The following is a 255,371-nucleotide window of genomic DNA, read 5'->3' as shown; positions in this document are numbered from 1 at the left end:
AACAAGGTTTCTAAATTGGTTCATATATATAGAACTACCAAGAATTTGAGTAGTGTGGTTGTCAATAATGGGTAGAATTGGTGAATGTTACACGTGTGTAAAGTGATCACTTAAACCAGCCTATGACGGTCGTAAGCCCCGTAAATGCCCAGACTTCCATATTCTTCATCTTTGATGAGATGTCAAAAAATAATAATTCCTCTGTGAGAGTCGGAACTTTAAGTATGATTATTATCATCGTTGTTATTTGTGCAACCTGCCTTTATTGAATCACACTACAAAGGATTCTAATTTAAGACATATTATATTCTTGCTTAGTAGCCTTCCCCTTCGAGTGACGGCTATATGAACAGGTGAGGCGTATTCGCTCCCGCCCCTCGACATGAAATAGGACTACCGTAGGGTTTCATTACGTGTTCTGAACTTTGTCACATGTGTGTTTAGGGTTGAACAGATACTAACCTTGAATTGGAAATTGGTGACCGTCAAAAGAGTATGGTGAAATCTACGTATAGTAGCTGTTCATCTCATGAATGTATTTCATCATCAGCATTTTATTTTTATTTATTTGATATACTGTAAAAATATTACAATTAAATTTATTTCTTCTTCTAATATATCTCATACAAATTATGCTGTTCCTCTCCAAAAAAGAGACTAAGCTCTTGTGCTTAGAGACGCATTTACATTCAATGTTTATTGATTATTCTGAATTATATTTTAGGTAGTTTAAAAAAAATATATTTTCGTTTATTTTTTCAATTAACGTCTGTAAAATGCAATTAATTTAGTTTGTATAAATTTAAAATCTTGTATTTTTTATGTTTGTAGGGGAGTTATTGATTTCTTTTATTCCCAAATATTTTTTAAGTTCTGTTTGAATTATTTGGTGCTGCATTTTGTTATTTCAATGATTAAAGAAAACACTTGTTTTTTACCACTTGAGTTTTATTATGGACTACATGTTTCAGAAGTTAAACTTTCATCATTCAGGTCTGTATAATAACTAAAATATAATATATAAAATTGTTCTATAAATAAGGAGAGGGGAAAGTTAGGGGGAGGGGGTTAGTCAAGGGGTGGAATTTGAAAACAAAGGAAAAATGGAAAGCAATGGTGAAGAATTTTGAAACAATATATTATTTAATAAATTATTATTAGAATTTAGGTTTTTTTGGATTTCTAAATTTTCAAGATAATTCATAATTTGGCCTTTATATGGAACAAGGTGTTATAATTTTAATTTATGAGAGTGAAATGAGTGATTAGTATCTATTATGTGATTTGCAAATTCCGAAAAATAATTACTAACAAGACCGCTATGATGTTCTTTAATTCTAATCTTTAAATTTCTCGCAGTTTGGCCTATATATTTTTTATCACAATCTCCACACGAAATTTCAACATTAATTTCAACATTGTTATTTCAACATTATTAATTTACCTTTTTTTAATTTACTTTGTTGAAAAAAATAATAATTGTAAAACAAACTTCCTCGCTAAATACAAGTATCAACAATACTTTATTAGATAGATAAAAACGATATATTTTAAACTTTTGTATATTTACCTACTATTTTGTATATTTAAATATGTATTTAAAAAAATCAATATATAAAAATATGGATGTTTTTAATTTTTTTTTTATTAAAATGGGAATCTGTGTCTTTATCTGTCGTTGGCTGGTTTGCGTGCACAATTTAAACACTGTGCAACACTCACCATTTTAACGATGTGTCAAAAAACTAAAAACACATTTAAAAAATAAATAAATGTGTGTTTTAAAAATTTGAGTGGTTTGCTTGTCAATCTTGGGTAGAATAATGAATGTTACTCGTATATAAAGTGATCACTAAAACCAGCCTATTACAGTTTGTAAGCCCTGTAAATACCCAGACATTCATTTGAGATGTTAAAATGTAAAATATTTCTTCTTCTTCTTACTCTTATCCGCACCTAATGGTCCATAGGACACTGCATCGTGTTGACAAAGTGTTATCTTGATCGTTACTTACACGATGGCAAGGTGATCCTGCGCTTCACAATATTAAACATATATATAACAGTGTAAAATCATAAATATTTATTTTTAACCCCCCACCTGCGAATCGAACTCGGGACCTCCAGTACGGTAGCTTAACACGCTAACCTAATGGTTAATCACTACGCAGGCAGACGGAAAGAATTTACCTTAAAAATTAATGAATATAATTTCAAAAGTTGGGTTTTATGCCAAAAACAATTCTGTTTACTTTAGAGACAAAATATTTTTAAAATCAAGAATACAGTGGAACCTCTCATAACGAGTACCTACCTCTCATAACTAGTAAAACGCATAGCGAGCAAAACCATAAAAATTGCTCCCTTAACGAGTGACATGTCGCTCACTCCTTTCAAGAACGTCATAAATCAAATATCGTCAATTTTCAGTTGTGCATGTTTTCGGAATGCCCATAAAATGTACTACATCCCAGCAAAAGCAGCATATTTTTTACTTAATATTTACCCGCTGCAGGGCAGAAAGTGTTGTTTTTTCATTTTGAAGAAAAGGTATCGTTTAATTATTTTTTTAAATGTACTAAATATTTTTCAAAAGGAGAAAAAACCTTCACGTTTTACCTTAAAAGATCTTTGGCATAGTAAAAAGTTCAATACGCGTCTTGATATTTATTTTTAATACATTGTATTATACTGTTAAACTTTAAAAACATTCTCCTGAAAAATCAAGTTTTTTGATTTATGACGTTCTTGAAAGGAGTGAGCGATATCGCATAACTAGTTACAGAAGGTGTAGTCCCTTTTTTCACGACATAAATTCGCGAGCCAGGACTTCCGCGCCAGTCAAAACAAAAAAAAGTTTCGCTTAACGAATTATGCTCGTTATGAGAGGTTCCACTGTGATTTAATGTTTTGGTTTCTTTATAGTCGGACAAACAAGATTGGGTCAAACCTCTTTGTTGAACTTATAACGAAAAAGGTTGTGACAGCACATATTTTTTTTATTCTTATATATCTTTATTTTGCCAACTTCTTACTACCGTTGGTCCACTCAAAAGTTTTTCCATCAAGATATTACAAAAACAATGTAAAGTTATCTTTTCTTTACCATAATGACTTATTGTTCATGGTGCTCGCTGATAACGATTTAGATGAGTTATCCAAATTTTCGAGTGTGTCCAAACTTTTGTTCACAAATTCTCGTTTTGCTTCACTTAGGATTTATTTCTATTCAGATAACGTTTGAGAAACTGAAGATAATTTTTTATTTAATATATTGTATTCAAACATTTTGAGTGTGTTCAAATACATGTTCACAAATCTGGATTATTAGAGATAATTATAGGAGTTGTTTTTCATATTATTTTTTGACATTGGACCTCACATACTAATAAAAGAGTTTCTGCTTAATAAAAAGCTTATTTTCATCGCACCACAATAGATGTCACTAGTGAAGTTCTAGTGATTCAAGAACAACGTTTCGAAATTGGTTCATATATATAGAACATCCAAAAATTTGAGTAGTATGGTTGTCAATAATGGGTAAAATTGGTGAATGTTACACGTGTCTAAAGTGATCACTTAAACCAGCCTATGACGGTCGTCAGCCCCGTAAATCCCCAGACTTCCATATTCTTCTTCATCTTTGATAAGATGTCTAAAAATAATATCGCAACAAAGTGTTTGATTTCACTAGAATTTCACTAGAGACATCTACGGTGAGATGAGAGAAGTTTTTTATTAAGCGGAAACCCTTTAATTTGTATGTGAGATCCGAATTCTGGATTATATTCACATACTCGAGAAACGCTAGAAAATATCCTTTTATTTTATTTTTATTTTTAACTTATAATTTGACCAGTCAATTTATTGAACAAGTATTTGTATATACTCAAAATGTTGTATTTAAATGAAATTACTTAGGGCTGTGTAAATTTTAGACAAATAAATTTGAGTTGTAAAACAAACTGCGTTAACTAACTTAATAAACAATTATTTGCGGTTTCCAAAACGCTTTACTTACATAATGATTAATGTACAAAAAACTTAAAGATAAATAGTGTTTTATTTGCTCCTTCAAAAGTTTTCGTTTGGAGAACTTTGTTACAAGGGCTTGTCAGTGTTGAGAAACTTACGTCCAGTTTATTTTAGACTTTTTATTAATTTCGACTTCTAAACTACCTCTGAATGTCCGCCTCCGTAGTGTAATGGTTAGCATGCTCGCCTACCGTTCTGGAGGTCCCGGGTTCGATTCCCAGGGGGGTTTAATAAATATAAGTGATTTTTTCACTCTAATATTTATTCAATATTACACTGGACTGGTACCTGAAGTGGAGGGCTGATCACCTTTCCTTCATGTGTAATCGATCGAGATAATACTGCGTTTATATGAAGCAGTGCCTTATGCACCATTGTGGTGCGGTAAGGGATTTAAAAAAAAATCTACCTCAGGGGTAGGCAGAGAGAAAAGAACACCACATGCATCTCCCCATCTTCTTTCTTCCATCCCAACTTATAGTCTTTGTAGACTGTTGGGGCCAGCTCTCTTCGTCCTCAGGTTGTAGGTCTTTTTATGATGGACAACGTCACCTAGGCAATGCCAATTTCAGACCTTTTCAATGGACGAATTAATTTCTTTTGATTCAGTTCGCTTGTCCCTGAAATCCCGCAAACTGAGCTGATCTGGAATCCTTATAATTTTTGTCGATAATCTCTGTCTTGCATTTTTATTTAGAACGGGGCTACTAGAACTTTGATGTGTTACTTGAGCCCAGTACAAAAAAAATATTTAGATCTGTATTTGGTCTACAATAATGAACGTATCGCCATGATTCATTGTTTTCCTGACAGGTGACACTTATTGTCACGATATGTTCATTATTGTAGAGCAAATACAGATTTAAATCTCTTTTAGAACGTTTATTATACCGTAGAACGGGGCTACTTGAACTTTGATGTGTTACTTAAGCCCAGTACAAAAAAAATTGATCTGTATTTGGTCTACAATAATGAACGTATCGCCATGACTCATTGTTTCCCTGACAGGTGACACTTATTGTCACGATACGTTCATTATTGTAGACCAAATACAGATTTTAATATCTTTTTTTTACTAGGCTCAAGTAAGACATCAAAGTCAAGTAACCTCGTTCTACGGTACATCGTTTTGTCATACATTCGTTTGAGAGATCGTATTTCGAATGCTAATGCAAAGCAGACTTAAAAGTCTGCTTTCATCATTCTTTTGCTTCACTTCCATATTAATATTTAAATGTTTTAATATGAGTTGGTACCAGGACTCCGTTGTGTACTGCCAGTTTGACTTTCACTGATGTGCTTTTATTTTCAACACAAACTCGCAACATTTTGAGTGTGTCCAAATACTTATTTACAAATCTGGGTTACTTCACATAGGAGTTGTTTTGATAAATAAAATGGTCTCTGCAAAATAAAAGCTTTCTAAATCCAATCAAAGATGGCTCTTGTCATGAGATGGATCAAATATGTATGTGTGTTTTCCAAAAAAATTAGTAGTGTGGTTGTTAATCATGGATAGAATGGTGAAGGTTACACGTATGAAATGTGATCACTTTACCAACCTTTGAAAGGTCGCAAGCCCTGTAAATGCCCAGACTTTCTTATTCTACTTCATCTATGTTGAAATGTCAAAAATATTTACGCTCGTTCATTCAATTCATTTAATATTTAAAACATTTAAAACACAAATAAAGGTTTCTCATTTCGCTCACTCTTTTCAACAACGTCATATATCAAAAATCGTAAATTTTCAGATGTGCATGTTTTCGAAATGCCCAGAAAATGTATCCCAGCAAAAGTGGCATATTTTAAACTTAATATTTACCCGCTACAGTGCAGAAAGTGTTGTTGTTGCATTTTGAAGAGAAGGTTTTGTTTTATTATTTTTTTTAAATATCCCAAATATTTTTTAAATGTAGAAAAAACCTTCAGGTTTTACTTAAAAAGATCTGTTGCACAGTAAAAGTTCAATAAGTGGCTTGATATTTATTTTTAATACATTTTATTATATTCTAAAACTTTAAAACGATCTCCTGAAAATTCAATTTTTTTTTAAATATGACGTTGTTGAAAGGAGTGAGCGATTTCAGGTGTAGTTTTACAATAAAAAACATGTTAATTTTTTTAAATCAATTTATTTCAACTCGTATTATATTATAATCATTGATATCAATATAACACTGTTCGTAACTTGAATATTATATAATATATTTCAAGAATGATAAAGCATTTTATGCGTTACAGATATTTGTAAACGATTATAAATTTACAAACAGCGATAAACTTCCGAGAAGCAGATCATAATTTTGCTGTGCAGCATTAGATTTTTAAAATTGGAGAACGATTCGTTTGTGCTGAGTTAATAAAGACGAAATATCAATACAGAGAAGAGATGTGATCGAATTAAAAGAACCGAATCAAATAACGTGTTTTTTTAAAGATCATGTTACTTGATTCGGTTTTTGGATTCGACCATACAAACCTAATCACGAAAGAAGAGAAATTGGAAATTTATATATGGATTTATTTTACAAACGAATGGTGGCTTTTACACAAAAATCAAACAAAAGGCATTTTTAATACAAAAATGTAACAATGCTGGTTTTATTTTTAATACTTGTGATATGTTTTGAACAATTAAATAAAATCAATTGGATAGACAAATTTGGAAAAGTATACACATTACAAACATTTTACAATCATCCGATGTCGATATTTCGTCTATATTTATGTAAACGAATCGTTCTCAAGGTTATTTTAAGTATTTGAATTTTAATATATAAATACATATATTGTATATATATATATATATATATATATATATATATATATATATATATATATATATATATATATATATATATATATATATATACACATATATATATGTATATATATATATATATATATATATATATATATATATATATATATATATATATATATATATATATATCGCTTTTTATCGCTTTGCTATAATACAAGTTACAGGCAAAATACTGTTCTAGTGCTGATCACGTGACTCTAATTAATATTAATTTATAATTAAATTATAAAAATAAATACCCTTGCTTATTCGCTTATAGAATAACATGCACCTAATGTAAGTATTTACAAAACTAGACCAATAAATAAATTGATTCAGCAAAATAATCACACGCTATATTATTACTCGTATTAAGGCGGGTCACTCGATAACCCGCAACTTAATTTTTTGCTTAAAACACCGTTTTTGTTTGAAAAAAATAGTTTTTCTTCGAAATAATATTACGGTTTTGACAAGAAAAGAGTCATTGAAAGGTAAGGAGTTAAAAACATTAAATGTACATATATATATTTTTTAATATGTATTAGTTATTTTAAATAAATATGCTTCGACAAGGGTCACAACCCTCAATAATGAGGAATGAACCCAGAAGAAGAAGAAGTTATATTCTAAAAAACATTGTGTGCGGACAACACTTATGGGTTCTCGCGAACTGAATTGTATATTTGAGAGTACACCCTTAATATGTTAAACATTTATAGTATTTACTTTGTGATTAGTCATTAATATTTTTTTATGAATAAAAATGTTAATAATGTTAATATATAACCACTCACCGAGGTATGAGACGTACCCGTCTCTTCGTCAGGACAATCACTACGCCTGCGTGAAACCGACGCTACACGTCACTGCCATAGAAAAGAGCAATGTGAATAGTGCATTCACACACTCACAACTACACAAAATATAAATCAAATGCGTTGTGGTCGACCCAAGGTCTACTAAAAACGCATGTGGTTAATATTTAGTGAACGTGTGTGAATAGTGCTATGGCAGTTTTGTTTGCATGCTAGTATAGTCATTGTCCTGACGAAGAGACGGATACTAACATTACTAACATTTTTGTAAAAAAAAAACAAAAAGTAATCTCGAGCAAGTTTACAAGAAAACTCTAAAATAAAATGTGATATTTATTAGTGAAATTACATATTAATACTTTAAAAATAAAAATATATTAAAAACATATTAATACTTTAAAAATAATTATCACCGGTCCCAAAGTTCAATTCATGTAACCAGTCACATTTCGACGTGGTTCTTCCTCAAGTTATGTGATTTATTGGTACTCCAAAATGAATTAATTTCAAGCCAAGCGATGTATTCATATATGTATATTAAAATTATTCTTCTTTATTATAAAAAAAATTATAAAAACCCTAAAACCAAAATGTCTACGTTTTTATGGTCGAGTGTCACTTTGCAGTAATTTTTAAGCAATTTTAAAAATGTCTCGCAAGTGATAATTTGAGTTTAATTTGTACATCCAAACGAATGTCACAAAATGCTAAAAATTAAAATACAGATCAATGTTCATTTTACATTTCTCTTCTTGATGGAACGGCATTTTATATAACAACCGCTATATAGTTTTTTCACATTTATTTCATTTGGCCAGTGACCGGGTTGCTTCGTTATCGACAACACCAGTCTGATGATGTCGGTATTGACGAAAACCGGTCACTGGTCAAATAAAATAAATATGGAAAAATGTATTACAAAAAGTAATTTGAATTAAAAGCTATATTTTCCAGACTTCCCATATCTTCTTCGTCTCCGTTAAGATATTAATAAAAATCTTGCGTAGGGGTAGTATAAAAGAAAATAATTTTGAGTACTCAATGTTATGGAAATAATTGTTTTGAGGTCACAACATACAAATAGTATGAAAAAATTACATTATAATTCAAAATTATATATTCTAAGAGCGTTTGTGCACTTCACGGAATTTTACCGTCTGGCAGTCCGGTTTTTTTTAAAATAAAAGCAACTATGACAGTTAATCGTGATCGAATTTACGCGCACCTTGATCACGCACCGATCAAACACACCGATCCGAAGAAAGACGGCCAAAATCACAAGCCAATCCAAGTCAATCGTCCGTTTTATCATGCTAAGCGGACTGCCGGATTGTAAAATTCCTGTAGTGCACAAGCGCCCTGTGTGCATTTTTGACATTGTACGTATATCAATGGTTCTCAAACATTTTTGGGCGTGACTTTCTGACATGGGGAAGACATGACCCCCCGTTGAGTTACATTATTTTATAATAAAAAAATGAACGATTTATGTAAATACATATTATAATTTTTTAATAAATAAACGTTTTTATAGAAGTTTATTCAGATAATAGCATGGAAAATATGTTAAAAAATCAAATGTTAAAAATAACATTTATATGGATAAAAGATAAGAGTTGTATGGGTGTTTTGGATAAATGAATATCAATTTTATAAAACTTCGCTGGATTGATTTAAAAAATAAATTATTGTATAAAGCGTGCAAGCTTAAATATCAAAAGATTTATTTATTATTATCACAAAATTAAGTTACTTCTTGGTCCAATTCTCCGATCTTCTCACTAATCCATTGTTTTTATTTAATAATTTATCTTACCATTAAAAAATGAAGTTTAGCTTTTTAATATGTGAGAAAATATTGCATATTATAATTTAATATAAGATATGATGAAAATATAATATTACAAGGTGCCAAACAAGTTCGTCACTCAAAGGATTTTTTACATTGGTACTTTTCAGAAGAAAAAAATATTTTAAAGGGTGGCGCAAAATTGATCACCCTATTGAAAGATGCTATAATTTTAGCAAATAGCCTCGTACGTTAATCATATTTGATTATTGTAAACTAGACAGCTGCAGTATACAAACAAACAATAAAAAAATTCAAACTTTTTTATAAACTTATTATTAAGCAATAATTTGCTTATTTATTCGTTAAAAATCGTTCACGGTTTCGTTTAGCTAAAATTACATCATATGGAAGCTGTGATTTTTTTGTTTGTTTTATTTTCTTTTTAAAATTGATAACAGTTGATTTTCAATATAAAAGTATATGTATGTAATTTAAACTGAGCATATTTAATTATCTTATAGATAGCACAAATTTATTGCTTAAAAATATGAAACTTATAAAATGACATTGTTAAAAAATCATTATATGAATATCTTAATATAACTTACATATTTATAATATGGACCGGTTTCGAGGCAAAACAAATTATTTAACTTAACTTTTATTTACAGATTTGGCGTTTAATTTGAGAAACTCTATTTTAATTTATATGCTAATAAAATGTTAAAATCAAACACAGATTTTTAAGTTTTACTAAATTGTATTTTATTGTTAAAAAAACATGAAAATACATTTTGATACAATTGTTGCGCCTAGTTATGGCATTTTGAAACGAATGTCGTTTGAAAATGCCATAAAAAGGCGTAAAATTGTCGCAAACTTTATTTTTATGTATTTCTTAACTTTTATATTTGAAAATCAAGCTATTTGCTTCGAATCCGACCAAGATTATAATTAAGTAAAAATAAGATATAAATCGCTTTTTCAACGAGGTTATTTTGTTAGAAAATGGAATATCACAAATCTTGATTATATTTAAAAACACATTTCACAGATTTAATAAGTTTTGACTTCGATTGAAGATAACGCGTTATTGAGTTTTAGATTAGTTTAATATTCCGCCTCCGTAGTGTAATGGTCAGCACGCTCGGCTACCGTTCTGGAGGTCCCGGGTTCGATTCCCAAGGGGGGTAAAATAAATATTAGTGATTTATTCACTGTAATATTTATTCAATACTGCCATGGACTGGTACCTGACGCGGAGGCCTGATCACCTTTCCTTCATGTGTAAACGATCAAGATAACACTGCGTTTATATGACAGAGTGCCCTATGCATCATTGGGGTGCGGATAAGGGTTTTATTTTTTAAAATATTTTTATTAATATTAACTTTGACACCCCGAAAAAAAACTAAAAAACGATTCAAATACGAATTTTTGCGTTATTTAAGAAGTTATAAATTCAAAATTATAAAATTTACACAAATAAAAATGTTAAAAAACTATGTATATACCATACGTATGTAAAAAAGTATACATTTGTATTTGAACTTAGTAAAAGCAGATAGATTTATCATTGATATATATATATATATATTACAATAAATATTATTTCTAGGGTTTTAATAATAAGTGTTTATACATTATAGATTGATTATACTAGAAAAATAATGCAAATGAAAGCATATTGCAAGGGTGAAATTTTAAATCTAATACATGAAAATAATTTTGTTAAAGGTAGATCCATAAACGTAGTAATATATGTATATTTATGTTTATATATATATATATATATATATATATATATATATATATATATATATATATATATATATATATATATATATATAGATTCACGTCGTAATAAATTAAGCCTTATTTAACAAATGTATCAGTGGCGGAGCATTCAATTATTAGATTTAATTTATAAAATGAGACACCCTCAAAATTGAAATCAATTTTATTATTTTTTAATAAGCATATTACATGACTAGAAACTTGATATGTCCAGGGTGAATTTTATAATTAAGTTTATAAAAATGTGTTTTCTATTAGAAAATTGAATTAAATCAACCATGGAAAAAAATCAAGGCTGGGATAAGTTGAATTATAGACAATTAAATAATATGTTTTTTTGAGATGGTTTTCACGTGTGGAACGAAGGAGTGAGGAAATAACGATAAAAAAATGAGGCAAACGTAGATGGAGAAAGAAATAGAGGAAGACTGAGGAAAAGTTGGCATGATCAAGTATTTGTAATACTTTAAAATTTTTCAAAGCAAGAGTCGGAATAATCGGCGGGTATGTTTGAGGAGATGCATGAATGTGTGGAAGGTGCGAATAATGCGTGAAAATAGTGATGTGGTGTTATATTCTCTCTGCCTGCCCCTGCATTTAAGTAAAATTCGCAAAAAATACATGTTTTATACATTGCTATATTTTTATACATTTGTAGATTTATACATTTCAAGCACTGGTTCCACCACTGATTCAGTAAAAAATTGGATAGAATTCTTCTTTGAGTAACAAGTTTAAAAACATTTTTACTAGAAGATTTTACTATTATCTAATATTTTAAGATTATAAGCATAACTGTTTAATATAACGTGGTATAAAATAAGAATATTAGATAAGTTAGGTTAGGTGAGCACAGCATTAATAAAAATATGCACACAAAGCATTAAAATAAGTAATGAACTGTTCAGAAAGGCTTTGATCTTTTTCAGTACGAAAAAAATATTTTAAAGATTTTTAAAAAGAATTTATTTTTATTTATGCGTAATTTATATATTTTTATTTTATTTATTTCTTAAAATTGGATATATTCTGGGCATTTCGGTCCAAAAAAAAACAATTCAAATTAATTATTTTTTTAAAGTTATTGTATTAGAAATGTATCTTATTGCTATATTAATTAGACATAATTCTATGGTTCATATATGCAATATTATAAAGAACATACTTATATTATCACTGTTGTGCTTAGTCATCATAAATTATTTCCTATATATTTTTCTGCAATAAATAACAATTTCAAGTTCTAATAAACTATTACTCCTTACGTATGTTAAAATTGTGAAAATGTCAAAAGCTAACAAAGGTATTATTTTATTCGTGTCAAAATTATTATTATTTTAAGACCGAACCTTAACTAAACGTATTTTTATTATATTGCTTTTAGATCTAAAAGCCATTTTAACGTAAAATATTTGTATCACTTTTTATTAACAATTTTCGATCAAATGATATCAATTTGATTTAAGTATATACGTATATATATATATATATATATATATATATATATATATATATATATATATATATATATATATATATATATATATATATATATATATATATATATATATATAAATATATATATACATATATACATACATATATATATATATATATATATATATATATATATATATATATATATATATATATATATATATATATATATATATATATATATATATATATATATATATATATGTATATACATATATATGTTTATATATATAGAAATGCTATTTTTAATTTCAATGTGGTCCATCAATCTTTTCCTAAAAATTACACATTTGCGATGATTCTTAAAACACTAAATTATCTCACTCGTTTGGTCCGAAATGAAAAGAGTTATCACTGGAATTGTGTTCAAAAGTCATTTATTACGACAAAACCAAGGCTTGCAGTTCATCTTTGCCCTGATCGCTGCAGCGAATGTCTTCGGATGGATTGAGGGCATCACTCTCCTTCAACGGCATTGTTTCCTGAACGAACACGGTACACGAATCTCTGATGTTCTTTTCCAAGAATCCCTTGTCGGCGCTGGGCTTCTCCACTTTCTCGAGGAATCCCTTCTCCGTCACGTTCTTCTCCATGAGGCCTTTGCTGATGAGGTTGGCCTCGGAATCCTGGGGCCGGCTGGTGAAGGCCAGGTTTTCGAAGCACTGGGTGGCCTTCATCATGGCTAGGGCGGAGTTCATCTCGTAGCCGTTGGAGCTCAGGTTGGCGGTGAGACCCACGCCTGGGATCATGCTCATCGTCACTAAACACCAAAAAATCATGACATCAGACACACTTATAATACAAATAATACAAACACACACACAAATATAATTCATCATGATAGAAAAGGTTGCTTTAAATTTTATTAAATTAAATGAAAATTTGAATTTATTTTTTTAGTAAAAAGCTTGAAATGAAGTGAGTTCCAGGACTTCCAGCACAGTATAAACCTAATTAATTGACTACAAACCATTATATTTATGTATTAATATTAAATCAAACACAGATTTTTTGAGTCTACTAAGTTGTATTTTATTAACAAAAATACATAAAAAATTATATTGTGACAATTGTTTCGCCTTGTTAGGGCATTATCAAACGAATGTCTTTTATGTGTTTTTGTTAATAAAATACAACTTAGTAGACTCAAAAAATCTGTGTTTGATTTAAAATTAATACATAAATTAAAATGGAGTTCTACAAATTAAATGCCAAATCAATAAACAAACCATTATAACAATGATGGATTACAAACCGTATATGTGTGAAATGTTGAATTATAGGACATGTTAAGTATTTCTTGAATATAATATTTGTATGTATTGTATATCACGTAAAAATGTAAAGAGATATGGAGTTTGAAATAAAAATGTAAATATGTTTCAAATGTTAAAACAAAGTTTGTATTTTTGTTTGTGCAACGATTAGTGTAATGGAAATGAAACACTTTTCTTTCATCTACCAGTCTCACATAAACCATGTTCTAAAAAAATGCTACGGTTATAATATCGAAAAAGTAAAATACTTACTCACCTGTAATTAATTAATAATTTTTATTTTAATAAAAAAAAACATAAGAAAAAAATTTGCTAAAATAATGGATAGCAAATACTTCTATCACGCGGTTCTTAAAACATGAGATAAAATGACTGAAAGATTTTTTCGTATGAATATTTTGATGATATTAATGTATTGGTAAACTGATATAAATATCTCAGCACATATGAAAATATGAAGTAAAAAACATCAGTGGATTTGGCAACCATTTTGTGGAAATATATGAATATCAACCTATTTTATTTGAACTATAACTTGATTAATCTCGATATTAATATCTATTCGAAGCATTAAACATCAATGTCGAATATCGTATTTTTTCATAAATTGATTCGGCAGTCGCTTTGCGGTAAAATCTATCCATTTTTAATTGAAGTTTTACTTAGTAAATACCACTATTTCTTAAAATCTACTGTGACACGTGTTTCGTTGCATTCCGCATCATTTTCAAACACCGTATTTGCAAACACGGTGTTTGAAAATGATGCGGAATGCATCGAACACGTGTCACAGTGGATTTTAAGAAATAGTGGTATTTGCTAAGTAAAACTTTAGTTGAAAACCGTATTTTTGTTGTTGCTATTGTTGAGATATTATATCTTTCTTCTCTCTCGTGTAACGAAATGCGCCTAATAAACGTGAAGCTTCCTTGAAATTTCACTCTCGGTAAGAATCGGGAGTCTTATGAAAATCGATTTTAAATCGCAGCATAAAAAGTTTCACTTCAACAAATTAATTTTTCTTCAATGTTTTAGGAGAAGAGTGACAGAGTCGTTAATGAAGATAATGTTAGAATAAATTATAAACATTCATGCCAACCAAACAATTACAAAAATAAAACAAAATAATTGTGTTTAACGTGCAGGAATGTGTCACCAAAAATATGTATGGAGTCTAATTATTAGTTTCTACCCATACCTAGTAAAAAACATCACATCTTTTTAGTACGCAGGCTTAATACAATCCATTCAATTTCACTAGCTATTGAAAAAAACAGTATAAAATCCAAAAAAAAAATAATTTAAAAAAAAATAATTAAAAAAATCATATTTTGTTTGGTAAAAGAAGCAGAGGAAACCAAGAAAAAATGTATTTCCAATACTTAAAAGTGGTCAGGTCAGGAGTCGGAATAATCGGCGGGTATGTATAAGGAGATGCATGAATGTGGAAGGGGCGAAGATTGTTTGCAAAGACAAATTAGTGTAGCGTTCTATTCTCTCTGCCTAACCCTGTGGGGAAGTTAACAACCGCGTTTGATTTGATGGATTCAAAGCCTAGGTCGAATAAAATTTGCTACAGTTTTATTTACAAACAGACGAGGAAGATTCAAATAAAAACAAAACATGAAATATGAGAAGCAAGGATCATTCCGCAATTATCTTTTTTAAAAGAAAAAAATATTTCTAAAAAGGAAAGCATTTTTCAATCAGTCAGTTCCACAGAACACATCATCTTTTCTTTTAAAGTAATGAGAAAATAAATATAGTATAAAGTGAAATATTTGTTAGTGAAGTATTATATTAACAAAATGTATTAAATTGCGTCATAAAATTAATTTAGACTTTTGAGTTTTACAATTTCACAAAATCATTGAAGGTAATAAATACAAATACTGATATCTTAACAAGGATGAAGGAGAATATAAATGTAAGGGCATTTGAAGGGCTTGCGAGCTGTCATAAACTGGTTTAATTGATTAATTTTACACGTGTAACATTCACCATTCTTTTCACATGACTGACAACCATACTACTGAATTGTATGTTGTATTTTTCTTCAATTGATACCTTCATACATATCACTCACTCCTTTCAACAACGTCATATATAAAAAACTTTTCAGGAGATCGTTTTTAAAGTTTGAAAATATAATAAAATGTATTAAAAATAAATATCAAGCCACTAATTGAATTTTTTACTGTACAACAGATCTTTTTAGGTAAAACCTGAATGTTTTTTCTCCATTTGAAAAATATCTAGTATATTTAAAAAAAAAACGTTAAACAAAACCTTTTCTTCAAAATGCAAAAACAACACTTTCTGCCATGTAGCGGGTAAATATTAAGTTAAAAATATGCTGTTTTTGCTAGGATATAATACATTTTCTGGTCATTCCGAAAACATGCTCAACTGAAAATTGACGATTTTTGATAGATGACGTTGTTGAAAGGAGTGAGCGATATGAACTTCATACTTTTGGCACCTTTTTTCGATGGTTGGTTTATTATACAAGTGAAAATATATACATACAAGGGAAAAATGGTGAATGTTACACGTATATTAAGTGATCTTTTAAAGCAGCCTATGACAGGTCATAAGTCCTAAGGCTGTAAGACCCAGACACTTACATTTTTATTCATCTACATGTATGTTGAGATGTTAACAAAAATAACTCACAAAATTTGTGAACAAATATTTGGACACTGAAAAATGTGTACATAAATGAATTATTCAAAACATATAAAAAGCGTTTTGAGACACTGTGTGAACACTGATTTAGTATTTTAATTTGGCATTAACGTGATGATTTAAACATAAAAATAAAACACTTGACCAGTTTCTTTATGAAATTGTAAAAGAAAAACTTTTTTTTTTACAACTTGAGTTTATTTTTATTAAAACGACTAGTTTCGAAAGCCATGCTCCATCTTAAGGTCTAAATATAAACCAAATGTTGCATATAAGATGGAAGCATAGCTCGCGAAACTAGTCATTATAATAAAATAAACTTACATGGTAAAAAACAAGTGTTTTTCTTTTACAATTTCATCATGTCTTACCACAAAGTGAACGCCGAAAAAATAAATAAAGTTTCTTCACGTAAACACGACTAGTTTTGAGAACTACAGGTGTTCTCAAAACAAGTCGTGTTTACATGAATAAACTTTAAAATTGGTCCTTTAGAAGTGTTTTATTTTTATATGTAATGTTTCAACACTCAACAAAAATTGAACAAATAATGATGAATGCTTTTGTGGAATAGGTTACCTTTGGTGTAATGTGTAATAGAAGGTAGTAATTCTTTGAAACTGACTCGTATTATTGGTTTAGTAAACTATGGCATCCTTTAGAGTTAGATTGAAATGCAGACGTATTAAATTGGTTCGTAGCAAGATGCATATTAAGTCAACAGTGTACCATGTGTGCATTAGTTTCGCGTTACATCCGCCGCAGCTTTTGTTCCGTTTCTTCCGAAGTTTGTGTTGAGACGATCTTCATCTGAAACCACTATCAAAGTCAATCGAATGGACGGAAACCACGCAAATAGACATGTCCTCAAAATTTGGATTCTCTTACATATATCAATATGTCTTTCGAAGGCGTTTAAAAAAGTTTTGACGAAGGCCGTCCATCAGATTGCTTTGATTTCAAAATACTCAAAAGTAAACGTGAAACTGAAAAGTGTACAAGCATCCGTGGTAAGACATTTATCTAAAACAGCGTTTCCCAACCTTTTTTTGGCTCGCATACCACCTGGTAGTATAAATTGTACCACTTCGTACAAATTATTGTATTTCGAGAATTTTTTATTCTTTTTGCATTCTAAATTTTACCGCGTATATTTCCCAAAATTCAATTTAAGATTTAAAAAAAAAGTTTGATTTTATTCTCATAAAAATGAGATATATTTGAACTTCAATTTGTTTTTTAATAAAAGGTGATGAAACTCATTTCTTGTCTTCATCTTTCTCGAAATTGAAAACAAAGACATTTAAAGAAGTATTTTTTTAACAATTTTTTTAAGAAATAAATTTAAAACAATTATTTCTTTAAAAAATGAAATGCGCAGTTGGCAATTTTTTTGAAAAATTATTGATTTTAATAGAAAATACCCCTATTTATTTCTCCTAGTTATGGCATTTTCGTCTGATTTTTTATTAATTTTTTATGTCAGCCATTACTAATTATTTTTTGCGTACCACCAACTATCCACTCGCGTACCACAGGTTGGGAATCGCTGATCTAAAACAACACAAATCAATCCAGCTACTGATGCAACAACGAAGCAAACAACACCGAGAAAGATGAAACGTTAGAACGACAGTCAGATGCAAGAAAGGAACATCAAGATGAGAAATCAAGTAATTCAAACCTGCAATGAAGGCTGTCAGGAAGCGATTATTGCTTAAAGCCTCTATGGAAATGCGCAAAAGGAGTTGTGAGGATTTGGAAGGAATTCTGTTGTTATGGAAGTGGTTGTATTTGATTTACACAATAACGTTTTAAAGATATATATAAATACTCAGCTAACAGAAATGTTTTTGAATAAAATTTTAGTTATTTACTTACACACTGGTAAGTTATGAAATGTGCTTTAAAAAGTTGTAAAATTGAATCATAAAATAGTGCTAGAGAACTTTTTAAAAACACGAATCAAATTTAAAAGAGAATTAAAAAAAGTACTATAAGAGAGCTTAGTGTGATGTTTAAATTCAGGATTTTGAAGAATGATGGTAAAATTATGTGTGAATCCGTTTTTAGACGGGTTATTTTAAAGGAGATAATTTGTACAATAGAAAAATATATGTACATGAATAATTCAAATGGGTTTGAGTGAACTGTACTTTTGTCTAGATTATTTTTAATCCAAATAATGTTGGAAACTATATTTAAATACAAAATATTTTAAACGAATTAAGTACAGTTTGCGTTATGTAAAATAATGTAAATTATAACATTGATTCACTTGTTCCCACTTTCAAATGGTTTTGTTGACAGTATGCACAAGTCATTATAAATTAAACAAATATTTTGTTTTAATAAAAAAATACAAACATTTGATGATTCATTTATATGTGGAAATTTTCCAAATATTAGTGGAAACGAGTAGTAGTACTTTAATAAAAATAATCTGTTTCAATGCTCTAAATTTTTTTTTGAAGTTGAAACTATCTAAAATAGGTACATCATTTATCTGATATGTTGAAAGTAACGGAAGGTGAGTAAAAAAAGGACTTTTTTCATTTAAAATGTAGATTTTCTCCTGAAGGGGTTTTTCATGGAAAATTATCCAGATGTAAATATGTAAAAATGAAAATATGGGATTTTTTCTGAATTGTGTAATCCCATCTATCAATAAAGTAACAGGTGATGAGGCCATTAGATATTTCCATAGAATGACTGTCAAATAACATAAAAAATATCAATAATGTATACTTATATGATCTCCTTATTTTTCGATACGCCAACATATAATTGAAAGGGTGAAAAAAAAATTTTTTGAGACGTATTTGCTGAGAAATTTATTATTATTATTTTTATTAAACTTGCTGAAATTGAGTGACAGAAGAAACATATTCGACTTGTATCATTTATACAAAAAAGTCATATTTTAACAGTTAAATTATTTCTTTGATAGTTTCGATCCTTCATTATATTAAAAGCAAAGTTTTTCAAAAGAATTTTTGAGTAAAAAAAATAAATTATTATATAATTATTAATATTATTACATATTATTATTTTTCCCCTCAAGGAATCGAACCAGGGATCTACCTAACAAATTGATGAATAAGATATACATATATAATTTTTACCTTTCAATATATTGCTTATGAACGGCGTCATCTACAGTATGTATCAAAATAAATAAATACGAAAATCGAGTGTACATTTTTCGGCTCATCTCCGTTAGCTTTCAACGCACAGACGTTACGTAACCCATTCGAATGGAGGAAGATAGCGGTGCTGGGGGATGATGACGTCACAGTCACGTTGGGCGGGGGGCGGGGCGGGGGGCAGTGAGGGGGGCGAGTTCTAGAGGGGTGTCGGCGGGCCTAGCTTCCCAGAAGCAGTTCGGCCCAGCGGCCGTTAGAGCATGCTCAGGTTCTTGCGCTTGAAGTGGTTAGGGGTCGTTTGGATCATGGCCTCTAGTTCGCTGTGGTCTCCATCTGTGGACAGTTGCAGGAACCACAACATAGCAAACATGAACATGTGAAAAGCGGTCGCGCCCAAACCTCAACTCCTAAATTGCCTAACTTAATATTATAAATCAATCATATTTTTATCAAATGATGTTTGAATTGTTATTTCTTAATTTTATTCCATTATAATTAATAGACTTTTGATACAATATGTCATTATTTTTTCCCTCATACTGTTTTAAACCAATTGGTGTCACCAATTGTGCATAGGGAACTGCATCAAATTGATGCGTTATTAATTAGATCGTTTCAGTTCACTGTAGTGTCCGTCTGTGAACAGTTGCAGGAACCACAATATAGCAAACATGAACATGTGAAAAGCGGTCGCGTCCAAACCTTAGCTCCTATGTTTCCTAATTTAACATTTTAAAAAATCAATCAAATAACTATATTAACGTCTTCTTGGTGGTTAAATTACTGGTCTATAATAATGAATAGACATTCGATACAATATATAAAAAATATTTTTTCATACTGTTTTAAACCCCTTAATCATACTACAATTTATTCTTATCGGCACCCAATGGTGCTTAGGGTATTGCATCAAATTGATGCGTTATTAATTTGATCTTTTCAGTTCGATGTAGTGTCCATCTGTGAACAGTTACATGAACCACAATATAGCAAACATGAACATGTGAAAAGCGGTCGCGCCCAAACCTCAACTCCTTTTCCTATTAATTTTACTTCATTTTTAAAACAACTAATTTTATTGGGTGTCGGGTTGTGGTCCGTGTTCAGTGTCACGGACTCTGGAGTCAATGTTTCTCGGTTCGAACCCACTCTACCACAATTTGAATATTTTATAATGATAAGCCGCTTGGGCTCACAGAAATAGTATGAAATTGAAGTATTTTTGTGAATAATAAAAACACAAATATTTCTCATCAAAAGCAAAGTCAGAACGTTTAAATCGAACCCTACAATAAAAAAAACATGTTTTCAACCACTATTTGATGCGGCTTGCCACAATATATTTATAAATTGAAATATTTGTCTGGATCAAACATTTATTTTTCTTTTAAAAATACAATTTCAAAGATGCCTTTCCAAATAAAGTGTACGAAAAATCGAAGTATTTTCTTAAATATATTGTACTGTATGTCTATTACACATATTTATAGCATGTTTATACTTAAATCGAAAGGATATTTTTCATTTTAAGCTAAAATTTTAAATTGCAATGTTTTAAAATGTAAGTAACTTTACGTATTACATATATTCAATAAAAAAGGTTTTTTTTAATAAAATATTTTGAAATGTGTTACGCTATTCAAAGAGATTCAATTTTCCAAATGAATATTGCAACTAAAACCTTATAAATTATACAAGGTATTTGTGAATCTACTTTAAATGTATGTAAAGGCATGATAAGCTGTATGTTAAAGCCATTGAAAGTATGTCAGTTTGATGCTGCTTTTAGCGAAGGATTATGATCTCTATAATAAGTTAGCACAAAGCCTTTAATCCTGGTCGATTAACACGTAACTAACGGTTGTTAGTCGTGAAAGCAAGCGGTCGGTTAACAAATATTAGCATACAGAGTTTAGTTGAAATATTACAACCAACCTCATTGGTGTTCATCGATTACTAGTTAGTCCAGTCATTTCTTTAGTAATTTTATTTGGGCGTTTATGTACTACGATTTTTTAAATTGTGCATAAAATATAAGTAATTATTGAAAATAATTCTGAATTGTGATATTGCACTCTAATTGATGATATAATTGATATTAAACAAATCTATGTGTCATTACTATATAACAGAGTGAAAAAATTTCTATGGTAAAATTATCATTGAAATCCTATACATTTTGAATTGAATGAATGAAACATATGATTTTTTTATTAAAATAATATGAATTTTCTTGATATTATACATATTTGATTCAATTTCGATATGACTGTGTGAAGTCTGATCATCATTTAAATGAACGAATCTAATATAAGTGATGATTTTGTATTAGATACTGTATATATGTATTATATGTATTACTTTAAAGGCTTCAGCCGTTCAATAAATAAATAAATAATTTTTGAACGATTTCATTTAAAAATAAAAAATGAACCCAAAATTAGGTCACAAAATTTTATAACATATTTTTTGACATTTTAATGTAATGTTTTAAAATACTAAATATTTCACAATGAAATTATTTTAAACTATGTAGTTCAATTAAATAACTTACAGTAATTTGATAAATATGTGTATTTTACAAAATAAATAAAAATACATCCACAATATATTAAATTTATTTTTGACATGTTGAAATTTACTAAACCTCAAATAAACCTTGTAAAAAGCGTTTGAAGAAATTTATTACAAATATATTTCCAACGCGTAGTTAATATTTATTACTTAATATTCTCCATATAAACAGATTTATGATCGATTAAAATTTGTATATATTTTTTTCAATGTAAAAATTTAAAAATTAGTTGGAATAAATAAATTTTGGGGGTGAAATGTTGTTCTCAAATTTGAATACCTAAAAAATATTTTTTAACCCCCGAATTCATGAAATAAGTCTGTCTGAACTATTTATAAATTGTTTATACAATTATTAGATTTTTAGTTATTTTTTAATGTAGGAACTAAAAATAAATATTTTGAAATATTGAAAAAAAATTCTCAACCCCTAATTTCACGAAACAAGTCTGTCTGAACTATGGATTTATAATTTGTATATACAATTATTAGATATTTATTGTAGTAAATATTTTTTTTTTATAATGGTGAAAAATATTTCTACACCCCTAATTTCATGAAATAAGTCTGTCTGAACTATGCATTTATGAATTGAATGTGAAAATACTTGAAAATACAGACCCATTTTCGCGGCCATCATATCCTTAGGATGTCCCGCCTTGATGGCGTTCATCCTCCTGTTCTGCTGTGCGGGCGCTCCACCCCCGGGGCCCTGCGCCCCCGGGCCTCCGCCCCCGCCTCCGCCGCCGCCCCCGCCCCCTGGAGCCCCCGTGAGCGACCCCGCCGGTCCTCCGGGACCCGCTTGCCCTGAAATTAGGGCAGAAACATTAACACATTCTTCATTTGAGATGTCAAAATGTAAAATATTTCTTCTTTTAACCCTTATCCGCATCCAATTCTGCATAGGGCACTGCACCGTATTGACGCAGTGTTATCTTGATCGTTACTTACATGAAGGCAAGGTGATCACTCCTGCGATTCAGGGACCAGTCCAGGGTAAAATTAAACAAATATTAGAGTGTAAAATCACTAATATTTATTTTCACCCGCCCCTTTGGAATCGAACCCGAGATCACTAGCACGGTAGCTCAACATGCTAACCATTACACCATGGAGGCAGACATATATCAATACAAGTAAAATAAAAGTTAATCGCTGATGATAAAACATATATTTTCAAAACGCTTAAACTAATAAAAAATGTTACATAATATGATATTTATTTTTGTGCATATTAGTACACACTGTTCACTTGTGTGTGTAGTGCGGCTCACGTTTATACTCGCTTTGAGACAATCGAGTATAAACGTAGATCGTCCCCTGAAAGAGTAGGACGCCACACCAATCTGTATTTTGTAGCAATCTTCGCTTCTTCTAGACGACTACCAAAGAGATGGCTTGACAGTTGGGAATCAATATCGCAGGAGGCTAATCCCTCTTAAAAACAGACCACCAACAAGAGGAAGAAGATTTTTAAAAAAAATCTTGTAATGTTTTTTTCTTCTTCTTCTCCATTTTATAGATCCTTAGGATCTGTCTGTGCCTCGCTCTTGGGATGTTGACTGCCTGCTATCTCTCCACATTTATGGAGGTCTACCTGGGGGTCTACGACCATCAGGGATTCTTTGAAGGGCGATACGTGGATATCTGTCTCCTGACTTTCTGTTTACATGCTTATTCTAGTATTCTTCTACATTCTAGTATTGCCTTCGTTGTCGTCCCCACCTCACGATATCTTCCGATATATTAAAGGCCTAACCTCGTTAAACGTTATTGGAAAAATCGTGAGTAAACATTCCAATCCTTCTCCGATACTTTGTTTTGTAAACATTACATGAACTTGTATTAATTTAGCAGCTTTCACATTTATTCCGTGATATCACGGAATACACTCTTCCTTCGGCAAACAACTTTTGTTTGAGCTAATATTATTAATGTTTTCATAAACACAGAATCCAATATAATGAAATCGTGCATCGATGATAATAACTGACTGTATTACGTTCAAACATTTGGAGACCATATATCCCTCACTCCTTTCAACAACGTAATATATCTCAAAAATCGTTAATTTTCAGTTGTGCGTGTTTTTGGAATACCCAGAAAATTAACTTTATCCCAGAAAAAGCGGCATATAACTTCATATTTACCCGCTACAGGGCAGAAAGTTTTGTTTTGCATTTTGAAGAAAAGGTATTGTTTAACTATTTTTTCAAACATACTTAATATTTTTCAAATGGAGAAAAAACATTCAGGTTTTACCTAAAAAGATCTGTTGCACAGTAAAAAGTTCAATAAGTGGCTTGATATTTATTTTTAATACATTTTATTATGATTTTAAATTTAAAAACGATCTCCTGAAAAATCTAGTTTTTTGAAATATGACGTTGTTGAAAGGAGTAAGCGATATGTGGAGGTCCTCACCAAAACGTTATATTTCCATTATAAATGATTTTAAGTAATCAGGAATTTTAGCTTGTAAAATTGTTACGTTTTGGTGCGATTTAACGATTTCTTATTGGTTTAACACAGGATTGGTCACGTTTTGTCGCAACTTTAATTAAGATTTCGATAGAATACAGTAAACAGAACAGATTGTATTTAATGATAATTTTTTTTGGAATATTGTAAATGTATTTTTTTGGTGAGGACCTCCATATATATATAAAGTAATCTAATCAAAATACTTAAATCTGTTGTAAAATATCTGAAAATATATTTTTTACGTTGTATGATAGATGTTCGAATGGTGATAAAGAAAATAATGCAAAGCTCAGAAAAACATTATCGATGTATATTTTTGAACATTTCTGGTCTGGGTATTTATTTACAGGGCTTATGATCTGCCATTTCAAGGCAAGAGTTTAAAAAAAAAACAGTGTGATTGTCAATCATAGTGAGTATTGCGTGTGTAAAGTGATTATTAACCAGCCTTTGACAGGTCATAAGCACTGTAAATACCCAGACTTCCATATTCTTCTTCATCTATGTTGAGATGTCAAAAATTATAAAGTGGAGAAAACCCAGAATTTTGAAGTATTGGGAGTCAAAAGGCTTTTCGTTCCACTAGAAGAGTTCGCCATTTTGTGTCTTAGCTTGGTTTATGGTACAAATGTCCTTTACTAATTTTATCATATATGATACACCACCTTTCGTGTAAGTTCCTTATGAACTAACAAGGATTCGATGTTAGATGCTCACACAGGTTTCTGCAATGCGCTACCAGCTGTTGTTTTTGAAAGCTGTTGTGGTTGGTAAATAGAAACGGTTAATAGAAGCAAACCGAGTAAAAATTAATACGATCAATTATGACCATTCTTCGATTGATGTCAAAGAGCAGGAGAATATTTTTTTTTAGAAAATCGACAGTAAGATCATACCTGGAAGTCTGGGTCCTCTCGGTTGCTCGACTGGGAGCACTCTCCGTCTCTTCTTGGGCAGTTTGGCTCTCGCCTGAGTGTGCGAGTAGTACATGGCGAAGTTAGACACGATGACGGGAACGGGGAGCGCTATGGTTAACACCTGGATCATACAATATTATTGCTTTAGTGTTGCGCAGATTGCATACATAAAAGCGCTAAATCATGAACTCATTTCTATTATCAGCGTATGATATCGACCAATTAATTCATTTTTATTTTACACTAGCTGCACACGTCCATGCGTAGCTGTGGCTTGGTCTAGTTAAATGGAAATGCAATAAAAACTGTTCAATTTCATAATGTACAATAACACAATAAACAACAGTGCAATAAATAGAGTGACAGCAAATGTCATATATCAGAAGCATAATGTGTTTTTAGTCTCGTTTGTGTTCCTATTACGTTCAACAGATGGCGCTGCCATTGCGGTAAAAAAATGTTTTTGATTTTTTGATATTGAAAACATATTTTTTTCACGTAAATCATTAAACACGAATCATTCAAAAATTTATTATTACTTTTTCTATCAGACACTGGATTATTCACTCAATGGATAACAATGCAATATTATAGATGTGAACTTATTCGGAACGAATCTTACGTATGTGCAAATGGAGTAAGCTGTGTATGCATGTATGTATTACACTTCACAAAACTGATGACGTCACAATCAGTCATTCTTCCATATATATATGAACTAAAAATTAGCACGTTAAAAAAAATCACCAGGGTTGCATACATACAAATTCCAAAAATGAATGCAATATAGATGTTTACTAATGGTCAGAATGGAGAACGTTACTGAAGTGTATACTAAAGTGATCACTTTAGCCAGCCAAATGCCAGGTCTTAGACCCTGAGATGCTCAAACATTAATCTTTTTTCAAAAAGAAAATTATAGGTATTTCTTCTAAAGTAGAGACACCTATAATAACGTGATCACTTTAAACCAGCCAAATGCTAGACCGTGATCCCTGGGTTGTTCAGACTTCCATCTTCTATTTAGATGTTTCATCTCAAGTTGAGACACATATAGTAACGACTCATTTCCATTAAAAATTCAAACGAATTATTAAAATAAATAATATTAATTAACTTTAGTAGGGCAAGCGTTTTGAAACTTTTGCATAAAATCCCCTTGGGTAATTCCAAATCCACGAACACGGAATGTGCGTGTTTTTATGACGTTAAATATTCTAGAAGTTTACCCCAATATTCTAGAAAATTTCACCCGCAGATTTTTGATACAATCCAATTAGAGCAAATTACTTAATTTCCCAAAATACCCGACCAGTTTCGCTTAGGTAATTTGTCATTCCCGTTCTTTGTGATTACACGTTCTTTAAACTTTGTAAAATTAATTAACTTTGTTTTAACCACTTGTTTATTAATACAATTTAACCTACCAGTTTCGACAATTTAACCTTTTAACCTTGTCATTATCAGGGTTTATTTAATTCTAAATATTAAAAACATTAAAATACTCTCACCAAAAACTTCCACACACTCCGTAAAAATTTAGGATTTTTTGGATTTTTACGGAGTTCTTTTACAAGGTTCTTGTCCGCCTCCGTAGTGTAATGGTCAGCACGCTCGGCTACCGTTCTGGAGGTCCCGGGTTATAAGTGATTTTTTCACTGTAATATTTATTCAATATTACCCTGGACTGGTACCTGAAGCGGAAGGCTGATCACCTTTCCTTCATGTGTAAACGATCAAGATAACACTGCGTTTATATGACGCAGTGCCCTATGCACCACTGGGTGCGGATAAGGGATTTTTTTTCTTTTACAAGGTTCTTGTCGAAACCGGTAGGTTAAATTGTATTAATAAACAAGTGGTTAAAACAAAGTAAATTAATTTTATAAAGTTTATAAAATGTGCCACAAACTATCTGCGGAAAACATTAAAGAAAAAACATGTTCTTTGAATTATTAATTATTTATTTCCCATTGTCTGCTTTATTGTTACATTTTAGTAATTAGTTATCACGCCGCTTCCCCTCAGGGGTAGGCAGAGAGAATAGAACGCCACGCTTACGCCTTTGCAAACATTCTTTGCTTCTTCCACATTCATGCATCTCCTTATACGTACATGCTCGCCGATTATTTCGACTCGACGCCCAAGTATTTGATATGGTCACAATATTTTCAGGTGTGTCCTTGATCCCAAATCTGGGTTTCTCCACTAAGGAGTTATTTAAAAATAATGTTAACATAGATAAAAAAAGAATATGGAGTCCTGGGTGTTTACAGGGTTTATAACATATCACATACTGGCTAATTAGCGTATTTACAGGTCATAAGCCTTATGATTACCCAGACCTCCATATTCTTTGTTGAGATGTCTAAATGTAAAAATAACTCATGTGGAGATTATTAAAATTTGTGAAAGAGTATTTGGACACATTTCAAATTATGTGAATAAACATTAATCCCTAAAAGTCCTATTCATAAGTAGACGATGAAAGTGTTTAGATGTGAAATACTCGTAGATCGTACCATTCAGCCATGTCATATTTGATTGCATACACATTTTTGAAATTATATTTATTGAATTTTATAAAATGCTCCATCGGCACGAGAAAACTTGGTGACGTCACATTATTATATTTTGTTATTTGTAATTATGTAAATGATGAAATAAATAAATAAAATAAATAAATACTTACCCCAGCGAGGGCACAGAGGGCCCCTACAAACATTCCAACATAGGTCTTAGGAGCCATGTCTCCATATCCGACAGTTGTCATAGTGACAAGGGCCCACCATAGCCCTAGAGGTATACTGTTGAAGTCGTTATGGGGGTTTGCTTGTATCCTCTCCGCGTAGTACACGAGACTCGCAAAAATCACGATGCCCAGTACGAGAAAGAACACCAGGAGCGTCAACTCTTTCGCGGACGCTCTGAAGGTCTGGATCAAGATCTTCAGACCTGACGAGTGTCTGGTGAGCTTGAATAACCTCATTATCCTGATGATGGAGAAGAACTCCAAGATATCGGCGTTTTCCACATGTGACGCGAACTTCTGGAGTATCAAGTCGATGTAGAAACTCAACGTGGCTATGTAGTCGATCACGTTGACTGACGACTTTATAAACTCGCACTTGTTCGGGGATGAGATGAATCTGACCAAGATCTCTAATGTGAACCAGGCGTTGCAGACGCACTCGATGTAGAAGAAGGCCACGTGCGCGTTGGTCGTTGTCTTGTCCAGAACCCAGCCCGTGCTCTGGTTAGCAGTTTTTACTGTCACGTTTCTGATGAATGGGACTCTCATGTCGGGATGGGTTTTGAGGCAGAAAGAGAGGATGGAAACGCAGATGAAGAACACTGATATTACGCCGATCATCTGGAACAAAAGAAATAAAAGCGTAAGTAAGGAAATTAACTTAGGTTTAGTCAACACTCTAAACAAAGTAATTGAATACATTGAATGCATGAAATTTTTTAAAGGTAATAATATTACTAGTTATTTTTATTCACAACATTTTGAGTTAGTTCCAATAATATTTGGGGATTATACGCGAATGTGTAGGGAGTGCGAATACATTAAGGTAATAAATGAAACGATAGGCAAGCTATTATACTCATTGCAGGTATTATACTGGAATGTTATGTGAGGTGTGCGAATATACGAACGTAGTGAAGAGAAATAAAAGTTATATAAAGTGTGCGAATACACTAACGTAATAACTATTTATTGTACTATTACAACAGGGAAACTATAGATAAAGATATTATGTATATTTTTTAAATTTAAGTATTAGTTGGTATATACCACTATTTCTTAAAATCTATTATAACACATGTTTCGATGCATTCCGCATCATTTTCAAACACTACATGTGAATCTAAGTCTATTTTTTTTATAATTATGTAAGATGTGTGCGAATACACAAATGTTGGTCCGAAAATTTTGAGCGTTTTGCGCCCTTGCTCGCATTTATATGGGCAGGAACCATTGAATATAAATATGTAATGCGAAACACTTGAAGCGAAATGGGCAGCCACGTGGTAGCGAGATCGATACGATGGATGAGGTAGAACCTTCCTCCCCTTTCCACCCCTCTCAGTTCTTTGTTGTGCGCTCTTACTACCCCTAGTGGTGGTTGGCCGATTTTTGTTTGAAATTTACGAGCCCGATGGCATATTTTGTTGATCGTTTGACTATTCAGAACAATTTATTATTGTACGAGTAATTAAAATAAAACTTTGTTTTAAAATCACTATAAATATTTTATTATAACTTAATTATAATGTCTACCGGTTTCGAAGCTAACCTCTTCAATTTGAAGACTGATTAATAGTATTAATTGTCTTGAAAAAGAAAAGGTTAGCTTCGAAACCGGTAGACATTATAATTAAGTTAAAATAAAACATTTAATTTGATTTTAAAACAAAGCGATATTTTAATTATAAAATGGAAAATCACAAAGTTATTGCTTGAAATATAAATAAAATTCAATTTTATTTATGTATTTATTCATTTTCATTAAAAAAATTCAAATGAATAATTTAAATAATCATTCATTTTCAGTAACAGGTACTAGATTGCTCACTTAACGGATGATATATCAATATTAAAGGTGCCTAGCTGAGATGAAACATCTATCATTTATATGCGATTGAAGATAGATATATGACACCTGTAGTTTACACGCTGTGTCTCTTCAAAAGAGAGACTAAGCTCTTGTGCTTGGAGAAGGACTTGTGCCTAATTAATTATATAATAGTCATTTTTCTTTGTACTGTAATGTATTTTTTCACTTAACATGTTAAAAAAGTGTTTAGTTTGTTTTTTAAAATTTAAGTATATATAAATTTTTTATGCCTGTAAAAGGTTATTAATAAGAGATTATTGAAATATTTGGTTCCCAAATATTGTTGTTTTATTTGCTAAATTTTGAGTGTGTCCAATTTCTTGTTCACAAACCTGATATCCGCCATAAGCAGTTATTTTTTAGATTATTTTTTAAACACGTTGACTGCCACGACAATTTTCAGAATTCCGGTCTAAAAGCCAATTTCATTTCATTATACAAAAAAATGTAATTAAATTTTCAGTTCATTTGTTCATAAATTTTCTGTTCATGTAAGCCTTCATTGATTTTTGATCGCATCTCAGTAGCCATCTATTCATATTAGCACTGATATACTAGGAATTTTATCGCAGCTGCACGAATATGGCAAGTGAACAAAGTACGAGATAACTCGTAGTCGGCGTCCTAGCAAATAACGCATTCTACGAGTTGTCTCGTAGTTGGCGGGCAACCAGCTAACTGAGGTAGATCATTATGATCCACCCTTCAGAATATCATTGAAATATATTCCGTTTTTTATTATTATAGGGGATGATAATTAACTTTCACCTCCCTTGCAAAGCAGGGTGGGAGGAACGTTATGAGGTTACATTATGAATTTAAATTTACACATTACATGAATAGTAATGAAGGTAGCAAATGGATCCGAAAAACACTTCCGTTATATGATTGTTTAATTAAAACTTTTAATGATTTTATAAAATTTAATATCCCATTTTATATTTAAGTTGGGGATTTGGATTTAGGGGGAAAATTATACGATTATGTTTTATTTTTGTTCGCTATGACATTGAGCATATTAAACGCTTTGTTGTATTGTTCATAACACATATTTTTGAAAAATAAAACCTTTTTTTCATTATTATTGATGTCCCAACTTGATATGAAACATATTATGTAAATATAATCCAGGATTTAGATCTCACATACAAATAAAAACAGTCTCTACTTAATGAAAGTTTTCCTCGTTTCAACATATGTAGATGGCTGTTGTAAATTGGCACATATTGTGCTACGGGTTTGATTAATAAATCTAGAAGTTCAAAAAATTTAGTAGTATGGTTGTCAATCGTTGTAAAGTGATCACTTAACCAAGCCTATGACGGTTGTAAGCCCTGTAAATGCCCAGACTTCCATATTCTTCTTCATCTTTGATGAGATGTCAAAAAAATGATATGGAAATGTTTATTTTAATAAACTCTAAAAGTGATATTATACACGTGTTTTAAAACAAATGTAAACAAAAGAATTTAATTTAACTGACTGCTTTATACAATTTTTATTATTTATTTGACACGGTTTGATAGTACCATCGGAAGGTGAAACAGCTGTCACAAAAATAAAAAAAATTCAGCTAAAATATCAATCACATTTTGATTTACAGAGTTGTGTATAATACTATAAATTGCTTACTGTTATAAAAATAGCTTATTTTAATGTGAAAAATGTAATATCCTAAATTGACAGTTGACCTTTGTGGACCATTTGTGTCAGGAGCCAACAACTGGAGAGATGAATTTAAAATAAACGGGATGACAAGAGTAGAATAACTTTTCCATGATTATATTGGGATAACCTTCTCCATTAATCTTCCATCCCTTATCACTGACAGCTATCTTACTTAATATTCACAGACAGGTGGATTTGTGGCGGTTCAAGTATCCCAAGAGATAAACTTACTTGGCCGCGTATTTATAAACTTATGCTGAGTTGTGTAGGGGTTCATTCAACTTCGTTTGACATAATAAACGTGTCCTAAAGTTAATTTAATACAAAACTTAGTGTTCAAAACAAAGAACAACTACTGTAAGTCTATTTGTGTGAATATATAGATGTAAAAACACACACACACATGTATATATATTTATATATATATATATATATATATATATATATATATATATATATATATATATATATATATATATATATATATATATATATATATATACCAATTATGCCCATGATTGCCAACCACACTTCACAAATTTTGGAACTCGATATATTGATCAAACTCATTATTTATTGATTCGGCATTAACTTTGTGAAATGACTGTTTGTGGATTATTATTTAAAAAAAATGAAATATATATATATATATATATATATATATATATATATATATATATATATAAATATATATATATATATATATATATATATATATATATATATATATATATATATATATATATATATATATATATATATATATATATATATATATAAATAAATATATATATATATATATATATATATATATATATATATATATATATATATATATATATATATATATATATATATATATATATATATATATATATATATATATATATATATATATATATATATATATATATATATATATATATATATATATATATATATATATATATATATATATATATATATATATATATATATATATATATATATATATATATATATATATATATATATATATATATATATATATATATATATATATATATATATATATATATATATATATATATATATATAAAGAGGTTGATATGGTAATAAATATACAAGTACATTAGGTTATAATGGTGAGGTATTTTGAAACAGTTTATTACAAGTGTTTATTTTTCCGATGTTTTTTTATCAAACTCCGTCATTGGCTGGTTTAAGTGATCACTTTACACACGTGTAAAATTCACCAATTCTACCCATTATTGACAACGACACTTCTCAAAATTTTGGAAGTTCTATACTTATGAACCGATTTTGAAACATTGTTCTTGAATCACTAGAACTTCACAAGAGACATATATTGGTGAGATGAAACGAATCTATTCATTAAGCAGAAACTCTTTTATTAGTATGTGAAGTCTGAATCCTGGATTATAATCACATACATGAGAAACGCCAGAAAATATCAATTTTATTTTTATTATTTTAGCTTATAATTTGACCAGTTAATTTATTTACAACATTTTGAGTGTATCCAAATACTTGTTCACAAATCTGGATTATCTCCAATTGTAGGAGTTATTTTTCATATTATTTTTCATCAAAGATGAGATGTCAAAAAATAATATGAAAAATAACTCCTATAATTGGAGATAATCCAGATTTTAGAATAAGTATTTGGACACACTCAAAATGTGTAAATCTTCATTTTGATTCACACACACGATTCTCCACAGTCTGTAGTTCATTGTTCCGCGTATTGACTGTAAATTCCGTGAGGGTCTAAAATCCTAAAGGCATATTGAAAATTACAATTTGTGTTCACGGTAATGAGGTCTACAAATGATGAAACAAACAACAATAGGATTGTTTACAGTAACCAAATAAGAGTGGCCTGGTTCGCTCGTTGAAATCGCTGGCGTACAGCCAACATTACGTCGCACCCTCGTTATTAAGGTAATCGGACGAAATATTACATCACCTGCTGGAAGGCCTTAGTAAACTGTTGAAAAAAGGTCAATCGAAAATAAAAGTCATTTGGTATTGTAAATTTATATTTTAAAATTTAAAACATGTTTTCGAGACAAGAAAGTATCAGACCCTATATATGAATACACATTTTTTTTTAACCCTTATCCACACCCCAATGGTGCATAGGGCACTGCGTTATATAAACACAGTGTTATCTCGATCGTTAACACACGAAGGAAAGGTGATCAGCCCTTCGCTTCAGGTACCAGTCCAGGGTAATTTTAAATAAATATAGAGTGAAAAAATCACTTATATTAATTTGACCCCCCTGGGAATCGAACCCGGGACCTCCAGAACGGTAGCCGACCATGCTGACCATTACGCTACGGAGGCGAACAAAATGAATACACATAGTGTTATAAATATTTATTTTGGTGTTTTGTGGTTATTTAGGTTTTTTACGTTTGGCATGTTAATTGTTTGATTTTTAATTTTTTTTTCCAAAAAAAAAAAAAGTTTGTGTTTTTATTATTTACAAAAAATGCTTCTATTTCATACTATTTCTGTGAGCCTAAGCGGCTCATTATTAGAAATAGGTATCAAATTGTGGTAGAGTGGGTTCGAACCGAGAACCTCTGACTCCAGAGTCCACGACACTGACCACGGAACCACAACCCGATTAATTTTATCCGTATTAAGTTTCACTTCTATCTCGTGTATTGCGCTGTACGAGCATTTCATTTGATTTATGCTTCGTATCAAGTTAAGGCATATAATACATACCCATATTTATTATGATCTCCCATCTTAACTATAAAACTATATGCTTCTTCTTCTTTGTTGAGAGGATAAATATTTTTTTTTTGATTTTTTGATTTTTTTGATTTTTTATTTGTATACATTTATTTAAATCATAATTTATACATATTTGGATTTTTTTTGCTGAAACCCACGAAGTCACCTTGTGTGTCTTGTCGGTGGAGTTTTTTTTAATACATTTTTTATTGTCTCTAATGATTTTAACCTAATATAGACGCAAAAAAGAGAATGTAAACACTTTACAATTTTCATAAAATTAACTCTTAATCATTTACCCATTCCTTTATTTTGCCTTTGTTTCATAATTTATTTTGACCTCTAACATCCGTCGGCATCAAATTAAAAATGTTCGGAACGATACATTGCAGTGTTCGACTCCCGTATTATTGCTAATTCTTGATGTTAATTCTTTTAATATTTTAAAGTGATTCATAATGACCCTTTCCATCACTGCCATCGGTACATCATCCGGCAGCGCAAAGCTGTTAAAGGAACTTAATTATACAAAGCCGAAAAAATCACCTCAATCAAGTCGGAAAAACCAGTTCGGAACAGCGTTAATTCCGCCATTATGTTTTCCCTGTAGCTTTTCCCGCCGTGGGAAAAGCGAGTACAAAAATATATAACAGTGTGGAAAGGGTACAGCATCCTGGCTGTAATGACCCTAATGCCTGTTTTATAACCCTTTCCCGCCCTTATCGCGAAATAAAATGGGCCAGATTACAACATCCGCGCCGAGAGGGTTGAATAACTTACGTTGAAGGGATTTAATGAATGTGCTCCGACTTGGGAACCGAGGACCCTTTGGAGCAATATTTTTTGTTATCAAATGTCAAATTAAGTTTTTGCAATTTTAAGTGTGTCCAAACCTTTGGTAACAAAAATTTGGATCTGTCCACTAAGGAGATATTTATATTGATATCAGTGCAATACTCTTCCACATTCATGCATCTCCTCATACATACCCGCCGATTATTCCGACTCCTGACCTGACCACACCCAAGTGTTTGAAATATTTAATTATTACAAGTTTTCTTCGGTTTCGGTGCTTTAGTTTTTTTTCCTTTTTTTGATTCCAAAAAAATAATGATACTTTTAACAGGTACTACATTACGAAAAAAAAACGTTATGATAATGATAGAAGTATATATTGAACATAAAGACCAATACGATGACGTATCGCGTATATGAAAAAAATATCAAATATTTATTTTGCGAGACTGTCAGTTCAATAATCATCCCCATATAAGACAGAATTTCTCAGAAAGTTGAATAAAAAAGATTTGTCTTTGTAACAGATTCGGGGAAAAAGAAGATCGAGATAACTTCGCAATGGAAGACGGGGAGGTACTTGATATACAAAGAAGGAAATGAGAAAAAAATATTATGTAAAAAAAAAAATATTGTAGAGTGCTTACCATATATCGCTCACTCCTTTCAACAACGTCATATATCAAAAAAACTTCAGGAGAACGTTTTTAAAGTTTAAAAATATAATATAATGTATTAAAAATGAATATCAAGCCACTTATTGAATTTTTTACTGTGCAACAGATCTTTTTAGGTAAAACCTGAATGTTTTTTCTCCATTTGAAAAATATAAAAAAAATTAAACAATTTTCTTCAAAATGCAAAAACAACACTTTCTGCTATGTAGCGGGTAAATATTAAGTTAAAAATATGCCGCTTTTGCTGGGATATAGTACATTTTCTGGGCATTTCGAAAACATGCATAAACGGAAATTGACGATTTTTGATATATGACGTTGTTGAAAGGAGTGAGCGATATGTGATACATATAACCTGATGTGTTTCTATTATATTGTATTTTTTCCGTATATTTTTTGTGACGATGTAAATCAGTGTTTTTGAGTGTCAGTAGAGTGGCTTGAGGAGGTAGAAGAGGGTAGTGAGTAGAATATGTAAGTGAGAAATATGACAAAGGTATTTCACCTTATATAGGTGTAGCTATGGTTAATGATCTCAATGGAACTGCCAGAATCAGAGTCGTAACCTTTTTTCGTTTATTCTTTTTTTACATTCGAAACATCCTTTAATCACATAATTATTGGTAAACTATGATACACATTCACACAATTTTCGATGTGTTCATATCATTGTTCACAAATCTGGGAGTTTCCACTAAGGAATTATTTTAACTATTAGTTTTCAACTACTCACCGAAATTTTTATGTCTACCGGTTTCGAGACGTAGCCGTCTCTTCGTCAGGACAATTACTACCACAGCATGCAAATAATACTACCCTTCACCACCATTCACACACTTGACAATATTTTTAAATATGCGTTTAAATATTTTATAAATATACGTTATAATCCGGTAGCAGGAAAAATTACAATGCTGGTGTTTGTATTAAAATTAAATAAATAAATAAATAAAATAAATAAATGAATAAAATAAATATATAAATAAATAAATAAATTTTACATAATTTATTAATTAAATAAATAAATAAATAATGTAAAATTCAATAAATTGAACGTGTATTGTGTATATGTGTATATCAAATGATGTATTGTAAATATGGTTTGATATACATCATTTTGATTTCAATAAAGATAACGACAAATTTCTTGAATTTTCAAACAAACATTCAAATCGTATTTTAGTATTCAAAGTAATACCGGCATTGTTAGATTTCTACATAAGAATTGCCTTTCTTACCTTTCCATAAACAGGCCACCGTTCCTTTGTTGAGAAAATCCATATACTATATATATATATATATATATACATAAATATATATTTATAAATTTCTAACATACACATACACCTACGTATACATTTAATTTTCAATTTTATATAGGAGTTGCTGCTTACGAAAAAATTAACTAACCATCAAGCCGCTTCTCCGCAGGGGTAGACAGAGAAAATTGAACGCCACACCACTCTGTCTTTGCAAACATTCTTCGCCTCTTCCAATTTCATGCATCTCCACTTATATACCCGCGTAATATATCCATAAACATTTATATATATATAAATATATATATATATATATATATATATATATATATATATATATATATATATATATATATATATATATATATATATATATATATATATATATATATATATATATATATATTTATATATATATATTTATATATACATATATAAATATATATATATATACATATATAAATATATATATATATACATATATATATATAAATATATATATGTATATATATATATATATATATATATATATATATATATATATATATATATATATATATATATATATATATATATATATATATATATATATATATATATATATATATATATATATATATATATATATATATTTATATATATGGCATTAGGATGTAGGCATTTTACGGTTAAAAAAATATTTCGCACGAAAAACAAAGCCTAAAAATAGCTCTATACGAATAATATCCTATACACGTGGTTCATACCTAACCGTTTCAAAATAATGGGATATGTGTGTCTGTATGTGTATAAAATGTGTACCAATATCAGAAACAAGTCCTGGAAGTAGTATCGGACATGTGTTAGCAATGTTCTCTCTGTTGCACCGGATATTATTGGAAGGGAAGCAATAAAATAGAACCAACACGGACTGACATTTAGCGCGGGGTGAACTTGCGCTAAACTTGTACTGTAAACTGTAAACCAACCCCCAACAGTGTGGGGGGGAAGAAGAAAGAAAACCTGATTTTTCAAGCGGAAAGAAACTCTTATTAAAGTATAAAGTAGATTACCGGCTAAAGGATTTCGTGTTACTTGGAGGGTTTTCAGTTATTGTGAGAGAAAATCCTTTTCTCACCAGTGAAAACTGAAAATTTTTCTTTTAATTTTCTTCATAAATGGAAAGTGTTAGTTACTTTTCCTTACACCATGCTTTTATTTAAGAATATTATAAGGCATAAACCGAGAAAAATGCTTAAGTAGCGAATAAAAAAAATTAATGCTTGTAAATAAAAATGAATTCCATTCCATAATCTTTCTTGCAATGTTTTATTGCTCCCTAAGTAACTTACCATTACGACGCTTCCCCATAGGGTTAGGCAGAGAGGATAGAATACCAGAATACCCTATCTTTGTAAACATTCCTCGCCTCTTGCATATTCGTGCATCTCGTCATACATACAAAACATCATACATAAAAAAAAAACAGATTTGTACTTTCACTTGATGATAATGTTTGTTCTCAAAACTGGTCGTGTTAACATTAATAAACACATAAGTGTTTAACGCATATATATATATATATATATATATATATATATATATATATATTATATATATATATATATATATATATATATATATATATATATATATATATATATATATATATATATATATATATATATATATATATATATATATATATATATATATATATATATATATATATAATATATATATATATATATATATATATATATATATATATATATATATATATACAAATCACAATGTTATTGCACAAAGTAAGACAAAAAACACATTCTCTGTTGTTCCACATTTTATAAAATACTATTTTTTTGCATATTAAAAGCATTGATAAATTTGTGTTATGGTGATAAAACACTCTCCTTACCATCCATTGTTTACTTTGTGTAATCCCAATTTTTAAATACTCATTTGTGACTACCGGTTTTGGAAAATTATTCCATCATCAGGTGAGAAAAACTGAAACCGGTGGTCACAAATAAGTGCTTAAAAAAGTGGTATTACACAATGTAAATAATGGATTGTAAGGAGAGTGTTTTATAACCATACCACAGTTATCAATGCTTTTATTATAATAAAAAAAGTATTTTATAACAACAGAGAATGTGTTTTTCTTTAATTACAATAAACACTTTATTATTAGAACACTTTGCAAAAGCGATGAGGATTTTTAGTATTGATAATTCAGTCTTTATTTTAATTAGTAAATTAAAAAGAAAATTAAAATCAGCATGTTTAATTTTTTTGAAGAACGAAAGTTAAGTACCAAAAATAATTACCATTCTATATATTGAACAGAAGTTTACGAGTAGAATTTAATAATTTATAAATTTAAAAATCAAATAAAATCCTACATATGATTCTACTAAGTTTAACCTCTGTGACAGCTGTTTCGCCAAGCTGGAGCATTATCAAACTGTGTCAAACTAGCGATATTATCAAACTTTATCTAACTGTGCCAAAAAATAATATTAGTAAACTTTATCCAAGTGTTTCCAAACTGTGCCGACAAAGTACAATAATGTCCTTGCAAGGAGAATGAGCTGTCACAAAAGTAAACAAATTCAGGATATATTTTACCCCTTATTTAAGGATTTAATTGAATAACTTTTGCAAAGAAATTTTTTTTTTTCTGAAATTTAAATTATGCTTGTCAAGTACACATGTTAAAGGAAAAATTATTATATGAAGGCAAGGTGATCATTCCTGCGCTTCAGGGACCAGTCCAAAGTAATATTAAATAAATATTGGAGTGTGAAATCACTAATATTTATTCTCATCCCCCCCCCCTGGGAATCGCACCTGGAACCTCCAGCACGGTAGCTAAACACGCTGACCATTACTCCACGGAGGCGGACAATTGAAATTAAACACAAAACATATCAATATATACAATTTATATAGACAAGGGCCGTGGCGTAGTTAGGTAGACGACTCGACTGCGAAACTGGCATCGATAGTTCGATGCCTGCCAGTAGTAAAAGTTTAAGAAAGATTTCTTTGAAATTGATCTGGGTGTTTTTGTGATATTTTTTTCATATTCGACTCACTATCCTCTAAATCTCTAAATGGGTCAAGTGGCTTCAGCCATCTCAGGATGCCTGAAAAATTCTATATGGAAAAATTCTGAGATGAAGAACGGCAGCAAAATCAAGATTTACAAAACCTGTGTCCGACCCATCATAACGTACGGGATCGAAAGTAAAGCGGACACGGTTGGCACAAAAAACGCGCTGAGTGTCGGAAATGAAGACTCTAAGAAGCATATCAGGCAAGAGTCTTCGAGATAGAATAAGAAACGCCAGGATCAAGGAAATATGCGAGATCGAAGATGTCGTTAGGTGGGGAAGGCAACGAAGGAGACAATGGTATGCGCATGTGAGGAGAATGGAACCATCCAGACTCCCCCTACATCGCACTGTAAGGCCAACTCCATAGTAGACGACTCACGGGAAGACCACCAAAGAGATGGTTCGATAGCTGGGAATCGACATCGCAGGAGGCTAATCCCTATTAAAAACAGGCCACAAGACCTACAACAAGATGAAGAAGAAGAAGAAGAAGAAGAAGAAGACTTTAAACCAAACATTTATTTGCTTCCAAATTCGTCATTTTCACAATATAAAGTGAATATTGACATGTAGGATAAAGTCCTAAAATAAACAAATAGCCTTGCTGACCTAATGAAAATATTTTGAAAGCGTATACATAATCCTAAATTGACTCCCCTTGTGTTTGCATTCATCCCCTATTCTAGTAATATAACATCGATCCATATATACACACGTAGAATATATCAATAAATTATCCTTTCGGTATACATGCACGTATGGGTACGGATAATACGTGAAAACAACGTAGGGACTGCCAAATAATTGGGCAGTTTTGATAAAATATTGTAATTTACTGTTGTAGCTGTTTGGAAATCGATTAATTCAAAACTTCGATTAGTTCAGGCCATGTTCCTGTCGCCCATCTTTAAAAAAAATGCGAAAAAAATTATATGCATCAATTCAAGTGTATATTGACATCTCAACATAGATGAAGAAGAATATGGTAGTCTGGGTATAAGTACAGGGATTACGACCTTTAATAGGCTAGTTTAAGTGATCACTCTAAACACGTTTTACATTCACTGTTACTGCTAACGGTACTGGAACACTTTTCATTAGGAAGACGGAAACGCGCAAATGAAGACAATCTTTTATTTATTGAAAATTACAAAGTTATAATTGTGAAAATAACAAAATTACACCAATATATCGAAAATTACCAAACACAAGGGCGAAAAGAACAAAGCGACACCAATATAAAAACAGAGCGAGCGCGGCGTATACACGTTTTGAATATTATTTAATCTGAGCACACAAAAATTAGTCCGCCACCCCTTATATATGATTTTAAAGGAGCTACACGTGGTGGGGACAATATTATAAAAAAAATATAAGTCGATGAACTGCGTCTTTTTGTTTTTCTCGCGTAAATTTATTAATACTATTTTAATACATAAATTATTCTGAAAAATACACAGCTTTTGGCCGAAACATTCACCATTCTACTATGTGATTGAAAACCCCCCTGATATAATTTTAGAAAAGTTTATGAAAGTTTTGCATTATTTCCTTATATCACCATTCAAATATCTATAATTTCACCGTATCAGAGAGATGTAAATAAATTAAATACATGAAATAATAAATAAAGTATACACGTGTAAAGTGATCACTTAAACTAGCACTATAATAGATGATTAGCCCTGTATATACCCAGATTCCTATATTTATCTTCATCTATGTTGAGATATCAATAAAATATAAACTTTAAGTAGACAAACCCAGATTTGTAAAAAGGTTTGGACACTCAAAATACCTATTATGAAATATCGATTCATCTCAACATGTTTTTTCTATTAAGTTATAATATAACAACTTATATTCAGTCGAACCTTAAATAATAAATGCAAAGTCCCTTATTTAAATGAAGGATTGAGTGAAGATTCTTCCCGACTTATTTCACATACTAGGAGACGCCTGAAAATATGATTATCTATTTTATTAAATTTATTGACACATTCAATATTTTGTGAATACAAGTGTTTTTTTTTAAATTTTGTGTCGGGTTGTGGTCTCGCGGATAGTGTCGCGATCTCTTAAGTCAGAGTTTCTCGGTTCGAACCCACTCTACCACAATTTGATACCTATTTCTAATAATGAGCCGCTTAGGCTCACAGAAAGAGTATGAAATTGAAATATTTGTGTAAATAATAAAAACAGAAATATTTATCTTTAAAAAAAGTGTTGTTTTTCTTAGATGAAAAAATGAAAAAATATTGAGTGTACAAGAGGCATACAAATGCATATTTAGGGTGCCGGGTCGATACGACCCAGAAAATATGGTAGTCGAAATGGGTTGATTAAAATTTGCACTGAGTTTTTAATAATATAAAAGGAACCAACATAAGAAAAAGGGTCCAGAAAATCTGAATACAAAAAGTGAATATTCGTCCTGCCCTCCCCCCGTTGATGAGAATTTTAAGAGTCCTTGGAAGTTAGAAAAATTAATAAAACCTTATTCTGAATTCACCCACATTTCTTTTGGTCATGAGAAAAATCTGGAATAAGTAAAACTTATTTCGGGAAAAATCCTTTCCTGTACTTTCCTGTAAAGTTACTTCATACACCAGAATTTCCATACCAAAATATCCTATATATATAAGTGTTTGAACCATTTGTGTTAGATATTCTTCATGTAGAGTTATTTCTTGGCATTTTTTTCAGCAAATAAGCTTTTTCTCTTAACCATAAAATGCCTATGGCCATAATTGTCAATGAACATTTGCGTCACTGCATGTTGCTTTATTTCAAAATTATTTAATGCAGTTAAAACTATTTCTTATAATTAATTAATTTTCGAAAATAAATACTGACATTTCTTTACGAAACTTCATTTAATATAGTAAAAAACAATTATTAAGCTTTTCCACTTTTATTTCATGTGACCAGTGACCAAGTTTCATCGTTACCGTATCGATTACGACAAAATTCGGTCACTGGTCGAATGAAATATCAATGAAAAAAGTTAAAAGTTGTTATTTTATTGTAAAAAATATAATTTTGTGAAGAAAATATTGAAAAAAGCAGTAATTAACCCAAAAAAGTTAAATTCAAAAAAAATTATCACACAAAGTAATTTCATTTTAAAAATAATTTAATTTTTACAAAATTTTAATACATGATATAAAATTTAACGCAATTTATAAATGCCATCGGTTTGTTAAAAAGATATCTCAATCAGCCTTTTGAAATAATTCTGTGTATTTTAACAGTTAAGGGTCGTTGAATATTTTTTTCCATCTAAAATAAAATGAGACCGGAACGGTTTCCTTCAACAGATACAAAGAGCTTGTGGGCGTCTTGTCAGTAGAGCGAGGGGCCAAGGGGGGAAGTGCCGAAACGAATCAATCTGCCTTAGGAAATGAATCAGTTAGAAAGCTTGTATCCACTTAACCACGTAGAATTTGTAAATAGATCCTGGACACAATGCCGGAAAGCTGTGAAGGGAACTTAGACAAACTAAAGCTCCTCGGAACGTGTTCGGAATATCACGAAATGACTATGCCTATTCTACGTAGGGTGACATAGTTTATATTTATATATATATATATATATATATATATATATATATATATATGTATATATATATATATATATATATATATATATATATATATATATATATATATATATATATATATATATATATATATATATATATATATATATATATATATATATATATATATATATATATATATATATATATATATATATATATATATATATATATATATATATATATCCATCTTGAAGCGTATAAAAGTCTAAATCTACAAAAAAAAATAAAAAATTTAAGTAAAATTAAAAGTACTTTGAATGTAGTAAAATGCGGTCTCTCAGACGACTGTGCGGAAAAACGATAAACGATAGATAAGGAAAGAATGCAAGGCTGGGGTCAAGCATTATCGATAAAATTAAGAAAGGCGAGTTGAGATGGTTTAGGCATATGAATCAAATTAGTGAAAAATGAAGAATAAAACATATCGAGATAAAAATGACGAGATTAAATTACCTATTTATGTTCGTGGAAAACTTGACTAAAAACGAAATATTTCAAATACTTGGGTATGGTCATGTCAGGAGTTGGAATTATCGGCGGGTATGAATGAATTTGGAGGAGGCGAAGATTGTTTAAAAAGACAGATAAGTGTGGCGTTCTATTATCTCTGACTATTCCAAAGGAAGAGGAAAAAGGCGTGGCGGTTAGAGTGTTTTTAGTTTTAAATGTATGTATGAATACATATTTTTCACATTAAAAGTGCGTTAATAGTGCTATGATAGCGACGTATAGTGATGTTTGAATGCAGATGTAGTGATTTTCCTGATAAAGAGAGGGTACGTTTCAAAACCGGTAAACTAAAATCTCGGTTAGTGGTTATATACGAACTAAACTCAGTTTTCGTAATAAATTTCACTTTGAATAAAGTCAAAAACACCTGTATTATTTACAAGATTTATGGTTTACCAATAATTTATTAGTACGATAAATAAATCACTATAAATTCAACCGCAATACTTCAATTTCCGTATTGGCCAGCATTATGATTTATACGAGTTGAAACTGGATATTTTTTACCCCCTGGATATGGGCTTCTTCCAGGATCAATACTTAAAACTTTTCCATAAATCTTTAGTTTCATCTGTTCCCCCATTGTTGGATCGCTCGACAGTCGGATTTGTGGGAAAATTTTCAAGGATCAAATCCGGAAACAGTTGAACTCTACAGAACTTTGAAACGATATTTGATATTTAAATAAAGTTTCGAGTAACGTACTGGAACGGAGGATTCTTCATTCAAAGGGAATGAACAATGAACAACACTAAGTATTATTTCATTCCATTTCAACTGATTTTAAGACAATAATGAAATTTAATTTTCAGGCATAATTTTTTGACATCTTAACTTAGGTAAAGAAGAATACAAAAATCTGGGTATTTACAGGGCTTATGACTTATCACAGGCTGGTCAAGTGATCACTTAACTACACACGTGTAACACTCACCATTCATTCTACCCATGATTGACAATTATGCCAACTCAAATTTTTGGAAATCCTACAAATATTATTAGTCTCATAAAACTGCACGTTTTAGTTCACTAGAGCCATCTGTGGTTTGATTGGGATTTTTTATTATTAAGCAGAGACCCTTTTATTTGGATGTATGCCAGATCCTAACTGGGTTATTTAGAAAACTGGGAAACGTATACATGAAACGAAAACATAAATTTTTCCTTTTTAATTAATGTTTTACTTAGTAAATACCACTATTTCTCAAAATCTACTGTGACACGTGTTTCCATGCATTCCGCATCATTTTCAAACACCGTATGTGAAGCTAATTCTAAATTTTAGAGTTGGATCCTTGGGACGTTGAAGGTTGAAGAGGGGGTAGTAGCTGTTTCTTATTTTTATTTATTAATTTAATTAATTTTTTTTATTTTTATTTCTTATCAGAGGGAACATAGACAAAAGAGGGGAGGCTTTAGTCATTGTCATATTGTTAATTATGGGTTTATTGTTATTTATATTCTTATGAATTTCTATTGTTTCAAAATGTTGTAGTTTATGGCTTTTCGTATTGATTATTTTTAGGATTTCTATTTTTTTCAATTACTTATGATGGATCCCTCAAACGATTTGAACTAATTAAATATGAACAGATAATACCACTAACCGACTGCCGAAACAATTGATGAAAAAATCCATTAGTGTGTCAAAAAACTTGTTTGAAATAAGTTTTTGGACACAATAATGTTGTGAATAAAATAATCTGGTCAAATTATATAAGCTTAAAAAAAATAATTAATCGTGTTTTTAGGCATTTACCAGTTGGTATAATTTTCTGGTTGGGTTCTTGCATACATCCAAATAAAAGGATCTCTGTTAAATAAAAACTTTCTCAATGGAACAAAGATGGCTCTATTGAACTCACGTGTACAGGGTCAGGAGATTTATAATATATGTAGGAGTTTTATAAATTTAAGTAGTGTGGTTGTCAATCATGGGTAGAACAGTTGAAAGTGATTATTTCAGCAACCTAATATGGTAAAAAAAAACCTTGTAAATACCCAAAAATCTATTTTCTTTTTAATTTCAGTTTTACTCAGTTAATACCAATATTTATTAAAATCGATTGTGACACGTATAACGATGCATTTTGCATAATTTTCAAATAGAGTATATTTTAAGAAATAGTGGTATTCACTAAGTAAAACTTAAATTTAAAATGGATAGATTTTACCACAAAGTGAATGCCGAATCAATGAATGAAATCCATATTTTATTAATTGTTTTGGCGTTTACTTTGTGGTAAGATATGATGATATTATTAAAGAAAACACTTGTTTTTTACCGCTTAAGTTTATTTATAACTACTAGTTTCAGAAGCTAAGCTTCCATCTTGAAGTTTACATTTAGACCTTAAGATGGAAACTTAGCTTCTGAAACTAGTAGTCATAAATAAACTCAAGTGGTAAAATAACAAGGGTTTTCTTTGAAAGTGAAATCCATATTAATCACCAATAGATGTCTCTAGTCAAGTTCTAGTGATTCAAGAACAATGTTTCTTAATTGGTTCATATATATACAACTACTAAGAATTTGAGTAATGTGGTTGGTATAATGGGTAGAATTGGTGAATGTTACACGTGTGCAAAGTGATCACTTAAACCAGCATATGACGGCCGTCAGCCCCGTAAATCCCCAAACTTGCATATTCTTCTTCATCTTTGATGAGATGTTAAAAAATAATATGAAAATTAACTTCTATAATTAGAGATAATCCAGATTTGTGAACAAGTATTTTGACACACTCAAAATGTTGTACATCCACATTCTCCATTTTATATGTTGCGATATCTAAAATGTACCTAAAAACTGTCCAAAGCTGAATTTTGCTGTGATAACTGTTAGAAAATTATTCAGTACGGATATATGTAATTCGTTTACTATTAGTGCTTATATCCGTGTAAAAAAATTGGATGTGGCCAGGTTTACGACTCACGACGTCCTGTGGCAACATAGTAACGTATAACCCAAATAGTTGGATACGACAGGCTATTATTTTTCGACCTGACGTCACTGCTACGTTTAACTGAAAAATGTTTCAACGTATACTATATCTATCCCTTTTACTCGCATAACGATGTACACATTAATAAAAGAGAGGGCGACTTTTGATACTGTTTTGTAGCGGTGATCATTCTACATTAATAAGTTAAAAACTAAACGAAATATCAATAGTAGGTAGAAAGAATAGAACGCCACACTAATCTGTCGTTCAAAACAATCTTCACCTCTTCCATGGTCATGCATCATGCATATACGAGTATATATATATATATATAAGTCACACATACCCGCATACATGTACTACAATCGCCTAATAAATATGTTTTAATATTCTGTCTTCACTCTTTTGATTCACATGCCCAAACAATCTCAACACACCTTTCTTAATTTGGTGGATAAAACTTATCTTAGCCTTACATTCATTTCTTATTATATCAATCGAACATCTATCAAACGTCGTTTTTCCCCACATTTGTCTGAGAGATCATAATTTTACTGCATTCAGTCTACTTTCAACCTTCTTTTGCCAGCCCCATATATATATATATATATATATATATATATATATATATATATATATATATATATATATATAAATATATATATATATTTATATATTTATATATATATATATATATATATATATATATATATATATATATATATATATATATATATATATATATATATATATATATATATATATATATATATATATATATATATATATATATATATATATATATATATATATATATATATATATATATATATATATATATATATATATATATATATATATATATATATATATATATATATATATATATATATATATATATATATATAGTGTCCGCCTCCGAAGCGTAATGGTCAGCATGCTCGGCCGTTCTGGAGGTCCCGGGTTCGATTCCCAGAGGGGGTCAAATAAATATAAGTGATTTTTTCACTGTAATATTTATTCAATATTACCCTGGACTGGTACCTGAAGTGGAGGGCTGATCACCTTTCCTTCATGTATAAACGATCGAAATACAACTGCGTTTATATGTGCGGATAAGGGTTTTATCATTATTATTATTATATATATAAATATATATGTATATATATATATATATATATATATATATATATATATATATATATATATATATATATATATAACGTGGTAATATTTTCGTTTTGAAAATTAAGTGTAAATAATATGTAAAGTGGGTGTATAATAATAAAATAAACAATGTGTTGCTTTGTAATTAAAGAAACGAAAATAAAAGTTTATTCTTAATTAATCTTTACAATAATTTTTATATCTCTCTGATTCTAACAGTTAACAATATTATCGGAAGTCTTTTGTTTTCTTCTGAGCGACGCATGCGACATCTGGTGGTAGAACTGTTTTATGTAGGTACTATCTGTAAGTACTTAATAAAATGTATAGGTAGGTACCTAGTTATTTTATTACATCTCCCCCCTTGGGGATGAAAATTCATTGTAAAATTTTCACTCGTCCTCCGGATCATCTTCTTGTAGTGAAGGGACTGGTATAAGTTTGGTGATATGATAAGGTTTTTTTTTTTTTTTTTCTTCTTGACCCTTTTAAAGTAGACACAGTTTTTTTCAATCCATTTGTTTTTTTCTTTTGAATTCCTTCATATTTATTCAGATCTCTTAAAGTATCTTCTAAAATAACCAAATTTACAACTTTTAATTGTTCATCTGCATTTTCATTCGATTTTAATACTGGATTCCTGCTTAGACAATCTACTTCTAAATTCTTCTTTCCTGGAATATATTTTATTTTATCTTTCGTAGAAGTTTTTTCTACTTTATTTTTATTTTCATTTTTCAAGCACTGTTTCTGTGTTATTTGTGTGTCTCCATTTTTATTCTCATCTTTTAAAATATCTTCTAATTTAACCAAATTTACAACTTTTGAATGTTCAGGTAAGCAAACATCAAAATTTAAAAGATATTTCAGAGATGTTCATCATTCAAAAATTTACAAGCAAAAATCCTAATGCAAACCAGTGGATGGATATTTTTGAAAAAGAATGTACACGTTTTGAGGTGACAACGGATGAGAAAAAAATTGAAATATTAAGATTGTTTATGGATAAAAGTTGTGAAGATTGGTACAGTTCGATGATGATAAAATTTTCCATGAACTCAGAATTGATAGTATGGAAAAACAACTTTTGTAAAACATTTACAAACAAGGGATGGAACCATGTAATGTTTGCATTATCTTTTAAATATAACGACGGTTCCTTGTTAGACTATGCCATAAGGAAGGAAAAACTTTTGTTGGAGATGAGAAGAACGATCGACATGGGTACCTTAGTAGATCTTATTGTGGCTGGTTTACCAGAATTTATAATTAATAAGATTGATAGAGAAAAATTAGAAGATACAGTCGATTTATTCAATGAAGTAAAAAAACACGAAAACATTGTAAATAAAAAAAGGTTTTCGGATCAAAGAAGATATGGAAATCTAAGAACTAGTGGTAAAATTAAAGATAAAAGTCCATGTAAGATTTGTGAAAAATTAAATAAGGGAACTCGATATCACCCTGAAGTAACGTGCTGGTTTAGAACAAAGGAGGATGATAAGATAAAAATACTATCAGACATGTAAACAATTCAGTTATAGAAGCTAAGTTAAACGAAACCGATCAAAAAAACGAATAGTAACACCATTAATAAATGTCAAACTATTACTAAATGATCAAATTGAAATATTTGGAATTTACGATTCAGGTTCAAATGTTTCTCTAATAAATTCTAAGTTATTAAAACTAAAAGGAAAAGGAAACAATATGAATGAAGCAGATTTAGTAACAATTAATGGTGTTAAAAAGACAAACGGTTTGACGACTTTGAAAATAAAAGTTTATTCTTAATTAATCTTTACAATAATTTTTATATCTCTCTGATTCTAACAGTTAACAATATTATCGGAAGTCTTTTGTTTTCTTCTGAGCGACGCATGCGACATCTGGTGGTAGAACTGTTTTATGTAGGTACTATCTGTAAGTACTTAATAAAATGTATAGGTAGGTACCTAGTTATTTTATTAATATTTCAATTTTTTTCTCATCCGTTGTCACCTCAAAACGTGTACATTCTTTTTCAAAAATATCCATCCACTGGTTTGCATTAGGATTTTTGCTTGTAAATTTTTGAATGATGAACATCTCTGAAATATCTTTTAAATTTTGATGTTTGCTTACCTGAGCATTTTGTATTAATTTTTCTAGTAAGTTTTCTAATGTTTGAGGAGCAGTATCCATTTTTTTTAAATTTTGTTTCTTTATTTTTGATTAACAAAATTGTCGTTTTATAACGTGGTAATATTTTCGTTTTGAAAATTAAGTGTAAATAATATGTAAAGTGGGTGTATAATAATAAAATAAACAATGTGTTGCTTTGTAATTAAAGAAACGAAAATAAAAGTTTATTCTTAATTAATCTTTACAATAATTTTTATATCTCTCTGATTCTAACAGTTAACAATATTATCGGAAGTCTTTTGTTTTCTTCTGAGCGACGCATGCGACATCTGGTGGTAGAACTGTTTTATGTAGGTACTATCTGTAAGTACTTAATAAAATGTATAGGTAGGTACCTAGTTATTTTATTACATATATATATATATATATATATATATATATATATATATATATATATATAAATATATATATAATATATATATATATATATATATATATATATATATATATATATATATATATATATATATATATATATTTATATATATATATATATATATAAATATATATATAAATATATATATATATATATATATATATATATATATATATATATATATATGTATATATATATATATATATATATATATATATATATATATATATATATATATATATATATATATATATATATATATATATATATATATATATATATATATATATATATATATTTAGACTAACAGATTTAATATTTTTAACAAATTAACGGAAAATACTATGCAGCATGGTCATATAAGTATTTTTTTTAATTATCTCAAGCAATAAATTACTTCTTAATTTAGTTTCGAGACTGTAAAGTTCGTGAGAGAGGTACCTACGTACTCGTTAGTCTAAAAAGATAATTTGAATTCAAGACATTTGGGGCACGAAAACTGAAAACTTTTACTTGCGCCTCCTAAAGCAAAGCAATCAAGCTCCATTATACTTACTTCAAAGTTGACAATACAAGTAAAAAATTTCACAAAAGAAGCGAAGCTGTGAATGATCGGCGACAGTGTTTAAAAAGAAAAATGAATATAATGTCCCCAAATATTAACAATACTTATTTACGACCTTTTCACTGCGTAAAAATACTTCTACTACTCCACAAATCTGGATTTTATCCAATTACGCATTATTTTCTACATAAAAAAAAAATAATTTCTAAAAATGTTATCCAGATTCATGAACAAGTATTTGGAAACACTCACAATTTAAAAAAAAAATCAAATAATAAGTTAAATATGTATATATTGAAAATGATGTTTTCTATGTTGATGTATTAGGTATGCCAAATACTTGAAAGTGGTCAGGTTAGGAGTCGTAACAATCGGCGGGTATGAATGAGGAGATGCATGAACGTGGAAGAGGCGAAGAATGTTTGCAAGGACAGAGTGGTGTGGCGCTCTATTCTCTCTGCTACCCCTGCGGCGAAGCGGCGTGATGGTTAGTTAGTTTTTTTTATTTATATTTTCTATCGTTTTCCAAGTATGTGAATGTAATCCAGGATTCGGACCTCACATAAAAAATAAAGAGATTCTGCTCAGTAAAAGATTTCCTCATACCACCATAGATGTCTAGTGACTCTCGCACACTGTGTTTCGTATTTGATTAATATATGTATGCAGAAGTTTTATGAATTTGAGTAGTGTGGTTGTCAATCATCGGTAGAATTGGTGAATATTATACACGTATTACTTAAACCAGCATATGACGGTCGTAAGCCCTGTAAATACCCAGACATTCTTCATTATCTTTGTGGAGGTGTCAAAAAGAATGTAAATGACTTATTATAAATGAGAAAAAAAGTACCAGGATATTATAAATAAAAAGATATCGATTCCCACCGGTCTAATATTGTGTTTGGCCTCATTCAAATACATTATATTATACCAAAGACTTTTTCTACTTATCTTTTAGGGATATTCGTCCTGTCAAAGGAATCGTTACATTTTTATTTGCTATAGGTAGTATTGAGAAACATCCCCCGAGACATTTTCAATCAGATTAGTTCGAACAAAGTATTAATCCTTCGGTCAATTACTTTTGATTCAGAAGACGGGTTTAAGTGTTTTTCTCGATAAATATAATAATATTCTACGTTTATAGAGAAATGTTTACTAAGGAGGAATGGAAACAATATAATATCTCTTCATCGTTAGTCAATATTGTTTGCGATATTCAATTATTTATTTCATCTTATAAATAATCATAAATTACATATTACTGTATAATGTGCCGCCCTCACTGAGTTGCATAGAAAAAGGGACAAGAAAAAATAAGTTTTATTTTTATTTGTTTAATAAATAATTTATTATTCTCAATATTTTTAATATTTAAAGCATTTACTTTGTGGTTAGTCATTTTTACTTATTTTTTTTACAAAAATGTTAATAAAATCAGTATATAACCACTCACCGAAATTTTATGTCTACCGGTTTCGAGACGGGTTCGTCTCGAAACCGGTAGACATAAAAATCTCGGTGAGTGGTTATATACTAATTTTATTAACATTTTTGTAAAAAAATAAATAAGTAATAATTTATTATTATTATTATTTATAACTAAATAACTAACCATCACGCCACTTTTCCGCAGGGGTAGGCAGAGAGAATAGAACGCCACACCACTCTGTCTTTGTACGCCTCTTCCACGTTCATGCATCTCCCCATACATACATAACCTGACCACTTTCAAGTATTTGGCATACCTGATCGTGCCAGTTTTTCTCGGTCTTCCTCTACTCCTTATTATTATTTATGACAGTGAATAAATTGCCATGTTAATAAATTCTTCCTTTCCCCGAAAATGAATATAAGTATACGTACCTACTTGCCCCATTAACTATTGTTGTCTCCAGTAAATTATTATTGCACATTTTAAAACTATTATCTAAATACCTAGAATTGTAAAGCTATATAAGGACCGTCAGTCCATTTAATCTTCACGTTCGTCTGAAAATGCCATAACTAGGCGAAACAATTGCCACAAAATTGCTTTTTACGTGTTTTTCAACAATAAAATAAAATTGATTGTTTCGGCATTAACTTTGTGGTAAGACATGTTACAATGATTAAAGAAAACACTTGTTTTTATACTCAAGTGGTATAAAAACAAATGTTTTCTTTAATCATTGTAATAAAATACAACTTTGTGGACTCAAAAACTCAGTGTTTGATTTAACATTTAATAAAATGAAAAAAATATATTTCAATTTAATTCATTAGCTACACATATCGCTCACTCCTTTCAAGAAAGTCATAAATCAAAAATCGTCAATTTTCAGTTGTGCATGTTTTCGGAATGTCCAGAAAATGTACTATATCCCAGCAAAAGAGGCATATTTTTAACTTAATATTTACCCGCTACAGGTCAGAAAGTGTTGTTTTTGCATTTTGAAGAAAAGGTATTGTTTAATGATTTTTTTAAATAAACTAAATATTTTTCTAATGGGGAAAAAACCTTCAAGTTAAACCTAAAAAGATCTGTTGCACAGTAAATAGTTCAATAAGTGGCTTGATTTTTAATAAATTGTATTATATTTTTAAACCTTAAAAACGTTCTCGTGAAAAATCACGTTTTTTGATTTATGACGTTCTTGAAAGGAGTGAGCGATATCTAGATCGTTAACATATGAAGGAAAGGTTATCAGCACTTCAGGTACCAGTCTAGGGTAATATTGAATAAAACATGAGTGAAAAATCACCTATATTTATTTAATCCCTCCTGGGAATCTAATCTGGGACGTCCAGAACGGAAGCGGAGCGTTCTGACCATTACACTACGGAGGCGGACGAATAATACCATATAATATTATAAAATACTAAATACTATAAATGCTCTATAAGTAAATATATAATACTATATAAGACTTCCATATTATTCTTCATCTATGTTGAGATGTATGAAAAATAATACTCTAACATTTTTTTTCGGAATGTCGAGTCGCGATAAAAACTCAATGTATCACAAATAATACGGTACAAGTATGGAGATGAAATTAAAAATGAAAAAGATGAATGAAAAAGTAAATTAAACGGAAAAATAAGTATAGAATGTGAAAGAGGAGAGAATTCTGCGCGATAAAGACTTCTCGCTCCGCTCGAAGGAAAGAGAATGCTCGAAGGAAAGAGAATGTTGGAGAAATCTTGAATTGAAAATTTTTGGCGCCAAAATGTTTTTTTCGCGCAAAAAACGTTAGCTAAATAATAAGGATGGATTATGAAAAATGTTTTCAGCCTGTTTGTATGAAGGGGTTGACATTCACATTTCCTCTGGGAAAAATAGTGCGTAGGGAAGGTGTAGAACATGACATAGGGGTAGTTCGAAAAGTTGACACGCGTGTGGCAATATGCGGTAATGTGATGCTGGAAATTAGGGTAGAGTTATGAAAGTGGAAAGTGTTATACAAAAGGATGTTAGCAGTCCTTGAAATGTGTAAGTTACGTAAATTCGTGACAGTATTATGTGGTGGAAATGTGTTTAGAAGTTGGAGGTCGAAAGATTATAAGGATGTTGTAAAAAAATTGGTGACAAATATTAAAATTTAATTTCAAGAATTGATTCGGCAGTCTTGTTAAAGTAATGTCTATATTTTTTTAAATTTAAACTTTACTATTTCTTTAAATATATTGTGACACGTGTTTTGATGTTTTAAATAGAGGTATTTACCAAAAAAATTATTTTGAAATACATATTTTCCAGGTATTAATTACCATAGAATTAAAGGTAAACTTACAGGATGAGTATGTTTGTTACATTCATTATAGGTAACTCACTAACCATCACGCCACTTCCTTGCATGGATGGGCAGAGAGAATATAATGCTTCACTAATCTGCATTTGCACATAATCTTGCCTCTTCCACATACATTTATGTCCTCATACATATACGCCGACTATTCCGACTCCTGACTTGACCACATTCCTGTATTTAAAATACTTGATCATACTTTCATCCTCGGTCTTCCTCTGTTTCCAATTACTAGTTTTATTGTTATTTTTTCCTATAACAAGACTTAAGCCCTGTAAATACCCAGACTTCTATATTCTTCTTTATCTGTTAAGATATTAATATAAATAAAAATATTGATGTAAATAATTCCTAAATAGAGCAAATTTAGTATTACTGAATAAAAATTTGGAAACAAGTGTTTTTATAACATTTTTTGACATCTTATCAAAGATGAAAAAGAATATGGAAGTCTGGGCATTTACGGGGCTGACAACTATCATAAGCTGGTTTAAGTTATCACTTTACACACGTGTAACATTCACCAAGTCTACCCATTATTGACAACCACACTACTCAAATTCTTGGAAGTTCTATATATATGAACCATTTTGAAACAGTATTCTTGAATCACTAGAACTTCACTAGAGACATCTATTGGAGAGATGAAAAGAAGCTTTTTACTGAGCAGTAACTCTTTTATTAGTATGTGAGGTCCGAATCCTGGATTATAATCACACACATGAGAAACACCAGAAAATATCATTTTCATTTTTATTATTTTAGCTTATAATTTGACCAGATAATTTATTTACAACATTTTGAGTGTATCCAAATACTTGTTCACAAAATCTGGATTATGTCTAATCACAAGAGTTATTTTTATATCATTTTTTGACATCTCATCAAAGATCAAGAAGAAGTGTTTTTTACTTATAATTTGTTATGCCAAAGAATTTTTCTTCATCCATGTTTTGATGTGAATATATTTCACTTTGATGAATCCATTTTGGTGATCAAATGGTCCAACGGCCCATAAAATGTAATAAAAATCTTCAAACTCCATATTGTGCCACGAAATGTCTCCAATCGCTCCAGTAATTCGCGCCCAACGCTAAACGGGGGTATATTAAAAGGCCCATTCTTTGCGGTTTTTCGATTATTCGATTTTTTTAAACTCCGGATGTGGGTACCAATAGGCAGTAGAGGCGGGAGAACTTCGCCAATAGTCGCTCTTCATTTCCGACCCGATTTGGATCGAGGAAAAGAACTATTCGCTATTAGAAGAGCGAAATTCTCCATAAAAAATAGCGGGAATCAAATTTGCGGTTTCATTCCCCATTCTGTGAATATTGGAATTTAGTAGCGATGATCACACTCTTCGTTAAGGGTGTCGTAAGTAAAAAAGTGGTTAATTTTTTTTTTTATCTTTGTTTCAAACCTTGAGGTAAATGGTGAAAGCGTCTAAGGTTCATGTGATAAATACATCATACAAAAATACAAAGAAAAACAAGTAAGTAAAAAATATTAAAATAAATAACAGTATTCTAAAAACAAGGGGAAGTTGTAATATACATACATATATTAACTACTACTATTACTTCTATATAGCACCATCACGCCTTTTTCTGTAAGAGTAGGTAGAGAGGATGAAACGCCACTGTCCTGACATACATTTCAGGCCTCCTTCGCGTCCATACTTCTAGTCTTATATGTATGTCCTCCGATTGCGTAGACTTTTAACATCACCAGATTTAAGGTTCTGATTGATCTGTCCATCCGAAGTGTTTTTCGGCCGTCCTCGTTCTGTTTCCCCTGTTACATTTACTAATTATACTTTTTTAGTCATTCTCTGGTTATCTATTCGCTCCACATGTTCATACCACCCTTCTGTGTATTGTTTTAGTACATGTCTTTTTATTTGACGGTTGATTTTATTTTTTCTCCATATTACATTCGAAAACAATGTTTATTTTTTCATTATTTATGACTCTGTTAAACCACGACCTCAAAAAATACATTAGTAACTCAAAACCTAAATTAACTGACAGGCGGTCGTGAACTTTGCTTACGTTGATAAATCGGTTGGAAAAAGCTTCAGCGTAAAGTCGTGTGAGGAAAATTAAACCACCCTTTGAAATTCAGTGTTCAAATATAAAACGAAAATCATTTCAACAATATCAAATAATTGAAAAACGTACCAACTGCTCCAAGATTCAAACATTAATATAAGTATTTTTTTTCATTTTTCGTCGGCCCCGTAAATGCCAAGACTTATTCTTCTTCATCTTTGATGAGATGTTAAAAAGTAATATGAAAAATAACTCCTATAATTGGAGATAATTTAGATTTGTGAACAAGTATTTGGACACACTCAAAATGTTGTAAATGGATAAGAGTGATGAAAGAACGGTAAAAGAAATGTATAAGGTGAATCTAGTTTTTAAAAAATGAGCAGATAAAGACCGAGGAAAATTTGGCATGATGTACATACTTGAAAACGATTGGTCGAAATAATCGGCGGGTATGTACGAGGAGGTGCATGAACGTGGAAAGAGCGAAGATTATTTGTAAAAACATATTGGTTTGGGGATTCTATTATCTCTGCCTATCCCTACGGGGAAGGGGTGTGATGGTTAGATTGAGTTCACAACAGACATCTACGATTGGATTAAAAATCGTGGAACGTCATTAGATTGATCATATATAATATGCATGACTTTCAAAAGTTGAGTTGTGTGGTTGTCAATCAAAGTTAGAATAGTGAATGTTACACGTGTGTAAAGTGATCACTTAACTAGAGTATGACCGGTCGTAAGCCTTGTACATACGCAGACTTCCATGTTTTTCTTCATATATTTTGAGATGTCCAAAATGCAAATTAACTTTAAAGTGGAGAAACCCAAATTTGTGAACAAGTATTTAGACACTTAAAATGTGGTTAGAATTTTTTTTATTTATTAAATTATTCGGGTAGTTTTAAGACATCCCCTAAATTCTGAAATGGTTTTCAATCAATATACTTAAGCCGCGAATGAATCAGTCCTCGTGAAATCGACTGAGTCACGAAAATTTGATTTCATTATTTCTTCGTATAGACGCTAAGGGCATAGATCCTTCGAATAGGCTGTAATCAATCTGCGAGGGGATTCTATTAACCAAAGACGCCTCATCGTCACATATTACATTATATTACGTTGCTGTGACGTTCTGAAATCAGTATTTCCATGAAATATTCAGCTGATCCGGACTTATTTCAGTAAGGAATGCCAAATCACTAAAAATATCATAGTAGGATTCGCGAAAGATGACACTCTACATGTCTGTGACTATGTAAAAAAAAAGTTACCATCAAGACGCTTCTCTGCAGAGGTAGGCAGATAAAATAGAACGCCATACCAATCTGTCTTTGCAAACAATCTTCGCCTCTTTCACATTGCATCCTCTCGTACATACCCGCCAATTATTCCGACTCATGATATGATCACTTTCAAGTACATAGATACATATTTGAAATACTTGATTATGTCAAGTTTTCCTGAAAAATTAAGTTAATAAAAATGAACAGTTATTCCTATACGGAAATCACAAGAAGAATGGTAAACGTAACATGAGTTTATAAGTTTTTATTCAAGTCAAGGTCAGCCAAAGCCAATTTTATATTGGTTCGAATAGAAATGAACTGGCCCCAACTGAACCCAAGATGGGTGAAAAGCCATCAAAAAGAAGAAGAAGAAGAATAGAAATTAATAATTATTCGTTTAGGTTGAGACACCTAAAATATAAAGGATAATTTATATTTTTTGACATCTCAACATATATGAAGAACAATATTAAAATCTGGGTATTTACAGGGCTTATGAACTGTTAAAGGTTGGTTCCGTCCTATGACAGGTTATAAGCTTTGTAATTACTTAGACTACCACATTCCTCTAATCAATGTTGAGATGTCAAAATGTAAAAATTACTCCTAAGTGGAGAAACCCAGATTTGCGTATTTGGATACACTTATATAAAAATTGATATCTTTAAAATTATATAAAAATTAAATACGACACAACTGCACGTGTTGTCTATAATTTTTTTTAAAAAGTATTTTGAAACATCCATTTTTTATAGACTGTTACAGCAACAATGTGTTATTCACGTCACGTGATAACAATATGGCTTCATGGTACTAATCTTGATAGTATCCTAACCTCGTTAGATCTGTATCTAGGCGGATATTTCTATATCGTTTTACTGAGAGCGATCAAATTATGATATATTATATATAGACAGTGGCGAGCGTTCCACATAAGCACACAACCAGTGCCTACCTTTACAGCCCAGTTGAAAGCTTTCACGGCTTCAGAAAGTGGAATTTTTGAAAAAGATTCAGCGTGTTTCAACAAGTCGCCGGAAATCGTTCGGATTAGAGCGCGATTCGGATTACGGAGCGTTCGGATTAGCGAGCTGGTAATGTTCATGTTTCAATTAAATAAACAAAAGAGCTTTGGACGTTATTTCAAGTGTATTTTTTTATGAATCATTATCCTTAGAATGTTTAAATGACCTTTGTAAAAATATCTATCGTAAAATCAAGGTATGGCTAACATTTTCCATTAAAAAATACATTTTAATAAAGTTTTATAGCCTCTACCATTGAAGAAGAGTTTTGTGATCGGACAGCCAACGTATTAGTAGCTTTATGCTACATACTTTCCTACATTTTGTTCATAAAATAAAAGCCATCGTAAATATTTAGCAATTTTTCCTTTAAATAAACTTATATTTTTATGGAAGATCGTTAAAATCATACCCGCACATAACGATCACTCTCGTATAGTAATTTGTGCTTATGCTGTTTTTGCAATACCATATCATATCTGAAATCAGGCGATTTCTTGTATTATTTTTATTCAGAACTGATGAGTTTTTGGGTAATACACTCTATCACAGTTTTTCTTCGTCAACTCTACTTACCAGATCTCGCTTATTCTAACTTATTCTTGTTCCATAAACTTAAAAGACCTTTGAAAGGAATAAGATTTGAGATAATTTCTAAGGTAGGAGCTGAAAGACATGACAAAAGAAGCGACGAGGACTGTTTCCAAAAGTGAAAATACTATTGGGATTTGTTATTTATTGTTTCGGCATTCACTTTGCGGTAGGACTTGATTAATAATATAGAAATTCCCTGTTTTTTACCACTTGAGTATTATATTGTTAGTCGTTTCTTAAACTAGTCAGTTTGAGAAGCTGCAGATGCTTCCATCTACGGGTTCAAATATAAAATACTTGAAATTTATATTCAAACCCGTAGGTAGAAGTGTTTGTTGCTTCTAAAACTAGTGGTAATAATTCAATATTTAATTATAATGGGTAGAAAAGGTGAATGTTACAAGGTGGTTGTCAATAATGGGTAGCATTGGTGAATGTTACACGTGTGTAAAGTGATCATTTAAACCAGACAATGACGGTCGTCAGCCTCGTAAATGATTTCAAAGATATGTTTCTTCATCTTCGATGAGATGTCTAAAAATAATAAAAAAACTCCTGTAATTGGAGATAATCCAGATTTGTGAACAAATATTTGGACACACACAAAATATTGTATCCAATATATTAATTTACAAATATTTTGTTTATAATTTACCATTGCGATAAGTGTGTGCGTCGGGGAGGTGACTACTTTGAAGGGGACCCAGACATTTAGGTTTTAATTAAAGTAAATTTTGATTTATGACATTACTCTACGTATTAATTAAACAGCTGTTTTAACTAAATCTTCTTCATCTTCTTTAAGATGTCAATACATTCAACTGTAATTATTTCATTACGGTTAACATATGTTAAATGGTTCCAGACTTCCATATTCTTTTTTACCTATGTTTAGAGGTATCAATTAAAATATTAAAATAATGTAGGGTTGTCATATCCGAAATTTCAAATTTGAAAAATAGTCAAAGATTTTAAACGAGAATTTATATGCAGAACAAGTTCAAATTCTAGTAATAAATCATTTCTCGTTCTCAATTTTTCAAAAGCAATCTCAAGAACACCCAACCGCAAATTGTCCCTCAATTACGGACCTAGAGTATTCTAATTAAAAGGAAAATGCCCTAGTGACGTCACCTGGGTTGGTCCTGTTTAGAATTTTCCGCTCGTAGGTTTTTCAAGTTCAGAGGATATATCCAATAGGGTGGCGCTATTTTAATGGGTTAAAACGGATATTTATATACCACCGCGTCATAGAAGAATGTAGACCGTAATTTTCCGAACCAATAGGCTGACAAAATACCAATTACTTCACAGCACCTTCTTTTGTGTAAAACACCCCTTTTGTTTTATTGTTTCATAAGGGTGGCCTTTTGAAAACAAATTTAATCCTGCATATATCAAGTGATCACTTAAACTAGCCTATGAGAGGTCGTGAGCCCTTTAAGCACTCAGACTTTAATATTGATTTTTGTTTGTTTTTTTTTTTTCTTAAAGGAATAACCCGCAATGCCTCTTCTTTTAGAGGCTTACCTGAAAGTAGGATAGTAAGAATACAGAAGATTGATGTAAAAAAATACATCAGAAACAACCAGGTTACTTAAAAAATAGTATTTGTTGAATTAATTTTGCGATTGGCGGGAATCGCTATAAAAAAAGAAATAAAAATAATAATCAGTTCCTACCTCTTTTTCATCTTTCAACGTCCCAATAATGCTACCCTTAAATTTAAACTAAGCTTCACATACAGTGTTTAAAAATAATGCGAAATGCATTGAAACAGTCAGAAAAGATTTAAAGAAATAGTGGTAGAATATTTACTAAGTATAACTAACATTAAAAAAGGGAAAAACAAAATTGGTTCATGCATATAGAACTTTCAAGAATTTAAGCAGTGTGTCGATAATGGGTAGAATTGGTGAATGTTACACGTATGTAAAGTGATCACTTAAACAAGACTATGACGGTTGTCAGCCCTGTAAATGCCCAGAATTCCATATTCTTCTTCATCTTTGATGATATGTCGAACAATAATATGAAAAATAACTCCTATAATTGGAGATAATCCAAATGTGTGAACAAGCATTTGGATACACTCAAAATGTTGTAAACATTTCAAGTAAAGTGGATAGCAAGTCTTTATTAAAATTGATTTTTCAGTACGAGCAAGAAGGAATTTTTAACGTCAATATTATATTTAAAAGTGCGGTAACAACCCTTCCAATTTCACAACTCTGAAACTGTAAAGCGTCTAGTTACAAGGGTAGCCCTCCGACCATTCGCTCAAAGTTTTAACAGAATCTCTCGCAATAATTAATGTGGTTGTCAATCTCCGGCGGCTTCAATATACGAAATTTTCTGCCAAGTGAACTTGTGAACACAGCCAACGTAACGTCTGTAAACGTTGGTTGGTTGTGTCGAGATAATAAATTAATCGAGTGTTACATTTTTATTGAAAATTTTAGTGATTTTTCATTTAGAAAACACCCATGAATTTCTAATTGGCCTGCCAATCGTTTAAAAGTTTAACACGCGACAAATTTAATACGTTTTGATACTTGATAAAATGTATTTATTTATTCTAATCTAACAAAATAGTGGAATGATTATGAATAAAACTCTCCTTAATATCCATCGTTCATTTTGTGTAATACCACTTAAAAATACTACTTTATGACAATCGGTTTTGGAATTACCATTCCTTTCACCAGGTCAAATGTGATCTGATGATGGATTGTTTATTCCGAAACCAGTTATTATAAAGTAGTGTTTTTAAGTGGTATTACACAAAGTGAACAACGATTGATAAGGAGAGTGTTATCTTACCATACCTTAATGTAACCAATCTTTTAACATTCTAAATATTAATAATTCTTCAATTATATGTTGACATATCAAATATAGTTATAATCCCTGCAAACACCCAGATTCTTCCATATTTACCTTATCTAAAGTATGATATATCATTATTCTTCTGACACTGTACACGTGAGTTTACTTTAACCATGTATGGTTGGATTAATAAAGTTTTTATTAGAGACTATTTTAATTGGATGTATGTTATTCCTAACCAGATTATTTCACAAACTGGGAAACGCAAAAAACGCATATAAATTGACCATATTTTCAACATTTTGAGTGTGTCTAAATTTTTGTTTAAGTACAAGTATTTGAACACACTCAAAATGTTGTGAAAGTAAAGTATAGACGTAGATATTTACGCAAAACTCGTCTACAGTATCCCTTGGCGTCGATTTGACGCCGTTCACGACGCATTTGCCGATAAGCTTTGGGTATGGTTCCCCGACCAAATTGAATAATTTTAGCAGTAATTGCGCCGGTACCCATTCGAAAGCCCTCCTGAATAATTTTCTGAACTTCGGAGCCTTCACTAAATTTGCCCAGTGAATGTTCCGTAAAACGGAGGCATTTCGAGGAAGTCACGTTACGGTGCGTCCCTAACAAATTCGTGTTCGTTTCGAAGGGTGGAAGTCAGGCAATGAAAACTTTGTGCTTGTTTTCAAAGTTGCCAATGAACAGATTTGAAGAGATAACAATTTGAAATGAGACATATAAATAAATATATATTTACATATCGCTCACTCCTTTCAACAAAGTCATTTATCAAAAAACTTGATTTTTCATGAGATCATACTTAAAGTGTAAAAATATAATAATGTGCATTAAAAATATTGTACATATCAACCACTTATTGAACTATTTACTGTGCAATATGTCTTTTTAGGTAAAACCTGAATGTATTTTCTACATTTGAGAAAAAAATTGTGTTTTCAATGCAAAAACAACACTTTCGGCCCTGTAGCGGGTAAATTTTAAGTTGAAAATATGCCGCTTTTGCTGGGATTTTCTGGGTATTCCGAAAACATGCACAACTGAAAATTAACGATTTATGATATATGACTTTGTGGAAAGGAGTGAGCGATATGTATATATATATATATATATATATATATATATATATATATATATATATATATATATATATATATATATATATATATATATATACACGTGTACACGTGAGTTCACTTTAACAATCTATGGTTGGATTAATACCAACAGCGCGTGAAGAGTGTGCGGGAAACGCGACACTATATTCACATCTCACTCTTGCATACTTGCACTGTGCAAGCGTGAGGAGCTCAAAGCTCAATGTTCTCTGGCTAGCGGCAGTAGCTCTTGAGCTTCCGAGAAGAGTGGACTTATGCTTGTTCCGTGAGCGTTGCCAGATGGTTTTTTTAAAAAAAAATTCAGCAAATAAATTTAAACTATTATATCATCTATAATTTTTGACTTAATTTAAAATTAATAAAGGAGATTAGCTATGAATGTCTGTATTTTTTCAATTAAAAATGCAATTTTTTTATTGTGTAGTGACTACCCAACACCGGGACGCGCGATTTTATTTTATCACCGGAAGGGAACGGTTTACACAAATCTGAGCTAACCTATCCAAGCCTTGTCTAACCCAATAATATGGAACACGCCTCACATGCTGACCCACTTTGAAATGCATGCACTGAAACGGTAGCTGTAGATTATCTAGGAAAAAATGTTTCCAATCTGCATTTTCAAATTGTATAAATGTACCAAGAGTTTTGTGAGTTTTTTTCTACAATTTACAAATTACAATAATGTGCCCTCACTGAGTTTTCCCGTGCCAAGGCACGTTTTACAGTATTTATTTATAAAATGAAATGAAAGAAAATTAATCATTATTATGAAAGTCATTTCCACAATCTCCTTTTTCTCGATTAAATATCTAGAATTTATTATTATTTAAATTATTTAAATTATCTAGAATAATTTATTATTATCGTTCAATTAATTAAAAGCACAGATAAGTAACGCGAGATAAAGAATAAATATATAATTAGTATAAATGTGTATATTATGTATTTTATTAATATTTTTTTCTTGAACTTTTATAATTACTTTGATTAACCATTAGATTACACACACACACACTCACCCTCTTACACACTTCACACATGCACATTTTCTCTCATAAATACGTGTTTAATGTTTTGTTTTACATATGTTGCTGTTGTTAACCAAAAAAATAAATGAAAAAAAAAACAAATAAAAGCAGTAGCCAAAACCTCAGTGGTTCAGTGGGATAACTGAAGAAGAGTTATTACTTCCACAAGTGACACATCCTCAGTAATGAGGAAGTAGATGGAGAAGAGAAGAAAAGAAATAAAAAAGTAAATGTACATATGTATTAATAATAATGTTTAAAGTTTATTTATATATTTATTTATTGCTGTTGTAAATACTGAGTGCCTACCTTTGCAGAGTTGGAACTGTACGGTTCATCAAACAAGCTCCACATCTGCGGCTTGAGGTGCTGCCACCACGAGACGGTGCCCTTGAAGTAGTCTTCCTCGAAGCCGAACTTCCTGGCCACCTCCTCGTCCGATGGCTTCTCCGTGTCCAGATCTAGCCTGTCCAGCACCGCCAGAGTCTCCTGGGTGTCACGATGCTGAGGAACAAAACAACTCAATGAGATGACGAGAGAGAAATGAATGGAAAAGTCACTAATGGGTAACTGTTACTTTAAAAAAAAGTGAATGCTGGGATCAGACTGAAACTTCTTCTTGTATTCTTGTGTATTATCTTGTATTCAGGTTTTCCTGACGTCGACTATCACTTGAGGGTAATTGTCTATGTTTTGAGCAGCTCTAAACAGCGCCTTTAAAGTCGATATGAGGTTCCCCTGAGGTTTACTTCTGGGTTAAATTGAAACGAAGCAAGGCCGAAAATTATTTTTAATTTAATTAAACTTGAATGTTTTCCGCAAATACTTTTTGGCACATTTTATAACATGTTTATAAAATTAATTAACTTTGTTTTCACCATTTTTTAATTAAAACAGTTTAACCTTCCGGTTTCGATAATACCTTGTGATCATCAGGGCCGAAAATTATTTTTAATTTAATTAAACTTGAATGTTTTCCGCAAATACTTTGTGGCACATTTTATAACATGTTTATAAAATTAATTAACTTTGTTTTCACCATTTTTTAATTAAAACAGTTTAACCTTCCGGTTTCGATAATACCTTGTCATCATCAGGGTTTATTTTAAATCAAAAACATTAAAAACATTAAAATACTCTCACTAAAAACTTCCACACGCTCCGTAAAAATCCTAAATGTTATTTTTGTTATTTATTGCATAGCAACCCCAAATAACAACTAATGGAATCTCCCAAAAAAGTTATTATTTGTTTTTATTTGGGGTTGCTATGCAATGGATAGTAAAAATAACATTAAGGCTTTTTATGGAGTGTGTGGAAATTTTTGGTGAGAGTATTTTAATGTTTTTGATTTAAAATAAACCCTGATGATGACAAGGTATTGTCGAAACCGGTAGGTTAAATTATATTAATGAAAAAAGTAGTGAAAACAAAGTTAATTAAATTTATGAAGATAAAAAAAAACTATTTTTAAAACGTAGGACGTGGAGCCAGGAGTCGGAATAATCGGTTGGTGTGTATGAGGAGATTCATGGACGTGGAAGACGCGAAAATTGTTCGAGAAGACAGCGTGGCAGTCTATTCACTCTACCTACCCCTTTGGTGATACGACGTGATGGTTAGTTAGTTAGTTTTAATTTAATTAAATTTTTTGTTTTTTCTAATGCTTTTTTACCCACATAGGCTGACTCGTTTTAGAGATATGATTTTTAACTATAACCAAGGGTCCCGCAAATATTTTGGCTAAAGGATTATAATATATTCGTATTTTCTGAACGAAAACAATACAATCAATACATTTATCCATATGCTAAGAGAAAGCCTACATCTTTAGTATAAAATTGTACAAAACAAAATTAAATGAAGAAAAAAAAAGAAAATAGGCAACACAGCATATCATTAATAATAATATTAAAAAAATCAGTCTTTGCTTATCAGAACATCGTTTGCAAGCCAGTATAACGATCGTTATGGATACTTACTTACCTTATATTGCTAAACCCTTTATGAAATATCATTTTCCTTATACAATTTACGAGGGAAATCGCTTTTAGGATTTGTGCTAAGATAGGAGACCGACATACATACCTGCTTATGTAGCAAAATTAATACTCATATTCTGCTAGCATTTTGGGCAGCTGAAATAAACGTATTTCATCCTCAATATTATATTCAGAGAGTATTTGAACTTGCCTTCTAAAATAATTTTTAGTGTGACCAAATACTTGTTCACAAATCTCGATTTAATTTTTTACATTTTTGACATCCCAACTATATGAAGAAGAATATGGAAATCTGGGCATTTACAGAGCTTACGACCCGCATAGATTTGGTTAAGTGATCACTTTACACACGTGTAACATTCACCAATACTACCCATGATTGACAACCACACTGTTCATATTTTTGGAACTCCCAGATATATTGATCAAACTCGTGACAAAGTCCATGTGAGTTCACAACAGTTATCTATGCTGGAATAGAAAAAGCTTTTATAAGCAAACACGATTTCCAATTATTATATAACTTATAATTTGACCATTTATTTTATTTACTAAATTTTGTGTGTGTTGATTATTTCCGCTTACGAGCTATTAATTTTTGTCATGTCAACATATTTTTATTTTATTTTTATTTAGATGTATGCAAAATCCTGACCGGATTATTTTACATACTATGAGACGCCTGATAATATGTTTTAAAATTGTTATGCAGCTTATAATGTTTTTAACAACATTGTCCGTCGATGGTTGCTTCTCGTTGGTAGGAACAAGGTGGAAAGAAAATGAATTAAAGTCCAGGCGTTATTTTTTTATTGTAAAACCTTTCTAATGTAAATTGTTTTTGTATATATTGTATGTAATGTATAAAATCTAGTAATTTAAAAAAACATATATTTATATTGTATTAACATATAAGAATTTCATTTATTTATATTGTAATACATATAATTAATAAAAATGTAAAAAAATAACTGTGTAAAATAAAATAAAATATATATCTCCAAATACATAAAAAAAATTGGTTCAGTGCAATTTAAAGGGTCTCTGCTAAATAGAAACTTTCTCAAACCAACCATTGATGGCTCCCGTGAGCTCAAACACAACTGGGGTCTTTTGGTACCCCCCTTCGGAACACGTGAAATTTTTTAATGTCTTGAAGTTCAAACAGAATCGTAATGTATGGTGAATTTTATGACGCTAATTGAAATCTGCGGTTTTATTTCAAATCACACGCCACAATGTCAAAGTTTTATTACAGTTTGCTACGTAGTTGATCCCTAACGGCAAATAATACAACGTGAAACCTCGTGACATAACCGCTAGTTTGAATTAAACTAAAATTAAAAACGTGCCACGCAGAGTTAATCCGTGAAAATGAAATAAGGTGAGACCTTATTTTTACTCTACGACGCGATAAAATGAATATTGAAATGTCCAAAATATCAAGGTACTATATACTATATACTTGAATAAAATAAAACGTATATTTCCAAGGATAATCCTGACGGTATTATGTTTTTATGGGGCTTGGCAGTAGAATTAAAAGGCGTGGGATGATAAAAATAATGACGTCAACTTGACAGGTAAAAATACTTACTAGCTAACCACTAAACTGCTTCTCTGCAGGGGTAGCCAGGGAAAATAGAACTTTACACTAATCTTGGCAAACAATTCCATATTCATGATATTCTCATACATACATACCTGCCGATTATTCCGACTCCTGACCTAACCACCCACAAGTATTTTTTAAATACAAGGCTATGTCAAGTTTTTCTCGGTCTTCGTCTGCTTCTCTTTCCAACTACATTTGCTTTATAAATTAATTTTGCTGTTCTTTATTTCACTCATTCAATTTACATGTCCAAACTATATTAACACACCTTTCCTACTTTTATCGATAGTGTATCATTTATTCCTCATATCACCGTTAGAATATGTATCATACATTATTTTGCCACATAGTCGTCTGAGAAATCGTTATTAATTCCACTGCCAGTTTAACTTTTGCTGATTTTGTTTTTTGTTATTTGATTAAACTGATTTCAGTACACCATTCTCTCCCATTCGTTAGCATTAACCCTCCTTTCTACATCTTTATTAATCTTTTCATCCCTAGAAAACATACCTCCCGAATAAAAATTTTCCATTAACTAATATTTTACACCCAAACCTACAATTATTCCTCTCAAAAACCATTATTTATATATATGTATACACACACACATACACACATACACACACATGTATGTAAAGAAACGACAGTAAAAGTTTATTCTTAATTAATCTTTACAATAATTTTCTATCCATCTGATTCTGACAGTTAACAATATTATATTTTTTCTATCTGCTGTCTTTTGTTTTATTCAGTGCGATGCATGCGACATCTGGTGGTAGAACAACTGTTTTATGTAGGTACTATTTGTAAGTACTTAATAAATGTATAGGTAGGTACCTAGTTATTTTATTACATATATATATATATATATATATATATATATATATATATATATATATATATATATATATATATATATATATATATATATATATATATATATATATATATATATATATATATATATATATATATATATATATATATATATATATATATAAATATACTAAGTCGTAAGAGCGAGGTTTTAATGCAAAGGCACCTTCATATTTCAAAAAAGTAAGTTCATTATCTTTCTCACTACAAATGGAGTAATAAAATTGTTCTCAGAAAAATGACCCTTATAAATCCGCTTCGCATATAACGAATCCCCTTGAATTTAGAGTATGCAAGATTTATACCTTAGGATCTAGTTTAGCAACTAAAGTGTGTTGCGGAGCAGGCGAGCAATACACTTATGACTCGAAGGGATGAATGTATGAATTATGCGCGCGGGTTTCAATTCGTGTTTGATTGTGAGACCTTTGTCTGACACCCTTCAAAAGCTTCGCAATATTAATTAAACACGCGCTTTCGTTCACTATTAATGAACTACGTAGAATGGAAATTGCTCGATGTTTCATTAAAAAGTTATTTGTTTGAAGTACCTATTTAATGGTTAATTTGTTTATGTAATTGTGCATAAAAAAATTGATTGTTTTGTTTTGGATCAATATTTATTTCATTTTTTTAATATGTGTTTAAGTGGGTCCCTGGATGGCTAAGATTTATAATTAGATTTTTATATTTGGCGTTTAACTTGTCGAACTCCATTTTAATTTATGTGTTAAATGTTCAAACACTGATTTTTTGAGTATACTGAGTTAGATTTTATGGTTAAAAAACATTTTAAAGACATTCGTTTGAATATACAATAACTATGCGAAACCATTGTCACAAATTTTGTTTTTTAATGTGTTTTTTAACAATAAAATATAACTTAGTAGACACAAAAAATCAGTGTTTGATTTAACGTTCAATATTATTTGTTTGCATTTCATCAAAGATGAAGAAGAATATGGAAGTCTGCAGATTTACGGGGCTGACCACCGTCATAGGCTGGTTTTAGTGATCACTTTATACACGTGTAAAATTCACCAATTCTACCCATTATTGACAACCACACTACTCAAATTATTGGAACTTAAATCTACTATATATTCTCTATATATTTCTGCGTCAATTTCGAAACGTTGTTCTTGAATCACTAGAGCCATCTATTGGTGATGTTGTGAACATTTAGTACATAAATTTACAATCAGACCAGGCAGACGTCGCCACGAGCTTTCACGCAAGAGTAGTCAGAGAGAATAGAACGCTAAACCACTCTGTGTTTGCACTACTCATTAAACATTCTTGGCTTCTTTTACATTCATGCATCTCCTCATACATATCCGCCGATTATTACGACTCTCGACCTGACGACCACTTTCAAGTATCTGAAATAATTGATCAAGCCAAGCTTTCTTGGATCTTTTCCACTACTGTTTCTTAATACATTCGTCTCATTAATTTGTTGTACAGTTCTTTATCTCACTCATTCATTCAACATGTCCGAATTTTGTCGACAAATTTATATACCGCCTTTTTCGTAAAATACTACCTCAAAAACATACTAAGGTAAGTACTGAATATATGCTTATATTTAACGCACGTCACTGTATGTCGATACCCAAAGAAAAATATTTAATTAGGTTTTTGTAAAATTTTATGTTTTTTCGAAACTTCAGCTAAAATATTATAAATCATTTGTTCATTGTTTGTTTAACTTACATGAAAACTTTTTCATCATACAATTTTTACATTTTGCTACAAAAAAGTTTGATTACTCTAAAGCAGTGTTTACCAATTATTAGTACGCGTATCCCCAGGGGTAAGCAAAGTTGCAATCTCTTGACTAAGATAACTCAACCAGTAAAACATAAAAACTAAGCATCGTCATAGACAACTCGAAGTCGACTTAGGCTGGCTAAAAAGCAATTAGTTTTTTTAGAGTGTGCAAACAAAAATACGGACATATTTCCAACATTTTGAGTGTGTCCAAATACTTGTTCACATAATCTGGATTATCACCAATTACAGGAGTTATTTTCATATTATTTTGTAACATCTCATCAAAGATGAAGAAGAATATGGAAGTCTGGGGATTTACGGGGCTGACGACCGTCATAGGCTGGTTTAAGTGATCACTTTACACACGTGTAACATTCACCAATTCTACCCATTATTGACAACCACACTACTCAAATTCTTGGAAGTTCTATATATATGAACCAATTTAGAAACCTTGTTCTTGAATCACTGGAACTTCACTAGAGACATCTATTGGTGAGATGTAAAGAAGCTTTACATCAGCCCCGTAAATGCCCAGACTTCCATATTCTTCTTCATCTTTGATGAGATGTTACAAAATAATACGCGCATATTTGTTACGTAAATAATTTTTACCATCATGACAACTGTATTTTGAGTATAATAAATGTCAAAAAAAACAGATTTCATATTTTATTTTTCATTTCCACAATAAAGGAGGGAGTTTGAGGTTTTTCTTGAAATGGTGCGTAGGAAAAACTTATTGGAAACCACTTATCAAAAGTACAAATATTTGTTGAAAAATGTGTTTATTTTATAATTTAATATAATCAACGACGTACAACGTACGAAGTGTATTTTAACGTCAAGTTTTCGTTCAATTTCTTTCAAGCAATAAACAGTAACTTATTTTTTTAATAATAATTTGTTAATTTTAATTAGATTGCTTGTAAATAACATTTATTTTCAAATAAGGTTTTACTTAGTGATTACCACTATTTCTAAAATTCTATTGTGACACGTGTTTCAATGTATAGGTACCGTATAATTTTTAAATATCTTATGATGCAGAATGCATCAAAATACATGTCAAAATAGACATAAAGAAAAAGTGGTATTTGCCAAGTAAAATTTAAGTGAAACATGGATGGATATTTCTTGTCGAATCAATCAATAAAAAATGTATGTTTTTAAAGTTATATTTGGAAAATAATGTCTGCAGTATTTGGCCTTTATCTTTGGACTCGCTTCGGCGTACTTTTCCCACAAGTTATATTTTTGGTATGAATATGTCGCTCACTCCTTTCAAGAACGTCATAAATCAAAAATCGTTAATTTTCAGTTGTGCATGTTTTCGGAATGCCCAGAAAATGTACTATATCCCAGCAAAAGAGGCATATTTTTAACTTAATATTTACCTGCTACAGGGCAGAAAGTGTTGTTTTTGCATTTAGAAGAAAAGGTATTGTTTAATGATATTTTTAAATACAATAAATATTTTTCAAATGGAGAAAAAACCTTCAGGTTTTACCTAAAAAGATCTGTTGCACAGTAAAACGTTCAATAAGTGGTTTGATATTTATTTTTAATACATTGTATTATAATTTAAAACTTTAAAAACGTTCTCTTGAAAAATCAAGTTTTTTGATTTATGACGTTCTTGAAAGGAGTGAGCGATGTGTCTTGGCCACCACAGACCTCAGTAAATGTGATTTCTTCCTTTGGAGTTATTCGAAATCTCGTGTTTATGCAGACAAACCTCGCACATTAGAGAAACTCAAAGATGCAATTCGACGTGAGATCCAGCTGATTGATCAGCAAACATCGAGTGTGGGAGAACTTCAAAAGCAGAGTGGAAAAATGCATCGGTGAAGACTGTCAACATTTCACAAGCATAATTCTCTAAAGATTACTTCAAAAGCATTCATTTTACTGTCAAAATAAATCAATCCAACATTAACCGAGTTTAATTTATTTCAAAAGCGTCCTGTTACTCGTGGTCACTTTGTATTATTATATTTCATTCTTTAAAACGCTTATCCGCACCCCGATGGTGCATAGAGCACTGCAACATATCAACGCAGTGTTATCTTGATCATCAACACATCAAGGAAAAACGTCCAGATTTCTGCTTCCGCACCAGTTCTGGGTACGATTGAGTAAATATTGGAGTGAAAAAATCACTTATATATATTTGAACCCCCCCCTAGAAATCGAAGTAGGACCTCCAGAACGGTAGCCGAGCGTGTTGACCATTCCACTACGGACGTATATGTTATATGCCATATTTCATTACATATATATTATACGTTAGAAAATATATGAACACAAGCAAGCCTTTCAAAACTAGCGTTTTACTTCCGTTCATACGTTTAATGTATTAAAAGTTTTGATTTATGTTTCAATTCAACTTTTCCCTATATTACTAAATGTGCTTTAAGTATCTAATATATTCTGAAAAACATTCATCACATGAAACTATGTCTTTTTTACAGAAATTGGATCCATTTCTCAGCGTAAAGTCAATTTCTAGAACATTCTAGGATTTTTAGGCATTTGCACACTATTTTTGCTCATACAGAAACCAGCTGTCAAATTTATAAAATAACGTTTTTTATGAAACGTTTGTAACTGTTATATCATCGTAATGTCTGAAAATGTGCTGATAGCGTTATTCTGGGTTATTATACCTTGTATCGTTAACATCAAAGTCCATTATCCATACTTATATGATATTATACACAAGTACTTTAATTATTTGTATCTCGTAAATAGTTATTTATTATTTTTTATATAACATAGATGAAGAATATGGAAGTCTGTGCATTTACAGGGGTTACCACTGCCATAGGGTAGTTTAAGTGATCACTTTACACACGTGTAACATTCACCAATTCTACCCATGATTGACAACAACACTACTCAAATTCTTGAAACTTGTAGATATATTGATCATAATATATAAATATATGCAATTTGATTATAGTTATTTTCCAAGAGTGATAATAAAATATAAAACCGTATTTCTTTCAATATTCCTCCCGCAACATGAATACGAAAAGGTTTGAAATAAAAACTCTTCCAAATGGTCCAAATGCTGATTGATGCCAATATAAAGTATCTGGTTACCCATATCCGTTAGGAATAGGTCATTTCCGGGGTCAGGAAATGAATGCTGAGAAAAGGGAAGCAATTTCGTTACGCAATATCTTCAGAAGATAGTTATTAATAAAACAGTTAAGGAAAAATTGTTTCTTTTTTGGTCACCATAGAAACTAGTATTACTGGAAATATTTTATTGAATCTTTTTGTAAGATCACTTCGTTGAGATATTTTTTATAATAAAACTAAATGTTTGTTCGTAGGAAACGAGGAATTAGGTGTGTACTCTCAAGTAAGTCAGTACGTGACCAAGTAAGTTATTGAAAACATTTTGATAACTCATTGCCTTTCAATAACTTATTTTTTTTAATACCAAAATTGTAATAAAATACAACTTAGTAGACTCAAAAAATCTGTGTTTGATTTAAAAATAAAAATAAAAACGGAGTTCTAAAAATTAAACGCCAAATCAATAAATACACTCACAAGTATTTGAAATACTTAATCATGCAAAGTCTCTCTCTGATTCTACTGTCAACCAAAATTAAAACATTTGATTTACAAATTAAAACAAAAATAAAAATGGAGTTCTACAAATTAAACGCCATATCAATAAATAAACAATTTTTTTTTTGCCTGGGCTAAAAGAAAATTAGTTGTGGGCTATTGACCAACCCGCATTAAGGATAAACTTCCTAATCCTGAGTTCCTTCAGCACATTCCCTTAGTGAGTTTGTCCTTCCCGCTAAATATCCAGCATCTTTTTTCTCTAAACTCTCCAAAAATCGATAGTGAAATCACTTGAAAAAATATAACAAAAACATTTAATTCACAGCTTAATAAAAAACAGTAGTTTGTGACACTTTTCACTCAATTTTGGGTATTTTGCCGAAAACAGTTATCTCATAACCCAGACTTCCATATTCTTCTTCAGCTATGTTAGGAAGTCGATATAAATAATTGCATAAACTGCATAAACCCAGATTTGGGCATACTCAAAATATTGTAAAATGCATATCATTTTGTATTTTTAGGTTTTTCACACAGTTTTCACCAGCGTGAAAACTTTGTTTGTTCAGTTTGGAGCTTAATATAAAGTGGTTTATTTTTTTGACATAACAGCGGACATTATTACTGAAAATGAATTAAAAACTTTGCACAACCGAATTTTGGATGTGCATAAACCTCAAATACGATGGTTTCTGTGTTTTAAAATTCTACACACGATGAAACTGGTAACGTTACCATGAGGACAATTATTCAGTTAACATTTCATTTTTGTTGCACAATAATATTTTTTTAGTTAACAAAATGAAAACTGAAAATGTGGTTTGTAACTTTATTACATGGCTTCATACCATGGGTGGCCAACCTTTTCAGCAACCGGGCCAAATTGTAGAAATGAGATATCCTACCGGGCCGTATAACAAAATTTCTTTAATTATTAAAAAAAAAACATGAAATATGTCGTTATTTTAAAGACGATATAAAAAACAATATTCAAACATATTTATTGAATTAGATTAAAGCAATAATCAAACATTTTTATTAAAATAGGGACAGGATTATTTTTGAGAAACCAGTTTTCTGTTCTGGACACAGAATTTTAATGACACTCTCCAAATATCCCTTAACCATTTTACAATCTGAATATTGGTTCGATATTTTCGCTAGTATGATGGCTACTGCGTAACTAGCTTTTACAAAGTATTTTGACTCTTGAATCACTCTAGTCAGTCGGCAATAACAGCATCAATGTGTGTTTAAAAGTATATCGCAAAATATTGTGATTGTATGTTAAAATGAATATAAAAAATTGTTACGATAATGAGATACTTCCATATATGAATTTGATACAAACTACTCACGATGGAATGTTCTTTTGGTGGTATTATGTACACTTTAAAAAAATGTGTGATATACTCTGCGGGCCACAAGAAGACACCCGCGGGCCGCGGGTTGGCCATCCTTGCTTTATACGGATAAAAGTTAGGATATAGGTATACCAACAGATGATGGTACCAACTCATAGGGATGAGTTATATAATGGGACAGAAAAAGTACCTTTCATTATAATATTATATATAAACAAACTAACTAACTAACCATCACGCCGCTTTACGCAGGGGTAGGTAGAGAGAATAGAACACCACACTAATCTGTCTTTGCAAAAAATCTTCGCCTTATTCACATTCATGCATCTCCTCATACACATCTACCGATCATTCCAACTCCTGACCCGACCTTCACATATTTAAAATACTTGATCATGTAATGTTTTCCTCGTCCAACTATATTCACTTCATAAATTTGTTTTACTGTTCTCTCTTCACTCATTCGATCCACATGCCCAAACCATCGCAACACACCTTTCTAATTTTATCGATAATGCTTAATTTAGTATTGCATTGTTTTCAATATCACCATTCGAACATCTATCGTGCATCGTTTTGTAGCACATTCGTCTTAGAGATCGGATAATGATAACATTTACTCTGATTGTCAAACTTACGCTTTTTTTATTGCTGAGAGAAAATGCAATAATTATGCACACACACACACACACACACACACACACACACACACACACACACACACACCACACACACACACTTAATAACAAGTTAGTACTTTTAATGTTAATTGTACTATATTTGTATATTTTAGAGGCTTCGAATTATAATTATTATCAGAAATCATTCTCTTATAGTCAATGTTGGCTTTTGTCCAATACAAATAATAAACCGATCAAAAGCACATCCATTTTGAAATTCACCCATTTGTTTTCAACATAAATATCAAATATGTTTTTAATCATAGCGTAGAAGCGACATTATCATATGACTATCGATCAACAGCGTATGGCGTTTAGTATCACAATTTATCATCTAGCCACATTTCACGGCGCACAATTTTGGTAACGACATTTGCCATGTTTTCTGTTTTTGATTGATTTCGTCACGAACAAATAAATTGCTACGTACGCGTATTCACAGACCCCGTCAATATTTGACCTCATAAAGAAAGTTCATGTAAAAATGATTGAAACGATTCTCACCCCGTGTATCCTACCCTTATCCTGAGAAAGCTATCATTTATCAATGTTAATGCAGCTAAGTATCGTCACGGTTAGCGAAATTTACAATGACAATAACACAAACACTTTTATATATATATATATATATATATATATATATATATATATATATATATATATATATATATATATATATATATATATATATATATATATATATATATATATATATATATATATATATATATATATATATATATATATATATATATATATATATATATATATATATATATATATATATATATATATATATATATATATATATATATATATATATATATATATATTTTTTTTTTTTTTTTGTCCGCCTCCGTAGTGTGATCTTCATCATGCTCGGCTACCGTACTGGAGGTCCCGGATTCCCAGGGGGGGGGGGGTCAAATAAATATATGTAATTTTTTCACTCTTATATTTGTTCAATTTTACCTTGGACTGGTACCAGAAGCGGAGGGCTGATCACCTTTCTTTCATGTGTTAACGATCAAGATAACACTGCGTTTATATGAAGCAGTGCCCTATGCACCATTGGGGTGCGGATAAGGGTTTGATTATTATTATATAAATATACATTTATAAATATATATATATATATATTAAATAAATACATATATATTTGTGTATGTGCGTGTGTATAACCGTATGTATGGTTACGTTTATATATGAATCTTTGATTGAACTTCTTGTTTTTTGGATACTGTTAGTTCATTGATTATATCTTTATATTTTGTTTTCGATAACGATTTTCGTTGTTTTATAAATAATGAAACATATTCGTGATATGATGATACGTGACCACACTTCACCAAAAAGTAACAAAGAAAAAAAAATAATTTCATTTTTTGTTCCGGCAGTCATTACCTTGTGGTAATATCTATTCATTTTTCATTTATGTTTTAATGAGTGAATATCACTATTTCTAAAAGATTATTATGATACGTCTTTTCATGCAAACGGTGTTTTAAAATGATGCGGAATGCATTAAAACACGTGTCATAAAAGATGTTAAGAAGAAGTGGTATTTACCAAGGAAAACGTAGATTAGAAATTAAATAACTAAATACGAGTACATTACCTGTATTAAAGAGAAAACGGATTTTCCAGTTGAATTCCGTCTTGCGCAAAGGTCTTATTTTATATTTTTTCCGAGAGTTCTACTCACTCTATCCCGGGAAGTAGTTTAACTGCATTTGTTTAAACCAATTTGATAGTCCATTTATATGAGAATGCATTAGTAAATTACATTGAACGACACTTAGCTGAAATTTATTGCTGAGAAAAGTAAATATTTACTAGAGAGGAATTTATATCTACAAGACGGCGTAAAGAATGATATAAACCGAACACCATAACCCAATGAAAATGATATCAAATGATGGTTTTAAAATTAAAGATAGATCTATGATATGAAATTACTCTACATTTTCAATTAAAATGTATTTTTTTGACATCTCATCGAGGGTGAAGAAGAATATGGAAGTCTGGGCATTAAAGGGGCTGACGACCGTTATAGGCTGGTTTGAGTGATCACTTTACACAGGTGTAACATTCACCAATTCTCCCTATTATTGACAACCACACAACTTAAATTCTTGGAAGTTCTATATATATGAACCAATTTCGAAACTTTGTACTTGAATTAATAGAACTTCACTAGAGACATCTTTTGGTGACATAAAAATATGCTTTTTAATGAGCAGAAACTCTTTATACTACGGTCCTTATAATTGTATAGCTACATAAGGACCGTAGTCTATTTGATCTTCACATTTGTTTGATAATGCCCTAACAAGGCGAAACAATTGTCACAATATAATTTTTTATGTGTTTTCGTTAATAAAATACAACTTTGTAGACTCAAAAAATCTGTGTTTGATTTAACAATTAATATATAAAACAAATCTTAAGTCTCATTATCATTGTGATCCTTAGATCTCTAATTTCTGAACACATTTCGATTGAAAATACAGATTGGCTTGACGTTTTTCTCTCTGTGATGGTTAGTTAGTAAGTCAGGTTTCGTTGCGTTGCAAATAATCGTTTAGAGCTTTTATAGGCCCATCTTGCTGGTATAAATATTGAGTGGGCGGATTTGATAACTGTCGTATAGTATTCAATACATCGCTACCGGCGCAAGTTGCGCGGTGTTTCGGTTTAATTGCTCCATAAATTCTGCTTTATTGGACTCCATAACTCTGATCCTGTGCGACGGGAAGAATCTCGGATGTAGGGCAGTGTCGGCCATCTTGGAAATGACGTAGGCAGTTTGACTTTGAATTTTAAATAATACACATTCCGGATATACGGCAAAACATATTTATATATGTGTGTACACATGTTACGCTTTTTAAATTTGTTTAGTAAAGTAACAAAAAATGTATCAATTCATTAACAACATGTTGTAAATAAATTGTCTGGTCAAATTATAAGCTTAAATAATAAAAATGAAAATGGTATTTTCTGGCGTTTCTCATGTGTGTGATTATAATTCAGGATTCGGACCTCACATACTAATATAAGAGTTTCTGCTGAATAAAAAGCTTCTTTACATCTCACCAATAGATGTCTCTAGTGAAGTTCTAGTGATTTAAGAATAAGGTTTCTAAATTGGTTCACATATACATAACTTCCAAGAATTTGAGTAGTGTGGTTGTCAATAATGGGTAGACTTGGTGAATGTTACACGTGTGTAAAGTGATCACTTAAACCAGCCTGTGACGGTCGCCAGCCCCGTAAATGCCCAGACATCCATATTCTTCTTCATCTTTGATGAAATGTCAAAAAATAAAATATATCTATTCAATTCATTAGCCATACATATCTTCTTATAGTATATCTTATATTAGTTACGCTGTGCCTGCCCAAAAAAGAGACTAAGCTCTTGTGCTTGGAGAGAGACTTTCACTCATTGTTGATTGTTCATATTAATGAATGATGTAATAACTTTTTTGCCTTTGTATTATTTATTTTGTGTGTGTATATTGTTTTACGATTTACATGTGAAGGCATTTAAAAAAAAATCTTTTGTATAACTACATACTTATATTAATAAAATATATCCGTAGATATGTTATTAGATTAAAACCAATATTTTTAGCTTTTCCACTTTATTTTTATTTGACCAGCGACCGGGTTTCGTCGTTACCGACATCATCAGACTGGTGGTATATCCGTAGATTTATTAAAATGAATGGTCTTCAGATATAAGGTAAATTCAGATAAATTATTATTATTAAATCGTTCTTCAATTCTGATACTGAATTATTGACCTGATGATGGAATAAATATTCCGCAACCGCTAGTCACGAATAAGTGTTTATAAAAGTGGTACCGTAGAACTGGGCTACTTGAACTTGATGTGTTACTTGAGCCCAGTACAAAAAAATATTTAGATCGTGGTATCGATCGAGGTATCGTGACAATAATTGTCACCTGTCAGGGAAACAATGAATCATGTCGAAAGTTCATTATTGTAGACCAAATACATATTTTATTTGTACTGGGCTCAAGCAAAACATTAAGGTTCAAGAAGCCCCGCTCTACGGTATTATAAAAAGTGGAAGATGAATGATAAAGAGAGTGATAAATAACAATATTTTTCATGAGTACTTAACACACACAATAAGGCAAATATGCCTATAATTTACCAAACAAAATTTCCCGCAGTCATCAAAAGTTTGGCTACCTCTGATATACCCGTAGTATAATGTCAGTCACAGCTGTATAGTGTTCATATGTAACAGTATGAAAATGCGCAAGTGAGTGCTGATGGCGCTTCAAATAGTCAATAAATCCGCGCGGTATTAAAGCCACGAGGTATGCTCATTACATCGATAAAGGATATCGGAATGCAATCTGGCGCCATTACTTGCCGGGAAACTCGATAGTGCAACACGAGAATACTAAAATCGATTTATACTAAAATCGAGAATACTAAAATCGATATACTCGTCGACAGACATGTCGCCGGTTGACATTATCCAAGTTGAGTTTTTCGGCAAACAATATGCTACTTTTGAAATCGTATATTTCTTTAATTAATTGGTTTGGCATTAATTTTGCATTATAGATTGACATTTTGATTATTAAAAGTTAAACACTTGTATTATAGGTACTACTAACGGAGTTTTATTTAATTTTACACCAATAATTTCGAAAACTACAGATGTTTACATCAACAGCTGATTACAAAAACTGGAATTTGTGTTCATCTGTCGATGAAAATATTTTGTTATTATACAGACCTGAATGATGGAAGTTTAGCTTCTGAAACATGTAGTCTATAATTAAACTCAAGTGGTAAAAAACGAAGTGTTTTCTTTAATTATTGAAAATATTTTCACCTGTAGTTTTCGAATATATTCATGTTTTGTGAAATAAATCTCGAAAATGGTATAAAACAGGTGATTATTAATTTTTTTTTCAAATTTATCTATCCTCTAGTTGCACTTAAATGGAACATAATAAGAAAGACACATTTGAAATATATTTAATAAAATAAATAATAAAACCCTTATCCGCACCCCAATGGTGCATGGGCACTGCTTCATATAAACGCAGTGCTATCTCGATCGTTTACACACGAAGGAAAGGTGATCAGCCCTCCGTTTCAGGTACCAGTCCAGGGTAATATTGAATAAATATTACAGTGAAAAAATCACTTATATATTATATATTTATTTCCAAAAATTTATTCGGCAGTCGCTTTGTATTACAAATTACCCTTTTTATTCGTGTTTTTCTATGTTTATACCACTATTGCTTTAAATCTACTGAGACATGAAGAAATAGTGGGATTTACCAAGTAAAACTCAAATTAAAAAGTAATCGATTTTCACGAATCAATAAATTAAATTTTATTCTTCATATAATTTTATGAATAAGTATTGTAAAATAGGTTCTTGGCTCGGGAAAACTAAGTGAGGGCACATTATTGTTAATTGTAATTTTTAATGTTGTGAATGATGAAAACACAATGAAAAAATAAAATTCTCACCGGGACAAGTGTGCTAGCTTTGAGGAATCATTATCGATAAATTTAGGAAAATATAACCAATATAGTTGAACTTCGTTATTGGAACTCGAATAGTCACTAATATTATTAGATCGTCGAGATGTGATCTTACCACTGCTAACTTCATTTTTGGCTGTGTTGTTGATCCAGCTAGGTGCAGTCTACAAGTAGGATGGCATTATGTCTCAGATTCTAGTGCCAGACGTATTTTCATGGTCGCTAAAAATTGTGTGGACACTTGAATCGAAGCATTTATAATATTAACAGGACATTTTTTTTAACATTTTGACCTGATCCGTTTTATCCGAAGTCCGTGAATCAGATGTCCATTATATCGAGGTTTTACTGTAGTGAATAAAATCCGTGTTACGTATGAAATCAAGTTTCATTGAGTACTCGTTATTTTTATGAACCTCTAAAATTAAAATATAAACTAGTCCTCTCACGATCTTTAAAAAACTATGCTTCTCTGCATTGTATGTATGTCCCTACTAGAATCAACATGACACACACACACACACACACACCCTCTTCACACACACACTTCACACATGCACATTTTCTCTCATAAATACGTGTTCATTTGCTAGATCTACACTAAATATTTTGTACTTATGTTTATGTTTCTGTCGAATGTTTATCTTTTAATGTTTTATTTTACATATGTTGCTATTGAAAACCCAAATAAATAAAAAAAATGTACAAAATTGACAATCATTGCACCACTGGTAAAGATGATATATGTTATTAAAATTTTCATTAATAATCTCCAATACAAAGTGGAATTCAAATATATTTTAACACATCAGTGCTAGCTGACTGGTTTCATAGAACAAAGAAAATTGGCTGTTCGAGTAGTCAGTAAAGTGACGTCATCAAAGGGTTCGCTGGTGTGTGAAGATTGCCGTATTCAGAGAACACTTAAGATTTCTTTTTACGAGAAGACGGTAGGTGATTGGCCAACCACTCCTTCTAAAAGAGTAATATATTTTATACTGATATTACATTTTTCAGTTTTATCGATAATGATCCCTCAATGCTGGCATTCTTGTCAGTATGAAATTTTTATTTATTTATTAATTTTTCATTCAACACATAAAAACAAATAACTATAGTAATGTGCCTTCTCTAGGTTTTCCACATTTAACAATATTTGTTTATAAATTATGCGAAAAAAATATTTCATTTTGAATTTGAGTTTTGCTTTGTAAATATCACTTTTTCTCCGTGTCATAAAGGATTTAAAGAAAAAGTGGTATTTACCAAGTAAAACTTAAAGTTGTTTTCGTTTAAAGTTTTTCTGTGTTTTGGTTCTTATGGTTTAATGTACGTTAGTAAAAAGTGTGTTATTTGCGATTAGTGTGCTTTGCTGGTAGGTGCATTGTAATTTTGTTCTTAAATGCATATGTAACGATCAATTTAGCGTATGATTATTTTTTGACATCTCATCAAAGATGAAGAAGAATATGGAAGTCTGGGCATTTACGCCGGGCTAACGACCGTCATAGGCTGGTTTAAGTGATCACTTTACACACGTGTAACATTCACCAATTCTACCCATTAATGACAACGACCCTACTCAAATTCTTGAAGTTCTATATATATTTATATATGAACCAATTTAGAAACATTGTTCTTGAATCACTAGAACTTCACTAGAGACATCTATTGGTGAGATGTAAATAAGCTTTTTAGTAAGCAGAAACTCTTATATTAGTATGTGAGGTCCGAATCCTGGATTATAATCATACACATGAGAAACGCCAGAAAATAACATTTTCATTTTTATTATTAAGCTTATAATTTGACCACATAATTTATTTACAACATTTTGAGTATGTCCAAATACTATAGCGTATGATAGTTTAATTGTCATCAGTTGTATTTATGCGCGAAACTTATTTTGGTTAGGAAATTTTCTTTATTAAAAAAAAAACCTCTTTTTGGTCAGAAAAACTTTGACTATTGTGCAATAAAGTTAAAGAACCAGTTTCCATTATTCATAAAATTATTTAAAAAATTAATTAGGTGTGAAAGAGCTATTAATAAGTGAATAATGGAGGTGGATCATTCCGTCATTCATCATTGACAATTTACATTCATATAATTTTGTTAATAAGTATTGTAAACTGTGCCCTCGTCACGGACAACCCAGTGAGGGCACATTATTGTCAATTGTAATCTGTAATTATGTGTATGATGAAAAATAAATAACTAAATATGTGTATGTATGTAATCTTCTTCACAGATTCATTTACAAATTTTGTAAATATGTAAATTTAAAATATTCGTGCAGTTTTGTGATATTTCTGCAAGTCTTTGACATCATGTTTCACCAGACATTGATATAGTTTCGATCCTTTGCGTTTGTGTTGTGAGAACAAAATGTAGCCCTTAGTATCTCAGATATGTTTCGCTTGAAGAAGTTAAGCAAAATGTCGGTAAAACTCGTCTCAACTGGGGGAAAAGCTTATCTTCAGTGTCGGAAAAAGGGCAGAAAGTCAACCCATTTTTAGGAATTCAAAGTTGGTATGTAACGATTGAGTTTATTGACTGTAAAAGGAAAGTTTTCGAAATAAAGTTACATTTGTTTTAAAGTATCCCCCCATGAAATGATTTCGACTATTTGGATACAAATCGTCTAAAGATATTCTTTATACTTTGGACTTTATAAAAAGTAAAGATGTGAAAACTAAAGATGTGATGGATATAATTTATATTTGAAGCACTAATATTGTGATTTTCCATTTTAAAATTAAAACGTAATTTTTTATAGTGATTTTAAAACACACTTACATTTTAATTATTTTATGATATATATGACTCTCACATATTTTATGACTTTTTGTTACCATTTTAAATCAAATTGAAAATCATGATTTTTTAAGAATTTTTTATTAAATTTTCTTATTTCACTACAAATCTTGCTTCTTTTTCCTGGCTCCGTCCCAACTTATTGTACTCAGATTGTAGGTCTTTATATAATATACAACGTCACCTAGGCTATGCTTTCTAATCATATTATCTTACCGTAGTATCCATGAATTTTTTGGTCTTTTTCCAGATTACTTTCTTTTGAAGAAGGATGAAAGTAGACTGAATGCAGTCGAAATGCGATCTCTTAGTGCGGCAAAACCATGTATGATGGATATTCGAGTGGTGAAATAAGGAAATAATGCAAGGCTCGTATGAGCATTATATTGTAGATAAAATTAAGAAAGGTGTTTTGAGATGGTTTGGACATGTAGAACTAATGAATGAGGAAAAAATGATAAAACAAATTTATGAGACTAATGTTATTGGAAATAGAAGCATAGGAAGATCTAGGAAAACTTTGCACCATTAACTATGCAAATACTTGAATGTGGTTACGTCAGGAGTCGGAATAATCAGATGGTATATACATATAAGGAGATGCATGAATATGGAAGAGGCAAAGATTAACACTCTCTATATCATTCATTGTTTACTTTGTGTAATTCCACTTAAAAGTGGTATTATACAAATATGAATGGTAAGGAGACTGTTATTTTACCATACCACAAAGTTAACAATATTTTTAATGTACAAAAAGAAACAAATATTAACTTTTTTGCTTACGAAAATGTTAATAATACTAGTATATAACCACTCACCGAGATTTTTATGTCTACCGGTTTCGAGACGTACCCGTCTCCACTGAGTGTGTAAATGGTGCTATGGTAGTGAAGGGTGGTATTGTTTGCATGCTATGGTAGTGATTGTCCTGACGAAGAGACTGGTACGTCTCGAAACCGGTAGACATAACAATCTCGGTGAGTGGTTATATACTAATATTATTAACATTTTTGAAAAAAAAAAGTAAAAATGACTAACAACAAAGTAAATGCTTTAAATATTGATAATATTGAGAATATAAGCAAATATTTTTTGAAAACTCATATTGGTGTGACTTTCTATTCTTTCTGTCTATCCTTGCGGGGATCTAGCATGATGGTAAAGGATTTTATGTAGTGAAATTTTACTAACCTGAGTGTAAGTCATCCAGCAACATGGCTCGACTTGGTTGGCGTCGAGTCCCCAGAACTCAAGCTCCTCCTCAAAAAGTGGACCACAGACGTCGGTTGGGTAGTGAAGTTTACCAGTCCTGAGAACAATGTTTTAACATCCTTAGTTATGTCCTGGTTATGGGAAATCTGTTTAATTACAATTGGTAAATGCTGTAATTTTAGCATGATATAAATATGGGAAACCATAATAAAAAGGACAATTAATCTTTTCATTAATTGATTCGATAGTCACTTTGTAATATTATGTAAAAAAAACATATTACGAATTTACTAAATAAATACCACAGTTTCTTAATATTTATTGTGATGCGCATTTCGATGCAATTCGCATTACTTTTTCAGTTAGAAATGCTGGAAATATTGGTATTTACCAAGTAAAATAAAAATTTAAAATGAAAAAAGAATTAACAAATATAATTAACATAAACATATACAAATATATCTTCTTCAAACCCTTATCTGCACCCGATGGTGCATATGGCACCGTATCATTTAAATGCAATTATCTTGTTCGTTAACACATGAAGGAAAGGTGATCAGTCCTCAGCTTCAGGTACCAGTGATATTGAATAAATATCAGAGTGAAAATATCACTTACATTTACTTGACACCCTCTGAAAATCGAACCCGGGACCTCTAGTGCGGTAGCCGAACGTGTTGATCATTACACTTATATATATGTATATATATATATATATATATATATATATATATATATGTAAATATATATATATATATATATATATATATATATATATATATATATATATATATATATATATATATATATATATATATATATATATATATATATATATATATATATATATATATATATATATATATGTCCGCCTCCGTAGTGTAATGGTCAGCACGCTCGGCTACCGTTCCGGAGGTCCCGGGTTCGATTCCCAAGGGGGGTAAAATAAATATAAGTGATTTTTTCACTGTAATATTTATTCAATATTACCATGGACTGGTACCTGAAGCGGAGGGCTGATCACCCTTCCTTCATGTGTAAACGATCAAGATAACACTGCGTTTATATGACACAGTGCCCTATGCACCATTAGGGTGTGGATAAGGGTTTAAAAAAAATACATATAAATATATATATATATATATATATAGAGAGAGAGAGAGAAAGAGTTTATTTTTCGTTTAAAAAAATATTCCAATAATTATAAGTCTTATCTCATATTCATTGTTCAATTCAAATATTTTTGATTCATTTAGTTCAGTCAAAGTTGCACATATATTAATTTAACTCTGTGTCTCAAACCATATGAAAGAAACTTGAAATTCAGAAATACGAGTAAGTGATCTTCTATCAGATGGAAAGTTTTCTTATATTGAAATTTATTGATTTTGGACGTGCTTACGAAAATCATGGCCTAGTGTTTGTATTTCTGGAGAGTAGAAATTATATTAAGGTTACAATTTTCTGCAGTGAAATTTCGGGGAAGTATTTTAAGGGATGAAATAGAGGTTTGGTTTTGGAATTATATTGTTTTACAATGTTTTATAAAATCATTTTAAAAATGAATATCAAACCTATAAAATAATATATTTCTGAGACTGAATTTTGTTCACAAACTCTGCTTTGAATTTATTAAAGATACATCAAGATTTTAAAGATATATCTCGTCATAAATGCTTAAGGAGATCGAGAAAAGGTATATTGTTATCCATTTGAAGCAAATCGATACCGAAAATGAATGTATCATACGTAGAATGGTGAATATAACACGAGGTAAAATTTGATCGCTTAAATCTGCCAAATAAAAGGTTATTCCTTAAAAAATTCTATAATTGAGATTATAATTCTAGAAATGATATTTTCAGGCGTCTCCAAATATTTATATATAAAAAAATCTTACAGACTTTTCATAAAGATATCTGCTAGTAAAATAAAATTACTAGACTCAAAAATTGATGGTATCGAAGAAGTAGCGTATGCAAAAAGGTAAAAGTACAAAAAAATCAGAAATTTGAGTTTTTGTCAATCATGAATTAAAAAAAAAGTAACTTTTCATTCTAATATTTATTTAATATTACTCTAGGCTGGTATCTGAAGCGTAAGACCGAACTACTTGCCTTCATATAAAAATCGGTCAAATTAATATTGTTTAATTTGATACAGTGCCTTATGCACCAATGAATGTTAATAAGGGTAAGAAGAACAAAAATGAAGATAAAATGGAAGCCTGGAAGAAGTCTGGCTATGTATGTAACATTTAATGAGAGTTTCTGCTGGTAAAAACATACTTATTTCAAGCATAGATGTCGCCGACAATGTGGCATGTAGTTAATCCTATCAATTGGAGCTTCTCCCGAATTTTGAGTTTTGGGGTTGTCAATCATGGGTAGCATGGTGAGTGTTGCACGAATTTAAAGTGACCACTGAAACTAGCCCATGTCTGGTTGTAAACCTTGTTAATGTCCAGACTTAATGTTAATGTAAATGTAAATAGCCTTCTTCATCTTTGTTGAGATATCAAAACCATTTTTGTGGTTTTTAAAAGCATAGTTTACGTATATGTAACAATGTTTCGAATAAATGACGTATTATTTCAAGAACACTCTTTTTTGCTTTCAATTTAAATCTCTAAATGTTTAGTTGGATATATCCCACAAAGAATTCTAGATGAAAGTTATGTACTAAATTGTTTTTTGTGCAAGGTTTACAGGGTTAGGATGGACGTTCTATCCCCCAAAGAAAACACGAAAACAATTTCCCTACCCCGATACTCATTGATATAAAAAGGGAATATAAAAACATAGGTTTGCTCTTAGGGTCCTGTTTATATTCGATATGACAAAAAATATAAAATTATACAATATTCAAAACGCTACGGCCCACGCAAAACGGAGAGAAAATTGAATTATTTTCATTCGTGATATTAAAACAACATCTGACAATCCATGGTTGAAAAATATTTTCTATGGATTTTCCTAAGTAATGACCTTTTAAATTGATAAATATTGTTCCCTCACAATAACGAAAAGAGCCAATTTATCAATGAAATTTATTTGATGGAAAAATTGTGTTTTTTTACAATTTAAACTGTGAGAGTACTGAAAATTTATACAACAATTAATTGATTCGGGAGTCACTTTGAGGTTGAATCTATCCATTTTGAATTAAAATTTTAGTTGGGAAAACCCCCTATTTCTGAAAATCAATTATGACAAGTATTTCGATGCATTCTAAACACCGTATGTGTTAATATACAACACACTTACGGTATTTGAAAATGACGCGGAATGCATCGAAGCGGGTATCACAATACTTTACGAACTTCACAGGACTTTAAGAAATAGTGGTATTTACCAAGTACTTGTCAAACTTTATTTATCAACTGTGGTTTACATTGTGTAAAGCACGGCCATCGATATACGGATTAAAACGAATGTGTATTTTGGCAGGATGGGAAATTTCGATTCGTCGATAATATTTGCGAAATAAACAAATGTACATATTTTTTTGTAAAAAGATATACTTTTTGTTGTTGTCCGCCTCCGCAGTGTAATGGTCAGCACGCTCGGCTACCGTTCTGGAGGTCCCTGGTTCGATTCTCAAGGGGGGTAAAATAAATATAAGTGATTTTTCACTGTCATATTTATTCAATATTACCCTGGACTGGTACCTGAAGCGGAGGGCTGATCACCTTTCCTTCATGTGTAAACGATCAAGATAACACTGCGTTTATATGACGCAGTGCCCTATCCATTGGGGTGCGGATATGTTTTTTTTTATTATGTTGTAAAAACCCATTGTTTTCGCCCTTATAATGTTGGATTCGTCCAGTAGTGATGTAAGTGTAAAAAGTAATTGTCGATTATGGCACGAAAATGTTTGTTATTTTATTTTATTTTATTTGTTATGCTCAAAGTGACGATGAAATTAGAATGTTTGCCAATCGAAGGATGAGGGATAGAGCCGTGGTGTTTTCATTTTATTTCAAGAAATAAAGAAATTATTTAAAATAGAGTTTTAATTATTTAAATATAAACTATACTGAAAATTTGTTTTAATTTTATATTTCAATTTTCACTTTAATATGTCTCTTATAATAAACACGTTTTATCATACGTGAGTTCAAGCCAGCATCTAGGGTCGAGTTGAGTAAGCTTTAAAAAAAAACTCTCAACTGGTGAAACCCAGATTTGTGACTAATGATTTTGATACATCCAAAACGTTGTGGATGCGAACATTATATTGTACATATTACTCACTCCTTTCAAGAACGTCATAAATAAAAAAATAATAGATTTTTCAGGAGAACGTTTTTAAAGTTTAAAAATATAATACAATGTATTAAAAATAAATATCAAGCCACTTATTAAACTTTTTACTGTGCAACAGATCTTTTTAGGTAAAACCTGAAGGTTCTTTCTCCATTTGAAAAATATTTAATGTATTTGAAAAAATAAATAAACAATACCTTTTCTTCAAAATGCAAAAACAACACTTTCTGCCCTGTAGCGGGCAAATATTAAGTTAAAAAATATGCCTCTTTTGCTGGGATATAGTATATTTTCTGGGCATTTCGAAAACATGCACAACTGAAAATTGACGATTTTTGATTTATGACGTTCTTGGAAGGAGTGAGCGATATGTAAATACATATGCACGTCACTTAACATACCCACCACGCGTTGGGATGATAGCGCACTTAATCCAAACGAGTTTCAAGGGTGGCAAAATGGCCAATTTAAAGTAGGGTTAATTGCAGATAGCGTGATTGGTTGCGGATCGGGCCGCACGTGCAAATTGGTGCAATTTAAATTCACATCTGTAATTATTTCGGTCTTTTGGCACCGTGGGCTGTTTCTATTTTGATCATAGTTTAAATTTCCGTGGGATAAATAAAACATAGTAAGTAATACCAAATTTATCTTTTGACCTGAATTAAACAAAAATTAAACATTGGGTCGAATTCGGTAGTTAGTTAGGTGTATTCATAAATTTACAACATTTTGAGTGTGTCCAAATACTTGTTCACAAAATCTGGATTATCTCCAATTATAAGAGTTATTTTTATAAAATATTATAATAATATGAAAATAACTCCTGTAATTGAAGATAATCCAGATTTTGTGAATAAGTATTTGTACACACTCAAAATGTTGTAAATAAATTATCTGGTCAAATTATAAGCTTTAAAAATAAAAAAAAGACATATTTTGGCGTTTCTCATGTGTGTGATTATAATCCAGGATTCGGACCTCACGTACTAATAAAATGGTTTCTGCTAAAAAAAAGCTTCTTTTTATCTCACCAATAGATGTCTCTAGTGAAACTCTAGTGATTCAAGAACAATGTTTCAAAATTGGTTCATATATTATATTTAGAACTTCCAAGAATTTGAGTTGTGTTACACGTGTGTAAAGTGATCACTTAAACCAGCCTATGACGGTCGTCAGCCCCGTAAATTCAAATAATAAAAAGAATATAGAAGTCTGGAGTTCCATATTCTTCTTCATCTTTGATGAGATGTCAAAAAATAATATATTCATAAATTTTATTAATTCTTTTATTATTTCGTTGACTATTTAAATATTTTTTATTCTTACTTTGTTCATTGTTTTACAAATAATGTAACTTTTTCGTCATATGAACCTTGCAGGTTAGCACATTTCTCCCAAATGTTTAGGACAATAATGAAATAAATAATTTCGTTATCTGATTCGGCAGTCACTTTGTGGTAATATCCATTTATTTTAAATTAAAATTTTACTTAGTAAATGCACTATTTCTTAAAATCTACTGTGATAGTAGAAAATACCAGAGTATTTTCTTTATTTGATTTTTTTGAAAAAACACAGTTTTTTCAGGAAAATTAATTTAAAAAATACGTCGGATGAAAACGAATTTGCGCCAAATAACGTAAAGTAATCAAGCGGATGCCGCAACTTCCCGGGTGTCTAAAGTGCCGTGTACACAAAGCAATATGTCTAACACTCTGGCAACTACAATCTACCATCCTGGCATGTGGTATTTTGACGTTTCATGCATATTCAATGCTCGTGTGTAAACACCTCCTCGGGTTGCTGCGACCCGGGTACACGGTATCTGTGTACAACGACCCATAGGGTGTTTTTTTAGAAGTATATAAATTAAAATTTCCCGTAATAAATTGATGCTGGCACCCGCCGTGTGATATGTTGCGCCATTTTGTTGAAACCATAGCTTTGTAACATCAATGCCATTCAACTGAGGTACAAAGAAGTCAGTTATCATGGTTCTGTAGCGCTCTCCATTGACCATAGCGTTCCAGCTGGCATCGTCTTAAAAACATATATAGTGGCATCCGCCATGTGACATGTTGCGTCATCTTGTTGAAACTTCAGCTCTGTCACATTAATGCCATTCAACTGAGGTACGAATAAGTCAGTAATCATGGTTCTGTAGCGCAGTCCATTGACCGTAACATTCTGGCCGGCATCGTCTTAAAAAATATCGGCCAATGATTCCACCTGCCTATAAAACACCAAACAGTGATTCTAATGAATGTAGGGGCGCCTCGAAAAAAGTTTCTGGGTTTTCTCCACTCCAAATTTGGAAATTCTGTTTATCGACATAGCCTTATCAGAAAATGTGTCTTATCAGTGAACGAAATATTGCGTTGAAAAAGAGGATCAAGCTGAATATTGTTTTCGGCCCATTCACCGAACCTACGACGTGGAGAATGGTTATTCAGTCTTTTTATGGTGAAATGGCAAAACATACTGACTAAAAATTATCTGTCAACTGTCAAATTGACAGGCTGACTGAAACAATGTTGTCAGTTTAAAAATCAACCTCTAAAAAACAACATCCTTTATTATGAAACGGTAAGCAAGATTTAACCAACTACTTTTCAAGCTGTGTTGCCATAGCGGAATAATAAATTCCCCCAAAGCGACTGGACTAATAATGTACATGTATATAAGGGAAAATTAAAAAATGTTTTCTACGTAGGAACTTGAATTACCTCCCCTAAGGATAATATATTATTAAAGTTTTTGAAATTGGTCGACAGAGTGAATTAGGTACATAATTTAAATTTTACACGAGAAAAAAACCCTAATGTATGAAAATGTTTTAATGGATGCAATGAAATTGAATGCATTAAAAAACCATGGATAATAAATGTTCGAATGGTGATGTAAGGAATGAATGCTGGGTTGAGATGAGTATTATCGACAAAATTAACAAAGGCGTGTTGACATGGTTTGGGTATGTGGATCGAATGAGTGAAGAAAGAACAGCGTAAAAAAATATGGAGCGAATGTAGTTAGAAGACCGATAATAATATGGCATGGTAGAGTATTTTAAATACTTGAAAGTGGTGGGGTCAAGATATGAAATATTCATCGGGTATGTATGAGAATACGCATGAATGTGGAGGAGGTAAAGATTTCTTGCAACAGTATCAATGTGGCATTCTATTCTCTTTGCCTACACCTGCAGAAAAGCAGCGTGGTGGTTAGTTAGTTTTTTTTTCAAATTTAATATTCTCGTTCATACGTAAGAACGAAGAAAAAGTATATGAAAAATATCTGCTTTCCAAAAAATATTATTATAACTCATATAGGTAATAGTGAGATAAAATAAAGAAAAAAAACAGTTTATATGTAAATACATACACAAACACACATAAATTTAATGTTAACATAATTTATATTTGAAGCACTAACTTTTTGATTTTCCATTTTATAATTAAAATGTATTTTTTATATAATTTGCCAATCAACACAAAAAAACTAAGCCAATTGAGATCTACCGAAGCTCCTTTGCCTAACCGTCAAAATATTTTGAAGTAAACAGTGTTTGAATATTAATCGGTCTTGATAAAGAATCGGTTAGCTCCGAAACCGGTAAACATTATAATTAAGTTATAATAAAATATTTATAGTGATTTTAAAACCAAGTTACATTTGGATTATTAATATAAACAAATTTTGGTTTTGGTTTTTAAGCGCGTGGGGTGAAAAGCGATGCTGTTTAATTAGAAAAAATGGTTGTTTTCTCTTAAGGGTAGGATATAGAAGAAAAAAAAATTCTTCACCTCTTTTTGAATGGTTCAATCAACTGGATGATTTTAAACATGATTTGAGTACACACACAAGTATCGAATAAATGAATATCTCTATTAATTGATTCGGCAGTCACTTGTGGTAATATTAATCCATTTTTGATAAAAGTTTTACTTGGTAAATACCACGTTTTCTTAAAATCTGTTATGACACGTGTTTCGATGCATTCCGGATCATTTGCAAACTTGCTTTCTGTTTACTATGCAGATTGATAAATTAGTTAACGTTACCGGAATGACGTAGAGAAGTTGCACATCCCAAAGGAAACCCAGCAAGGAAATGTGCATTTTCACGGTTTACGTTTGAAGATTCCCATAGTGTATTAAATATACCAAGTCAAATAATGCGATTCAGCCAACTTCGGGGATGCTTCTAAGGACGATGTTTCCTCGCGGAAAGTTCAACCGAATTAAGTTACTGCATACTGCAATAGTGCATTTACCAGTATGACTCAAACATAGAATTCTGAACCTTGCAGTCATGGCAACTTGTATTATTCATTTACGTTTAATCTAGGAGCATATTTAGCTACGTAATATGTTGATAGCGGGAAATTTGTGAATTTAGTTGTTTTTAAATGTAAAAAATATACGAGTACATTTAAAAACAATACGATTTATTGAGACAGAAGTGGTAGGTAGTGAGGTAAGCAAGGTACTACTACGTAAGGTAGGGTAGGTACTGTTTACGATATTTGTGAGTTACGATAGGCACTGCTTTTCTGCCTATGTGGAATGCACTGCCAGTATATTTTGTGATTCCATATGTGATTGATGAAATAAGTAAACAAATAAAATTGAATATTTTACATTACACAAATTATGTGCCAAAAAATTATCATACCCGCACTCTTCTATGGCTCCAATATCTCTATCTTTCCATATTCATCTTCATCTTTGTTGAGATGTAGAAATGAAAAAAAACGTTTATGATATACAATTAAATACGACATGGCCGAATGATGCGATCTATTTCAGATATAACCTTTTCCATTATCCATTTATGAATAAGTCTTCTAAATTAAGCTTTTATTTTTAACGACTTTGGTGATAATGAATCAGGTTGTACAACTTTCTATTATAATTACCTTCGCAATTCCACAAAACAGATTTAAGATATTTCATTTTATTATTATTATATTTAAGTAATTTTATTTTATTTTATATTTAAGTCATTGTAATATAACTTTTTCTTACAATTTTAATTAATTTTCTAGATATTTCCGCTTTTACAATCTTAAAATTAATAACGCAGTTCTCTCCAACAAAGATTCTAAGTTCTTGGAGGGGAACTTACACATATATTTTATTGTTTTGATTGTTGGTTACATAATCCATTTGATAAATTGATTTTTTTAGTATATTATTTTTTGACATCTCATCAAAGATGAAGAAGAATATGTAAGTCTGAGCATTTACGGGGCTGACAACCGTCATAGGCTAGTTTAAGTGATCACTTTACACACGTGTAACATTCACCAATTCTACCCATTATTGACAACCACACTACTCAAATTCTTGGAAGTTCTATATATATGAACCAATTTTGAAACAATATTCTTGAATCACTAAAACTTCACTAGAAACATCTATTGGTGAGATGAAAATGAGTTTTTTATTGAGCAGAATCTCTTTTATTAGTATGTGAGGTCTAAATCCTGGATTATAATCACACACATGAGAAACGCCAGAAAATATCATTTTCATTTTTATTATTTAAACTTATAATTTGTCCAGATAATTTATTTACAGCATTTTGAGTGTTGAACACACTCACACAAAATGTTGTAAATATTTTTTAGTATTTTATGTATGTCTCATTTTTTTTTATCTTTGGTTATTGAAGCACATAGTTCACAAATATTTTAATATCTTTTGGAATTGTATGGTATTGCATTTTGGTATTGTAAAGTCATGTTGGTATCATACGTTGGTAAATTATTTAAAGAAATATGTACGTAAGGGTTATTCAATTCCTTTATTTGTTCTGCAGTAGATCCTTCATATTCCCGATTACAGAATTTTCTATTTTCCAGCTCCCGGGTATATTGAATGCAAATCAACCCTGTGTCTCTAAAAGCAATATTCCTTGACTCTATGCTTGTGCATTGATTGCATTTTTGGTTTGCTGCGACCATCTCCCAGAGGAAATATAAAGATACCACAAAACGTATTCTTCATTTCAAAACTATCTCAGGCAAATTGTCGAATCATTATATTATAGATATAGAAGTAATAATGGATATGGTCTTAGGAGCAAAGAGAAAAAGGTGTAACGGAGTGTGTGGAAGTTTTTGGTAAGGGATTGTAATTAACTATTGAGTATTTTAATGTTTTTAATGTTTTAGAATTTAATAAACCCTGATGATGACAAGGTTCTTATCGAAACCGGTTGGTTAAAGTGTACTTATAATAAAAAAAAGTGGTTAAAACAAAATTGTTTAATTTTATATAGTTAATAAAATGTGCCACAAAGTATCTGCGAAAAACATTCAAAAAAAGAAAAAGATGTCATAGAATGCAAGATCAACGCACATGATGAATGCTTAGAACAAATGCATGAATTTTTATATCTAGAAGGCGTGTTTTCAAAGGTTAAAAAAAAGGTAAAAGATATTGGAAAAAGGGTGAATACAGGGTAAAATATAATATATGTAGTACTAGGTCCTACGTTACATTTCCATTATAAATGATTTTAAATAATTAGGAATTTTACATTGTAAAATTGTTACGTTTTGGTACTATTTAATGATTTTATATTGGTTTTAAACATAGAATTGGTCACGTTTTGTCGCAACTTTAATTAAGATTTCGATATAATACAGCAAACAGAACAGACATTGGAAATGTAACTTTTTGGCGAGGATCTCCACATATGGTGCTTTGAATAGAGTGATTACAAATTAAAATATATCCATGGAAGCTAAACTGGCAGTTCACGACAGAGTGCTAGTACCGAGGCAAGGTAACGAAACATGAAATTGTCAAAAAAAAGGGTAAGAGTAAAGTAAACGCTGTTTAAATGCGTTTCCTCAGACGAATGTGTGTAAAATTATGTAGATTACCCAGAGCTTTTATCACTCATCAATTTTGGTGTCCCGGGAGCACAGACTAGAAACAAAACATTATTTTTAAATCCCTAAAATGCACGCCAAGTCCTACCAAAATTAATTTCTAAATCGAGCTTGCAATATGTGCAATGTAATGCTTAATGAAATAGACATCAATAATGTTTCTTTTAATACGTTTAAGAGAAATATTTGATAAAGAAAATTTCCATTATTTGATAAAAACACTTAATGTAAGTTTATTACATAGTTATACTTTAATGTACATGACAGTTAATTTTTTTTTAGTTTTAGATCACTTAAGTGAAAACTTGTAAATGGAATAAATTTTTTTAAAATTTTATCATATTATGTTATTTTTGTATATATTCTGTTGGTTTTCCAATAAATAAATAAAAAAAATCGTTGTATGAACAGAATAAAAAATGAAGATATAAGAAAGAAATGTAAGGTTTAACTACGGATAGTTAAAAAGATAAAGTACAGTTATTCAAGGTGGTATAGACATGTGGAGCGAATGGATAACAAGAGAATAACTGAATGAGTCGGGTTGTGGTCCCGTGGTTAGTGTCGCGGACTCTTAAGTCAAGTTTCTCGGTTCGAACCCACTCTACCACAATTTGATACCTATTTATTATAATGAGCCGTTTAGGCTCACAGAAATAGCATGAAATTGAAATATTTGTGTAAATAATAAATACACAAATATTATCTTTTATTTAAAAAAAATATATTTTTGACAGTATTTTTGGCAAATGTGAACGGGAGAAAAGAACTAGGTTTTGGTAGGACATATTTATGAGGCGAATGTAGTTGGAAATGGAAGCAGAAAAGACCGAGGAAAACTTTGATCAAGTATTTCAAATACTTGAATGTAGTGACTGGTTAGGTTAAGAGACGGAAAGATTGCCGGGTATGTATGAGAAGTTACCTGAATGTGGAATATGTACCTGAATGTAGAAATCATCGATTGTTTTTTTTTAAATCATTTATTCTCATCTCTAGGTACCTATTAGTCAGACGAAAAATTTATCCAGAGCTTTGGCTTGGTTTTTGTATTATTTTTAACGAAATCGCTACTTTTTGTAAATATTTTAATTTCATTCCTCTGTTTTTTGGGTAAATCCTCCTTAATGGTTTTCAATCGAAAAGATTTTCATTTTAAAAGGTTTATTTTTAATTAAAATTAAACTACTTCATTCGTTTAGACAAAAACATAATTAAGGAAGAAAATGTATTTTCTTGAGTCATTAAAATTCATCAGATTACTTTCAGAAAATAACTATTAAGTTTTTATTTATGCTTCGTAGTTTTAATTTTTTAATGTTTACGTTTGAAAATAATATTAAAAACAAAATACTCAGAGAGCAAATATTCAATTATATAACAGTTATTTTACATTAAGAACCTAATATCATACAATAATATGTTATACGCTCTATTTCTAATGGGAAAATACCTTTTTATAATTATTTAGACAAATCTATCAATTAATTTCTTACCTATGAAAGGAATCCAACAACATTGCATAAATGAAATAAATCTTTCAAAAATAATATGTTGTCCGCCTCCATAGTGTAATAGTCATCAAGCTCAACTACCGTTCTAAACGTTTTGCGGTCAATTAAATAAAAGTGATTTTTTCACTCTAATATATATTCAATATTACCCTGAACTGGTACTTGAAGGGAAGGGTAATTATCTATAACCTAACTATGAGTATTTGAATGTTTTAGAATTAGTTCATAAACCCTGATGATGACAAGGTTCTTTTTGAAACCGGTTGGAAAAAGTGTACCAATAAAAAGTGGTTAAAACAAAGTTGTTTTATCTGCGAAAAACATTCAAGAAAAAAAAACTATTAAAATAATACACATCACTCTCAATCGCTTACCCGTTTCTTTCCTTTATCTGATACAATTTTTTATTTTATATTTTAGTGTTTTACTTATACCCTTTAATTTATAAAACGTTATAAATTCTTTTAAGAAAACTTAATACTAAATATCATCTCGTGTTTCGCGAATTACGTAGGTGAATAACAAATAAGGACATTTGAATAAAATTTTTGGTGGAGGAAATGAGATAAAGCAGGGAATTAGATGAATTTCTTATGAAGGCTCCAATTTGCACATTTTAAGTGGTCATTACTGGGGATTCAACGCTGTGCGATGGGCAACTTTTCATTTGTAAGTTATTACACGAGAAATATCCGCTTATATCATAAAATTATTCCATCATATTTTAGATGTTAAATGGGGTTTAAACTTGAACTAAAACGTTTAATTTTTTAAACTTAAATTGTTTATTATATTAATATTTACATATAATTTTTTTTTTTATGAAAATGGTAAAATAGCTATAATAAAAAAGAGGTTACAAAGTTGTCATACTCTGTTTACTCTCCACCAATAAATAACCTAGTTATGTTATGGGTGGGGGGTGAACGGTGCATGACATTTTTTTTTCTGTATATATAATGAATATGTATATGTGTATATATATATATATATATATATATATATATATATATATATATATACATAAATATATGTATGTATGTGTGTATGTATGTATATTTATAAATATATTTCGAACTTCTTACCTAGAAAAAAATCCCTTAACCACCCTCATTAATTCCTCTCTGTTCCTTCTCCCCTTGCTCAATCTATTATTTTATATAATACCCTTTTTTTAATCTCTGAATGTTTTTTAATAGTTTTATTAAATAAATGTGTAATTGTTGAATTGGCTTTTTTTAACGTAACTATTTTTTGTTAATGTAATGTAATTTTTATTATTGTTAGTGTAACTGTTGTTTATTATATCATTTTTAATATGTAAGCTGTACAATTCCCGAATAAATAAAAAAAAATAAAAAAGCATATTTATACTTACTAACTAACCCTCACGCCGCTTCCTAACAGGGGTAGGATGATAGAATAGAACGCCGCACACGACTCTATCATTGCATAACATTCGTCACCTTCCACATTCATGCATCTCTCATGGTCTTCCCCTGCTTCTATTTTCAACTAAATAATCCTAATAAAGTTGATTTGCTGTTGTTTCACCGTTCACATGCCCACCATCTTAACACACGTTTCTTAATTTTATTTTCAAACATCTACAATATATCATTTTGCCACCACTTTGTCTGAGAGATCGCATTTTGACTGCATTTAATATTTTTTATCATTCTTTTGACATGTTTCGCTTCCATGCATAAGGAGGTTAAACCACGACTCCGTTGTGTACTGCCAGTTAAGATTTCGCTAATATGTTTTTAAAACTAATGAAGTTACCCCGACACTGCAGCGCGAGTGGTATGTTTGCCACAGCACGCCTACCACATTGGGATGGCCTGTTAAGGCACCGAGTGGCAGGCTTCCGGGAGAGGCTGATGAAGAGCTCCAACCTCATCATAAAGCGGCTTGTGGAGCACAGATGGGGGCTGGACATGTGGCGGCACTGGAGCGCAGTGCTGCGTTTGCCAGCTAGCTAATTTTCGTCTACATCTCTCCAAATTTATTATTATTTTTATTATTTTTTTTATTTATTTATTATTATTATTTTTTTCTTTCAATTTCTTATTTCTTTCTTATTTTTAATTTCATTGTTTAAATAAAATGTTGTAAAACATATATGGCTGACTAAGTATTGCACCCACCACTTAGTCAAGCTGGAATAAAGAGTTAAAAAAAAAAACTTATTTTCACTAAATCTGTTCCCAGCGCTCACTTTCTTTTCTATATTTTAAAAAAAAAACTTTTCACATCTAGAAAATATAATTTCCAAATGGACGAAACCATCTACCTATTCAATAATTTCTCCATTTACTAGTATTTCACATCCAGTTCTACATTCATCTCTCACGAATTATGTATTATCTCTGCCAACTCACATATAACACTAATAGCAAAATTCTAATTGCTAAGGGTGGTCCATCCCCTACAGAACGTGTTTTCCGAAGCGATACATCGTGTAATATTAGGAGGATTATGTTGTACACGTCTTAAGGGTCGTTGTCTCGACCTTTTATCATAATTGCTGACCAAATTTTCCCACGAATATAATATCGCCTTTCTTTATGTATTAATAGTTATATATCAATTTCACATCGATAGTTCGATCTTACTCTGTCGTGACTCGATCCAATCTATTAGCCATTGATAAATTAAATAAAAATGTGAGCGTACAATATTTTTGTATCCAAATGTATGTTTTCTGGGTTTGTCTCCATCAATGAGTTATTTACCGTAGAATGGGGCTACTTGAACTTTGATGTGTTACTTGAGCCCAGTACAAATAAAATATTTAAATCTGTATTCGGTCTACAATAATGAATGTATCGTGACAATAAGTGTCACCTATCAGGGAAACAATGAATCATGTCGATACTTTCATTATTGTAGACCAAATACAGATGTAATTTTTTTTTGTACTGGGGTCAAGTAACACATCAAAGTTAAAGTAATCTCGTTCTACGGTACATCAATTTTTTTTCATATCTTAATATATAAGCAAAAAATGGAAGCTGAAAATTTAAAGGCCTTACGACTCACCATAGGTTTAAGTGATTGCATTAACAATAATAATAATAAAACCCTTATCCGCACCCCAATGGTGCATAGGGCACTGCGTCATATAAACGCAGTGTTATCTTGATTGTTTACACATGAAGGGAAGGTGATCAGCCCTCCGCTTCAGGTACCAGTCCAGGGTAATATTGAATAAATACGACAGTGAAAAAATCACTTTTATTTATTTTACCCCCCTTGGGAATCGAACTCGGGACCTCCAGAACGGTAGCCGAGCGTGCTGACCATTACTGACTAAATTTGCGATTGTAATAAATAAGTGTGTCTAAAAACATAAACATTCACCATTACACCAATGATTGAAAGTCACACTATTCAAATTTTGGTTGTTATTAATAACCTTTGATTGACACCTACTGTGATTGAATTTGTTGTTTTTTACTTGTTTAATAATAATAATAAAATTGGATAACTTATATAGCGCCATTTTCGTAAAAAATACCTCAAGGGCGCTTCACTGAATACTGAATGGACCTGCCATTTCTCATTCCCACTTTTATTGTCCTTTTTAGAAAGTCGAGGGACTCGTCACGTGTTGTCCGGCTTTAGAAGCGTTCCCATGGCCATCATAAATCGGTACAGCATTTTATGATTCCCTATCCTAAAGGAAGAGGGCTTTTTAACATAGTCTAATTTGGTACTTCGTGAGAGTCGGGTGTAACATAACTTAACAGAGCTGTTTGGATGCACATGAGTATTGACTGTCGTATTGTTGTTTTTAAATAAACAAATATATAAATAGTCAATACCGTGTTTTAATTAATACTCGCTTCAGTCCAACCTGCCTCCTGACAAAAAGGAGACTAAAGTGTCCTGTTCAATGTGGACGTCATCAAGTGCACGCGTACGCTGATCACAAAGTGTCTTCGCGGTCATCGCGCACGCGACGCGTCCGTCCATAACATTACAATACGTATAAAGTGATGATTTTAACTATCCAACGACAGATCGTAAGCTCTGCTAATATCTAGACTACCATATTCTTTTTCATCTATTTTGAGATGTCAATAAATCTTTAAAAAAATGATCATTCTAAATCTTAATGATTTATATAATATCAAATTAAAAAAAATAGCCTTAACAAACCTTTACTTTTAGAGCCATATCTGCAAAAAAATAGCAAAAATATTGAAAATAAATGTGGAAAATAGAACACCCACACAAATATAACATGAATATTTCTTGAATTAATTTCGCGATTGGCGGGAATCGAACCTGCAACGCTCTTTTCTCTATTAAGTATTACTGTAAACATGTAAATTGCTTAACTTACTAAAAATTGTGTAACTTACTTGGTAAAATTAAAACATTTTGAGTGTGTCCAAATACTTGTTCACAAAAAGGGCTGACGGTCGTCAGCCTCGTAAATACCCAGACTTCCATATTCTTCTTCATCTTTGATGAGATGTCAAAAAATAATATGGTAAAATTAAAGTTGACCCATAAAGAAAGGGATCGTTAAGATGGTTTGAAAGAAAAAAAATGGTCGGCAATTCGGTAAGATTATATTTTTAACGATTCTACGCAAATTCTTACGCACGGTAGCGTGAGCGACTCATTTACGTACTAAACGGTTAGACCAAATCTGTTTTCTCTTCTGTCAGGCAAAATAAGATTACAAAACTTTAGAGAGAGCTTTTTCACCATAGAGAAAAATTTCCCATTTAAGACAAGAAAAGATTTAATCTAGTTGATATCTTAAGTATGTACAGTAGATAAAGCAGAGGAAATCGACGAAAATGGCTAGATTATCCCAATTTTAAATTAAACTGAAAATTGTTTTTCTATTAATTTGTTCTATGTGACTTTAGGCAAACTCTCGTTGGCAAAAAGCAGATAAAAATGTTTGGTAAATGAATTGAATTTTAATATATAATTTAAATTTGAAGCACTAACATGTAACTAAAATGTGTCTTTGTTTTAAAATCACTTTATATATTTTATTATAACTTAATTATAATGTCTACCGGTTTCGAAGCTAACCGCTTCTTTGTCAAGACTCGATTAAAACTGACTATATGATTAATGATTTATACTGATTAATACTTGGTATGACTACAGTCAAGACTGATTAATTGATCAGTCTTGATAAAGAAGCCATTAGCTTCGAAACCGGTAGACATTATAAACTAACTAACTAACTAACTAACCATCACGCCGCTTCCCCGCAGGGGTAGGCAGGGAGAATAGAGCGCCACACCACTCTGTCCTTGCAAACATTCTTCGCCTCTTCCACGTTCATGCATCTCCTCATACATACCCGCCGATTGTTACGACTAACCTAACCTAACCTTACCTAACCTAACCTGACCACTTTCAAGTATTTGGCATATCTGATCGTGCCATGTTTTTCTCGGTCTTCCTCTGCTTCTTTTCCCACTAACATTTGCCTCATAAATTTGTTTTATCGTTCTTTCCTCACTCATTCGTTCTACATGTCCAAACCATCTCAACACACCTTTCTTAATTTTATCGATAATGCTTATCTCAGCTTTGCATTCCTTCCTTTTTTCACTATTCGCACATCTATCATACATCGTTTTGTCGCACATTCTTCTGAGAGATCGTATTTCGACTGCGTTCAGTCTACTTTCATCATTATAGTTAAGTTATAGTAACATATTTATGGCGATTATAAAACAAAGTTATATTTTAATAATAAATTATAACATTTTGTAAAACTGTATTTAAAAAAAAAAGTTTCAAGTTGTGGCACCTATAATATGAACATTGATGTGTTAATATTCAAAGATAATTTTCACATTTGATTAATTTCACACATTATTATAAACATAAAACGTCGACAAACAAAAATGAGATTAATTTTAACCCTTACAATGCTCTGTCTGGAATTTCTAATATAAACATATACGAGTAATATGGTAACATCGTTACCGTTATACACCGGTCGTTAAAATATTATTACATTCCGTATTTCGACACAGACATTGTATTTTGTATTTTGTAATAATAACGAGCATGGAAATAAATAAATATTTACGTATGGCATGATAAATGTTTAGTCAGACTAATATTCTTGTTAATACAATGTAGTTAGGGATCTAACTTGTATTAAGGGATTTGAGTTTATTTAAAGATGATATATGTATTGACAATTAACAATGTTTACAATTATTTTGTGACGTCTCATCAAAGATGAAGGAGAATATGTAGTTTTAATAAAAGAGTTTCTGCTTAGTAAAAAGCTTCTCTTCATCTCACTAATAGATGTCTCTAGTGAAGTTCTAGTGATTCAAAAATAATGTTTCAAAATTGGTTCAAATATATATTCTTCTTCATCTTTGATGAAATGTAAAAAAATAATATGAAGAATATGGAAGTCTGGGCATTAACGGGGCTGACGACCGTTATAGGCTGGTTTAAGTATGCCAAAATACAATTCGAAACACAAAAACTAAATTATTTTTTGACATTTTAACATAGATAAAGAAAAATATTGAAGTCTGGGATAACGTCCGTCAAAGGGCTAACGATCTACATAGGCTAGTTTAAGTGATACTTTACACACGTGTAACATTCACCAATTCTACGTATGATTTACAACCACACCATTAAAATTCTTGAAACTTCTAGACATGTTGGTCAAACTCGAAACACAGTGCTTGACTTCGTTAGATTTCACTAGAGACATCTATGGTAGGATGAGGGAAGCTTTTTATCAAACAGAAACTCTTTCATTTGCATTTAATCATTTAAAAAAGCAAAGGCTTTGATTTGAACATATTACCTTTTTTAATAGATTTATATTATCCACTGACACTTCGTGATGGAATTGCATTTTTAATTTATTATTAGATTAAAACCAATATTTTTAGCTTTTCCACTTTTTTATTTGACCAGCGACCGGGTTTCGTCGTTACCGACATCATTTATTTTACCGACCAGTCTGATGATGTCGGTAACGACGAAACCCGGTCGCTGGTCAAATAAAAAAGTGGAAAAGCTAAAAATATTGGTTTTAATCTAATAATAAATTACCTTTTTTAATTATTATATTTCTACATAGGTGAATGAGAATATGGAACTATGAGTATTTACAAGGATTTTTACCTGTCATAGGTTGGTTAAGAGATTACTTTACACACGTGTAACATTGACCAATTTTACCCATTATTGATAACCAAATTCTTGGAAATTCTGAATATATGATGTAATTTTGAAGCATTGTTCTTGAATCACTAGAAATTCACTAGAGACATCTAATGGTGAATTAAAAAGAAGTATTTTATTGAGCAAAAACTCTTTTATTAGTATGTGAGGTCCGATCCTGGATTATAATCACATACATGAGAAACGCCAGAAAATATCATTTTCATTTTTATCATTTTGGCTTATAATTTTACCAATTTATTTATTTACAACATTTTGAGTGTGTCCAAATACTTGTTCATAAATTTGGATTGTCTCTAATTTGTTAACAATTAATTTTGAATTGTTTATTTTAAAATGCTTACAATTTATTTTAAAACTTATATGTAACTTTAATGCAAATAAACTTGATAACTTTGATATTCGCATATCGACTGCATTAAGTTTACTTTCTAAGAGGGGTCTCTTATTATAACTCCATGCTTCACTTCCATACATTGGGGTCGGTACCAAAACCTTACCCTTATGTCTATGGTTGTTGTGTATTGCCAGTTTAGCTTTCGCCAATAGAAGAGAAGATCTGCAGAACTGGTGTTTAAGGCGTAAAGTGTGCAAGCAGAAATTGATTTTTTGATTAATGTTGAAAAAACTAAAATCATGGTTTTTGAAAGAGATTAATGCAATTTGGATGTAGAATAGTAGCTAAATGGCGTATATTGTAACAAGTCTATAATTTTATATATTTGGTAAGTTTATTTTCAAGTGATGGAAAGATTTATCATGATGAAACAGAGTAAATGGTAAGCTGAATTCAAATAAAACCTAATTAATTAGTAAAATTTGTATGTATATATCCGTTATATATTAGTGCTACATCGCACTAATATCCTCCGGCAGTGTTAGGATAAGTTAAGCGAGATATCAAACTATTATATATTGGCGAAGTGCTTTGTTTGGTAGTTGTGAAACATTACAGGAGGTGATTACGGCTGACTTAAACGTAGTCGAACAATTTGATTACTAAATTTCAGATAATTATAAATCAGCTCTCAATACAATGAAGATTCAACGTTTGTTTTAAAAATACATTAATTTTACGTAAATGTAGCGGTTTTCAGAAATAATATTTAGTAAAATTCGTATAAACAAGTATATTTATTATCTAGGTTGACATTTTTTTTTCACAGTTGTATAATAGCACTTAATGAGTTTTATTTCATTATTTCATGACTCACGACTAGTTTCGAAAACTACAGAAGTTTTCATCTACAATTGAATGGAAAAAGTATACTTTTAGTTTTCACCTTGCTGAGCCAAGTATTGTTGGAATTTAGTATTTCAAATACATACAGTTGTAGCGTGCAGTAGTCAGAGTGAAGTAAATTAATTGCCACAGGTAAACATATAGTAACAAGTATCCCTGCACCATTCGATCGCGTACTTCGACCGTAGACCACGCAAAAGAATAAGTTGAAGATCACATAGATTGAATAGTTTTGAACATACCCGTATATAAATAGTTTTCCACGCCTGTTTATGGAATAAACATGTTATATTACTTATTATTATATTACACATTTTTCAGGCTGCGATATCTTAAAAATTACATACCGTAATATTTTTTCAAATTGTTTTTCGCGTTTTTACCGGGATAATTTAATTCGCGTGAATTTAAATAAAGGTTTTATGATATGGTGATTTGCCTTCCTAAAGGTAACATATTCCGGTTTAACTTTGTTACAGCTGCCGACATTTTTGCTGTCTGGATGTTACGAACTGCAGCTTTGGATGAAATTATTCGCCATTGTGTACGGAATGAAATTATATAAATGAAAGGTACACGGCCATGCGTGAATTTGAGGTGTACATGTAATAATATTCCATGCACGAATATAAGGATATTCGTAACGTTTTCCCTGTGAAATGTATGTGAGTAAAAATATAGAATGAGAAAAGTAATATATGTAAGTCAGGTTGCTAGTATATTTTTAGATTGAATTATTTTTTATATAAATAAATATAAGGCAATGAAAAAAGTTCTTAAGAAAATAAGATGAAAATGAAAGAAAATGAAAATGAAAGCAGGCGCCGTGGTGTAGTTGGGTAGACGCTCGACTGCGAAGTTTGATTCCCGCTGATTGCAAAGTAAATTCAAGTAAGATTTATTTCAATTGGTCTGCGTATTTTTGATGTATTTTTTTTACATTCACATTCCCTCTCCTTACTACCCTACCTGCAGACAACCCTCTTAAAGAAAAGCCTTTATGGGTTATTCCTAAAAAAAACAGAAAACAACTGGTTACCTATAAAAGAGAGACTTATAAAAAATATGTTTTTTAAAACATTTTTTACGATTAAATAAATTAATATTTAAAGTATAAAGAATTTTAATTAAAGAATCATTTACATGTCACTAAAAATAAGTTTCAAGTAAGACTGCTTAAAAAAACAGGATCGTAAAATGTATTATGGATAAGGGTTTGAAATTGCATGATGAGATCCCTGAATGTATGGAGAATGAAAAAAATAAATAAATAATGAATGTTTTTTATACCACTATGAGAAAATTGAAAAATGAGTGCTCCTATAGTGCTCATCGCGTCCCAGCTTATATATAGGAAAAATATCTAGAAATTTTAACATCCGATGTAAGAGCATACAAGATGTCTCAATTATAATAATGTCTTGAATTGAATTTGCCAATCATTTAATAGAAAAAAATCACCCATTTGCTACAAATAAAGGTCTAAATATATTACATACACGCACTAGAGGACTTTAGTTAGATTACTTAGAAATATTAAAAATTAAAAAGGCAATGAATCATAATTTACAATTAATAAATACGCAAGGATTCTCTAAAAGTCCGTTATTAAATATGTTTCCAATCACTCATCATCCCTAATCCCCTTTGACTGTGACTGCCAATCAACACAAAAAATAAAGCCACTTGAGATTATTTGCCTAGCCCTCAAAATATTTTGAATATTGTTAAGTAGATAGTGTTTTAGTATTAATCAGTATTGATAAAGAAACGGTTAGCTTCGAAACCGGTAGACATAATAATTACGTTATAATAAAATATTTATAGTGATTTTAAAACAAAGTTACATTTTATTTACAAAATAAAATAACTTTGCTTTTAACAACTTTTAGTGTAGATGCTTAACCCAGATGACAACAAGGTTCTTGTAGAATCCAGAAAAAGTACCAATAAAAAGTGGTTAAAAATTAAGAAGTTTTATTTTATAAATTAAAAAAAAATTCATTAAAAATGTGTATTAAGTTTAACTGTTTTTTATCAAAAGCTTTCATTGTATTTTTGTGAATCACATTTAAGTACAAAGCTCACCGGTAACCACTTTAAAGATTTAAGTGAAACTGAATGAGCGAATGTGAAATTTTGATGAGGGCACTTAGTAACTTTGATTTTGACTACCCCTACCCTACTTTTGAATGTATTTCTCTCTTAACTTGGGGTGTATTTAACATGGGTTGAGTTTGTATGATTACGTGAAAAATCTTGATTGTAAAGAAAACCGAATCAGAAATTTCGGGTCTAATTTTCAACTTCAGAGTAATTGAAGACAATTCCATCAATAAGACTTGTAATATTTGATATTTTTCATTTATTGATTTGGCATCAACTTTGTGGAAAAACGTGTTTTTAAATATGAAAAATACAATACTTGTATTGTATGAGACGATTATGGGTTAGTGATCTGAAGTTTTATTGAAATAATTTAGATCGATTGACGACGTTTTTTTACATATAAAAAATAATAATTATATATATTTAAAAAAAAAGTTAATAATATTAGTATGTAACCACTCACCGAACCAATAATATTAGTATATTACCACTCACCATATACTAATATTATTAACATTTTCGTAAAAAAATAAATAAGTAAAAATGACTAAGTAAAAAATAAATAAGTAAAAATGACTAAGCAAAGTAAATGCTTTAAATATAAATAATATTGAGAATAATAATTATAATATTAATTCTTATTATCCACGTCTGTAAAAGCGCTCTAAAGGTAGTATTTTATGAAAATGGCGCTATATAAACTATGGAAAACTATTTTTATTATTAAATATGTGAAATGCTCTTCCACCAGTGGTTAGAAATAATGAGAGGGAGATGATCTTTAGAAAAAATATTTGTTTGCTAAATCTTTTCCACTATCTTCGTCTCCGGAATTCATTCACAGTAAAGCTCCCTTGATGTAATATTTTACGAAAATGATGTTAATAATCTATTTTATTTTTATTTTTGTTATTTTTTTAAAACATTTCTTTGACAACGATAAACATACATGTTAAAACATATACTGTAAACATTTATCAAAAAAAAATTATAAACATAATTAACATATTTTTTTGTAGAGTGCCCATACTACCTTGTGTACCTTGTTGGTGGGGTTCTTTTTACATGCGTGTTTTGTGGTTTTGTTGTTTTTTTTATAAATTTTAACCTAATATACACACAAAAAAGAAAAAAAAATCAAATTAAAACATTTACAACTTTCATAGAACTAATTCTTGATCATTTACTCATTCCTTTATTTTGCCTATTATAATTACTATTGAAGTTCTTCATGTACAATATTTGGCTTCTTCTGCTCCATATAAAGCTCTGATAACGCTGCCTCTTCGTAAAGCCAGCTTATTTCTCGGCTGAACTTCAAATCTCCGTCAAATGTTCAACTAAGTAGATTGGAAAAGATCTTAGTGAACTTTTTGATAAAGATTTGCGGTTATTTTTGGAGGAAGTACTACTTCAACTTCTCTTCCTTCATCTATCTTTCTTTTGGTTACTTAAAACTTTGAAGAAAAAAAAGTTTGATTGTTATCATACAAAATTAAAAATAAGATGTATCGTTTGAAGCATGTAAATATCAGATTTCTGAGCAAGTGAAGCTGTCCGTCATGAACAATGCGTGTATTACTGTAACGATTAGCAGATGGCGCTGCCATTGCGGTTAAAAGCTGTTTAAAAATGTGTTTTACCTTTCATAAGATATGTGCTCATTTATTTCGTATAAATTTTTATCTGACATAGAACCAATTGATTAATAACTTTGTGTAGGAGACAATATTTTTTGAATTTAAACGTTTGCATTTTTGTTTGTATATCATTGATTATTTTTGTGAGGTATATATTTACATATATTTATATATATATATATATATATATATAATATATATATATATATATATATATATATATATATATATATATATATATATATATATATATATATATATATATATATATATATATATAAATATATTTATATATATATATATTATATATAAATATATATATATATATATATATATATATATATATATATATATATATACATAAATATAATTTATTTATAAATAAATACGTATTCGAATGCAACGTTGCGTCAAATTTCAAAGTAATCAATGGATAAATTAAGACGGTTGAATATGTTAAACAGACCTTTATTTACGTTTATAATTGTAAAAACACTTTCAATTTTCAATACGGAAAAAAGTTTTAAAAAATCACATACCCAATTAAAAGAAAATTAATATTAGGGTTAAAAGCAACACATTCAGTTTTCAGCTGAAAAAGTCAATCACTTTATTTATCAAATCTGTAGGGATTAAACCAATCTCTTCGCCCGATGTGCACATTATTGATGGATAGTGATTACCGACTAAAATATTTTCAGTGAAGCTTTTAAAATAATTAAAGAGCTTTAGTAATTAAGCACATCCAAAACGCAAGCACGCACATACACACACATATATATATATATATATAAATATATATATATATATATATATATATATATATATATATATATATATATATATATATATATATATATATATATATATATATATATATATATATATATATATATATATATATATATATATATATATATATATATATATATATATATATATATATATATATATATATACTCATATATTTATTTATTTATTTATATGGTGAGTGTAGTTGAAAACAGGAGCAGAGGAAAAATCAGAAGTTATATTTTATTTAAGCTTTTTACTGAGCAGAAATTATTTTATTAGTATGTGAGGTCGGAATCCTGGATTATAATCATATACGTGAGAAATGCCAGAAAAATCATTTCTGTTTTTATTATTTTAGCTTATAATTTGATCGGTTAATTTACTTACAACATTTTGAGTGTGTCCAAATACTTGTTTACAAATCTGGATTAACTCCAATTAAAGGAGTTGTTTTTTATTTTATTTATCCCAGACTTTGTTAAAAAATAGTTAGCAAAAATTAAAGAAAAGAAATAGTATTTAAACTGTATAAAATAAAACAACTTTGTTTTAACCATAAGTACATAAACCCCAATGATGACAAAGTTCTTGTCGAAACCGGTTGGAAAACGTGTAGTAATTAAATGTGGTTAAAACAAAGTTGTTTTATTTTATAAAGTTTATAAAATGTACCACAAAGTATCTGCGAAAAATATTCAAGAAATAGTATTTACACTATTTAGAAACCTGGTCTGTCAAGGAGCCTAGAGCTTCTGTATCAGATTGAGGAATATAGTTGGGAGAACTTTTAATGTTTACCTGTAGTAGTTGAGGACCTGCGCGAAGACCCCGGGGTGGCGGTCGAAGAAGTACTCGTTGAGGATGGGGTCGTAGTTGGCCAGCGCCTCCGTCAGGCGGGACAGCCTCGTGGCGGGGATCTTCTTCAGGGTGGCCTTGTACGTCTCGTGCCTGATGCCTCCCACGTTCAGCACCACGCGGTTCTCCGCGTCCATATTGATGAGATTCATCTCTGTGGGCAAAAAAACAAATTTACTTGTAAGTGAAAAGCTTTAAGAATTATGATTCGTCATCGTGTTTTTAGATTTGTCGTTTAATTTTCGCATTTGTTACATTTTCTCATGTTTTATATTTTCTCATTTGTTTATTTTTAATACGCTTCTAACCTTATGTTTTTCTAATTTATTTATTTTAAAAATGCTTATTATGCCTATTTATTATACCTATTTACTTTTTTAAATATTTTGCCATGTAATAGTACTAGTTTTAGTTATTTAAAAATATCTTTTTTGTTACTTTATTATTTGTGTTCCAGTCTTGTTAACCTTAATCTCATGTCCCAAAATGAGAAATAGAAATTACTCATTGGGAATATTGTATGTATATATGACTTTTGTATGTAATATGTTTTGAAAAAATAAAAAATAAAAAAACTCCATTTTAATTTATGTATTAAATGTTATATTGAACACTGATTTTTTGAGTCTAATTGTTGTATTTTATTGTTAAAAAAACAGATAAAAATCTATTTTGTTACAATTGTTTCGCCTAGTTATGGCATTTTCAAACGAATGTCAAGACATTCTTAAATTTAAAATAATAAATAATAATACAAAAAACCCTTATCCACACCTCAATGGTGCATAGGGCACTGTTTCATATAAATGCAGTATTATCTTGATCGTTTACACATGAAGGAAAGGTGATCAGCCCTTCGCCTCAGGTACCAGTCCAGGGTAATATTGAATAAATATCACAGTGAAAAAATCACTTATATTTATTTGACCCCCCTGAGAATCGAACTCGGGATCTCCAGAACGGTAGCCGAGCGTGCTGACCATTATAATATGGAGGTGGATATACCCTTTTTACTGGTTTAAAACAATGGAAAAATAGTATTGAATAATAGAACATTAAAATCATTCATTCATGAGTTGATGGTTTGATTCTCGGTAGAATGTAAAGAGTAAATCAAAAGCATAAGCATAAATCAATAAACTACAATTGTCTAGGTATTTACAGGGCTTATGACCTGTTAAAGATAACATATCGTAGTCGTTCAGGAGAAAGTGACCAACTTACAAAACGTAAAAATTTTAGGAGGGCCATTTAAGTCACTTTTGCTTGGCAACAAAATAAACATCAATGCAGTTAGTAATTTTAGACAAGACAATATACTCGTATTATGCTTCCAAGTTTATAATCCACTGGGATTTTTTTCAAGGCAATATTAAGCTAGTAGTGTTAGCTAGTGGTTTAAGTGATCACTTAACACACGTGGAACATTCACCAATTCTACCCATTATTGACATCCACACTACTCAAATTCTTGGAAGTTCTGTATATATGAACCAATTTAGAAACCTTGTTCTTGAATCACTAGAACTTCACTAGAGACATCTATTGGTGAGATGTAAAGAAGCTTTTTACTAAAACTCTTATATTAGTATGTGAGGTCCGAATCCTGGATTATAATCACACACATAAGAAACCCCTGAAAATACCATTTTCATTTTCATTATTTAAGCTTATAATTTGACAATTTATTTACAAAATAATTCAGTATTAAGTGTTTAATGTTGTAAATCAAAAATATAGCGTGCTTTCACTTTGGGCCTTATGTTTAAATATCCTGACTTCTATATAACCATATTTTTCCTTGTTGAAAAATCAATGTTTTTTTTATTGTGTTAAAAGAAAAACCTTAATATTATTTTGAACGGTCTAATTTGAATTGCAGTTAAACAAAGTTTGTATAAGTTCTCTTGTTTTCCAACTCCATTATGATTTTTATTTCCCAGTACACTTAATTTTCGTAGAAACTTGAAATATAAAATGCCCTTTTTAATTTAAACTTTTCCGTACTTGGAAATTTCATCATTCGTGAGCTCTCTACCGTTAATACTTTAACAACCTGAAATTACACTTGTTTAAAATTCTAACGAACTTATCGTCAACGAGAAAACTACATTTTATTCATCACCAACATTACAACTTGCATTTTTATCATATCCATAATTACAAATTCAAATTAACAATAATGTACCCCCATTGGGTTCATCCCGTGCCGAGGGCACATTGTATAATACTTAAACTCTCTAACAACATTTTTAGTGTGTCCAGATACTTGTTTACAAAATCTGGATTATCTCCAATCACAAGACTTATTTCCATATATTTTTTTTGACATCTCATCAAAGATGAAGAAAAATATGGAAGTCTGGGCATTTACGGGGCTGACGACCTTCACAGGCTGGTTTTAGAAACCACTTTACACTCGTGTAACGTTCACCAATTCTACCCATTATTGACAACCACACTACTCAAATTCTTAGGAGTTCTATATATATGAACCAATTTCATAACGTTGTTCTTGAATCATTAGAACTTCACTAGAGACATCTATTAGTAAGTAAAAAGAAGCTTTTTCTATATTATTCGATATTCTTCATCATCTTTGATGAGATATTAGGAAACAATATGAAAACAACTCTTTTAATTGGAGATAATCGAGATTTTGTGAACAAGTATTTGGACACACTCAAAATGTTGTTAAAGACAACATTTTGAGTGTGTCCAGATACTTGTTCACAAATCTGGATGCTCTCCAATTAGGAGTTTTTAAAAAAAAAAGATATCTGAACATAGATGGAGAAGAATATGAAAGTCCGGGCATTTACTGGGCTTACGACCATCATAGTCATAACTGGTGAAATTATTAGCTAAAAATATAAATAATGCGTTTCTCGAGTATGTGAATATAATCCAGGATTCGGTCCTCACATACAAATGAAAGAGTTTTTGCTAAAAAAAAAGCTTCTCTCATCTCATCATATATGTCTCCAGTGAAATTTTTGTTAATTCAAACAGTTTGTTTCGAAATTAATCAATATAATTAAAAGTAAGAATGTTAGTGACAGAGTGGTGTGACGTTCTATTCTCTCTGCCTACCCTTGCGGGGAAGCGGCGTAATGGTTAGTTAGTTAGTTAGTTATTAAAAGTTCCAATAATTTGAGTAGTATGGTTTTCAATCATGGGTAGAATTAGTGAATCATGTGTAAGATGATCACTTAAACCTGCCTATGATGGCCGTAAGCCCCGTAAATGTCCAGACTTCCATATTCTCCTTCATCTATGTTGAGATGTCAAAAAAACTCTTAAACTTACAACCTGATCTCCGTACATCCATCGTTTACTTCGTGCAAGACTATTTTACTTTATTTTAAGTGGTATTACACAAAGGGAACGATGAATGATAAGGAGAGTGTTATATTACCATACCACAAAGTAAACTTTGCTTAAATACACAACATGTCTTAAACTTACTACCACATTTCACGAGCAATGTATATTCCATATTCTTCTTCATCTTTGATGAGATGTCAAAAAATAATATTTTTAAAAAATAATATATAAAACTTGTACATAAAAAAAAATTATATACGACTAGTTTCGAAACTAGTCGTTGAAAATAAAACTCATTTAGTGGCATATTCAAATGTTTGATTATTTAAAAAATATTCAACATACGTGATACGAACGTACGTGATACACGCAGTTTTTTTCACCTTTTCGCGTAACCGCAAACCCGTATGACCTAGGCGCACGAGAAAAGATATCTATTCCAAAAATATTTAAAACGTACCGGATACACCAACAAACTTTTGTCAGGCATCATACCAAACAATATGTTGTGGTAACAAATGATGTGATTTTATTGCTTGTTTAAAAAAAAATATGCCTGAAAATTACCCAAAGGTAGGGTGGTTATGAGTATATTTCCATCTATCATTAGAATCCTATCTGTTCATCAAAAATCATCCCTTAGTTTTTCCCTCTACCTTCTTCCCTAAACTCCCCCTTTCCTTTGCCTTCGTTATTATCATGAATTTGTAATTTAGGTTTTTTTATGTTCAAGTTCTATCCATCCTCTGATTGCAAACAGTTTTATGAGATATCAAACGTTTTGACTAATGTGACTTGTCTGTTTTTGATTGGTAGGAATACATTGCTTTTAGTAATAAACCCGCCAATGTACTTTTTATTTTCTGTACATGAAGTTTAAATAAATACATATTTTGAAGGTGAAATACTTATGAGAATACACAATACTTATGAAAAGTAAAAACATATCTCTTTTACGGAATACCGCAAAATACAGGTTCGAAAATCTTGGTTTAAACTGACCTGGTTTATATTGCAGTACGTTCTACAGATGATTGATGCTAATATTAATTATACTGTTGCGAGCAGACGCGAGCTTCTTAAAGCTACTTCAAGCGGAAGGTCTCTGAAGAAACGCGACTACTTTCGTAATACTGTGACCTGCAATATGTTCGCTAATAGAAAACTTAATTCCGTATGACATAAAAAGATTTTGCATCCATATAGAGCCATTTCAAATGGAAAGTCCCCAAAGTAATGCATCTCTAATACTTTCATAAAATTGTGACTTAAAATTTGTTTATATAATTTTGAGTGTATCCAAATACTTCATAAATCATCATCAGTTCATAAATATGGGTTTCAGGTGGTTTCCAGTGTGTAAAATAATCCGGCAAGGATCTTGCATGCATCCAAATAAAAGAGTCTCTGCCAAATAAAAGTTTTTTAATCCAACCAAAGATGACTAGTGAACTCACATGTAACACCGTCACGAGATTAATGATATATGTAGGACTTCCAAGAATTTAAGTAGTTTGGTTATTATTTATAATTAGAATTCTTTAAAATACTGTTCTTTCCTCACTCATTTGAATCACATATCCCAACCATCTCAATAATACAGCTTTATTAATTTTTTTGATAAAGCTTTTCTTAGTCAAAAATTATTTCATAATATTTACTTTCGAACATCGATCATACATTGTTTAATCGCACATTTGTCTGAGAGACCGCACTCAAACAACATTTATCCTTTTTTGCCAACTCCGTGCTTTACTTCCAAACATTAATGTCGGAACTAAGTTCTTAAAATCAATTATAATTTAATATAAGTATATAAGAGTGTGGTTCCTCGAGCGCCCGACGCGGCTGCTGAGAGAACCACGCTCCATCATTTATTTAATTTTCTCCGGACATTTACATCTCAAGTCTACAATTTTTTGCTCATCTATAAATATTGTGATTGGTGTTAACTTGAAATGGTTAAAAGTTATAATTTTATAAAGGTTAGCTGTTAACTGATGAAAGTGCATCAATAATATCATTGCGTCGTTCAATATAGCAATGCTGGTCTAAACGGTGTAGTGTATTTCTAAGAATCTGTGCCGAATGAACACATGTGGCAAGTTGGCGTTAAAAAGTGCTTTGTGTTCGTCCCTTAAGGGTACTTTACGACCATAGTGTATTCATCCGAAACCCCTAACTTCTCGGGGATAAATGACTGCAATAAAAATGTGCAAAGATAATACCAATCTGAGAACATGTGCTTAAACGGTTAAATTTTATGAAATCGAACTACAAACTTAAATACCTTAATTGCGCCAGCTCCCATTAGTATGAAAGCGAAAGCGGAAAACCTCAAAGACAAAACCATCATGTCGGATCACGGAAAGGCGGCAAAAGAGGATAAATGTGAAGTCCCGTTTGAACTGCTAGTTTGGAAGTTGGAAGTTGGCCATCCACAATGACGAGGAGATCAACAAGCTGCCCTCCAGCGTGACGACCGTCGCTCGGGAAGTCGTCCTGCTCAACACCTTGGTCATTCTCCAGCCCATGGGATCAAGACGAAGGCGTTTTAATTTGTCGGCTCATCTTTTCCCCGCTCCAGACTCGACAGCCCGAGATCGATTGACGACGTTTTAATCTATTTTTTTTATATCATAATCATCATCATCTTATTATTATTATTATTATCCATGTCTTTATAAGCGCCCTTGAGGTAGTATTTTACGAAAATGGCGCTATACAAATTATCCAAATTATTATTATTATTATTATTAATATTAAAAATAAAGCAAATTTATTTTAGTGAATACATGCAATATGTAACATACGTGTAACTATGGATATAACAAAAAAAATCATTAAAAGTCAACTTGAATAAAAGCAATTTTTATCACCATAATTCATACTTAAAATAATAAACGTATTAAAAAAAAACACATTGCCTTACGAAAATTATTATCAATATACATAAATTTCGTTCTCATTTCCACGAATCACGCAACACTCACTGAATAAATAAACCAAAGACTGTTTGATTTTACCTAAAAAGTGGTATTCAAAGCGATTTCGTGGGAAAGCGGCGGGTGGTATTTTAATGAAATTTTTTCAGCCGGGCAAATATTACTTTGGGAGTCGGTTCTCTTGTGAAATCACTTTCTTTGACTTGTAATCGTTTCCTGAAATCGGTTGTTAGGTGAGAATGTAAAATCGAGAGATGGAAACTAATCTTAAAATTTACGAGTGGTTAAAGTTAAACAAAAAACCCACAAACCGCAGTAAATTCAATTTGATATGAAAAAATTTTTACACTAAAATAAACCAATATAAAGAAATCTTATTATTTTTTAACATCTCATCAAAGATGAAGAAGAATATGGAAGTCTGGGCATTTACGGGGCTGACGACCGTCATTGACAACCACACTACTCAAATTATTGAAAGTTCTTTATATAATAACCAATTTTGAGACTTTGTTCTTGAATTACCAGAACTTCACTGGAGACATCTATTGGTGAGATGAAAAGAAGCTTTTTATTGAGCAGAAACTCTTATATTAGCATGTGAGGTCCGAATCCTGGATTGTAATCACATACATAAGAAACGCCAAAAAATATCATTTTAATAATAAAAATGAAAAAGGAAAAATAACTCCTATAATTGGAAATATTCTAGATTTGTGAACGAGTATTTAGACACACTCAAAATGTTGTGGAGAAATCCTGTTGGAATTTGTTTTTTTGGTTGATTAGGCAGTCACTTAGTGATAATATTTGTCTATTTTTACATTTAAATTTCACTTTTTTGACATCCCAACACAGTTGAAGAAGATAACGGAATTTGGGTATTTACAGAGGTTATGACCTATCATAGGCTGGTTATAAGTGATCACTATACACACGTGTAACATTCTGCCCATGATTGACAACCACACTTCTCAATTTCTTGGAACGTGATCACAAAAATGTAAAAATAACTCCAGATTTGTAAGCAAGTAATTAGACACACTCAAAATATTTCACTTCTTTAAATATTTACAATAACAGCTTGGTAAATTCAAAAATATGACAATGACTTAACCCCCCCCGCTTTTTATCAATTTTTCTACTACAATATAAATAACGAGACTTATTCTTCCTCATCTATGTTAAGATATCAATTAATAAATATGACCTTATTAGCCTTTTTTTCACTAAATTTTTTTCACAAGGCCTTTCTCAAAATCTAATCAATTCGAAAGAGTCTCGAGTTATGTAGCACCGTGTGTATATTATATTACGTAATAATTTTAGCTCCAAATCACGATTTTATCTGAAGAAATACCGGATAGATAATAATATAACGATATAACGTGGAAACAGAGATTCAATTTTGTTTAATCAATGTTATGTAATAACCAATTAATTATCCTGGGATGCTGATAATTTCGGCGCCATATTGTCTTACATTACATAAGAAAATAAGAGAAACTTTGTATGTAATAATATGAGTTCACGTGTATACAGTGAAATCTCTGAAATCCTCATCATATTAATATACGAAGCTTTTTCATCTCACCATAGATCGGCTATCCAAACTTAAAACACAGTAAGGGACATTTTGTAGTTCGTTTTTTTTTTGCATTTTTGAACTAAGTAGAATCTACTTAGTCCAAAAATGCAAAAAAAGCGTATTACAAAAAAAGTCCCTTACTGTGTTTTGAGTTCGGACAGCTTAGATCTCTCAAGTGAAATTTTAGTGAATTTAAGCTTCATATTTCGAATTTGCAAACCATCTCAACACATCTTTATTTATTTTAACGATATTTTTTTTATCTCAGCGTTGCATTCTTTCCTTACATCAATCACCGTTCAAACATTTCCATTCGTATATAAGGTCACATTTTGACAGCAATCAGTTTATTTTATCCTTACTTTGAGAACTCAACGCTTAGTATCCAAACATTAAGGTTAAAACCAGGACTCCATTGTGTATTCCCGATTTAGCTATCCCTGATAGGTTTTTATTTGCATTAACTCCCCTAATTTAACTCCCTTTAACTCCCTCTCCAAGCACAAGAGCTAACTGTCTTTTTTAGAGAAGATTAACGTTACTAAAATAATAAGATTGTATTAAGTATATGTATGATTAATATAGTATAATATGATTAAGTATGTATAGAAATTGTATAAAAAAGTAACTTTATTAAAAAATAAATAAAAAAAACTAAAAAATTAAGTTAAATATAAAGCAAGAGAAAAATCAAGATGAGGGCTCAAGGCGTTTTAAATAAATTGTTTTTAACATGAAAAAACCATCACAAAATAATTATGTTTGAAAATTAATTCTCAATTCCAGTAGAATTTTCTGTAATACGTTCTCGGTAATGATGAAAATTATATCATAATTAACGCTGGAGGCATTTTTATTAAATTATCCTCAAAATTTTGTATGAATTTCTTAAAATGTATGGCGGATATTAAATGGATATGGGTTAATATTATAGATTTCCTGATACCAAATTCTCATTAAATTAACGAAGATTTTTTAAATTTGTCTTTATCTTTTAAAAATGAGCAAAAAAAAAATCTTGTGCTTTATTTCATTGATTAAATAACACTCACACTCACACACACACACACACGCACACACACACACACACACACACACATATACACACACACACATACACACACACACACACACACACACATACACACACACACGCAAACACACATATATATACATAAATTTTTGAGTTCTCAGGATGGAAAAAGAAAAACATGGAAGGCTTAGCATTTACAGGGCTCTCGACCATTATAGGCTGGTTCAAGTGATCACTTTACACTAGTGTAACATGTTCACTTCCGTGGTGCGATGTTGTATAGCTACCGTGCTGGAGGTCCCGGGTTCGATTCCCAGGGGGGACGAAAATAAATATGATTGATTTTATACTATAATATTTATTTAATATTACCTACCCTCGATTGGTACCTGAAGCGCAGGAGTGATTAACATGCCTTCATGTTAGTAAAGGTCAAGATAACGCTGCGTCAAAACGATGCAGTGCCCTATGCACCAAAAGGTGTAGACAAGTGTTAGAAGAAGAATAAGAGGAACATTTTAAATAACATCAAAAAGGCGCAAAAATATTGTAAATAGCAGCGAATTAGTGGGCATCTAAAATACAACAAAACTTTGAGGAACACTGGAGTCTAGTGTATACTATAGTAAGGAAAGAGGGGTGAAAATTTTGTCTCAGACAAGCCATAAATTGACGAATTTCATATCTAGACAAATGAATTGGTTTTCATTTAAACATTTGAATAATTATATTAAATGTATATTTGATTTACACTATTGTTTTTACGCATGTTCACACGAAGAGACCGAAACAAATAAAATAATTTGTTTTATCATTAAATGTAGCATTATTTTAAAATCACTTAAAAAAAAAACTAACTAACTAACCATCACGCCGCTTCCCCGCAGGGGTAGGCAGAGAGAATAGAGCGCCACAACACTCTGTCCTTGCAAACACTCTTCGCCTCTTCCACGTTCATGCATCTCCTCATACATACCCGCCGATTGTTACGACTCCTAACCTGACCACTTTCAAGTATTTGGCATATATATTTTATATATATTATTATAACTTCTTTGTCAAGACTGATTAATACTTAAATTAGTCAGTCTTGATTAATAAGCGGTTGGCTTCGAAACCGGTAGACATCAAAATTAATTTATAATAAAATATTTATATACAACATTTTGAGTGTGTCCAAATACTTGTTCATAAAATCTGGATTATCTCCAATTACAGGAGTTATTTTCATATTATTTTTTGACATCTCATCAAATATGAAGAAGAATATGGAAGTCTGGGCATTTACGGGGCTTACGACCGTCATAGGCTGGTTTAAGTGATCACTTTACACACGTGTAAAATTCACCAATTCTACCCATTATTGACAACCACACTACTCAAATTCTTGGAAGTTCTATATATATGAACCAAATATTTATAGTGATTTTAAAATAAAGTTACATTTATTTTATTTATTGTTTCAGCATTGACTTTGTGGTAAGACATGTTAAAATGATTAAGGAAACACTCGTTTTTATACCACTTGAGATTATTAATACCTACTAGTTTCGGAAGCTAAACTTCCATCGTCAGGTCTGAAAAATAACTAAATAAAAAAAAAACATTTCTATAAATAAGGACAGGGGTATGTTGGGGGAGGGGGTTAGTCAAGGGGGCGGAGTTTAAAAATAAAGGCAAAATGGAAAGCAAAGGTGAAGAATTTTTAAACAATATATTATTTAATAAATTATTATTAGAATTTAGTTTTTTTTGGATTTCTACATTTTCTAAATAATAAATTATTATTTGACCCTTATGTGATACAAGGTGTGATAATTTTAATTTCTGAGAGTGGAATGAGTGATTTGTACCTATAATGTGATTTTCAAATTTTGAAAAATAATTACTAACAAGACCAAAAACAGAACTAAAGTTACATTTAATTATACAATGGAAAATCACAAAATTAGTGATTCTAATAAAAATAATAATTTGTTTTAGTTAACTTGAAGATTTTAACGATAATCCTTGGTAATAATCTAACTAACTAACTAACTAACTAACTAACCATTAAGCCGCTTCTCCGAAGGGGTAGGCAGAGAGAATCGAACGCCACACCACTCTGTCTTTGCAAACATTCTTCGCCTCTTCTACATTCATGCATCTTTCAAGTATTTGACATACCTGATCGTGCCAAGTTTTCCTCGGTCTTCCTCTGCTTCTTTTTCCAACTACATTTGCCTCATAAATTTGTTAAACCGTTCTTCTCTCACTCATACGTTCCACATGTCCAAACCATCTAAACACACCTTTCTTAAATTTATCTATTTTCAAATCTCGTTGGTAAAATACGAAAGTTTTCATATCTAAATAATTCATTGCGTAATCTGTTCAACATCCACGAGAAAATTCAAATACGAACACACAAGTAAACTTTTCAACAATTTTCAAGTAAAGATTTCAACAATTATTCGTCACAATTTTGGCTCGAAGATTTCCAAGTAAGTAAATAATCTGTTCAGACTATGAGCAAACTCAAATACGCAAATAGGTCTATTACATTCTCGGTCATGCACCCAATTTCACACCCTATTTCTTGAGGTCATTGGGGTCGCTGTCCCGGGACAGATGGGGTGAATTTGTTGCCAAGTCTTGTGGGACACCCCTAACCGCACAGCCAGTGATTGGCTCGTGAATTATTCCTATTCGAATCGCAGAATGCATCCTAATGGTATATCCGATAGTTCCACTGCAGAATCGATCCAAATACGATCGAATATACGTACGAATCTGTTGCAAATTTAATATTGGCTGAGGTGCAATCCCATTGTGAATGCAATTTTATAATAGCGTTTCTCACAGATTTATTTACTAACTATCCTAACTAAATTAACCATCACACTACCTCCCCTCAGAGGTAGGCGGAGAGAATAGAGCGCCACACTATAACATATCCGTCGATTATTTTAACTTATTTATTGATTTGGCGTTTAATTTGTAGAACTCCATTTCATGTATGTGTTAATTTTAAATCAAACACAGATTTTTGTTTGATAATGCCCTAACAAGGCGAAACAATTGTCACAATATAATTTTTTATGTGTTTTTGTTAATAAAATACAACTTAGTAGACTCAAAAATCTGTGTTTGATTTAAAATTAATACATAGATTATTTTAACTCCTGACCTGACCACTTACAAGTAAATTCGTTTGAAAATGCCATAACTAGGTGAAACAATTGTCACAAGTTTATTTTTTTGTGTTTTTCTTGATAAAATATAACTTAGTAGACTCAAAAAATCTGTGTTTGATTATAAAATTAGTACATAAATTAAAATGGATTTCTTCAAATTAAACGCCGAATCAATAAATACAATCACAAGTATTTAAAATACTGAATCATGCTAAGTCTCTCTCTGATTCTATTATCAACCACAATAAATTTGATTTATAGTATTTCTTCACTCATTTGATTTACATGCCCAAACCATCTCAACACACCTTTGAAATTTTATCTTCAATGTTAGCATTATCTCTCAGCCCTGCATTATTTTCCTGTATCACCATTAAAACATCTTTCATACATCGTTTTGACGCACATACGCCTGAGAGATTGCATTTTAACTGCTATCAGACTAATTTAATCCTTCTTTTGCCAACTCCATGGTTTACTTTCATACATTAGGTTTGAACTTTATTTCAAAAATTAAAAATTTTTCGAAATTGATCTGGTCAGGAGTCGGAATGATTGACGGGTATGTGTGGGAAGATGTATGAATGTGGAAAGGTGGAAATTGTTTGCAAGTACATTTTGGTGAGGCGTTCTATTCTCTTTTCCTGCCGCTGCGAAGAAGAGAAGCAGCGTGATGGTTAGTTAGTTGGTCAGCTAATATATACGAGATTTTGAGTGTGTCCAAATACATTTCATCTCACCAATAGATGTCTATGGTGAAGTTGTAGTGATTCAAGAATAATGTTTCAAAATTGGTTCATATATATAGAACTTCCAAGAATTTTAGTAGTGTGGTTGTCAACAATGGGTAGAATTGGTGAATGTTACACGTGTGTAAAGTGATCACTTAAACTAGACTATGACGGTCGTCAGCCCCGTAAATGCCCAGACTTCCATAATCTTCTTCATCTTTCATGAGATGTCAAAAAATAATATATAAGAGTATATTCCATTTTTTCGTTCATTCTTTACCTTGGTAAAGATTTTATTAATGTCTTTAATCAAGCTGAATTAACTAAATTTATCCGTTTAAAGATCCGTAAGGATTTTAGGGGAACAACCCATTTGTAACTGCCCTACAAGAGTTATTATTTTGTAAAATAATTTATGCTGTTACAAATTGGTTTTCTTTGGAGAAAGAAAAATGATGTTTTTTTTCAAGTTTGTTGGCAAATACATAACGTTTCAAGTACCTGAGGGATTGCTACATATGCGAGTATAGTCCTTTTTGTTATTTTTTAGGACTTTCACCCCTATTCTACATATCCTTTTTGCAAACTAGCTTCTTGAATGGGAAGCTTTGGATTCTTTATTTAATTTTTTTTTCCACTCATATTTTTTTTCTTATAATCTTGTTCGTTCAGTTTTACACTGAATTTATTTATTTATTTTTAATACATAAAACACATAATTACAAATTACAAAAATGTGCTCTTAATGTGTGTTTCCGTGCCGAGGGTACATTTTTTATATTTATTAACGGCCGTAGTCAATTTGTACATAATATATTACATATTCTTATATATTATGATAAAATAATATGTATTCTCTTTTAAAGTGTATTATTGGTTCGAAAATTACTTTTATAATATAAACATGGATGAACATATCGTAGTCATACAGGAGAAAGTGACCAAGTGCATTTTTTTTACAAAAATGTGATCATTGACTATTTGATATCTTACTAGCTTAATATTGCCCTGAAAAAATCCCAAAGGATTTTAAACTTGTAAGTATAATATATTGACTTGTTGAAAATGACTAACTGCATTGATATTTATTTTCTTGCAAGCAAAAGTGATTTGAATGGCCCTCCTGAACATTTTACGTTTTGTCAGTTGGTCACTTTCTCCTGTACGACTACGATATAAAAACAAGGAATCGTGCATTAGCCTGATATATTGTAATTAATTATTGAAAAGTTAATGAAGAGTTTTTTTCGGTGGTATGGACATGTGGAGCAAATGGATAACGAGAGAATGACTAAGAATATATACGTGACAAAAACGAAGACGACCGAATAAGACTTGGCACGATCAGATCAATCAGAACCTAAAATCTGGCGGTGCCAAATGTCTGCGTAATCTGAGGGCATGTATGACTAGATGTATGGATGTGAAGAGGAGGCGAGGAGTGTATGTCAGGAAAGAAGAGTGTGGAGTTCCATCCTTTCTGCCTACCCCTGCGGGGGAATGGCATGATGGTAGTATAAGTATAAGAAGTAGTTATTGATTTGTAGTTTGGAATTGACATATTCCAGATATCGATATGGTCCGCGAAATCATTGCCGAGGTTTTGTATTCGGTGTATAGGAGTATTGAATCCAAACACTGTCCGGCTGTTATTACAATAAAATATATGATGGTTTCTCGAGTTTCTAGTTGGGGCGTAAATATTTGTAATTATTTGCATTAACGATGGACAGTCTAAAATATTATTTAAAATTTTGTATAAATTAGTCAGATAAAATTGTTATCTCCTTTCACTAAATTTTATAAAAATACATTTATTTTTGTTATTCTATGTTAAATGTTAGATAATATACATATTTTGGTTGCTGGTGAATTTTTCGGTAAAAAGTGAGTATAGAAACTAACTAACTAACTAACCATCACGCCGCTTCCCCACAGGGGTAGGCAGAGAGAATCGAACGCCAAACCACTCGGTCTTTGCAAACATTCTTTGCCTCTTCTACATTCATGCATCTCCTCATACATACCCGACGATTATTACGACTCCTGACCCGGCCGCTTTCAAGTATTTAACAAACCTGATTGTGCCAAGTTTTCCTCGGTCGTCCTCTGCTTCTTTTTCCAACTACATTCGCCTCATAAATTTGTTTAACCGTTCTTTCTTCACTCATACGCTCCACATGTCCAAACCATCTCAACACACCTTTCTTGATTTTATCGATAATGCTTATCTCAGCCTTACATTCTTTCCTTATTTCATCATTCGAACATCTATCAAACATCGTTTTGCCACACATTCGTCTGAGCGATCGCATTTCGACTGCATTCAGTCTGCTTTCATCCTTCTTTTGCCAACTCCATGCTTCGCTTCCATACATAAGGGTTGGAACCAGAACTCCATTGTGTACTGCCAGTTTAGCTTCGTGAGTATAGAACGTGCATATAGCATGTACAATATCCCTGGTTTGTATATTATGGAGTTCAACCATTTATTACAATGTAATCTCTGGCACTTTATAGCTTGTTGTCGGCGTGTTGGTTCAGATATTAAGAAACTTACAAATTTACCGACGATGTTATTTTACACATATACGAATGGTTTATGACATAATAAAATCATATAATCGTAAATGCCCAGACTTCCATATTCTTCTTCATCTTTGATGAGATGCCAAAAAATAATATGAAAATAACTCCTGTAATTGGAGATAATCCAGATTTTGTGAACAAGTATTTGGACACACTCAAAATGTTGTAAATAAATTATCTGGTCAAATTATAAGCTTAATAATAAAAATGAAAATGGTATTTTCTGGCGTTTCTCATGTGTGTGATTATAATCCAGGATTCGGATCTCACATACTAATATTGTATAAGAGTTTCTGCTTAATAAAAAGCTTCTTTACATCTCACCAATAGATGTCTCTAGTGAAGTTCTAGTGATTCATGAACAAGGTTTCTAAATTGGTTCATATATCTAGAACTTCCAAGAATTTGAGTAGTGTGGTTGTCAATAATGGGTAGAATTGGTGAATGTTACACGTGTGTAAAGTGATCACTTAAACCAGCCTATGACGGTCGTAAGCCCCGTAAATGCCCAGACTTCCATATTCTTCTTCATCTTTGATGAGATGCCAAAAAATAATATGAAAATCATGTATTCCCAAACACATTATATGTACGAGTTTATGAATACTAAATATATATAATAAACATATTTATGAGGTGAATTTGGTTGGTAATAGAAGAAGAGGAAGATCAGGGATAACTTGTTTTTGTGTTTAACGTAACGTGTTTGATAAAGTGTTTCAAATGCTTGAAAGTGGTCAGGCAGGACTCTGAATAATCGGAGAGTATGAATGGGCAAAAGGTGAAGATTATTTGCAAAGATGATAGATTGGTGTGGCGTTCTACACGTTCATGCCTCTTCCCATACAAACCAGCCGATTACTTAATCATGTCAAGTTTTCCTCGGTCTTCTTTTGCTCCTTTATCCGACTAAATTCGCCTCATAAATTTGTGTTTATAAATATAAATAAATATTCATATATATATATATATATATTCATTCATAATTGTGACAATTATTGGATAAGTAGCAAATAAATACCTGTGTAAAGTTTATGTTTCCCCATCATTTAATTAGAACAAAACGATCAAACGTGTGAATATTTCGTGACGGCTATGTGTAATTCTTAAGTGCAAGTGTTAGTAAAAGGAAGGAACCTTTATCAACGGTAAAAAACTGTTTTTAAAATACTGTTATTATTACGGACATTAAATTGACAGATAAGTGCTTTCTCTACTTACATACAGAGGTCACTAGTATAAAGTGAAATGTCTATAGTTACGAGGGTTACAGTTAGCTTGGACTAGCCGACTACAGATGGCAGCAATACCGAGTTTGACAGCTAGCATCTTTGTTACTATCTAACCATCACGCCGCTTCACGCAGGAGTAGGCAGAGATAATAGAACGCCGCGCCACTCTGTCTTTGCGAACATTATTCGCCTCTTCTACGTTCATTCATCTCCTCATACATACCCGCCGATTATTTCCACTCTTAACCTAACTGCTTTCAAGTATTTGACATACAATTGTAAATAAGAAATTTAAAAAATATATATATATTCGTAATTAAATAAATAAATACTCGCAAGCAAATTGAAAATTAAAATGCCACCCAAAATTTCTAAATTAAAGATCTCAGAAAAAGGCTCTCCAGCATCCTCAGCTCCTCAGTCTCCGCAGCCATTATCGGCTGAGATAAGCAACGCTATATCTGTCCTCCAATTGGAAGTCCAGAAGATGGCCGAGATGGCGGAGAGAAATAGGGAAGACATTTTAAACAAAATTAATATCTTTCAACAAATGTATATGGATATCCTAACGAAGGTAACGGAAGTCAGCGATAGAATCTCAGCCGTCGAGTTTGAAAACCAAGAACTTAAAGCAAGATTGGCCCACGTTGAAGAAAGATGTGACGCCAGATTATCACGTATAGAACGGGATGAGAATCGTCGGGAACAATTTCTGCGTTCTAACAATATAGAAATATCCGGGTTTCCAGAATCAACCAAAGAGGATCCGATGGAAATCGCATTTAAAATATGCGGCGCATTAAATATTGAAGTCAAAGCTTCTGATATTGAGTCTTCACACCGAGTGAGAAAATTCCAACCCTCAAGTAAGCCTAAAAACTTGATCGTTAGAATTAAAGAATCGAAAACGAAATATCAACTGGTCACTTCAAGCCGTAAAAAAAAGGGCCTATCTTACGCCGAACTGGGGCTCCCAGGTTCTGGCAAAATTTATATAAATAATCATCTTACCCTCTTCAATAAACAGTTGTTGAGGAGGTGCAGGGATGCAGCTCAAAAAGCAAATTTTAAGTATATTTGGGAAAAAAATGGTGAAGTATTTGCAAGAAAGAACGACACTTCTCCATTTTTTAAAATATCTTCCGAAGACGAAATTAAAAAAATATTTCGTGATCACTAAATTTCTGTATTTCTTTTTAATAGCTTTTTATGATGTATTACTATTCGCCTCAATTATTGTAATAGCATTGCAAATTCCTATCTATCCTATACACTTCCTTCCCTCTCACACAAGCTTCCCTTTCTTACACCCTGCAACCCATTTACTTTTTACCATTACACTTATTTTAATGTTAATTTGGGTGCTCAGTCTCATTCTTTTCATAACTAAATTTATTTCTGTAAAGTTATTCTGTTTTGATATAGAGTCAAAATGGAATTACTCACCTAATTCATCAATATTTTACATTTCCAGCGTCAAAGATTTCATCGACTTTGCGTATATTATTGTTTTGTATTTACCTTGCTTTTCTTCACAGGCGCGAGTGACCTAAAAATTTACTATCAAAATTCACGCGGGCTTCGAGGGAAAACTCACGAATGCCAACTAAATATTTTGAATAGTGATTATGATGTTATATGTTTCACGGAAACTTGGTTATTGGATGGTATTCATAATAGCGAACTCTTTGATTCAAGATATTGTGTATTTAGAAGAGATCGTGACTACGCTAATCTTAATTGTAAACTTGGTGGTGGTGTTCTAATCGCAACTCACAATAGACTCAACGCAACATCAAACGTTGTCTGGAATTCCGCAGCTGAAGATATTTGGGTTTCATTTGATATTAACTCCAATAAAAAAATCCACATTTGCTGTTCATATCACCCTCAGGGACGTAATTATACCTCAAGTCTTGTAGCGCATCTCAACAGTGTAGAAACTGCACTTTCTGACAAACCTTATGATATTCTTCTTTTGCTAGGTGACTATAACCTACCTAAAATTGACTGGATTTTGGATGAGGGTAGTAATTCACTCTCACCTACAAATTATGATTCGGATACTAGTAGACTACTTGTGGAATTCTTAGCTTTACACGGTTTACTACAATTTAATAATGAACGCAACAGACTTAATAGGATTTTAGATCTCGTTATGACTAATTTTATCCACTGCCTTACATCTCATTGCACGCATCCGATTGTTCCCGAAGACAGCCACCACAAATCTCTAATAATTGACTTTCAACTTTCATTCTTGAATCCCACAAGATGTCTGAAGCCAAACGCAAGAGAAGTCCAGCTATTCCACAAGGCTGATTATTCCAAAATGAAAGAGGACCTCGCTCAAGTAAATTGGGATCTTGAATTCCATGATATGAACGTAAATGATTCTACGGATAAATTCTATAACATTATTTATAATATAATTGAATTACGTGTCCCTAAAAAAATAGTTTTTAGCCCTAATCAATACCCCCCTTGGTATAGCAAAGCCCTAATAAAGATATTGAAAGAAAAATCTAAATTTCATAAAAAATGGAAGAAATTTAAACAAGTTGAAGATTTTCAAACTTTTTCCCTCTTAAGATCTCGTCAAAAAACCGTTCATAAAATATGTTACGAAAAATATATTGAAAGTGTGGAAGAAACCTTGAAAACAAACCCAAAAATTTTGTGGTCATTTTCTAAATACAAAAGATGTAACAACTCTAATCTACCGTCGTCAATGCATTTAAACAATGTATCTTCCTGTGACGGTTTATCCATATCAAATCAATTTAACGATTATTTTAAGTCCGTTTTTGTACCTGACTCTTCTGGCAGTACATCATGTATGGCGCCTCCTCAAACTAATGATAACGAAACAAGCACTTCATTGAATATAATTGACTTTGATCGACCTACTGTCCTTAAATACCTTAGTAATATTGATGTAAATAAGGGTCCTGGTTCAGACAGTATTCACCCTTTGCTTATTAAACATTGTGCTGTGGAACTTTCCATTCCGCTCTCCAAGTTGTATACACAATCTTTTAGAGAGGGATGTTTTCCCTCCGTGTGGAAGAGAGCACTCATTACTCCTATCCACAAAGGTGGTGACCGATCCGATATCAGTAATTATAGACCGATATCCAAACTTCCACTTTTTGGAAAAACTATGGAAAAAATTGTCACGGATAAAATCAACCCAGTAATAAGAAATGACATTATATTGAACCAACACGGATTCTTAAGAGGCAGGTCGATTGAGTCAAATTTGCTTGAGTTCAATCATTTCATACTATCGGCCATGGAAGAGGGCTACCAGGTGGACGCCATATATACTGATTTTGCCAAGGCCTTCGACAAAATAAATCACAATGTCTTGATTCGTAAGATTCGCGAAATGGGTATTCATGGTGATCTTCTTAGATGGCTCATTTCTTATGTTGAAAATAGAAGCCAAGCGGTAGCGGTTCTAGGATTTACTTCTAATTACATTATGATTCCTTCTGGGGTTCCCCAAGGATCCCACCTGGGCCCATTATTATTTTTAATATACATAAACGATATTAACAAATATATCAATCAAAATTTTCTCATGTTTGCTGACGATACCAAGTTATTTATACGAGTCAAGTCTTTAGACGATTGTTCAATGTTGCAAAACGATCTCGATAATCTAGTGTCTTATTGTAATCTTAATCAGCTTTTTCTGAATGTCAATAAATGTTTTAGCATTACGTTCACAAGAAAAAAAAAATAAAATTATGTTTGATTATGAAATTAACAATAGTCGGCTGACCAGGAAAACTGAATTAAGAGACCTTGGTGTTATAATGGACGAGAAACTTTTGTTTTCTTCACATATTGAAGCCTGCGTTAATAAGGCCTACAGAAACTTAGGTTTTATTTTTCGAACCACTAAACCATTTAAAAATACATCATCTCTTGTAACTTTATATAACGCTTATGTTCGTAGTCACCTCGAATTCGCCTCAGTCGTTTGGAACCCTCAGTACGCTATATATATAGCTCAACTTGATCGTATTCAAAATAAATTTCTAAAAATGATGGATGGTAAGCTTCATTTAAGTTTCAACTCTTATGAAGAATCTTTAGCCTTCCATAAATTATCTTCACTTAGTAAACGTAGGAATATATCAGATTTATGTTTTTTGTATAAAGTTATAAATAATATGACTGAGAGCCCTTATCTTCTTGCGCAGATACCTTTTCACTGTCCAATTAGAATCAATAGGCATAGTCATACCTTTTATAATCCAGCACCAACAAAGAACTATACAAAAAATTCCTTTATTTATCGAAGTTGTGGAAAATTTAATGAATGTTGTACCGACCTTGATATGTTCTACTCCAATCTTTTAAAATTTAAAGCTAAATTGTTCGAAATCTTATAAACCTAAAAAAGTAATTCTATTCCCTGTCCTTTCCTTTTCTTTCTTTCCTATCACTGCCATCTCCTTTTCTCTTTATCCCATCCTTGTCTCATGTCTCTTCCTTTATATAGACCTCTCTTATGTATAGTTGTGAAGAACTATAATTGGTACTCATGATTTTATTTTTTGTATTCTGTATGTATCATATATTGTAACTGTTGTTCTTCCTTCCAATAAAATAAAATAAAAAAAAAATAAAATATTTATATATATATATATATATATATATATATATATATATATATATATATATATATATATATATATATATATATATATATAAATATATATGTATATATATATATATATATATATATATATATATATATATATATATATATATATATATATATATATATATATATATATATATATATAAATATATATATATATATATATATATATATATATATATATATATATATATATATATATATATATATATATATATATATATATATATATATATATATATATATATATATATATATATATATATATATATATATATATATATATATATATATATATATATATATATATATATATAAATAAATATATATGTATGTATATATATATATATATATATATATATATATACATATAAACATATATATATGTATATATAAGTATATACATATATATATATATATATATATATATATATATATATATATATATATATATATATATATATATATATATATATATATATTGTATATATAACGAATTCAGATAATGAATTCGTTTTCTTTGCATAGTTTACGTTAATTCGTCCCAATCTCATAGTTAGATAGCTAATCGTCTAACGGTAAATACAGAACCACTTTTCCATTACTCGCTACAGGGGATGATAACCCAATCTGTATCTCACATCGGGGAGAAGCGCCCTTATCAGGCGAGCAAGACAGGCTTTTACGGGTAGTTGTACTAGACAAAAGGCTTCCCGGGGGCGTTCATTCGCTGTCTAATTAGCACAAGCGTTCAAGAAAAAAGGTTGATAATATAATCCGACGGCGAATAGGGGTGGATGTCGAGTGGCGTAATGCGAGCGGAACGGCTAAAACGGCAGATGTCATCATCCCTTAACTTACGATAGTTATCGATGTAACAGTTTTCATTACATCTTAATATACTCGCACGTGTGACATTCTCCAATTCTACCCACGATTGACAACTACACTTCTCAAATTGTTGAAACTTCTATAAATATGATCCAATTTTAAAACATTTTACATGAATCACTAGAATTTTCACTCGTGACGCCTATTGGTGAGACGAAAAAAGTTTTCTATTGAAAAAAACTTATAATTGGAGATAATCCAGATTTGTGATCAAGTATTTGAACACACTCAATAAGTTGTTATCCCAATATTCAAATCTGATTACACGTGATTAATTGAAACGTTTACATCTTTTACATGATGCATTCGCCTCATATACGTTTTACAAATCTTTTTTCACTCATTCGATTCACATGCCAAAACCATCTCAACACACCTCTCATAGTTTTGTCAATAATGCTCATACTAACCTTGCATTTTTTACTTATATCACTATTTGAACATCTTTCACGCAAAGTTTTGCCGAAAATTTGTCTGAAAAAATGCATTTTGACTGCATTCAGTCTACTTTTATTCTTATTTTGCCAACTCCATGCTTCACAGCCATATATATCTTCATTGTGTACTTCATTTCATTTTATATATTGACTGCCTTTGACAGTTCGTAAGTCCTTAAAATACCGAAACTTCCATGATCTTCTTAATTTTTGTTGAAATATCAATATGGGTATTTAGGCGATTCAGTTGGCTAGACTATGTACTCCAAATTCGGGAGCAATAATCAAGCTTAATTCTTTTACAAGGCATCAGGTTCCCGCCGCCCAGGACGACTACTGCTGACAATTCGTCGGCATCTCGTCTGAACTTCGGGATGCGTACCTAAATTGGAAGGATGCAAGAGAGCTGGCAGTCGACAGAAAGGCTTGGAGACAGTTAACAGTGTAGACTTCAAATGCTCTACAGGGAGCGGATATGGTTCTTTTAAGTATTTTAAATTTAATAAGTTCCTAATGAATGTGTTCTTATACTTACTTGCTGGAGTTAGTTTTTCGTCTCGGAATGAAGATGAATCAATCACCCCTTGAATATGAATTTTCAGGGATAGTTACAGAAGGCTCTTCTGGTCGCAGTTCTCCTGCTGCCCCCTTCTAACGGAAGTGAAAGCCTGTAGGCTGTGATCCAACATGGCGGCTGATTCCGGTGTCCGGGACGGATGGACCAAAACACTGGCGTGGATCGTGGCGACGGCAGTTTGCGCTGAACACTCGCCCATTGTGACCATGATATCTGCGGGAAAATGGAAACGATTAAACCACTAAATACACAATGATTTACTAATATAAACGTATGTATTTCTCTATAACACACATTAATAGTAAAGTAAAAGAAATGCTCCGAATGCTGGACAACGTATAAGACCTACTTAAGGCAGTTAGAAACTGCTGAAATGCAAATTCTTAGATGGTCAGCTAGAGTGTCCTTAGAGATAAAATAAAGAGTTCACATATTCGTAAAAGCCTGGGTGTAACTGATATCAATAGTAAGGTCAAGAAAAAATCATTTAGGTGTATGGGCGCATAGGACGCAAAAAACCTGATAATATTGTGATCCAGACAATCACTATGGATCTTTCTCGAAAGACATTTATAGGAAGACCAAATAATTCATGGATGTTGCAGAAATAAATTATGACAGAAGGGCCTATAACCTGAGGATGAGGAGAGTTGACCTCAACAGCCGATAAGTCAGGATAAAGACAGATAGACGAAAACTTGTATGATATCAAAAATACCAAATCGTAACACAAAGTTAACAATGCTTTACGTTCAACAGATAGCGCTGCCATTGCAGTGAAAAAGGTATTTAAAAATATATGTTGGAACGTATGAAAAGCATAAAAAAACACGTGCATATTTAAATGCAGCATTATTTAAAAATTTCAATAAAATCGGTGAATAAATTTAAAAGATCGAATATTTTGAATAAACGAACACTTACATATATATAACTTATTTTACACCATTTTGAGTGTGTCCAAATACTTGTTCACAAAATCTGGATTATCTCCAATTACAGGAGTTATTTTCAAATTATTTTTTGACATCTCATCAAAGATGAAGAAGAATATGGAAGTCTGGGCATTTACAGGGCTGACGACCGTCATCGGCTGGTTTAAGTGATCACTTTGCACACGTGTAACATTCACCAATTCAATTGAATTGGTGAATGTTACACGTGTGTAAAGTGATCACTTAAACCAGCCGATGACGGTCGTCAGCCCCGCAAATGCCCAGACTTCCATATTCTTCTTCATCTTTGATGAGATGTCAAAAAATAATACTTATTTATAATATTGATTAACATTTAATTACAATTTGAATATTATTTATTTTATCGGACACCCTTTGGATGATATTACAATTTTAAAGGATAAATAATGTGATCGCTTAAACCAGCCAAATTCCAGGTAGTGAAACTGAGATACACAGACTCAGTTTTTTTTCATAAAAAGAAATTGATACATCGGTAGTGTAAAGGCAAAGGGGTATATCTGTCTCAGTACAAATTTTACAGGAGAGCAAAAACAAAATTCTGAAATTTAATAACTCATTTGTTTTATGTTTTTTTATATGTACATATCCCAATAAAACTAAATAAGTATTGCAACTACAGCTACTTACTTTTGCCAAATTATGGAAAATACTATTTTAGACATTTTGTGGAACAAACTTAGAAAATGAAAAATTTGACAGATATACCCCTTTGCCATTACACTACCGACATGTTTCATATCAAGTTTATACACCATTAAAATTGATATTTAATAATATAACGAATAAACTTGTATTTTAAAACTAAAACAACTCAGCTAAGGCACGCTGTATCATGACAGGTTTAATCTTGTCACTGTTAGTTCTCAGGTCTTCCGGTTATATCTCAAGTTTAGGGCGGAACTGCGGAATACCGGATCACCATCAAACGTAGAACGGTACCACAAAATGTAAAATATTTTTTTCAGAAGATTATAACTAAGTATGAGAACACTGCTGACAATTCGTCGGCAGTTCTCGTCAGAACTTCGGGACGCGGATCTGACTTGGGAGGATGCAAGGGAGCTGACAGCCGAAGAAAAGCCTGGAGACAGTTTGTGGACTCCATATACTTCACGTAGGGAGCGGATATGATTTGATTAATGAGAACATTCAAACAAAAAAAAATTATAAATAAATTAAAGAAATCAATACTCTGCATCGTATTATGAACTTTGTAAAAACCATAATTTTTTATTTATTTTAAATTGTATACATTTATCACAATTTTAAACATTAAAAAAAATAGCAAAGACCCACCAAGCAATCTTGTGTGTCTTGTCGGTGGAGTTGTTTTTGAATACATTTTTAATTGTTTTTAACCATTTTAATCTAATATACACACAAAAAAAGAAAAATTAAGAATATTTTATATACATTTTGCAATTTTCATCAAATTAACTCTTGATCATTTAAACATTCCTTTATTTTGCCTTTGTTGCATATTTTATTTTGACCTCTAAAATCCGTCGGCAACAAATTAAAAATGTTCGGAACGATATATTGCAGTGTTTGACTCCCATATTTATTGTTTATTCTTGGGACTGTCAAAACTCCGTTTTGTGTAAATCGTGTATCATGGTTGTGTACTAAAAGATTTCGATATTACTGTCTAGTTTGTTGTTCAACGATGACACTCATTCACAATATTCCACGTACCGGCAGTAATTATTACTAAACTTTATTAGGACACTTGTTTCGATGCACCTAACATCAGTTAAAATTGCCACAAAAACATTACAAAATCAATTTTAAACCAATTTTATAAAGTATTTTAGAAGTGGATTTTTAGAAGTGATTTTCAAAGGTTCTAGGAGCAGTTGATTTTATGCTTATTCCATAGTATTTTCATATGATTTTATTTTTTCAAAATAAGAAAATGGTTATGTAAAATTAAATTAAAGGAAATCTCTCTCTTAATTAATTGAAATATTTCTTTTATCAACAGTGTTCCTTGAATCATACTCTAAAATAGAAATCATGTGTTCATAAAAGCTAAAGTATGACAAAAATAATTAAGACAGCAAGCTCAAAACAACCAAAAATGGGTCCTGTAAACTCTAACAAAAAGCGTCATGAGATTTATGATAAAGACTTTTATGAGTTCCAAATATTTGAGAAGGGTGGTTATTTGCATAATAGACAAAATTGTGAATGTTACTTGTATCAAAGTGATCATTAAGCCAACCAATGACAGGTCGTAAACCCTGTAAATATCAAGATTCTTATTTTTTTCATCTATGTTAATGTTAAGAATATTTACACTTCATAATTTATGAATAAACGTTTGATCTAAAAAAACTAGTTCACTTCGAAGCGATATTTGAATCGCTCATTAATGTACGGTTTTTTACAGATCATATATTTATTCTGAACAGATTAGCTTAAACAAATTCATATTAATATTATCATATTAAAATAACTGATGATAAGGATAATTTATCGAGAATAATTAAACAACTGCGTTTAAAATAAATGACCTTACGTATTCCAACCGCTATGCTGCCAAGTCTGAAGAACCGTACGAATTGACAAATAAAATAACCAGTTCAAAATTACAGAAAAACCTACGTAGGTACGTTGAAAAATTACAGGAACGCTTTTCAGGAAAGAGTACCAGCTGTCGTAAGATGTAATATTCGTGAAAATATAAGAATTCCCTTAGATTTTTCTATTCAAAATTTTGTAAATTTAATTTGGCTGGGTAAAACCACCTGAAAAATCTCTTAGTTTACCAGAAATTCAGAAAAACTCCGGAATTTCCCCTCATTTTTCAGCGAGCCGAGCTATTGAATTTGAATAATATTCTTTTTCAATACGCGAGAGCAAAAGCTCAGGTGTTGGAGGCTTCTTTATGATACATAAAACGATTCTACATCCTCTTTCTTAAAAACAAGTAAATTGTCAAAATGGTTCGTGGGAAAATTTTGTGTCAAGGCAGAAGGAAGAGCATTATGAATTTGTTTTGAAGTATATGTATGTAAATATATACATGTACATGCATTTCATAATCTTAAATATATATTTATGCATATATATATATATATATATATATATATATATATATATATATATATATATATATATATATATATATATATATATATATATATATATATATATTTATATATATATATATATATATATATATATATATATATATATATATATATATATATATATATATATATATATATATATATATATATATATATTTATAAATATATATATGTATATATATATATATATATATATATATATATATATATATATATATATATATATATATATATATATATACATAAATGTAAATATTTCTTCTTCTTCTTCTTATTTATCTTGTTGTTGGCCATGTGGCCTGTTTTTAAGAGGGATAATCCTCCTGCGATGTTGATTCCCAGCTATTGACCTATCTCTTTGGTGGTCTGCCCGAGAGTCGTCTACCACGGGGTTGGTCGTACAGTGCAATGAAGGGGAAGTTAATGCTTAATTAGTCTTTGACAGGTAGTAAAACCTGTGAATGCCCAGACTTCCATATTCTTCTTTATCTACGTTGAGATGTCTAAAACACTTTTTGGTGAAATTTGATATTATTTATATTTTGATGATATATATAAAGAAATATAATATTATTAATTTATCGTGGAGAACTTTCAAAAACTACGAAGTGTAACTACAAAACTTTTTCACTACAGTAATAATCGTAAGAGTACAGAATGCTAGCAGAATTAAATATTTATTATAGTAGAAGGTGACATTGAAATAGGGCTGATACAAAAGGCTTCAACGAACCTAGTTTCAAGGATGAAACAAAGAGTTCGGGAGACAAAGACTTTACAACGGCTAAATCTGACGTCTTTCTTATTTTTCATAATAAAAGATCAGTTTCTAGAAAGGATTCGAATGAGTTTGATGTTCTTTCGCATAACTACATAGTATTCCAATAGTCGTAATTCTTTAACGGATTTTTTTTGTTGGTTTTGTATATTTACATATTTGCCTCTGAAGTATAATGGTCAGCACGCTTAGCTACCGTACTAGAGGTCCCGGGTTTGATTCCCAGGGGGTGGGGGGTCAATTAAATATAAGTGATTTTTTCATTCTAATATTTAACTAAAAAAAAACTAACTAACCATCACGCCGCTTCCCCGCAGGGGTAGGCAGAGAGAATAGAGCGCCACACCACTCTGTCCTTGCAAACATTCTTCGCCTCTTCCACGTTCATGCATCTCCTCAACATACCCGCCGATTGTTACGACTCCTAACCTGACCACTTTCAAGTATTTGGCGATCCTGATCGTGCCATGTTTTTCTCGGTCTTCCTCTGCTTCTTTTCCCGCTAACATTCGCCTCATAAATTTGTTTTACCGTTCTTTCCTCACTCATTCGTTCTACATGTCCAAACCATCTCAACACACCTTTCTTAATTTTATCGATAATGCTTATCTCAGCTTTGCATTCTTTCCTTATTTCACTATTCGTACATCTATCATACATCGTTTTGTCGCACATTCTTCTGAGAGATTTATTTATTCAATATTATTATTTATTCAATATTAAATGAACTGATTATTTATTCAATATTATATGAACTGATAATTCAATATTACCATGTTCGGTTGATACCTGAAGCGGAGAGCTGATCACCTTCCTTCTTGTGATAAAGATTAGGATAACATCGCATTTATATGATGCAGTGCCCTGTGCACCACCATGTGCGGATAAGGGGTTGAAGGAGAAGAAGATATATATTTTTTTATTTGTTAAATATATTTACATTTTACAACAAAATACAATTTCTAAACATTTATACATGTCGCTCACTCCTTTCAAGAACGTCATAAATCAAAAATCGACAATTTTCAGTTGTGCATGTTTTCGGAATGCCCAGAAAATGTACTATATCCCAGCAAAAGAGACATATTTTTAACTTAATATTTACCCGCCACAGGGTAGAAAATGTTGTTTTTGCATTTTGAAGAAAAGGTATGGTTTAATTATTTTTTTAAATATACTATAAATTTTTCAAATTGAGAAAAAACCTACAGGTTTTACCTCAAAAAAACTGTTGCACAGTAAAAAGTTCAAAAAGTGCCTTGATATTTCTTTTAATACATTGTGTTATATTTTTAAACTTTAAAAACATTCTTCTGAAAAATCAAGTTTTTTGATTTATGACGTTCTTGAAAGGAGTGAGCGATGTGTCAAACTTAATGTTTAAGAATCGCTGTGCCTCTCCAAAAAAGAGACTAGGCTCTTGTGCTTGAAGAGGGACTTACACTCAAAGTGTTTTATATAATTAATGGTATAATAGTCTTTTTTATATTTTTTTAAAAGATTTATAAGTAATGGGCATTAATTTTTTTCTTAAGAATTTTCATTTATTCTATTTTTTTAATTTCTTTAGGAAGTTTAATGAAATATTTAATTCCCAGATATTGAAGTTTTGTTGAATTTTTTTAGTATTACATTTTGGAGTTGAAAAATCATTTAAGAACCTCGAAGATAAACTTTTTTTTTAAATTAAAATATTTGTCACCCTTTAGTAATTGAAAAAATTGCGTTTTTTTAAAAATGGTTTCTATGTTTGGGACTTGAAATTTTGTAAATAATAATTTTGTTGGACATATATTTTTTTCAAAATAACTTTAATTATTGTTTTCCGTACTATTTTCACAGAGTTCAGTATGTTGTTGTAAGTACCTCTGTATTGGTTTATATTATATAAACGTAATATACAGCGAGTGTGTATTTTCATCTACGAGTATAATGATTTTTCGTGAGCAACTATTTACGTCAGTTCCACCCTTTCCAAAGCTGAAAAGGGTTGACTTCCAACTCCGCACTATATATATTATGTGGTGAGGTGGGATGACAGGCTCGGTATCAAAAATTCATATCCTTATAACGCAAGCTGGATTAGGGGCGGCCAGAGGAAAGATCCCTAGGGAAGATCATGCCGTTATATTGTGATAAAGAGAATTTACTAGAGAATTAACGGGGTTTCGGGTGAAAAACCTGCCTTTGAATTAAGCGCTCTTTATAAAAGCTGAAGATATTGTAATAAAATACAAAAAGTACTAATTTAAAGATTTGAGAATTTAAGTAATTTAATAGAAGGATGAAAGTAGACTAAATGCAGTCGAAATGCGATCTCTCAGAAGGATGTGCGACAAAACGATGTATGATAGATGTACGAATAGTGAAATAAGGAAGGAATGCAAAGCTGAGATAAACATTATCGATAAAATTAAGAAAGGTGCGCTGAGCTGGTTTGGACATGTAGAACGAATGAGTGAGGAAAGAACGGAAAAACAAATTTTATGAGGCGAATGTTAGCGGGAAAAGAAGCAGAGGAAGACCGATAAAAACATGGCACGATCAGGTATGCCAAATACTTGAAAGTGGTCAGGTTAGGAGTCGTAACAATCAGGGGGTATGATGAGGAGACACATGAACGTAGAAGAGGCGAAGAATGTTTGCAAGGACAGAGTGTCTCTCTGCCTACCCCTGCGGGGAAGCAGCGTGATGGTTAGTTAGTTAGTTAGTTAAGTAATTTAATAAACTGAACGTTTTCTTCCTCTCACTGATTGATGCAATGTTTAGTTGATCGTTGATTATATGAAGGCAAGGTAATCATTACACTATTGTTCTTCTTCTTCTTCTTTTTAATGGCTTTTCACCCATCTTGAGTGTTCTAGCCAGTGTCGAGTTATTTAAGACTATTATTACGTTTCAGGGTAATGTTAAAATAAATATTATAGTGAAAAAAATACCTCAATTTATTTTGAACCTCCATGGGAATCGAACCCTGAACCTTCGAAATGTTAACCAAATGCGTAATCAATGCACTTTAGAGGTGGTCAATTTAAATTTATTAATATATATACAAGTAAATACACATTTAACGTTTTCAAAAAATAATAAGTTTATTTTTATAGTTTTCTTACAAGTGAAAACATTTTTAAAAGCATTTTGTAACCAAAATGGCAGCGTCATCTGTTGAATGCAAAAGCAGCAGACTTAATAATATTTGCTTCCTGACAGTAGAAAAATTATTGTCATATACACCCTCCAGCGTATATAACTATCTAAATAACTAACCATCCGCAGGGGTAATAATAATAATAATAATAAAATTGGATAACTTATATAGCGCCATTTTCGTAAAAAAATACCTCAAGGGCGCTTCACTGTGAATGAATTGGGGAAAATATTATGGTGGAAATGATTTAGCAAACAAATGTGTTTTTAGTCGTTTTCTAAAGATCATCTCACTCTCACTATTTCTAACCATTGGTGGAAGAGCATTCCACGCCGTCGGTCCCGCAACAGCAAAGGCACGCTCGCCAAATTTAGTGCGTTGGTTGCGAGCTGGTAAGATAACTTTGCCCATTGCAGATGTTGTAGCCGATCGAAGCGTGAGACGTCTATCAACCAATTCATCTGGAATACACAGCTCCTTAAGATACTCTGGAGCCATATTGTGTATTGATTTATACATGAGTAGGCAGAGTTTATACTCAACCCTTTCGGGAAAGCGTAACCAGTGGAGTTTGTGAAGTAGTGGGGTGATGTGACTGAATTTAGAAATTCCAAAAATTAGTCTCCGCTGCTGCGTTTAACACTGATTGCAGTCGAGTCATTTTATTGTTTGGTAGACCCGTGTATATACCGTTACAATAATCTACTCTCGATATTACAAACGCATTTATTAATTGACGGGCAGCATCAACTGGCAGATTCTTGCGAATGCTTTTAATTTGCCTTAGCTGATAAAAACATGTACTTGTTGTTTTGCTAATTTGAGTCTCAAGGGAGAGATCAGAATCTAAGAACACGCCGAGCAGTTTGACGGCCGGTGTAGTTGTACTCTTTGGATTGAGTGGTGTCGTGTTATCAATCAAATTCTGTCGTTTAGGTGTGGCTATCCAGAGATGTTCCGTTTTGGACGGGTTTAACGTCAATCTGTTTTCAGCCATCCATTCTCCTATTCTCTCAATGCACTTATTAATAGAGTCAACAAGTTTATATTTTTCCTCCGGCCTACAATAAAAATAAATTTGAGTGTCATCCGCATAGCAGTGAGACCACAATCCGTGTGACTTTATAATATTTTCTATGTCTTTCGTATATAGAAGGTATAGAAGAGGACCTAGGACTGATCCCTGGGGTACACCAGTAGAGACGGAATGATAAGGGGATTTAACTTTTTGAAAAATGACTGAATATTCACGTTCTCGAAGGTATGAGCAAAACCATGCAAGTGCTTTATCACAGATGCCGTATGTCTTCCTCAAGCGTTCCAGCAGAATATTGTGATCAACCGTGTCGAAAGCAGCACTCATATCCAAAAAGGAAACCAAAACAAGGTCACCAGCATCCACAGCAGTTATTATATCAGACAGTACTCTCACTACGCCTGTCTCTGTAGAGTGGTATCGCCTGTATGCCGATTGCCTCTCTGAAAACAACTTGTTATTTTCGACATACGTTGTCAGTCTATGGACAACAATTTTCTCTATTATTTTTGATATGACAGGAAGGTTGGAAAGGGTAGGTTGGGTAGGCAGAGAGAAGAAAACGCACCGATTATTCCGACTCCCGACCTGACCATCTTCAAGTACAGTGAAACTTCTATCTACCGTTTTTAAAGGAACGTAGTGAAATAAACTATGAATGCGGGAAAACAATGAATGCGGTATAAAGAAGTCAAAACACAAGGATATACGATCGAGTAAAGATACCGTCCTCCAAATTGCATAACCATTGGAAGGTTGAAATTTTAAGAATACAAGTTTTAGATGTAAATAAATGTATTAATTAAAAAAAATACAAAGTTGAACAGAACCCAAAGATCTTCAGACCTCTTCTGCTGTATCTATCACACAAGCTTTTGATAGTCTGTATCCCATACGTTGAAATATTGTCCCCAAATATAACAAAATTGAGAAAATGTAAAAAAAAGTAAAAGAAACCAGACATACAACATTTTGAGTGTGTCCAAATACTTGTTCACAAAATCTGGATTATCTCCAACTACAGGAGTTATTTTCATATTATTTTTTGAGATAATCCAGATTTTGTGAACAAGTATTTGGACACACTCAAAATGTTGTATATAAATTATCTGGTCAAATTATAAGCTTAATAATAAAAATGAAAATGGTATTTTCTGGCGTTTCTCATGTGTGTGATTATAATCCAGGATTCGGATCTCACATACTAATATAAGAGTTTCTGCTTAATAAAAAGCTTCTTTACATCTCACCAATAGATGTCTCTAGTGAAGTTCTAGTGATTCATGAACAAGGTTTCTAAATTGGTTCATGTATATAGAACTTCCAAGAATTTGAGTAGTGTGGTTGTCAATAATAGGTAGAATTGGTGAATGTTACACGTGTGTAAAGTGATCACTTAAACCAGCCTATGACGGTCGTAAGCCCCGTAAATGCCCAGACTTCCATATTCTTCTTCATCTTTGATGAGAAACCAGACAAATTATATCAAATATGTAGCGTAATTCAAACGATGAATGCGGTAAAATGTTGGATAGAAACGTTCGGTGCGATCTATTTTTGTATAAAATGAATTCGGGTTAGAAGACATAAACGACACATCCGGGAAAACGATTGTTCGAGGAACGATAGATAGAGGTTTCACTGTATTTTAAATAATTGATCATGCCAAGTATTTCAACATATTTAATATTTTTTCTTTCTTAACCGTTTGAAAAAACTCAGCCACGGTAACTTGGTTCAAAACCAGCTGTATAGCTGGTACTGAATGAAAATATTACATTTTTATTTCATAATTTCCCCCCGCTGGCTTCAATATAAAATAATAACACTTTTCAGCGCAACAGTCCAAACCCTTCGTAATAAAAAATTAATGTGTTTCGTTATATTATTATTACACCCTTAGCACATTTGCAACGTTTCAATGGCATCAGTAATGATCATCCAACGATGAACGAACACAAAAGCGACATTAACTGTATCAAGCTCGTTGTATCGCAAGTCCTGAGACTCCTAACCCTCGTTGAAAGGTTAATCCTTATTTCCCGTCAGGATATGAGGAGCAAGGCATTTAAAATTCTTTTCAATCTCGGCAAGGAACGTCTACAGGGTCCCTGAAAAGTTTCTTGACATAAACTACTAATTCATATTATTTTTTGACATCTAATCAAAGATGAAGAAGAATATGGAAGTCTGGACATTGACCAGGCTTAAGACCGTCATAGGCTGGTTTAAATGATCACTTTACACACGTGTAACATTCACCAATTCTACCCTACTAGTTTCAAAAACTACAGATATTTTCATCGACAGGTGATCACAGAAAGTGACGATGACTTTTTTAAAATTTTAATAAAATAATGTATTTAGTTTATTTAATTTTTTGACGATGGGTTAAATAGTTAATTTTTGTTAAAAAAGTACTTGCTTGAGGTCAACGGTGCCCCCCATGGCGCTGCAGTCCAACACAGGCGAGGTCACCGGTGCCTCCTATGGCATTTAACGTGTTAATTGTTTAGTTGGGTGTGGCTTCGGTGACTGAAGAAATGGACAGTTGACTGACTTATCTGACCCGATAAAATGAATCCAGAACTTTCCAGACACCCTATTATATACGGCTAAGGAGTGCTTAAGTAAGGCAGCATGTGTTTTTAATTGAATTGCTGGAATACCCTGTCTTAAGCAAGCACTAAGGTTTTCATGGCTTTTATCTCGAATCATGTATTATGGAAAATGGAAAGGAGGTGATTATGTATGACGTAAAAGTTAACTTTGATACAGAATGCCAGATTTAAAAAAATGTAAATACACACGTTAATTTATATTGATACCTCATTATAGACGAAGTTGAATATGAGAGTCAGTGTATTTACAGGGCTTGCAAACTGTCATTTATAAATTACGAACGCATTACTCAATAGGATTTTAATGATTTTTGTTGTTGTTGTACATTTATGTAGGGCGTGCAGTATCGAACAGATTGATTGTAACAAAACTTTTTTTCGTATTTTAAACACCGTCTAAAAAATATTTTAGGGGTGTTCCTCGTATTATGAACCAGGATTGCTTCTTTCAGTCACTGAGATGATGAATAGCGAGAAGTTCTATTGGAAAAGATACTACCAGATATACAAAAACGAAGGTCAAATGGTTATGGAATATTTCAGCAGGATTTAACCCCCTAAATAAATCCAAAAAATGATAAAATTCTTCACACGAAAACAATGAACTATATTGTACTGGTCAAGAATTTTGCCAAACATCAACCTTATTGAAAATCTATCGGAAATCTGCAGGAATTGGCTCTCTAAAATTGAATGCACTACTGTGGAAAAGCTCATTTTGTTCATAATTCAGGTATGGTTTCGAGACGAAAAAATGGCATCCACGTGTCAAAACCTTATATAATAGATGCAAAAAGATTGAAATCTTTGATTGAGCCTACATGAGATCATATTCACTATTAATTTTTTTATATAACTAATACGATATTTTTTTTTATAAATAATACAATATTTTTTTTATAAATTATACAATTTTTTTTATAACTAATACAATAATTTTATAACTATTACAATCTTTTTTTTTGTAAATACGTAAAAGCTTTGTATTTTTTTTCGTATTAGTTATATAACTAACTAGTTAGTTAGATACAAAAAAAAATACAAAGCTTTTACGTATTTACAAAAAAAGTTTTATTTCAATTAATCTGGTCGATACTGTACTTGATAACATTAGCTTTGTATAGGTAACTGAATAGGTTATTTTTCAATAATTTATTATTCTTTTGTTGAAATGAAAAAAATCTTTGTACATTTCGTTTAAGATTGTAAGACGTACTTAATTACTGTAACTGTGGGCTAGATTTACGAACTTCGATTTATTTATCAATTTTATTTACCTGAATTTCAAGTATTAAAGCACGAATGTAATAAATCCTAAGTTCTGTTTGTACGTTTCGTGAGTTTGAAGAATGATTATAAATAATAATAAAATACTTGGCTTTAAATGCAGAGATTTATAATACAAATTAGTATATTTATTTGTTGTAAACGGAGAAATCATGAACATAATGCTCGAAATATCGATTTTACGTGTTTTAAAAGCGATTAGGAGAAAAGAGGTCAAAAAGTGCTTTAAACACGCAACTTCGATTTATTGCTAGCCTTTTCAAAGAAATTATAAAGCAGATGACTTTTTTATTCGGAATCGAATCAGGTAATAAAAACTTTGGTGTGGTTCACAAGTTGTAAATTTGTCGAACTTGTAATTTTTAATCTATTTTTTTTCTTCTAAATTTATTTCGTTCCAAATTTATTATCGTCTAAGTTTTAAATTTATACTCCAGAACACCTTTTTAATGTTTAAAAATCTGATAATTTGAAAATAATGTCCAAAAACATGCGCCATCTGATTATTTTACAAAAATCATGTAAAAAAATAGAGATAACATTCAATGTATTGAATATTGAAATTGCATTAAAAATAATATTAATTAGTGATTCTTCTTTTCTTTTTCTTAATCTTTTCCGAACCCAATGATGTATAGGGCACTAGATCGTATTAAAGTAGAGTTATCTTTATCGTCAATTGCATGAAGATACGGTGATCAGTCCTACGCTTCTTGTCCAGGGATATTAAAAATACATACGATAGTGAAAATCAAGTATTTTTATTTAATCTCCTTGTGAATCAAATCCGGAACCTCTATCATGGTAGTTTAACGCGTTTACCACTACACTACGAAGGCGGACAATTTATTATTACATTAATAGTATTTTTAAAATCCAGATATTAATTATTTTAAAATGTGCTTTGGCATGAGAAAACTTAGACAAAGCACAATGCTTGTAGGTATACACAATTTAGCAGCTGTCAAGAAGTATGCTGTCCACCATGGGCAATATTAAGTATTGTGTATATTGCTCTTAAGGAGTGATGACATTGATTCAGCATGGTTGATAACCACACTACTCGAAGAGTAGTGGGTATATTGGTGAATGTTACACGTTTAAGTGATCACTTAAACCCCCATATGAAATGTTATAATCCCTGTAATCTCCATATACATTGAAATACCAATATTGTTTTTTTTTTTACATTAATATTATTCAATCCTATGATACAGTAATTAATTTTTTTCTGATTTTTTTTCTTTTTGAACACTACATCTGTCTATATATAAATTACGAATATCCTAGAGATGGGTTGGTAAAGTTACTACTGGTTAAAAGATGGCTGTTTTACATGCAGAACGCAGAATGATTCTGTTTTCATTTATGTTCTCTTCTTCAAAAAACAGCGTATATCCTTAAAAAATAACGTGTTGGGAAACAGCTGTTTTGAACACAAACATGTACTGAATATTTTTCGGTCTGAAAGATCTCATTTTTTTAATGAAAATATTACATTTTTGCACGCATTAATATTACACATGTGTAAGTTTTTGTCGAGGCAAATGGTTAACCCTTTGGTTACCAAAATTCGATATATCGGTTTCAGTACTCTAGCAAGAAATACCGGAGATCTGACGCCATGATGTATAAAAGTATCAGATATATTTGAGACAGTATTTTAGGAATTCCTTCGGAGTTGTGCTATTTTTTCGATTCATATTATGTTTTCTTTCTTCAATAAAATACAAAAATACAAAGATACCAAAATACTAAAAGAGAAACTAAGTCCTGTAACGCTGTGATATTATTATAAAATATACAAAGTTAAGTGTCCAGGATATTAAACAATATACAACAAATTGGTATAAAATTAATGGTATCAATATATTGCGTATTGTAAATAAAAAAGCATATATTGCATAGCTAAATAAATAAAAAAATATTGTTTCATTTGTTTTAATTACACACACCCCTACTCTTTTGCTTTTAACACAGGATATCATCTATTAGGTCAGGAGATGTTTAATTTACAGTGTTATGAACATGGCGTTAAAAAAAGCTGGACACTCAGCGAGCAGTACTTTAATATAAGTCTATTTTTTATAACGTTGGATTTATTTAGTTGACGAAGAGATATTTTTGTCTTGAAACAATAGCACAGAGTGTTTTTAAATTCTCAAAAACTGGTTACTTTTTTAATTATTTACGTTAAAATTGCAATATTTCTGGCATGGTAACCTATAAAGTCCTGGTAACTAAAGGGTAAAGGACAAAGTGTGAACATGCCCTAAGAGCTAAGTTTACATAGTTTCCTTTCAGGTTCTAAATGGAGAAGTTTGTAAACTAGAGCGGGATGAACCGAACCGGACCGGTGTAAGATGTAGTTTAAAAACTGCACTGGTACTCATCCCAAAACTACATACGAGAAGCCTTAAAAACCGGAGCTTTGTTCAGAGTGACTTCACGAATCGGGAAAGAGCTTTCTGGTTCCTGATAGAATTATAAAAAAAAAACTTTTAGGGTGGACTAATATTTTTATACATTTGTAATACGTCAGCAAATAACATTCCAAACACAGGTTTTTTTAATGATTATTATGATATCTTAAAATAGACGAAGAATATAAAGGATGTCTGGTCATTTACATGGCTTAGGACATGTCATTGGTTGGTTAAAGTGATTATTTTACACACTGTGTATAACACTTACATCAGCTTATGACAGGTCCTGTAAATGCTCAGACATCCATATTCTTAAGTACTAGATATTAATTAAAACTAAACACTTTTTAAAAGCTGTGTATGTCACCTAAACCAGCCAATGACAGGTTATTGATTAAATTAAAATAAAAGTGTTGAGATTTTCCAGGTAGTCTTCTTCCATCTGGGTATACTGCAGCTGTCTAATTCACAAATGCCAAATTTTATTCACGGACGACGCCATTTGCAAATAAATTAATACCTTCTGAAAGAGTGATTCATTTTTAGCTACCCTGTATATGTATTTATGTAAATAAGTTAGATAAATATAGTTCTCGAGTTTACTTTGATTGGAAAGCCCTGGTGGAGTATTTATATATCACCACGTACTACAAAGCTCGGTAGCAAACCATACGCTGTACGGGTTGCATGGGATCACATAAGGGTTGGTACAGCACTTATCTTGCTTCCCTCGTAGCTAGGGGTGCAGTTGAAGTTGCAAATCCTCGTTTCGCGGCAGACTTATAAGCAGTTCCTAATAGTACCATTATACATGTATGTTATTAAATAGTTGCATTATTAAAAAGAGTAATTCTTGTCTAAATTTAAAATGAAAATAATACTTAGTTCCGAGACTGACTCACAGGGGAAATATTCAACAAAATACAACTTAAGACAGTCAATTACCTAAATGTTATAATAATCCATATGTTTTTTCAAAATACTCTCACAAAACACTTGAATCAGCAAAGCTCACAAATTACAATAAACACACTTTATACAAACGTGCATACAACACAGAAACACAGCTAAAACAAATCTAACACACCCCTTTTGGTCAAAAAAGCTTTGATTATTATGCAATAACGTTGTATAACCTGCTTTCATTATCCATTGAGTCATTAAAAATAATAAAAATGTAAAAGAGGTATTCCTAAAAAGATGACGGAAGTGACTAGATCTGAAATAGATTGTATTTGGTTGCATGTCAAAGACAATTCTCCCTTTCATATAGTTTAAAAAAAATATATTGTAAAATGTGAAGTCAAAAAATCTGTGAGGGTACATTTTTGTAATTTGTTATAGATTATTTTGGGTATATTGAAATAAAAATTAAATGAATTAAGTATTGGAATACCATACACATATAAATACAGTATCGAAGAGATTAATTTAAACAAAACTTTTTGTCGTATTTTCGTAAAAAGTTTTGTAAAATCTTTTGTTAATTAGTTATATCACAAATTATATTCATAATTTTTTTGGATTTGTGGCAGGAGGTTAAATCCTGCTGAAATATTTCATTTCCATTTGACCTTCATTTTTGTATCTCTGGTAGTATCTTTTCCAGTAAAATTGAGTGATACTTCTCGCTATTCATCATCTCAGCCTCTAAAACAAGCAGCCTTGGTCCATAATATGAGGAACACCCCCAAAACACTTTTTTTGCGAGGGTGTTGAAAATACGAAAAAGAAGTTTTGTTTCAATTAATCTGTTCGATACTGTTTGTACATTTGTAAATTATGATTTATATCATACATCATATACTTTATAGTAGTTGGGAAAATTTCTAAAGGCGTTTTGCTACTCTTCGTGCTTCAACGGGTTTTAAAGACAGTTTTTGGAGTACAAGAATATTTTACAATTTTTCATTTTACATTTCTTTGTTTTGTAGTCCACCTCCGTAGTGTAATGGTTAGCACGCTCAGCTACCGTTCTGGAGGTCCCAGGTTCGATTCCCAGGGAGGGTCAAATAAATTTAAGTGTTTTTTTCACTCTAATATTTATTCAATATTACCCTGGACTGGTACCTGAAGCGGAGGGGTGATCACTTTTCTTTTGTGTGTTAACGATCAAGATACTGCGTTTGTATAATGCAGTGCCCTATGCACAATTGGGATGCAGAAAAGGGTTTGAATTTAATTGAATTGTTTTGTAGAGATGAAAACAATGAAAAATATATTAAAAAGTGAATAAATGCCAGGAGAAATTTTATAGTAGCGAAGTTTTATAGAAAAGAAGACCTACAGGCGCTGGTCAAAGGTGTATGTGTACAAGGAAAGTGTAGTTACCATGATTTCACGTAATTCACGAGTGAAAATTTTTCATAGAACTAATAAAAATAAAATGTAAATAAAAATAGAACTGATAAAGATAAAAATATTTAATAAAAACCATCAGCCATTTAAAAAAACAAAAACAATTTATCGATGTCAAAAGAAAAAAATTCTGTAAATTTCAAATGAGCTTAAAATTGATATATGTTAAGATTATTCTATATACAGGTAACAAAAGCGGAGGTGTTTCGATAGGTGATGCTGTCGGTGGAAGAGGGATAAGCGCGAGCTTACGAGCAAAATGAGCGTGAATCTAAGAGCTTTAGGTACGAAAATTGGTAACCGCGTCACGACCTCAAAGGTGGAGATGTAATAATATAGCTATAAGTATACATATTTTCCGAGGTCGTTCCGAAATGTTGAAATAATTTCTTGTCTTGTATATATACATATATATTTATATATATATATATATATATATATATATATATATATATATATATATATATATATATATATATATATATATATATATATATATATATGTATATATATATATATATATATATATATATATATATATATATATATATATATATATATATATATATATATATATAAATATATATTTATATATATAAATATATATATATATATATATATATATATATATATATATATATATATATATGTAATAAAATACCTAGGTACCTACCTATACATTTTTTTAAGTACTTACAAATAGTACCTACATAAAACAGTTCTACCACCAGATGTCGCATGCGTCGCACAGAATAAAACAAAAGACTTCCGATAGAAAAAATATAATATTCTGAACTGTCAGAATCAGATAGATAGATAGAAAATTATTATAAAGATAAATTAAGAATTAACTTTAATTATAAACTTTAATTACATAGCAACACATTGTTTATTTTTTTTATTATATACCCACATTACATATTATTTACACCCAATTTACAAAGAAAAATATTACCACGTTATAAAACGACAATTTTGTTAATTGGAAATGGATTATGAAACATTAGAAGACGTATTAAAACAATTACTCATGTCTCTTCTTCTAACGCTCCAACAGATTCCGGCGCCTGATGAATACCATTTACCGACTATACTTAGTGGAACTTCGAGATGCCAGACTAACCTGGGAGAGTAACAGAGTGACTTGGGGACGTCTCGTGTTGGCCATATGCTCCACCTAGGGAGCGAACACGGGAAGAGCGAAGGTTGTTTACAAAGACAGATTTGTGTGGCGTTTCATCTCTCTGCCTATTGGTCAGGAATTTTCATACTCGTAAAATAAACCTTGAAAATGTGTATTTTTTCCTCCTTAATAAGCATTTTTTGTCAATTGCAACTTCTTAGAGTAATTCCGTTGTACAAAATGAAAAGCTTTTGTATTATATAATCATACCGCAAACGTTTAATATATTATTTTCCTGAAATATTAATTCCTTTGTATTTTCGCAGCTGTGCTGGATTTAACAATGGCTTTGGAAGTAAATGTCTTTTTCATGTAATTATTTGGTACAAATTGAAACCCATGAATTGGGGAAGATTGTAACCGTTTTGTTTCTGAGAATTGTAGCGAGTACTAGCTTCTACAAATTTCTGTATAAATTATAACGAAAAATATATTAAGGCACATTTATTGTGTATGAGTATGTAAAATATAAAATACGTATGAATTACAAATTAAATTAAGGTAATCTTAGTAGCTGTGACTATTAAAAGGTATCCAGTACATAGTTTATGTTTTGTATATTAAAAGCATTATTAACTTTTTAGTATGGTAATATAACACTCTCTTTTCACAACATTCTGAGTGTGTCTAAATACTTGTCCACAAATTTGAGTATACTCCACGTTTTAAGAGTTATTTTTAAATTTTAACATCTCAACATAAATGAAGAAGAATATGGTTCTTGCGTACTCTTTAGAGTGTCTGCCAAATAAAAGCTTTTCTCAATCCAACAAAGATGACTGTTGTGAACTAATATATACTGTAGCATGTGTTTGATCAATAAATCTAGGAGATCCGAAACTTGAGTGGTGTAATTCTCAATCTTGGGTAGAATGGTGAATGTTGATATATGTAAAGTGATCACTTAACTACCCTAGACGTTCTTTAATTCTGATATAGAATGACGCGATGTTATTTCAGTATATAAGAAGAGATAAATAAGACCGTAGCAATTTTAATTTCTCAAACATTCTCAAACTCTACATTTTATCTGATGAAATTTCACTTTAGTCTATATTCGATCCGAAACCGGTAGTCATAAAACAGTGTTTTTAAGTGGTATTACATAAAATGAACGGTGAATGATTATCAAATTTAATGTATTTACGACAATACTTGAGTGTGTCCAAATCTTTGTTCACAAATCTGTGTTTCTCCACTTAAGGAAAATTGTATATTGACATATTAACTGGTTATCAGATAACCCTCGAATTTGATGTACTGAATTAATAAATTGACATATAAAACAGTAAACTTGAAAATTTAATTTGTTGAAAACGAAATATGTTGGTACCGGCGTAAATATTCAAATTAGACGTTTTATGTTGGTGTAAACAAAAATATAGAGGGATAATGAAAGAACGTGAAAATTACGTTATTTCGGTGATTGTTAGGAATGTCGTAGCCGGGATGAAATGATGTAAGAAAGGAATTTAAGGGAGGAAAAATAATCTTGGGCACGACCAGCCCTTAACAGGATTATCGGAATTTTGTGTACAATATACAATATACATCAAGGGTTGTTTAGGGATATAGAAACGAAAATACCTTAGTTCATTTTATTATGTAATAGAGATATCTTGTTTTGGATAAAATCTAAATTTATAAATAAAATATTTAATTTGGACCACTTCTTTAATCTGATAAGTATAAAATTATCAGGTTTACCCTAATACTTAAGTATTGATTTTAGATTAATTTTTATATTTTAATATGATGATAAAAATAAACAGTTGTAATAATACCACCTTTAAGTAAATGTAAATACGGACATTTTCAAGAACTACAGATGTTCTCATCAAAAGTTTTACATTTTTATCCGTTGATGAAAACATCTTTAGTTGTGGAAAAGAGACGTATTTAATAAATTTTAAATTTGCGCATTTTTGACATTTCTTGGTAGAACTGCATTTTATATAATAATAAAAAATCCCATTTTTTCACCGACTTGTGATCGGATTTTGTCATTACCAACATCATCAGACTGGTGTATTAACTACGATGTATGTTTTTTGTTTTTATTAAACAATCGTGTTTATATTTTAGAAATTAAGGATTGTCTATGTCGAAATGGAATCTCTCAGATAAATATGCAGTTAAAGATGAGATGTACGAATTTGATGGTTGTTCGAATGATGATATAAGGAATGAATGTAGAACTAAGATAAGCAAAATTTTAAGAAAGGTGTGATAAATGGTTTAGGAATTTGAATCGAATGAGTAAAGAGAAAATATTAAAAAATACAAAAAGCAATTGTGGAAAAACTTGGCATGATCAAGTATTTCAAATACTAGAAAACGGTCAGGTCAGGAGTCGTATGAGGACAATAATCAGCGGGTATGTATGAGGAGATGCATGAAAGTGGAGAAGGTGAAGATTGTTTGCAAAGATAGATTTGTGTGGCGTTCTGTTCACTGCCTGATACTGGGTGATAATAAGCTAGCTAGGCTTAGTTGACTGCTAGACTCGTAAAATAATTGAAACATTATTTTACGAGTCTTTTTATACGCTGCACACAACTGACCCATTTCTAGTGTAATCGTATATTTAAGCTTTCAATATTATTTTTAGTGCTTCAGTGTTCTATCCCTCACGGGATAAGTCACTTTAGTGTGTAGATTTCAGTTTCGAATTCAAAGTCACCCTTAAACGAGGGCTGTAAAACTGACAAAAAGGCTATCAAAAGAGCGTTTATAACGCTTTAAGATTGTTAAAGGATAATTTGATCAAATCCTCCAGAAACTGAAAGTCGGAATGGTGGAATAAAATATATTTAATATTCATCTTTCTAACATCCTCATTACAATGAACTTGTAGGTATTATTTTTTGACATCTCATCAAAGATGAAGAAGAAATATGGAAGTCTGGGCATTTACGGGGCTTACGACCGTCATAGGCTGGTTTAAGTGATCACTTTACACACGTGTAACATTCACCAATTCTACCCATTATTGACAACCACACTACTCAAATTCTTGGAAGTTCTATATATATGAACCAATTTAGAAACCTTGTTCATGAAATGTCAAAAAATAATATGAAAATAACTCCTGTAATTGGAGATAATCCAGATTTTGTGAACAAGTATTTGGACACACTCAAAATGTTGTAACTTGTAGGTAAATCAGTTAGTTAAGATCTTATTAAATATTTTTTGAGGATGAGTGAAAAAGATGGATTTGACTGTTTGCTGACGATGCTGTGCTTCTTGCCGATACTACTATCTATGAAGATCTGCAGAAGCTGGTGTCAAAGACGTGTAATGTGTTCAAGGAAAGTGATTTGCTGATGAATGTTGAGTTATCCATGGCCGTGGTTTTTGAAAGCAAAAAATGTAAAATAGTAGTAAATGGGGAAATTTTGCAAAAGGTAGACCTTTTTGTTTATTTAAGAAGTATGTTTTCTAGGCATGGAAATATTTAAAATGATAAAGAATGGAGAGTGAATGCTTGGAACAGAGTGAATGGTCTACTGAATTCAGTTATGGCAAATAAAACCCTATCAGCAAAAACTAAACTGGTAGTACCCAATGGAGTCCTGGGTTCAACCCAAATATATGCAAGTGAAGCATGGAGTTAGCAAAAGAAGGACAAAAGGAGACTGAATGTGGTTAAATGTATTATCTCAGACAAATGTGCAAATGGGAAAACGATGTAAGATAGATGTTTGGATGTTGATATGAGGAAAGAGTGCAAGGCTGAGATAAGCATTTTCGCTAAAATTAAAGAAGATGTGTTGAGATGGTAGGGGCATTTAGGAAAACAAATTTGTGAGGTGAATGTGGTTGATAATAGAAGCAAAGGAAGATAAAAAACTTGGCAAGATCAGGTATGTCGAATACTTGAAAGTGGTTACGTCAGGAGTTGGAATAATCGGCGGGTATGTATGAGGAGCTGAATGAATGTAGAAGTGGCGAAGATTGTTTTTGAAGACAGATTGGTGTGGCGTTCTATTTTCTCTGCTCACCCCTGCAGTTAGTGGCGTCATAGTTACTTAGTTATATAGTTAGTTATTACTTTGTTGACAATTCTAGTTGAAAACTGGGTTCAAAATGCCAAACAAAGTCTTCAACAGTCCAAAAGTAATGCTAAATCCATCCACCCTTGGCAGTTAATGCAATTTCTTTTCACTATTATCCCAGCTAAGAGCTGGTTTTATATTGTCATTTATTTCAATCTCGAGGTTATGAGGCAAACATTTTTTATCACCCTTAACGTTTATTTCAGCACAGCGGGGGTGTAGATAGTATCATATCGCATCGGACTTGTATGAAAAAAAGGGATAAAATAATCCACATCCGTAGGCAGAGCTGTTCCAGGGTAAATTGGGAGATTATTCCCTATCCTATAGCGATCCGTCAAATAAGATCTAAGAGGTACATATAATAAGAGTCCTTCGGGAACGGCGGAGAAGGATTTTTGTGTTTTGGGCTGAAGCGATTTTACGCAGGGTAATCTAGTTTTCCCAAGACGATGTTTAGGAAATGACGCGAGGCAATGAGAAGAGGCGTCGATTCGATCTGCGTTTTTAGCTGAATCACGGAAGAGAAATTCGACTTTTGATTGAAAGATTGGAGGGTGAGTTTTTTTTCCAGTAAAGTCTTTCATTCAGCTAAATAACCATAATTAATAAAAACCATTAATAACGTTTGGTTTCTTAACATACAATACATGGAGAAGAATATGGATGTCAGGGTATCAACAGGTACTTAGTAAATACCACTATTTCTTAAAATCTACTGTGACACGTGTTTCGATGCATTCCGCATCATTTCCAAATACCGTAAACTTCAAACTAAGTAAAACATTAATTGAAAATTTCAAACTAAGTAAAACATTAATGAAAAATGGATAGATTTTACCACAAAGTGACTGCCGAATCAATTAATGAAATTATTTACAGGTATTTTGATAAGCTGGTTTTAGTGATAACTTTAGGTGCATGTAACATTCATCATTCTATGTATGATTGACAACCACACAACTTAATTTTTGGAACTCAAACCATATACATATATGGTATTTTTCATACATTGCTTCATGTGCGAGCTTGTAGCAGTGTCCATGGTCTATTTTAGTAAGCTTTTAATAAAGATTTTTTTAACGGATGCAAGATCTTTGACGAATTATTTTACATACTGGTGATGCTTATAATTTGGGTTATTAGTTTATTCACAACATTTTGGATATGTTAAAGTCCTTGTTCACATATCAGGGTTTCCCCACAAAATATTTATTTTATTTTGACATCGCAGCATAGATAAAGACTAGAATCGATAAGGGTCTCTGCTAAATGAAAAACCTTATATTTGAATTATATATGACGCTTGAATTATATACATAATATATGAAAATTTAAGTAATGTAATTGGTAGAATGGCGAATGTTACACGTGAATAAAGTGATAACATAAATTAGCGTTTGACTTTAAATTTACAGACATTTATATTTTTCTTCATCTGAATTAAGATATATCAACAACATTGTGAGTGTGTCCCAATACTTGTTCACAAAATCTGGATTATTTCCAATTACAGGAGTTCTTTCATATTATTTTTTGACATCTCATCAAAGATGAAGAAGAATATGAAAGTCTGGGCATTTACGGAGCTGACGACCGTCACAGAGTGGTTTAAGTGTTAGCTTGAATAAAAAGTTTCTTTACATCTCACCAATAGATGTCTCTAGTGATGTTCTAGTGATTTAAAACAAGGTTTCTAAATTGGTTCACATATATAGAACTTCCAAGAATTTGAGAAGTGTGGTTGTCAATAATGGGTAGAATTGGTGAATGTTAAACGTGTGTAAAGTGATCACTTAAACCAGCCTATGACGGTCGTCAGCCCGGAAAATGCCCAGACTTCCATATTCTTCTTCGCCTTTGACGAGATGTAAAAAAAATTTAATAGTAATAATATGATATATCAACATGTAAAATTAATCCCTTGGGAGAGAAACACAAATATATGAACCAGGATTTGAACACACCCAAAATGTTGCAATAAAAATATGTAAACGTAAAATATTTTTTACGTTATATTATGAATTGACAAAAGATTATTAAATTTGTGAAAATTTTATTACAAATTCAATTTTAAAAAATATTTCAAGAAAGTTCCTCTAATCACGTACAAGATTCTATGGAAAAGTCAAATTCGCAAACGTGCGGTGAATATTATTTAATAATTTCAGTACAGTATCGTCTATCTCTGTCATGCTAATGGCAATGTGATGGCATTATCATGTCGTTTGTCTCCGTCACCCTAAGTAGAATGGTATAATAAATGTATGGAGACAGGAAAGATATTTTCACGAACTGGATTTATGAAAATACAAAAAAATGAAACATGATATTTTACTTTACACCGAATAACGTAACAAAACTTTTAATGGACTTTAACCAAATAAATATATTAGAATTTAATCTAGATGGTTATTAATGCGACAAAATGACAAACGAAAAAATTATGCAAGGAAAAAACATTTATTTTTAAATGATTGATTTTCTATGATTGATAACCACACTAAGAAGTAGGTACCTACAACATTTTTGGAACTACATACAATATATATGGTATTATTATTCTCAATATTATTTATTTAAAGTTTTGGAGTTTTAATTTGTACCAGAAGATGAAAACAATTGTAGTTTTCGAAACTAGTCGTAAATAAAAATAAAACTCAATTATGTGGATTATTATTCAGGTGTTTAATTTTTATTAAAATTTATTTAAAGCATTTACTTAGTGGTTAGTCATTTTTACTTTTATATTTTTTTACAAAAATGTTAGTAATATTAGTATTATTTATAACCACTCACCGAGATTTTTATGTCTACCGGTTTCGAGACGTACCCGTCTCTTCGTCAGGACAATCACTACCACAGCATGCAAACAATACTACCCGTCATTGCCATACAACTATTTACACGCTTGTATAAATTGGTGTACTTTATTGGGATGGAAAAATATAAAAAAGAACTTGAATGCTAGGTACATAGTAAATGGTGAACTAAATCATTAAAAGCAAATAAACATCTTTAAGTGAAAACTAAACTAGCTGTGCAATCGTGTTTGAAAACTAAACTAGCTGTGAAGTTAGAAAAAAAGATGAAAGTAGACTAAGTGCAGTAAAAAATGTAATCTCTCAACAAAGATGAAGAAGTTTACTTGAGGTGGTAACATGGAAGTCTTTTACATGGCAAACGATCTCTCATTGGCTAGCTTAAGTATTCATTTTATACACACTATTTAACAGAATTATTCTACCACTTTTTTATCATACATATTGAAATGTCGTAGCCCAGCATTATTTATTTTAAAATAAACTGACTTTTTCAGATGTTTTTAAAAATATTTTTTAATATAGTTTAACTGTTGTAGGTCTATAATCCTCAATCATAGTTTAAGTAATCCATTTTCTTGACAAATCGGGAAAAATGACAGATATTAAAAAGGAATTGTTTTTTGGAGTGAAACGGACAGGTAATCATAGGATGAAGGAGGTGTTTCTTTGAAAATATATCAAGCCTTATCTCTCATATGAGCCGCTCGATCAATCATTCAGGAGTATTGAAGAATAAACGGAATGATAAAGCAGCCATAACTTTAGAAACTTTGACTTTTATTTTTGGACTAAATCCGGATCGAAGATGAATAGTTCAAATAATAATATATTGCCCTGTTGGAGGCTGAATATTTGAAAAGATTAGTTGGTAGGTTGGGACCACATTCAATTTAAAATATAGTGCTTTTACATTTTTAATGTCATTTTTCAACTTTAGAAATTAATGTGTGGTAAATTTCAATTCAATTTAAATTTAAATTTATTCAATAATTAATACATACATTACAAACTAACATTTAAGGCATATACATTAAAAACAAAAAACAAAAAAAGTAAGCAAGAAGACTCTTGTTAAATGTGTAGAAGAATCCCGCTTCGGAAGACTCCTTCGGACACATGGAACAGATCAATATCCTATGTGATATTGTTCAACATAGCGGTAGCTCTTCCTACAGGCATAACCATTGGCAGGTTGGTCCTGTGTATAGGAATGTGAAACAATCTATGCCGACGCTGTCTTAGGTAACTATCGGGAACATACAGACCAATGCTCCGGATAATTTCAGGATTATCGATCATACCGCGCAACAATCGAACAAAATGCGTAATCAAATACACATTCCTTCTAGTCTCTAAACTATTGTAGCCAAGCATACCCTGGAGAAACTCGGTCGGGTAGAGCCAAGGATAATAGCCGTACTCTCTCATGTAGAGATACCTCAAAAACTTCTTTTGGACTTTCTCTACCATAAAACGATGTTCGGTAGATGTTCGAATGATGAAATAAGGAAAGAATGCAAGGCTGAGATAGGCATTATCGATAACATTAAGAAAGGTGTGATGAGATGGTTTGGACATGTGGAACATATGAGTGAGGAAAGAACGTAAGATAATAAAGCTCGAAACGTAACACAAAAGGTATATTTTACCCAATACAATATAGATAATTCAAATAAGGTAAAAATGCTTTTAACATGTAAAATAAGATTAAACTCTACTCAATAAAAATAAGATTATAAAGCCTAAAACATGACCAAAAATGTATTTTATTATACTCAATAGAAGAAAAATAATTAAAAAAAGGTAAAAAAATGTTTGAAACATGTAAAATGAGGTATTTTATTTTATGCAATGAATGTTAGCTAATAAAGCCAGAAAAATGACAAAAATGTATTTTTTATCCAAGAGAAGGAAGATAATTTCAATAAAATAAATAAATGTCCAAAACATGTCAAATAAGGTATTTTATTTAACCCAATAAAAATAAGACGGTAAATATTATTAATTGATTCGGCAGTCACTTTTTGGTAATATCTATCTAATTTTTATTAAAATTTTACTTGGTTAATATCGAATGATAATATTTAGAAAATAAAGGGTGAAACCTAAAAAAATGGTTTTACGTTACCCAATATATGAGAGATAATTCAAACACTGATTGAGTTATCTCCAGACTGATTGGTATGGCGTTCTATTTTCTCTGCCTACCCCTGCAGCGAAGCGGCGTGATGAGTAGTTAGTTTATAACGAACTGCCCAATCTTAAAATATATCTATAAAAGTATCTGATTTATTGCTCTCAAAACCTAAAAACGTATGGTAAGTAATACAATACTGTATACATCCTATATGCTGACTGCAGTTCAGCATCCGCGATACCCTCGGCGTACAACTTTTGATGAAATATGCATATTTGAATTCAATGAGGATAGTGCTCTCAGCCAACAATGAGAAAAGGCTGGAATATTTATCCGACTACGGATTTAGAGTACTCGCGGAGCGGCATTTATAAGAACTTTTGATTAAAGCACTTTAATTTCTAACCGACCCTTAAAACCAGAATTGTAAATTTACTTTTGAGAGAGAAATAGGTTACTCAATTTTGTATATTTAATATTAATGGCATTTCGTTTGTGGTAAGGCATTTTTTCCAAATTTTAGTAATGTTTTTTTTAAGTAATAACCCGCAAAGCCTTGTCTGCAGGTAAGATAGTAAGGATAGGGAAGGTACATGTGAAAAATACATCACAAACACCTAGAACAATTGAAAATAAATCTTTCTTGAATTTATTTTGCACTTATAATTTTGCTTGTTTATAAAACTTTTTAGTGTGCGTAATTTAAAAATAAAAAAGATTTATTCAGTCACATATGAAATATTAATAATGTGTCTCAAGTTGAGATGAAAATCTGTTTTATTTTTTTTTATAGAAGAAGATGGAAGTCTGAGATTTCTAGGGTCGTATAACATGCCATTTGGCTAGATTATTTCATATAATTCAAGTCTTGATACCTTTAATAATAATAAAGTGATACCAAGTTTTTCATTCGAAATTACAGAAAAATGTCATTGAACTAAACTGCCTTTAGAAAAATATTTAAATATAATTTACATAGTAAAGTTACGACTTTTTAATTTTTTTCAGATATATTTTATTCCAGTGACCAGGTTTTATGTATTTGATTGGCTTTATTATTGTAAATCTAACTATTAAAAAAAAATGTAATGTTGTGTAATTCCCCAAAAAATAAATTAGAAGGCGGGGTTTGAAAACCATGATTTTGTATATTTTTTTTTTACAAAAATAATTTATTGTATGACTTTACGTAGTGGATTATAATACTTTAGAAAATTAAACAACATCGATTTAACCACTTTTTTTATTTTATTATTAGTACACTTTAATAAACCAGTTACTGTTTTTGGGCGATTCCAGGCAATTCGTAGTTGTTATTTGAAGTTGCTACGCAATGCAAAATAATAATAACATTTAGGAGTTTTTAAATCATATTTTCAAATCGTATTTTTTAAATCATATTTTCATATTGTGTACGGAGTGTGTGGAAGTTTTTGGTAAGGGAATGTAATTAACTATGAGTATTTTAATGTTTTAGACTTTAATAAATACTGATGATGACAAAGTTCTTGTCGAAACCGATTGGTTAAAATGTACTAATAATAAAAAAGTGGTTAAAACAAAGTTGTTTAATTTTATAAAGTTAACAAAATGTGCCAGTTTTTTTACAGTTTTTTTTTAAACTTTTAAAATTTTGTATCATTGTCAATATTATAAGTAATATATTAAGGTTCACATAAGTAATATATGAAGGTTCATAAAAAAAATCACATAAGTAATATATAATTGATTCATTAAAAAAAAGTTACATAAAAAAAAATACACCAGTAAACATGATTTATATAAAAATTATCAATGTTTGATTTCATGTGTTTTCTTTGACAGCGTCACTACAATGATATCACAAAAAATTGAGAATTTACATCAACAAAGAAGTTAAGTGCCTGCAAAAAACATTCAAGAGATTATAATACTTAATATTATAAATAGATTTAAGTTATGGTTAGGGTTTTAAGTATGATTTTATTTAATTTTATTGCACAAATGGATTTTTTTATGTAAATTTAAATAATAAATATAATTTAGTCTCACACACACCATATACCTAAATCTCTTAATTAAAAACGTTCGTGTTTTGACCAAGAGTCCATTTGAATTCCCCATTTTCTTGACTTAAGCGATTAACATTAAAGAAAGCATTACTGAAATTGCCTACATTCGCAATCCGAAAAAAAATGGCGTACAGTTTCAAAACATCCCTATTTTTTAAAATTATTTTATATAATTAACATTTTGCTTAAAAAGCAAACTATGAGTGAAAAAAATTTTTTTTCATTGATTAATCTGATAGTAACTCCTTATTCAGTATACAAAATTAACCACCTAACTAACCATCAAGCTGCTTCTCTGCGTGAGTAGGCAGATAAAAAATAATGTCACACACTTTGTATTTGAACACATTCTATATTCCGATTATTCTGACTTTTGAGCTGCTACACACAAATATTTGACAAAATTGATAATGCCTTGTTTTCTTCTATTGTACAATATATTCTTCTGCTCCTATTTTAAAATTAAAATTAAAGTTAATGTGTCGTATCATTAATTATATTTTTGAAGGTATTTTTTTGTTTTTTGTTGTTGTTGTAAATAATTGCGCCAAATTATACTAAATATTCCAATTGTAAGAACTAAAAGTCAACTATGATTTCACATCTATCAAAATGCCAAAAAGCATACGAAAGGAATCTTACAATAGTACATATATACATCTTTCAAAAATTAATTCAGTGAGGTTACTAATAACAATAATGTGCCCATTATTGTTATTAGTAATTTTGTGTATGGAATACATAAATAATAAAAATAATAATAAAACCCTTATTCGCACCCCAATGGTGCATAGGGCACTGTGTCATATAAACGCAGTGTTATCTTGATCGTTTTAAACATGAAGGAAAGGTGATCAGCCCTCCGCTTCAGGCATCAGTCCATGATAATATTGAATAAATATTACAGTGAAAAAATTCATTATATTTATTTATCGAACCCGGGACCTCCAGAACGGTAGCCGAGCGCGCTGACCATTACACTACGGAGGTGGACAAATATATATAAATAAAAAATATAAATAAATAAATTCAAAATGAACGTTACCTTATTGTACAAAATGGTCATTTTTTCCAACCAGGTCGTGAGCTCTGGATCTTACTCATACATTCATTTTCTTTGATATAAGAATATTTAAAAAAGTTACTCATAATATATTTTCGTTAATTTTAAACTGATTAACCGATCTTGACATACGGCACGGAAACAAGAGCCGACACCGCGAGAAGAAAAAGCCTTCTTAGGACATCGCAGGCCTAACACTTTGCGACAGAGTTACAAACTCAGATATAAGAAAAACCTGCGATGTTGAAGATGTTGTGCGATGGGGAAGAGAAAGAAGACGTTTCTGGAGAGATCATGTGAGAAGAGCGAGTTCGGATCGAGTGGTGAGGATGGCGGCGGACAGCAGCATAGGCGGGATCAGACCCCCAGGAAGAGCACCTAAACGATGGAAGGATAGCTGGTCTTCCACCTCCCAGGAGCGACCCGAGAATGACAGGACCTAGTCCTAAAAGAAGAAGAAGAAGAAGAATAAGAAGAAGAAAAATACGCAAAAATGTGGGTTTAAATGATGAAATAATGGTTTCAGGGAGTTTCGCAACTATTCGCTTATAACATTCAATGAATAAAATTTTTATAACGGATAATTCTGGACGTTTATTTATAGACTTTTTCGACGATTTAACAATCCAGCGGTGGTCATAACAATACCTTAAAACAACGAAAAAAATCGATTGACGTAAACGGTAAAGGTATTCACGGAATATTTATGGTAATTTAATGGCCTACTTACGTTTTACTGTAGACTATTACGACGTGTATGCTAATAAACTTAATATTATGTTATAATCGATAGCGTTATTCTGAGCAAATAATAACCTTTTACGAAGAACAAACCGTCAAATTTTCAACACTTTTGTATATTTAATTTTAAATTAATTTTTTTATAAATGTCAGACCTTAACAATTTTATTTTAATCTACATTTGACTTGATGATGGAATAATTGTAGTCACGAAGTAACGTTTGTTCAAAAAGTTTTTTAAAGTCGTGTTATATAATGATAAGGAGAGAGTGTTATATTTAAGTTATGTTAAGGGTTAAAAGTATGATATTAATTTTAAAAAAATAAACCTTATCCCTTAGATTTTTCCTCTACCTTCTTCCATAAGCTCCCGTTTACCTTTGCATTCCATATTATCGTTAATTTTTAATTTTCATAAATATTTTCAATGATGTAAAATAGTTACTTAGTTGATACAGCAGTAATTTGTAATTTATGATTTTTTTATGTTCAAGTACTATCAACCCTTTGATAGCAAACAGCTATATACGGAATCAAACGTTTTGACCAATGTAACTAGTCTGTTTTTGGTTGGTTGAATGATATTGCTTTTTAGCGATAAGCCTGCTAATGTTTTCTTTTCTGTTCATGAAGGTTAAATGAAATAAATATGTTTATAATTTTTTAGTGATATTTAATTTTCGTATTTTATGAAAAATTGTCAAAAAACATGTTGCACTTATTTTTTCAATGTCTTTAGTAAACGTTTTTGGTAAATTGTGAGTTTTACTTACCGTCGTATGTTTTACAATAATCCTGTATAAAGATGCATTGAAACAAGTCCTACGGTCTGGGGTTAAAAACATTCACCGTCAAAAAAACGTTTCATTTCATCGTTTGATTGTATTAGCTGCGTACAAACCTGGAGCGTTCGAGCGGTAGATGAAATACGATACAGTCCATTGTGTGAAGCGAAGGGTTCGTTATCTGAGGAATCACTCTAATTGTCAAGTCGATTATGTTGTGGATAATTAATTAACCTAGCCGGCTCGAACAGGGGATTAAAATCCTCCATATATGAATTTTAATTCTATAACTTTAGTATTATAAGAGCTTCTTCTTTCTTCTTCGAACCCTTATCTGCACCTCAATGGTGCATAGGGCACTGCATGATATAAACGCAGTGTTCTTGATACATGAAGGAAAAGTGGTCAGCCCTCCGCCTCAGGTACCAGTCCAGGGTAATATATTGTAAGAGCTACTTAATCCACATTTTTATGTAATCTTTAAAAATAATATAAAAAATGTTACTTTTTTTTTAATTCATAATTTTCAATCGTTAAATGATTCAAAATATTGGTGCTGATAAAAGCAAAAGCAGTCGGTAATGCGAGTTCTTAACACTTTTATATATATATATATATATATATATATATCAGAATGTTTATTTTTTATCTACTATCGACATGTTATTTCTTTCACTCTCATAAATGTGTTATAACCACAAGGAAAGAGCAAGACAATAAGATTACTTTGCTTTTGTTGATCCGATTTCCAGCCCCTTGCTTAGTCGGTACTCGGCAGCGCGTTGGAAAGGGTTTGGATCCATGTCTGAGATAGCGGCGAGTCACGAGCTGCGTACTACGATTTCCATAGAAATACAAACGGGGTCTTTTGGTACCCCGATTCGGATCACTTGTAATTTTTGAATAGTCAGTATGGGAAAGGTTAAAGAGCATGTATGACTAGATCCATGCAAGGAAGTAATTAGGTCTATGGCATATAGACATGGGTAATTTTTTTTTCCGTTCCGTGGAGAAATGGGGTGAATTATCACCGATTGGTGGAAGCGATGATATTGTTATGTAAGGCATAATATTTAATAGGTTTTTCAGAGTAGGGTGGATTTAGGGTCTGATGGTTATGATTGAAAAAGGTAAATCGAAATTTTCCGGATATCGCGTCATGAGACCATCTGCAAAAGATAGGCAGTACTTTGACTGAAATCTACTTAAAATATTAAGTAAGCTTTTGAAAACTTGCAGTCGCTTTTTTGGCAAAAATTACTAAGCTTTGATGATTTTATATATTTATAAATTTATTTGAATTTGACTGTAATCTTGTATTTAATATAAGTTGTAATGAAATACAACTGTTTCTTTTTTTTCAGTGTAGACAAAATAAATCTACAATCTTGGGAATATGACCAAATCATTGTTTACATTTCTCGATTTTTTCCACATTTTTTTAAGGTCTCTGTTATATACAGTTGATTTACCCAAATCAATTATAAATAGTGCCGAAAACTCACGTGTGAAAGATTTCAAATGAAAGATGATTCTACCTATTTATCATTAGAATCCTGGAATACTTTTTTGTCTAATTGTTAATAATTGTTTTTTAGTTTTTTGATAAAATCTATTACATCAGACAATAATATGTATTAACTTTTAAAAACGTCTGAGACATTACTATCTGTCATTAGAATCGTAACTGTCGATCAAACCTCCTCCCTCTACCTCCTTCCCTAAACTCCCTTCTTCCTTTGCCCTCCTTATTATCGTCTTTTGTTAATTTATGTTTCTTTTTAAATGTCAATTTGTAATTTATGTTTTTTTAAATGTTCAAGTACTATCTGCCCACTGATTGCAAACGGCTATATATGGTATCAAACGTTTTGATCAATATCACTAGTCCGTCTTTGGTCGGTTAGAAGATATTGCATTTTAGCAATAAGCCCGCCAATGTACTTTTTATTTTCTGTACATGAAGTTTAAAATAAATAAAAAATAAATAAATAAATAAAACTTGGTAGTGTGAAATTTGAGTAGTGTGGTTGTCAATAGTGGGTAGAATGGTGAAAAAGGTGAAAATGTCTACAACCAACCTATGAAAGGTCATTTTTGTTATAAATATTCAACTTCCATATTCTTTTTCATCTGTTTTAAAATATCAGTGAAAAATATTTAATTTAATATAAAAAATACATGATTGTGTTTTGTGTAGTTAAGAACAAATGTTCTAAAAAAACTTCAATTAGTTTTATTATCAAATTTAGTCTTGATTATACAACCGTAAGCCATAACTTCTTCTATTATTTTTCTACTTATTTTCACACTCTTTTATTTTCCTATATTTGAGTAAGATTTTTCATACTAAATGCCTTTACTTACGCCATATGTTTTACATTAAATATAGTCCACTTCTACATATATGTAAGACAGATTGTTGTGATGTTCAATTTTCTCTGCATACCCTTGCAGAGAAGCAGTGTGATGGTAAATAAGAAAGTTAATTAGATTATTGGTGAGATGTAAAGAACCTTTTTATTAAGCAGAAACTCCTATATTGGTATGTGAGGTCCGAATCCTGGATTACAATCACACACATTTTTCTGCTTAATAAAAAGCTTCTTTACATCTCACCAATAGATGTCTCTAGTGAAGTTCTAGTAATTCAAGAACAAGGTTTCTAAATTGGTTCATATATATAGAACTTCCAAGAATTTGAGTAGTGAGGTTGTCAATAATGGGTAGAATTGGTGAATATTACACGTGTGTAAAGTGATCACTTAAACCAGCCTATGACGGTAATCAGCCCCGTAAATGCCCAGACTCCCATATTCTTCTTCACCTTTGATGAGATGTCAAAAATAATATGAAAATGACTGCTGTAATTGGAGATAATCCAGATTTTGTGGACAAGTATTTGGACACACTCAAAATGTTGTAAGTCAAATATCAAAGTCGGCTCACTTCTAAATCTAAGAGAGATTTGTGTGGTGTTCTATTATCTCTGCCTACCCTTGTAGAGAAGCAGCGTGATGATAAGTAAGTTACTTAGTTAGTTTATAAAATATACTAGTAAAATTTATGAAATATTCAAACAAGGTAAATGCGGTTTTCATCAAAGAAAATGCCTCTCCAATAAGTTAAACATCAATGTCGGCTTACCTTATGTAAATTAATGTCTCGGTTTTCACCTCGCTTTTTCTAGAGCTCTTACGTCTCGACAGTGTTAATGCACTACTACCCTCTACAAGGGATTTTCTATTAAAATAGTTACCACTCCGCCGGCGAGAAACTACCCTTAGCAATAATTATTATTCATATATTTCAAGACTCGGCAGCTAAGGGTGGGCTCGGGGGTGTCATAATCGTACCTTACTGCCAGCCTACATCGTTCACTGTTATGCTAAAATGTCACTTTGCAAACATATTTAATAAATATCATCCCCGTTCAGTCAGAAGTCACCGCTGTACTGAAATGGTTGTTTTTAGTTTAGCATACCTTTGGTCTGCGGATACCGTACACCGCGTCTGAGTACTTAAGCCTCTTTTGCTAGAAAAGCTGCCCTTTCTCTCTGATCGAGTAGCCTTAGCATCTATGTGCAAAAATAAAATATAAATAAAAAACATACTTATTTCATGGACTTTCATTGCCATAATGATTACAAAATACACATGCTTTGATAAAAAAACTCTATAATTTATAATGAACTGCCTTGTTGGAAATTAATTACAAAAGGCACGGGAATGTATATCTGAAGGAACGGAGCACAAGACAGGGCAGTTAGCGCATTAGCCAAGTGTGTTCTAGGTCATAGGTTTGAATCCCAAGTACCAAAATAAATATGAGTACATTTTGAAATTTCAACATATGTAGATTAAGAAGAATATGGATGGACATTTACAGACCTTATGATCTGTCATAGGCTGGTTAAGTGATCACTTCGTATACGTGTAACATTCACCATTCTACCATGATCGACAACCACAGTACTCTTAATATTACATTTTGAACTCATACATATCCAATATAAATCTCACGTCACTTCACGTGTTAGTTCGCAGCAGTATCTATGGTTTATTTGAGAAAGCTTTTATTAAGAGGAGACTATTTGATTGAAATAAATGCAATAAATCTTCTTCTTCTTTTTCAAATCCTTATTCGCACCACAATGGTGCATAGGGCATCGCATCATATAAACGGAGTGTTATCTTGATCGTTAACACATGAAGGAAACGTGATCAGCCCTTCGCTTCAGGTACCAGTCCTGGATAATAATGAATAAATATTTGAGTGGAAAAAGCACATGTATTTATTTGACCTCCCCCCTGGGAATCGAACCCGGGACCTCCAGAACGGTAGCAGAGCATGTTGACCATTAATATCCTTACCAAAATATATTTACATACTGGGTGGTTTCGCCACAGTGCGAAATGAAACTCAAAAAAAATAATTATTCGAAGGACCAGTCTTATATTATTAACAATAAGACGACGATTCTACAAGATAGAAATATTTAGATCGATTTGGAGTCGTGTTACTCTCCCGAGTTAGTTCGATGATTTATGCTCGAACTTTCAAGTACTAAGGGATGGCGAGTTCGATAAATATCAAATAGCACGTATGAATAAAGAACTAACCTTTTATTCTTATGGTTGGTCTTGATCCAGCGCTGGGATCAGGGCGATTCTCTCTTGATGGTGGTGATGGGGTCACAAAATACAGCGAGGTATTCACAACAATTCAATAAAATACAGCGAGGTATTCACAACAATTCAATATATAGAGCGCCCGCGTGAAGAGTCAAATTGCAACTATTTTTACTTTTGTTTTTCTCTTTTGTTTTGGCAGTCGGGCGTCGTTCGAAATTCAAAACGTACTACCGATAAGTACCGGCCAAACCATGCCCCCCGCCTTGGAAGTTCCTAGAGCTTCCGAAACCGTCGACGCAAACCGAAAGAACCACGAACTCCAAAACGATCAAACACGAATGTTGAAGAGAGAGAAATAATATGGAAAAATACTTAAATAAAGGGATAATTAAATAATTCATTTCAATTTGAACCATAAGAGGTTTGAGGTAATTCTCTCAACACTTTCACTTGTTCGGAAACGTCCAATTCAATACAATTGGAAACTTAATGCAAAAACAAACAAACAAAAGAAAAACTGAGATAAAAAAATGCAAAAACAATAGATAAACAAACTACTGTTGATTTGGAATTGGACACAGTTTAACAACTGGCCTTTTGAAGCTGGTGGTTTGGGTTCTGACCAAAGCCACTCTGGCAATACCATCGGTGCCAGGGTATAATTCTTCTATTCTTCCTAGAGGCCAACGTAAAGGAGGGATGTCGTCTTGTATAATTAGAACTAAAGTACCCACAGTTACCGGGTGATCGGGTGTACACCACTTTTGGCGCACTTGCAATGTATGCAAGTATTCCAACCTCCACTTTTTCCAATATTCTTGGACTAAACTGTCTAATAACCGTTTACGATAACTTAGACTATAACTGTTTGTTTCCAAGGCCGGAAGAGATTGCAAAGGCGTAGACATGAGAAAGTGGGCGGGAGTAAGGACTTCCGGATGAGGTTCGCCCGATAACACACAAAGGGGTCTAGAATTGAGGAGAGCCTCTATCTGTACTAATACCGTAAGGAGTTCTTCATAAGTCAGTAAATGACTTCCTATTACTCTATATAAGTGTGATTTGAAACTCTTAATATTTGACTCCCAGATTCCACCAAAATGTGGACTATGAGGTGGAATTAATTTCCATTCTATACGACGCTTAAGCATTTCTTTGCTTATAATATTGTGGTATTCCTGCGATACGGTTAACTTATAAATATCTTCTAACTGTGCCTTAGCTCCAATAAAATTTGTACCATTATCTGAGTACAAACATGATACAGGTCCTCTTCGCGACAAAAAACGTTTGAACGCGGCTAAGAAAGTATCGGAGGATAAGTCCGAAGCAAGTTCAATATGTACAGCCTTAGTTGTTAAGCAAATAAAAAGACACAGATAAGCCTTTTGAGAACGTTGTCCGCGCTTTCTAGTGAGAGTAATGTTTAGAGGACCCGCGTAATCAACACCTGTGTGGACAAAAGCTTTTGCCTCCTGTATCCGATATGATGGAAGATCAGCCATTTTCGGAGTTGGATGTGACGGAGACATGCGGAAGCAGGCATTGCATTTATTTACTCGCCCTCTAATGACGCTTCTGGCAGAAAGAATCCAAAATCTTTGGCGCAGGATAGACATAAGGAGTCCCGATCCCGTATGTAAGTGAAATTTGTGGTACCGATCTATTATTAAATCGACCACATGGTCTCGTTTTGGAAGAAGCGCTGGGTGTTTGGTTTCAAAAGGAAGATCTGCTTTGGATAATCTTCCTTCAATGCGTAAAATACCTTCTTCGTCTATAAAGGGACTCAGACGTTTCAACTGTTTTGATATGACCTGAGACCCCTTTAATTGGCTTATTTCGTCTGAAAAATGCATGCTTTGGACCGCTCTAATAACCACCTTCTCAGCTTCTATCAAATCTGAGACTGTAACTGTCACCGAACGAGGTAACCGTTTTAAAAAACGTAAACAATATACAATTATACGAAGAAGTCTGTCCCAACACGAAACTCTTTTAGACAATTCGTAAAACTCCAAACAATTATTAACGAATGTATTCGTTGTTAGAAAAACTTTAGAACGTTTGTATTCCAATTTTTTATCTTCGGATTCTTCAAAGGAAAATTTATTTATAGGCCACGTAGAGCAATCTTCCCTAGCCCACGGTGGACCGTTTAACCACAGAGGGTGGTCAATTAATTGCGCGGGTGTCAACCCGCGAGATATACAGTCGCTTGGATTTTGCTTACCATTGATATGGTAAAAATATTTGGGATCAAGAAGTTCTTGAATCTTGGTGATCCTATTTGCGACGAATGTGTCAAAACGATGTGGTGATGAGTGAGTCCAGTGTAGAGCGACTGTCGAGTCACTAAAGGCATATATATTTTTTACTGTACACCTTGAGGAAATTGTATCGATGACGAATTTAATAAGCTTTGCTAATAATAAGACTGCGCAAAGTTCTAATCGAGCTAAAGACACAATTTTGAGTGGAGCTACACGACTCTTGGCTAGAATTAGACTTATTTTATTGGGATTATTTGGAACTTCTATGCACGTATAAACACAGGCGCCGTACGCGCGTTCGCTGGCGTCTGCAAACCCTAATATGTTTAAAGTACATAATTCCGATTCAAAGCCTAAAAATCGAGGTAATTTAAATCCTTTTAGCAAAGGCAATTCTTTTAAGAAGTTTTGCCAGGTAGTGTTTATTTCCTCAGGTGGCAATTCATCCCACCCTAACTTACGAATCCATAAAGCTTTGATTAATAATTTCGCATATAAGATTACTGGAGAACAATAGCCATTGATGTCCCACAACTTTGCCACCGTTGACAACATTGTGCGTTTGGTACATTTAGGTATTGGGCTACATTTTACAGAAACTGTTAAAACATCTTCCTTAGGACACCAATCTAATCCGAGAATCTTAAGGTTATCCTCTTCATTGTCAAATTTAACTTTACTAGTTAAACGATTACTTTCCGGAATAGCATTCATTACTTCCGCCGAGTTGCTTACAAATTTAACTAATTCAAAACCTCCTAATTTGAAAAGTTCAATTAGACTTAGCGCCAACTTAACACCTTCTTCCGTTGTGCGAGTGGACGTGCCTAAATCGTCCATATAAAAATCTTCGGACGCGATTTTGGCAGCGTATGGATATTTATCATGTTCATCTTTAGCTAGCTGCTTTACGGTACGCATAGCTAAGTAAGGACTACATCTCAAACCGAAGCACACGCGATTAAACTGGTACATCTTTATTACGTCATCAGTTTTAAATTTATACAGGATATTGAGAAAACGACGATCTTCAGGACGTACAATTAAATTTAGAAACATTTGCTTGATATCCGCGCTGAGTGCAATTGGAAATAATCTGAATTTTAGAATAACGGCGGGTAATTCTGCTTGTAAATTAGGACCTGGATGTAAACAATCATTCAGAGAAAGACCCGACGTAGTCACCTGACTGGCATTTAGGACAACTCTAAGTTTTGTAGTGAGTTTGTCCGCTCGTTGAACTCCGTGATGAGGTATGACATAAAATGGCTCGTTAGAATTACTAAGTGGTATGGGAGAAATAAATTTATTTTCGAGATATTCTTCCATGACCTTATCATAGTCACGACGCAGAGTGTCATTTTGATTAATTTTGCGTTCTAACTTCTGATAGCGAAGTGTCGCAGTTGTAAGTGAATCTCCTAAACAAGATGGATCTCTATTAAAGGGTAGTGCTGTGACGTAGCGCCCAGTGCTATCCCGATGTATGTTTGATTTATAAAATTCTTCACACTGTTTTTCCTCAGATGAAAAACTTGGTTTTTCACTCGAAGGTGCTTCTTCTAATGTCCAAAATCTGGATACTAGTGTCTCAATTGATTCCTTAGAAGTAGTCAAAAAATTATGAATAGGAGGACGAGTATCGTCCTTATCGTAACTTATCAAAGAATTGGCCGAACCTACAATTATAAACCCAAATGCGGTCTCTATAGCGTCTGGGTTTCCTGGCGGTCCACGTATTCTTTTATCTCGCAGAATTTCAGTAAAGACTTCAGCACCCAGTAATATGTCTACTGGTCTTGAAATGTGGAAGTCTCTGTCGGCTAAGGACAAGTCTTTTAAATAGTTGAGAGATGAGGTATTAATCTCGGAAACTGGAAGGTTATCGGTTATCTTATTTAAAACTAGTGGTTGAATACTTAAATTATAACTAGGATCATACCGCGATTTTAAAATTAAATTTGTTACACCGTGGATTGGTTGCGAAGTATTTCCTATTCCACTAACATTATAGTTAGTTTGATTGTTGTAGTAATGTAGCCCTAATTTTTTACAACTCTGTTTAGAGATAAAATGATTTTGAGAACCCATATCCACGAGAAGGCGGGCGGGTCTAGTGGTGCCATTTTTACAGATAATGTCTACAATAGCGGTACCTAATAAAACTGTGTGCGAGTTTTGCACATTCTTTATGTCCGTAGACATATTCATACTACAAAAGGTCTTTGTATTGTTAAGATTAGTACCCGAAGTCGAAGGTTGATTTGAAAGTATATTTGTAGGGTTTTCGTAAAAATGCAAAAGAGAGTGGTGTTTTAAATTACATTTTTTACACCTAAAAGAAGATTCACATTTGGATGAAATATGTTTAAAACTTAAACAATTGAAACAAGCGTTGTTCTCTTTAATGAAACCGTATCGTTCCCTAGAATCCAGTTTGATAAATTCTGGGCACCAGCTGATATGGTTGTGTTCTACAGACGAGCAAAATTGGCAAGAGGATTTTTTGTTATTATTAACAACAAATGAGCGTGGAGTAGTGCCCTTTCTATTCTGAACCTTTTCGAAATGTACTCTTTTTTCGCTTGCGTTTAACGATGTATCGACTCTTTCGAGTACTTTAACATGATGACGTATGAATTCTACAAAATCTGAGCATAAAGGAATCTCCTTGTCTCTTACTGACATTTCGAAATTTTGAACTAATTGACAGTCTATCTTTTTAAGTCCCAGGTGCAAGAATATGAAATCAGCTAATTCTACGATATCTAACCCTTTTAACGCAACCATAGATGAATGAAATTGCTCCATGAAATCATTTAACTGACCCGGATGATTGGAAACTAATTTCATATTGATGATTTTATTTAAGTACATCGTCGCTAAAGCTCTTTTATCTTGATATTTTTTAATTAAAGATTGCCAAATTATTCTATAATTAGTTTCGTTTGGTATTATTCCCGCAAACACAGTTAAGGCTCTTCCTTCTAAATTTCCTACAAGATATTGAACTCTCTGGGAATCATGCAATTTGTTATTATTGTGGATATTCTGTTTAAATGATTCATAAAACCTCGACCAATTTTCTGGGTTACCGTCGAATGATGGTAATTGTATCGGTGGCAATTTACAAATATTAGGTTGCGGTGTTGTATTGGACGACTCGAGTTCAGAATTTTTTGTCATCCTTGTAAGTGTGTCTTTAACAAAATAAAACTTCCTTTTGAAAACTGTCAAGCTCTCAAAGTTCGGTTGAAAATCTGGATTTAACTTCATTTGCAACACGTTTTCATTATCACATAAGTTTTTAAATTCGGAAAAAAGATTGTCAATTTCCGATGCCTGTACTCTAAATTCTTGTGTAATTCGCGTTTCTTTTTGACTTTGATAAACATGTTGAGCTTGCTTATGCAGCTCTTCGATTTCCGCCAAAATATAATCTTTTTTTGCTATCGCCAATTTAAGTTGTATTTCATCATTCATGTTTACGTAATGCTTATTGCAGTAGCAATATTATCAAAGGGAAACAAATTCACAAGGAATTTAAATATCGAATTTAGTATTGACACCAAATCCGAAACGCTCGCAATCGTAAATAGGTACGCTAGTAATCGTAAATATGTAAATCCGGTTCGATAGGACCAAAAATGGTTTCGCCACAGTGCGAAATGAAACTCAAAAAAAATAATTATTCGAAGGACCAGTCTTATATTATTAACAATAAGACGACGATTCTACAAGATAGAAATATTTAGATCGATTTGGAGTCGTGTTACTCTCCCGAGTTAGTTCGATGATTTATGCTCGAACTTTCAAGTACTAAGGGATGGCGAGTTCGATAAATATCAAATAGCACGTATGAATAAAGAACTAACCTTTTATTCTTATGGTTGGTCTTGATCCAGCGCTGGGATCAGGGCGATTCTCTCTTGATGGTGGTGATGGGGTCACAAAATACAGCGAGGTATTCACAACAATTCAATAAAATACAGCGAGGTATTCACAACAATTCAATATATAGAGCGCCCGCGTGAAGAGTCAAATTGCAACTATTTTTACTTTTGTTTTTCTCTTTTGTTTTGGCAGTCGGGCGTCGTTCGAAATTCAAAACGTACTACCGATAAGTACCGGCCAAACCACTGGGAGACGTCAGAATCGCATATTGTTCTACATCTTTTTTGTATGTTAATAAATAATAGTTAGCATAATGTAATAATTATCTGATAAACTCGGAATATAATGAAGGCTGTAAATTGTATGTTTAAGTCTTGGGGCATTGTTGTTGCGGGTTTCAAAATAAACCCATTTTAACTTCCCATGAGTTATGAACTCATACACCATGCGTTAACTATGACTTTATAATAACAAAAGAACCGCAATACGTTACACTATATAGGGTATAATTGAACACACAAACTACAATGAACAACTGCAAACGGATGGTTTAATAATACGTCATCGCTAGGAGATAACCATCGGTTACTGTTAACTGGTAAACGCTAGTCTAAATTCCATTCAGAAATGCCATTTGTAAAAACCAACGACCCTGGAGTATCATAAAGTTTAAAAACTAACTAACCAAAAGACATTTTTCCGCAGGGTTAAGCAGAAATAATATAAACCCCACCAATCTGTCTTTCCAAATAATTTTCGCCTCTTCCACATTTAATATTTGCCTCAGACGTACCCGTAGATGATTCCGACTTAAAATATCGTTTCGTTGTTATTCCAAAGTGATGCGAGTATTTTGATTTTAATGTTATAAAACTTTTTACTATCATTTTTAACTTGTAACATGTTGTCCACCTCCGTAGTGTAATTGTCAGCACGCTCGGCTACCGTTCTGGAGATCCCGGGTTAGATTCCCAAGGGGGATAAAATAAATAAAATTGATTTTTTCACTGTTATATTTATTCAATATTACCCTGGACTGGTACCAGAAGCGGAGGGCTGATCACCTTTCCTTCATGTGTAAACGATCAAGATAACACTGCGTTTATATGACGCAGTGCTCTATGCACCATTGGGGTGCGGATAAGGTTTTATTATTATTATTATTAACATGTAACTTGATTGCAAAAGTGAAATTGAATAAAAATGTGTGACTAAGTTTATGAACACGTAGTTTATGAAGAGATATTGTTGCTTACTATGTAAAAATATTTTTTTAGATAAATGAAATTGTAAAAATAGGTAGTTGAAAAACGTCATTTTAACTTTTTATACCAAAAAAATATTTTTGGTACATACTTGAACATAACTTTTATGTTTTCAGATTATAAAAACTGATCAATTAAACCAGACAACAACACGTCATAAATGCTGTAAAAACCCAAATCACCAGTATATGGTAAAAAAACCCTTATTCGCACCCAATGGTGCATAGGGCACTGCATCATATAAACGCAGTGTTATCTTGATCGTTTACACATGAAGGAAAGGTGATCAGCCTTCCGCTTCAGGTACCAGTCCATGGTAATATTGAATAAATATTACAGTGAAAAAAATCACTTATATTTATTTTACCCCCCTTGGGAATCGAACCCGGGACCTCCAGAACGGTAGCCGAGCGTGCTGACCATTACGCTACGGAGGCGGACAAATACGTATATGGTAAACCACCTCAAATATGTATAAGGGTTTGAAAATGCATGAATATATGAAGAATGAAAAGAGTTTTAATCGACAACATTTTGAGTGTGTCCAAATACTTGTTCACAAAATCTGGATTATCTCCAATTACAGTATCCTGTAATTGGAGATAATCCAGATTTTGTGAACAAGTATTTGGACACACTCAAAATGTTGTAAATAAATTATCTGGTCAAATTAAAAGCTTAATAATAAAAATGAAAATGGTATTTTCTGGCGTTTCTCATGTGTGTGATTATAATCCAGGATTCGGATCTCACATACTAATATAAGAGTTTCTGCTTAGTAAAAAGCTTCTTTACATCTCACCAATAGATGTCTCTAGTGAAGTTCTAGCGATTCATGAACAAGGTTTCTAAATTGGTTCATATATATAGAACTTCCAAGAATTTGAGTAGTGTGGTTGTCAATAATGGGTAGAATTGGTGAATGTTACACGTGTGTAAAGTGATCACTAAAACCAGCATGACGGTCGTAAGCCCCGTAAATGCCCAGACTTCCATATTCTTCTTCATCTTTGATGAGATATCAAAAAATAATATGAGTTTTAATCAATTTAAAGTTCTATGAATTAAAATATAAATGTTATATTATACATAATAAGATGTAAATTCACACGATGTTTGGTTAGGTGTAAATATTAGTTGGTATACTAAATGTCATCTGAAGCTAAATTGAGAAATAAAAAAAAAACTAATTCATCAATCGTGAGACATCAATGATAATATCCATATAAATAATTATTCGATCTCGAATTGCATTTTCCTTCATTATAAAAAAAAAAATATTTTTCTTGACATCTCAACATAAATGAAGAAAATATGGAAGTCTGGTCATTTACGGTGCTTACGACCGTCATATACTGGTTTAAGTAATCACTTTACACACGTGTAACATTCACCAATTCCACTCATGATTGACAACCATACTACTCAAATTCACGAAAGTTCTGTATATATATATGATATTTTTCTTCTTTTTTTTTCTTCATCTATGTTGAAATGTCTAAAAATAATATGAAAACAACACCCACGATTAGAGATAAACCAGATTTGTGAAGAAGTATTTGGAAACACTCAAAATGTTCTGAAAAATTGAAATTTAAAAGTAAAAAAATAAGAAAAAAATGCAAGGCTGAGATAAGCACTATCGATAAAATTAAGAAAGGTGTGTTGAGATGGTTTGGACATGTGGAACGTATGAGTGAGGAAAGAACGGTTAAACAAATTTATGAGGCGAATGTAGTTGGAAAAAGAAGCAGAGGAAGACCGAGGAAAACTTGGCACAATCAGGTATGTCAAATACTTGACAGCGGCCGGGTCATGAGTCGTAATAATCGTCGAGTATGTGTGAGGAAATACATGAATGTAGAAGAAGCGAAGAATGTTTGCAAAGACAGAGTGGTGTGGCGTTCGATTCTCTCTGCCTACCCCTGGGGGGAAGCGGCGTGATGGTTAGTTAGTTGTTTTTTTTTAGCAGATAATATTTCAAGTTAACATCGCAATTTTAATTTTTTTCTCAATGGGTATATTGTATGAATACTGTGGCCACAAAACAAGTACCTACAAGGGCTCTTCACAGTACATTTCCTTTCACTTCAAGCCCTCTTCCTCTTTCCGTTCCACACTTTATGTTATATTTCCACATAAATTATTTCTTGAAAGATTTCTCTTCGTTTGCTGTGTTTTCCGTTCCCTCTCTTAAACACAAACCATTTAACATTTCTCCGCTGAAATACAAATGAAGGCACATATCAAAAGACATGTATTAAATTGATTTATTTAAAAAAATAAAATCGAAATTTTGGTTTTGTCCAAATTCTTGTGTTAAATCTGGGTTTCTTCACCAAGGAGTTATTTAAATTTTCAACATATCAACTTAAAAAGTGGTATTATAGAAGTGTTTTACTTTTATAATTAAAATGTAAGAAGGTTAAGAAGCTAACCGCTTCTTTATCAAAACTGATTTATACTAAAAACCTTTTTTTACTATTAATCAGTCTTGATAAAGAAGCGGTTAGCTTCGAAACCGGTAGACATTTGAATTAAATTATAATAAAATATTTTTAGTGATTTCAAATTAAAATTACATTTTAATTATAAAATGGAAAATCACAATGTCAGTGCCTCAAATATAAATTATTTATTTTATTTTCATAATTAAAACATCATATTTTTCGCATCATTCTGAGTGTGTCCAAATACTGGTTCACAAATATAGATTATTTTCAATTAGCAGTAATTTTTTACATTCTTTTTTTGATATCTCAATAAAGATGAAGAAGAATATTTTAATCTGGACGTTAACAGGGCTTACGACCGTCATATGCTTGGTTAAGTGATGACTTTACTCACATACAATTGGAAAGAGTCTCTGCTTAAATAATGCTTTCCTCATCCCACCATAGTTAGCTTTTATGAACTCGCGTAAACGCTGTTACGAGTTTGATGAATATATGTTTCATATATAGAAGTTTAAAAAATTGAGTAGCGTGTTTGTCAATCATGGGTGGAATTGGAAAATTTTACATGTGTGATGTGATGAAAGTGATCGCTTAGCCAGCTTATGACTGTCGCAAGCCCTGTAAATACCCAGACTTCCATATTCTTCTGCATCTATAAGTTGTTAAAAAATAATATAATTTTTTATAATGAAGAAAAATGGAATTTGAGATCGAATAATTATGTATATATGTATATTTATTGATGTCTCGCGATTGATGAATTAGTTTATTTAATTTTTATTTTATTTTTCATGTTAGATTTAGATAACATTAAGTTTACGAATTAATATTTATTCTAACTAAAAAAATCTTCACCTGTGTTGAGATGTCAAAAAATAATATATAAAAGTTATGTTTATATAGACAAACCCTTAGGATTAGAAAAATGGGTCGATTCAGTATCAATAAAATACCTAACATTCAAGAGCTGCACGAGATGTTTTAGATTCTTTCTAGAATTTTCTGATTCCCTAGTGAGTGTATCCCACATATGTTTTATTCAATATCGTTATATATTTCAAATACACCCTCTTATGTTGTTTCTAATGCCGACTGAATCTTCTTTCTCAGTACATGTTCAATGCTCATTTTTTTTTCTGAACTCGACATACTTATATTTGAAATACATATCACTCACTCCTCTTAATGTCATATGTAAAAAAAAAATCGTCAATTTTCAGTTGTGCATGTTTTCGAAATGCCAAAAAATGTACAAAAGCCCAGCAAAAGCGGCAAATTTTTAACTTAATATTTACCCGCTACAGGGCAGAAATTGTTGTTTAAACATTTTGAAGAAAATGTATTGTTTAATTATTTTTTTAAATATACTAAATATTTTTCAAATGGAGAAAAAACCTTCAGGTTTTACCTAAAAAGATGTATTTCACAGTAAAAAGTTCAGTAAGTGGCTTGATATTTATTTTTAATGCATTTTATTATATTCTTAAACTTTAAAAACGATCTCCTGAGAAATCAAGTTTTTTGATTTATGACGTTCTTGAAAGGAGTGAGCGATATGTTTTATTCAATATCGTTATATATTTCAAATACACCCTCTTATGTTGTTTCTAATGCCGACTGAATCTTCTTTCTCCGTACATGTTCAATGTTCAATTTTATTGTTTTTTCTGAACTCGACATACACAATATTTGAAATACATATCGTTCACTACATTTAATTATAAAAAAAAATCGTCAATTTTCAGTTGTGTTTGTTTTCGGAATGCACAGAAAATGTACTATATCCTAGCAAAAGCGGCATATTTTTAACTTAATATTTACCTGCTACAGGGCAGAATGTGTTGTTTTAGCATTTTGAAGAAAAGGTATTGTATAATTTTTTTTTTTTAAATATTCTTAATATTTTTCAAATGAAGAAAAAACCTTCAGGTTTTACATAAAAAGATCTGTTGCCCAGTAAAGAGTTCAATAATTTATTTTTTAAACATTCTTAAACTTTCAAAACGATCTCCTGAAAATCAAGTTTTTTGATGTATGAGGTTGTTGAAAGGAGTGAGTGATATTTAAAAATCCATATTTCGCAAAGAAGAAAACAAGTTTTCTCATATGTTCCTTAATATTATTTTAACAACGTTTGGCCATGTCTGGAGTCTGAATAATCGGCGGGCATGTATGAAGAGATGCATGAATGTAGAAGAGGCGAAGATTGTTTATAAAGACAGATAGGTGTGGTGTTCTATTTTCCCTGCTTCTCCTTCAAAAGGGGTGTGATAGTTAGTTTAGACATAAATTTTACTAGTCACAAAGCAGTGAAGAAATTTAGATTTGTGCTTCAAAACAAAGATAATAGAATTGTAAGCTCATCGCACGGGTCTTTTGTTTTTGTTTTCTTTGAGATTTTTCCGATCTAGTCCCGGGTATTGTTCTAGTAGTGAGGGCTGAAAAAGAGAAGGTTTGCTAAATAAAGAAACATGGAGACAGAGAATTGTGAACACAACGGAGCTTAGTGCTAGCTTTACAGAGCTAGATATAAAGCTATGGTAGGGAGGATGTACTGAAAATACTGGCTGTCTTCGAGAGCCCAGACGCTAATTGGTTGTTTAGGACCAAATACTTACAGAGATGTCTTGTGAAAACAAAACGTTGACGTTAATTAATACCTCATAGAAAATAAAGAAAAGCATTCAATTTAAAGCTCCCTTTCGTAGTTTAGTAGAGAGTGCGATTAGCTATTTACTTCTCATCTTCTTGTAACCGTTATCCGCACCCAATGGTGCATAGGGCACTGCATCGTATTGACGCAGTGTAATCTTGATCGCAAGGTGATCACTCTTGCGCTTCAGGGACCAGTCCAGGGTAATATTAAATATTAGAATGTAGAATCACTAATATGGATTTTCACCCCCCCCCCCCGGGAATCGAAACTGGGACCTCTAGTACGCCAACCATTACACACTGAGGCGGAGCTTTTCACAGATATAACTTATTTATTTAGCTTTTCCAATTCAATCAAAGATGGCTCTTGTGAACCCACACGTATAGTGTCCTGAGATTAATGATAAATGTTATGTAGGAGTTCCGAAAATTTGGGTAATGTGGTTGTCAATCAATGGAAGAACGGAAGTGATCACTTAAAACAGCGTATGGTGGTCGTAAGCCCTGTAAATGCCCAGACTTCAATATTCCTAATCATCTTTGTTCAGATTTCAAAAAATAATATTGATTATGGAAGTAAATAAAATAATGTATTTATGGTAAAATTAGAATGTAACTTTGTTTTAAAATTAATATAAATAATTTATCATAACTTAATTATAATGTCAACCGGTTTCGAAGCTAACCACTTCTTTATCAGGCTTGACATAATAATTAAGTTTTAATAAATATTTATAGTGATTTCAAAACAAAGTTACATTTTAATTATAAAATGGAAAATCACAAAGTTAGTGATTCAAATATAAATGATATACATATATGGTATTTAATAAAATAATATATTAATGATTTTTTGGTAGATAATTTGATACCTCGTTTAACATTTTTCAAGTTTTTGATAGTTTCAAATATTTCACGAAATAAAGCAACGGAAGAACAGATAAAAAATACAGTGAAATGAGTAAAAATGTTAACAATAATGAGGTTTTCAGCTATGCTGATTGCGTATTACTTGGCGCAAAGCCTTAACAAATTGCAGGGTGATTTTTCAGCAAAGAGCTACGTATTATATTGTTAACCTTCTGAAAAAAGAGAAATCTTTCTTATACCTTCGTGGAATAAATTACCCATAATAAGTCTTAGCGATCCTTTCACAAGAATACTTGACGTCTGCTCAGCGCATAAATTAGTAACGCTAATGTTCGACTGAAAAAACCGGTTATTTATGTAACTGGGCAACGGATAACGGTTTTTTCAATATAAATTTTACTTGCTTAGTATATTTTTTATACCCTCTAGCGCAGAGGTGTCACACTCAAATGGCACCAAGGACCGCATAAGGTATTTTGGGCGGGCCACATCAAAAAACTTAAAAATTTCGTTTTCATTTTTATATAACTTTAAGTGAATAATTTACCACCAAAGACAGTCACATGAGTTACAGTAGATACAACTTATTGGTTTTGTAAAAGAATATCATATGTTTCCATACAAAAAAATATTTCAATAAATAATTAAAATAAATGAAAAATATAACCGCGGGCCGCGAGTCTGACATGCTTGCGTCTAGTACATATAAAGAAAATTAAAAAAAAATGCACATCTCATAATAAACTTTAAAAGCAAGTGGTATTTGATAAATAAAAGTAAAATAAAACATAACATCATTAGTAACCTGGATAATATATAACCTTTGACAGATAAAGATGGCATAAAAAATAAATAATAGTAATAAAAAAATGTAAGTCTTTTTGCGAGGTAACATGTCTTCTGCAGAAATAGAATCGTAAGTAAGAAATAATATATAAAGCTCAGTGAAAAGATAGTCGTACGAGAATGAAGTAAAGCCATAAGAAGATTATTTCCAACCCTTATCGGTAACATTTCGCCTTTGAGGAAGGCAGTGTACAGTAGAGTGTGTCATATTTTTTTCTTAGAAATTTAGAAAAAAAATTGTTAATAAAAACCTTAAGTACTCAATAACGAACGAAGGCATCAAAAAAGGATTTCGTTCGAAAATTTTCATAGATATCTCAACGTAGACAAAATATATTTGTGATTTTTTTACACACTTAAAATAAAGTCTAGATTTATCAAAAGTAACATTTCGTGATCAAAATAATAAATTAAAAAAAGGTCTTTAGCTTTCACATGTCGCAAAATATTGAACAAAAAACTGCTGTATTCAACAAAAAATGGAACCATTTTTAATGTTTTTCTTCCACCCATATTATACACAATAGATTGAAACACGTGCTGCGATAGAAGAAACACGTGCCGTGAAGAAATTGTGGTATTCACCAAGTATAACTTAATGGTCAAATTATAAGCTTAAATAAAAATTACAAATGATGGTTTCTAGCGTTTCTCGAGTATGTTATATTCAGGATTCGGACCTTAGTACATACAAATGAAAGAGTTTCTTCTTAATAAAAGCTTCCCTCATCCCACCATAGATATAATGAGTGACTCTCGCACACTGTCTTTCGAGTTTGATCAATATATCTAGAAGTTTCAAGAATAATTTGAGTAGCGTGATAGTAAATCATGGGTAAAATTGGTGAATCACGTGTGTAAAGTGATCAGTTAAACCTGCCTTTTAAGGTTGTAAGCCCTGTAAATGCTCAGACTTCCAAATTATTCTTCATCTATGCCGAGATGTAAGAATATATTGTCAAAAACATATATAATTGTTTTTTTTTCAATTTAGCCCCAAAAAGAGTTTTTTTCTTCGTTTTAATCATTGTCAGATTTTATGCATCTTTTCCAAAGCTTCACAAAAATAATACAAAAAACTTTTTGGATATTTTTTTACTATGAAGGGTGACACACTTTAGTCTACAAAATGATATGAGATATTTTGTATTAAAAGCAGAAAAGGAGGCCGTTTTAGAATTCTAATAATATTAAACTTATCTCAAACTGGCAACACTTATTTCGCTCGACTTAAGCCATAAAATAATGACGATTTATTTTACCCATTTCCTCTCGGTTTGATGCAAGTAAAATTACTTTTGTTAAGAAATATTCTCAGGTAAGTCTTATAAAAAAAAATTGTAGACCCATTTGAGAATGAGCCTATTTGTGAAGATTAATTCTGGGTTTTAGAGCTTTTACTTAAATGTGTTGTACATCACAGTGTAAGAGGTACTCATTAATTTAATATCATGTCTAAAAAAACTAACTATCTAACTAACCATCACATCGCTTCCTCTCAGAGGTAGGCAGAGACAGAATAGAATACCACTGTGTGTCGTCTCTCAGATTAATGGTTGGATCATTTAACAACCCAATAGGTGTATGTTAACGTTTGAGAACTTGTGACATTTTACCGGTAAATCGACGAATGATAACGTAAAGTGAGTCAACATCGTCATAACGATGTTTTATGTTCGGCGTATTTACGTTTAATGTGCGCAAATTGCAAATGTAACTTGACGACTCGTTCTGAAATGAGACTGTCATTTTCACATACGAATGTTACACGTGATATCGACGCCCTAGAGTCAATGAAACGTAAATAAATTTTGATGTCATTTGCATACGAGACAATAAACCTAAACTATGAAGCCATTACTTTTTATTAATATTTCGTTGAAATGTGTTTCTGGAATATAACATAAATAATAATTTATATCTTTATTTAGCATAATATCTATGACCCAGTTGGGTAAATGACGTTGTGCGATCACCTAAAAAACACGTATTTTTTTATATAAAGTTATACATTGTAATTAAAACTGTTTCTTAAAATTTATTGCGAAACGTTTTTGGTGCATTCCGCATGATTTTATAAATCACAAACACCGTATGTGAAGCTTATTTTAAATTTATATAATTATGTCTTTAGAACGTTGAAGGATGAAGTCCTTAAAATTATTTATATGAAAAGTCATAATCCGGAACATTTTGAAATAAAAGAAATTATAAAAAAAAACCCAATAAAAATAATATGATGATGTATTGTGTAAATTAAATGCATTGGTAATAAAACACTCTCCTTATCATCCATTGTTTCAATTTTTTTTTACAAAAATAAAAAAAAACCTAATTATTTTTTTAACGACCTGGTGATGGAATGATTTTCTGAAACCGGTAGTGTTTATTAAAGTTGTATTATATAAAGTAACCAATGAATGATGAGGAGAGTGTTTAAATATGATAATGATTAAAGCCTCTTCGCTATCGTCTTTGTTCCCACCAATAAAAAAATATAATAAAAAAGTGAATAAGAAACAGATCCTTTCCCTCCTTTATCCTTCAACGTCCAAAGGACGTTACTCTAAACTTGACTAAGCTTCACATACGGTGTCAGAAAGCGATGCGGAATGTATCGAAACACGTGTCGCAACAGATTTTGAGAAAAAGTGGTATTTACCAAGTAATAATGGGTAAGTATTACCACAAAGCGACTGCCGAATAAATAAATGAAATCATATTTTGTTAATTAGAAACTCGTTGTGGAGGAGCAAACACATGAGAAAAGAAAGTAAAATGAAGATACATTTACAAAACATGTGTTCGACCAATGGCCACTTATGGGATTGAGGCAAGAGCAGATACTTGACTCAATCCCATAGAACAAAATCTCGACCTCGAACCTCAAAGATGAAGACTCTCCGATCCAAAACCAGAAACACATTGCGAGACCGAGTAAGAAATACCGACATCCGAAGCATGCGTAAGACGGAGGATATCGTGAGGTGGGGATGACAACGAAGGCGATTCTGGAATTATCATGTAAACAGAATTTCAGATGACAGACTTCCACGTATCGTCCTTCAAGGAAACCTTGAAGAACGCAGACCCCCAGGAGCCTCCAAAATGGTGGAAAGACAGCTGGCAGTCTACATCCCAAGAGCGACAAACGGAGGTCCAAACAGATCCTTAGGATCTACAAAAAAAGAATAAATAAGAAAATATTTTGTTAGTTTAAATGTAGGGAAAGTTTTTCTCAATTATCAAAAGGTTGTGATGTAACCTTTGTGTATCTACCCTATTCGAATGTCCCATTCGCCTACACACAATAAATATTTAATTCTGATAGCTTTTGCTCTCTGAGGATTATTATTGTGAGACAGAAGTCTCAAAGTGTCGTTAAAGTGTAAAAGTTCTCCGCGATAATATTTAATATACACAAAAGCTTTTAACATTAAGAGTACGCTACAGTGAAATCATAACGTGAGTACAATTAATATCAACTTTGTTATTTTCACACACACACACACACATACACACATATATATATATATATATATATATATATATATATATATATATATATATATATATATATATATATATATACATATATATATATATATATATATATATATATATATATATATATATATATATATATATATATATATATATATTAACTTCCATCTTCGGGTTTGAATAATAACAAATAGTTATTTTTTAGACCTGAAGATGGAAGTTTAGCTTCTGAAACTAGCAGTCGTAGTAGTAAAAACAAGTGTGTCCTTAATCTTTTTAATAAATTTACTTTAAACTAACGAGAAGTCTTAAAAAAGATTTGATTACTTTAATTGTTAAACCGTGATATTTATGATATTCAAAAAAGTAGATGCCAAATCAATAAATACAATATAGAAAACAACCTTTGCTTAGCGGAAGTCTTAAAACATTAATCACAAATAATGAGATTTGATTTAGTAGTTGACTCATCTATTATCATTGGATAAGCATCGCACGAGTCTGTCTGCCCAATACAAAGAATACGTTATTATTTTCACGTTAATCGAATACTTTGTTCAAGGTTTTTTTTTTCATGAATCTGACTTCCAGAAAGATATATTATGAAGCACTTGAATTATGACCTTACTGAAAGTATACGAGATCACTAGATTGTATCCATTGAGTATACGTGTTATCTGAAAATTGCTTTTCTCTGCATTCTTCAGTTATGACGCAAAATAATTAATAACTCTGTTCTAGAAACAATTATTTTCTAACGAAATATATGGGTCTTACTTTTTCTGTTGTTTGAAGCGAAAATATAATATATATTATAAGCATCTTAACCGAGACAAATCGTATATCGTTTTTATACGAAATAAAATGGAAGTCGGAGCATTCCAGGGCTTAGAACCTGGCGTTTGGCTAGTTTTTATTGGTGACACTTTATACCCTTGAGTAACGTTGTGAGTATTTTAGATAATCTCAAATTCTCAAAACTAGACATGTTTTCATGAATAAACTCAAAAGTGTTCTTAAACAACTTGAGCGGATAAGCGCCCTTGAGGTAGTATTTTACGAAAATGGCGCTATATGAATTATCCAAATTTATTATAATTTAACTGTATTATTTTTTCATTGTATTCAAACATTTAAGCTTTTAATTACCCTTCTAATTCATGTTTATAAATTGATTTACTATTATTCTTACTGTATATTATATATGCCATATAAATCCTAGAGTCTTACGCACTTCACCTCATGGATTAAAAAATATTTAAAAATAAATTAATAAACAAGTTTTATCTTAGTCAAAATTAAACAATATAAAATTAGATTAAAACCAATATTTTTCCGTCGTTCCCGACATCATCAGACTGGTCGGTAACGACGCGATGTCGGTAACGACGAAACCCGGTCGCTGGTCATAAAAATAAAGTGGAAAAGCTAAAAATATTGGTTTTAATTTAATAATATATTAAAATGCAATTCCATCACGAAGTGTCAGTGGATAATATAAATCTATTATATTGGTTACATTAGAACTCATAAAAAAATAAAATTCATTTTATTTATTGATTTCGCGTTTAATTTGTAGAACTCCATTTTAATAATATAAATCTATTTAAATTAAACAATATTTAAGTTTTTGTTTATATCGCATATTTGTATATATATTTATATAAATATATATAAATAAATATATATTTATATATATATATATATATATATATATATATATATATATATATATATATATATATATATATATATATATATATATATATATATATATATATATATATATATATATATATATATATATATATATATATATATATATATATATATATATATATATATATATATATATATATATAATATATATATATATATATATATGAATATATATTATATATATATATATATATATATATATATATATATATATATATATATATATATATATATATATATATATATATATATATATATATATATATATATATATATATATATATATATATATATATATATATATATATATATATATATATATATATATATATATATATATATATATATATATATATATATATATATATATATATATATATATATATATATATATATATATATATATATATATATATATATATATATATATATATATATATATATATTTATATATATATATATATATATATATATATACATATATATATATATATATTTATATATATATACTTAATACTTACGAACATTGTATTTAGAGAGCCGATTTGCCTTGGTGTTAAAACCGCAAATTCTGTTCTTGATACTACTTAGTTCTTAGGGCTCAAATTATTCCGTTGAAGATGGGAGATCAATTTTAGGGTTAATATAGGAGACGAGATTTCAGACCGCAACTCAAACAATTCAGTTAGGGGGAGGAATCTATAATGTAGGGGTGGAGTCATTCACTGAAAGTTACTCAACATCTCTGTTTTATTAAAATTGTAAAGACTTCTTTACAATTTTATAAATGTTTTTTTAAAACTTTTTGTAACTAAATTTTAATGCAAAACACCTGCATAACAGTGTATATTTATATTTTTTTATTACTATCATTATCATTTTCATATCTTGAGGTAGTATTTAACGAAAATGACGCTTTAATTTTATTTTAAATCACTTCGCTTTTCTCAGAAGAACACATTCCATTCTCGCCAAAATAAATGATTTGTCTGTGATTTCTGCTAAACTAAGAGGCCAGATTATGCAATGAATGATCTTTTAATGTGAAAATGCACCATCTTTGATTACATTCAAGAAACGTCCGAAATATTATAATCTTTCTTTCATTTTCTCTACCTTTCCCTCTAACCTCCTAACCTAATCCTTAATCTCTTTCTAACTACTGCATTATACAATATAAACACAGTGTTATCTTGATCGTTAACAAATAAGGAAGCGTAATTAGCCCTCCGCTTCAGGTAAACCAGTCTAAGGTTATACTAAATAAATATTAGAGTGTAAAAACACTTTATTATTTTAGTATTTATTTGTCCCCCCCCCCAGGGAATTTAAACCAGGACCTCCAACACGGTAGCCAAACACGCTAACCATTATACTACGGAGGCAGAAAAAATGACGTAGACTTATAAAGTAAAATATTGCTAATTTATTAAGCCGTTTTACAATGTTCATGAATTAACAAAGTAACTAGCTTTGTGTAAAGAATTTTGTAGTTTTAAATAATTTATTCAATACTATGTTTCTCGAATCATCTGCTTCTAAGAATTATGCATTAATGTACTAGCGCATTCCTTATTCAATGGCGTCGCTACAATCTTACAGCCCCCACCAAATTGCCATTAAAACTTCTCATCCCGGGGGTGGTCTCTGAAATATTCACAAGGGTATCTGAACCGACGATTTCCTCAACAGTTTGATGCAAATATGAAGGGTTAGTTGGTGTGCTAAGGGTCGAATCGTACGCAGAAATCGATTTTTTAAGAAACCTTAAATTACAATAAGAAACCTTAAATTACAATAAATTTATTTATCAATAAAAAAATATATATATATAATTTATTCTCACTGAGTTTTCCCCGAAAACTAGATATATGTAACTCCTGTGAAAAGTGTCCTTAGATTACTTTATTCACTTCATGTATTTATATTTCATCATACATATAATATGTAATTACAAATAACAATTGACATGAATGTGACCTTATTGGGTTTTTCTGTGCTGAGGGTATATTTTACAAAACTTAGCCATGTTGACATTTCCAATTGCGTAAAATCTGTGTTGAAAAGTTGAATGGTGAGCATATTGTCCTCTCAGGATCTTTAAAAACTATCAATCTCTGCATTGTATGTATGTTCCCACTATAATTAATATCACAAACGCACATACACACACACATACACACCCTCTTACACACATTACACATGCACATTTTCACTCATAAATACGTACTCATTTGCTAGATCTACACTTAATATTTTGTACTAATCTTTATGTTTCTGTGGTTAGTTATGATTGGCTTGTTTAATGTTTACTTTTTTAATGTTTTATTTGACATATGTTGCTGTTGCTAACCCAAATAAAATATAAAATAAACCTTTTTGGAAGAAAATTGTTTATTACATACAAAAACACAGAAAAATAGGCAGAAGCAATTATAAACTTGTTGTTTTATTATACTAGTGTGTATTATATAATTGCGAAAAAATGCTCTAATTATTTTCAGAATAAATATTTCAGGAAGGTTACTGAAATTGTTATCTACGTTAATTGGCGATAAATTACCGATAAAAATAATTATTTTATTAGCCCAGGTTTTTATAGGCCAATTAGTTTCTGAAGAAAAAATACAAGCAAAGAAGTCAGTATACAGAGCTAATAAGCAGGGCCTGTGTGTTTTTAATACTGTGGAAAATTCTGATTTAGTACATATCGTTTGTTCGGAGCTTAAAAGCGTTTTCATGCGCCTGGAGCTTTTACTAATTTTTAGCGTAGAATCCGTGCTATCATAAATATGCGGTGAAAATAATAATGAACATACAAACCATTATAAAAAAGTCTTGATACGTTAAAATGGATTAAAATTTAGTATGTTGTGGTTGAAAACTAAAGCTTTAAATAGGAAATTATTATTTTCGATTCAAAAGGAGTTCCGCAATGCGGTTGTTTTAAAATTGAAAACGGAGCTTTTACCCTTACGAATATTTTGATCTTTAAAAACAAACTTTCAAAATAACGAAATATCACGTCGCTTCCCCTCAGGTGTGGGCAGATAGAATAAAGTTCTTTCATTTTTAATTTTAATTTTTTATAACTTGATATCAAAGTACTGAAAACTTACCATGACATGTTTCCACGCAGGGGTAAGCAGAGAAAATACATCACCACATTTATCTGCTTTTGCAAGCAATCTCCGCTTCATCCCCATTCATGCATCTCCTCATACATACCAGCCGAAAATTTCAATTCCTGTCTTGACCATTTGGAGATATATGACTAACTTAATCATGCGATGTTTTCCTCGGTCTTTCTTTGATACTATTTTCAACTACACTCGACTTATAAATTCATTATACCGTACTCTCCTAATTCATTCGTTCCACATGCCCAAACCATCTCAACGCACCTTTCTTAACTGTATCGACAATGCTCATCTCAACCTTGTAATATTTCCTCATTTTATCATTCAAACTTCTATTATTCATTTTCGTAATATACACATGATCAAACCAAGTTTTCTCCGGTATTCTCTGCTTTTTTCCAACTATATTCGATTCATATTTTTGTTATTGTTCTTTCTCGATCATTCTGACTAAGGAAATCTTTTTTTCATTAAATATTTATTCTTCTTTCTTCTTTTTACCCTTATCCGCACCCAATGGTGCATAAGGCACTGCATCGTAGCAACGCAGTGTTAACTTGATCGTTAATTGCATGAAGGCAAGGTGATCAGCCCTCTGCTTCAGGTACCAGTCCAGGGTATTATTGAATAAATATTATAATGAAAAAATCACTTATATTTACTTGACCCCTTCTGGGAATCGAACCCGGGACCTCTAGTACTGTAGCCGAGAGTGCTGACCATTACACTACGGTAGCAGACATAATATTTAATACTCTTGGTAAATTCTATTAAGCTTTGGGTATGAATTATTTATAACAAAATCAAATATGTATATCCGATTTTTGAGTCAAGAATTACAAGGAATATGACATAATTCCCCCCTATACAGTTACCCTCACTGTTTTGGAAGCATTCCGTTTGATTTGTGTTATGCTAATCGACACAGATAACCATTATTGTCGTTTTTGATCTGAAAACGCCAAGCGTGAAATTACCCAAATTGTATTTATACAGGAAGTTCAGATTTAATAGGTTAATGTGCGAATTTGCCAATGCATTAAAATTAATAAAAAAATTATATATTAATTAAATTCAGATATAAAAATTTGCCAAAAATATGCGCGCAGTCAATATTCTATTTAAAAATTAACAATTTTCGTTATAATTTTCACTCAAATAATTTGCGAAAATTATGCGTCCTTTCAATTTCCATGAAAATTTCACATTGTTAGAAAAAGTTTATATTATTTAAACTATGTGCAAATTAATATGACCTTTTAAATTTGACTTTGTAATGAACAGTTTATTCTAAAATAATTTAAGAAAAAAATGCTTTCAATGTTTCTTTTAACGTTATTACTAAAATAATTTACCAAAAAATCGATTTGCTATAAAATTTGCACACAACGTTTCATTTTATTACGCGCGTTTTTATTTATCTATATAAATTAAAAATAGCCGATGAAAGGTGAAAATGGTTTAAAAAAAAAAAAATCTGCAATGGCAGCACCATCTTATGAACGTTATATCAACACAGACAGCTGATGAAAGGAAGAGCGTTTTAGATTGAATTGATGTTGCACATTTTTAAAAAAATATTTTAAATGCTTTACAAATATTGATTGATACACATATTCGAAATGTGTGCTTGAATTGATGATTTTCAATCTTTTCCATATGCCAACTGAGCCACAGTAATACATACTGGTACAAAAAATACTTATTTAAAAGATTAAACCATTTAAAATTTGATATCACCGTCAGTAAACCATAAAACTAATGGAATAAATAATTTTTAAAATTTGTATAATTTTACTGGGAGCATCGTATACATAAATTTTAGTTTTAATGCTCGGATTTTTTTAAATAGGAAATACCTGGTCAGAGACACCCTCATAAAACTGAATTAAGCACAATTTAGTATATTTTTATCTGGGGTTGGATTACAGATATTGGCAGTTAGGGAAAGGTTAATTGCTTGCAGTAAACGTGAGACTGAAATTTGCATTTTCAACCCTTTGTAAGATAAAAGTTCCATTTATTTGCAAACTACGAATTACCTTATTTAAAAAAAATCACTGTCTTCTGAGGAAAATACTTTTTATCTTAATGCTTATTATAACCAACTAAAAAAACATCACACCACTTCCCACAGGGGAAGGCAGATGAAGAGAACCCCACACCATTCTGTCATTGCAAACATTCTTTGTCTCTTCTGTATTCATGTATCTCGTCATACATACCCGGCGATTATTGCAAATTCTGACCTTACCACACCCAAGTACTTGGAATACTTGATAATGCTTAGATTTTCTCGGTCTTCCTCTGCTAATATTTCCAACCATATTCGTTTTATTATTTGCTTTACCATTTTTTCCTCACACATTCATTCAACACGTCCAATCCTCCTTTCTGAAAACTACTTTCTTAATTTTATCGATAATACTTCTTTGCATTCTTTCCTTATTTCACCATGATTCTAAGATTTCACATTCAACTTTTTTTGTCAACTTTAAGCTTAATTTCAATACATTACTGTTTTAACTGCTTTAACTGTTTTAAACTGCCAGTTTAGCTTTCCTTGATAGGCTTTTACTAGCTATAACTATTTTTAGTGCTCTATTCACTAAATATTCAATCTCCCCAATATTCAATCTCCTTTCTTTATATTAATCTATCCCTAGAAAACATACTTCCCAAATATACGAAATCTGTTTTAAAATTTCACAATTTACTATTATTTTACACCCAGGTCTACATAAATCTCTTGAAAAAAACATGACTTTCGTTTTGTCTTTTTATACCAGCGCCTGCAGGACTAGATAGTATTAAAACTCGCTACAACAGATTTCACTCAGTTTTCAGCATTAAGTCAATATTTCTATCCCTAGAAAACATTCTTTCAAAATATACAAATTTATCATCGGAATATTCAAATTATTTATTGATTTTGCGTTTAATTAGTTGAAATCCATTTTAATTTATGTTTTAATTTTTAAATCAAACACAGATTTTTTGAGTCTACTAAGTTGTATTTTATTGAAACAGATAAAAAATTATATTCTGACGATTGTTTCGCCTAGTTATAGTACTTTCAAACTAACATTTGTTGAAAATGCCATAACTAGGCGAAACAATTGTCACATATATTTTTTAATGAATTTTTTAACAATAAAATATAACTGGGTAGACTGAACAAAATCTGTGTTTGATTTACAAATAAATATATGAAATTATATACAAAATTGACAATATTTTCGTATTCCACAATCAGTCCACCAAATCACTTCTTAGCACACATATTCATATGTTAAAAAGAAAAACTGATATTGATATTTTTTGTCTTCCATCCTGTGGTTGGAAGTCTTTTTCTCAATTTTCCAGTATTTTCATGTGAAAATGTTGGAAGGTAATCTCTTGGTAGCGTTGAGTTGTTTATTTCATTGGTTTTCCAAAAACGTGTGTATTTCGTTTTAGCACATAACATTTTCTGTAACACATGCGTAGGATTAAAGCGTCTAGTGTAGAAATGAATTCATTACTTTTTGTGATGTTATGCTTCTCGTGTTTTATATTATGATGCCATCTATCGGTGGATTTTCAAATGTTTACAAATGTTTGCTTCAAAATTTTATTATGAAATATTTAAAAAAATTAAATACAAAACTGAATATCTCTTTCGCTCTCATTTCATTCTACCAGCAACTGGGCTTTGACGTTACTGGCATCATCAAACTGCTGTCGGTAACGACGAAATTGGGTCGCTGGTCGAATAAAATGAAGTCGGTTAGTTTTTGTTTTATTATTACATTTTGACATCTCTATATGAGGAAGAAAATGGAAGTCTTGGTATTTACAGGGCTTATCACCGGTCATAGGCTGGTTCAAGTGATCACTATGTAGACGTGAAACATTCATTACTTTATCCATGACCGATAACTGCAGTCTTTATTTCTTCGTAACTCTAATATATTCATAATTCACACGTTGTTTCATGTGTGAGTTCTCGGCAGTTGATTTAAATAAGAGTAACGTGAAATATATAATATGACAATAATACATAATATTTCATTTTTACGTATATGCAGCTCATTATTTAAAGGTGTAATTTAATTGACAAGGATTTGGACACATTGGCTTTTATGTAGGCAATTACACACAGAAGCAAAATATATAAGAAAGGGTACCATGGATAGAATGGTGAATGCTACACGTATATAAAATGATCACTTTAACCACCCATGACAGGTCGTTAGTCCTTTACATAGCTAGACATCCATATTTTCTTTAATGAAATGCCAAAATGTAAAGTTATTTAAATGATTTATTTACTCTTTTTTTGTAAAATGACATGTAGATTATTGAAAAAAAGCACTTGTTTATTGCCACCTAATGAGTTTATTTCATGACACGACTAGTTTCGAAAACTACAAATGTTTTCATCTACAAGTGAAAAGTAAAACTCAACCGTAATTGAAAACATCCGTAATTTTCGAACAAATCGTGTGTAATGAAATTAAACTTAATAAGTTTAATTTCTATTAAGTATTTAATTAAAGTAACGATGATTGAAGAAAAGACTTGTTTTTTACCACTTGAGTTTTATTATAGACTACATGTTTCAGAAGTTAAACTTCCATCATTTAGGTCTGTATAGTAACATTTATAGAACAATTTTATATTTTATATTTTAGTTACTATACAGACCTGAATGATGGAAGTTTAACTTCTGAAACATGTAGTCTATAATAAAACTCAAGTGGTAAAAAACAAGTGTTTTCTTCAATCATCGTAACATGTCTTACCACAAAGTTAATGCCGAAACAATAAATAAAATAATTAAAGTAAAGTAAACTAAAGTTAATTAGGTGATTAATAAAAAAAGAGTTATTTAATTAATTTAAAAAAATATATATCTTGTCGTTTTTTGTGGGGCAAGTAATAACATTTCCTGAAGCTATGTTAGTACAGTGCCATTCAGTGTTTCAAATACAGTTTGGTGTTACCTTCGGCTAAGGGTAGGTGAATTAATTGCTTCAAGTTAGCTCACTCTGAACTGTCAAAGCGCCTCAGTAATGAATGCTCAAGTATTTATAATCATTATCCACAATGACACCGCCGACTCAAGGACCTCTACTACTGCTTATCTGATTCTGGCCTTTCGGCTGTCGGCCCTTGCCCGGCCTAGATATCCTTGCGATATTCAGCAGTGTTTGCACAGGGTCCTTTGTTACACCGAGATTAATGTTTGGTCTGACTCTCGAATCCCGACAAACCCATGATTACGATATTATACCCTCAGGATTATGATACACTCTCAGAATGTATACATGGTGTGCGAAAATGTAATTAAATTGATATTTTCAAAAGTTTTTTTACAACATTTTGAGTGTGTCCAAAAGTATTTGGACACTCAAAATGTTCTAAATAAATTATCTGGTCAAATTGTAAGTCAAAAAATAATATGAAAATAACCAGATTTTTTAACAAGCATTGAGTGGACACACTCAATATCTGGTCAAATTGTAAGCTTTTGTCCGCCTCCGTAGTGTAATGGTCAGCACGCTCGGCTACCGTTCTGGAGGTCCCGCGTTCAATTCCCAAGGGGGGTAAAATAAATTTAAGTGATTTTTTCACTGTCATATTTATTCAAAATTACCCTGGACTGGGTACCTGAAGCAGAAGGCTGATCACCTTTCCTTCATGTGTAAACCATCAAGATAACACTGCGTTTATATGACGCAGTGCCCTATGCACCATTGGGGTGCGGATAAGGGTTTCATTAATATTAATTGTAAGCTAAAATAATTAAACGAAAATGATATTTTCTGGCGTTTCTCTATGCGTGTCTCTAATCCAGGATTCGGACCTTACATACTAATAAAGGAGTATCTGCTCAATAAAAAACTTATTTTTATCTCACCAATAGATGTCTCTTGTGAAGTTCTAGTGATAAAAGAACAATGTTTCAAAATAGGTTCATATATATAAAACTTCCAAGAATTTGAATAGTGTGGTTGTCAATAATGGGTAGAATTGGTGAATGTTACACGTGTGTAAAGTGATCTCTTAACCAACCTATGACAAGTAAAAATCCTCGTAAATACTCATAGTTACATATTTTCATTCATTCACATGTAGAAATATAAGAATTAAAAAAAGTGTTATGTTCAAATCAATCCTTTGTTTTTTTAAATGCAAATGAAAGAGTTTCTGTTTGATAAAAAGCCTCCCTCATCCTACCATAGATGTCTCTAGTGAAATCTAACGAAGTCAAGCACTGTGTTTCGAGTTTGATCAACATGTCTAGAAGTTTCAAGAATTTTAATGGTGTGGTTGTAAATCATACGAAGAATTTATGAATGTTACACGTGTGTAAAGTATCACTTTAACGAGCCTATGTAGATCGTTAGCCCTTTGACGGACGTTATCCCAGACTTCAATATTCTTCTTTATCTATGTTAATATGTCAAAAAATAGTTTAGTTTTTGTGTGTTCCAATTGTATTTTAGTACATCCTTTGTTATAAACATCCCCTAATATTTGAGTACTTATCTCCAGTATTACACACACAGCGTGTTTACTCACTCAATGCTGACAACATCCAATTGGGCAACAATCATCGCATTATTGAGGTGACCGCCAACTTAAGACTTGTTGTCTCATATGAGCAGTGTCAACAAGGATGAATTTAATATAATAAAAAAACAATTTTCTAGATTTTTCCACATTTATTTTATTTGACTAGTTATCGACATCATCAGGTATTTATCATAGGGTATTTACTAACGACTGGTCATGGGCTGGTTAAGAGATCACTTGTATAGATGATATTGTACAACAAAAAATGCAGCCCACCACACAATGCCAGCACTCGATGCCAGTAAAGACCATCTTAAATTGAAAGAAGATAAAAGTGACAATAAAAAGGAATGTTTGGATGACAATTTTCAGGTATTTCAAAAGTCAGTTTGATTTTAAAAACCAAGAAGAAAAAAATTACAAACACCATTCTACCCATGATTGACAATCACAATACTCACATTTTAAAAGTTATACATATATGAACAATCACGTGACGTACCGCGATTGAGTTCACAATAGCCATCTTTGATTGGATTAAGAAAGCTTTTATTTAGCAGAGACCGTTTTATTTGTATCCGAAATCTGAACCATGATTATTTTATATACTGAAAAACTCACTGAAACTCAACACTTAACTTGAAAAACTTACTGAAAATCTTTTCTATAATTTTTTTTTATTAAAAAAATATTTAGGCAAATCCCTTCTCCTTAGATTAAAGTTTAATACAGATTTCTTAGTGGAACTGCATTTCATATAAATAAAATATGCAACAATATAATTTACTCCAAATTTATTTTTTATGACCAGTGACCGGGTTCCGTCGTTACCGACATCATCAGACAATAACTGGTTTAATAAAATAAAAGCGGATGAAAAAATAAAGATGTTATTTTATTATGTGTATACATACATACATATATAAGTAGAAAAATATATATTTTTTATTTTAGCTTCTATGCTGAATACATATCGCGATTGATAAATAGAAGGCGAGAAAGCCTTGACATATGAAATGGGTGATAGAGTCTGACATACGGGACAACAAATCATTCTGTTTCGGGAAACCGAGTCGGTGGCACACCTGCGGTATTTTATGGTGTTCTGGAATAATGTACATATTTTGGAGAAATTTCCAATTGCATATCTTTCTTAACATTTTGGTTCCAAGTTCTTCTTGTTGTTATTAGTTCATTTTGACACCACAACAAAGGTGAAGAAGAATATGGTAGCCTGGGTATTTACGGGGCAAGCGACCCGTTAAAGGCTAGTTTAAGTGATACAATGTATTTCTTTTTATTTAGTTAATTTTTTAAAAATATTTTATTAATTACATGTATTAAGGCTCACTAGGCATCGCTTGTATTGAGCCGAAATACTAAAATGTTAATACAATTTTTTTTAAATTACTAAATTTTATACATTACATACAATAGATACAATAAAAATATGCAGTGGAAAGGTTTCCCCAGCCGAAAATTCCGTATAAAATTGCGGATTGGAACAGTGTAAAGTATAATTATGAGTGTATTTAACGATCAAGATAACACTGCTTCTATACAATGCAGTGCTCTATGCACCATTGGTTGCAGATAAGGGTAAGAAGAAGAAGATTATTAATACTATTTACATACAAAAGGAATCTAACAATAGATAAATCAAACATTTTTCCAATATAAATGCAGTTTGGATTTTTAATGTTAAGTGATCACTTAAGCCAGCTAAATGCAAGTTTTAAGCAGTAAAATACTCTGACTTCCATATTTTTTGAATAAAAACGATGAATGCCTTGTCTCAGTCGAGACATCTTAAAAATATATTGAGAAAAAACTGAATTAAAAATTATCCATTCTATGCCATTCCTATGTACCTAACCACCCTTTTATTCAAATTGTATTTAAATAACTTTTCGCATTGAAAAATGATCTCTTTAAATTTATTTAAATTATTATTCACATTTTTCTTATCATATTTCTGGGACCATTTTTCACAAATTCCATATTGCAAGGTACATTAAAAATATTTTATAAAAAACCTTATTTTTTGACAGAAAGACTGATAGTCACTATTGACTTTTAGTTTTGATATTAGCATAAGGAATTTTAGAATTTTCCCGAGACATTTGTCACTGTCGAATACTCTGAATAGATTATAGAAAACGTCAGTCTGAACAACTAATGGTTAGAGTAAGCCTATCGTATTAAAAAAATATCCCTTCATATTGAAATATTTTTGAAATTCATCTGTTACAATATTTTAGAAGAATCTTATCTACCAAAGAAAATATGTTGACAGCTTTCAGATTGAATCAGTCGACGCCTTTTCGAGCGTGTACAAGATATTGAACAGACAAAATAATTGCAAAATTCCTACATTTAAAATAACATATTTACAACATTATTAGTGTGTTGACAAATCTAGTTTATCTCCAATTTAAGTAGTTATTTTTCTTAATATTTTTTTGACATCTCAACAAAGATGAAGAAGAATGCGGAGGTCTGGGCATTTACGTTAATGCCCAGACTTCCATATTATTCTTCACCTGTGTCGAGATGTCAAAAAATAATACGAAAAATAATTGCCATAATTGGAGATAATCCAGATATGTGAATAAGTATAAAGACACACTCAAAATGTTATTAGAAAAATTATCTGGTCAAATTGTAAGCGAAAATAATAGAATGAAAACATATTTTCTGGAGTTTCTCATGTATGTGATTATAATCCAGGAGTTGGACCTCACATGCAAATATAAGAGTTTCTACTCAAAAAAGCTTCTTCATCTCACCAATAGATGCCTCTAGTGAAATTTTAGTGATTTAAGAACAATGTTTTGAAATTGGATCATATATATAGAACTTCCAAGAATTTGAGTAGTGTGGTTGTCAATATGGGTAGAAATGGTGAATGTTTCACGTGTGTATATGATCACTTAAACCAGCCTATGACGGTCGTAAGCTCCGTAAATACCAAGAATTCTTTATTATTCGTCATCTATGTTGAGATACAAAAAAAATAATTTGAGTTATTACTGATCACCTTCAACCGACATTAAAGGATAAAATTATTTTAATCCTAAATTTTCATGAACAAAGTACTAAAAAGATCAAATAAAACTGCCTTTTTTGAAAAAAAACAGAGTCGCAAAATTGTTTAATGTATAAGGGTTTGAAAATTTATAATGAGATGCCTGAATGTATGAAGAATGAAAAGAGAGTAATATATATAATTAAAAAATGAATGTTTTGTTTCAATGATTAAAGAAAACACTTGTTTTATACCACTTAAGTTTTATTAAAGACTACATGTTTCAGAAGTTAAACTTCCATCATTCAGGTATGTATAATAACATAAAGACCTGAATGATGGAAGTTTAAGTTCTGAATCATTTAGTCTTTAATTAAACTCAAGTGGTATAAAATAAGTGTTTTCTTTAATCATTGTAACATGTCTTACCACAAAGTTAATGCCGAAACAATAAATAAAATGTTTTGTTTATTGTAAGAAGATGTAAATATATGTTATATATTTAAATATGATGTAAATAATAGTTTGTATTAAATGTTATTTAGACCAACTTTAAAAAAAAAACAAACAACGGATATGAAGGAAGTGTTTTCCTATTTGAAAGGACGAAGTATAATCGTAACTGTTGGAGCAAAACGGTAATTCTTCATAAAATACATCTCCGACATTATTTCCTAATGGGATTGGAAGGAATATTAAAACAAGGATTATCCTGATTTTATTTCGCTGCGAACATAATGGGATGTCCTTCTTATTCTCCTTCCCCATCCTGAAACCTTTTTTGAATAAACAGATTCCCATTTAAAAGTTTTGAAATGGAATTAACTTCTTAAACAATGGAAAAACTCAGATAAGTTCGTGGTGTGTATATTTGATTCTGCATAATATCCTGTATATGTTGTATTATCTACTGCTATGAATCATCACGTCACTTTTCCGCAGGGGTAGACAACGAGAATAGAACGCCACAACAATCTGTTTTGGAAAACATTTTTCGCCTATTCCACATACATGAATGTGATCATACATACCCGCCGATTATTTTGACTCCTGATCTGATCACGTCCATGTATTTGACATACTTGATTATACCAAATTTACCTCATTCTTCCTCTGCTCCTATTTCTAACAATATTCTCTTCATTTTTACGCTTTACCGTTCTTTCCTCATCCATTCGTTCCACATATCCATCGTTTTGCCGCACAGAGAGATCGCATTCGATTGTATTTAGCCTCCTCTCATCCTTTTTTGCTAATTCCATGCTTAACTTTCATACAACCGGGTGAAAATATTATCAATTTAGTAGGACAAATAAATAAAGTAGCATAACAGTGAGCCAAAGGGATAGGTCATAATAAAAGTCATCTAGGTCTGCTTCTTAAGAACGCGTAGGGCATATGCGAAGCCATTAACTACAAAAGACGACTCCACTAAAAAAATGGAACAAATTATCTCCGACATGCGTTGAAGAGACGAGCGGAGGATAGAGGCGAAAGAGACTGACCATGAAAAAACAATCATCACAGATTGTGACCCATGAAGAAGACCTGCATTTTTTTCGTAAAATAATATCAACACCCTAGAAAGTAAAATTCAATATTGGTTCGCCCATTAGGGTTAAATAAATGTTTTCATTAAGTGCCTGAAAGCACTGAAATTTTTCATTTAAATTAATAGTGTGACGGGTTAGAGATTGCGGTAAAAGTTTTCAAGGTATCACACGAAGCAAATCCCAAAACAGATATTAGAACTATTTGATATTGTTGAGATGGAACATAATAATATATATATATCCGAAGGTATTGTGTGGGTTTTCCAAAGCAAACCTTTATTGAACCCTTAGTTAGTAACTGTGCCAAAATTCATTATCCAAGCAAGGGGTGATAAATACAAGGGTATTAATTTACATAATTTTTTTACTGATATTTTTTTCAACAACCTTTTATCATATGTTCTTAAAAGGGATGATACAACCCCCCGATGGCTGCTGGAGAGATATAAAACGCCCTAGGAGGCAAAATTGTGGACTGGGATGTTGGGAATATACATATATTTTCTTCTTCTTTGCGCAGGCCTATTAGTCTGGTTTTACGAGGGATTAGCCTGCTGGGATGTCGAATCCTAGTTGTCAATTTATCTCTTTGGTGGTCTGTACCTGAAGCACAGGGCTCCTTTCAATCACCTTTCCTCCATGTGTTAATGATTTAGATAACACTGCGTTTATATGATGCAGTGATCTATGCACTATTGAGGTGCGAATAAGGGTTTGAAGATATCTTTCTTCTCTCTCGTGTAATGAAATGTGCCTAATAAACGTGACGCGTCATTAAAATTTCACTCAAAATTCTCGTCTAATTATCGATTATTGAATCACCGCCGAAAATGCTAAACTATTCAAAAAATATTTCTTCATAAAAAAGTCGATATTTGTTGACAATCCCTGCCCTATATGACATAACTCCGTGGTAATTGGATGTACGATTCAAACCCCTGTGGATACCGAAATTGTATTGTTTACCGGTGATTGTGATTCTTGCTTTAGAGTAGGTACAGTAGAGAGGGGATCTGCGTTATAATGGCCACCAAGGGTACTGGGAGATTGTGAAGCAGAACAATGGAAGAGAAGTAATTCCAGCTTTAAATTCCCGAAACACCAATGTACGGGCACTTGGCTAAGTTCACGTGTGATGGAACTAATTTGGTTCAGCATATTAAGGCGATAATCAAAAAGGGTGTTAACAAATAAAACAAGCAGTTAAAATCAGTTCAAGGGTAGCTTTTCCGAACTGGGAGAGGGATGCTTTTCTAATTGTGTAATTTACCGCTACAGTAAGTTCTGTGGAACCTTCCAATTTGATTTAATATTACCTTTGGGACTTACACATGAATGTGCCTGTACCAGGCATAATTATTCTGAGCGAGATATCAAATCAATTGAATATTTATATTATTTTTTTGATATCTCATCAAAGATGAAGAAGAATATGGAAGTCTGGGCATTTACGAGGCTGACGACTATCAAAGGCTGGTTTGAGTGATCACTTTACACACGCGTAACATTCACAAAAATATATTTTTTATTTCACCAATAGATGTCTCTTGTGAAGTTCTAATGAATCAAGAACAACGTTTCGGAATTTGTTCACATATATATATACACACACACACACATATATATATATATATATATATATATATATATATATATATATATATATATATATATATATATATATATATATATATATATATATATATATATATATATATATATATATATATATATATATATATATATAGAAATGTTGAATGTTACACGGGTGTAAAGTGGTCACCTTTGACGGTCGTCAGCCCCGTAAATGCCCAGACTTCCATATTCTTTAATGAGATGTCAAAAAATAATATGAAAACAACTCCTGCAATTGGAGATAATCCAGATTTTGTGAACAAGTATTTGGGCACACTCAAAATGTTGTAGAAAAATATTTAATTTATTTATAAATGTTTATGACAGCTTCTCAGTGATGTACTGCTATGAGTTTGTATCGGCCTATAGCAGATAATTTGGGTAATTTTTTTTTTTATATCTATTTATTGGTCCGTAAACCTGGTGCATAATAAGGAAGGCAATTATGAAATGCAACTTCCATCTAGAAAAAAATGTGCAAAATGGAAAGACTTCAAGGTTAAATTTAAACATTATTGATACAATTAAGAAAGTATGGTAATATGGTTTAAACGTGTGGAACATTGAGTGAGAAAGGTATCACAAAGTTATGAGGTGAATGTAGTTAGAAATAGGAACAGAAGAAGATAGAGAATAAAAAGATCCAGTTAGTCAACTACTTGAGAGCAGTCGGGTCAGGAGTTGGAATAGTCAGATATTACAATTTATCATTTAAAGCTGTATCGGAATAAATCAGGCGAAGTTTATTTGCAAAGACAGCTTGGTTTGGCGTTCTATTCACTTCTAGAAAATTTGTTTACGGATTTACAATTTTGTATTTATTTAGATTGGCAGTGACAAGTATATTGAAAGCTTTGTAATGTAAATTCACAGTAAAATCGGGATACAATTTTATATTGTTTCACATTTTCAATAATTTTCGCACCTTAGTTAAAAAAAATCTTTGCAAGAGCAGATCCGTCAGTAAGCCTAGATGCTTCTGTATCAGATCTGGGCATGCGGTGGGACAGCTTTCAATTACCCTTGTAGGGAAGCTTCCTGATGATCAATTAGTTAGGTTCAAAGCTTATTTTACAAATCAGTGCACGAATTTGGTTGCAATTTTCGTATTTCTGGCTACAAATATATTTGAGAATTTGAGAACGAGAGTATAATGTAGAACAAAATATAACCCGAGATTATTAAAAAAAACATCTTGATTGAGTTACCGAAAAATGAGCCAGGTACCCATTAGTTACATCTCTGAATTAGTATGATATTGTAGCATTATGGTAATGTACCGGTATATATATCCATGACATGTCGGGATATGACGTGCACGTCACTGAGATAGATTGGACCAAAGTTTAGTATTTGGTATTCAGTTCACTCTTGTTTTGTCAACGTCTGAAGGAAAGAGATTCCTTGTATCAGGTAGCATGGGAGGGTGCGTGATTCATATTAAGAATAAATTACATATTATTATAAATACATTACAAGAAATGTAAATATGAACATATTAATAAAAGCTGTCCTACCGCATTCCCAGATCTGATAAAGAGGCATCTAGGCTTCCTGACAGACCTTCTCCTGCAAAGCAAATTTTTTGTTTTTTTTTTTAAACAAAGTTGCGAAGTTTAAAAAAAATGCGAAACAAAATGCTGATATTACTGTGAATTCATATTCAAAAGCTTTCAATATCCCTGTCACTACCTACCTAAATAAATACAAGGTTGTAAAACCACAACCAAATTTTCTGGAAGTGCCCCAGTGAAGGCAGTGAAGGGATGAGTAGCTAGTTTGTTCAGTTAGTCAGCTAATATAAGTACTTCATCTTCTTCTTTATGTATGTTCACTCCCTAGGTGGAGCTTTTGGTCAACACGAGTCGTCTCCAAGTCACTATCACACGCCATCTCCGAGGATTCCTCCCAGGTCAGTCCGACATCCCAAAATTCTGCGAGTTTTTGTTGATTTTTCTCCTCACATCCTCATTCCTGAACTTTATACCTGGTACCTGAAGCGCAGGATTGATAACCTTGCTATCATGTAACTAACGATCAAATTAAACACTGGTTCTATACGATACAGTACCCTATGCACCACTGGATGACAAAAAGCATTTTAAAATGACACATGAAAAGTGTGTGCATTAATTTTTTATACATTTTATTAGACTGAGCCCTAGCAACGCGTGGCCGGGTACAGAGAAGGCTTTGTGGGCGTCTGGCCACGCCATTTGGTGTTGTCAGGTTGACAACACTGAGCGGATTCAACAAAAGCGGCCAACCGAGGCGCGGCGAGCGAGATTCGCTGTATCGCTCGATTGCTAAAGGACGTATATTTTAGCTTAATATTTAATTCAAAGTTCCATAATCAATTAGATAAATTATAATAGTTAAATTCAAAAGTAATTAAAGTGTAAGAATTTATATCAATAAACAAACTGTAAGTAAGCATTTATTTTAAATATCCTATTCTGGCATCCCGCAATACCACACACAAAGGGTCCTCCAAATTGGTGACCTCCGACACACACACAGGGTCTTCCAAAGCTTCATAATGAATTTTCTTCTTTTTTTTCAAACAAAATGTCATTCATAAAAAATACCCTTAAAATGCACCAGATAGCGATCGATAAAATGAATTACGATACTGTTTGTCAGGGAGTTATTCAAAGTCGTATAGCTAATTGAGCAGCCTAAACCTGGTTTCCTGACGTTTATGAAGTGGGGGTCGGTCACTCGGTCACCCCGACCGCAGATGCGGTATCGCTTACTATAAATCATCCCCCAAACATAAGGCTCTATCGCAATGGGACGAGCCGTGGAATTTATTACTGCATTCTCACATTTCGTTGCCGATATAATCCAGTCATACGTTTTGGTCAGGTGAATTTATTTGATTTTTTTTCTTCTTCAAAATTTTAATGTAATAAAGGACACAAATTTGTACTCGCGTTTGTCCTATTTCTGAATCCAATACACACACACATACATACACATACACACACAAACACATACATATACACACAACATTTAGGATTTTTTATGGAGTATGTGGAAGTTTTGGTAAGTAAATGTAATAAATTATGACTATTTAAATGGTTTTAATGTTATAGAATTTAATAAACCCTGATGATGACAAGGTTCTTATCGAAACTGGTAGGTTAAGTGTACTCATAATAAAAAAGTGGTTAAAACAAGGTTGTTTAATTTTTAATGTTTAAAATATTTTTGTTAGCTAGAATGTACAAAAATTCACTTAATGATCTATAAACCTTGTACATAATAACCAAGGTAATTAATAAATGCAACTTCAATCTATAAAAAAACAGTCTTAAAAACTTAAAAATTCCTCGACCGATTTCATAAAGATAAGAAACCAACAAATTCCTTTGCTTTTCAGCCCATCCATTGTTCAGGCATATGGTAATGAATTGTTTCACCAATATGACTGTGCTGTCTTTGAGCTAAGGAAGTGTTCACTCTCGCTACAGCGCTGGGATCCCTTTCGGAGTTTCAAGTAATGTAAAGAGGGTTTCAAACGGACGTGTGCCTTCATTTAGATGGATTAAGACCACCACCCTTACAGTGAATAATTGTCTGATGTTCATAACGCCGAATAAATTGAGGTACAGAGGAGTCTTACGGATGGCAAGGTATGTAATATGTATGTATGTTTAATACACTTAATAACCATAGTTGAATAAATCTTTGAAAAAAATATGAAAAACAAATGAAATTATATTCATTTATTGATTTGACGTTTAATTTGTAGAGCTCCATTTTGATTTATGTAGTAATTGTTAAATTAAACACAAATTTTTGGAGTCAACTAAGTTGTATTTTATTGTTACAAAAACATACAAATTAATATTGTGACAATTGTTTCGTCTAGTTATGGCACTAAATTATAAAACTATTACTTAAGTACCAAGAATTGTATAGCTATATAAGGACCATCAGTCCATTTAATTTTCACATTCGTTTAAAAATGCCTAAATTTATGTTTAAAAAAAAATACAATTTAGTAGACTCAAAAAATTTGTTTGATTTTGAAATTATATTTACGTGTTTTTTTTGACATCTCAATAAAGATGAAGAAAAATATGGAAGTCTGGGCATTTATGGGCCCGTATTTATTTACGACCGCCATACGATGGTTTAAGTCATCACTTTATACATACATATATCATATACATATCATTAATCTCATGACACTGTACATGTGAATTCACCATAGCCATCTGTGTTACATTGAGAAAGCTTTTATTTAGCGGACACCCTATTCTTTGGATGCATACAAAATCCTTACCGAATTATTTTACATACTGGAATACGTCTGAAAATATGATTTTCAATTTTTTTTACACCTTTTGATTCAACCAGATAAGTATTATATATTTTTCAAGTATTCACGCATTGATTCAAATAATTATATTAACATTACATAGTATACCACGGACAGATTGTCATTGGCAGAGAATTCTCATGGAAGTATATTGGTTATTCGCAATTTTTTTCTTATTCAATATAGTATGTCAAAAAATTATATGTATGAATGTAGGAGTTTGAAAATTTGAGTAGTATTGTAACGCCCAAAAATATTGTGTAAAAATAAAGTCCATTAGTAGACATATAAACTTTCAAATTATTAATACTATTGTATAAAGGTAATTTTCTAAAACTCACACTATTTCACTTATTACCATATCAACCTCTGTATATACCCCTCAATATTTTTTGGCTCGTTAGTTTTAATTTTTACCTGTAGATGAAAACATCTGTAAGTATTCGAAACTAGTCGTGTATAGTAAAAATAAAACTATGATTAAAGAAAACACTTGTTTTTTACCACTTGAGTTTTATTATAGACTACATGTTTCAGAAGTTAAACTTCCATCATTCAGGTCTGTATAATAACTAAAATATCAAATTGTTCTATAAATGAGGAGAGGGGAAAGTAAGGAGAAGGGGTTAGTCAAGGGGCGGAGTTTGAAAACAAAGGAAAAATGGAAAGCAAAGGTGAAGAATTTTGAAACAATATATTATTTAATAAATTATTATTAGAATTTAGGTTTTTTTTGGATTTCTAAATTTTCAAGATAATTCATAATTTAGCCTTTATATGGAACAAGGTGTAATAATTTTTATTTTTGAGAGTGAAATGAGTGATTAGTATATATTATGTGATTTGCAAATTCCAAAAAATAATTACTAACAAGACCGCTATGATGTTCTTTAATTCTAATCTTTAAATTTCTCGCAGTTTGGCCAGTATATTTCCCCTTACTTTCCCCTCTCCTTATTTATAGAACAATTTTATATTTTATATTTTAGTTATTATACAGACCTGAATGATGGAAGTTTAACTTCTGAAACATGTAGTCTATAATAAAACTCAAGTGGTAAAAAACAAGTGTTTTCTTTAATCATTGTAGCATGTCTTACCACAAAGTTAATGCCGAAACAATAAATAAAAATAAAACTCATTAAACGGTTTACTACAAGTGTTTGATTTTAAAACAAATATTGCTTTAACTCCACTGTAATCGCAAAAATGTAACAAATTTCATAAATATTTTCAAAATTGTTTCAAGCTTTCAGCGATTTTACGATTAAGCTTGCATTTAACATTAAAAAATGCGCGTTGTTCGCTTTTTTTAATGGCTTCTGTTATACTAACAAAATGACGTCAGCCATTTCGAAACTTTGGAGAGGAATTCATAGGCACGCGCGAAAGTTTTCATTAATACCCTAAATTTTGTGGTTTTATCTTCATTTCGCTAACTAACTTTGGCGGAATTTAAATTAACCTAAATATAAGGGTCTTATTGATAAAATTATTTCAACACTCATTTAAAAATCGGCCATACATTTTTTTATAGTTGACCTGGCAATATTCCCAAACGAATATTCGTAAAGTAGAATTTTCGAGTGGTAATACGCAATGTAAAAGATTAATGATTGACTTTCTAAATTAACTATCACGCCGCTTCCCCGTAACGGTAGGCAGAGAGAATAAAACCACACACCAATCTGCCTTTGCCTCGCTCACATTCATGCATCTACTACTACATACATACTACTACTACTACTACTACTACTATCAAGCCGTTTCCCCGCAGGGGTAGGCAGAGAGGATGGGACGCCACACTCTTCTGTCCTGACATACACTCCTCGCCTCCTTCACATCTATACATCTAGTCATACATGCCCTCCGATTACGCAGACTTTTGACACCGCCAGATTTTAGGTTCTGATTGATCTGATCGTGCCAAGTCTTTTTCGGTCGTCTTCGTTCTGTTTCCCCTCTCACATTCGCCACATATATTTTCTTAGTCATTCTCTCGTTATCCATTCGATCCACATATCCATACCACCGTAAAGAACTCTTCCTAATCTTTTTGACCTAGATACATACTTGTTGATAAATCTTTACCTGAAAACATTCAAACATTTGAATTACTTGATCGTGTCAAGTTTTCTTCGGCCTTTTTCTGTTTCTATTACCAACCACATTCGCGTCATAAATTTGTGTTATTGTTCTTTCTATAATCATTCTATTCACATACCAAAACCAACTCATAACATAACATTATCGATAATGCTTATCTCAGCCTTGCATTCATTCAATATATCACCATTCACCTATCATACATCATTTTCCAGTTAATTCGTCTGAAAGATCGTATTTCCACTGCATTCAGTATACTTGCATCCATGTTTTGTCAACTCCATAACTTCCAGTCAATTTAAAAGTAAAGAATTTGAAATTATCTTCTAGCTATTACGATTTTTATATCATCGTAGAAAGAGGATTTCAACTGAATTCAGTGTATTTTCATCCTTCTTTTGCTTCACTTACAAATATAAGAGTTGGAACCAGGGTTCCATTGTGCACTGCCAGTTTAGCTTTCAATATTGGAGTATATAATAACTATTATGCTGTCGCTTTTCGTAATATTTTTTTCTAAGAATAATCCCGACGAAGCTTAGCAAGAAATGATATATCTATTTCAACACAATGGTATAATTTTAGTTCTCATAAATAAACTAGAAAAAATGCCGGCTTTTTGCGGGAGCTTTGGTATTGTGTTCGTGAGAGAAGTGAGTGCCGCCATTAATCCATCGCCTATCCTTGTCATTAGTGGTCCTTTACACATTTTGTATTTTTATTTTTTATATTTGCTAGAATCATACACCACAGTTGGCAATTACTGACCATTGAAAAAAAACGACTTTTTTTCATAAATAAATAGTTAAAACTGAAAACATAGATGTCTCTAGTGAACTTTAGAAAAGTGTGTTTCGAGTTGGATCAATATATCTAGATGTAGCAAGAATTTGAGTAGTGCGGTTGTCAATCATGGGTAGAATTGGTTAATGTTACACGTGTGTAAATTGTTCACTTAGACCAGTCTATGACGTCATAATCATAAACATAAATATACATATATTTATATATATATATATATATATATATATATATATATATATATATATATATATATATATATATATATATATATATATATATATATATATATATATATATATATATATATATATATATATATATATATATATATATATATATATATATATATATATATATATATATTATATATATTGTCCACCTCCGTAGCGTAATGGTCAGTACGCTCGGCTACCGTTCTGGAGGTCCCGGGTTCGATTCCCAGGGGGGTCAAATAAATAAAAGTGATTTTTTCACTCTAATATTCATTCAATATTACCCTGGACTGGTACCTGAAGCGGAGGGCTGATCACCTTCCCTTCGTGTGTTAACGATCAAGATAACACTGTTTTTTATAATTCAGTGCCCTATGTACCATTGGGGTGCGGATAAGGGTTTGAAATGAATGAAAAATTGAATATATATATATGTAATTAAGTGAGTCAATTATTTCGAAAATTGTGAGTTACCGTTATTTTCCTTTTTACTAAAACACCGTCCAAAGGTAAACATACAATTAGTGACTAGACAAGCTGTCAGTTGAAATTATTTTCCCTTCAAAATATTTTAACAACGAAATAAAATATCCATTTCAACGAAAAGGGGATAAATTATCTGACACTGAAATTGAAATAACAAGGTAGACATCGGAAAAATATTTTCAATGGATTGTGTTTTATTTTGAACTTATTGAATATGACGATTATTACCAATTTAAATTGATGAGGTTTATCATGTAATGTAGTCTCTAATTGAATATGAAGACTATTTACGATTTAAATTAACGAGATAAATCATATTACGTCACATAATATGTATATATGCTCTGAAATAAATTAATCGTCTGTGCCGGATTTCAAAGTTGTTTGTAAAATTTCATATAGATTAATCACCAGATAGAGAAATCTCTGGAATTGTGTTAAATTATGAAATTATGACAGAATTTAAATAATATCTTAATAAAGATAAAGGATTCAAGGAGAAAGGCTAATACATGGGGACATTGTAATTAGCCCCGGACTTCAGGTACCGGTCCAGGGTAATGTTAAATAAATATAAGAGTGCACAATATCTTCTTCGTCTTCTTCCTTCTTATAGATTCTTGGATCTGTTTGTTCCGTCTGTTCTGACGTAGACTGTCTGCTGCCTTTTACATATATTTGGTATTAATTTTAACCTCTCATTGAATTGAACCCGTGACTTCCAGCATAGTATCCTAACGCTCTTACTACTACGATATTAGGGCGGACACATATATACAAATTACAAAATACATTGAAATTTCAAGGGATGCATGGTATTCAAAGCATGTATGGCTGGAACTAGCCTGGTTTACACGTTTGTATATGTATGTAAATGACACAAAAAAGATAGGTTGGTATATCGTTAGAATGATAAAAATATTTTTTTCCTTAAAAAATATCAACCCAGAATAGCAAAAAACGCACTGCAGCGTCAATAAAAACGGGAAGAAGTCGCAATAAAGTTGCTTAAAAAAAGCAAGAAAATCCCTTCCGCATAGTTCGATATCTGCAGAGAAAAATTTATTCCCCGATTCGTTGCTCTGCAGATAAGGGAAATCAAATCCCTGTCGGAGTTCGTGATCCATAAAAACATAATTTTATCCCGCCCGATATTTAAGTTTGTATTGCCAGCGGTTAGAGGGCGCATACGAATGGCGAGTAATGTAGCGAGCTGGTTCCGCTGTCACGTCGCACAGTGTTGCCGCATGGCGATATCTCGCCACATTTTAAAGCAAGTACCCCACATCATTTTGGAGCAAGTACCTACCCATCTCGTGTTGCATTTGGAATAAATTTGATGAAATATATCGCCTTCAAAATGCTGACTTAAATCATATTAAATTTAGAATATCAAGTAAAGCTTCAAATATTTTAAGAACGGTATATTGCAGTTTCGTGTTTGTTTATATGTATTAAAAAACTTTTCTTGAAAAATGATAAGGTAAGGAGTAAGAATACATAAAGAAAATTATATTTATTCATATATATATATATATATATATATATATATATATATATATATATATATATATATATATATATATATATAAATATATATATATATATATATATATATATATATATATATATATATATATATATATATATATATATATATATATATATATATATATATATATATATATATATATATAAATTTAGAATATCGAGTAAAGCTTCAAATATTTTAAGAACGGTATATTGCAGTTTCGTGTTTGTTTATATGTATTAAAAAACTTTTCTTGAAAAATGATAAGGTAAGGAGTAAGAATACATAAAGAAAATTATATTTATTCATATATATATATATATATATATATATATATATATATATATATATATATATATATATATATATATATATATATATATATATATATATATATATATATATATATATATATATATATATATATATATATATGTCTATATATATATATATATATATATATATATATATATATATATATATATATATATATTTAAATATATATAACTATATATATATACATATATATATATATATATATATATATATATATATATATACATATATATATATATATATATATGTATATATATATATATATATATATATATATATATATATATATATATATATATATATATATATATATATATATATATATATATATATATATGTATATATATATATATATATATATATATATATATATATATATATATATATATATATATATATATATATATATATATATATAAATATATATATATATATATAAACATATATATATAAATATATATATATATATATATATATATATATATATATATATATATATATATATATATATATATATATATATATATATATATATATATATATATATATATATATATATATATATATATATATATATATATATATATATATATATATACTATATATATATATATATATATATATATATATATATATCTTGAATCGTGAATCTTGAATGGCGAATCTTTTTTTTCAAATATAGATTGGTGGGGCTTTCTCTCGACCTGTTCCTGTGGAGAAACTGCGTGGTGATTAGGTTATTATTTTATCTACGCAGATAATAAGATGCAGAATCAAATATAAATGAACCTTCAGAATTTAAAAAAAAATACATATATTAATTTTTTTAGAAAATTCTGAGGTGCCACATATGAGGCTTATTTGTATGTAAGGAAGCATAATATGGGATTGTAATATTTTTGTGATACTATTAATGAATGATAATAAATTACTTGTTTAAGTAAAATAAAATAAATATTGCTTTATTGCAATGTGGTAAAACAGACTTTAGAGCAATGAAATTGAATCATGTTACAATTTGATGAACAAATGAGAGTAAAATATATAAGAAATAAACAGATTTTATTTGCTTGAATGGAAATCTTCAAAATACTCCACTCCGCTCATAATGGTTTTTCGTTACATCGTTTGCAATTCTAACTAGTTTTCCCCCTATAGACGTTTTTTTGTTGTTGAACTATTTTGAGTGATCAAACAGGTCTTAAAGTAATTTACTGTGAACGAATTTGTAAAATAAGTACTTTATTTCAACAATTTGTGGTCGTTTTTATAGCTTTTTCTTAGCTTTTTTTGTATAGGAGAGGGTTAAAAAATTAAACTTTTACGGTAGAATATAATCAGTACAGCAGCAGGACATTGATCTTTTTTTACCTTTTCTTTACAGTTTTCAAAGCTCATTCTGGACTTGAAAGGCCATGTGATCCCCCGTATGCTGTATGAACCTTATTGTTCAATCGCCCGTACTATACAAGCCTTGTACATCAAAAGATTCGAATAAAAGCTCCAATTTTCTCCGAAAAATTCAATCAAACTTGAACAGAACAAATTAAATACCAGGTAAACTCAATATTTTCTACCTCTACCGTCTTTCAAAGGGTAAAATGATTGGTCGGTTTATTTCAGGGGTGTCGCTGTAGCAATTTTAGGGGTAAAATAATATTTTTTTGGTATGTATCCAAAGCAAAGATTAATTGATCGAATTCCACTTTATTTCAATATATACAATAATATATATAATGTGCAACATTTTGAGGGTGTCCAAATACTTGTTCACAAAATAATCTCACCAATAGATGTCTCTAGTGAAGTTCTAGTGATTCAAGAACAAGGTTTCTAAATTGGTTCATATATATAGAACTTCCAAGAATTTGAGTAGTGTGGTTGTCAACAATGGGTAGAATTGGTGAATGTTACACGTGTGTAAAGTGATCACTTAAATCAGTCTATGACGGTCGGTCGTCAGCCCCGTAAATGCCCAGACTTCCATATTCTTCTTTATCTTTGATGAGATGTTAAAAAATAATATATATATATATAATGTGTGTGACGCGTTTCGTCTTATCAATAATCTTGTTTTATTTTAGATACATTACCCAAATATTTAAAATAGAATTCTACCAACTGGCTGCAGTAACAATAAATATATAATTATATTGTTTTTAAGCTAACCAATATTATAAGTTTTATTATTTTTCCATCTCCGTAGTGTAATGGTCAGCACGGTTAGCTTCTGTGCTGGAGATCCCGGGTTCGATTCTCAGGGGGGTGGTCAAATGAAATTTTCAGTCTTTTAATTATTCAATATAAACCTGGACTGGTACCTGAGGTTGAGGGCTGATCACATTTCCTTCATGTGTTAACGATCAAGATAACACTGCATTTATAATATTTTGAACAGCATAAAATAGCTATTCATAAAAAGACAATGGAGGTGGGTCGATCTGACAAAGATCACATCGTTCGATCATGCCTTATTTGATTGCATGTTGTTTTAAATTATTTTTCATACAATTTAAAAAATAAGTATTATGAAATGTGTCCTTGGCACAAGAAAACTCAGGGCATATAATTACAATTTGTTATTATGTGTTTCATTAAAAATAAATAAATAAATGAACAAAATAATCTTTATTATTATATAAAGGGTAAAAAATCTAGTGTCTGATATTAATATGAATACTAAAAAAATGATGATTTTCAACTGGTCGAAAGTGGAAATATTATTTCAGTACCTCTAATGTGAACTAATTCGGAGAGATTCTCAATTTCATACTCATACAAATGAAGTAAGCTACATATTGTAGTCATACAGGAGAATGTGACCAGGTGCATTTTTTTACAAAAACGTGATCATTGACTATTTGATATCTTACTAGCTTAATATTGGTCTGATAAAAATCTCAAAGGATTTTAAACTTGGAAGTACTCGTATAATATATTGACTTGTTAACAATGACTAACTGCATTGATCTTTATTTTCTTGTCAAGCAAAAGTGACTTACATAACACTCCCGAACATTTTACGTTTTGTTCGTTAGTCACTTTCTCCTGTACGATTACGATATGTTTACTTCACAATTTTTTCAACTGATCGTCGCACTATCAGTTATATAATAATTCCATATCTTTATTATTTATGTCTTCAAGATTTTTGTCCGCCTCCGTAGTGTAATGGTCAGCACGCTTGGCTACCGTTCTGGAGGTCCCGGGTTCGATTCCCGAGGGGGGTAAAATAAATAAAAGTGATTTTTTTCCACTGTCATATTTATTCAATATTACCCTGGACTGATACCTGAAGCGGAGGGCTGATCACCTTTCCTTCATGTGTAAACGATCAAGATAACACTGCGTTTATATGACGCAGTGCCCTATGCACCATTGGGGTGCGGATAAGGGTTTTATTATTTATTATTATAACTACAAGATCACACCAAGTTCTTTTGTCATTTCTCAACATGTAATCACAACTATATTCAGATCGTTAAACTTTACCATTTTACCTTTTTATCGTAGAAATAAAATTTTCTTAATAAATTATTCCTGACTCGAATGGATATTTACGACCACGTGTTAATAGCTGCTCTAAAAGCTAAGGAAGAGTTACATAAGATCCATCTTCTTTTTCTAGTCGTGAATCTGTCACTAAGGCACCATTAAAATAATACAACGTTCTCCGTGCGTAAAAGTAAGACTATTTTTCCATCATCAGTTTCATAAAACGTTCTTTTCTCACTCGTCAAATTTCACGTTCAAAGAAACCTAACCATAACAATGTGCTGAAAATAAATAGTATTTTTAGATTTAAAGCAATTTTTTTATAAAAATGCGTTTAACTTAAAATAATGCAAATAACAGCATTCGATAGAAGCGTACTTGGTAATTAAAGGATTACAGTGGACTGTATGTAGTCAATATGCGATCTCTCAGATAAATATGCGGCAAAACGATGTATGATATATGTTCAAATGGTGTAATAAGTAAATTATGCAATGCTAAAATAAGTATTGTCAATGGAATTTAGAAAGGAGTGTTTAGATGTTTTGGACACGTGGAACGAATGAGTAAAACATATTTATGAGGCGAATGTGGCGGATAATAGAAGCAGAGACAGACCGATGAAAACTTGGTATTTTCAAATATGTCAAATACTTGAGTTTCGTCAGGTCAGAAATAATCGGTGGGTGTATGTATATGAGGAGATGCATGTGGAAGAGGCGAATAATTTTTGCAGAATGGAGGGGTACAGCATTATATTCAGGTAGTTTTGAGAAATAATACCGGTATGAAACAGACCGAGTGCTTTGTTATACATACTCTCTTTTTACACAATTATGGAATAACATTACGAAAAAATTAAATGAAGTTTATTTAGCAATACTTAACAAAAATTTGTTTTTAAATAACTTTTTTTATGTTTCAAAAAAGTATAGAAGTTTTGGGAATTTTCATTTGTCGGAATGTAAAATGGTGCATAAAAGAATGTTAAAAATAAATATTTATTTAGCAATGCATAACAGTGATTTATTTTTAAAAACCTATTTTTATTTCCAACCTTTTTTTAATTTCATTTAATTTAATTTTATTTGGGATTTTTACAGCCAAAACAATATATTATACAACATTAATTAACAAAACTATGGCCAATTAAAAAAATCCTCCGATAATGCTATTCTTATGAAAGTTATGTTGGTTGGGGTGAGTGTGTGTGTGTGTGTGTGTGTGTGTGTCTGTGTGTGTGTCTGTGTCTGTGTCTGTGTCTGTGTGTGTGTGTAGTACCTATTCCATGTCAACATAAATCATCCAACAAACAGGGATTATAAACAGTTGGCTTGTTGAACAAACGGCAACGATCAATCATTCACCTAATTTCCTGCTTATGTCATTTTGAGTGTGTCCAAATACTTGTTCACAAAATTTGGATTATCTCCAATTACAGGAGTTATTTTCATATTAATTTTTGACTAATCTCATCAAAGATGAAGAATAATATGGTAATAAGTCTGGGAATTTACGGGGTTGGCGAATTGGTGAATGTTAAACCAGCCTATGACGGTCGTCAGCCCCGTAAATGCCCAGACTTCCATATTATTCTTCACCTTTTTTATGTTTAAAAAAATGTATGGAAGTGTTGGGAATCTTCATTAGCCGAAATTTGAAATGGTGCAAAAAAGCGAGAAAATAATAAATATTAATTTGGCAATGCATAAGAGCAATTTATTTCTAATAACCTTGAAGTTTTGATAATCTTTATAAGTTCGCCACCGTAGTGTAATGGTCAGCACGCTCCGGTTCGTCCCGGGTTCGATTCCCAAGGGGGGTAAAAATAAATAAAAGTAATTTTTTCACAGTAATATTTATTCAATATTACCATGGACTGGTACCTGAAGCGGAGGGGTGATCACCTTTCCTTCATGTGTAAAACGATCATGATAACACTGCGTTTATAAGACACAGTGCCCTATGCACCATTGGGGTGCGGATAAGGGTTTTATTATTATTATTATAAGTCAGAATTTAAAATGGTGCATACAAGCGAGAAAATAATAAATATTCATTTAGCAATGAATAACAGTGATTTATTTTTAAAAACATATTTTTATGTATAAAAAAAATGTATGCATGTTTTGGGAATCTTCATTAGTCGAAATTTAAAATATCTCCCTTAATGATGTTCCAAGCAAACCAATGTTCAGGAAGCGATACGTTAAGGGCCCTGTTACGGCTTCAGCATTGACTTGATTACTGTTAAGTGATTAACCGGTTACAGATTTACCGGTTACTGATTTACCGGTCCGTGAATTACATGTACCTACAATTTACTATCGGGAATTACTGCCGGCTGACATGCCCTGATATTAATTACGGTTTGAATGTTAATACGCATGGGTCAATACACATTTAAATGCGTTGCGTAATTTTGTGATAAAATAACAATATATAATACTACTACTACAACTACCACCACGCCGTTTCCCGGCAGGGGTTGGTAGAGAGGATGAAACGCCACACTCCTCTGTCCTGAAATTACACACTTATTGCTTTCTTCACATGCATACATCTATCTAGTCATACATTTCCTCGATTACGCAGATTTTTGATACCACCAGATATAAGGTCCTGATTGATCTGATCGTGTTGTCTTTTTCGGCCGTCCTCGTTCTGTTCATCTTCTCATATTCACCACATATGTATATTTTCTTTGTCATTCTATTAACATGTCCGTACCACCTTGAAAAACTCTTCTTAATCTTTAAATTATCCCTTGTTCAGCCTTACATTCCTTTCTTAATAAAATACAATTTAAACAAAATTATTAAATTGTATTGTCCGCCTCCGTAGTGTAATAGTCAGCACGCTTGGTTACCGTACTGGAGGTCCCGGGTTCGATTCTTAGGGAGGGGTGGGTCAAAAAAATATTATTAATTTTTCACTCTAATATTTATTCAATATTACCCTGGACTGGTAACTGAAGCGGAGGACTAATCACCTTTTCTTCATGTAATATCGATCAAGATAACACCACGTTTATATGATGCTGTGACCTATGCACCACGAGGTGCGGATAAGAGTTTGAAAAAATTATAAATTAATCTTTTCATTCATCGTTCACTTTGTGTAATTACACAAAGTTTTACAGAAAATTACACAAAGTGTTATATAACCATACCACAAAATTAACAATGCTTTTAAAATACAAAATAAATTTACTAATTATAAGACCCTTTGCATAAAAATGATTTATTAGGATTTTGATATTGAAGAAATAGAATAAGGATTTCTTGTTTGAGGCTCAAAATGGTAATCACTTTACGCCGGAGAACAAAGCCACATCCAAACGCGTCGGCTTCAATAAAATGAATTAATTAAACTACTTGTGACAGCTGAATATTGGAGCAAAATAAATTAATTAAGATTACGCAACTGAAATGGGAATGTTCGCGACAAAGTAGTTCAAAGGCAAATTTGGCTGTACGTTTTGTATTTGCTCCCTGTGGCGTCGCAGATAGTAATTTGAAAAACGTGATAACACAACCTTATCCCACCCTTCTCGCAGATCGAGGGAAAAATAAAAGGACTTACTTACTAATAACAAAAAAAAACTTCTAAACCATCACGCTTTTCTCCGAAGGGATAGGCAAAGAGAGCAGAACACCATATCAATCGTTCTATGCAACAAACTTCGCTTTTTCCACATTCATGCATCTCATCATATATCGCTCACTCCTTTCAACAACGTCATATATCAAAAATCGACAAATTTCAGTTGTGCATATTTTTGGAATGCCCAGAAAATGTATGATTCATATCTCAGAAAAAGCGGCATATTTTTAACTTAATTTTTACCCGGTACAGAGCAGAAAGTGTTGTTTTTGCATATCGAAGAAAAGGTATTGTTTAATTATTTTTTAAATATCCTAAATATTTTTCAAATAGTGAAAAAACCTTCAGGTTTTACCTAAAAAGATCTGTTGCACAGTAAAAAGTTCAATAAATAGATTGATATTTATTTTTAATAAATTTTATCATATTTTTAAACTTTAAGAACGATCTCCTTAAAAATCAAGTTTTTTGATAAATGACGTTGTTAAAGGAGTGAGCCATATACATTCCGATCATTCCGACCCTTGGCCTGACTTCTTTCAAGTATTTGAAATACTTGATCATGCCTGGTTTTCTTCGGTTTTTATCTTGTTCTATTACCAACCACATTCACATTAAAAAATCGGCTAGTAAAAACCTTTCAGCGAAAGCTAAAATGACAGCGGACAATGAAGTCTGGTTATGATTGGAAATATTACTTTACCCTTAGCGTAAGACGTATATCAACCAATTCATCTGAAATGCATAGCTCTTTTAAGTTCTTTGTAATACATCTTAAAAATTAAATTATTGTTATTTTATTATATAAAATGCAGTTCCACCAAGAAATATCACTACAAAACTTATAACTTAATATTTTTTTCAATCTGAATACATATTTTTTAAACATTATTTTTCCTAATTTTCAAAAGTTCTATCCATTTTTACTTAAATATATGTATTTCATATGCAATCTCCTTATCATTCATCGTTCATTTCGTGTAATACAACTTAAATAAACACTTATTAATGACTACTGTCGGAATAATCATTCCATAATCAGGTCATTAAAATAAATTATTTATTGACTTGGCGTTTAATTTGTAGAACTCCATTTTAATTTGTGTATTAATTTTAAATCAAACACAGATTTTTTGAGTCTACTAAGTTGTATTTTATTAACAAAAAACACATAAAAAATTATATATTGACACAATTGTTTCGCCTTGTTACGGCATTATCAAACGAATGTCTGACATTCGTTTGATAATGCCCTATCAAGGCGAAACAATTGTCACAATATAATTTTTTATGTGTTTTTTGTTAATAAAATACAACTTAGTAGACTCAAAAAATCTGTGTTTGATTTAAAATTAATACATACATTAAAATAAAATTATAACGGTCTGACATTTATATGAAAAAAATTGAAAAAGAGAAATGAAAATGTAAAATATACTTTTTCAAATACGTTTGCTTACTATTCGATTTAAAAAAAACTTTTTTTCCACAGTAAATACGGAATATGCTGAATTTCAGATACCTAAAGTATGAACACATTCCTAGTAATAGTCCTCTTAGGAATAATCACAAACCAGTAGGAGAAGGAACATCCTTTTCGCATGCTATTAGGTAATAATATTCCCGTACTGTACTCTTACTTACCCCATTTCTTTAGCAGGCTGGAATTTGGGGCTTACTTATTCGTATTTACAGCTGTGCTGGAAATATAGTAATTCGGGTTAGATGATAATTTACCAGGAAAAACCTTTGCTGGAATGATGAAAGAAAAAAGAGATTTCAGTAGAATACATATGGAATTTGTACGAATGAGTAGACAATGTAAAGCGTGTAAATGTAAATAGACTTATATACTTACATACTTATATTGTATATATATATATATATATATATTGTATGGATATATAATATATTGTATGGATAATGCACGTTTTCACAATATTTTTGGGTGCGTTCAAAACCTTGTTCACAAATCTCGGTTTCGCAACTCATTATTTTCAGTTATTTTCGCATTTTGACATCGTAAGTATTTGGACACACTCAAAATGTTGTAAATAGATTAACTGGTCAAATTATAAGCTAAAATATTAAAAGCAAAAATTAAATTTTCTGACATTTCTCATGTATGTGATTGTAATCCAGGATTCAGATCTCACATAAGAGTTTCTGCTCAATAAAAAGTTTCTTTTCATCTCACCAATAGATGTCTCTAGTGAAGTTCTAGTGATTCAAGCACAAGATTTCTAAATTGGTTCATATATATACATAGAACTTTCAAGAATTTGAGTAGTGTGGTTGTCAGTAATGGGTAGAATTGGTGAACGTTACACGTGTGTAAAGTGATCACTTAAACCAGCCTATGACGGTCGTTAGCCCCGTAAATGTCCAGACTTCCATATTCTTCTTATTCTTTGATGAGATGTCAAAAAATAATAAGTAAATAAGAATATGAATGTCTGGGTATTTACGGAGTTTGTGACCTGTCATAGGCTGGTTAAGTAATCACTTAACACTGTGAAACATTTACCATTTTGCCTCCGATTTAAAAGATAGAAGAACGCCGGAAATCCGTGATCCGCCGGATCCGACTGTGGCCATTCCGAATTTGAAAAAGTTCGGATGAGCCGATAAATTTGTAATACAGTGCATACATAGTACTTTACACTATAGTAGTAACGAGTATGTTGTGCATGCCTGTTATATTTCACTGTTTAAATTTCAATCAAATAACTTCATTTCAATCTAAAAATACAGTACTTGAATAGCAATGCATGTACAGTACTGTATAATTTATTTAATAAATAAATAAAGTTAATGAGTTCCGAAAAAATAGTAGTGTGGTTGTCAACCATGCATTGAATAGTGACTTTAATACGTGTACAAAGTGATCACTTAAACCAACTTACGACCGTAAGCCCTTTAAGACTCAGACTTCCATATTTTTCTTCATCTGCGTTAAGATATCAAAATGTACAAATAACTGCAAAGTAAGAAAACCTTTATATCGCTCACTCCTTTCAACAACGTCATATTTAAAAAAACTTGATTTTTCAGGAGATCGTTTTTAATGTTTAAGAATATAATAAAATGTATTAAAAATAAATAATAAGCTACTTATTGAACTACTTACTGTGAAAAAAAAAGAATATATTTTCAGGCGTCTCCCAGTGCAAAAAAATAAGAAAGAATTCATCCATGCATCCAAACTACCGATTTGTGAACAAGGTTTTAATTGCAAATAATTTCTCTTTGCAACATTTTGAGTGTGTCCAAAATGGTCAAATTATAAGCTTAAATAATAAAAATGAAAATTTTATTTTCTGGCGTTTCTCATGTGATTGATTATAATCCAGGATTCGGACCTCACATACTAATATAAGAGTTGCTGCTTAGAAAAAAGCTTCTTTATATCTCACCAATAGATGTTTCTAGTTAAGTTCTTGTGATTCAAGAACAAGGTTTCTTAATTGGTTCATATATATAGAACTTCCAAGAATTTGAGTAGTTTGGTTGTCATTAATGGGTAGAATTGGTGGATATTACACGTGTGTAAAGTGATCACTTAAACCAGCCTATGATGGTCGTCAGCCCCGTAAATGCCCAGACTTTCATATTCTTCTTCATCTTTGATGATATGTCAAAAGGTAACAAGGATTTAATTGCAAGTATTTTTTTCTTTGCGTTAGTTAATTGAACGATTAATCACAACGTTATTCGGTTATCTTTGTGATTACTGGAAACAATGCCATGAAAGAACAATAATGGATGGTGATGATAAGAGAAAATTGCTAGAGCAATGCCCGATAAGATGCGTTACATTGCCTAAAAAGAGATTGAGACTTCTGATAACGGTATCAGGTTGTCACAATTGACTCTGGCAATATTCATTCATTCTTGTCAACAGGAAGGGAGGAGTAGTGACACAAAAACCTTTTCCCTAATTAGAAGGGGTGCACATCGACAAGGGTGGAATTTAAACGGGGTACATAGTGGAGAACGAAAATAAAAACATTTGTGTCTATTTGCTTCAATTGGAAATTATCACTGAAAAGGATTACAACTATTTAGATGATATAGATTAAAAAAAAGAAGTTCTGGTTCTAACGCATTGAAGTGAAATATTGAGTTGGTAAAAGAAGGATGAAAGTAGACTGAATGCAACCTCTTAAAACGATGTACAATAGTTGTTTCAATGGTGATATAAGAAGGAATGCAATTTTGAGAAAAGCATTATTGATATTTAAAAAAAAATGTGTGTTGCGATGGTTTACGCATTTGAATCGAATGAGGGAAGAAAGAACGATTCACAACAAATTTATGAGGCGAATGTACTTGGAAATAGGAACAAAAGAAGACTTTAAAAAACTTCATGATGATCAAGTTTCACTCAGGATAAGGAGAGAAAATGGTTACGACCCTTAACAATGAGAACAAAATTGCAGAAATAGAAGATATAAAATCGTTGTGAACTGATATGTAATGCGTCACGAGATTGATCAATATATTTAGGTACAACATTTGAATATGTCCAAATACTTTTTCACAAAATCTGGATTATCTCCAATTATAGGAGTTATTTTCATATTATTTTTTGACATCTCGTCAAAGATGAAGAAGATTATGGAAATCTGGGCATTTACGAGGATGACGAACGTCATAGGCTGGTTTAAGTGATTACTTTACACACGTGTAACATTCACCAATTCTACCCATTATTGACAACCATACTACTCAAATTCTTGGAAGTTCTACATATATGAACCAATTTAAAAATCTTGTTCTTGAATCACTAGAATTTCACTAGAGACATCTATTGGTGAAATATAAAGAAGCTTTTTAATAAACAGAAACTCTTATATAATGATTCAAAAACAAGATTTGTATTGGTTCATATATATAGAACTTCCAAAGATTTGAGTAGTGTGGTTGTCAATAATGGGTAGAATTGGTGAATGTTACACGTGTGTACAGTGATCACATAATTCTGTTCATACCCACACTTCTAAATTCTTCTTCATCAATGTTGTGATGTTAAAATGCAAAAATAACTTCTAAGTGTAGAAAATCCAAATTTGTGAACAAGTATTTCGACACACTCAAAATGTTGTAAAAAAAGTTGTCATTTAGAATTCACCCCGTGTGAACAACATATATAAAATGTTTGTATAATATATACATATGTGTACACGAGTATTATTATAATTAATGTTGCTGAAGCATGTCGCCATCGCTTTAAAAGTCTCTTTGTGTGTCGAGCTTTCATTACATCTGGGTCATTTGCGAATACAAAAACGGAATCGTAAAAGGCTACGTGTAATTTAGTAATTTATTTTTGTTTGTGTATACATTTCCGTACAACAGATGTACTGATACAAATATTGTTGAAATTGTCATTGTAAATCATAATTGTTTTCAAAGATATGTTTAATGAAATTTACGTATATAAATGAAAAGAAAATTTCACCTGAAAAAATAAATGCTTTAAATTTTGGTGAACATTTTTTTTATATAATTAAAATATAACTTTTTTTAAAATCACTAAAATATTTTATTATAACTAAATTATAATGTCTACCGGTTTCAAAGCTAACCGCTTCTTTATCAAGACTGATTAATACTTAAACTCTATCTACTAAACAATATTCAAAATATTTTGACGGTTAGGGAAAGAAGCTTGGATTATTTTATTTACACTCTCCTTATCTTACTTTAAAATAAACCCTGAGGAGGGCAACAGATTGTTGCCGAAACTAATTGGTTTTTAATTTAACTGTCAGTGGATCAAAAAACAAAGTCTTTTTAATTCTCAAAATAATATACTCTCCTTATCATTCATCGTTCACTTTGTGTCATACCACTTAAAAAAAAATACTACTTCGTGACTTCTGGTTCGGAATAATCATTCCATCATCAGGTCGAATGTAGATCAAAATGAAATTGTTAGGGTCTGACAAAAATAAAAATTGAAAGAGAAAAAAATGATAAAAAATAAAGAGGGTACTTTTATTTTTGTATAAATGTCAGACCGTAACAATTTTTTTTTACCTTTATTCGCACCCAATGGTGCACAGGGTACTGCATCATATAAACGCAGTATTATCTTGATTGTTTACACTTAAACATAACATCCAAATATTTTTAATTTGTTGCCGACGGAGGTAAGAGGTCAAAATAAAATATGGAACAAAGGCAAAATAAAGAAATGGGTAAATGATAAAGAGTTCATTCCATAAAAATGGTAAAAAAAAAAAAATCTTTCTATTTTTGTGTGTATTTTAGGTTAAAATATATAAAAACAGAAAAAATATGTAAAAAGAACTCCACCGACAAAACACTCAAGGTGGCTTGGTGGGTCTCTGCAACAACAAAAAAAGTTCTAAATACGTATAAATTATGATTTAAATAAATTAAAAAAAAAAGAAGTTTTTTTTTATCATCTCAACAAAGAAGAAGAAGCATATGGTTTTAAAGTTAAGAGGGGAGATCACAATAAATATGGGTATGTATTATATGCCTTAACTTGATCGAAGCATAAATTAAATGAAATGCTCGTACAGCGCAGTACACGAGATAGAAGTGAAACTTCACGGATAGAATTAATCGGGTTGTGGTTCCGTAGTTAGTGTCGTAGTCTCTGGAGTCACAGGTTTTCGGTTTGAACCCACTCTACCACAATTTGATACCTATTTCTAAAAATGAGCCGCTTAGGCTCACATAAATAGTATGAAATTGAAGTATTTAAAAAAAATCTTAATTATGTTTGTAATTTTTTCAATGAATGTATACAGTATATGTATTTAACGCGTCCGCCTCCGTAGTGTAATGGTCAGCACGCTCGGCTACCGTTCTGGAGGTCCCGGGTTCGATTCCCAAGGGGGGTAAAATAAATATAAGTGATTTTTTCACTGTAATATTTATTCAATATTACCATGGACTGGTACCTGAAGCGGAGGGCTGATCACCTTTCCTTCATGTGTAAACGATTAAGATAACACTGCGTTAATATGACACAGTGCCCTATGCACCATTGGGGTGCGGATAAGGGTTTTAAAAAAATGTATTTAAATGTATGTATATATTTAACAAATTAAAGAAAGGTGATTAGCCCTCCGCTTCAGGTACCAGTCCATTGAAATATTAAAAAAAAAATTATAGTGATTTCTTTGACCTCCAACCTGAGAATCCTACATACACGCCAATTACTCCGACTCTTGACCTAACCACTATGTTTTTGAATTACTTGATCATGGTAAGTTGAGATGTCAAAAACGTAAGATTAATTTTTGATTTTGTTAAGAGTCTAAACCGTAGAGTATCTTTAATTTGGTTCGCCAGCCGAGAGGCTCATTGGCCATGTGGCATTTAGCCAAAAGGTCGCGTCTCAGTAATTTGGGAGGCTTATCTTTGGGTTTCTTCCCAGTCTCATTAGCATTGAAAGCGATGGCCCTACCTTCCCACTAACGATATCGTCTTGGAACTTGAAAGCGTCAGTGTAATCAGCCAGGCTTCTTTGCCCCACAACCAATTTAGAGGAGGGTGCTTCTATTGTGTGTACAAATTTGAGATAACTCCTAAATTGTGATTCTTTAAAAGTTTCCTTATTCTTGTTCCCATTTCGCGTAAGTGGGTTTGTCCCTATTATAGGTGTCTCAACTTGAAACGTTTATCGTTCATTTTATGTGAAAGAAGATGGAAGTCTGAAATTCCCTGGGCTTATGACCTGGCATTTGATTGGCTGAAACGATTACTTTATCCACTTATGTAACGTTCAACATTCTACTCATTATTGAATATCAATATTGTATTCATTTTTCAAACCTGTATATATGCAATTTTATTTGTTATCTTTTACACGCGGTTAGTATTGTCAAAAGATTTGGAATAATGGCTTATTGTGGCACCATCAGGTGAAAAACTAACGAAACATATATAAAGCTGGAGTTTTGTCCTATTTTAAAAATAATTTACTGTCCAAGAAAATCTACAATTACATAAATAATTTTATTTTAAACTCATTTTTTTACATAATATATGATGCATTTGTTTCTAGAAATTTAAAATATCTACAATATTAGCATAAATTTAAAAAAAAAAAAAAAATAATCAAATACGATTTTTAAAATAGAAAAACAAATTTATTCGTTACCTTATTATTATGTTTTAAACCGTATACATGTATTATATATTAAAATAAAACTTCATTAGGTTAATATTAAATAATTTTAATAATTGATTCCGTAGTCATTTTGTGGTATCAATGCTTATTAATACATTATGAATAAATAAAAAAAAATAATAAAACCCTTATCCGCACCCCAATGGTGCATAGGGCACTGCTTCATATAAACGCAGTGTTATCTTGATCGTGAACACACGAAGGAAAGGTGATGAGCCCGCCGCTTCAGGTACCAGTCCAGGGTAATTATGAATAAATATTACAGTGAAAAAATCACTTATATTTATTTAACTCCCCTTGGGAATCGAACCCGGGACCTCCAGCACGGTAGCCGAGTGCGCTATTTTAAATAAAAAAAATAATTAGAAAATATCACTCATTAAAAAAAGTATTGTTACACTTGTTTCGATGTAGTCCGGTATGTCTGACAATGATACATTATACATCGAAACACGTGTCATAACTAATTTTAAGAAAAAGTTAATTTTACAAAGTAAGATAAAATTAAAAATTTGATAATTATTATTACAAAGGTACTGCTAAATCGATAAATGAAATTATTGAGACCGCTTGCAAGACAGTATATTACCGACAGTACCATTAACTGTCATTAAAACATACATGTCTACAATATTTTGGTTCATATTTTCCCCATAAAACAAAAGTTTGCAATACCTTCACCCACGCAAGGTAATAAAATCATAATCAATAGCCTTTATCGAGGAACCGAGAGTTCTAAACCCTCTTTCAATATTACCATAAAGGCTTTATGAGTACCCCTCATACTCGATCAAAAAATACCTGGGTAATAAATTTCGTTGGTTTATCGAGTATAAAAACAAGGAAAACCTTAAATAAAACTTTAAGCTGGAGCTTACTGTTGTATGGAAGCGAAGCGTGGACTATCGGGCAGGCAGAACGGAGGCAACTGGAGGCGTTTGTGATGTGGTGCTATAGGCGTATGTTGGGGATTCATTGGTCGGATTATGAAAGAAACAACGAGGTATTAAGAAGGACTGGAGAGCATCTAGATGTATACTAAATAAAGTAACACTACAGCGAGCCAAATAGGTAGGCCAAAATATAAAACACCCATACCTGCTTCTTACGATTGCATAGAGCACGTGTGAATGCACAAACTACCATGGATGACCCTTTGATCATGCTAAGATTTCCTCGGTCCTCTTCTGCTTCTATTATCAACTACATAGCCTGATAAATAAGATTTACTGTTCTTTCTTCTCTCATTCGATTCACATGCCCAAATCATCTCTACACACCTTTCTCAATTACCATATATCGATATTGCTTTTCTCAGCCTACCTTTCTTTCCTTAGATCACCATCCTTTTTCCTCATTTGTCTGAGAGATCACTTTTCAACTGCATTCAACCTACTTTCTTTCCTCTTTTGCCAACTCCATACTTCACTCTAATATATAAATGTTGAAACCAGGACTCCGTTGTGTACTGCCAGTTTAGCTTTTGGAGGTTTTTATTTGTTGTGATGATTTCAGTGCACGGTTCTTTGACTTTCCTTTCTTTATATTTGTCAAATTTTCTATCCCAAGAAAATGTACTTTTCAAATATATGAAATCATCTACCTTTTTCGAAATTTCCCCTTTTCCTACTTACTTTTTAACGCCTAGATCTACATTGATCTCTTTCAATAACAATGACTTTAGATTTGTCAAGATTCAGCAGGAAATCACTTAATAATTCAATGTACCTCTCAAAGGTGTCATTAAATCACTCATAATTCAATGTACCTCTCAATATCCAAATTCCTTGGACTGCAAGACGCACAAACGTCTCCATTCTCCGCGAACTGTCAGTGACAGAAAGACTCTCCACGACTTGCAGGAAAAGGATTCTGTCCTACTTTGGGCATATCGCCAGAAAGAACGAAAAGAGTCTTGAAAAACTGGTAGTAACAGGTACAGTTGAAGGCAAGCGGGCAAGAGGACGGTCTCCAACAAGATGGACAGACCAAATAAAGGAATTAACCGGATACTCGCTAAACGCTGCCATCAAGTTGGCCCAGGACCGGGAAGAATGGAGAGGACTTGTGCACCAAGTGCCTGACATTCCAGAAGACCACGATGCTCAGCATTGAGCAAGAAGATGAAGAAGAAGACCTCTCAAAGTATTTACTTTCAGTTTTCCTGTATGCCATATCCGATATGCAAGTCACATTTTGCGATAACATAAACAAAAACGCATTTTTCTACAACACATTCCTGAATATGCAAAACACGAGCCAGAATCGTTAATAAAAAGAGCTGATTTTTTAATTCCGTTCCTAGCCATGTTTCTTTTTAGCGAAGAAAAACAACAAAAAATGACAATAAAGTCTGTCCGCAGAACGCAAAAATATATTCAATATTATACACCCAATATTACAGTTTTTCAGCGAAAAATTTATTCAAAGCAACTGTACCATGAAACTGTTATCCTTTTTCCCTTGAATAGTAAATATGTTTTTCTGAAAGTTTCAGTAGTTTCAAATGTCAAGAACTTTTCGTCTTCTTGATTTAAAAAATAATAATATTATATGTGTCTCAAGTTAAGATGAAACATCTTTCGTGTTTATGCGAAAGAAAAATGGCTTCTCAGGGCTTACACCTTGACATTGCTACTACTACTACTGTTACTTATTCTACTACTACTACTGCTACTACTTCTACTACTACTACTACTATCACGCTATTTTCCCGTAGAGGTAGATAGAGAGGATAAAACGCCATAATCTTCTGTCCCGACATACACTCCCAGCTTTCTTCACATCCATACATCTAGTCATGCATACCCTTCAATTACGGAGACTTTTGACACAACCAAATTTTAGGCTCTGATTGATCTGATCGCGTCAACTTTTTTTCGACTGTCCTCGTTCTGTTCACCGCTCACGCTTGCCAGATGTACTTTCTTAGTCATTCCCTTGTAATCCATTCACTCCACATATTCATACCACCTTAAGATTATTTTCACATTAACCTTACATAAGATGGCTTAGTTGATCTCTTTATAGGCTGAAATTAATTTTACCATCTGCCCATTATTGAACTGCCATTTATATACAATTAGTAATTTGTCGGATTTGGAAGCATGATTGTTTATATATATATATATAAACACACATGCTTCCAAATCTATGTATATATATATATATACATATATACATATATATATATATATATATATATATATATATATATATATATATATATATATATATATATATATATATATATATATATATATATATATATATATATATATATATATATATATATATATATATATATATATATATATATATATATATATATATATATATATATATATATATATATATATATATATATATATAAATACATATATATATATATATATATATATATATATATATATATATATATATATATATATATAATTACATATATATGCATGTAAACGTAAAATTAAATATTCATGCAGTTTTACGAGTTTATTCAAAGATTATCTTAGGATTCCTTCAGAGTCCTGGAAAGGATAAAATATTCATACAAAAATATGCCGGAGCATGTGGAGCCAGGATTTGTATTATATGGATTATTAGAAGCGTGTCGAAGGACCTGGGATGAGCTTTCATATAGCTTTTAGTTTAATTCCATGCAAAGTAATGGATATAAAGAGAGATGTCGAGATAAAGCTCTTGCGAAAGGTTTTTTCCATAAATATGAAATGAAGTGAAATTATACAATAGTATATCGTAAATGTAACGAATTCACCATGCCACCTCTTCTACGCAGGGTAAGGTAGAGAGAATAGAAGGTTGCATTATTTTGTCATTGCAAACAATCTTCGCCTCTTCCAGATTCATGCATCAAATTATAAATATCCGCTAATTATTTCGACACTTTCGATATATCTCAATACCTGACTTTGCAAAGTTTTTTTTTTTAAATTTCCTTCCCCTGTTCCTACTGAATATTTGAATCACCATGTTATTTTTTGTTTTGAATATTGAAAGCATTAACTTTGTGGATCATATTGATATATTATTTTGAGAAATAAAAATACTTTGTGTTCTGATCCACTCACATTTTTATTTAACCAACTAGTTTCGGCAACAACCTGTTGCCCTCTTCAGGGTTACATTTATTACTTAATTATATTATATTATATTATTATATTATATTATTATATTATTACTTTAAGTAATAAATATAACCCTGAAAAGGGCAACAGGTTGTTGCCGAAACTAGTTGGTTAAATAAAAATGTGAGTGGATCAGAACACAAAGTATTTTTATTTCTCGAAATAATACATCATGTTATTCCTTAAAGTTTATACCAGATTAATAAATATGAACTGATTTTATTTGTTAACAAACGATTATAAAACAATTAACGTAAACATGTAGATCCACAATATCTAAAACCCAGAAACACATTAAATAAAACCAAACTCGTACCACATTTAGTCAAAAGAACTTGGATTATTATGAAATAAATTTAAACTACTTTTTCTTAAGTCTTTTGTCCTCTACAGCTAGATATAGGCCTCATCCGAATCGTTTTTTCATTCCAATTTCTACCCCCATGTCGTCGGACCATCTTTTTTGAGGTCTTCTGACTCTTCTTTAATTTTCTCAGGGTCTCCGTCTCAAAGTTTTAGAATAAATTTATACAACCTGCTTTTATTACCCATTAAGTCATAATTATAAATTATATATTGCTAAATAAAAAAATTCGTCCGCCTCCGTAGTGTAATAGTCAGTGAGCTCGCCTACCGTACTGGAGGTCCCGGATTCGATTCCCAGGTGGGGTTAAATACATATAAGTGGTTTTATCATTGTTATATTTTTACAGTATTACCCTGGACTGGTACCTGAGGCGGAGGGCTGATCACCTTTCCTTCATGTGTTAACGATCAAGATAATAAACACTGCATTTATATGATGCAGTGCCCTATGCACCACTGAGGTGCGGATAAGGGTTTGAAGAAGTAAAATATGGAGATGTGTAGGTTTAAAACATTGCATCGTTTGGCGATGTCTTTTTTTGTATCTTAGAATGTGCCCTAAGAAAAATTCTGTGTGAGATAAGTTACGCATATTTAATTTTTTATAATGCGTTTGTTGAAAAATATATGGAAATTTTTCACGGCAATTGTCTGTTCCTAATTTGCTAAGTTTGAACGTAACCTTTGCTCGCTGTTTCACTTAAAACCGAGGATAATATTCAATGCTACTACCTGAAAGTTCTTTATGTATAGCCGTCATGTTTTCCTTTCAAACATACCCAGTGTAATTATTGTTTGCAAATCCGTTGCCATGGAAACCCACCCCATTATATTTCACACACAACCGTTTCATACGGTATGTGAAATATACACGAATAAACACGGTGGCACGTATGAAAAGAACCTTACTTTGCTTTACTTTTCAGCAAACTTGTACGTCAAAAAGAACCGATTAATTTATTTTTCACATTATTTTTGACATCTCAACTTATCTCTAATTTATTAACAACAATTTGAATATATCCAAATATTTGTTCTTAAATCTGGATTTTGTCTAATTAGGGGTTATTTTTGTACAAAAATATAACTCATAAATGGAGATCATCCATATTTGTGATCACACACTTAAAATGATGTAAATACATATTATTTCGAGAAATAAAAAAATACTTTGTGTTCTGATCATATTAAATGTGAGTGGATCAGAACACAAAGTACCTATTTTTTATTTCTCGAAATAATATATCAATATGATCCACAAAGTTAATGCTTTCAATATTCAAAATATAAATGCATATATATGTTTATTTTTTTTAACCTTCGCTTGTTTACGAGTGTTTTTGCGCTAAATACATAGTAACAATAATAAAAACAGGATGTAAGAAGAGATAGAGATGGAAGCAAAAAATAACAATTATAATAATTTGCTGACTGTAAGGAAATTAAAAATGTAATATTTATTATTAATGTAATGTTATATTTATTATTATTGTAACGGCATATACACGGGTCTGCCAAAAAATAAAAATACTTAAATGCAATCAGTGTTAAACGCAGCAGCGAGACTAATTTTTGGAATTTCTAAATTCAGTCACATCACCCCACTACTTCACAAACTCCACTGGTTACGCTTTCCCGAAAGGGTTGAGTATAAACTCTGCCTACTCATGTATAAATCAATACACAATATGGCTCCAGAGTATCTTAAGTAGCTGTGTATTCCAGATGAATTGGTTGATAGACGTCTCACGCTTCGATCGGCTACAACATCTGCAATGGGCAAAGTGATCTTACCAGCTCGCAACCAACGCACTAAATTTGGCGAGCGTGCCTTTGCTGATGCAAGACCGACGGCGTGGAATGCTCTTCCACCAATGGTTAGAAATAGTGAGAGTGAGATGATCTTTAGAAAAAGACTAAAAACACATTTGTTTGCTAAATCATTTCCATCCTAATATTGTCCCCAATTCATTCACAGTGAAGCGCCCTTGAGGTATTTTTTTACGAAAATGGCGCTATATAAGTTATCCAAATTTATTATTATTATTATTAAAATTATTGAAGAAAACACTTGTTTTTATACCACTTGAGTTAACTCAATCATTGTAACATGTTTTACCATAAAGTTAATGCCGAAACAATAAATTTATTTTTAAACATATATTTATATGTATGATATGAAATTCCCCTACTGGAGGAAATAACTCATTATTCTTAAAATTTCTCATTAAATTATAAATTGAGATTTCAAAATAAATGTTTGGCTTCACCGGTAATTGTAAGCAATTCATCATACTCTCGATGCGTAATTATTCGATCATCGATTAAATTTAATTTCGGTTATACAAAGAATATTGAATCTAATTCGAGCTCGGCTTTGGTATTTGAATGTGTAAATATTATTGTTACGAGCTACACCCCTGAACTGTATCGGATTCGAGTTATTCTTAAATCAATATCTTTGTACAATCTACAACTAAACTGTATCACTAAACTTTTTATTCAGAATTTCATTTAATTGTTGAAAATAAATAAGTATATTTTTTATAATAAAAATGTTCCTTTGTTTTAAAATCACCATAATCATTTTATTATAGTTATAATTTAATTATAATGTCTACCGGTTTCAAAGCTAACCGCTTCTTCATCAATACTGATCAATAATTTAATACTATCTTATAAACACAATTCAAAATATAACATTTTGACCTTGTTTTCTGTGGCTTTGTTTTATGTGTTGATTAGCAGTCACATTCAAAAGTGATCAGGGATGTTAAGTGATTGGAAACATATTTAAAAACGGACTTTTAGAAAAATCGTTTACTTGTGTATTTATAAGTTGTAAACTGTTATTTATTGCGTTTTTAAATTTCTAATATTTCTAAGTAATCTAAACTTAGTCTTCTGTTGTATGTGTGTAATATTTCTTTTGCCTAGCGGCCAAAATATTTTGTATTTAGTAGATAGTGTTTTAGTATTAATTAGTCTTGATTAGTGTTTAAGCGGTTAGCTTCAAAACCGGTAGACATTATAATTAGGTTTTAATAAAATATTTATAGTGATTTTAAAACAAAGTTACATTTTTATTATAAAATGGAAAATCATAAAGTTAGTACTTCATACATGAATTATATTTTTCAAAAAATAAAAAAATAATTATATTTCTATTTCATCACATACATAATTGCTTAAATATAGATGACTAATTACAAAAATGTATAATCACTGAGTATTTTCCGTGGTGAGGGCACATTTTACAATACTTATGTATGAAACGAAATAAAAGCTGATTGTTTATGACATGCAATCCAACACGACATGGGAGGTTGAAGTGATCTATTTCAGATCTACTCACCTCCATAATCTATTTATGAATAGTACTGCAATAATTATATACTATTTATATCGACTTTATGGATACTGAAAGCAGGTTGAACAAATTTATTTCAAAATAATCGAAGCTCTTTCGACCAAAAGAGGTATGTGTTTGGTTTTGTTTGATGTGCTTTGGATCTAACAGATTTGTGTATGTTTCTATTATTTATTGGTTTGGCATTTACTTTGTACAATGACAGGATGGTTATTTTTTTTAAATTAAACACTTGTATAACCGCTTAGTTAATTAAGTAGTTATAAAAGTGTTTAATTAAAAAAAAGTCCTTTTCCATAAAGTGTGTTAATTGTGATTTGTGTGCTTTGTTTGGAGGTGCTTTCTTGTGTTATGTGAGAGTAATTCTTTAGATGCTGTTGTAAGGATTGTTTAAGCATGTATTTTTTTGGCATTCATTCATTGTTATTTTATGTATAAATTATAAACAAATCATACATATAAACACAAACATTATTTTTGCGAAATTTACCAAGACTTGTGTGTGTATCTTGTGGGTGGAGATTTTTTAATTATTTTTTATTTTTTATGTATTAAAACATAATTTATACACAAGAATAAAAAAGTAAAAATAATGACTTATTTAAGAATCGCCTTTTCACACCCACGCATCTCTACATACATTCCACTGCTCCTATTTCCAACTACAATACATTACAATGATTAAAGAAAACACTTGTTTTTTACCACTTGAGTTTTATTATAGACTACATGTTTAAACTTCAATCATTCAGGTCTGTATAATAACAAAGTTAATGCCGAAGCAATAAATAAAATACAATACATTACTTTCTTACTTCAGCCTTCTTTTTGTGTCCAGTATTGAACAAAGGTCTCCCTTTTGGACTGTCACGGTTCTCTGTTAGACGCGACTCTTTTCTAACTATATTTGCCTCATAATATTGTTTTTATAATTTTTTCCTCGCTCATTTGTTCCATATGCCTAAACCATCTCAACAACGCACCTTAATTTGATCGATTATGCTTATCTCAACCTTATATTATTTCCTTATATCACCATTAAAACATCTATCATACATCATTTTACTACACTAAAAGATTGCATTTCGACTGCATTCAGTTCTTACAGTACTTTCATCCTTCTTTTTTCCATTTTTTTCGAACGTCTATACATCAGAGAAAAAATATGAATAAACACATTAAGTTTGAAAATAAAAGTCTACTTGTTGCAATTCGAATGAAGGGGCCGATTCTTGAACTTTAGTTGCAGACAATATCGAGAGACACTTTATAATATCTCGTATATATTCTTTCTACTTCGCGTAATGAAGGTTATAGCGAGGTGCAGTACTAAAAAACATCAAATGAGAATTTATTTTCAACAGACGGATAAAATATTTCTCTACTTTTCCATTCTCTCTTCACTTCTGAGACCCTGTTACATTTTCTTCGAAGAAATAATACAAAAGCAGTAGGACGTAATGAAATGCATTTCTTCTTCCTTATATATGCATAACGTCCTTTGCACCCGGGAAAATTCTAGAAAGAAAATTATAGAAATACGAAAATAAATCATAAAAATCCAATAAAACTGAAAAAGGGCATAGCAATTCTCTAGAAAATAATTTCAAGACGAGAAACTCATAATAGATTTCTTATCCAAATGCGTTTTTCAATAATATTGGTTATACTGATTTAAAAAATTGGACCCATTAAAAATATTATCATTAAAGAAGTTGCATTATTTTTTGTCAATCGTATATTTCAATAATGTTGAACGTCTTAAAATATTTAATAAAAAATGGTTTAACATTTGATATTTATCTATTTAGTAAATGTTAAAAAAAAATAATTCAAACCCTTATACGCACGCCAATGGTACATAGGGCACTGCATTATGCAAACACAGTGTTATCTCGATCGTTAACACATGAAGGAAATGTGATCAGCCCTCCGCTTCAGGTACCAGTACATGGTAATTTCGAATAAATATTAGAGTGAAAAAATCACCTATATTTATTTGACCCCCCTGGGAATCGAACCCGGGACCTCCAGAACGGTAGCCGAGCGTGCTGACCATTACACTACGGAGGCGGACCATTTTTAAAAAAGTGGTATTTATTTATCAACTGCTTTACATATAACCACAAAGTCACTGCCAAATCAATTAATGAAATTTAAAAACTGTCTGAAAAGGAAAACTTGTGTTAATGAAATAATAAAAGCACTCTTCTAGCAAAAAGCTTTTCCTTGTAACGCATTCTTCTCCACTTTGATTCAGTAAGACTGATATTGTATCTTTTTTTGGCCGACACATTCCATCGTTGAGTTTTCCTGGAGTGACAGTATGAAGTTGTTGAAGACGGCACAATGCACTGCGCCAGAGGCATTGCAACCCCTCATTCAGTTGAGGGGAGTTCGTGATACGTACGTGCATACTTGGTGACTGCATATACGTACAGTTCGGCGCACTGACTGCAGGCGGAACAGTAGTCGGCACCTTCCCCTAACTCTCAAAAGTGCTGCGTATAAAAATAAACACAGCACCAATGCAAAAGGGTTATCACTCTAAATGCGACTAGCATATGAGACTCTAGGTTATGAGTTAGGGTTGTTTTTTTCAGCCCATCGTTTGTTAAAATTGTGATAGGTTTGTGTCGAGAAAACTTTTTGGCTCTACTACTTTAGAGTATTATGCGTATTTAGTTATGTATATATGTATAAACAGAATGTCAGATGACAGACTTCCACGTATCGCCCTTCAAGGAATCCCTGAAGGACGCAGACCCCCAGGCAGAGCTTCAAAAAGGTGGAAGTCAAGATCCCAAGAGCTACAAGCGGAGGCACAAAAAGATCCATAGAATCTAGAAAATGAAGATGAAGATGTATGTAGATATGCTAATAAGGGTTCGAATGAAATACACACATATATATATATATATATATATATATATATATATATATATATATATATATATATATATATATATATATATATATATAAATATATACATATATATATATATATATATATATATATATATATATATATATATATATATATATATATATATATATATATATATATATATATATATATATATATATATATATATATATATATATATATATATATATATATATATATATATATATATATATATATATATATATATATATATATATATTAATTCGAACCCTTATCCGCACCCCAATGGTGCATAGGTCACTGCATCATATAAACGCAGTGTTATCTTGATCGTTAACACATGAAGGAAAGTTGATCAGCCCTCCACTTCAGGTACCAGTCCAGGGTAATATTGAATAAATATTAGAGTGAAAAAAACACTTGTGTACTCTGAATAATCCAATATATGATAAAATGGATAAAAATAAATTCGTTCTATTTTAATTGTTAGGAAGCGATTTGTTTATAATGAAGCGAGATCGTTCTAATGTTTGCTTAATTATTGTGTATTTTAGTGTGTTGAAGATCATTGTGTAATCAAAATGGCTGCCAGATTTAGCGGTAAGATTTATCCGTGTGGATCTTATCGATTAATGTTTTTATTTACGGAAAGTACCCAGTGCTACTGAGTTCTGTGTATGACGAGAATATTTTTTTTTTAGATGAATAATATTTTTAAATAAAAAAACTGCAATGTATTGTAACTTAATTATTATTCAAAGGTGCGTTGAGTTTGTTTGGACATGTGGAACGAATGAGTGAGGAAAGAACGGTAAAACACATGTAAATGGTATGGATTTGAAGCATAGAATTAGCAAATAAATGATAAAAATGGAAAGAATGCAGTCGAAAAGCGATTTTTCCGAGAAATTTGCGGCATAATGTATGAACGATGTTCGAATAATGATATAAAAAGGATTACAAGGCTTTGATGAAAATTATCGATAAAATTAAGAAAAGTGTATTGAGATGGTTCGGGAAGGTTAGTCAAATGAGTGAATACAGAAAGAACAAATAGAATTGTTTTAGGAAATAGGAGCAGAGTAAGACTGAGGAAAACAAGAAATGATCAAGTTTTTCAAATATTTGAATGTAGTCGGATCATAAATGTGGAGTTGCATAAATGTGGCTGAGGTGAAGATTGTTTGTAAAGGCAAATCGGAGTTGTGCTCTGTTCTCTCTGCTTACCCCTTCGGTATGATGGTCAGTTGAACTGTTAGTTAGTTATTTAGATAGTTATACTCAGATTGTTTGGTTGTATTGTATTTTATGTATTAATTTTAAATCAAACACTGTTTTTTTGAGTCTACTAAGTTGTATTTTATTAATATAAAAAAACACATAAAAAATTATACTGTGACAATTGTTTCGCCTTGTTAGGGCATTATCAAACGAATATTAGGGCATTATCATTCGTTTGATAATGCCCTAACAAGGCGAAACAATTGTCACAATATAATTTTTTATATGTTTTTTTTTAATAAAATACAACTTAGTAGACTCAAAAACTCTGTGTTTGATTTAAAATTAATACATAAATTAAAATCGAGTTCTTCAAATTAAACGCCAAATCAATAAATAAAATGTATTGTATTTTTTTATGAGTTCTAATGTAACCAATATAAATTTTTAGCAAAATACGTGATTACAAAAAGTAATTTATATATATAGGTAGACTGGTTAGATCAGAATTTTGCTCTTTGATGTTGCATTAATGCAGAAGAGAGCTTTCAACGTTATTTGAAATATGACGACTCATGCAATCGAGATCAAACCGCTTGGAGAGGAGAAAGCCAATATTTATACGATCGGCCAAAAAGCACATTCTGCCTTATGCAACAGTTCGCCATGAAAAATCGTTTAGGTAGCAGGTTCCCTACATACACATATGCGATGCACCTTAAAATATTTTTTAAACTACTATTACTACTTCTACTACTTTCCCCGCAGGGATAGATGATGGAACGCCTTACTTTTCTATCCTGAAACACAATCCTCGCTTCCTTCACATCTAGTCATACATATATAAACTGACCATTTATTTTTGTCCTCAAAACGGGATACCTACCAATTATAACGTGAATGTATGTATATTCAAGAAAACACGTATTTTTCCATAGTTTTTACGTATTAATAAAATAAAAGGAATGTTGATAAAGAAAATAAGAGGAATAAATAATATTAATATGAAAATTTTATGTTGTTTTATTTTGGGACATGCTATCTAAAAACGGGACGGTCTCGTTCAAAACGGGACGTATGGTCACTTTATACATACATGCCCTCCGATTACGCAGACTTTTGATCCTACCAAATTTAAATTTCTGATGGATCTGATCGTGCCAAGTCCTTTTCGGCCATCCTCGTTCTATTATCCCGCATACGACCAATATAACACATAAGATAAAATCCAATTAAAAAGTAAGAACGCAATGTTTTTATGCAAGGGAGAGGTCTCAGGTTCCATTACCAGATGGGTCAAAAAAACATGAGTGATATTTCAATCAAATTGAATCAAATTAAAAAAATGTATGCAGATTGTAAATGACTCATCTTGACTTGCTATGAAAGTAAGACACGATGTATTGTAGTATTCGAATAAACACACGTTGTTGATAACTGTAACAATTTACACTAGATTTTTTTTCTGCAATGGCAGTGACATTTGTTGATCAAAATAGTGAAAATGTAATACATTGCTTAAAGTAGACAGTTTGTTTCTTAAAAACTCTTAAAATATTTTATATCCTCAAGCATTGTGAAATTGAATATGTGTGCTATGTGTATTAAATCTTCTTTCAACTTTATAAAATTAAACTACTTTTTTTAACCACTTTTTATTATAAGTACACTTTGACCTACCGGTCAAAACCGGTAAAGTACAACTTTGCACCATGATATTTTCTCTACACTTTTTGACAATGATGATGACAAGGTTCTTTGTCAAAACAAAGAACCTTGTCATCATCATTGTCACCTTGTCATCATCATTGTCATTGATGATGACAAGGTTCTTGTCGAAACCGGTAGGTTAAAGTGTACTAATAATAAAAAAGTTGTTTAATTTTATAAAGTATCTGCGAAAAACATTCAAGAAAAGAATATTTTTTCTTTCTTATCCACTTAATTTTTCCCCTTTTTCTTCCTCCTTTTCCCCCTTTCCTTTCGTCCCTGTCCCTCTTCCAGGTATTTATATTTAATGACATGTGTGAAATTTCGCAAAACGAAAGTTACAATTACTTGTTTTTTGTTTCTCATTATTGTAACTGTATTTATGAAACTTTTCTGTTTAATTTCCAAACAAATAAAAATTAAGAAATAAACTAGACTAAGCTACAACAACGCATAGCTGGAACAGCTAGTAAAATTATTTAAAAGTAAAATGAAAAAGATTTTTTTGGAACAAAGATTTTCGCATCTCGACCAGTGATGAACATCTCGAATAAAAGTACATAGGAGTTCTCATAGAGTTGAACCCATTCTGGAAAGTTCCAGACCAACCCTTCAAGTTGAATGGAGTCAGATTTTAGGGGATGATTGATGGTTGCCTGTAATGGATTACACCAATATATTACGAGAACCTGTGCTGTGGTATTAAATCCTTCGACATGCGGGAAAGGCAGTTTTTCGTGATATGTGGATTTTTCAATGAAATTTTAAAACTGAAAATAAATGGGAATTTCAGAAAAAGCAATAATGTTTTACTCTCAACATATGTATTTACTTATTTATTTCATTATATACATTATAACAATTTATGAGTTACAATAATGTGCCCTCACCCAGTTTTTCCGTGCCAAAGGCACATTTTAATGATGAAAATATATTTAAAAAACAATTTCAAATATTTTGACTGTGTAGAAATGTCTTAATTGGAATTCTGGAAAACGCCTGAAAACCTGATTTCAAGGATCCAGCTCTTAAATATAGAGTTTTCTCACACACCGTATTTGAAAATGATGTGGAATGTATCAAATCATTGTTGTTATACGAGTATGTCTTACAATCGGTTTTAAGAACAAATGGTAAATAAACCTTTTATTAGACATGGAATGATATTATCATAAAGTGACTGCCGAATCAATCAATGAAAATGTTAAAAAGATTAAGAGAAATATGCCTTTAAAGTGGTGTGAACATATTAATAACGAGAGAACAGTTAACAAAGTATATTTGACAAATGTGAATAAGAACGAGGACGGTCAAAAATGACCTAGCACAAGCAGATTAATCAGACTAAAAATAAATCTAAATTTAAACCGGAGATATGAATACCTATATAAATGTATGGATATGAAAGAAGGTAGAAGAAAATGTCTTGATAGACGAGTGTGGCGTTCCACCCTCTACGCCTACCCTTCCAGAAATAAGGGTTGATGGTAGTAGTAGATGTATTCAAGGTAATCGTTTTCAGTGGTTTCCAGAGGGCCTTGTTGCGTAAGTCAGCAAGGGATGAATTGATGGGGTATTTAGTTTGAGGGGATCCGTTACAAATTGAACGGGATTGTTTACTTTGTCCTTAAGTTACGGCTTATTAGCTCATTTGAATAGAGGAAGTCAAGCGGAAACTAAAGGATGGAGAGAAAAGACAGTTAACGTAACATATCTTTTAACCCTCTCCTACATTAAGCCCTCATATGTGGTCTTATAAATAGATACGTTAAAAGTGCCGCCAAATTGTAAAACCACTTATGTATCTTACAAATTAGTATACAGTGAATTACTTAAAATATATACAACTACTACTACTACTACCATCATGTCGTTTCCCCGCAGGGGTAGGCAGAGAGGATGGAACGCCACACTCTTCTGTCCTGATATACACTACTCGCTTCCTTTACATCCATTCATCTAGACATACATGCCCTCCGATTGAGCAGACTTTTAACACCACCAGATTTAAGTCTTTTTTAGCCGTCCTTGTTCTTTTCTCCAACTTACTCTCCCCACATATTTTTTTAATCATTCTCTCGTTATTCATTCGCTCCACAAAATATATATGCCAAATTTACGATAAATCTCAACTTATTTTCTTTAAACCCAGGTAACATTTGACGTTTTATTTTTTTCTAAAAACATCGTTTTTCTATTGAAAAAAACATTTTTTTTTCTAAATTTTAGCGTCAGCCTTAAATGCTTGCTTGACCTAATGCCACCATCGCGGCTGTAGAAGAAAAACTAGTTGAGTTTGCAAACAATGTAACAAAGAATCATTGTGCCCAGAGCGTTTTAAAGACTTCCATTCAGGCATATAATATATATTAATTTCTAATATAATTATCATTTGCTAAGTAAATTGTTATATTTTTCATATTGGAATAAAGATATATCTACATGTTAATTTAATATATTTTTTTTACATTATTATAAAAATGCTCAATCCCATATTACGCATTCTCAAATACAAATAAGCCTTCATGAAATTCCTAAAAACAAATATTTTGATACCTGTATAAGTTTTACTACGGAGAAAAATGTATTAAGAGGGTTGAAAATGTAACGAAGATTATGAAGAAGATTCGCTAAAATGTAATAAAAATACGTTATAAACCAAATTGTTATTGTGATAGTAATGTGGTAATCCACCTCTCCATACTGTAGTGGATACCGCGTTTGCCTACCATGCTAGAAATTGCTGGTTCGATTCCTAGGGATGGTCCAACCAAAAAAAAAGTATTTTGTTTACTCCAGTACTTATTTAAACTTACCCTAGACTGATTTCTAAAGCTTTAGGCTGATCACCTTGCTTCCATATAACTAACAATCAAATTAACATCGCATCAATTTGATACAATGACCTATTCACTATTGGATGCTGATGAGTGTATAAAGTACTACTACATTTACTTTTCCTACTACTCACCCATATCGGAACCCAACGGTGCATAGGGCACTACGTAAAATTGGTGCAATGTTACGTTTGATAGTTTGTTTTAAGAAAGCAATGTGATGAGTTCAGGTTGGTATTGTTTAAAATTACACCTAGAAAACAATTAAAATTATTTCTAACCTCCTTGAAATTGAACTCAGGAGCTCCGGCATAGTAGTCAAATGTGCTACACTTTGTGAGGAGACTGATAATTAATTTTTTTTAGTAACCCTAACACATATTTTTTTTTCTAAAATATTCACTGAACGTTTTAATTTTATTTTGAAATTATTTATTTGAGCTTCGTCTTTTCAGGATAAGCGGGTCTTTCATTTATTGCCGATGCTGTAAAATGTTTTGAAGTTTTTCGTTTACGTGGCATATTTTTAACGTTGTACAAATATAAATAATTCTTTAAATGCTGATGTAGATTTTGATCTGAGCAAATTTTTATACGGGATAGTTATAATGATGTAAACACATTCAGATTTTTTATATTCTTTTTAATTTGGATCGGTTATAAAATGAAAACTTATATTAAAAAAAATGGTTAAAATAGAAAAGTGAAACCTTTTCTTTCAAAAATACACCGTATGAATATTCAGAAGAATGTAACAACTGGCTTTACAGTAGATCGATCAAATTTTAGCCCCCAAAAGATCAATCAAATTTTTCAGTGCATTTTCGATTGCTTGGGATTCAATTTCATGAATGACAACGTGTCTCATGTTTCAAGGCCTCAAATAAATTAATGTTTATTTATATCAAATACACAATTTCAATTTTTTAATGACAGAAATGTACCCTTACTGAATTTTTTTGTGCCAAGTATCATTTTAAAATATTTATTTTTAAAATTATAAAGGAATATTTTTTTGTGCAATCAAATACGACATGCCCAAATGATGTAATCTGTTTCATATCTACCCACTTCTATTATCCATTTATGAATATCTCTTTAAAATAAAGTTTCTTTTTAAATGAGTTTTTGGATAATGGAAACAGGTTGCACAACTTATTACACAAAAATCAAAGTTATTTTGACCAAAAGAAATGTGTATTAGATTTTTTTATGTAAATCTGTGTTTTGCATCTTACAGTTATAAGAAGTACGGAGAGAGAATCGAACTCCACAGCAATCTGTTTTGCAAACAATCTTCGCCTCCTCCACATTCATGAAACTCCTGACCTTTCAATTCAAACCATTAGCCGCACCCCAATAGTGCATAGGGCACTGCGTCATATAAACTTGTTATCTCAATAAACACGTGAAGGAAAAGTGATCAGTCCTCCGTTTCAGGTACCAGTCCAGGGTAATATTGAATAAATATTAGACTGAAAAAATCACTTTTATGTAACTCCAGACGTAACCACTTCAAGTATTTGATATTTGCCCACATTCGACTTGTGTATTATTTTGTTCTGTTTCCTTTTAACTTATTCGTTCCACATGTCCAAATCATCCTATTACACATTTTTTAATTACTGACTTTTATCAAATATATTCTCAATATTATTGATATTTAAAGCATTTACTTAGTGGTTAGTCATTTTTACTTATTTTTTTTTACAAAAATGTTAATAATATTAGTTTATAACCACTCACCGAAATTTTTATGTCTACCGGTTTCGAGACGTACCCGTGTCTTCGTCAGGACAATCACTAACACAGCATGCAAACAATACCACCCTTCACCACCATAGTACCATTTACACACTCAAAACATTTTTGTGTAGTTTTGAGTATGTAAATGGTGCTATGGTGGTGAAGGGTGGTATTGTTTGCATGCTGTGTTAGTGATTGTCCTGACGAAGAGACGGGTACGTATCGAAACCGGTAGACATAAAAATCTCGGTGAGTGGTTATAAACTAATATTATTAACATTTTTGTAAAAAAATAAATAAGTCTACCAAATATGCTTATCTCAGCCTAGCATTCCTTCCATATTTCACAATTCGAAGATCTATCATACATCGTTTTTACCTCTTAATGCGTTACTTTGGTCATACATATCTCACACACAAAAACACCCTTGGTTTTTTTTCAGGATGTATGTACAAACAAAATGGATGTGAGATATTTGCCTTTTCCATCTGCCTATAACAGTAGAATAAACAAACATCTGTCAAACTAACACATTTCGCTCACTCCTTTCAAGAACGTCATAAATCAAAAAACTTGATTTTTCAGGAGAAAGTTTTTAAAGTTTAAAAATATAATACAAGGTATAAAAAATAAATATCAAACCACTTATTGAAGTTTTTACTGTGCAACAGATCTTTTTAGGAAAAAAGCTGAAGTTTTTTCTCCATTTGAAAAATATTTAGTGTATTTAAAAAATATTTAAAAATACTTTTTCTTCAAAATACAAAAACAACACGTTCTGCCCTGTAGCGGGTAAATATTAAGTTAAAAATATGCTTCTTTTGCTGGGATATAGTACATTTTTTGGGCATTCTGAAAACAAGCATAACTGAAAATTGACGATTTTTGATTTATGACGTTCTTGAAAGAAGTGAGCGATTTGTAGTATGGTAAACACCCGCATGATACAAATGTGTTCTCGCCCCTTATTGAATTTATAAGCCGAAATAAAGTAGGAATAAATCATATTTTCTGAAGTTTTTTTTACATTCAGTAAGAAATGTCTATGAAAATAATGTCAAGTTTAAAAAAAAAAAAATTGGCAAACTGACTGAACCCAGCTACGCGTTTCTGTGGCTCAGTCTGATCAAATAAAAAAACAAAGATATTTCTTATTGTTTGTATAACTTTACAATGCTAGTAAAGCAATGAAAATAATAAAAAATCTAGGAAACAATAATGCAATCGAGAACATTGAAGTGACAGCAGCTTTCAAGAAACGTGATATCTGCCATGAATAATATTTATACGTATAATTTACGGAAGAAAAGCATGGAGTTGAAAAATAAGGATGAAAGTAGACTAAATGCAGTCGAAATGCTTTCTCTTAGACGAATGTGCGGCAAAACGTTGTATGATAGATGTTCAAATGTCGATAAAAGGAAGGAATGCAAGGCTGAGATAAACTTTATAGAGTATATTTTAAAAAGTTTTATTTGTCTGGGCATGTGAATCGAATGAGTATGGAAAGGATATTCAAACAAATTCATGAATGGAATTTGGTCTGTAATAAAAGCAGGGGAAGACTGATAAAAACTTTGCATTACCAAGTAATTCAACTACTTGAAAGTGTTCAGGTCAGGAGTCGGAATAATCGGCGTTTGTGTATGAGAAGATGTATGGATGTAGAAGAGGTGAAGATATTGTGCAACGACAGATTGCACTCTCTGCCTACTTCTGCGGTGAAGCGGCTTGGTGGTAAGTTAGTTTGTTTGTTGGTTTGTTTTAGTAAGGCCGCTTGTATTTTAATAAAATACTATTTTGAGAGCATCCTGTATCAGAATAAAGATGTACCCTTGTTACGTTAGAAAGAATTTTCAAATTGTCACGATAAAGGATTTCCCTGATCCTCTGCCTTTGTATAGATTATCCTTACAATAAATATCACATTTTCGTGTCCCTAATTCGCATCCCTTTTGTTTATTTTCATTATTAAATCTTCCTTCAGGATTATGAAATAACCGAAATTCTGGGTAAATACGTAAACGTTTTATAGAAAATTTACGGCAGTTTGAGGTGTATAGATGGAGGATTAAATATTTAAAGCGATTTGAATGAGATCCTTATTCAAATACTACTACTAGTACTACTACCATCACACCTTTTCCCCGCAGGGGTAGGCAGAAAAGTTGGAACGCCACACTCTTCTGTCCTGACATACACTTCTCGCCTCTTTCACATCTATACATCTAGTAATACAAGCCCTCCGATTAGGCAGACTTTTGACACCACCGGATTTTAAGTTCTGATTGATCTGATCTTCAGTCGTCAAGTCTT

At 31.2% G+C, this 255,371-nt stretch overlaps 2 protein-coding genes and 1 long non-coding RNA gene across 4 annotated transcripts; 1 reads left to right on the top strand and 2 right to left on the bottom strand.

Annotated features, from left to right (window-relative positions):
- Positions 1 to 13,001: 13,001 nt before the first annotated feature.
- Positions 13,002 to 18,629, bottom strand: LOC148309263 (uncharacterized). Its single transcript, XM_088260407.1, has 2 exons — positions 18,395 to 18,629; positions 13,002 to 13,505 (listed from the first exon to the last, which is right to left on the bottom strand). The coding sequence occupies exon 2, from the start codon at positions 13,498 to 13,500 to the stop codon at positions 13,126 to 13,128; it is 375 nt and encodes a 124-aa protein (XP_088116533.1). The 5' UTR covers positions 13,501 to 13,505; positions 18,395 to 18,629; the 3' UTR covers positions 13,002 to 13,125.
- A 1,141-nt stretch (positions 18,630 to 19,770) lies between these two features.
- On the bottom strand, positions 19,771 to 137,155 carry Shaw (potassium voltage-gated channel shaker cognate w). Its single transcript, XM_088260393.1, has 8 exons — positions 137,019 to 137,155; positions 113,800 to 114,010; positions 87,290 to 87,407; positions 66,126 to 66,320; positions 28,524 to 29,204; positions 25,811 to 25,952; positions 23,052 to 23,237; positions 19,771 to 20,189 (listed from the first exon to the last, which is right to left on the bottom strand). Exons 2-8 carry the CDS (start codon positions 114,006 to 114,008, stop codon positions 20,110 to 20,112), a joined length of 1,611 nt encoding a protein of 536 aa, XP_088116519.1. The 5' UTR covers positions 114,009 to 114,010; positions 137,019 to 137,155; the 3' UTR covers positions 19,771 to 20,109.
- LOC148309262 (uncharacterized) lies at positions 67,105 to 98,327 on the top strand. Of its 2 annotated transcripts, none has more exons than XR_015837570.1 (3): positions 67,105 to 67,209; positions 67,298 to 67,434; positions 97,451 to 98,327. It is a non-coding gene; the product is annotated as an uncharacterized LOC148309262 (long non-coding RNA). The 2 variants fall into 2 exon arrangements; XR_015837571.1 differs by lacking the exon at positions 97,451 to 98,327 and adding an exon at positions 73,822 to 73,957.
- Positions 137,156 to 255,371: the final 118,216 nt, after the last annotated feature.

Source organism: Brachycentrus maculatus, unplaced genomic scaffold (genome assembly GCF_059751285.1).
Source record: "Brachycentrus maculatus isolate JH-2025_06_01 unplaced genomic scaffold, ASM5975128v1 h1tg000134l, whole genome shotgun sequence".
NCBI lineage: Eukaryota > Metazoa > Arthropoda > Insecta > Trichoptera > Brachycentridae > Brachycentrus > Brachycentrus maculatus.
Note: the sequence above shows the minus strand (reverse complement) of the source record. Positions and strands in the feature narration are given on the sequence as shown.

Excerpts from the sequence above, each read along its gene's own strand:
- LOC148309263 (XM_088260407.1), bottom strand. The coding sequence starts at position 13,500 with ATGAGCATGATCCCAGGCGTGGGTCTCACCGCCAACCTGAGCTCCAAC.
- Shaw (XM_088260393.1), bottom strand. The coding sequence starts at position 114,008 with ATGAATCTCATCAATATGGACGCGGAGAACCGCGTGGTGCTGAACGTG. Across the intron at positions 87,408-113,799 it reads CAGGTCCTCAACTACTACAG|GACTGGTAAACTTCACTACC; the intron begins GTAAACATTAAA and ends CATTGTTCTCAG. Across the intron at positions 23,238-25,810 it reads GAGAGGACCCAGACTTCCAG|GGCAAGCGGGTCCCGGAGGA; the intron begins GTATGATCTTAC and ends CCCTAATTTCAG.